Raw genomic sequence first — 271,002 nt, 5'->3', positions numbered from 1 at the left:
ATCTGCATGTAATGACATGGTGTATGCCGAGCTAGGCCGCTTCCCATTATAATACAGTTATAACTACGGTTATAGCGAACGAGAAGGAACCACTAATTTTAGTTCGTAATAACCGTAGTTTGTTACAGGCATATATAAAGCATTTATACAAGAAATGGTCGGGACTAAAAAATAAATTCGTTATATCGGTCTGTTCGTTATAAGCGTATTCGTTATAAACGTAGTTTACTGTACATGTATAAATGAATGTAAATATTATTGAATATTGGAGTTAATTGTTATCAACTGATAACTGTCTCCCACGTGGCTTCCATGAATGTCTATAGAAAGACAATTGAATGTGTAAACTGGTCGTTCGCGATTTGCACTGTACTCAAATCCTGAAGGGGCGGTCGGGTAGCCTAGTGGTTAAAGCGTTCGCTCGTCACGCCGAAGACCCGGGTTCGATTCCCGACATGGGTACAATGTGTGAAGCCCATTTCTGCTGTCCCCCGCCGTGATATTGCTGGAATATTGCTAAACGCGGCGTAAAACCAAACTCACTCACTCACTCAAATCCTGAAAGTATGCAACGCAACATTTTGATCACCCGGAATTTTCTCCGCAAAGACGCAGTATTTAGCTGATCGTTGAGTCTTCCGGTATTGTACTTTTACTCTGCTGCACAAGTTATTGTTTGTCTCCATTTTTATGGTTCTGTCAATCTCCACTCACTTCTACTGAAACGGGCCGCCTCCGTGGTCTAGTGGTAGAGCGTCCGCCCGGAGAGCGGAAGGTCCGGGGTTCGATCCCGGCCGCGTCATACCAAAATACGTTAATAGATGGTACTTGTTGTTACCCTGTCTGGCGCTCGGCATAAAGGGGCTAAAACAAGGACTGGTCGGCTCGGAGTCAGTATACTGTGTCTGAGTGGGGTATTCATGTTAAACTGCGGCATGGTATCTCAGTGAGCTAGCACTATACATCGGCATCAGTCTGGACTAGTACAAGCAGCCACACACACATACACATGCATGCACGTCGCTATATAAGTGCAATAATCTTGGACGCGACGTCAAACCCCATTTCACCTCACCTCACCTCACCTCACCTCACCTCACCTCACCTATTGTTTGTCTCCATGCTTATGGTTCTGACAATCTCCACTCACTCCCACTGAAATGCGTAACAGACATTCTGTTGACACACACGGGAAACTGCCAAATGTGTAGCCGACTATATATTTCAATGGCTTTGTTTAAGTTATAAAATCTCTTATTTGCGAGCGCTTAATTTTGTGCAGATGCAAATTTCGTTCACAGATAACATTTTTCTACATAAACAAAATTGCATACAGTAAACTACGTTTATAACGAACACGCTTATAACGAACTGACGGATATAACGAACTTACTTTTTTGTCCCGACTATTTGCTGTAGTTATGCTGTATATATGCTTATAACGAACTACGGTTATAACGAACTAAAATTAGTGGTCCCTTTGAGTTCGTTATAACCGCAGTTTACTGTACGTTGTTTCATTATTTCGATAGAAACGAAAGCATACTTTGGGGCCGATGTCAATTCGAAACTTTGCAGTGTGCCATTGTCCCAGCCACGGGTCAGGGGTCATTTAAAACACTTGGTCAATGTTTACGCGATTAGATACATCGGATCCGAGTTGACAGCAGGACTTAATACATCAATGTCAACATTTACAAATCTGAAGATACGTTGCTTTTTTCGCCATTTTTTTCTTTACCGCCAAATTGTCGATTCCCGACATGGGTACAATATGTGAAGCCCATTTCTGGTGTCCCCCGCCGTGATATTGCTGGAATATTGCTAAAAGCGGCGTAAAACCATACTCACTCACTCACTCACTCACTCTCACAGTAAACTTCAGGACCAGTGGTACGGGAGGCCCAGTCGTCTAAGGCGCCGCAATTCGCTGTGCAGGGTTTCGTCCCTTGGGCACGCTAGAAACCTATGATTGTGGGTTCGTATCCCGGTCCACCCCGATTATGTTTCTAGGTTTATCAGCACCATACCTGTGCTCGTGGGTTTCACCGAAGTGGTAAATGTCTGAGACCTGCATCACTTCGGGCTTTCCTCCCACATTAAGCTGACACGCCGTGATATAGCTGGAATAGTGTTAATCAGACGTTACATTTCTACTGCAGGATCAATGATACAGATAGACCTGACGTAAAGACATTAAAATGATTTAGTTTTCACCATAACGCCCTTCCACATTGATACACTTTTTTCCAACGACGTTAAAGGGATTTTATTCGAAATGGGTTCCGACTACAGGTTTCTTCATGCTTGGGAACATATGGAAGTCTGACGGTTTTTATTGTTGTTTGGAGTCAGGCAGGAAGTGATGAACCAAGTCTCACCCATAGTCTCAAAACGTTGCAAGAACCTTTCTGGATAAGCTTCAAACAGACATAAATTATCACATGTTCTGCTTGCGTGTTTTGGATCAGATGTCAGAAGCTTTTGTACCCAACGAGCTGATAATTTCAAAGTTTGTGTGATACTGAAATGTACTCTCTCCTAGGATATACCTACCGAGCTATAGAAATATGACGCTTACTCATTTCAAAGTTTGTGTGATACTGGAATTTACTCTCTTCTAGGAAATGCCTACTGAACTATAGAGATATGACGCTTACTCATTCGCCGGACGGCCATTGCCAGTCGTGGATTCTCTGAATCAATTCTATAGGGTTGCTGAAGTCAAAGGCCTTCCGTGACGGGGCTCCTCTTCAAGGCTGTGTCTGTTACGCTTAAACTCTACTATCAAACACAGGAAGGGGCATCCTTCCCTTGTGTTATATCTTCATGGATCACGTGTCAAGCCACTTTTCTTCAAGTACTTGATCACTTCACCTTCCTCCATTTCCCAAGGTCACAGACCCCTCCTTACTGTACGTATACTGACTCGTCACAGCGAACCAAGCAGCTCAGTTGTCTCAAGGCTGGTTGGTTTGTTGGTTTGTTGTTTAACGCCGCTCTCAGCAATATTCCAGCTATATGACGGCGGTCTGTAAATAATCGAGTCTGGACCAGACAATCCAATGATTGACGTCATACACGCAGTTGCTCGTGGGTTTCACCAAAGTGGTAAAGGTCTAAGACCCGCATCACTTCGGGCTTTCCTCCCACATCAAGCTGACACGCCGCGATATAACTGGAATACTGTTAAACGCGGCGTTAAACCCAACTCTCTCCTCAGTTATTGTTGTTTGTTGTGTAACGCCGCACTCAGCAATATTCCAGCTATATGACGGCGGTCTGTAAATAATCGAGTCTGGACCACACAATCCAGTGATTGACATCATGAGCATCGGTCCACGCAATTGGGATCGATGATAGCATCCACCAAGTCAGCGAGCCTGATCAGCCGATCCCGTTAGTCGCCTCTTACGACAAGCATAGTCGCCTTTTACGGCAAGCATGGGTTGCTGAAGACCTTTTCTACCCCGGATCTTCACGGTTGGGGGCGGTCGGGTAGCCTAGTGGTTAAAGCGTTCGCTCGTCACGCCGAAGACCCGGGTTCGACTCCCGACATGGGTACAATGAGTGAAGCCCATTTCTGGTGTCCTCCGCCGTGATATTGCTGGAATATTGCTTAAAGCGGCGTAAAACCATACTCACTCACTGAAGGTGTTGTGGTTATACCACTATGTCATCATGCCGTATCCACTGCAACATCTTTCACTTTTACGTATATATATCTATGCGAGGCTCAGAACTCGTCAATCAACACTCGTATTACAATGTATCCCCGTGTTAATAATAGAGTGAGTGAGTGAGTGAGTTATATCACGGCGTGTCAGCTTAATGTGGGAGGAAAGCCCGAAGTGATGCAGGTGTCAGACGTTTACCACTTCGGTGAAACCTACGAGCACGGGCATGGTGCCAACAAACCTAGAAACATAATCGGCCGAGCCGGGATTCGAACCCACAATCAATGGTTTCTGGCGTGCCAAGGGACGCAACTTGCATAACGAATCGCGGCGCCTTTAGACGACTGGGCCACCCGTGCCCCCGATAATACTAAAAACAATCACGGAAATAGGATCACTGCCAGTTCTGATCACCCGACCTATTACGTCGGCTCATACAACAGGCACAGATATAGATGGGGACGAATTCTTAACCGCAACCCCCTAGGGGGGTGGTTGGTAGCACGAGCAAGGCTTCATCGCGTCCCCTGATGATATCATGTATCAGTCTATATTTAATTACTGACTGTGGATCTTTTTTTTTGAGGTATGAATCGAAAAACCGATGTGCGGTTTCTTACAAAAGTTTGCACATCGATGAAGCGAAAAAATACACAGTCACTGCTAAAAGTTTAACCAAAAACAGTTGTATATATATTAGGGCTGGGGCGAGTCCAAATTTACTACCCGGGTACCCGACCCCCTATTACCCGACCCCACCCGGGTACCCACTACAGGTCTCAAGAGTAGGGAACACAATGTCTGATTGGGAATTGTTTTATCGCAGCCCTGGCCAAAACTATACTCACACGCAAAAGAAACGCAAGTGGTTTTAAGCAAATAGGTAACAAACACGGAACCATAAATTGATACGAGGTTTAGCATTTAGTGAAGCCTGATGGTGTTATCAATATTTTGGTTGCATTTTGAAAGCCCCGAGTAAAAACGCAACATAAAAAACGAATCGTCAAAACGCACCATTTCAATGAATATGTGGGTATCATGCACCCATTTCTCGCGAAATCGAAAATGCACGAACTATCACGAACTGTAGTGGGTATAAAACTGTGGCCGATTCTTGGACCTACCACTCCTTGGTCAACAATGCCACGCCTAACTCAAATTCAGAGAAACCAGGCTATCGGACGTTTGGAAGCTGGAGAGTCTGTACAAGATGTTGCCCGTCATTTCACTGTTAACATAACCACAATTTACTGTCTCCTGCATCGATACAATGCTACACAGGCCTCAGATGACCTTCCTCGGATCGGTCGTCCTAGGGTCACCACACCTCGACAAGATCGGCAGATTACCCGTCAACACCAGCGACATCCGTTCCTAACTGCAAGTGAAAGTGCTCGACTGACCATAGGAACACATAATCGACACATTAGCCGGGACACTGTGATCCGAAGTCTCCGTTCCAACAACCTCACACATATGGGCACAGGGTCATCGCAATTGGCGTCATCGTGAGTGGAAGCGTGTCATCTTTTCTGATGAAAGTCGCTTTTGTATCTCCCATGCAGACGAAAGAGTCAGAATTTGGCGGCGTCGAGGTGATCGTTTCGCTGACAGAAACGTCATTGAAAGGGATCCATGGGGTGGACCTAGTGTCATGATATGGGCAGGGATTGGACTTAATGCGAGACTTGGACCCATGTGCTTTCTGAAGGTTGGTCAAGGTCGGGGACACGGCATCACAGCTCAGCGGTATAGCGACCAAGTGATCAGACCCCACGTTGTTCCATTTGTTGTACAACATCAACAACACATTTTCCAGCAGGACAAGGCTGGTCCCCATGTTGCCAGAGCTACCATGGCCTTTCTGCAACAACACAAAATCCGTGTTCTACCGTGGCCAGCCCTCAGCCCATCTTTCCGAGGCAAAGGAGTTAACTGACTATAAAAGTCCAGTTTCCACCCTTGCCGAACTGGGCTGGTATTATGGAGTTACATTTTGGCTGGACTAACGAGTCTATGCATAGTCCAATTAAAATCGTGCATCGAAATCGATAACCGGTTCGAAAACTGTCGTGCAGATTTCGATCGACTGCAGTATTTGAGAAGCATGTGCACCGCCAACTCGTTGTCAACAGATATTATTCCAAATCTTTTCATCTTTTTAATCGAGGTGCTCACGTGATTTGATGTATTTCGCGATGTAAGACCCGTTTTATCACAATATAGATCTTGATTATCGATCAGATCGTCCTGACTGGGCGCCACCATTTTCTGTGAAGCAAAAGCAAGTGATACGAGAGGTGGAATCTGATTGGTCCATAGGAGGGGCATAGAAGGGACATAACTGGTAATAGCCACTGGTGGCGCTACGATCGAGCCCAGTAATTCCAGCCTAGTTCGGCAAGGGTTGAAACTGGACTTTTAAAGTCAGTTAACTCTCTTGTCTCGGGAAGATGCCCTCAGCCCTGGTCTGAACCCAATCGAACACTTGTGGGATGAGGTTCAAAGGCGTCTGCACAATGTGCGCCCAGTCCCTACAACTGCCGATGAACTACACACAGCTGCTCTGGATATGTGCAGGAGGATCCCTAGGGCCTTCACAAATCGTCTGATCCACTCAATGTACAGGAGATGTGTGGCAGTGATCAATGCTAATGGTGGTCACACCAGGTATTGACTGACATTTTGGGTATTGACCCGAAACTGTGTAAGCCCTTAACATTTGAAAAAAAACAATTATGTCATCTGTCTTTTAATCCATTGAACTGTCTTCAGTCAAATTTTTTGTCAATCTTGCCCTATTAGTATTTCTTGTCTTTACTGTTGAAAATAAATGACATGTATACTGCATACTCGACTTGCGTTTCTTTTGCGTGTGAGTATATTTAGATTCATGTATCAAACGATCAGATCATGCGTACACTGAAGTTGACTGAAGCTTTATCTTTACTCAAACAAAATGAATGTGTGCATCATCAGAAAGAAATGCGAACAATAGCGACTTATATTGTAACCCCTTTTTCACTCAAATCATAAACTAGTGGAATTCTGGGACAAAAGTGCAGCACATCTACATTTATGAGTGAAACTATGTCCATTTTAATTGAAATCTGACTTTGAGGAGGGTTGGCGTCGCTAGAGAAAATAGCTTTCAATATTTTTAAAATTTCAATATTTCATTTATTGTTCCAGTTTACCAGAGTGAGTGAGTGAATATGGTTTTACGCCGCTTTTAGCAATATTCCAGCAATATCACGGCGGGGGACACCAGAAATGGGCTTCACACATTGTACCCATGTCGGGAATCGAACCCAGGTTTTCGGCGTGACGAGCGAACGCTTTAACCACTAGGCTACCCGACCGCCCCCCAGTTTACCAGAGGAGTCAGTCAATAATGTACATCATTGAAAAGATAATTTAGAAAGCGTTCATTTGATAGATTACATGGCCATGTTAAAGAGCTATATTAGATCTTGATTTTGCAAACAGGTCGAAATGGACCATAGATGTTCATAGAAAAACTTGAATCATAATTTTCACTTTATAATTTCACAATTTTGGTGTTTTTAAGCACTGTTGCAGTTATACTACTAATCTACTATATTAACATGAACTACCACCAAATCCCAAGAAGCAAGTTTCGTCAAAACTGGTTTTGGGGATGGGGTTACATTGTATACAATATCTCAGCCCCTAAGTAATATATTCTTCATTTTGTTTTTTGTATAGGATAGCACATTGGTTAGGCAGATATTGAGTTATAGTGGTTTTATTGTCCCAATTCATTTGAATTAGTGTTTTACCTGCCTACAAGATTTGAAATTGAAGTAAAAAAAACATGATTTTTAGCAATGTTTTCACTGAGAATTAGAATAACAGTTAAATGAAACAAAACCGAACTAATTACCTGTAATCAAAGACATAATTTGGATAGTTTAATGACTTAATAAAAATGTTTCATCCAATGTTGTCAAATTATGTATGTTTCCTTAATTATGTGCAATTTTGACCCCCTGAAAATCCACGCACACATTCCAAGCTTACTACCCATTGGACATTGTGTGCAGATACATCCTTTATGCAAAAGAAATAGTTTTAGATATACAAGAAAAAATGGGAACCGGTGGCCAACTGACTATGAGGGTTGGTTGGTTGGTTTGTTGTTTAACGCCAGTGATTATATCACGAGCATCGATCCACGCAATTGGGATAAATGACATCCATCAACCAAATCAGCGAGCCTGACCACCCGATCCCGTTAGTCGCCTCTTACGACATGCATACTATGAGGGGAGCCTACGAGAACTAGTATCAAATTTAAGGAACCTTTCAATTTGGCATTTAGGGTTGAAGAGGAGGTGAGTATAGACTCTTACAACAGTGAAGGTATGAGTGAGTGAATATGGTTTTAAGCCGCTTTCAGCAATATTGCAGCAATATCACCTCGGGACACTAGAAATGGGCTTCACACATTGTACCCATGTGGGAATCGAACCCGGGTCAGCGTGACGAGCTGACGCTTTAACCGCTAGCCTACCCCACCGCCCCTAGAGGCATGGGAATATATAATGGCAATGAATGTTTTATCAAATATATGTTCTGGGCCATGTAGGCCTACTCTAGGACGGATCCTAGCGCCATGTAGGCCTACTCTAGGACGGATCCAAGCGCCATGTAGGCCTACTCTAGCACGGATCCAAGCGCCATGTAGGTCTACTCTAGGACGGATCCAAGCGCCATGTAGGTCTACTCTAGCACGGATCCTAGCGCCATGTAGGCCTACTCTAGGACGGATCCAAGTGTCATGTAGGCCTACTCTAGGACGGATCCAAGTGTCATGTAGGCCTACTCTAGGACGGATCCAAGCGCCATGTAGGTCTACTCTAGCACGGATCCTAGCGCCATGTAGGCCTACTCTAGGAGGGATCTTAGTGCCATGTAGGCCTACTCTAGCACGGATCCTAACGCCATGTAGGCCTACTCTAGGACGGATCCTAGCGCCATGTAGGCCTACTCTAGGACGGATCCAAGCGCCATGTAGGCCTACTCTAGCACGGATCCTAGCGCCATGTAGGCCTACTCTAGGACGGATCCTAGCGCCATGTAGGCCTACTCTAGGACGGATCCTAGCGCCATGTAGGCCTACTCTAGGACGGATCCAAGCGCCATGTAGGCCTACTCTAGGACGGATCCAAGTGTCATGTAGGCCTACTCTAGCACGGATCCTAGCGCCATGTAGGCCTAATCTAGGACGGATCCAAGTGCCATGTAGGCCTACTCTAGGACGGATCCAAGTGTCATGTAGGCCTACTCTAGGAAGGATCCAAGCGCCATGTAGGCCTACTCTAGGACGGATCCAAGCGCCATGTAGGCCTACTCTAGGACGGATCCAAGCGCCATGTAGGCCTTCTCTAGGAGGGATCTTAGCGCCATGAAGGCCTACTCTAGCACGGATCCAAGTGTCATGTAGGTCTACTCTAGGACGGATCCAAGCGCCATGTAGGCCTACTCTAGGACGGATCCTAGCTCCATGTAGGCCTACTCTAGGACGGATCCTAGCGCCATGTAGGCCTTCTCTAGGAGGGATCTTAGCTCCATGTAGGCCTACTCTAGGACGGATCCTAGTGCCATGTAGGACTACTCTAGGACGGATCCAGTTTGAGAAAATATGGAGTTTCTGTTTCCCAAAACTTCAAATCAGATACAAGTGAATCAATACTTTGAACAGACATGATACTCCGTTTTCGATTGAGAAAATTTAAAACCATTTTCAAATGAGTGTAACGCCGCGTTTAACAGTATCCCAGTCATATCGCGGCGTGTCAGCTTAATGTGGGAGGAAAGCCTGAAACGATGCAGGTCTCAGACGTTTACCACTTCAGTGAAACCCACGAGCACGGGTATGGTGCTGACAAACTTAGAAACATAATCGGGGTGAACCGGGATTCGAACCCACAATTATAAGTTTCTGGCGTGCCCAAGGTACGCAACTCTGCACAGCGAAAAGAGGCGCCTTCGACGACTGGACCTACCGTGCCCCCCATTTTCAAATGAAAAGTCATGCATTTATTTAGATACAATAGCATTTGCTTTTCGACAGTATGGATATTTTTGCCACGACAAAATTAATGACTAAAAGTGATCCATCAATTAAATCATTTATAACTCTTGAAAGACTGTTTGTCATTATGTTGAATATCATGACAGGTAAAATACTGCCCTGTGGGACACCCTGGTCCTGATTATAATTATCAGATACGGGTAGCTCCCACAACATCCTAGACTCGTCGACCGCCTCCGTGGTCTAGTGGTAGAGCGTCCGCCCGGAGAGCAGAAGGTCCGGGGTTCGATCCCCGGCCGCGTCATACAAAAAGACGTCAAAAAATGGTACTTGTTGTTTCCCTGTCTGGCGCTCGGCATTAAGGGGCTAAAACAAGGACTGGTCGGCTCGGAGTCAGTATACTGTGTCTGAGTAGGGTATTCATGTTAACTGCGGCATGGTATCTCAGTGTGCTAGCAGTATAAATCGGCATCAGTCCGGACTAGTACAAGCAGCCACACACACACGTGCATGCACGTCGCTATGTAAGACTTAATCTTGGATGCGAGTTAAACCCCATTTCACCTCACCTCTTAGACTCGTCTGTCTGTTTAGACCTATATATGAGTCGAGGCTGACAGCCTCTCAACACAAAATAATGTAAATATACTTTTTCTAGACCGACACAGATATATACTGCATGTTGAGTGGTTATTTTAAACTGTATTTTAAACACGAGATTCCAATCTAACTAAATGGTCAATAATACTTCGAGTGTTTTGGATTCGACATTGAATATTGTTGATAAAACTTTTGGTTCTAAGTACTAGGTTACTCTATTGTTGACTATGCGTTTCATGTTTTTGCAAATGCAATGAAATCGGCAGAGGAGGGACCAGTACGATCTGGTCAAGGTAAATTATTATACTATCTCGCCATAATGTTTGTTTGTTTGTTGTTAATCGAGTCTCAACCAGACAATCCAGTGACTGATATCATGAACATCGATCGACGCAATTGGGATACGATAACATGCATCAACCAAGTCAGCGAGCCTGACTACCCGATCCCGTTAGTCGCCCCTTATACGACAAGCATAGTCGCCTTTTACGGCAAGCATGGGTTGCTGATGACCTATTTTACCCCGGATCTTCACGGGTCTCGCGCCATCATGAGTGAGTGAGTTTGGTTTTACGCCGCTTTTAGCAATATTCCAGCAATATCACGGCGGGGGACACCAGAAATGGGCTTCACACATTGTACCCATGTCGGGAATCGAACCCGAGTCTTCTGCATGAGGAGCGAACGCTTTAACGACCAGGCGCCATGAAGAAGGAACATTTCTTATAATGTTATCAACAGGATTTGTAAACCTGATCATTGAAATGTTTAGGAGATAAATATTGATATCATCAGACACTGTTGCAGGATCCCGAGCATGCCCAAGGGCAGTATGGAGTTCATGAATGAAAAATATTATTAATCTGAATTGAAATTGATACTTTTCTTTTAGGGCTGGGACGGGTAACTCGGGTACTCGAATCGGATGGGTCCTGAGTAGGACCCGGGTACAAACAGGACTACCCGGACCCGTGGTTAGTCACGTGATATATTGTTTAATGTCAAAAACTCACTACAGCTCAGTGGTTACACTACAAGTTGCTAATGATCGTATTTCTTTCTGACGATGAACACATTCCTTTTGACTTGTGTAAGTTTGAGTAAAGATGATGCTTCAGTCAACTTCAGTGAACGCATGATCTGATTGTTTGATACAGGTATCTAAATAGTTTTAGCCGGGGCTGCGGTAAAACAATTACCAATCAGACATTTTGTTCCCAACTCTTGAGACTTGCAGTGGGTACCCGGGTAGGGTCGGGTAATAGGGGGTTGGATACCCGGGTAGTAATTTTGGACTCGTCCCAGCCCTATTTTCTTTCCTTGCTGCTGTTTGTATTTTTGGAATTGAGGTACAGCTTGTGACGAAGAATCTTTAGCCATAGTTTAGCCAACTTTATTGTCAATTTCAGTACCTAATTTGTCACTTGTTAGTTGATTTATCTCTATGTTGGATTCATTATCGAAGATGTTAGCTTTAGCGTCATTAGCTATATACTTTTCTGAATCTTGTTGCATCCTTGAGTTAATTTTTAATTTAGAAATATAATTTCAAAAACTGGCGTTTATTTTTGTTTATGCCTAAGTTTTTTTCACATTTGAACATATTGGAATGGGTTTGGCACATATAACTCCACACCGATGTGAAGAAACAGGAATAAATCCTGGATGTGTCTATAGACATGATGGATGCTACTGCCAAGGAAGATACTTTGGTTATGGCGCCATCAGAGTCTACCAATAAGCTCCACCCCAGCGCGTGTTACGAGCGAAGTATCAATGTCAGGAGCTAGGTTCAGCCAATCAAAACGCCGGTCTCCAGTGACGTACCTAGCGACGGCTATTGTCCCCGTGGCGTCTGAAAGGAAAGGATTAGGGAGTCGTGATGGCGCAAAACTCAAACATTGCGCGTGTCGATCAAGACATGGAACTTCCAAAATGGTGTCAAGCGTCGACGGAAGCTTCACTTCAAAGGTTTACACGAGGACATGGGTAAATATTACAATGAAATTGATATTAAATAAACTAAACTATTTGGCCTTGGCTGCTTGCGATCAGCTGATGACTTGATTTTGTCGAAAGTAAACTGAGGCAAAGTATTTTCTGGCATAAAAGATTAGTAAAATACTGATAGCCTGCTGTGGGTGTGTAAGTCTGCTACAATCGTGAAGATCAGGGTGGAATAGGTCTTCAGCAACCCATGCTTGCCGTAAAAGGCGACTATGCTTGTCGTAAGAGATGACTAACGGGATCGGGTGGTCAGGGTGCTGAGGCTGCTGACTTGGTTGATGCATGTCATCGTATCCCAATTGCATGGATCGATGCTCAGTTTGTTGTTTAACGCTGCACTCGTCAATATTCCAGCTATATGATGGCGGTCTGTAAATAATCACGTCTTGACCAGTCAGTCCAGTGATTAATATCATGAGCATCAACTAGGGCTTTCTATAAAATGCACCGGCGCAGGCTACATTTAGTAAACAAATATTCTAAACTCTCAGCATCACTAGGCATATTCAGTGACATCGCATGTAGAGATTATAGATCACTGGGAGGAGCTGATGTCACAGGGCATTGTTTCGCTGGTGTGACCGGCAACAAAATACTACAAATTACGTCATAGGGTATTGTCACGTGTTTGAAAAGTTTGTGGTACTGTATTCTAAAGGTAGGCCCAATATTTTCAGTTCAATGGTTAATCTCCTTAACCTTCTGTCGGACCATGCAAGCATGGAGAAAAAGGTCAGCCAACTCTACGAAGAGTTTGAAACAAAGTGGAAGAAGAGAGCCCTTATTGAAATTGGTAAGCTTCATGACATGTTAAATTGACCTAACATTTCCTTTCGTTAGCTTGTTCATCTGTCCATTCATTCATTCATTCATTCATTCAATCATTCATTCATTCATTCATTCACTCTCACTCACTCACTCACTCACTCACTCACTCACTCACTCACTCACTCACTCACTCACTCACTCACTCACTCATTCATTTATTCATTCATCGGTAAATATCAGGGTCAATATCATTGCATTCATGCAGGTGGCACCATAGCTGACGACGAGGTGAATGTTGTATTGAGAATCTGGATGGCCACTTACAAGGAAAAGCAAGATCAGCATATCCAATTATTAAGCTCACTGACTGCCACAGATGGCCCCATTCGAAGCCTTCAGAAGTAAGTATTATCTGGATTCAAAGACAGGGGCAAACACAAGCTTGAACTTGACCTTATCATGTGATAGTTTGATTTAAACATTAAATGACTGTTTTTCGTCTATTAAATCAAGCACAGAGTTCACCTATCAATTTCAAACTTTTTGTATTCTTTGAAAGCGACATTTCGGTACAGATGCCAATACTAGGGCTGTAACGAATACTGCATCCACTACTCTCGGAAATTTTATGGCCGCTACATTGGCGCCCAACGTGGGGCTGAGCACGTTCATATCAAATTTGAGCAAAATAAGCCTCAGTACCCTGCTATGCGGCCCGGGACGTTCCTTCTGTTGACGGGGGAGTATGTAGCAGGGCGTGGAGTCATCCCACAGATGACATCCTTACCTTGACAGCTTGCTGACGGGGTTAACCTCTTTGGTCATGTGGACAAGGCGTCCGACCTCGGATCAGAAGGTCCGTGGTTCGAATCCCATCATGGGACTCGGAAATTTTATGGCCGCTACACCTACAATACTTGGCTCAAGTGGATGGTGATTGTAGCCACATCCTGAGATCGTGAATTTAAGGATTTACAATAATTGTAGCAATAAGATAATTTGGTAAGGTGGTAAGAAAATTCCAACAACTTACACTGAATTAGGATTCTCTGACATTATATCATGGTTAAAATTAAAGCTAGTCCTTCTAGTGGGTGTGGCATATTTTTTTACATTCATTGGGAAATGAATGCAAAAGACATTGACCCATTCAGCCACAGAGCTCCAGATGTGCTTTTGGTGTTGTGGGTATTTTACCCATGCATTTTAAAATCATTGGGTATCAGTAATTCTATCTTGGTATTCAAATTTCTGTTACCCACTAGTTTTTACACATATAGGTATTTAAGTTAAATATTTAAAAACACTATTCATCTAGTCATGTCATATGTCTAGTCACTGGGTTCGAGAGCTTTGTAGGACTCAAAAATACCACGATACTTCCACAAGAAAGTGTGATTGGAAATGATCATGATGTAACTGTCATCGTGGAGTTTGGCAAGGTTGACGGAATGCCTGTTTATAATTTCAAAATAAGTTGCTGATTTGCGAATCGAATACGCAGGGTTACTTCACAATATTTTGATGATACACACAAGTTATATTTTTGTAGCGTATCTGTAATGTTCGTTGCGTATTTAATACGCTTGGATTTTATTTTACTGCGTACTTCTGCATTTCTGATGCGTATTTTACGCAGATGCGCAGCTTATCGGGAGCTCTGAAGCCAGTCAATGTTTATAAAACAACGTAATCCCTTATGGTCTCAGACAACACCAAAATGAAATATGGAGAGATTCCAGTGTTGAAATATTCATGGTCTTCATCCTTGTCCCAGTTACATCAACTCAGAAGAGGCCAAGGCTACAAGGGAGGCCACTCTATCACTCTTTGAAAGGGCAAAGCAAAAGCAGGCTATGCTGGAGAAGGACATCAAACAGCTGAAGGGGGTGAGTGTTTAACATGTTTATACTGCACCTGACTTGGATAATGAAGGATGATTTCTCCCTAGTGATCTGAGGTGGTATACCTGTACACACATTCAAGCTGAAGGGGGTGAGTGTGTAGCATGTTTATACTGCACCTGACTTGGATAATCAAGGATGATTTCTCCCTAGTGATCTGAGGTGGTATACCTGTACACACATTCAAGCTGAAGGGGGTGAGTGTTTAACATGTTTATACTGCACCTGACTTGGATAATCAAGGATGATTTCTCCCTAGTGATCTGAGGTGGTATACCTGTACACACATTCAAGCTGAAGGGGGTGAGTGTGTAGCATGTTTATACTGCACCTGACTTGGATAATGAAGGATGATTTCTCCCTAGTGATCTGAGGTGGTATACCTGTACACACATTCAAGCTGAAGGGGGTGAGTGTGTAGCATGTTTGTACTGCACCTGACTTGGATAATCAAGGATGATTTCTCCCTAGTGATCTGAGGTGGTATACCTGTACACACATTCAAGCTGAAGGGGGTGAGTGTTTAACATGTTTATACTGCACCTGACTTGGATAATGAAGGATGATTTCTCCCTAGTGATCTGAGGTGGTATACCTGTACACACATTCAAGCTGAAGGGGGTGAGTGTGTAGCATGTTTATACTGCACCTGACTTGGATAATCAAGGATGATTTCTCCCTAGTGATCTGAGGTGGTATACCTGTACACACATTCAAGCTGAAGGGGGTGAGTGTTTAACATGTTTATACTGCACCTGACTTGGATAATCAAGGATGATTTCTCCCTAGTGATCTGAGGGGGTATACCTGTACACATATTCAAGCTGAAGGGGGTGAGTGTTTAGCATGCTTATACTGCACCTGACTTGGATAATGAAGGATGATTTGTCCCTAGTGATCTGAGGTGGTGTACCTGTACACACATTCAAGCTGATACCAGGTGATGTAGGGCGGGCGGGTAGCCTAGTGGTTAAAGTGTTCGCTCGTCACGCCGAAGACAAGGGTTCGATTCCTGACATGGGTACAATGTGTGAAGCCCATTTCTGGTGTCCTCCACCGATATTGCTGGAATATTGCTAAAAAGCGTCGTAAAACCATACTCACTCACTCACAAGGTGATGTAGTTGATTTTGACTTCAGTATGATTGGTTGGTTGGTTTGTTGTTTAATACTCAGCAGTATTGTATGAAGGTGGTCTGCAAATAATCGAGTCTGGACCAGACAATCCAGTGATTGATATCATGAGCATCGATCCACGCAATTGGGATCGATGACATGCATCAACCAAGTCAGCGAGCCTGACCACCCGATCACGTTAGTCGCCTTTTACGACATAGTCGCACTCCACTACAAGCTTTGGTTGCTGAAGACCTATTCTTCCCCGGTGTGTCTTCACGGTGTGTCTTCAGTATGACGACTTGCTTGTCTTGTCATCTCTGTTTAGCAGGGCGTGGAGTCATCCCACAGATGACATCCTTATCTTGTCAGCTTGCTGACTGGGTTAACCTCTTTGGTCATGTGAACAAGGCACCCCACCTCGGATCAGAAGGTCCGTGGTTCTTATGGCATTACAGGACTTGAAAATTTTATGGCCGCTATATTAGCGCTGATTATGTTCTTATAGACCTTTTGTGACATAACACAACTGTGTGAGTAGGTTGATAAGGTTGTGTTGATAAACTGCGAATGCTCTAGGCATTTGGAAGGAAATACCCCAATTTTAATTGCATTGTAAGACCAAGGTTTCATAGTTGAATTTTATGAACTGGCCTTTTGATATGAATGTTATGTTGGTTTTTGATTTGTTAAAAGTTAAAAGGAAGCTCCAACCTAAAAAATCGTGTTTAGTCTTTGTAACCCATTGTTTTCTCAGAGCCACCGGGGCTGGTGATGAAAGGGTGTTCATTCTAAAATGTCATGACCTCAGTTGTGTGCATATAGCATATAGTCTTTCTCTTGTCAGATTCATCGAATTCCTTTTATACTGTGACAAACTGTATTGTTTCACTATAGTATAGTCCTTTTCTCTCTGCTTTTCTTGCGTTTTGACGGTTTACAAGTTGAATAAAAAACTCCTCTGTTTGTCATGTTTTTACATACATTTTTGTTTTATCAAGTGAACTTGAATTCGACCCAACCATCTTCTCAAGGCAAGGGCGTTAACCGACTATTAAAGTCAAGTTTCCACCCTTGATCAACTACACTGGAATTTCTGGGCTCAATGATAGTGCCACCAGTGACAATTGTGGGTTATGTCCCTTTATGTCCCTCCTATTGACCAATCAGATTCCATCCCTCATATCACTTGCATTTGCCGCAAACTAAATGGTGGCGCTCTGTCAAGATGATCAAATCGATAATCAAAATCTATGTCTTAATAAAATGGGACTTTCTGCACGAAGTGCATCAAATCATGTGAGCACCTTGATTAGAAACATGAAAGGATCTGGAGAATATCTGTTGACGCCAAGTTGGCAGTACACATGCTTTACAAATCTGTCAATTGACCGATCTCTACACGGCAGTTTACGAACTGGATGTCGATTTCGTTACGAGATTTTAATTGGACTATGCATAGACTTGTTAGTCCAGCCAAAATATAACTCCATAATTCCTGCCTAGCTTGGCAAGGGTGGAAACTGGACTTTTATAGTCGCTTAACTCACTTGCCTTGGGAAGATAAGACAACAAAATTTTACCAGGATCGAGCTTCGGACTGTGAACTCATCTAAAGTTTTTGTTTCTCTGATGAAATGTTTGTTCCTCAGGGTTTAATCCGTTATGTTCACAGAACTTCTTCCTGGCTAAGGACAAAGAGGTTGACTTCAAGCTGGAGCTGGACGCTGCACAGGACGACCATGCCCGATATGGTGCTCTGGTGACTCGGTGGAAGCAGCTGCAGGCTGATGGTGAAAGGGCCAGCACATCCTACAGACAAAAACTGCAAGAGGAAAAATCTACACGAACGACTTTCATAGAAGTAAGGACTTGTGGAGGGATTATAACAGTGTATAGATATTTATACCTGATCCGTGCAGGGATTATAACAGTGTATAGATATTTATACCTGATCTGTGCGGGGATTATAACAGTGTATAGATATTTATACTTGATCTGTTCAGGGATTACAGGTTAACAAGAGTATGACTTTCATAGAAGTAAGGACTTGTGGAGGGATTATAACAGTGTATAGATATTTATACCTGATCTGTGCGGGGATTATAACAGTGTATAGATATTTATACCTGATCTGTGCAGGGATTACAGGTTAACAAGAGGATGACTTTCATAGAAGTAGGGACTTGTGCAGGGATTATAACAGTGTATAGATATTTATACCTGATCTGTGCAGGGATTACAGGTTAACAAGAGTATGACTTTCATAGAGGTAGGGACTTGTGCAGGGATTATAACAGTGTATAGATATTTATACCTGATCTGTGCAGGGATTACAGGTTAACAAGAGGATGACTTTCATAGAAGTAGGGACTTGTGCAGGGATTATAACAGTGTATAGATATTTATACCTGATCTGTGCAGGGATTACAGGTTAACAAGAGTATGACTTTCATAGAGGTAGGGACTTGTGCAGGGATTATAACAGTGTATAGATATTTATACCTGATCTGTGCAGGGATTACAGGTTAACAAGAGGATGACTTTCATAGAAGTAGGGACTTGTGCAGGGATTATAACAGTGTATAGATATTTATACCTGATCTGTGCAGGGATTACAGGTTAACAAGAGTATGACTTTCATAGAGGTAGGGACTTGTGCAGGGATTATAACAAATGTCAAAATGATAATTTCTATATGTTTCAGGAAATGAAAAGATTCCAGGATGAATCTAATGCTCATGAGAGAGCCCGCCTTCAGCAGCTGCAGCATGTGATGACTTCAGTCATACAAATCAGTAAAGCAGTAGAAATCCACAGGTAGATATGATACGATGAGCTAGAATTGTCCCAAAAGAGTTTACAGAAATGGACTTGTAGATACCAGATGACAGAAAGTCGAGCTATGGACACAAATATTGAGCTTGTAAAATCACACAGCTGATTGCACATGTAATTAATTTGATATTACGAGTTTAAAGAGTTGTTTCGGTGAAATATATGTGTGGTATCTGCCAAATGACTGCCAGGTTATATTAGGTTTTCAGCAACCCATGCTTGCTGTCAGGCCCGCTGACTTGGTTGATACATGTCATCATATCTCATTTGATTGGATGGATGCTCATGATGTCAATAACTGGATTGTCTGGTCCAGACTCAATTATGTACAGACCACCATCATATAGCTGGGATATTGCTGAGTGTGGCTTTAAACAAACAAACAAACAAACAAACAAACAAACAAAACCAAATGATTGCCATGTGTCTCTCAATGTGTGAATAACTGTCTCATGAGAAACAAGTGACATAATTTCAAAAATTATGACGTCATGGTATCCGCAGGGGTCACAGGGGGCCCAGTCGTCTAAGGCGCCGCGATTCGCTGTGCAGAGTTGCGTCCCTTGGGCACGCCAGAAACCTATGACTGTGGGTTCTAATCCCGGTGCTCGATTATGTTTCTAGGTTTGTCAGCACCATACCCGTGCTCGTGGGTTTCACCAAAGTGGTAAACGTCTGAGACCTGTATCACTTCGGGCTTTCCTCCCACATTAAGCTGACACACCGCGATATAACTGGAATACTGTTAAAAGCAGCATTAAACCCAACTCACACATCCAACCTCTACTGCCTATGCTGGTTATAATGTCAAATTGTCAAACATTTCTATGTTATTCCATTTCGTCACCATATACATCTTCCTCCAGGGGAGAGAGACTGGGTCCATTATTTGAAGATGGAATCTCCCGCCTTGAGAAATATGACTTTGAGAGAGAAATTGCCCTCTTCAATCAGCTCAATGTGTATCAGCATGAGTTCCCTGTGGAACAGGTGAGTTGTGGGGTTGTCTGTCAGGGGGCACGTGTTGAAGGGTGGGGTTGTCTGTCAGGGGGCACATGTTGAAGAGTGGGGTGTTGTCTGTCAGAGGGCACATGTTAAAGGATGGGGGGTTGTCTGTCAGGGGGCACATGTTGAAAGGTGTCAGGGGAGACATGTTGAAGGGTGGGGTGTTGTCTGTCAGGGGGCACGTGTTGAAGGGTGGGGTGTTGTGTATCAGGTGGCACGTGTTGAAGGGTGGGGTGTTGTGTATCAGGGACACATGTTGAAGGGTGGGGTTGTCTGTCAGGGGGCACATGTTGAAGGGTGGGGTTGTCTGTCAGGGGGCACGTGTTGAAGGGTGGGGTGTTGTGTATCAGGTGACACGTGTTGACGGGTGGGGTGTTGTGTATCAGGGGGCACGTGTTGAAGGGTGGGGTGTTGTGTATCAGGGGGCACGTGTTGAAGGGTGGGGTGTTGTGTATCAGGGGACACATGTTGAAGGGTGGGGTGTTGTGTATCAGGGACACATGTTGAAGTATGGGGTAGGGTTTTGTGTGTCAGGAGACACATGTTGAAGGGTGGGGTGTTGTGTGTCAGGGGACACATGTTGAAGGATGGGGTGGGGTTTTGTGTGTTGAAGGTTGAGGTTGGATTTTTCACCACAGGGTCGGAACATTTTCATTGAATGCTACCGGGGTATGTATTTAATCCTAATATTTTTTCCGGGTCGGCACTAAAGTTGGGCTGAACAAAAACATAAGGTGATGGCTGTAACGTAACAATGACAGTCAACCCTGATGTTCTGTCCCGGTGACCCTATGACATTTCCCTGTGTAGAATGTATACATGTATTCATTATTCCTTTACAGCTGCACCCATCTGAAGTGTTGGCCAAGAAGGAAACAGAGGAGAAATCTCATTTAGACTTTCCGCCATCTCCAACAGCTCAAGCTGGCCCATCTATAGAGTTGGCCAAGAAGAAAACAGAGAAGAAATCTCACTTAGACGTGGCGCCATCTTTGGCAGCTAAAGCTGTCCCATCTGTACAGTTTGCCAAGAAGGAAACAGAGGAGAAATCTCACTTCGATGCGGCGCCATCTCCGGCAGCTGAAGCTGTCCCATCTGTACAGTTTGCCAAGAAGAAATCTTACTTAGATGCGGCGCCATCTCCGGCAGCTAAAGCTAACCAATCTGTAAAGTTGGCCAAGAAGAAAACAGAGGAGAAATCCCACATAGATACGGCGCCATCTCCGGCAACTAAAGCTGTCCCATCTGTAAAGTTGGCCGATAAGAAATCTCACTTAGATGCGGCGCCATCTCCGGCAACTAAAGCTGTCCCACCTGTAGAGTTGGCCAAGAAGAAATCTCACTTAGATGCGGCGCCATCTCCGGCAACTAAAGCTGGCCCATCTGTAAAGTTGTCCAAGAAGGAAACAGAGAAGAAATCTCACTTAGATGTGGCGCCATCTCTGGCAGCTGAAGCTGGCCCATCTGTAGAGTTGAATGACATGTAAGTTTTTTTTCTCATAATAATTTGTTTGTTGTTTAACTGTGCACTCAGCATTATTCCAGCTATAAGATGGCGGCCTGTAAATAATGCAACATGGACCAGCTAAAGTGGTGATTGATATCATCTGACCAGCCAATCCATTTTGTGGCATAGGTTGCTGTGGGCTTGTGGCCTATTACGACCAGCATAGGTTGCTGTGGGCTTGTGGCCTATTACGACCAGCATAGGTTGCTGTGGGCTTGTGGCCTATTACGACCAGCATAGGTTGCTGTGGGCTTGTGGCTTATTATGACCAGCATAGGTTGCTGTGGGCTTGTGGCCTATTATGACCAGCATAGGTTGCTGTGGGCTTGTGGCCTATTACGACCAGCATAGGTTGCTGTGGGCTTGTGGCCTATTATGACCAGCATAGGTTGCTGGGGCTTGTGGCCTATTACGACCAGCATAGGTTGCTGTGGGCTTGTGGCCTATTATGACCAGCATAGGTTGCTGTGGGCTTGTGGCCTATAAAGACCAGCATAGGTTGCTGGGGCTTGTGGACCATATATAGTTATGACACCAGGTATAGTTATGACACCAGGTATAGTTATGACACCAGGTATAGTTATCACACCATGTATAGTTATGACACCAGGTATAGTAATGACACCAGGTATAGCCATCACACCATGTATAGTTATCACACCAGGTATAGTTATGACACCAGGTAAAGCCATCACACCAGGTATAGTTATGACACCAGGTATAGTTATGACACCAGGTATAGTTATGACACCAGGTATAGTCATCACACCAGGTATAGTTATGACACCAGGTATAGTTATGACACCAGGTATAGTTATCACACCATGTATAGTTATGCCACCAGGTATAGTTATGACACCAGGTATAGTAATGACACCAGGTATAGTTATGACACCAGGTATAGTTATGACACCAGGTATAGTTATGACACCAGGTATAGCCATCACACCATGTATAGTTATCACACCAGGTATAGTTATGACACCAGGTATAGCCATCACACTGGGTATAGTTATGACACCAGGTATAGTTATGACACCAGGTATAGTCATCACACCAGGTATAGTTATGACACCATGTATAGTTATCACACCATGTATAGTTATGACACCAGGTATAGTTATGACACCATGTATAGTTATGACACCAGGTATAGCCATCACACCATGTATAGTTATGACACCAGATATAGTTAAGACACCAGGTATAGTTATGACACCAGGTATAGTTATGACACCAGGTATAGTTAAGACACCAGGTATAGTCATCACACCATGTATAGTTATGACACCAGGTATAGTCATCACACCAGGTATAGTTATGACACCATGTATAGTTATGACACCATGTATAGTTATGACACCAGGTATAGTCATCACACCAGGTATAGTTATGACACCAGATATAGTTAAGACACCAGGTATAGTTATGACACCAGGTATAGTCATCACACCAGGTATAGTTATGACACCATGTATAGTTATCACACCATGTATAGTTATGACACCAGGTATAGTTATGACACCATGTATAGTTATGACACCAGGTATAGCCATCACACCATGTATAGTTATGACACCAGATATAGTTAAGACACCAGGTATAGTTATGACACCAGGTATAGTTATGACACCAGGTATAGTTAAGACACCAGGTATAGTCATCACACCATGTATAGTTATGACACCAGGTATAGTCATCACACCAGGTATAGTTATGACACCATGTATAGTTATGACACCATGTATAGTTATGACACCAGGTATAGTCATCACACCAGGTATAGTTATGACACCAGATATAGTTAAGACACCAGGTATAGTTATGACACCAGGTATAGTCATCACACCTGGTATAGTTATGACACCAGGTATAGTTATGACACCAGGTATAGTTATGACACCAGGTATAGTCATCACACCAGGTATAGTTATGACACCAGGTATAGTCATCACACCAGGTATAGTTATGACACTATGTATAGTTATGACACCATGTATAGTTATGACACCATGTATAGTTATGACACCATGTATAGTTATGACACCAGGTATAGTTATGACACCAGGTATAGTCATCACACCATGTATAGTTATGACACCAGGTATAGTTATGACACCAGGTATAGTTATGACACCATGTATAGTTATGACACCATGTATAGTTATGACACCAGGGCCCACTTGCACAAAGCGATCTTAGCGCTTAAATGATCGTAACTCCCATACGTTAACATGGGCTTATGACAGTCTTAGCGCTAAGATCGCTTTGTGCAAGTGGGCCCTGGTATAGTTATGACACCAGGTATAGTTATGACACCTGGTACTGTTATCACACCAGTTAGACCAGGTATAGTTATTGCACAAATGTAATGTATAGTCACTGATGTGTGTTACAGTCAAGTACTGCCAGTCACAAAAGAGACAGCTGTGCCTGTACGACCCATACTAAAGTCAGCGGGGCCAAGTAAGTACTTCAACCTTCATGTTAACTTTAACTTCTTTAAATCTAAGTATTATCTATATACTCTTCACAAAAAGTAGTTGCTACTTAGTAGTTGTTGGATCAGTAGTGCGTAATAGTGCCATGACTCGACGTATTCACTCGACAAGGCAAAGTGAGTATGGGTCTGACTCTCACAATAGCGATTTTAGGGCATCTGTCCCACTCCTCATGCAGTGCCTGGCCAAGTTCAGCCAACGTGGTGGTTGGCCTGTGACGCTGACACACACATCTCCCTATCATGTCCCAACATTTCCCATTGGAGAAAGATTTGGGCCCACCTGCACAAAGCGATCTTAGCGCTAAGATGATCGTAACTCCCATACTTTAACATAGGTTTATGATAGTCTTAGCGCTAAGATCGCTTTGTACAAGTAAGCCCTGGGCTCATTGCTGGCCTTTGCATCCTAGGGATGTTGTGCTGCTGGACGTGAGCACTGACGATCCCTGCACGGTGAACAACTAAGCGTCAACCCACATAACTTGCTTTGGTTTGCTTTGTTGTTTAACGCCGCACTCAGCAATATTCCAGCTGCATGACGGTCTGTAAATAATCGAGTCTGGACCAGACAATCCAGTGAGTAATATCATGAACCTCGATCCATGCAATTGGGATCGATGACATGCATTAACCAAGTCAGCAAGCCTGACCACCCGATCCCGTTTGTCGCCTCTTACGACAAGTATAGTCGTCTTTTACGGCAAGCATGGGTTGCTGAAGACCGATTCTTCCCCGGATCTTCACGGGCCAACAAAGGGTGTCAGTGTATAGTCCCTAATGGCCTTTTTCACACTTCGCTACGTCCGGTTTGAAAGCGAGGCTTGGAGAGGAGAAGGTGAAGGCTGGATAGCACATGAAACACACGGAGATGTCAACAAGGCACGCAATCGGGACAAACTGTGACAATTTAACCATCCCGGTACATTTATCGTAAGTATTGAACATTATTCTTATTCTTATCATTGACAAACTATTCTACTGTTTTCTGGTCTCCTTACCGATATAAATTCGAGTCTGGCCGTTCTGTTGTGATTTCAATTTAAAATATCCATGACCACCTGGTAACTCCCGGGGCAGTTTATGTTAGCTGAACAGACTTAATACAAATGCTACTGAGATCTTGTAAAGAATAATTCATTGTTTACACACCATTAAGCCAAACTATTTATTGTGAGTTTAAATAACTTTGCGGGTTGTATTTGAAGTCGAAATATTGACATTTTGACCATATCTAGATATATGTCAGAAACTTACTAAATTAATATGTTGATATAATGTATCAAATTGTAACCTACTGAGAATTTACAATCATAACAAATCAGAATTTTGCATCAGTTGCGTATTTGATGTAAATTGTAATGAACTCAAATGCATTCCAATAAAATATTTGACCTCTAGATCTACTTGTGATGTTGTGATTGTGAGCAGTTATTTTGATTATCAATGATGACAGATTAGATAGCATGAGGTGTAATATTTCAACTGAATTATTACATAAAGGGTGTGTAAATATTTGAAGTAAAGTACAGTTTGATCTGCAATTTTGTAAACAATATTTCTACCAAAATAATATTTACTTTACTGTACCAAATTAATCATGTCATGAAATGAACAAAAACACAACTAATTAATGGCCTGTGAATGTTCAATCTACATGTGATCTGTATATAATTTACAGAAACAGATAACTCTTTAACAGTCTGTATTCAAATATTTCAAATGCATAAATTGATATTGACATTACTATAAACTTAAAGTATAAACAGAATTATTTTTAATTCCCATGGGTATTGCAATCATAACTCATTTATTCCCTTTGTTTAATTGTGAAACCCATCTGGTTTTATGTCCACAAACATGTTTTGAAACCTTTAAAACGAAATAATTTCTATTGTGCAAGCAAATGCCATGTATTATTGATTATTAATCATATCAATTTATATATAAGAATATAGTTGTGCTTACTGTGTCATTTTGCAATAATTATATTGTTATGATGTAATAGTTTACTATTGTTAACAATCTTTAGAACTTAAGTTTATTACAGTCAAGTCAAGTGGGGTGATAATTTTTATAATTTTTATAATTCAATCAAAACGAGAAATATAAAAAAATATAAATACATAGAAGAAATTTTTTTCCTTGTCAAATAACGATAAAAGCATGAATTTATCTCATCTTGTGACCTGACAAAGTTAATATTTTCAAGTCAAGATATCAACTTTAGTAAACCACAAGAAGAGGTAAACATTTCATTTGACAAAAGAAATTCAAGTCTTATATTTTCTTTGTGATCTATATGACCTTACTCAGAAAAACAGTGTCAATGAGGCAGACTGACTGTAGGGATGACAAAATGTGATATTTCACCTGATTTTAATAAAAATCTTATTTATTTCACTCTGGAGAGAGTATGTTTTCAGCATGGTCAGACGAAACAAAGTATTTCATGATTAAATACATACCGGGAATACATTCATATCAAAACGAGAAGGTGAATATGCATTGTTTATAAAAAAAATTTGGAAGTAGAAATATTATTACAATATTATTGAATTATTAATTTCAGGCCAGCGAGTCAACACAATGAAGTACTAGTATCCGGTGACGGATGTCCGGGGGAGCTTTCTGCTGACAGTAACACAATGGTTACAATGTGCGTCCTGTCAAGGGACGAGGAAGTGAAAAGCCATATTCAGTCACACATTGTACCATTTGTTTACAAGCAAGAAAATTATTTTCTCCGGGAATTTAATTAGGTGCTTTTGACTGACAAAGACACCTGGTCAATGTTAAGTTTTGAAAACTTATATTGTGAGAAATAAAGACATGAAAATTTCAGTTTGTTTTTCTTTATTAAATATGAGAAATCCAGATTGTTCCATCAACATAATTTGTACCGATACATATATTTTATCTTGGCTTGATTACCAAATGAAGTTGATTCCTTTTCATCTTTTGTTATTTTATCTGTACTCATATCTGATCAAGACATTTTCAAACTATTCAGGATAAATGTATTAGTAGCTTCCTTTTGATATACAATTACCTAACATCATACAGAAGTAGGTGAGGGTGTTCAAGAAGTTGGTGTTTGTATCAATTCTTATATTTCTTCAATTTCATGCATTATTTATATTTATCAATTTTAAGTTTCCTTTTAACTTATTTTAAACATTTCACACATTATTACTTTTGTCGTGCAGGCTGCAATCTCAATCGTTAATAATCGGTTAAATAGGTGATGTTTGAAGAACAAGTAAAGTTTCATCTGTCATTGTACACACTGAATAGAGTTATCGCCCCTTCTGAATATTTATTTTGACACACGAGTTATTTTGTGAACTAATTTCATTTACATCATAATGTTTTGATGAAAATCATAGCCGAAAAAGTGTTTTTGTCAACTGGACTCATGGCAAAACGACAGTGCGTTGTGCAGCAAACACCGCTATGAAACGTGAAATAAACATGATCGACGATCTGGAGTTCGCCAAGCCACGCATTGACTGAGCAGATTTGCAAAAGTACACTGATCTGTTTCATGTTATGCGTTTCATTTACGATACAAAACTTCTGTCATTGAATGTACTGTCAAATTGTACCTATATGCAGACGAGGTTATGATAAATATAATATCTGTTTCTGAAATACGCGTCTCGAAATGCACCTTTCGATTCACTTCCGGGATCCTGACAGTAAAATGCTAATTCCAGTGTATTACAGGCATATTTTAGTTGGACCTCAGGATTAAATGTGAAATATCTTCTGTATTAGATACAGAGGATACCATTTTTGTTTGTTTGAAATGTCCATCAGTGAAATGCACAACATGCTGTCTGTTCCCTATCAGCTGATGCGACTCACACTGCATGGAGCTATGCTCTCCAAGCCTCGTTTTCGATCCAAGATGGCGAAAGTGTGAAAAAGGTCAATAGTACTGTCCTGTGACCCTTCCTGCTCAATCATAATGACGTCACCTTACACCCTGACTTATCCACCACACAGCAAGGAAGTATTGTATTGTGTGTCATGGTGGTGACTTGGTAGACACACAGCCATGTCCTGGTTGTATGGTGTGTCATAGTGGAGAACACCTTGGTAGACTGACAGCCATGTCCTGGTTGTATTGTGTGTCATGGTGGAGAACACCTTGGTAAACTGACAGCCATGTCCTGGTTGTATGGTGTGTCATGGTGGAGAACACCTTGGTAGACTGACAGCCATGTCCTTGTTGTATGGTGTGTCATGGTGGAGAACACCTTGGTAGACTGACAGCCATGTCCTGCTTGTATTGTGTGTCATGGTGGAGAACACCTTGGTAGACTGACAGCCATGTCCTGGTTGTATGGTGTGTCATGGTGGAGAACACCTTGGTAGACTGACAGCCATGTCCTGGTTGTATTGTGTGTCATGGTGGTGACTTGGTAGACTGACAGCCATGTCCTGGTTGTATGGTGTGTCATGGTGAAGACCACCTTGGTAGACTGACAGCTATGACTTGGTTGTATTGTGTGTCATGGTGGAGAATACCTTGGTAGACTGACAGCCATGTCCTACTTGTATTGTGTGTCATGGTGGAGAACACCTTGGTAGACTGACAGCTATGACTTGGTTGTATGGTGTGTCATGGTGGAGAACACCTTGGTAGACTGACAGCCATGTCCTGCTTGTATTGTGTGTCATGGTGGAGAACACCTTGGTAGACTGACAGCCATGTCCTGGTTGTATTATGTGTCATGGTGGAGAACACCTTGGTAGACTGACAGCCATGTCCTGGTTGTATTGTGTGTCATGGTGAAGACCACCTTGGTAGACTGACAGCTATGACTTGGTTGTATTGTGTGTCATGGTGGAGAATACCTTGGTAGACTGACAGCCATGACTTGGTTGTATGGCTTGTCATGGTGGAGAACACCTTGGTAGACTGACAGCCATGTCCTGGCTGTATGGTGTGTCATGGTGGAGAACACCTTGGTAGACTGACAGCCATGTCCTGGTTGTATGGTGTGTCATGGTGGAGACCACCTTGGTAGACTGACAGCCATGTCCTGGTTGTATGGCTTGTCATGGTGGAGAACACCTTGGTAGACTGACAGCCATGTCCTGGCTGTATGGTGTGTCATGGTGGAGACCACCTTACTAGACTGACAGCAATGTCCTGCTTGTATGGCGTGTCATGGTGAAGACCACCTTGGTAGACTGACAGCAATGTCCTGGTTGTATTGCGTGTCGTGGTGGAGAACACCTTGGTAGACTGACAGCCATGTCCTGGCTGTATTGTGTGTCATGGTGGAGAACACCTTGGTAGAGTGACAGCCATGTCCTGGTTGTATGGTGTGTCATGGTTGAGACCACCTTGGTAGACTGACAGCCATGTCCTGGTTGTATTGTGTGTCATGGTGAAGACCACCTTTGTAGACTGACAGCCATGTCCTGGTTGTATTGTGTGTCATGGTGGAGAACACCTCGGTAGACTGACAGCCATGTCCTGGTTGTATGGCGTGTCATGGTGGAGAACACCTTGGTAGACTGACAGCCATGTCCTGGTTGTATGGTGTGTCGTGGTGGAGAACACCTTACTAGACTGACAGCCATGTCCTGCTTGTATGGCGTGTCATGGTGGAGACCACATTGGTAGACTGACAGCCATGTCCTGGTTGTATTGTGTGTCGTGGTGGAGAACACCTTGGTAGACTGACAGCCATGTCCTGGTTGTATGGTGTGTCATGGTGGAGAACACCTTGGTAGACTGACAGCCATGTCCTGGTTGTATTGTGTGTCGTGGTGGAGAACACCTTGGTAGACTGACAGCCATGTCCTGGTTGTATTGTGTGTCATGGTGGAGAACACCTTGGTAGACTGACAGCCATGTCCTGGTTGTATGGCGTGTCATGGTGGAGAACACCTTGGTAGACTGACAGCCATGTCCTGGTTGTATGGTGTGTCATGGTGGAGACCACCTTGGTAGACTGACAGCCATGTCCTGGTTGTATTGTGTGTCATGGTGAAGACCACCTTTGTAGACTGACTGCCATGTCCTGGTTGTATTGTGTGTCATGGTGGAGAACACCTTGGTAGAGTGACAGCCATGTCCTGCTTGTATGGCTTGTCATGGTGGAGACCACATTGGTAGACTGACAGCCATGTCCTGGTTGTATTGTGTGTCGTGGTGGAGAACACCTTGGTAGACTGACAGCCATGTCCTGCTTGTATGGTGTGTCATGGTGGAGAACACCTTGGTAGACTGACAGCCATGTCCTGGTTGTATTGTGTGTCATGGTGGAGAACACCTTGGTAGACTGACAGCCATGTCCTAGTTGTATTGTGTGTCATGGTGAAGACCACCTTAGTAGACTGACAGCCATGTCCTGGTTGTATGGTTTGTCATAGTGGAGAACACCTTGGTAGACTGACAGCCATGTCCTGGTTGTATGGTGTGTCATGGTGAAGAACACCTTGGTAGACTGACATCAATGTCCTGGTTGTATTGTGTGTCATGGTGGAGAACACCTTACTAGACTGACAGCCATGTCCTGGTTGTATGGCATGTCATGGTGGAGACCACCTTGGTAGACTGACAGCCATTTCCTGGTTGTATGGTGTGTCATGGTGGAGAACACCTTGGTAGACTGACAGCCATGTCCTGGTTGTATGGCATGTCACGGTTGAGAACACCTTGGTAGACTGACAGCCATGTCCTGCTTGTATGGCTTGTCATGGTGGAGAACACCTTGGTAGACTGACAGCCATGTCCTGCTTGTATGGTGTGTCATGGTGGAGAACACCTTGGTAGACTGACAGCCATGTCCTGGTTGTATTGTGTGTCATGGTGGAGAACACCTTGGTAGAGTGACAGCCATGTCCTGCTTGTATAGTGTGTCATGGTGGAGAACACCTTACTAGACTGACAGCCATGTCCTGCTTGTATGGTGTGTTGTGGTGGAGAACACCTTGGTAGACTGACAGCCATGTCCTGGTTGTATTGTGTGTTGTGGTGGAGACTTGGTAGACACACAGCCATGTCCTGGTTGTATTGTGTGTCATGGTTGAGAACACCTTGGTAGACTGACAGCCATGTCCTGGTTGTATTGTGTGTCATGGTGGAGACCACCTTGGTAGACTGACAGCCATGTCCTGCTTGTATGGTGTGTCGTGGTGGAGAACACCTTAGTAGACTGACAGCCATGTCCTGCTTGTATGGTGTGTCGTGGTGGAGAACACCTTGGTAGACTGACAGCCATGTCCTGGTTGTATGGTGTGTCATGCTGGAGAACACCTTACTAGACTGACAGCCATGTCCTGCTTGTATGGCTTGTCATGGTGGAGACCACCTTGGTAGACTGACAGCCATGTCCTGCTTGTATGGTGTGTCATGGTGGAGAACACCTTGGTAGACTGACAGCCATGTCCTGGTTGTATTGTGTGTCATGGTGGAGAACACCTTGGTAGACTGACAGCCATGTCCTGCTTGTATAGTGTGTCATGGTGGAGAACACCTTACTAGACTGACAGCCATGTCCTGGTTGTATGGTTTGTCATGGTGGAGAACACCTTGGTAGACTGACAGCCATGTCCTGCTTTTATGGTGTGTCATGGTTCTGTCTTTGGTCATAGGGCCCCTATCATAACCCAAGTGTTTACAATGAATATTTAGGGGGTCCCTAGAATCAAATACTATAGTGGTAAACCTCAGGGGGCCCAGGGCCTATACCTATATTTCAAACACTGGTTGACCATGTGTCTCAAGTTGATATTCTGATACTCGAGGGTCTGTCATACAACCATTTGAGACCAAGAGCTAAGGTTCAAGAGCACTTTATGAACATGAACATTGTTTTTTCAGGGACAAGACAACGATCCCGTCATGTGAGGTATGCAGTCCCGAGACCATCAGACTTCCGCACCATCCCTGCAAGGCCGGGGCCCTACAACCCTGTGCGAAGGAGAAGCCACACAGTCAAGCCCATTGTGGAGAATACTGGCAGCATCGGTGAGTACTGCTGGTTGCCCTTATATTGGTAGAGTGTACACTTTACATAGACTTCCATGATACAGACCTCAGTGAGTACTGCTGGTTGCCCTTATATTGGTAGAGTGTACACTTTACATAGACTTCCATGATACAGACCTCAGTGAGTACTGCTGGTTGTCCTTATATTGGTAGAGTGTACACTTTACATAGACTTCCATGATACAGACTTCAGTGAGTACTGCTGGTTGTCCTTATATTGGTAGAGTGTACACTTTACATAGGCTTACATGATACAGACCTCAGTGAGTACTGCTGGTTGTCCTTATATTGGTAGAGTGTACACTTTACATAGACTTCCATGATACAGACCTCAGTGAGTACTGCTGGTTGTCCTTATATTGGTAGAGTGTACACTTTACATAGACTTCCATGATACAGACCTCAGTGAGTACTGCTGGTTGCCCTTATATTGGTAGAGTGTACACTTTACATAGACTTCCATGATACAGACCTCAGTGAGTACTGCTGGTTGCCCTTACATTGGTAGAGTGTACACTTTACATAGACTTCCATGATACAGACCTCAGTGAGTACTGTTTGTTGTCCTTATATTGGTAGAGTGCACACTTTACATAGGCTTACATGATACAGACCTCAGTGAGTACTGCTGGTTGTCCTTATATTGGTAGAGTGTACACTTTACATAGACTTCCATGATACAGACCTCAGTGAGTACATGCTGGGAAGGTAGATGGTCTCCGTAAATGGCTGGATTATTATTCAGACTGTTGAGATTTTCTCTACACATACAATTTTGTTTCAGCATATTTTGATGATCTCCTGAAACCAGTAGTGACCACAGCTATTGGTATCACACACATTGCACAAGGCCATACAGTCAAAGTGTACGCAGTCAAGGACATCTTTGGTGTCTCAGTGAATGACATCACATGCAAAGCAGGTATGCCCTTGCCCTATACTATGTGTAACTTCTTTTACTGTGTCAGTTTTTCATGAACCGCCTAAATCTCTTTGATCCACGGCTGGGTCATACCAAAAGTTCGGACTAATACATGCAGCCAAACATTCATGCACATCGCTTTATAAGTGCAATAATCTTGGTTACGATGTTAAACACCCATTTCACTTCACATCACCTCACCTCACTTCACCTCAACCTCTTCAACATCACCTCACCTCACTTCACCTCAACCTCTTCAACATCTTGGATATTGTTTGAAATTAGGCATTGTCGCAAATTAACACCTCCCCCAATATTTTTCTGCTAACCTAATATGACACTGTATATGGCAACTAAACACTGCTAAAGACAAAAACTAATAATATTCACCCAAAGAGTTGACAGATTGAAGTGGGGACTGAGGACTGGTCTTTTTCATATTTTACCTTTCCCACCTCCCATTTTATGTGGCAGTTTCCTATCCCTCTCTTCAACCACCCACTCCCTCTTACATGTGACATTGTCCAATCCCTCACTTCAACCACCCACCCACTCGGTCTAACATGTGACATTGTCCAATCCCTCTCTTTAACCACCCACCCCATCTTACATGTGACATTGTCCAATCCCTCTCTTCAACCACCCACCCACTCGGTTTTACATGTGACATTGTCCAATACCTCTCTTCAACCACCCACCCACTCGGTCTTACATGTGACATTGTCCAATCCCTCTCTTCAACCACCCACCCACTCGGTTTTACATGTGACATTGTCCAATCCCTCTCTTCAACCACCCACCCACTCGGTTTTACATGTGACATTGTCCAATCCCTCACTTCAACCACCCACCCACTCGGTCTTACATGTGACATTGTCCAATCCCTCACTTCAACCACCCACTCGGTCTTACATGTGACATTGTCCAATCCCTCTCTTTAACCACCCACCCCATCTTACATGTGACATTGTCCAATCCCTCTCTTCAACCACCCACCCACTCGGTTTTACATGTGACATTGTCCAATCCCTCTCTTCAACCACCCACCCACTCGGTTTTACATGTGACATTGTCCAATCCCTCACTTCAACCACCCACCCACTCGGTCTAACATGTGACATTGTCCAATCCCTCACTTCAACCACCCACCCACTCGGTCTAACATGTGACATTGTCCAATCCCTCACTTCAACCACCCACCCACTCGGTCTTACATGTGACATTGTCCAATCCCTCACTTCAACCACCCACCCCATCTTACATGTGACATTGTCCAATCCCTCTCTTCAACCACCCACCCACTCGGTCTAATATGTGACATTGTCCAATACCTCTCTTCAACCACCCACCCACTCGGTCTAACATGTGACATTGTCCAATCCCTCACTTCAACCACCCACCGGGTCTTACATGTGACATTGTCCAATCCCTCTCTTTAACCACCCACCCCATCTTACATGTGACATTGTCCAATCCCTCACTTCAACCACCCACCCACTCGGTCTTACATGTGACATTGTCCAATCCCTCTCTTCAACCACCCACTCGGTCTTACATGTGACATTGTCCAATCCCTCACTTCAACCACCCACCCACTCAGTCTTACATGTGACATTGTCCAATCCCTCACTTCAACCACCCACTCGGTCTTACATGTGACTTTGTCCAATCCCTCACTTCAACCACCCACTCGGTCTTACATGTGACATTGTCAAATCCCTCTCTTCAACCACCCACCCACTCGGTCTTACATGTGACATTGTCCAATCCCTCTCTTCAACCACCCACCCACTCAGTCTTACATGTGACATTGTCCAATCCCTCTCTTCAACCACCCACTCCCTCTTACACGTGACATTGTCCAATCCCTCACTTCAACCACCCACCCACTCCCTCTTACATGTGACATTGTCCAATCCCTCACTTCAACCACTCACCCACCCCCTCTTACATGTGACATTGTCCAATCCCTCTCTTCAACCACCCACCCACTCCCTCTTACATGTGACATTGTCCAGTCCCTTACTTCAACCACCCACCCACTCCCTCTTACACGTGACATTGTCCAATCCCTCACTTCAACCACCCACCCACTCCCTCTTACATGTGACATTGTCCAATCCCTCACTTCAACCACCCACCCACTCCCTCTTACATGTGACATTGTCCAATCCCTCACTTCAACCACCCACCCCATCTTACATGTGACATTGTCCAATCCCTCACATCAACCACCCACCCACATTGTCCAATCCCTCTCTCCAACCACCCACCCACTTGGTCTTACATGTGACATTGTCCAATCCCTCTCTCCAACCACCCACTCGGTCTTACATGTGACATTGTCCAATCCCTCTCTTTAACCACCCACCCCATCTTACATGTGACATTGTCCAATCCCTCACTTCAACCACCCACCCACTCGGTCTTACATGTGACATTGTCCAATCCCTCTCTTTAACCACCCACCCCATCTTACATGTGACATTGTCCAATCCCTCTCTTCAACCACCCGCCCACTCGGTCTTACATGTGACATTGTCCAATCCCTCTCTTCAACCACCCACCCCATCTTACATGTGACATTGTCCAATCCCTCACTTCAACCACCCACCCACTCGGTCTTACATGTGACATTGTCCAATCCCTCACTTCAACCACCCACCCACTCGGTCTTACATGTGACTTTGTCCAATCCCTCACTTCAACCACCCACCCACTCAGTCTTACATGTGACATTGTCCAATCCCTCACTTCAACCACCCACTCGGTCTTACATGTGACTTTGTCCAATCCCTCACTTCAACCACCCACTCAGTCTTACATGTGACATTGTCAAATCCCTCTCTTCAACCACCCACCCATCCCCTCTTACATGTGACATTGTCCAATCCCTCTCTTCAACCACCCACCCACTCAGTCTTACATGTGACATTGTCCAATCCCTCTCTTCAACCACCCACTCCCTCTTACACGTGACATTGTCCAATCCCTCACTTCAACCACCCACCCACTCCCTCTTACATGTGACATTGTCCAATCCCTCACTTCAACCACTCACCCACCCCCTCTTACATGTGACATTGTCCAATCCCTCTCTTCAACCACCCACCCACTCCCTCTTACATGTGACATTGTCCAATCCCTCGTTTCAACCACCCACCCACTCCCTCTTACATGTGACATTGTCCAGTCCCTTACTTCAACCACCCACTCCCTCTTACACGTGACATTGTCCAATCCCTCACTTCAACCACCCACCCACTCCCTCTTACATGTGACATTGTCCAATCCCTCAATTCAACCACCCACCCACTCCCTCTTACATGTGACATTGTCCAATCCCTCGTTTCAACCACCCACCCACTCCCTCTTACATGTGACATTGTCCAGTCCCTTACTTCAACCACCCACCCATCCCCTCTTACATGTGACATTGTCCAATCCCTCACTTCAACCACCCACTCGGTCTTACATGTGACATTGTCCAATCCCTCACTTCAACCACCCACCCACTCAGTCTTACATGTGACATTGTCCAATCCCTCACTTCAACCACCCACTCGGTCTTACATGTGACATTGTCCAATCCCTCTCTTCAACCACCCACTCGGTCTTACATGTGACATTGTCCAATCCCTCACTTCAACCACCCACCCACTCAGTCTTACATGTGACATTGTCCAATCCCTCACTTCAACCACCCACTCGGTCTTACATGTGACATTGTCAAATCCCTCTCTTCAACCACCCACCCATCCCCTCTTACATGTGACATTGTCCAATCCCTCACTTCAACCACCCACTCGGTCTTACATGTGACATTGTCAAATCCCTCTCTTCAACCACCCACCCATCCCCTCTTACATGTGACATTGTCCAATGCTCTCTTCAACCACCCACCCACTCAGTCTTACATGTGACATTGTCCAATCCCTCTCTTCAACCACCCACTCCCTCTTACACGTGACATTGTCCAATCCCTCACTTCAACCACCCACCCACTCCCTCTTACATGTGACATTGTCCAATCCCTCACTTCAACCACTCACCCACCCCCTCTTACATGTGACATTGTCCAATCCCTCTCTTCAACCACCCACCCACTCCCTCTTACATGTGACATTGTCCAATCCCTCGTTTCAACCACCCACCCACTCCCTCTTACATGTGACATTGTCCAGTCCCTTACTTCAACCACCCACCCATCCCCTCTTACATGTGACATTGTCCAATCCCTCACTTCAACCACCCACCCACTCCCTCTTACATGTGACATTGTCCAGTCCCTTACTTCAACCACCCACCCACTCCCTCTTACACGTGACATTGTCCAATCCCTCACTTCAACCACCCACCCACTCCCTCTTACATGTGACATTGTCCAATCCCTCACTTCAACCACCCACCCACTCCCTCTTACATGTGACATTGTCCAATCCCTCACTTCAACCACCCACCCCATCTTACATGTGACATTGTCCAATCCCTCACTTCAACCACCCACCCCATCTTACATGTGACATTGTCCAATCCCTCACTTCAACCACCCACCCACTCCCTCTTACATGTGACATTGTCCAATCCCTCACTTCAACCACCCACCCACTCCCTCTTACATGTGACATTGTCCAATCCCTCACTTCAACCACCCACCCACTCCCTCTTACATGTGACATTGTCCAATCCCTCACATCAACCACCCACCCACATTGTCCAATCCCTCTCTCCAACCACCCACCCACTCGGTCTTACATGTGACATTGTCCAATCCCTCTCTTTAACCACCCACCCCATCTTACATGTGACATTGTCCAATCCCTCACTTCAACCACCCACTCGGTCTTACATGTGACATTGTCCAATCCCTCTCTTTAACCACCCACCCCATCTTACATGTGACATTGTCCAATCCCTCTCTTCAACCACCCACCCCATCTTACATGTGACATTGTCCAATCCCTCACTTCAACCACCCACCCACTCGGTCTTACATGTGACATTGTCCAATCCCTCTCTTCAACCACCCACTCGGTCTTACATGTGACATTGTCCAATCCCTCACTTCAACCACCCACCCACTCCCTCTTACATGTGACATTGTCCAATCCCTCACTTCAACCACTCACCCACCCCCTCTTACATGTGACATTGTCCAATCCCTCTCTTCAACCACCCACCCACTCCCTCTTACATGTGACATTGTCCAATCCCTCGTTTCAACCACCCACCCACTCCCTCTTACATGTGACATTGTCCAGTCCCTTACTTCAACCACCCACTCCCTCTTACACGTGACATTGTCCAATCCCTCACTTCAACCACCCACCCACTCCCTCTTACATGTGACATTGTCCAATCCCTCAATTCAACCACCCACCCACTCCCTCTTACATGTGACATTGTCCAATCCCTCGTTTCAACCACCCACCCACTCCCTCTTACATGTGACATTGTCCAGTCCCTTACTTCAACCACCCACCCATCCCCTCTTACATGTGACATTGTCCAATCCCTCACTTCAACCACCCACCCACTCGGTCTTACATGTGACATTGTCCAATCCCTCACTTCAACCACCCACTCCCTCTTACATGTGACATTGTCCAATCCCTCGTTTCAACCACCCACCCACTCCCTCTTACATGTGACATTGTCCAGTCCCTTACTTCAACCACCCACCCATCCCCTCTTACATGTGACATTGTCCAATCCCTCACTTCAACCACCCACCCACTCGGTCTTACATGTGACATTGTCCAATCCCTCACTTCAACCACCCACCCACTCGGTCTTACATGTGACATTGTCCAATCCCTCACTTCAACCACCCACTCCCTCTTACATGTGACATTGTCCAATCCCTCGTTTCAACCACCCACCCACTCGGTCTAATATGTGACATTGTCCAATCCCTCACTTCAACCACCCACCCACTCCCTCTTACATGTGACATTGTCCAGTCCCTTACTTCAACCACCCACCCATCCCCTCTTACATGTGACATTGTCCAGTCCCTTACTTCAACCACCCACCCATCCCCTCTTACATGTGACATTGTCCAGTCCCTTACTTCAACCACCCACCCATCCCCTCTTACATGTGACATTGTCCAATCCCTCACTTCAACCACCCACCCACTCGGTTTTACATGTGACATTGTCCAATCCCTCACTTCAACCACCCACCCACTCGGTCTTACATGTGACATTGTCCAATCCCTCACTTCAACCACCCACCCACTTGGTCTTACATGTGACATTGTCCAATCCCTCACTTCAACCACCCACCCACTCGGTCTTACATGTGACATTGTCCAATCCCTCACTTCAACCACCCACTCCCTCTTACATGTGACATTGTCCAATCCCTCTCTTCAACCACCCACCCACTCCCTCTTACATGTGACATTGTCCAATCCCTCACTTCAACCACCCACCCACTTGGTCTTACATGTGACATTGTCCAATCCCTCACTTCAACCACCCACCCACTCGGTCTTACATGTGACATTGTCCAATCCCTCACTTCAACCACCCACCCACTCGGTCTTACATGTGACATTGTCCAATCCCTCTCTTCAACCACCCACCCCATCTTACATGTGACATTGTCCAATCCCTCACTTCAACCACCCACCCACTCCCTCTTACATGTGACATTGTCCAATCCCTCTCTTCAACCACCCACCCACTCGGTCTTACATGTGACATTGTCCAATCCCTCACTTCAACCACCCACCCACTCGGTCTTACATGTGACATTGTCCAATCCCTCTCTCCAACCACCCACCCACTTGGTCTTACATGTGACATTGTCCAATCCCTCTCTTCAACCACCCACCCACTCAGTCTTACATGTGACATTGTCCAATCCCTCTCTTCAACCACCCACCCACTCCCTCTTACATGTGACATTGTCCAATCCCTCACTTCAACCACCCACCCACTTGGTCTTACATGTGACATTGTCCAATCCCTCTCTTCAACCACCCACCCACTCAGTCTTACATGTGACATTGTCCAATCCCTCTCTTCAACCACCCACCCACTCCCTCTTACATGTGACATTGTCCAATCCCTCACTTCAACCACCCACCCACTTGGTCTTACATGTGACATTGTCCAATCCCTCTCTTCAACCACCCACCCACTCCCTCTTACATGTGACATTGTCCAATCCCTCTCTTCAACCACCCACCCACTCGGTCTTACATGTGACATTGTCCAATCCCTCACTTCAACCACCCACCCACTCGGTCTTACATGTGACATTGTCCAATCCCTCACTTCAACCACCCACCCACTCGGTCTTACATGTGACATTGTCCAATCCCTCACTTCAACCACCCACCCACTCCCTCTTACATGTGACATTGTCCAATCCCTCACTTCAACCACCCACCCACTCGGTCTTACATGTGACATTGTCCAATCCCTCACTTCAACCACCCACCCACTCGGTCTTACATGTGACATTGTCCAATCCCTCTCTTCAACCACCCACCCCATCTTACATGTGACATTGTCCAATCCCTCACTTCAACCACCCACCCACTCCCTCTTACATGTGACATTGTCCAATCCCTCTCTTCAACCACCCACCCACTCGGTCTTACATGTGACATTGTCCAGTCCCTTACTTCAACCACCCACCCACTCCCTCTTACATGTGACATTGTCCAATCCCTCACTTCAACCACCCACTCGGTCTTACATGTGACATTGTCCAATCCCTCTCTCCAACCACCCACCCACTTGGTCTTACATGTGACATTGTCCAATCCCTCACTTCAACCACCCACCCCATCTTACATGTGACATTGTCCAATCCCTCACTTCAACCACCCACCCACTTGGTCTTACATGTGACATTGTCCAATCCCTCACTTCAACCACCCACCCCATCTTACATGTGACATTGTCCAATCCCTCACTTCAACCACCCACCCACTTGGTCTTACATGTGACATTGTCCAATTCCTCACTTCAACCACCCACCCACTCCCTCCTACATGTGACATTGTCCAATCCCTCACTTCAACCACCCACCCACTCGGTCTTACATGTGACATTGTCCAATCCCTCTCTCCAACCACCCACCCACTCGGTCTTACATGTGACATTGTCCAATCCCTCACTTCAACCACCCACCCACTCCCTCTTACATGTGACATTGTCCAATCCCTCTCTTCAACCACCCACCCCCTCTTACATGTGACATTGTCCAATCCCTCACTTCAACCACCCACTCCCTCTTACATGTGACCTTTTTTCATGACAACGCCTCCCTATGATAAATGACCGTTCCCAAATAATGTTAAAATTTGAACAATTATTTGAAGAAAAAAGAACTACCATTGTTCTTGCCGACACACCTTCATCTTGACTATTTCAGGATGTAAGATTTACATGACGCGACCTGCTTCCTCTGGCTCTGCCTTTGGATACATCAAGAAGGGCTGGCTGTTCAAGAGGAAGATATATGGCTACTTCGATGAACAGCTCGTCACCATCCTCAAGAAGCCAGGCACTGATAAAACCTCCAACTTAATGTGTTAGATACCATGACCTGTCCACCCTCCCTACCGGACTTGGCTATCAACTTAATAAGGACTTCTGAGCTATTTGTGATACACTTTGATATTTGTTTTTTGTCACATGGATGTAGTGTTAACTGTTTTTGAGAATTTTTTGCTTGATCTGTGATGTGAATTTGATATTTTTGGGGATGTATTTTGTGGTATGGAGTCATAGATGATTTATTGAAGTGTATGGTTACCATGTTACAAATCCTTTTATAAGGATGCTTTTTACAATGAGATGAGATGAATCTGTTGTGTGAGGGATGTTCACATGGAAATGTGAAATGTGTGGGATTTATCTATTGTTAAATGTTTGAATTATGCAAAATACCTGGATGTATGTGGGGGTCAACACAAGTGGGTCTGTTACCCTGCAAGGAAATAGATCATTTGTATAGAGAAATGAGGGAAGCTCAGACCAATCAGTGCTAAGATTACAATGCCCAAAACTGCAATATTTCTCACTTGATAATGTGTGTGAAACATGTGCCCTAGGCTTGTGGTAGGTGCTCCACTCATTGATTCAATGCCAGGCAACATCAGTGCTCCCTAAAAGTTCTCCACTAAACCATCGGCCCAATGTAATCGGGGAGGTAGATACAGCACACAGGTCTCCACTAAACCATTGGCCTAGTGTAATCGGGGAGGTACATATAGCACACAGGTCTCCACTAAATCATCGGCCCAATGTAATCGGGGAGGTACATATAGCACACAGGTCTCCACTAAATCATCGGCCCAATGTAATCGGGGAGGTAGATACAGCACACAGGTCTCCACTAAATCATCGGCCCAATGTAATCGGGGAGGTACATATAGCACACAGGTCTCCACTAAACATCGGCCCTGTGTAATCGGGGAATCTTACTGCTAACAATACTCAAAATCGATACTAAAAATACTAATATCCTCTACTAACAATAATACTAATACTAATATCCTACTACTTACAATACTACCACTGATATCCTGCTACTAACAATACTACTACTGATATCATGCTACTAACAATACTACTACTGATATCCTGCTACTAACAATACTACTACTGATATCCTGCTACTAACAATACTACCACTGATATCCTGCTACTAACAATACTACTACTGATATCATGCTACTAACAATACTACTACTGATATCCTGCTACTAACAATACTACTACTGATATCCTGCTACTAACAATACTACTACTGATATCCTGCTACTAACAATACTACTACTGATATCCTGCTACTAACAATACTACTAAAACATATCGGGTCACTGTATTCACAGGTGATGGAGGGTTCGTAGAGAACACATCTCTCCACTACACCGCCCTTCTACTAACAATAATGCTATTACTAATATCCTGCTATGAACAAAACTACTAACACAACTACTAATATCCAACAGTAATATAGGATCGTAGGGTGCCACATATCGTCCCATTGTATTCATAGGTGATGGAGGGTCGTAGAGAACACATCTCTCCACAACACACATATCGGGTCACTGTATTCACAGGTGATGGAGGGTCGTAGAGAACACATCTCTCCACAACACACATATCGGGTCACTGTATTCACAGGTGATGGAGGGTCGTAGAGAACACATCTCTCCACAACACACATATCGGGTCACTGTATTCACAGGTGATGGAGGGTCGTAGAGAACACATCTCTCCACGACACACATATCGGGTCACTGTATTCACAGGTGATGGAGGGTCGTAGAGAACACATCTCTCCACAACACACATATCGGGTCACTGTATTCACAGGTGATGGAGGGTCGTAGAGAACACATCTCTCCACAACACACATATCGGGTCACTGTATTCACAGGTGATGGAGGGTCGTAGAGAACACATCTCTCCACAACACACACATTGGGTCACTGTATTCACAGGTGATGGAGGGTTGTAGAGAACACATCTCTCCACAACACACATATCGGGTCACTGTATTCACAGGTGATGGAGGGTCGTAGAGAACACATCTCTCCACAACACACATATCGGGTCACTGTATTCACAGGTGATGGAGGGTCGTAGAGAACACATCTCTCCACTACACACATATCGGGTCACTGTATTCACAGGTGATGGAGGGTCGTAGAGAACACATCTCTACACAACACATATCGGGTCACTGTATTCACAGGTGATGGAGGGTTGTAGAGAACACATCTCTCCACAACACACATATCGGGTCACTGTATTCACAGGTGATGGAGGGTCGTAGAGAACACATCTCTCCACAACACACACATCGGGTCACTGTATTCACAGGTGATGGAGGGTCGTAGAGAACACATCTCTCCACTACACACATATCGGGTCACTGTATTCACAGGTGATGGAGGGTCGTAGAGAACACATCTCTCCACAACACACATATCGGGTCACTGTATTCACAGGTGATGGAGGGTCGTAGAGAACACATCTCTCCACAACACACATATCGGGTCACTGTATTCACAGGTGATGGAGGGTCGTAGAGAACACATCTCTCCACAACACACATATCGGGTCACTGTATTCACAGGTGATGGAGGGTCGTAGAGAACACATCTCTCCACAACACACATATTGGGTCACTGTATTCACAGGTGATGGAGGGTCGTAGAGAACACATCTCTCCCCAACACACATATTGGGTCACTGTATTCACAGGTGATGGAGGGTCATAGAGAACACATCTCTGCACAACACACATATCGGGTCACTGTATTCACAGGTGATGGAGGGTCGTAGAGAACACATCTCACCACAACACACATATCGGGTCACTGTATTCACAGGTGATGGAGGGTCGTAGAGAACACATCTCTCCACAACACACATATCGGGTCACTGTATTCACAGGTGATGGAGGGTCGTAGAGAACACATCTCTCCACAACACACATATTGGGTCACTGTATTCACAGGTGATGGAGGGTCGTAGAGAACACATCTCTCCACAACACACATATCGGGTCACTGTATTCACAGGTGATGGAGGGTTCGTAGAGAACATATCTCTCCACAACACACACATCGGGTCACTGTATTCACAGGTGATGGAGGGTTGTAGAGAACACATCTCTCCACAACACACACATATTGGGTCACTGTATTCACAGGTGATGGAGGGTCGTAGAGAACACATCTCTCCACAACACACATATCGGGTCACTGTATTCACAGGTGATGGATGGTCGTAGAGAACACATCTCTCCACAACACACATATCGGGTCACTGTATTCACAGGTGATGGAGGGTCGTAGAGAACACATCTCTCCACAACACACAAATCGGGTCACTGTATTCACAGGTGATGGAGGGTCGTAGAGAACACATCTCTCCACAACACACATATCGGGTCACTGTATTCACAGGTGATGGAGGGTCGTAGAGAACACATCTCTCCACAACACACATATGGGGTCACTGTATTCACAGGTGATGGAGGGTCGTAGAGAACACATCTCTCCACAACACACATATCGGGTCACTGTATTCACAGGTGATGGAGGGTTCGTAGAGAACACATCTCTCCACAACACACACATCGGGTCACTGTATTCACAGGTGATGGAGGGTTGTAGAGAACACATCTCTTCACAACACACACATATTGGGTCACTGTATTCACAGGTGATGGAGGGTCGTAGAGAACACATCTCTCCACAACACACATATCGGGTCACTGTATTCACAGGTGATGAAGGGTCGTAGAGAACACATCTCTCCACAACACACATATCGGGTCACTGTATTCACAGGTGATGGAGGGTTCGTAGAGAACACATCTCTCCACAACACACACATCGGGTCACTGTATTCACAGGTGATGGAGGGTTGTAGAGAACACATCTCTCCACAACACACACATATTGGGTCACTGTATTCACAGGTGATGGAGGGTCGTAGAGAACACATCTCTCCACAACACACATATCGGGTCACTGTATTCACAGGTGATGGAGGGTCGTAGAGAACACATCTCTCCACAACACAGACATATTGGGTCACTGTATTCACAGATGATGGAGGGTCGTAGAGAACACATCTCTCCACAACACACATATCGGGTGACTGTATTCACAGGTGATGGAGGGTCGTAGAGAACACATCTCTCCACAACACACATATCGGGTCACTGTATTCACAGGTGATGGAGGGTCGTAGAGAACACATCTCTCCACAACACACATATCGGGTCACTGTATTCACAGGTGATGGAGGGTCGTAGAGAACACATCTCTCCACAACACACATATTGGGTCACTGTATTCACAGGTGATGGAGGGTCGTAGAGGACACATCTCTCCACAACACACATATCTGGTCACTGTTTTCACAGGTGATGGAGGGTCTTAGAGAACACATCTCTCCACAACACACATATCTGGTCACTGTTTTCACAGGTGATGGAGGGTCGTAGAGAACACATCTCTCCACAACACACATATCGGGTCACTGTATTCACAGGCGATGGAGGGTTCGTAGAGAACATATCTCTCCACAACACACATATCGGGTCACTGTATTTACAGATGATGGAGGGTCGTAGAGAACACATCTCTCTCCAACACATATTGGGCCACTGTATTCACAGGTGATGGAGGGTGGTGTTACAGATTCTTTACATCCAGGGATGGATGAATATATTCCTGAGTGCTAGAGGAATGCTGAGTACCCATTGACATGAAGTATTGATGATGCCTGGTTAACAGACTAATAGTCAAGTAGCTCAGTAGTCAACAGTCTTTGCGTATGGAATAATTTACATCTAGACATGGATCGATGATTTCTTCCAACAAAAGGGGGCACGGGTGGCCCAGTCGTCTGAGTCGCCGCCATTCGCTGTGCAGAGTTGCGTCCCTTGGGCACGCCAGAAACCTATGATTGTGCGTTCGAATCCCGGTTTGCCCCGATTATGTTTCTAGGTTTGTCAGCACCATACCCGTGCTCGTGGGTTTCATCGAAGTGGTAAACGTCTGAGACCTGCATCACTTCGGGCTTTCCTCCCACATTAAGCTGACACCCCGTGATATAACTGGAATAATGTTAAAAGCGGCGTTAAACCCAACTCAACTCACTCCTACAAAAAGATGTTCCAAATTGTGAGATCTAGAAGAGACATCAAGTTCCCCCTTTGAATTGGCACTGGTGTGTTCCCTCTGCAAATATCTTGAATTGGTTCACGAAGTATAACACTTTACTTCATTTTATTCTGTATCATTGGCGTAAAGGAATGCCCACATTTGAAATCCCCCCACCCTACATCCAGGTATTAAAAAACATTAATATAGAATATAATTATTTGTTATCACTAGAATTTGATATGGTATATGGTATCTTATATGTCTTTTTGATTCTGTATTTATCTTGAATTTTCAAAATACAAAGGAAAAAAATAATAAGATAGTTCAAATTGATCAAAACACGTTTTGTTCATTGTTAATGATAGCATCCTACCATGTATGTGGTGTGTAGATGTACACAGTATTCCTACCATGTATGTGCTGTGTCGGCATGAGTCTGTTCGAAATATGCCTCTGTTCGCCCAGCAGTGAATGGGTACCTGATAGTATGAGATGGCAATCTAACTGTCAGCCTTCCAGAGCCTCACAAAGCATGTTTATGTTACAAAAGTATTAAGTTTATTATTGTACATCCAACTTTGGAACTTTCCCCTTAGGGTGCGCTAGTTAGGAATGGAGATGTCTATTACAGCACACATGTTTGATATATATCCATGCTTATACTTATGAGATATACCTATATTTATGAGAGAAACCTATATCTATTATATATTTATATTTATGAGATATATCTATATCTATGAGGTATACCTATTTTTTAAATTTTATTCCTCTATTGAGGATAATGTCTGTGATATGACATAATGATACAGTGCCAAACCTTGTTATGTCCTGTGATTCAAATACTCTGTATTACTGTTTCACAACAATAAAACTCTGAAACACTAATCTTGTTTGTTTCATTGAAGAAAGTCTTGTCTTCTTAGTCAGTTTTAGAAGTACAACTCATCACAATGGCCACACAATATCTTATAAAAGATGAGCAAACAGCTGCGATACTGAGTCCAACCTAGCCATGTCACAGCAGGGATTCCAAGGCTCCACACATACCCATGTGGGGAGTCTGACCTGGCCATGTCACAGTGGTGACAAGAGGACTCCACATGTACCCATGTTGTGAGTCTGACCTGGCCATGTCACAGTGGTGACTAGAGGGCTCCACATGTACCCATGTTGTGAGTCTGACCTGGCCATGTCACAGTGGTGACTAGAGGGCTCCACATGTACCCATGTTGTGAGTCTGACCTGACCATGTCACAGTGGGGACAAGAGGGTTCCACATGTACCCATGTTGTGAGTCTGACCTGACCATGTCACAGTGGGGACAAGAGGGTTCCACATGTATCCATGTGAGGAGGCCAACCTGGCCAGGTCACAGCAGGGACTAGAGGGTTCCACATGTACCCATGTGTGGAGTCTGACCTGGCCATGCCACAGTGGTGACAAGAGGACTCCACATGTACCCATGTGGGGAGTCTGACCTGGCCATGTCACAGTGGTGACAAGAGGGTTCCACATGTACCCATGTGTGGAGTCTGACCTGGCCATGTCACAATGGTGAAAAGAGGGCTCCACATGTACCCATGTTGTGAGTCTTACCTGACCATGTCACAGTGGGGACTAGAGGGTTCCACATGTACCCATGATGGGAGTCTAACCTGGCCATGTCACAGTGGGGACTAGAGGACTCCACATGTACCCATGTGTGGAGTTTGACCTGGCCATGTCACAGTGGGGACAAGAGGGTTCCACATGTACCCAAGTTGTGAGTCTGACCTGGCCATGTCACAGTGGGGACAAGAGGGCTCCACATGTACCCAAGTTGTGAGTCTGACCTGGCCATGTCACAGTGGGGACAAGAGGACTCCACATGTACCCATGATGGGAGTCTAACCTGGCCATGTCACAGCAGGGACTAGAGGGTTCCACATGTACCCATGTTGTGAGTCTGACCTGGCCATGTCACAGTGGGGACAAGAGGGCTCCACATGTACCCAAGTTGTGAGTCTGACCTGGGCATGTCACAGTGGTGACAAGAGGGTTCCATATGTACCCATGTGAGGAGTCTGACCTGGGCATGTCACAGCAGGGACAAGAGGGCTCCACATATACCCATGTGGGGAGTCTGACCTGGCCATGTCACAGTGGTGACAAGAGGGTTCCATATGTACCCATGTGAGGAGTCTGACCTGGCCATGTCACAGTGGTGACAAGAGGGTTCCATATGTACCCATGTGAGGAGTCTGACCTGGCCATGTCACAGTGGTGACAAGAGGGTTCCATATGTACCCATGTGAGGAGTCTGACCTGGCCATGTCACAGCAGGGACTAGAGGGTTCCACATGAAATTATGAGGCACACCAATGAAATTATACTGTGACTTTGTAAATGTACTGTAATTCTTGCGAATCCTCTACCTCTATAACATCTTTGCCATAAATCCTGTATTTTGGTTTCAGTCACACTAACTAAAATTTTCAGATTTTCCAACAGACGTCCTCGTCACTATGAATTACACAATTAGTTGTTCCTAAATAGCACCGTAAGCACCCAAGCTAAGACGTGTGCAATGGCGGGAATCTCACTTCTTTCCTGTGTGTGCTGGAGTCGTATAGTTGTAATGATCTAGCACTTGGTATTAAGTCACATTAATCTAAGATTATTCTCATAGTTTTCTATAATAACAGACACAGTAAGTAAATTTTTATAGCTGCTAACTGGAGTGACGATCGCACGCACGTGAGTATAAGCTGCTGTGAGGTGTTGTTGTGAGGTCATAATGGAGTCTCCCTCTACTCTCGGTTGCAAGAAATATGGTCGGTTTATGATCACGGGAGATCCTCATGGTAACTGCATGAGGTGCAGAGAGACGATATGCACAGAGGAGACAAGATGACAGCAGTGCGCCAACACATCTAAGAGAGACTTCTTAAGGTTAGCCGATGCTGTAACTAAGGTTAAGATGCGTGAAGCGGCCAAGAGAAAAGTTGAAGTCGTCACGGCAGCCGACACCGATCAGGCGTCTGATTCTACCCCAGCGCCTCTTACTCCTACTCCACCAGAACAATCATATCCTGCGCTCTCCATGAGTCTGATACAACAACTATTCACAGCTGGAGAGGATGAGGCGATGGTTCAGACTCGGTTCTCAGTGAAGATATGGAGATGATGAAGAGTAGACAGACAGATCTGGCTAAGAAGTCCCCAAGTCCCCAAGTAGGCCCAACCCCAGCCGACCGTACCGACCAGCCAACCATCCAGCCAGCTGTCCAGACAACGGATCAGCCGTACGGCCAGCCGGCCGACCAACCAGGTATAAGCTCGCAAGCTTTACCCTACCATGATACACAGTCAGCTAAATCTTCGCTTGGGTCCCAGCAGGGTACCGCAAGGCCATACTCCTCAGCTAAGACACCGTACGGTCGCCGCACCCACTCCACGGCAACCCAGCCGACCGTCAAGCCGACCGTCCAGCCAACCGTTAAGACATCTACAGGGTAGACCGTCCAACCGACGGTACCCAAGGCAGCCACACGGATAATTATACTGGAATCATCCTGGACACCAACGGATGATGAAGCGCACGGGAAACACGTGGAGTGTACTACAGACTATTACGGACTGAGATGTCGGAATATGGGGGATGTCATCCTCTCAACATATCCACCAGACATTGCCTTGGCCGAGTTATGCAGGCAAGGTAGTAGACCAGATGTCGGAAAGTCTACTCATGCTCAAGCATGATGAACAACTACCCTTACCTCCATTGAAGCAGAAGTTGTATAAAACTCATGATAGTCCACTTCCGGATCATCAAAGTTTGGATAAAGACTTTATGAAGAACCCTAATAGTAATGTCACATTACCTGCTTCATGGATTAAGAATCTGTCCTCGGTATCCAGATATTCAATGGACACTGGCGCTTATATCAACTGGTTTGTCCACGGAATCAGACACATCATTCCACCATTACAGACATCTTATGAAGGCATACTCGGAGAGACTCCTATGACTTCAGGACAGATCAAGTCGGACACTTCAGGCAGAATGCAGGAAGACTTACTCTCCACCCAAGTCTGGGTGTCTTCACAGCTACTATGGGTTCAGCGTCAACAACTATTAGCACATATTGATTCAAGAGCTGTTTCTAACCAAACCTAGAGGCAATGCCACAACTGATATCTGCTCCTAAGACATTCAATGGCAAATTGAGACATTTCAAAGACGAGGTCAGACAAGATACAACGGAACGATTCCAAGCATGAGCTATCAGCCTAGCTGCCAAGGCACATAGATCTTCCCATCCCCATAAGGATTCGTCATATACACAGCCTCCTAAGAAGAAGTTTGTCCCCTCTGGAAAGGATTCATTTCAACAGAGTTGGGGGTACAACAAGCACCAATCTTCTCAGGAATGTTTTCGTCATTCCAACTACAAGAAACGAGGATCCGGTCGCCGGAGCAGAGCAAGGGCAGAGGTGAACGCAGATTCTGACTTCCTTGCCACCCACTCTGACGTTATAGACTCTTTCGACCTGGTTATGTCTATGGATTGCGATTTACACCTACTGTTTTTCAACATAATGCCGACTCCAGGACCAGTGGGAGGGCGTCTTCTGTCATACACTGAAAATTGGAAGCAGATTACGCACGATTGCTGGATTCCAGATGTCGTGTCTTACGAATACAAACTGCATTGAAAGAAACATCATATCTTGAAAATTCAAACCGTCAAGCCAAGTGAGCAGCAACAGATCTTGCCGTCAGGACGCTACTAAAGAAGCGAGCCATTCTGAGACAAGCAGAGACCAACAAAACTAAAGTTTTTTTATGCTCCGGTATTTCTAGTTCTGAAGAAGAATATGATCGACATAAGGATGATAATGGATCCTCAACAAGAAATTCATGGTACCTCCGCCAAAGTTCCAGATAGAATCTGTATGGAAGTTGAGGTCGACGTTGAGTGAGTGAGTGAGTTGGGTTTTACGCCACTTTTAACAGTATTCCAGTTATATCGCGGGAGGAAAGCCCAAAGTGATGCAGGTCTCAGACGTTTACCACTTCGGTGAAACCCACGAGCACGGGTAAGGTGCTGACAAACCTAGAAACATAATCGGGGCGAACCGGGATTCGAACCCTAACTCTGCACAGCGAATCGCGGCGCCTTAGACGACTGGGCCACCCGTGCCCCCAGGTCGACGTTGAAGACAGGAAATGCCTATCTACATGTCGTGGTACATCCCTTGTCACTGAAACACTTGCGCTTTGCAATCTATGGTCGACACTACGAGTTCCAGGTCTTACTATTCGGGATATCAATAGCCCCTTGGCTATTTACAAGGATTACAGCACCAGTCATCAGGTTTGCCCACCTCCAGCTAGTACGAATCCATTGACGATTTCCTGGCTGCAGACCAAGAGGAAGCTCAGTTACACCAGAACATGGTATTTCTGGTCCAGCTTATGACCTATCTAGGCTTCCTAGTCAATCCCTCCAAGTCCGAGACCACTCCGGTTCAAGACATCATATACATCGGAACGCGTTTCCAACTACACAAGGGATATCTATGTCCACCAGAGTATGGATTTGTCAAGACTATCACGATGATTTAAACCCTATCAAGTCAACCCAGCAGGACTCTAAGGTGGTGGATGTTTCTTCATACCGTCAGATTCGGGATGGACGATCTCACGATACAGGGATCTTGGAGCACCGGAGAGAAGAACTTTCAGGATAGCAGCTGCAATGAAATGCAGGCTATCTATTATGACATCCTGGCATGGAAGATACGTCTCTCAAAATCATCCATCCTCATAGCCAGGGACAACATCCAGAAACAAGGGAGGTCAAACTCCCTGATGATGGAGACTACACGATTGTTTGCCTTGGCAGACTCCTTCAATTGGCAGATGGAAGCGAGACCTATACCAAGGAAACTCAACATCTTTGCAGACAGCCTTTCCCACCAGTGGAGAATAGTGGCATTAGAATGGACTTTACACCCCCAGATCTTTGCTTGGATAACCACGTTTTTGGACACACAACACTTAGATCTCTTGTCTACAGAAATGGACATTATGACAGCTTATGAAACAAACAAAAACCATGCATAAATTACTACTGTTGGAGATTTAAGGTGCGCTTTCCGACATTATGTGTTTTTCGCACACGGGAATATGTATAAGAAGAAAAACATTTTACATCTGGTGCAAATAGAAAGCAAATAGAACTGGTTCCCCTTCTTATTACATTGAGTTGTATTCATTTCTTCCTGCTTCATGTTAAGCCACACTGAGTTACGTCCCATGATGGAAAATGTTTGTGCTCTGCATTGGACAGATATAAGACTTTATGTCTGAGCTTGCGTCGCGTAGCACTTGTAGAACCACTTTTTGTCTGGCCGTCGGGCGGCGCTCGTGTTACTTAACGAGGTGTGCTAGCGTTGTAGAGGAGCATGCTTCCGCTGTCCTGCCCAGAGTGTGAGGAGCTTATCAACAGTTACTTTTAGCATAGGTTTGTCCAGCTTCCTTGTAGAGGGTCTTGACTCTGGTTTCGTCCACACATTTCTCCTTCATACAACACAGTAAGTAAGTGTCCACGTTGTTATGCTTGTTTGTATACCTCATTGTATCACTCTTTAATGTGTGGTTGAATTTGAGAACGAATGGGACAGTGTGTATTCAACTCGGCGTAGATGACTGAGAAAACGAAACTAGTATCCGCCGTAGAAAATGTATGTTGTTCTAGGGGATACTTCTTCAATATACAAGACAACTCCGTCTGCGGGTCCACAACGTTTTATTGTGCATGGGAGCTGTTTCGTGTTCAGCTCCCAGATCTCAACTGCCAGCTCCCGCCGGTCTTGATGGATATATCTCTTTCTAACATTCATTACTATTCTTTATAAGGTAATACAGCTATGCTATGTAGTATCTCGTCCACAACCCACATGCCTCACGTGCAGTGGTCGTCCTGGTGATCTTACTCTTGGCCTTATAAGACAACAGCATGAAGTTGCAGTCCCACAACTCCAAGAGAATGTATAGCCGGCCTCCCGCATCCCTCACTAGCCCCCAGTGAAACAGCTGTCCAGTGCACGCCTGACCTGTGACCTGGTCACTCCCCCACGAGGGGTTTGCTTGAGGGAGAGGGGTGGGGGGGAGGGTGGGGTGGGGGGGAGGGTGGGGTGGGGGGGGGGGGGGGGGGGGGGGGGGGGGAGAGGAAATGTGCGCTACTGCCCAGCGCACACTGCTCGCGGTACATTGTATATTACCGCATGTGGTATACTGTATATATCTCTTGACATACTGTATACTGCATGTGATATACGATCCGATCGTGACGAAGGACGTGTCCTCACGTCCTTAATAAGGGTTGTGAATGAGATACAGTCGGCAATCGATATATATCAAAAGAAATTTCCTTAATGTTGTCTAATCGCTAAACAATAAATATTATAGATAAACAATAAATATTATAGATGGACATGAATTTAGAATTAGATTTGGTGGGATGTACAATGTTTTGCTGTGGACCACTTTTTGTCTTAATAATCGTTCAATACAATCTACTAACACATTCACATACATATGTACAGTCATGATATACAACCAATCATTTAAACATACGAACAATGATCTGCTTATGCTGGTTTATAACAGTAGGCATCAGTAATGAGAATCTATTGTTTGTTCCATGTTCATGTTTCTTATGGCTAGATTAATACCTGTATATGACATAATATGATCAGATAATAAGCCAAATTAGCCTATCAGTCATCATCGTGTATAAACAAACTATCATATTTCCTCCTTATCTTTTACTTTACACACATCAGTCGTTCACTCTTGCGTTCACTGACCCACGTTCAGCATACACATTATGCTTTCAAATTAATGCATATAACGTAAAATTTTACATTAGCAATCACTCTCTCTCTCTGCGCATCCATGTTAGTTACATACAATTACATCACAAAACATCAACATTTACCATGGCACTTATCTTGTTTACAATTTCCCCTCGGGTATGGCTGGCCCTTCTACTAGTACCGGGACTTAGAGGAGAGAGGATGATTGCTCTATCCCCCCTCCCATGGGTATCGAACACGCCTGTGTGTCTGTCCGTGATCAAGGGACAGATAGACGGTGGAATCCATCAGCCACCCTGCCGCATAGCGACATGACACCTGGTGTCTCTCCAGGGCCCCAGACAATGGCGTGATGGCTCTTTTGTCTGCGGGTTGTCCTGTACCTGTTTATCTACAGTTGACACCTCTCCTTCTCTCCATCACTACACCTCTCCTTCTCTCCATCACTACACTACTACTCCTCTCTTTCTCTCCATCACTATATTATCAATTCTTCAATAAAACACCCGGTGTCCCTCCAGGTCCCCAGACAATGGCGTGATGGCTCTTTTGTCTGAGGGTTGTCCTGTACCTGTTTATACACAGTTGACACCTATACGAGACACAAAACTGCGCACACCTTTCATCCCCCAGCCTGTCATACATAAATATAAATATTACATATACAGATGATGACCGAACCACAAGTTAATTTTTATAGTATATCAAATTTCGTTTCCAATGAAAGGTGGCAGATAGATTTTGTTGCATTGTTGTACATAATTCATGATTGTATATAAAACTATAACCTTCACACATAAACATACATGTAAATACAATTTGTACAACCTAACAAACAAATATGTTGACAATGTTTCATCTATCGTCCGATTTTGTTTGTAGGTAAGTTGAGGTGTTCGATTTGTTATGTCTTTGGTTTGTGTGGCGATGAATGCACGGTTGTGTATGTGGTATAAAAAGTAGACTTTGAATCACTGTTCGTATTTTAATGAGATCATCAGTGAAGCATTACGAAGAGTTTGTTTGAAATTTGATTAAAATATATGTATCTCTCTGGCTCACACACATCCTTCTTATTCTCTCTCTCTCCCTCTCTCTCTCTCACTCTGCTTAGCTCTTTCTTTTCCCTCCTCACACGCAGCATATTTCAACTAAAGCATAATAAATACAATAAACCTCTTGTCATCAGTACACATCATAATAGAAGTGGACGAACATGTCCAGATCACAAACAATAATCAATACAATTATCAATAACTGTACTACATATACAGGACAAAGAAATCTCACATACGGCCAGCCGTAACATTCCTATCAGCTTGCATTCGTTCTCATATATTCATACACACACGAGAGAAATCAAATATTGTATATCTTATCCGAATAGTCATGTGAAGGACTTAGACTGCATAGAATTAAACCGTTATCTAGTATCTAAACGTCTGAGGATAAAAAGCTGATGTACGTCAACATATAATATGAAGGTTATTAACTTAAACTTCTGATTTATATAAAAGCCATTAACAGGTTAATATATTCCGTATGTGCGGGAGTGGAGTACGCGGGTGTCTAACTGTGTATGCATACTGTGACAAAAGTCCATAAACATAACAACAAAAGAAAGTGCAACATAGACATGACGTTTGGGCAGTTGGTATAGAATGTAGATTTGGGTGGGGGCGCTTCGTGTTGAAGGGGCGCTTCGTGTTGAAGAGGCGAACTTGAAGAGGAAGAGTGACGTGAGTGAGTTTCATATGCTAATGGACTGTATGGAATGTCCCATGGGTCGCAAAGTACATTCATGGCGTTATATATTTTTGTTTTATATAAAAATGTGAATAAAAAATAGTTCTTACCAATAAATGTTCCAATGAATGAAATAGATGAATTGTTCCAAGAAATAAATAATAAAATGTTCGTTTCAGAAAACAAATGTCACTACGTTCTTGAGAAATGTTTCTTGAGAGAGGATACTGCAGACAAACAATAGACACACTGCAGACACACAGTAGAATGAAGAAAGCTGAGACTTCTCTGGTTCAGGCACTGATCTTGTAGTTGATGATATTTATCAAGGACTGTGTAACGCTTCGCTGGTCTTTTACCTTCCTAGTGGTAGATGGCAGGTGCGATGGCTGAAATAACCTTCAGATTCTTCTTTTACTGGTCTTCCCTTAAGTTGCCGGTCCCAGCTAACGGTGGAGGGGTGGTGACAAGGTCTCGGAGTAGGGAAAACGATGAAGACAATAATGATGAGCCGATATCAAGCTTTATGAAATAGCTTGAGAGTGAAGGAACCACATGAACCAGAATGCTGACTGTTGTTATTGCTGTTGTTGTGGCCGTCGTTGTTGCTGTTGTGGATGGTGCTGTGGATGAAGCTGTGGATGAAGTTGTGGATGATGTTGTGAACGACGTTGTGGATGATGTTGTAGATGATGTTGTGGACCCCAGACGAATAATAGAAATTCACTTTCGTGTTGACTACCTTCTTTATCTTGGTGCTTTGGGTTTGAGGTACCGAGGATCGAAGCTCCACCAATATATCCGCCGTAGAAAATGTATGTTGTTCTAGGGGATACTTCTTCAATATACAAGACAACTCCGTCTGCGGGTCCAGAGGAAATGTGCGCTACTGCCCAGCGCACACTGCTCGCGGTACATTGTATATTACCGCATGTGGTATACTGTATATATCTCTTGACATACTGTATACTGCATGTGATACTAGTCTAGTCGCAGTGTGCTTGTTGTGTGATGTTTATTAAAGAATGACGAACAAAAGCAGAAAATATAAAAGACCAGCACTTGGACTGCTCTGAAGCATTGTTTGTAAACAATAGTCGATATCCCCTGAACTTACTCAGGTGTACTTTGTTTATTCCGCGAGAGGAGTTTCTTACTTACTTACTTACTTACTTTGGAGATTTAACGTGCGCTTTCCGACTGATGCGCATTTCGCACACGGGCCCGGCCAGGCCATTTAATGTGTTTCCGAAAGGGGCGAAAGTGGTCTGTGCAACCCAAGAGGGGGGTTTTAGGGGTTGCTTATATAGAATTTGGGAATTTTGAGATTTGGAATAGATGCCGATGGGATCGGGGAGGAGAACTAAGGGAGCTGGGTATGGTGGATGTTTGTTTGTTTATGTGATTTTGATTTGGTAGGTTATTGTGTTTTTAGATGCGTTTTATTAGTTCCGTTATATTAAGAATACGCCTAAGGCCTTGAAGTTTTCTAGTTTATTTTGTGGGTTTAGTATTGCTTCTAGAGTTAGAGCCTTGTTTAGATTGAGGGTGGTTTGTAATGCGGTTCGATGTGTTAGGTAGTGTATGCAGTGGATGAGTGCGTGTTCTGGGGTTTCTGGTTGTTTGCACTTTTTTGATTTGGCTATTTGAGTTTAGATATAGGTTATGCCATTTTTGTGTGATTTTTTGCTTGTTTACACTTTTAATTTCTGATTTTGAGATGGGTAAGTTTAAGCTTTTTTCTGGGATTTTGAGGGATAGTTTAGCTGCTTTATCGGCGTTTTCATTACCGTATATTCCTACGTCGGCGGGTATCCACAAGAAGGTTATTTGTTTGCCTGCCTTAGTTAGGTCGTTGGAGCTTTTAAGTATTTGATTTATTAATTTAGGTTGGTTTTTGGTGTTTTTGTTTTGGAGGGCTTGCAGTCCACTTAGGGAGTCGGTAAGTATTAGGATTTTTTTTGTGTTTTTTGGATTCTTGATTATGGAGGGCTGAGGCCATGCCCATTAGTTCTGCCGTGAATATTGATTGGTTGTTTGGGAGTCGGAAGGATTGTGTGGTTTTAGTTGGTTGTGTGGTATGGACTCCGAAACCTTTGTGTTTGGAGGTCGGATCTGAGGATCCGTCCGTGTAAATGTGACACCAATTTGGCCAATTTTCGTGTATGTATGCTAGTGTGGTAGTTTTAGCTATGTTTGGGTCGGTTTGTTTATTTATTTGGCTAGCTAGTGTTGTGTCTATTTTGGATATTTTAAGTTTAGGGGTGAAGATATTTGATTGTTTGCAGTTTTGTTTAAGATTTTTAATTTGGTGTTCATTTAGGTAGTTTGTTATTCTTTGGGATATTGGGGTAAGTAAGGGGTGTTTACGAGCTAGAGCTTGGTTTTTGGGGCTGATGTTTTGGTTTATTAAGTTTTGGATGAGAGGGTTTAATTGGGACGCCGCCCAGAAATTTAAGCTTAGCTGTACCCTGCATAGACTTAGTGGCATTTCTCCTGTTAAGGCCTGAAGTGAGGTGTACGAGGTGCCATGTTGGGTGCGTGTAATTAGTTTGAGAGCCTGATATTGTATTGAGTCAAGATTTTTAGATAGAGAGTTGTTTAGGGTGTTGTATATTGCGCAGCCGTAGTCTAGTTTTGATCTAATTAGTGATATGTAGAGAGAGAGGAGGGTATCTTTGGATGCCCCCCAGTTATAGCCTCGGGTTTTAACTGACCATGTTAAAGATTAAAACATCGGATTCTTGTCGGTATGTTTTTTATCGGGCTTAGCAGTTATTCATATATTTGGCAAAACACCCACAGTACATTCCCTCATGATGTACATAGACAAATATTATTAAAACTCTTATATGTTAATTTATCTAAACAAACTTTGAATGTTACAGACTGAACGTATTTTGAAAAGCGTCATACCAGTTACATAGACACAAATATTATTTGATAATAACGCTCTATACCATGAGTACTGGCTTCTCAACTTGGACTTATACACAACCACTTCACGAGGCACAAATGTACAAAATCGAAAAACTGTTAATATATTTTATAGAATGTGCGAATTTTTGTCATTGGATCTTTTTTTTATATATCATAACCCATTCTAGAAATGGTCAGTTAACACCATATCTTTCCAAGATCTCATGCCTTAAAAAAACCCCTTGAAACTGAAGGATTTATGGAGATACATGTAAATTGATAAAGACAGTCCTAAACGTACACGGTGTAGTGCATACACACTATTCTGGTGTCTATAGAATGGACATCATGACATGTTTGAGACCAAAACAAGTATGCATAACTTACTTACTATTGGATAGTTAACGTGCGCTTTCCTACATAAGAAGAAAAACCCGTTTTATATCTGGTGCTAATAGAAAGCTATTAGAGCTGGTACCCCTATTCATTACACGGATTTGAATTCATTGCTCACCGCTTCATGTTAAGCCACACTGAGCTACGTCCCATGACTGGAAAAAGACTCGTACTTTGCATTGGCAAAAGTATAAGCCTATCTGCCTGAGCTTGCGTCGCGTATCACCTGGAGAACCAGTTTTTGCCTTGCCGTCAGGTGGCGCTTGTGTTATTTAGTGAGGTATGCTAGCGCTGCGGTGGAGCTTGCTTCTGCGATCCTACACGAGTGTGAGGAGCTTATAAACAGTTATATTTAGCACGGGTTTTTCCAGCTTCCTTGTGGAGGGTCTTGACTCTGGTTTCGTCCACACATTTCTCCTTCATACAACACAGTACGTAAGTGTCCACGGTGTTATGCTTGTTTGTATACCTCATTGTATCACTCTTCAATGTCTGGTTGAATTTGAGAACGAATGGGACAGTGTGTATTCTGACATAAGACTCCCAACTCGGCGTAGACGACTAAACTAAAACGAAACGAAACGAAACTAGTCGCAGTATTCTTGTTTATTACAGAATGACGAATAACAGCAGAACATATAAAAATCCAGTACTTGGACTGTTCTGAAGCATTGTTTGTAAACAACAGTCGTTAACCCCTGAACTTACTCGGGTGTAGTAGGCTTATTCCGCGAGAGGAGTTTCTGCTTCAGTGGTCTATCATGATATGACATTTATACTAAGTTATCCTATAATAATTAGATCCACATCAAGTGCTTTTATGACTTATCATGATGTAATATTTATACATCATTTCATATAATTATAGTTTAGCAAGTAATACTTATCATCAGGTAAAAGGCATATATAAAATATCAGTAGTTTTAGTTATAGCTTTTTAGGTAGATGCTAGCCTAAGGTAATAGGAGCGCAACTCCTAGACATACTACTCAATAAGACAAGAGTTATGTCTACATAGTTTAATAGATTTGAAGCTTTTAGATAAATGCTAGCCTAAGGTATCAATATCCCATCTCCCAGACAAAAGATATGTCTACATAGTCTTATAGATTACCTTGAATTATTTTATTTAAGTAAATCTGTCATCACCTATATTAGAATAACATTCAGCAATTACTTCAATTTAGACTCATTAAGGATTAGCCCCAATACAAGCTTGTCTATAGGGCATTAAGGATTAGCCTCCATACAAGCTTGTCTATAGTGCATTAAGGATTAGCCCCAACACAAGCTTGTCTATAGTGACACCATAATCTCTTTCAAAGCATCCAGTAAATATGTCAACAAGATTAGTGCAAGTCCAACAGGATTAACAGGATTAAGTATTCCCCTCTGTCTAGCCATTCATTTGGCACAGGGCACAACCCATCGTGTATCAACCAATCATATTCCATTTTATTGTTCTAAGTTTTGTTAAATACATACAGAAACCACATGTTAGGGCAAGAAGGGGTTTGACTCTCTTACCAAGCAGACCTCTCTCCCACAGCCCAGAGTGTTGTACCGACTCTCTGTGGCACCCTCATCTATTTTCTAAGATATTGTTAATTGTTAATTGTTCTTGTAAATAAAATTGTGATCTCCTGTGACTCCGGCTCTTTGCTGACTAATTCCCCAAGAAAACCAGCACGCCATTTGGAAGGTTTTGTTCATCCATAACAGTCCATGAGAGGTCACAACGATCACCCCACGGGTGTAGGCTTATATCATCAGATTTTTGTTTGTAAGCAAACGCACTTATTCTGAAATGAGAAGAACCGGGTCAATGCAAGCCTTACATATTGATTTACATAATTATATAGACATCCTTTAACCGCAACACTGAGGTGCATGACAATATTGCTTCACACATCCAAGTGACTGTATGGCATCTGGCGACCAGTTATCGCCAACTTCCCTTTTAGCGTGCACATGGTTGCTTCTCGTTTTACTTTTGCTCGTATTTATTAGCGAGAAATGTTTTAAAAAACCTGAAAAGCAGACTCCTGTGAGTGTTATCTGGTAGTGCAATTGATAATTAAACAATGATTGTAACTGTATTTCATTGTTTCTGTTGAGATTCAGTAGAAGTTCATTGCTTTGTATTTGGATAATGATTAGTTGTCAGGAATGTAGTACTATTAAATGTAAGTAGTGGTGAGGAAGTTAGTAAGTATATTAAGATGCTCGAATTATCTGGAAACTTTGGGGATAGGCTGCATGTCTACCATTATGGAGTAAGTGAGTGAGTTAATGCTTTACGTCACATAGGCAATATTTTAGCCTTATCGAGACGAGCGTTATGGAGTAATAATATTCCGCTTTAAGAGGTTCGAGACGCATATTCCCGATTTATACACTAAAATTTGAAAAAGGGTAAAATGGAGTGCACAATTATTGTCATTAGCCGAGCGGTGTGTAGGAAATATAATGATAGATTAACCAGAGAACAGCAATATCACCACCTCTTGCCAGGGGGCATAATAGAATTTTGTTTGTTCATATAGTAGTAAATAAATAAAAAATAATTAAATGACAATAATACACACAAAAGTCCCCTTCCCTGAAAAAAATAACTCAGTCTTGATAACTATCTCTTAGATAAACAGCTTGAGTAGTTTCTGAGAACTTGACCCCTTTCTAGACACTACCCATTAACAAAGTAGACACAATATGTGGACAACAACTTCTTTATTTTACTGTGGACGGGGCAAGTTGTTATCCATAAATTGTGTCTACTTTGTCATCCCTCAGTTTCTAAGAAGTGCCATCAAACAATTTACTAAGCCGTTCATGACCCGTAACCAAATTGTTTATAATTTCATATCTGTGAATTAAATAGTTCTCAGAAAATTGTCCCCTTTGAGAAGCGGACGGGCGGACAGACGAACTTCGTTCCTATATCCACTGTTTCACCTCGTTGTGGGGGATGATAATAGATACGGCGCCCATGTGTCATCTTATTACAATGACGTCACTACCCTCTTATCTTCAAGTGAAATCGCTGGATCGTCCGCGCCTCGGGTTTTAACTGACTGTGTCAAAGGTTAAAACATCGGATTCTTGTTGGTATGTTTTGTATCGGGCGTAGCATTTATTTATATATTTGGCAAAACACCCACAGTACATTCCCTCATGATGTACATAGACAAATATTATTAAAACTCTTATATGTTAATTTATCTAAACAAACTTTGAATGTTACAGACTGAACGTATTTTGAAAAGCCTCATACCAGTTATATAAAAACAAATATTATTTGATAATGAATAAGGCTCGTACTTTGCTTTGGCAAAAGTATAAGTCTATCTGCCTGAGCTTGCGTCGCATAGCACCTGGAGAACCAGTTTTTGCCCTTGCCGTCGGGTGGCGCTTGTGTTATTTAGCGAGGCGTGCTAGCGCTGTGGAGGAGCTTGCTTCCGTTGTCCTACCCAGTATGTGAGGAGCTTATCAACAGTTATATTTAGCACAGGTTTTTCCAGCTTCCTTGTAGAGGGTCTTGACTCTGGTTTCGTCCACACATTTCTCCATCATACAACACAGTAAGTAAGTGTCCACGGTGTTATGCTTGTTTGTATACCTCATTGTATCACTCTTCAATGTCTGGTTGAATTTGAGAACGAATGGGACAGTGTGTATTCTGACATAAGACTCCCAACTCGGCGTAGATGACTGAACTAAAACGAAACGAAACGAAACTAGTTTCAGTATTCTTGTTTATTACAGAATGACGAATAACAGCAGAAAATATAAAATTCCAGTACTTGGACTGTTCTGAAGCATTGTTTGTAAACAATAGTCGATAACCCCTGAACTTACTCGGGTGTACTTGGCTTATTCCGCGAGAGGAGCTTCTGCCCCAGTGGTCTATCATGATATAACATTTATACTAAGTTATCCTATAATAATTAGATCCACATCAAGTGCTTTTATGACTTATCATGATGTAATATTTAGACATCATTTCATATAATTATAGTTTAGCAAGTAATACTTATCATCAGGTAAAACGCATATATAAAATATCAGTAGTTTCAGTTATAGCTTTTTAGATAGATGCTAGCCTAAGGTAATGGGAGCGCAACTCCTAGACATACTATTCAATAAGACAAGAGTTATGTCTACATAGTTTAATAGATTTGAAGCTTTTAGATAAATGCTAGCCTAAGTTATCAATATCCCATCTCCCAGACAAAAGATATGTCTACATAGTCTTATAGATTACCTTGAACTATTTTATTTAAGTACTTACTTACTTACTTTAGAGATTTAACGTGCGCTTTCCGACTGATGCGTATTTCGCACACGGGCCCGGCCAGGCCATTTAATGTGTTTCCGATAGGGGCGAAGGTGGTCTGTGCAACCCAAGAGGGGGGTTTTAGGGGTTGCTTATATAGAATTTGGGAATTTTGAGATTTGGAATAGATACTTATTTAAGTAAATCTGTCATCACCTATATTAGAATAACATTCAGCAATTACTTCAATTGAGACTCATTAAGGATTAGCCCCCATACAAGCTCGTCTATAGGGCATTAAGGATTAGCCCCCATACAAGCTCGTCTATAGTGCATTAAGGATTAGCCCCAACACAAGCTCGTCTATAGTGACACCATAATCTCTTTCAAAGCATCCAGTAAATATGTCAACAAGATTAGTGCCAGTCCAACAGGATTAACAGGATTAAGTATTCCCCTCTGTCTAGCAATTCATTTAGCATAGGGCACAACCCATCGTGTATCAACCAATCATATTCCATTTTATTGTTCTAATTTTTGTTAAATACATACAGAAACCACATGTTAGGGCAAGCAGGGGTTGACTCTCTTACCAAGCAGACCTCTCTCCCACAGCCCAGAGGGTTGTACCGAATCTCTGTGGCACCCTCAGCTGTTTTCTAAGATATTGTAAATTGTTAATTGTTCTTGTAAATAAAATTGTGATTAGTCTCCTGTGACTCCGGCTCTTTGCTGACTTATTCCCCAAGAAAACCAGCACGCCATTTGGAAGGTTTTGTTCATCCATAACAGTCCATGAGAGGTCACAACGATCACCCCACGGGTGTAGGCTTATATCATCAGATTTTTGTTTGTAAGCAAACGCACTTATTCTGAAATGAGAAGAACCGGGTCAATGCAAGCCTTACATATTGATTTACATAATTATATAGACATCCTACAACCGCAACACTGAGGTGCATGACAATATTGCTTTACACATCCAAGTGACCGTATGGTATCTGGCGACCAGTTATCGCCAACTCCCCTCTAGCGTGCACATGGTCGCTTCTCGTTTTCTTTTGCTCGTATTTATTAGCGAGAAATGTTTTAAAAAAAACCCGAAAAGCAGACTCCTGTGAGTGTTATCTGGTAGTGCAATTGATAATTAAACAATGATTGTAACTGTATTTCATTGTTTCTGTTGAGATTCAGTAGAAGTTCATTGCTTTATATTTGGATAATGATTAGTTGTCAGGAATGTAGTACTATTAAATGTAAGTAGTGGTGAGGAAGTTAGTAAGTATATTAAGATGCTCGAGTTATCTGGAAACTTTGGGGATAGGCTGGATGTCTAGCGTTATGGAGTAAGTGAGTGAGTTAATGCTTTACGTCATATAGGCAATATTTCAGCCATATCGTGGCGAGCGTTATTGAGTAATAATATCCCGCTTTAAGAGGTTCGAGACGCATATTCCCGATTTATACACTAAAATTTGAAAAAGCGTAAAATGGAGTGCACAATTATTGTCACTGGCCGAGCGGTGTGTAGGAAATATAATGATAGATTAACAAGAGAACAGCAATATCACCACCCCTTGCCAGGGGGCATAATAGAATTTTGTTAGTTCATATAGTAGTATATAAACCAAAAATAATTAAATGAAATTAATACACACAAAAGTCCCCTTCCCTGAAAATAATAACTCAGTCTTGATAATTATCTCTTAGATAAACAGCTTGAGTAGTTTCTGAGAACTCGACCCCTTTGCAGACACTACCCATTAACAAAGTAGACACAATATGTGGACAACAACTTCTTTATTTTACTGTGGACGGGGCAAGTTGTTATCCATAAATTGTGTCTACTTTGTCATCCCTCAGTTTCTAAGAAGTGCCTATTAAACAATTTACTAAGCCGTTCATGACCCGTAACCAAATTGTTTATAATTTCATTTCTCTGAGCGAAATGGTTCTCAGAAAATTTTCCCCAGTTGAGAAGCGGACGGGCGGGCGGACGGACGAACTCCGTTCCTATATCCACTGCCTCACTTCGTTGTGGGGGATGATAATTAATACGGCGTCCATGTGTCATCTTATTGCAATGACGTCACTACCTTCTTATCTTCAAGTGAATTCGCTGGATCGTCCGCGCCTCGGGTTTTAACTGACCATGTCAAAGATTAAAACATCGGATTCTTGTCGGTATTTTTTTTATCGGGCGTAGCAGGTATTCATATATTTGGCAAAACACCCACAGTACATTCCCTCATGATGTACATAGACAAATATTATTAAAACTCTTATATGTTAATTTATCTAAACAAACTTTGAATGTTACAGACTGAACGTATTTTGAAAAGCCTCATACCAGTTATTAAAAACAAATATTATTTGATAATGAATAAGGCTCAATACCATGAGTTCTGCCTTGTCAACTTGGACTAATACACAACCACTTCACGAAGCACAAATGTACAAAATCCAAAAACTGTTAAGATATTTTATAGAATGTGCGAATTTTTGTCATTGGATCTTTTTTTATATATCATAACCCATTCTAGAAATGGTCAGTTAACACCATATCTTTCCAAGATCTCATGCCTGAAAAAAACCCCTGATGTACAATGATAATGACAGTCCTAAACGTACACGGTGTAGTGCCTACACACTATTCTGGTGTCTATAGAATGGACACTATGACATGTTATGAGACCAAAACAAGTATGCATAACTTACTTACTTACTGTTGGATAGTTAAGTGCTCTTTCTAAGAAGAAAGGCCAATTTTATATCTGGTGCTAATAGAAAGCTAATAGAGCTGGTACCCCTATTCATTACACGGATTTGTATTCGTTTCTTCCCGCTTCATGTTAAGCCACACTGAGCTACGTCCCGCGACTGGAAAAAGACTCGTACTTTGCATTGGCAAAAGTATAAGCCTATCTGCCTGAGCTTGTGTCCCGTAGCACCTGGAGAACCAGTTTTTGCCTTGCCGTCAGGTGGCGCTTGTGTTGTTTAGCGAGGTATGCTGGCGCTGCGGTGGAGCTTGCTTCTGCTATCCTACACGAGTGTGAGGAGATTATAAACAGTTATATTTAGCACGGGTTTTTCCAGCTTCGTTGTAGAGGGTCTTGACTCTGGTTTCGTCCACACATTTTTCCATCATGCAACACAGTAAGTAAGTGTCCACGGTGTTATGCTTGTTTGTATACCTCATTGTATCACTCTTCAATGTGTGGTTGAATTTGAGAACGAATGGGACAGTGTGTATTCTGACATAAGACTCCCAACTCGGCGTAGACGACTGAACTAAAACGAAACGAAACGAAACTAGTCGCAGTATTCTTGTTTATTACAGAATGACGAATAACAGCAGAACATATAAAAATCCAGTACTTGGACTGTTCTGAAGCATTGTTTGTAAACAACAGTCGTTAACCCCTGAACTTACTCGGGTGTAGTAGGCTTATTCCGCGAGAGGAGTTTCTGCTTCAGTGGTCTATCATGATATGACATTTATACTAAGTTATCCTATAATAATTAGATCCACATCAAGTGCTTTTATGACTTATCATGATGTAATATTTATACATCATTTCATATAATTATAGTTTAGCAAGTAATACTTATCATCAGGTAAAACGCATATATAAAATATCAGTAGTTTTAGTTATAGCTTTTTAGATAGATGCTAGCCTAAGGTAATAGGAGCGCAACTCCTAGACATACTACTCAATAAGACAAGAGTTATGTCTACATAGTTTAATAGATTTGAAGCTTTTAGATAAATGCTAGCCTAAGGTATCAATATCCCATCTCCCAGACAAAAGATATGTCTACATAGTCTTATAGATTACCTTGAACTATTTTATTTAAGTAAATCTGTCATCACCTATATTAGAATAACATTCAGCAATCACTAGGATTAGCCCCCATACAAGCTTGTCTATAGGGCATTAAGGATTAGCCCCCATACAAGCTCGTCTATAGTGCATTAAGGATTAGCCCCAACACAAGCTCGTCTATAGTGACACGATAACCTTTTTCAAAGCATGCAGTAAATCTGTCAACAAGATTAGTGCCAGTCCAACAGGATTAACAAGATTAAGTATTCCCCTCTGTCTAGCCATTCATTTAGCATATGGGAACAACCCATCGTGTATCAACCAATCATATTCCATTTTATTGTTCTAAATTTCGTTAAATACATACAGAAACCACATGTTAGGGCAGAGAAAGGGGTTTGACTCTCTTACCAAGCAGACCTCTCTCCCACAGCCAAGAGGGTTGTACCGACTCTCTGTGGCACCCTGAGCTATTTTCTAAGATATTGAAAATTGTTAATTGTTCTTGTAAATAAAATTGTGATTAGTCTCCTGTGACTCCAGCTCTTTGCTGACTAATTCCCCAAGAAAACCAGCACGCCATTTGGAAGGTTTTGTTCATCCATAACAGTCCATGAGAGGTCACAACGATCACCCCACGGGTGTAGGCTTATATCATCAGATTTTTGTTTGTAAGCAAACGCACTTATTCTGAAATGAGAAGAACCGGGTCAATGCAAGCCTTACATATTGATTTACATAATTATATAGACATCCTATAACCGCAACACTGAGGTGCATGACAATATTGCTTTACACATCAAAGTGACCGTATGGTATCTGGCGACCAGTTATCGCCAACTTCCCTTTTAGCGTGCACATGGTCGCTTCTCGTTTTACTTTTGCTCGTATTTATTAGCGAGAAATGTTTTAAAAAACCCCGAAAAGCAGACTCCTGTGAGTGTTATCTTGCAGTGCCATTGATAATTAAACAATGATTGTAACTGTATTTCATTGTTTCTGTTGAGATTCAGTAGAAGTTCATTGCTTTGTATTTGGATAATGATTAGTTGTCAGGAATGTAGTACTTTTAAATGTAAGTAGTGGTGAGGAAGTTAGTAAGTATATTTAGATGCAAGAATTATCTGGAAACTTTGGGGATAGGCTGGATGTCTAGCGTTATGGAGTAAGTGAGTGAGTTAATGCTTTATGTCACATCGGCAATATTTCAGCCATATCGTGGCGAGCGTTATGGAGTAATAATAATCCGCTTTAAGAGGTTCGAGACGCATATTCCCGATTTATACACTAAAATTTGAAAAAGGGTAAAATGGAGTGCACCTATTATTGTCATTAGCCGAGCGGTGTGTAGGAAATATAATGAAAGATTAACAAGAGAACAGCAATATCACCACCTCTTGCCAGGGGGCATAATAGAATTTTGTTAGTTCATATAGTAGTAAATAAATAAAAAATAATGAAATGAAATTAATACACACAAAAGTCCCCTTCCCTGAAAAAAATAACTCAGTCTTGATAATTATCTCTTAGATAAACAGCTTGAGTAGTTTCTGAGGACTTGACCCCTTTCTAGACACTACCCACCAAAAAAGTAGACACAAAAAGTTGACAGCAACTTCTTTATTTTACTGTGGACGGGACAAGATGTTGTCCATAAATTGTGTCTACTTTGTCATCCCTCAGTTTCTAAGAAGTGCCATCAAACAATTTACTAAGCCATTCATGACCCGTAACCAAATTGTTTATAATTTCATTTCTCTGAATTAAATAGTTCTCAGAAAATTGTCCCCTTTGAGAAGCGGACGGGCGGACAGACGAACTCCGTTCCTATATCACTGCCTCACTTCGTTGTGGGGGATGATAATAGATACGGCGCCCATGTGTCATCTTATTGCAATGACGTCACAACCCTCTTATCTTCAAGTGAAATCGATGGATCTTCCGCGCCTCGGGTTTTAACTGACCATGTCAAAGATTAAAACATCGGATTCTTGTCGGTATTTTTTTTTATCGTGCGTAGCAGGTATTCATATATTTGGCAAAACACCCACAGTACATTCCCTCATGATGTACATAGACAAATATGATTAAAACTCTTATATGTTAATTTATCTAAACAAACTTTGAATGTTACAGACTGAACGTATTTTGAAAAGCCTCATACCAGTTATATAAAAACAAATATTATTTGATAATGAATAAAGCTAAATACCATGAGTACTGGCTTGTCAACTTAGACTAATACACAACCACTTCACGAAGCACAAATGTACAAAATCGAAAAACTGTTAAGATATTTTATAATATATGCGAATTTTTGTTATTGGATCTTTTTTTTAAATATCATAACCCATTTCCGAAATGGTCAGTTAACACCATAACTTTCAAAGATCTCATGCCTGAAAAAACCCCTTGAAACTGAAGGATTTATGAAGATACATGTACAACGATAATGACAGTCCTAAACGTACACGGTGTAGTGCCTACACACTATTCTGGTGTCTACAGAATGGACACTATGACATGTTATGAGACCAAAACAAGTATGCATAACTTACTTACTGTTGGATAGTTAGCGTGCGCTTTCCTACATAAAAAGAAAAAACCCGTTTTATATCTGGTGCTAATAGAAAGCTAATAGAGCTGGTACCCCTATTCATTACACGGATTTGTATTCATTTCTCATCGCTTCATGTTAAGCCAGACTGAGCTACGTCCCATGATTGGAAAATGTTTCGTGCTCTGCATTGGACAGATAAAAGACTTTATGTCTGAGCTTGCGTCGCGTAGCACCTGGAGAACCAGTTTTTGCCTTGCCGTCGGGTGGCGCTGGTGTTACTTAGCGAGGCATGCTAGCGCTGCGATGGAGCTTGCTTCTGCTATCCTACACGAGTGTGAGGAGCTTATAAAAAGTTATATGAAGCACGGGTTTTTCCAGCTTCCTTGTAGAGAGTCTTGACTCTGGTTTCGTCCACACATTTCTCCATCATACAACACAGTAGGTAAGTGTCCACGGTGTTATGCTTGTTTGTATACCTCATTGTATCACTCTTCAATGTCTGGTTGAATTTGAGAACGAATGGGACAGTGTGTATTCTGACATAAGACTCCCAACTCGGCGTAGATGACTGAACTAAAACGAAACGAAACGAAACTAGTTTCAGTATTCTTGTTTATTACAGAATGACGAATAACAGCAGAAAATATAAAATTCCAGTACTTGGACTGTTCTGAAGCATTGTTTGTAAACAATAGTCGATAACCCCTGAACTTACTCGGGTGTACTTGGCTTATTCCGCGAGAGGAGCTTCTGCCCCAGTGGTCTATCATGATATAACATTTATACTAAGTTATCCTATAATAATTAGATCCACATCAAGTGCTTTTATGACTTATCATGATGTAATATTTAGACATCATTTCATATAATTATAGTTTAGCAAGTAATACTTATCATCAGGTAAAACGCATATATAAAATATCAGTAGTTTCAGTTATAGCTTTTTAGATAGATGCTAGCCTAAGGTAATGGGAGCGCAACTCCTAGACATACTATTCAATAAGACAAGAGTTATGTCTACATAGTTTAATAGATTTGAAGCTTTTAGATAAATGCTAGCCTAAGTTATCAATATCCCATCTCCCAGACAAAAGATATGTCTACATAGTCTTATAGATTACCTTGAACTATTTTATTTAAGTACTTACTTACTTACTTTAGAGATTTAACGTGCGCTTTCCGACTGATGCGTATTTCGCACACGGGCCCGGCCAGGCCATTTAATGTGTTTCCGATAGGGGCGAAGGTGGTCTGTGCAACCCAAGAGGGGGGTTTTAGGGGTTGCTTATATAGAATTTGGGAATTTTGAGATTTGGAATAGATACTTATTTAAGTAAATCTGTCATCACCTATATTAGAATAACATTCAGCAATTACTTCAATTGAGACTCATTAAGGATTAGCCCCCATACAAGCTCGTCTATAGGGCATTAAGGATTAGCCCCCATACAAGCTCGTCTATAGTGTATTAAGGATTAGCCCCAACACAAGCTTGTCTATAGTGACACCATAATCTCTTTCAAAGCATCCAGTAAATATGTCAACAAGATTAGTGCCAGTCCAACAGGATTAACAGGATTAAGTATTCCCCTCTGTCTAGCCATTCATTTAGCATAAGGGCACAACCCATCGTGTATCAACCAATCATATTCCATTTTATTGTTCTAATTTTTGTTAAATACATACAGAAACCACATGTTAGGGCAGAAAGGGGTTTGACTCTCTTACCACGCAGACCTCTCTCCCACAGCCCAGAGGGTTCTACCGACTCTCTGTGGCACCCTCAGCTATTTTCTAAGATATTGTAAATTGTTAATTATTCTTGTAAATAAAATTGTGATTAGTCTCCTGTGACTCCGGCTCTTTGCTGACTTATTCCCCAAGAAAACCAGCACGCCATTTGGAAGGTTTTGTTCATCCATAACAGGCCATGAGAGGTCACAACGATCACCCCATGGGTGTAGGCTTATATCATCAGATTTTTGTTTGTAAGCAAACGCACTTATTCTGAAATGAGAAGAACCGGGTCAATGCAAGCCTTACATATTGATTTACATAATTATATAGACATCCTATAACCGCAACACTGAGGTGCATGACAATATTGCTTTACACATCCAAGTGACCGTATGGTATCTGGCGACCAGTTATCGCCAACTTCCCTTTTAGCGTGCACATGGTCGCTTCTCGTTTTACTTTTGCTCGTATTTATTAGCGATAAATGTTTTAAAAAACCCCGAAAAGCAGACTCCTGTGAGTGTTATCTGGTAGTGCAATTGATAATTAAACAATGATTGTAACTGTATTTCATTGTTTCTGTTGAGATTCAGTAGAAGTTCATTGCTTTGTATTTGGATAATGATTAGTTGTCAGGAATGTAGTACTATTAAATGTAAGTAGTGGTGAGGAAGTTAGTAGGTATATTAAGATGCTCGAATTATCTGGAAACTTTGGGGATAGGCTGGATGTCTAGCGTTATGGAGTAAGTAAGTGAGTTAATGCTTTACGTCATATAGGCAATATTTCAGCCATATCGTGGCGAGCGTTATGGAGTAATAATATCCCGCTTTAAGAGGTTCGAGACGCATATTCCCGATTTATACACTAAAATTTGAAAAAGGGTAAAATGGAGTGCACAATTATTGTCATTAGCCGAGCGGTGTGTAGGAAATATAATGATAGATTAACAAGAGAACAGCAATATCACCACCTCTTGCCAGGGGGCATAATAGAATTTTGTTAGTTCATATAGTAGTAAATAAACACAAAATAATTAAATGAAATTAATACACAAAAGTCCCCTTCCCTGAAAAAAATAACTCAGTCTTGATAATTATATCTTAGATAAACAGCTTGAGTAGTTTCTGAGAACTCGACCCCTTTGACACTACCCACAAACAAAGTAGACACAATATGTGGACAACAACTTCTTTATTTTACTGTGGACGGGGCAAGTTGTTATCCATAAATTGTGTCTACTTTGTCAACCCTCAGTTTCTAAGAAGTGCCTATCAAACAATTTACTAAGCCGTTCATGACCCGTAACCAAATTGTTTATAATTTCATATCTGTGAATTAAATAGTTCTCAGAAAATTGTCCCCTTTGAGAAGCGGACGGGCGGACAGACGAACTCCGTTCCTATATCCACTGCCTCACTTCGTTGTGGGGGATGATAATAGATACGGCGCCCATGTATTATATTTTTGCAATGACGTCACTACCCTCTTATCTTCAAGTGAAATCGCTGGATCGTCCGCGCCTCGGGTTTTAACTGACCATGTCAAAGGTTAAAACATCGGATTCTTGTCGGTATGTTTTTTATCGGGCGTAGCAGCTATTCATATATTTGGCAAAACACCCACAGTACATTCCCTCATGATGTTAATAGACAAATATTATTAAAACTCTTATATGTTAATTTATCTACACAAACTTTGAATGTTACAGACTGAACGTATTTTGAAAAGCCTCATACCAGTTATATAAAAACAAATATTATTTGATAATGAATAAGGCTCGTACTTTGCTTTGGCAAAAGTATAAGACTATCTGCCTAAGCTTGCGTCGCATAGCACCTGGAGAACCAGTTTTTGCCCTTGCCGTCGGGTGGCGCTTGTGTTATTCAGCGAGGCGTGCTAGCGCTGTGGAGGAGCTTGCTTCCGTTGTCCTACCCAGAATGTGAGGAGCTTATCAACAGTTATATTTAGCACAGGTTTTTCCAGCTTCCTTGTAGAGGGTCTTGACTCTGGTTTCGTCCACACATTTCTCCTTCATACAACACAGTAAGTAAGTGTCGACGGTGTTCGTGTGTTTGTATACCTCATTGTATCACTCTTCAATGTCTGGTTGAATTTGAGAACGAATTGGACAGTGTTTTTTCTGACATAAGACTCCCAACTCGGCGTAGATGACTGAACTAAAACGAAACGAAACGAAACCAGTTTCAGTATTCTTGTTTATTACAGAATGACGAATAACAGCAGAACATATAAAAATCCAGTACTTGGACTGTTCTGAAGCATTGTTTGTAAACAATAGTCGATAACCCCTGAACTTACTCGGGTGTACTTGGCTTATTCCGCGAGAGGAGTTTCTGCTTCAGTGGTCTATCAAGATATAACATTTATACTAAGTTATCCTATAATAATTAGATCCACATCAAGTGCTTTTATGACTTATCATGATGTAATATTTATACATCATTTCATATAATTATAGTTAAGCAAGTTATACTTATCATCAGGTAAAATGCATATATAAAATATCAGTAGTTTCAGTTATAGCTTTTTAGATAGATGTTAGCCTAAGTTATCAATATCCCATCTCCCAGACCAAAGATATGTCTACATAGTCTTATAGATTACCTTGAACTATTTTATTTAAGTAAATCTGTCATCACCTATATTAGAATAACATTCAGCAATTACTTCAATTTAGACTCATTAACGACTCGTCTATAGTGCATTAAGGATTAGCCCCCATACAAGCTCGTCTATAGTGCATTAAGGATTAGCCCAAACACAAGCTCGTCTATAGTGACACCATAATCTCTTTCGAAGCATACAGTAAATATGTCAACAAGATAAGTGCCAGTGCAACAGGATTAACAGGATTAAGTATTCCCCTCTGTCTAGCAATTCATTAAGCATAGGGCACAGCCCATCGTGTATCAACCAATCATATTCCATTTTATTGTTCTAATTTTTGTTAAATACATACAGAAACCACATGTTAGAGCAAGAAGGGGTTTGACTCTCTTACCAAGCAGACCTCTCTCCCACAGCCCAGAGTGTTGTACCGACTCTCTGTGGCACCCTCAGCTATTTTCTAAGTAATTGTAAATTGTTAATTGTTCTTGTAAATAAAAGTGTGATTAGTCTCCTGTGACTCAGGCTCTTTGCTGACTAATTCCCCAAGAAAACCAGCACGCCATTTGGAAGGTTTTGTTCATCCATAACAGTTCATGCGAGGTCACAACGATCACCCCACGGGTGTAGGCTTATATCATCAGATTTTTGTTTGTAAGCAAACGCACTTATTCTGAAATGAGAAGAACCGGGTCAATGCAAGCCTTACATATTGATTTACATAATTATATAGACATCCTATAACCGCAACACTGAGGTGCATGACAATATTGCTTTACACATCAAAGTGACCGTATGGTATCTGGCGACCACTTATCGCCAACTTCCCTTTTAGCGTGCACATGGTCGCTTCTCGGTTTACTTTTGCTCGTATTTATTAGCGAGAAATGTTTTAAAAAAACCCCGAAAAGCAGACTCCTGTGAGTGTTATCTGGTAGTGCAATTGATAATTAAACAATGATTGTAACTGTATTTCATTGTTTCTGTTGAGATTCAGTAGAAGTTCATTGCTTTGTATTTGGATAATGATTAGTTGTCAGGAATGTAGTACTATTAAATGTAAGTAGTGGTGAGGAAGTTAGTAAGTATATTAAGATGCTCGAATTATCTGGAAACTTTGGGGATAGGCTGCATGTCTAGCGTTATGGAGTAAGTGAGTGAGTTAATGCTTTACGTCACATAGGCAATATTTCAGCCATATCGTGGCGAGCGTTATGGAGTAATAATATCCCGCTTTAAGAGGTTCGAGACGCATATTCCCGATTTATACACTAAAATTTGAAAAAGGGTAAAATGGAGTGCACAATTATTGTCATTAGCCGAGCGGTGTGTAGTAAATATAATGATAGATTAACAAGAGAACAGCAATATCACCACCCCTTGCCAGGGAGCATAATAGAAGTTTGTTAGTTGATATAGTAGTAAATAAACCAAAAATAATGAAATGAAATTAATACACACATAAGTCCCCTTCCCTGAAAAAAATAACTCAGTCTTGATAATTATCTCTTAGATAAACAGCTTGAGTAGTTTCTGAGGACTCGACCCCTTTGCAGACACTACCCATTAACAAGGTAGACACAATATGTGGACAACAACTTCTTTATTTTACTGTGGACGGGGCAAGTTGTTATCCATAAATTGTGTCTACTTTGTCATCTCTCAGTTTCTAAGAAGTGCCTATCAAACAATTTACTAAGCCGTTCATGACCCGTTACCAAATTGTTTATAATTTCATTTCTCTGAATTAAATAGTTCTCAGAAAATTGTCCCCTTTGAGAAGCGGACGGGCGGACAGACGAACTCCGTTCCTATATCACTGCCTCACTTCGTTGTGGGGGATGATAATTAATACGGCGTCCATGTGTCATCTTATTGCAATGACGTCACTACCCTCTTATCTTCAAGTGAAATCGCTGGATCGTCCGCGCCTCGGGTTTTAACTGACCATGTCAAAGGTTAAAACATCGGATTCTTGTCGGTATGTTTTTTATCGGGCGTAGCAGTTATTCATATATTTGGCAAAACACCCACAGTACATTCCCTCATGATGTACATAGACAAATATTATTAAAACTCTTATATGTTAATTTATCTAAACAAACTTTGAATGTTACAGACTGAACGTATTTTGAAAAGCCTCATACCAGTTATATAAAAACAAATATTATTTGATAATGAATAAGGCTCGTACTTTGCTTTGGCAAAAGTATAAGACCATCTGCCTGAGCTTGCGTCGCATAGCACCTGGAGAACCAGTTTTTGCCCTTGCCGTCGGGTGGCGCTTGTGTTATTTAGCGAGGTGTGCTAGCGCTCTGGAGGAGCTTGCTTCCGTTGTCCTACCCAGTATGTGAGGAGCTTATCAACAGTTATATTTAGCACAGGTTTTTCCAGCTTCCTTGTAGAGGGTCTTGACTCTGGTTTCGTCCACACATTTCTCCTTCATACAACACAGTAAGTAAGTGTCGACGGTGTTCGTTTGTTTGTATACCTCATTGTATCACTCTTCAGTGTCTGGTTGAATTTGAGAACGAATTGGACAGTGTGTATTCTGACATAAGACTCCCAACTAGGCGTAGATGACTGAACTAAAACGAAACGAAACGAAACCAGTTTCAGTATTCTTGTTTATTACAGAATGACGAATAACAGCAGAACATATAAAAATCCAGTACTTGGACTGTTCTGAAGCATTGTTTGTAAACAAAAGTCGATAACCCCTGAACTTCCTCGGGTGTACTTGGCTTATTCCGCGAGAGGAGTTTCTGCTCCAGTGGTCTATCAAGATATAACATTTATACTAAGTTTTCCTATAATAATTAGATCCACATCAAGTGCTTTTATGACTTATCATGATGTAATATTTATACATCATTTCATATAATTATAGTTTAGCAAGTAATACTTATCATCAGGTAAAATGCATATATAAAATATCAGTAGTTTCAGTTATAGCTTTTTAGACAGATGCTAGCCTAAGGTATCAATATCCCATCTCCCAGACAAAAGATATGTCTACATAGTCTTATAGATTACCTTGAACTATTTTATTTAAGTAAATCTGTCATCACCTATATTAGAATAACATTCAGCAATTACTTCAATTTAGACTCATTAACGACTCGTCTATAGTGCATTAAGGATTAGCCCCCATACAAGCTCGTCTATAGTGCATTAAGGATTAGCCCCAACACAAGCTCGTCTATAGTGACACCATAATCTCTTTCGAAGCATACAGTAAATATGTCAACAAGATAAGTGCCAGTGCAACAGGATTAACAGGATTAAGTATTCCCCTCTGTCTAGCAATTCATTTAGCACAGGGCACAACCCATCGTGTATCAACCAATCATATTCCATTTTATTGTTCTAATTTTTGTTAAATACATACAGAAACCCCATGTTAGAGCAAGAAGGGGTTTGACTCTCTTACCAAGCAGACCTCTCTCCCACAGCCCAGAGGGTTGTACCGACTCTCTGTGGCACCCTCAGCTATTTTCTAAGATATTGTAAATTGTTCTTGTAAATAAAATTGTGATTAGTCTCCTGTGACTCCGGCTCTTTGCTGACTAATTCCCCAAGAAAACCAGCACGCTGTTTGGAAGGTTTTGTTCACCCATAACAGTCCATGAGAGGTCACAACGATCACCCCACGGGTGTAGGCTTATATCATCAGATTTTTGTTTGTAAGCAAACGCACTTATTCTGAAATGAGAAGAACCGGGTCAATGCAAGCCTTACATATTGATTTACATAATTATATAGACATCCTACAACCGCAACACTGAAGTGGATGACAATATTGCTTTACGCATCCAAGTGACCGTATGGTATCTGGCGACCAGTTATCGCCAACTTCCCTTTTAGCGTGCACATGGTCGCTTCTCGTTTTACTTTTGCTCGTATTTATTAGCGATAAATGTTTTAAAAAACCCCGAAAAGCAGACTCCTGTGAGTGTTATCTGGTAGTGCAATTGATAATTAAACAATGATTGTAACTGTATTTCATTGTTTCTGTTGAGACTCAGCAGAGGTTCATTGCTTTGTATTTGGATAATGATTAGTTGTCAGGAATGTAGTACTATTAAATGTAAGTAGTGGTGAGGGAGTTAGTTAGTATATTAAGATGCTCGAATTATCTGGAAACTTTGGGGATAGGCTGGATGTCTACCATTATGGAGTAAGTGAGTTAATGCTTTACGTCACATAGGCAATATTTCAGCCATATCGTGGCGAGCGTTATGGAGTAATAATATCCCGCTTTAAGAGGTTCGAGACGCATATTCCCGATTTATACACTAAAATTTGAAAAAGGGTAAAATGGAGTGCACAATTATTGTCATTAGCCGAGTGGTGTGTAGGAAATATAATGATAGATTAACAAGAGAACAGCAATATCACCACCCCTTGCCAGGGGGCATAATAGAAGTTTGTTAGTTCATATAGTAGTAAATAAACCAAAAATAATGAAATGAAATTAATACACACATAAGTCCCCTTCCCTGAAAATAATAACTCAGTCTTGATAATTATCTCTTAGATAAACAGCTTGAGTAGTTTCTGAGAACTCGACCCCTTTGCAGACACTACCCATTAACAAAGCAGACACAATGTGTGGACAACAACTTCTTTATTTTACTGTGGACGGGGCAAGTTGTTATCCATAAATTGTGTCTACTTTGTCATCCCTCAGTTTCTAAGAAGTGCCTATCAAACAATTTACTAAGCCGTTCATGACCCATAACCAAATTGTTTATAATTTCATTTCTCTGAGTGAAATGGTTCTCAGAAACTTTTCCCCAGTTGAGAAGCGGACGGGCGGGCGGACGGACGAACTCCGTTCCTATATCCACTGCCTCACTTCGTTGTGGGGGATGATAATAGATACGGCGCCCATGTGTCATCTTATTGCAATGACGTCACTACCCTCTTATCTTCAAGTGAAATCGATGGATCGTCCGCGCCTCGGGTTTTAACTGACCATGTCAAAGGTTAAAACATCGGATTCTTGTCGGTATGTTTTTTATCGTGCGTAGCAGTTATTCATATATTTGGCAAAACACCCACAGTACATTCCCTCATGATGTACACAGACAAATATTATTAAAACTCTTATATGTTAATTTATCTAAACAAACTTTGAATGTTACATACTGAACGTATTTTGAAAAGCCTCATACCAGTTATATAAAAACAAATATTATTTGATAATGAATAAGGCTCGTACTTTGCATTGGCAAAAGTATAAGACTATCTGCCTGAGCTTGCGTCGCATAGCACCTGGAGAACCAGTTTTTGCCCTTGCCGTCGGGTGGCGCTTGTGTTACTTAGCGAGGTGTGCTAGCGCTGTGGAGGAGCTTGCTTCCGTTGTCCTACCCAGAATGTGAGGAGCTTATAAACAGTTATATTTAGCACAGGTTTTTCCAGCTTCCTTGTAGAGTGTCTTGACTCTGGTTTCGTCCACACATTTCTCCATCATACAACACAGTACGTACGTGTCCACGGTGTTATGTTTGTTTGTATACCTCATTGTATCACTCTTCAATGTCTGGTTGAATTTGAGAACGAATGGGACAGTGTGTATTCTGACATAAGACTCCCAACTCGGCGTAGATGACAGAACTAAAACGAAATGAAACTAGTTTCAGTATTCTTGTTTATTACAGAATGACGAATAACAGCAGAACATATAAAAATCCAGTACTTGGACTGTTCTGAAGCATTGTTTGTAAACAATAGTCGATAACCCCTGAACTTACTCGGGTGTACTTGGCTTATTCTGCGAGAGGAGTTTCTGCTCCAGTGGTCTATCATGATATAACATTTATTCTAAGTTATCCTATAATAATTAGATCCACATCAAGTGCTTTTATGACTTATCATGATGTAATATTTATACATCATTTCATATAATTATAGTTTAGCAAGTTATACTTATCATCAGGTAAAACGCATATATAAAATATCAGTAGTTTCAGTTATAGCTTTTTAGATAGATGCTAGCCTAAGGTAATGGGAGCGCAACTCCTAGACATACTATTCAATAAGACAAGAGTTATGTCTACATAGTTTAATAGATTTGAAGCTTTTAGATAGATGCTAGCCTAAGTTATCAATATCCCATCTCCCAGACAAAAGATATGTCTACATAGTCTTATAGATTACCTTGAACTATTTTATTTAAGTAAATCTGTCATCACCTATATTAGAATAACATTCAGCAATTACTTCAATTTAGACTCATTAAGGATTAGCCCCCATACAAGCTCGTCTATAGGGCATTAAGGATTAGCCCCAACACAAGCTCGTCGATAGTGACACCATAATCTCTTTCAAAGCATCCAGTAAATATGTCAACAAGATTAGTGCCAGTCCAACAGGATTAACAGGATTAAATATTCCCCTCTGTCTAGCCATTCATTTAGCATAGGGCACAACCCATCGTGTATCAACCAATCATATTCCATTTTATTGTTCTAATTTTTGTTAAATACATACAGAAACCACATGTTAGAGCAAGAAGGGGTTTGACTCTCTTACCAAGCAGACCTCTCTCCCACAGCCCAGAGGGTTGTACCGACTCTCTGTTGCGACCTCAGCTATTTTCTAAGATATTGTCAATTTTTAATTGTTCTTGTAAATAAAATTGTGATTAGTCTCCTGTGTCTCCGGCTCTTTGCTGACTAATTCCCAAAGAAAACCAGCACGCCATTTGGAAGGTTTTGTTCATCCATAACAGTCCATGAGAGGTCACAACGATCACCCCACGGGTGTAGGCTTATATCATCCGATTTTTGTTTGTAAGCAAACGCACTTATTCTGAAATGAGAAGAACCGGGTCAATGCAAGCCTTACATATTGATTTACATAATTATATAGACATCCTACAACCGCAACACTGAGGTGCATGACAATATTGCTTTACACATCCAAGTGACCGTATGGTATCTGGCGACCAGTTATCGCCAACTTCCCTTTTAGCGTGCACATGGTCGCTTCTCGTTTTACTTTTGCTTGTATTTATTAGCGAGAAATGTTTTAAAAGACCCCGAAAAGCAGACTCCTGTGAGTGCAATTGATAATTAAGCAATGATTGTAACTATATTTCATTGTTTCTGTTGAGATTCAGTAGAGGTTCATTGCTTTGTATTTGGATAATGATTAGTTGTCAGGAATGTAGTACTATTAAATGTAAGTAGTGGTGAGGAAGTTAGTAAGTATATTAAGATGCTCGAATTATCTGGAAACTTTGGGGATAGGCTGGATGTCTAGCGTTATTGAGTAAGTGAGTGAGTCAATGCTTTACGTCACATAGGCAATATTTCAGCCATATCGTGACGAGCGTTATGGAGTAATAATAATCCGCTTTAAGAGGTTCGAGACGCATATTCCCGATTTATACACTAAATTTTGAAAAAGGGTAAAATGGAGTGCACAATTATTGTCATTAGCCGAGCGGTGTGTAGGAAATATAATGATAGATTAACAAGAGAACAGCAATATCACCACCTCTTGCCAGGGGGCATAATAGAACTTTGTTTGTTCATATAGTAGTAAATTAACCAAAAATAATTAAATGAAATTAATACACACAAAAGTCCCCTTCCCTGAAAAATACCCCTTAGTCTTGAGAATTATCTCTTAGATAAACAGCTTGTATGTTTCTCAGAACTCGACCCCTTTCTAGACACTACCCATTAACAAAGCAGACACAATGTGTGGACAACAACTTCTTTATTTTACTGTGGACGGGGCAAGTTGTTATCCATAAATTGTGTCTACTTTGTCATCCCTCAGTTTCTAAGAAGTGCCTATCAAACAATTTACTAAGCCGTTCATGACCCGTAACCAAATTGTTTATAATACCATTTCTCTGAGTGAAATGGTTCTCAGAAAATTTCCCCAGTTGATAACCGGACGGACGGGCGGACGGACGAACTCCGTTCCTATATCCACTGCCTCACTTCGTTGTGGGGGATGATAATAGATACGGCGCCCATGTGTCATCTTATTGCAATGACGTCACAACCCTCTTATCTTCAAGTGAAATCGCTGGATCGTCCGCGCCTCGGGTTTTAACTGACCATGTCAAAGATTAAAACATCGGATTCTTGTCGGTATGTTTTTTATCGTGCGTAGCAGATATTCATATATTTGGTAAAACACCCACAGTACATTCCCTCATGATGTACATAGAAAAATATGATTAAAACTCTTATATGTTAATTTATCTAAACAAACTTTGAATGTTACAGACTGAACGTGTTTTGAAAAGCCTCATACCAGTTATATAAAAACAAATATTATTTGATAATAAGGCTCAATACCATGAGTACTGGCTTGTCAACTTGGACTAATACACAACCACTTCACGAAGCACAAATGTACAAAATCGAAAAACTGTTAAGATATTTGATAGAATATGCGATTTTTTTGTCATTGGATCTTTTTTATATCAGAAACCATTTTCGAAATGGTCAATTAACACCATATCTTTCCAAGATCTCATGCCTGAAAAAACCCTTGGAACTGAAGGATTTATGAAGATACATGTACAACGATAATGACAGTCCTAAACCTACACGGTGTAGTGCATACACACTCTTCTGGTGTCTATAGAATGGACACTTTGACTTGTTATGAGACCAAAACAAGTTGAGTGAGTGAGTGAGTTAATATACCAAACACAAGTATGCATAACTTACTTACTGTTGCATAGTTAACGTGCGCTTTCCTACATAAGAAGAAAAACCCGTTTTATATCTGGTGCTAATAGAAAGCTAATAGAGCTGGTACCCCTATTCATTACACGGATTTGTATTCAATTCCCACCGCTTCATGTTAAGCCACACTGAGCTACGTCCCATGATTGGAAAATGTTTCGTGCTCTGCATTGGACAGATATAAGACTTTATGCCTGAGCTTGCGTCGCGTAGCACCTGTAGAACCAGTTTTTGCCTTGCCGTCGGGTGTCGCTGGTGTTACTTAGCGAGGCATGCTAGCGCTGCGGTGGAGCTTGCTTCTGCTATCCTTCACGAGTGTGAGGAGCTTATAAAAAGTTATATTTAGCACGGGTTTTTCCAGCTTCGTTGTAGAGGGTCTTGACTCTGGTTTCGTCCACACATTTCTCCATCATACAACACAGTAAGTAAGTGTCCACGGTGTTATGTTTGTTTGTATACCTCATTGTAACACTCTTCAATGTCTGGTTGAATTTGAGAACGAATGGGACAGTGTGTATTCTGACATAAGACTCCCAACTAGGCGTAGACGACTGAACTAAAACGAAACGAAACGAAACTAGTTTCAGTATTCTTGTTTATTACAGAATGACGAATAACAGCAGAAAATATAGAGGTCCAGTACTTGGACTGTTCTGAAGCATTGTTTGTAAACAATAGTCGATAACCCCTGAACTTACTCGGGTGTACTTGGCTTATTCCGCGAGAGGAGTTTCTGCCCCAGTGTTCTCTCATGATATAACATTTATACTAAGTTATCCTATAATAATTAGATCCACATCAAGTGCTTTTATGACTTATCATGATGTAATATTTATACATCATTTCATTTAATTATAGTTTAGCAAGTAATACTTATCATCAGGTAAAACGCATATATAAAATATCAGTAGTTTCAGTTATAGCTTCTTAGATAGATGCTAGCCTAAGGTAATGGGAGCGCAACTCCTAGACATACTATTCAATAAGACAAGAGTTATGTCTACATAGTTTAATAGATTTGAAGCTTTTAGATAAATGCTAGCCTAAGGTATCAATATCCCATCTCCCAGACAAAAGATATGTCTACATAGTCTTATAGATTACCTTGAACTATTTTATTTAAGTAAATCTGTCATCACCTATATTAGAATAACATTCAGCAATTACTTCAATTTACACTCATTAAGGATTAGCCCCCATGCAAGCTCGTCTATAGGGCATTAAGGATTAGCCCTCATACAAGCTCGTCTATAGTGCATTAAGGATTAGCCCAAACACAAGCTCGTCTATAGTGACACCATAATCTCTTTCAAAACATCCAGTAAATCTGTCAACAAGATTAGCGCCAGTCCAACAGGATTAACAGGATTAAGTATTCCCCTCTGTCTAGCCATTCATTTACCATAGGGCACAACCCATCGTGTATCAACCAATCATATTCCATTTTATTGTTCTAAATTTTGTTAAATACGTACAGAAACCACATGTTAGGGCAAGAAGGGGTTTGACTCTCTTACCAAGCACACCTCTCTCCCACAGCCCAGAGGGTTGTACCGACTCTCTGTGGCACCCTCAGCTATTTTCTAAGATATTGTAAATTGTTAATTGTTCTTGTAAATAAAAGTGTGATTAGTCTCCTGTGACTCCGGCTCTTTGCTGACTAATTCTCCAAGAAAACCAGCACGCCATTTGGAAGGTTTTGTTCATCCATAACAGTCCATGAGAGGTCACAACGATCACCCCACGGGTGTAGGCTTATATGATCAGATTTTTGTTTGTAAGCAAACGCACTTATTCTGAAATGAGAAGAACCGGGTCAATGCAAGCCTTACATATTGATTTACATAATTATATAGACATCCTACAACCGCAACACTGAGGTGCATGACAATATTGCTTTATACATCCAAGTGACCGTATGGTATCTGGCGACCAGTTATCGCCAACTTCCCTTTTAGCGTGCACATGGTCACTTCTCGTTTTACTTTTGCTCGTATTTATTAGCGAGAAATGTTTTAAAAAACCCCGAAAAGTAGACTCCTGTGACTGTTATCTGGTAGTGCAATTGATAATTAAGCAATGATTGTAACTGTATTTCATTGTTTCTGTTGAGATTCAGTAGAAGTTCATTGCTTTGTATTTGGATAATGATTAGTTGTCAGGAATGTAGTACTATTAAATGTAAGTAGTGGTGAGGAAGTTAGTAAGTATATTAAGATGCTCGAATTATTTGGAAACTTTGGGGATAGGCTGGATGTCTAGCGTTATGGAGTAAGTGAGTGAGTTAATGCTTTACGTCACATAGGCAATATTTCAGCCATATCGTGGCGAGCGTTATGGAGTAATAATAATCCGCTTTAAGAGGTTCGAGACGCATATTCCCGATTTATACACTAAAATTTGAAAAAGGGTAAAATGGAGTGCACAATTATTGTCATTAGCCGAGCGGTGTGTAGGAAATATAATGATAGATTAACAAGAGAACAGCAATATCACCACCCCTTGCCAGGGGGCATAATAGAATTTTGTTTGTTCATATAGTAGTAAATAAACCAAAAATAATTAAATGACATTAATACACACAAAAGTCCCCTTCCCTGAAAATAATAACTCAGTCTTGATAATTATCTCTTAGATAAACAGCTTGAGTAGTTTCTGAGAACTCGACCCCTTTGCAGACACTACCCATTAACAAAGTAGACACAATATGTGGACAGCAACTTCTTTATTTTACTGTTGACGTGGCAAGTTGTTATCCATAAATTGTGTCTACTTTGTCATCCCTCAGTTTCTAAGAAGTGCCATCAAACAATTTACTAAGCCGTTCATGACCCGTAACCAAATTGTTTATAATTTCATTTCTCTGAGCGAAATGGTTCTCAGAAAATTTTCCCCAGTTGAGAAGCGGACGGGCGGGCGGACGGACGAACTCCGTTCCTATATCCACTGCCTCACTTCGTTGTGGGGGATGATAATTAATACGGCGTCCATGTGTCATCTTATTGCAATGACGTCACTACCCTCTTATCTTCAAGTGAAATCGCTGGATCGTCCGCGCCTCGGGTTTTAACTGACCATGTCAAAGGTTAAAACATCGGATTCTTGTCGGTATGTTTTTTATCGGGCGTAGCAGTTATTCATATATTTGGCAAAACACCCACAGTACATTCCCTCATGATGTACATAGACAAATATTATTAAAACTCTTATATGTTAATTTATCTAAACAAACTTTGAATGTTACAGACTGAACGTATTTTGAAAAGCCTCATACCAGTTATATAAAAACAAATATTATTTGATAATAAGGCTCAATACCATGAGTACTGGCTTGTTAACTTGGACTAATACACAACCATTTCACGAAGCACAAATGTACAAAATCGAAAAACTGTTAGGATATTTTATAGAATATGCGAATTTTTGTCATCGGATGTTTTTTATATCATAACCCATTTCCGAAATGGTTAGTTAACACCACGTCTTTCCAAGATCTCTTGCCTGAAAAAACCCTTGAAACTGAAGGATTTATGAAGATACATGTACAATGATAAAGACAGTCCTAAACCTACAGGTGTAGTGCATACACACTATTCTGGTGTCTACAGAATGAACACCATGACATGTTATGAGACCAAAACAAGTATGCATAACTTACTTACCATTGGACAGTTAACGTGCGCTTTCCTACATAAGAAGAAAAACCCGTTTTATATCTGGTGCTAATAGAAAGCTAATAGAGCTGGTACCCCTATTCATTACACGGATTTGTATTCATTTCTCATCGCTTCATGTTAAGCTACACTGAGCTACGTCCCATGATTGGAAAATGTTTCGTGCTCTGCATTGGACAGATAAAAGACTTTATGTCTGAGCTTGCGTCGCGTAGCACCTGGAGAACCAGTTTTTGCCTTGCAGTCAGGTGGCGCTTGTGTTATTTAGCGAGGTATGCTGGCGCTGCGGTGGAGCTTGCTTCTGCTATCCTACACGAGTGTGAGGAGATTATAAACAGTTATATTAAGCACGGGTTTTTCCAGCTTCCTTGTAGAGGGTCTTGACTCTGGTTTCGTCCACACATTTCTCCTTCATACAACACAGTAAGTAAGTGTCCACGGTGTTATGCTTGTTTGTATACCTCATTGTATCATTCTTCAATGTCTGGTTGAATTTAAGAAGGAATGGGACAGTGTGTATTCTAACATAAGACTCCCAACTCGGCGTAGATGACTGAACTAAAACGAAACGAAACGAAACTAGTTTCAGTATTCTTATTTATTACAGAATGACGAATAACAGCAGAAAATATAGAGGACCAGTACTTGGACTGTTCTGAAGCATTGTTTATAAACAATAGTCGATAATTCCTGAACTTTCTGCTCACAACGATCACCCCGCGGGTGTAGGCGTATATAATCAGATTTTTGTTTGTAAGAAAACGCACTTATTCTGAAATGAGAAGAACCGGGTCAATGCAAGCCTTACATATTGATTTACGTAATTATATAGACATTCTATTACTGGTGCACACTTTGGTGCATGACAATATACCTTTTAACATGAAACTGACCATATGATATCTAAGGAACAGTTACTGCCAACTCCCCGACACCAACGTGATCGCATCTCGTTATATGTTTGCTCGTTTTCATAAGAAGAACAAAACAACAACAACAACAAAAAAAGACTCCTTTTATAAAGCGATGTAGCCGATTGTTAGACAATGATTGGAACTGTATTACATTGTTTCTGTTGAGATTCAGTAGAAGGTCATTGCTTTGTATTTGGACAATGTTTAGTTGTCTGGAATGTAATATTATGTATTCTAAGTAGTGGTGTTGAAGTTCTTACATTTAGATGCTCGAATTATCTGTAAAATTCCGAAATAGGATGGATGTCAAGTGTTATCGAAACATGTAGAATATTATGTGATGTTCTAGTGACACTGGACTTGTCAAACACTGTGTGGAATGTGCTGGGAGCTAGTTATATCACACATTTCATCTGACATTACATCAAGACCAGTTTCCATGTGAACATCACTTTTCACCCTTGTGTTCAGCCTGAGCCTATCTCGGAAGCTTGACCACTGTTGCGGATAGGTGTACATTATTATCACCTCCATCATATTTGCATTTGATACTGATATTGAATATTGTACTACTACTCTATTGCATACTGTCATTGTAATTGCTGTGCAGTATTTTGTATTGGTTTGTAAACTTAGCAGTCAACTGACATGTACTAAGGAGAGATCAGATAAAAATCATTGCAATCTGCCATTCTTGTATTGGATTGTCACTGGTCGCAGTCGGAGAAATCACGGCTAAGGGAATCAACCCAGGATATTATGTAATATTGTTCACATGGTTACGAGAATGGCCAGTTGTGAATGTCTGCGCATCTATTGCACATCTGCAGCGGCACAGGGAGGTTAACAGCAGGGTGTCGGGGTGTATCAGTTACATGCTAGACCGTAGCGCTGATGGTTTATGATAAACTGTTGAGAGCGCGGTCCCTCTATTTTCCGGTCTCCCCATAAATTGATAAAAGCATGTATTACTATTTGTTTTGACTACAAAAATTGAGTGTTACATGCCGGACTGTAGGGCTGATGGCGGTGCAGGTGGTCACATGACACGTGTTGTTACGACGATGGCTATAACTCGTACAGTTGGTCGACGGAAAATTTGTATTCCGCTGTAACGCGACGATCGGGAATCAAAACAGTGGAAAGAACAAGGGAAGAGTGGCGATATCTGATCGGTGACCAATATGGTTTAGATGACAGCACATCCATGGAGGATAAATACGCAAATGAAAATAATATTGAACGTTTTGGGATATATTCTTAATGAAATTGGAACAGTTCATGATATATCTTTTTCTAAATCTGTAGACTCATCCAAAATGAAACAAATGAATGGAAAACAGGTGAATGGACTGTGTAGGATGTGACAGAGCTACTAGGCTGGCCGCATCAAACTCTGGGTTGAAGAAAGATTGCTTCATACAAAAGAAGCATTTATGTTGTAATCTACGCCTCGCTATGCACTGGCCTCTAGTCTAATTGAGCTTGCAATAAGTATTTTAAAACTGATCTGTAAGAAAAAACGCGAGATTTTTCTTCAATAAAAAACATGACTGAAGCAAGTACATTCGGTTTGTTCGGTTCGCTTTGGAGATCTCGAGAAGTAAATCATTCAACTGAATGTGAGAGGGCATACTCAGAAATGATATCATGCATGATTTCAAAACACAAATAACCGTCGACGTGTTTAAGGATGGATTTCTTTCACTCACAAAGATCGCCTCATGTTGTAAAGAGTGTACAAAGTTTCATTTTGCCATCGTCTCACACCACAGAGCTCGTATTACGGTAGACACAAGTGAGCTGCCAACGCCCAAACGGACTAGATTAAGTTGTGACAAAACACCTGATTCCTTATACAACCTTTCAATATCGTCAAAATGAGGTTATGTTATGGCTGGCGTCCATCATCCGACCGTTGGCACTGAACTTGAAAACTCATCTTCTGTTATCTAGGTATGACAGGGATAGAACATCATAGGGTTTTGTCACGTGTTTGTTAACTTTGTTGCCCCCGGGTCAAGTTTCACAAAGCTATCTTAGCCCAACGACTGTCGTAAGTCTATGTTAATGTATGGGAGCTACGATTTTCGCGCTCCGACTATCGTAAGGCTATCGTAATGTATTGGAGCTACGATTTTCGCGCTCTGACTACAGTAAGTCTATCTTAATGTATAGGGGCTACGATTTTTCTCACTCCGACTCTCGTAAGGCTATTGTTATGTATTGGAGCTACGATTTTCGCGCTCTGACTACAGTAAGTCTATCTTAATGTATGGGGGCTTCGATTTTTCTCACTCCGTCTATCGTCAGGCTATCGTAATGTATTGGAGCTACGATCGCCAGAATTCTAAAGGTAGGCCCAACTTTCATGTTTCAGTGTGAGGACATTGTTGCATCAAAGATACCGGTACTCCTGCAACATTTGCATACAGGAACTTACATAACATTAATGAACCTTTAAATCAAGTAACAATTAATGCTTATTTTATAATCAACTGGTGAAGTTTTGACATGTAGACCCTTGTTCTTTGCGGGGAGTTTGTTTAGACAGTAAACCTTGTTTCTCCTTGATTAATATGACATGTAAACATGAAATGTATTTCTGAAACAGCACCTCACGAAATATAATGATGACATGTTTATAAACTGAATCCTACAGTCACAAGGGGTACAACGATGTGTAAGCCTTAATATATTGCTTCATATGCTTTTCTGAAATTCAAGTGTGCTTTAATATGTTGTGTCTATGGCGTCCAACGGCGCCTCCATCTGCCTCTGTGGAATCTTTTAAACACGACGGAGGCTATTTGGAGAAATGCTTTTTATGGTAGTTACGTGGTCATTATCTAAATGTAATGAAATCTGGTAAATGTGTAGTAAATGGGGTTCAACATATGTGCTCCTTTTTACCTTGATTTTACCTTCGCACTTCGACAATACTGAAAGGTAACATTGACTTGACTCCTTATCCAGGTGTGCTACAGTGCTGTGGCGGAAAATGTAGGACTGTCCTGCAGACAGACGTTGTACACATTAGGCGATTTTGTTGTAGGATGATGATGACGAGTGTGGTGCCAACTTAGATTGAAGACCCTCATGAAATACAGGACTTAGTGAATAATCTTCAAAGATAGAGATTAGAACGATACATTCAGTGGGTGAATATTGCCGAGATGGAGAAAGGTCAAAGTGACACAGACAGTGAAGAATGTACACCAGCAAAGTGCAGGAGGAAAAGCAATGATGAGGACAACCCGCCTGGAACCACTGACGGATCAGGTAGTACTGTGGAGGATGCAGGAACTAAAGATGTTGATGAAGAGAGTGCTGACGAATGTTTGTTTGGTGACATGACAGATGAAGAAGAGGGAGATGAAATCGAAGATATGTATCAACTTGGAGCAGGTGTTACAAAGGTCAAATTCCAGACTGTTCAACAACAGTCGTACCAACTTGTAGGTAAAGGTATGTATGCTTACAGGAAGTAAGGCTAGGTAATGATGCCCTCTTGACAGCAACAAGTTCGAGTTTTTCCTCGGTCACTTGGCTCCTGTTGTTTCAGAAAGAGCCAACACAAGTTACAAAACGAGCCAATGCAAAATAAAAGAAAGCAGTGCATTTCAGGTTATTTATTTATGCTCATATCATCTTCCCGAGGCAAGGGAGCCAGCTAAGTCCATTCCACCCTTGCCGAACTAGACTGGAATTATGGAGTTATATTTTGGCTGGACTGGCACAGTGTAATTAAATACGCATAACGAAATTGATATGCAGTTCGTAAACAACATTGATTTCAACGTGCACATTTTTGACAAGTGCATGATGTGTACCGTCAACTGGGCGTCGACAGAAATTTTCCAAATCTCTTGAAGTATTTAATCAAGGTGTTTACTTGATTTGGTGATTTGATGCACTTCGCGAGGCAAGGCCCATTTTATTTCAATATATCTTGTTCACTGATCAGAACTGGTGCAGCCATTTTGTTCGAAGCAAATGCAAGTGATATGAGAATCTGATTGGTCAATAGGAGGGTCATAGAAGGGACATAACTCGTATTAGCCACTGGTGGCCCTAAGATTGAGCACAGTAATCGTAGCCCAGTACTGCAAGGATTGAAACTGGACTTTAGAGTCAGTTAACTCCCTTTCCTCGGGAAGATGTACTCATACATGTGATATAACACTAATAGGCTGAAGTGGCATTACATTATTTCGTCATAATTCAGGTGAGCCACAGAGCATTGTGGCTATACTGCCTCACAATAATGGAAACAGAATATGAGTTGCCATGTCAAGTAATCATCTTAATCAAAATCCATAGTTGACTCCCAGTCGCTCTTGCCATAATGTCATCGGAAGTTAAACTATGAATTGATCACATTTCTTTTCAAAAACTGTCCTCTAAATTTTCATTGTGATCCAACTGTAATCATTGCCAATTATGAAACAACCAAAACAGTGTTTTATTGCAACATGCTAAGATACAAAGATGTCGGTCAGAACAGGCCATTGGCTGAGTAACCATAAGGTTTTCCTGAAAATCCGAATTCGAATGGATAATAGCCATGTTTGTTCCCATCATAGACACCACGGCAGTAGCACAACACATTGTGGGATGTTGTCAGCAACCACAGGGAGAGGTAATGTCGGCACCACAGCAGGGGACACAACTCCAGCAAGCTTCAGCTGCTGATGTTGATCAGACAACAAGTCAGACACAGATGTCAACAACTACGTCTTGTGTAGTTCCCGAAACAACGATTGCACAAGTCCCGAGAACAGCAGCAATGACACCAGCGTCCACTTCCTCTCTTCTTCCCAGAATACCAGGATCTGTTGTATCAGAGTTACAGTCATCAGGGCTACCTGGGGTACCAGTGCCTGTGGATTCTCCCGCAGGTGAGCGCTGTTACATGATACACACACATGACTAAAGGTTCAGATATCCAATACTTACGACAGGATACTTACAGATGATGCTTTTTAGCGAATATCCCGTGGCATCTATGCCTACATTTTGGGGCAGGGTGTCTGTGACCGTACAAACCTCAATACAATCTCACCCGGCCTGATCAGAGAGTTGTAAGCTCTGCTCTATTTCATGTTAGCCATTTTAGAAAACGTAATGATACCTTTAATGGAAATATAATGACTGATATGAAGTAGTATGCCTCTCTTCATGATCGTTGTCTATAGAGATATCTAGGTTCAAATATAGAGACATCAGTGAGGGCTTCAGTCCCAGTTTCTGTTCCAGGTGTCCAGTACAACAATTTCTACGTACAGCAGAATTTTGGGGATGTGACAGTCAGGGGCGCCAGGAATCTGAACTTTGGCGGAACCCAGAACATTAGAGGAACACAGAACGATGGTGCACCTCGGACCAACCAGGAAGAGGAGAAACAACTGACTGCAGCACAGAAGATCAGGAGTGAGTTATCTACTTACTTTCGTAAACTGTCTGATCTCGTTTAGAACAATAACTTACACAGAAATGAGAAATGCTGTGAGAAAACATGTTTCAGTTTGATCAGTTTGATAGTGTTTGCAGGTCACATGTCAACATAAGAATGCTCAGCGTCAAACCGCATTTGATGATGGCTACAATACGTTCCTTTAACTGAGAATAAATTATCATAATAATAAGATTGTTATCTTTATCATAGATTTTTTAATATAGTCAATTATAAAATTGTTTTACAGAAAGAACGGAATCCAGGATACAGTCGTGGACTAAAGACATGGTGGAGACAGAAGGCCTGCAGAAGGTGACAGACAAGCTAGACAGAGGAGCAACATGGGTGACAATTAAAGGACGACCAGGAGAGGGGAAGTCTACAATAGCCTACATGGCTCTCAAGGATCAGCACACTCAGGGGAGACAAGTGTATCAGGTGGTGTCACCGGAGGAGTTCAATGAGGTCATAACGGCCAGCACTAACCCTGTCATTATGTTAGATGACATATTCGGTGATCTGGAATTTGATGTAGCAGAATGGGCCAAGTGGAGACCAAGTCTACAACCTTTTGTGGATGTGAAAGATCCTGATAAATATACAGAAAAAGATTCCCTAGACAAGTCCACTGATATCAAAAATGTTTTAAAGAGAACAAAAGATGAGCAAACAGAGCTGAAAAGAACAGCGCCTAACAAAGACCAAACTATCATTATCCTCGTAGGCCGTGATTATGTGTTGAAATCCTCATTGTCAGACTTGGGAAAGATGGCAGATTACATATCTAGTCCCCTGTATGTGGTGGAAGTTTCTTCTCAGAGAGACTCTTGTGAACGAAGGAAGATTTGGCATGTTCATGTCAAAACAAAGACAAAGATGGACTTTGATGAGTCAACTGTGTCTCAGATATGTCAGGCTGACTGTCCACACGGCTTTCCCCATATATGTAAAATGTTTGTCGCAACATATGGAAAGGATCAGACGCAACCTTCAGCAGAGACTGTTTTAGATTTTTTTAAAATGCCTCTTGTGTTCCTCAGAAAGACTTTGTATAAATTTCTTAAGGATAAGATAAAGCGTTCACTGTTCATGGCTATGATTAAAAGAGATGGGAAGGTTAGTGGACAGGAGTTGGAGGAGGATGATAATCTTGCATATGAAAGCATAACAGCTGCTGATGATTTGGTTGGATCTTATCTCAAGAAGGAAGATGACACATACATGTTTGACCATCCCTCTATATATGACAGTGTTGCTTTAATACTCAGTACAAAACAATCAAAGTTTGTCATCGAAAATTGTAGTTTGTCATTCATCCATCAGCGACTTCGTATTAAACCATCCACAAGACAAGGGGAAAATGTTCCTAGTGAGACAGGTCTTGTTGCAAACATCTCATGGACCTTTGCTGGACATTTAGCCAGAAGATTTGCAACTGAAACTGAGAGAGGCAATTTATTGCATGTCTTATCGCACGAGGCATGTGGTAATTCAAAGTTTATTGACTTGCTCATGGGCTGTCTGAAGACAAACTGTCACATGTCTGTTCCTGATCTTCTGAAACTAGCTGATAATTCTTCAAGACAATCATATTTGGAATTGCTTTCAAGCAACAAGTCACATCATCTGATCAAATTTATCATGGAGAAAGAAAACATATCATTCAGCCAAAGTGAAATACGTGACATTTTACTTGGGGTGTGCAAGAATGCTGCTTGTAGTGTATTGACCTACATCAGTGAACACATGAAGCTTGACATGGATGCTAGATATGGTTGGCTTGATGTAACTCCGATCATGTTAGCAGCAGAAACCAAAAACAGTGAGTTTGTCGGTCAGATTCTGGCACTTGCCCCTGACCTGAATGCAAGCGATTGTAAAGGACAGACTGTCTTTCATTACCTTTGCAAGTATGGCCTTACATCAGCCGTGGAACAAGCAATTAACACGGGTGTGGATGTCAATGTGCATCGTGTAAATGGTGACCCTTTGTACCTTGCCATACAAAATGGTCACTTAGGGGTGGTGAATCTGCTGGTGAAAACAGGATTTGATCTGGATAACCAGAAAGGTCTTAGATTTGCTTCCATGAGCCATAACAAGGACATGGTAGAATTTCTTTTTGACAGAGGGGCACAGGTTGATGGTGATGCTGTTAACAGTGTTTGTGAGGTGGGGAACTTGACTATGGTCAAAATGTTATTTGAGAAGGGTGCTACTGTTAACATGATGCCATCTAATGGACATACTCCTCTTCACAGCTCATGTACACGACAGTCAGATGTTATGTCATTTCTGCTGGCGAAAGGAGCAAGTGTGAATCAACTTACATCTGATACAGGTGACTCACCACTTCATACAGCAGCACATCAGGGATATACCGTGTGTGTCAATGTGTTACTGAAGGCTGGGGCTGATGTGAATGTACAGAATAAGACAGGTGACACACCACTTCATACAGCACAGGCCACAGTGTGGGGATCTACAGAGTGTGTTGCAGTGTTACTGAAGGCTGGGGCTGATGTGAATGTACAGAATAATACAGGTGACACACCACTTCATAGAGCAGCATTGTTTGGATCTACAGAGTGTATTGAAATGTTACTGAAGGCTGGGGCTGACGTGAATCTACAGAATAATACAGGTGACACACCACTTCATGAAGCAGCACTAATGGGATCTACAGAGTTTATTGAAGTGTTACTGAAGGCTGGGGCCGATGTGAATGTACAGGATAATACAGGTGACACACCACTTCATAAAGCAGCACTGATGGGATCTACAGAGTGTGTTGAAATGTTACTGAAGGCTGGGGCTGATGTGAATGAACAGAATAATACAGGTGACACACCACTTTATGGAGCATCAGTGAGGGGATCTACAGAGTGTATTGAAGTGTTACTGAAGGCTGGGGCTGATGTGAATGAACAGAATAATGGAGGTGACACACCACTTCATGAAGCAGCACTAATGGGATCTACAGAGTGTGTTGAAGTGTTACTGAAGGCTGGGGCCGATGTGAATGTACAGGATAATACAGGTGACACACCACTTCATAGAGCAGGATTGTTTGGATCTACAGAGTGTATTGAAATGTTACTGAAGGCTGGGGCTGATGTGAATGTACAGAATAATACAGGTGACACACCACTTCATGAAGCAGCACTAATGGGATCTACAGAGTGTATTGAAGTGTTACTGAAGGCTGGGGCTGATGTGAATGACTTGAATAATGCAGGTGACACACCACTTCATAAAGCAGCACTAATGGGATCTACAGAGTGTATTGAAGTGTTACTGAAGGCTGGGGCTGATGTGAATGTACAGAATAAGACAGGTGCCACACCACTTCATAAAGCAGCATTGTTTAGATCTACAGAGTTTGTTGAAGAGTCACTGAAGGCAGGAGCTGATGTGAATGTACAGAATAATACAGGTGACACACCACTTCATAAAGCAGCACTAATGGGATCTACAGAGCGTATTGAAGTGTTACTGAAGGCTGGGGCTGATGTGAATGTACAGGATAATACAGGTGACACACCACTTCATAGAGCAGGATTGTTTGAATCTACAGAGTGTATTGAAATGTTACTGAAGGCTGGGGCTGATGTGAATCTACAGAATAATACAGGTGACACACCACTTCATGGAGCAGCACTGAGGGGATCTACAGAGTGTATTGAAGTGTTACTGAAGGCTGGGGCTGATGTGAATGACTTGAATAATGCAGGTGACACACCACTTCATGAAGCAGCAGTGAGGGGATCTACAGAGTGTGTTGAAATGTTACTGAAGGCTGGGGCTGATGTGAATGTACAGAATAAGACAGGTGACACACCACTTCATACAGCAGCAGCAATGTGGGGATTTACAGAGTATGTTGAAGTGTTACAGAAGGCTGGGGCTTGTGTGAATGTACAAGATAATACAGGTGCCACACCACTTCATACAGCAGCATTGTTTGGATCTACAGACTGTGTTGAAGTGTTACTGAAGGCTGGGGCTGATGTGAATGTACAGAATAATACAGGTGACACACCACTTCATAAAGCAGCAGTGAGGGAATCTACAAACTGTGTTGAAGTGTTACTGAAGGCTGGGGCTGATGTGAATGTACAAAATTATGCCGGTTACACACCACTTCATAAGCAGCAGTGAGAGGATCTACAGATCTACCTTCAACACGTTCGTCTAGCTTCTATAGACTCCCTGGTGTAATGTACAGAATATAGTGTGAATGTAGTGTAGTTGCAACCTTCAACATGTTCGTCTAGCTTCATTAGACTCCCTGGTGTAATGTACAGAATATAGTGTGAATGTAGTGTAGTTGCAACCTTCAACATGTTCGTCTAGCTTCTATAGACTCCCTGGTGTAATGTACAGAATATAGTGTGAATGTAGTGTAGTTGCAACCTTCAACATGTTCGTCTAGCTTCTATAGACTCCCTGGTGTAATGTACAGACTATAGTGTGAATGTAGTGTAGTTGCAACCTTCAACATGTTCGTCTAGCTTCTATAGACTCCCTGGTGTAATGTACAGACTATAGTGTGAATGTAGTGTAGTTGCAACCTTCAACACGTTCGTCTAGCTTCTACAGACTCCCTGGTGTAATGTACAGAATATAGTGTGAATGTAGTGTAGTTGCAACCTTAAACATGTCCGTCTAGCTTCTATAGACTCCCGGATGTAATGTACAGACTATAGTGTGAATGTAGTGTAGTTGCAACCTTCAACACGTTCGTCTAGCTTCTATAGACTCCCTGATGTAATGTACAGAATATAGTGTGAATGTAGTGTAGTTGCAACCTTCAACATGTCCGTCTAGCTTCTATAGACTCCCTGGTGTAATGTACAGACTTTAGTGTGAATGTAGTGTAGTTGCAACCTTCAACCTGTTCGTCTAGCTTGTATAGACTCCCTGGTGTAATGTACAGCATATAGTGTGAATGTAATGTAGTTGCAACCTTCAGTATGTTGGTCTAGCTTCTATAGACTCCCTGGTGTAATGTACAGACTATAGTGTGAATGTAGTGGAGTTGCAACCTTCAACATGTTCGTCTAGCTTCTATAGACTCCCGGATGTAATGTACAGAATATAGTGTGAATGTAGTGTAGTTGCAACCTTAAACATGTCCGTCTAGCTTCTATAGACTCCCGGATGTAATGTACAGACTATAGTGTGAATGTAGTGTAGTTGCAACCTTCAACACGTTCGTCTAGCTTCTATAGACTCCCTGATGTAATGTACAGAATATAGTGTGAATGTAGTGTAGTTGCAACCTTCAACATGTCCGTCTAGCTTCTATAGACTCCCTGGTGTAATGTACAGACTTTAGTGTGAATGTAGTGTAGTTGCAACCTTCAACCTGTTCGTCTAGCTTGTATAGACTCCCTGGTGTAATGTACAGCATATAGTGTGAATGTAATGTAGTTGCAACCTTCAGTATGTTGGTCTAGCTTCTATAGACTCCCTGGTGTAATGTACAGACTATAGTGTGAATGTAGTGGAGTTGCAACCTTCAACATGTTCGTCTAGCTTCTATAGACTCCCGGATGTAATGTACAGAATATAGTGTGAATGTAGTGTAGTTGCAACCTTTCAACACGTTTGTGTAGCTTCTATAGACTCCCTGATGTAATGTACATAATATAGTGTGAATGTCGTGTAGTTGCAACCTTCAACATGTTCGTCTAGCTTCTATAAACTCTCTGGTGTAATGTACAGAATATAGTGTGAATGTAGTGTAGTTGCAACCTTCAACATGTCCGTCTAGCTTCTATAGACTCCCTGGTGTAATGTACAGAATATAGTGTGAATGTAGTGTAGTTGCAACCTTCAACATTTTCGTCTAGCTTCTATAGACTCCCTGGTGTAATGTACAGAATATAGTGTGAATGTCGTGTAATTGCAACCTAGTTGCAATCTTCAAGATGTTCGTCTAGCTTCTATAGACTCCCTGATGTAATGTACTGACTATAGTGTGAATGTAGTGTAGTTGCAACCTTCAACATGTCCGTCTAGCTTATAGACACTCTGTAGTAATGTACAGGAATATAGTGTTTCACAAACCTACATGAGTGGTGCATGCAATTGGGTAGTTGTTGTTACCCTGTCTGGCGCTTGGCATAAAAGGGGCTAAAACAAGGACTGGTCGGCCCAGAGTCAGTTTACTGTCTGAGTGGGGTATTCATGATACACTGCGACATGGTAACTCAGTTGGCTAGCACTATACATCGGCATCAGTCTGCACTAGTGCATGCACATTGCTATATATGTTAGTGCAACAATCTTGTACGCGACCTTAAACCCCATTTCACCTCAACTTTGAGTCATTAATTTATGACTAACGGGATCGGGTGGTTAGGCTTGCTGACTTGGTTGATGCATGTCATCGATCCCAATTGCGTGGATCGATGCTCATGATATCAATCACTGGATTATCTGGTTCAGACTCGATTATTTACAGACCGCCGTCATATAGCCGGAATATTGCTGAGTGCGGCGTTAAACAACAAACAAACTAAACATCAATTTATGGCAGCAGACCGCCCTACGTTTCAACTTTGATAAATTCATGGGACAAGGGTGCAACCTGGTTTGTTTTGGTGCAACTTGGTTTTTCCTGTCAACATGCACCTGGTGCAAGTTGAATCAAGTTCTTTAAATCCAGCCGTGTTTGAATACATTTGAAATTCAAGTGGGGCGACGTATTTACATGAAAAAAATGGTCTACATTTCTGACAATTGTATAAATTGATTGGCGTGGCCTACATCGTGTATAATTAAATATAATGCATCTTATGTGTTAACGCAGTGGAATACTCAGACATGCTTGAAGAACTTAAACAGTGTAATTTTTTATTCATATCAGTAAGTGTATACAGCATAAATCAGTTATATACAGTGTTATTCACGTTTAAGAGCACGTCAGACGGAATGCCATGGTTCATGGTACATTTGTAATTCATCATGTTCATGTCTAATATTTCGTTATATTCGGAGAAATTGCACTGTCCTCTTGAAGTTTGGAAAACTGGTGGTTTTCTTCAGGTCACATAAGTTTCCACTTTTATTTCATTCAAAGTAATTCTTAAGAATGCTTCTCGGTGAAGTTTTAATACTGGGATTTTGTATCTGTATCGAGATTAAATATTTTTCAGCTGCAGCTGCAAAACCAGATATTTTTTTTAGCTTTATTTTTAAAAAAAGAAAAACACCTTGCACCAATTGTTATGTTTGTTGCAGGCAATTTCTTTTTAAAAAAAAAAAAAAAAGTCTTATGCACGATTTTGTTTTTCAAGAATTTTCGGGGACAAATTATTTTTTTCGATAAAATCCAATACCCTTCCTCAATCCCTTCACAAGTTCACATGATATAAAGACATGTTTTACATTTTCATATTCATTTTGACGAAAAAAATACACATATTTAAATCTATACTGTTCAAAAAAAGAAACGCAAAGCCAGACTAGGAATCGTACAAGGTATGGAGCCAAAATGTTGTGGAGAGAACACTTGGTGGTTGTAGTCATCTCAGTTATCGGTACATAGGAAAGGTGCAAGGTGAAGGTCAGCTGCCATCAATAACGCGTATGTCCCCTGTTGGAATCGATAGCGGCCTGACATATCCTGCCCATGGAAGAAACGGGTATGCGAATCACATCCTGGTGAATGGTAGCCCACTCGGCCTGCAACGCAAAAGCCAACTGCTGCAACGTCTGGGGTTGTGGGTAACGTCGGCGTAGCCGTCTATCCAATTCATCCAACAGGGGCGGTCGGGTAGCCTAGTGGTTAAAGCGTTCGCTCCTCACGCCGAAGACCCGGGTTCCATTCCCGACATGAGTACAATGTGTGAAGCCCATTTCTGGTGTCCCCCGCCGTGGTATTGCTGGAATATTGCTAAAAGCCTCGTAAAATCATACTCACTCACTCACTCACTCACTCCAACAGGTGCTCTATCGTGTTCAAATCCGGGGATCTGGAGGGTCAGGGGAGAAGATCAAAGTTTTTGTGGTGTAGACAGGCTCTTGTGATCCATGTTGTATGCTCTCGAGCGTTGTTCTGCTGGAATACACCGTTGTCGTTGGCTGCAATTGGGAGGACGTGTTGCAGGAGATTTTCGTTGATGTATCCTTGAGCCGTAAGATAACGTTATGCCCTGGATTTGGACAAAACCTGTTCTGCCATGATGAGAGATAGCCGCCCACATCATAACGCTACCCCAACCAAACCTGTCCACTTCCTGTACGTAGTTCTCCACGACGTCTGTAGACCCATGCTCTTCCGTCCCCTCGACGGAGGAGAATTCTTGATTCGTCGCTGAACCAGACATCGCTCCATTGCAGTTGAAGCCATACCCTGTTGTAGTCGTTGTTGACGATGTTGTCGACTCACTATGACACGTCGACCAGGACGTCTTGCTCGTAGACCTGCTGCTCTTAAACGGGCTCGTACGGCCTGGTCGGAGATTCTGCGCAGTCTGGGTACTTTGGATACGATTGAGATGGCTGCGATCGTCCTTTCACGTAGGTGTCTCAGTCGGATGTAATGGTCTTGGGCGGGGGTGGTTACTCTTGGTCTTCCCGTGTTGACCCATGCTGTTGAAACCGATTCCATAGACTTGTGATGGTTCTGGGCGCTACATTGAAAACCCTGGTTACAGCTGATCGGGATTCCCTGCCTGCAAGCGACCTATGACGTTATTTCTTTGCACTTCTGTTAATCTTGGCATGTTGTTGAACTGTCACTGTTCGATTGACGCAGATGCCAGGCAATCAAAAACCCTGCACTTTAATACCGTTCATAGTGCTGCTGCGCGTGAAGTTCCATGGTCCTTTTTTTTAATGCTCTGGGTGCGTTTTTTTCCGAATCGTACGTGTTTCCCGACTAATGGTTTACATGTCAATGTTGTGATCATAATGATCCGGGACATTTGTCACTGACACTACAACACATTAAATCTCTTCATTTTGCACCTCTTGGTCCGATATTTATGCTTTTTTGGCCCAATATCCGTTTTGCGTTTCTTTTTTTGAAGAGTATATTTTTCATCTATTGTAGTTGCGTTTTGGTGTATACTGTTTCAAGAATAAATATATAATGAAAGTTGAGCAACTTGGTTTCTTTTGTGCATGGTGAGTAAGGTTTTTGTTCCTTGTGACTCGGTGTTTGAATTCGTACAAAGTGTTCGGCCAAATGTCAGCTGCTGTCGGTGGAAAGGACAAAATCAGCATCTCACAAAATATGTTTAGGAGCTCAACTTTTATGTCCCTGCATAAACGGATGCTAAATTAGTATTTTTGGTAAATAAACAAAGCAAACGATCTTTACTCTTTGGACACAAAGGAATATCTTTTTTCCTACATTGTGAAGCAAAAATGATTTTTTTTCAGGTTTTTCAGAAAAAATCCTGAGAAAAGAAATAGTTGCTCCCTTATGAAACTTGGAACGACTGCAGAGTTGGCGGCAAAATAGATTGAAACTGAGTCTGTGAGGGAGTTTACATACATCATCGCTGGTGCAACCTTGTTTCGCCTACGCTTCATTTCATTAGAGTCAGATCGACTACAGTAATTGTTTTTTTGTTTTTTTTCTTTTACACCGAACTCAGCAATATTCCAGCTATATGACAGCGGTTTGTAAATAATCGAGTCTAGACAAGACACTCCAGTGATTGACATCATGAGCATCGATCCACGCAATTGGGACCGATGACATGCATCAACCAAGTTAGCGAGCCTGACCACGCGATCCCGTTAGTCGCCTTTTACGACATGCATAGTCGCCTTTTACGGCAAGCATGGGTTGCTGAAGACCTATTCTAACCCGGATCTTCACGGGTCCTCCAGAAAGTGTTGTAAGGTGAGATTTGACCACACTCAGTCAGTGCCTTCCCTCACTTGACAATGGACAGGTCCAAGCTCTAACATTCTAGAGAACAATCTAAATACAATCAAAACTTGAAATAAAGTCGAATAAATGTTCTGCGCAAGAGTAGCTTCGTAGTAAATAAGGGGGAGCAGGTTCTCTTTACTAAAATAACCTCGTGTCCACTTGAGATGTTTTGCTTGTTTGTTGTTTAACGCCGCATTACAGCAATATTCCTGCTATATGACGGCGGTCTGTAAAATCGAGTTTTGACCAGACAATCCAGTGATTGGCATCATGAGTATCGACCCACGAATTTGGGCTACAATGACATGCATCAACCTAGTCAGCGAGCCTGACCATCCTCTCACGACAAGCAGACCTCAAAGAGTACCGTTCACAAAATCGATCTATAAACTTCACCTTTTGACGTTGACGCGAATTTTGACCGGAACTACTTTTCATGAAGAATACGAGTTGGATATTAAATTCTACCATGAATTTTGAAATTACTCGTTTCTGATTGGTCAACCAGAGGCTATTCAATCACAATAAACCACCTCTGATTGAAACAGCAGGTTTGACTGTGAAAGTTAATATTCACGGAATAGTATTTTTTAAGTCATTGTCGGTGGGCGTATTTAAATATATACCTTCAATTATAGGTTACAAAATGCAAAATTGCGGTTGCTACAACATTCAAAGGATGTGTGGCAATACATTTCCTACAGAAAACACGATAGAAATCTGCAAAAAGAGCTTGGAATTTGGCGCTTTTCTATTTACGACTGTGACGTCATATCTTTTGCGTCATATGTTGAGTTCGGTCCTAAATTCAATTTAGCGCGGTTAATCTACAGGTAATAACCCAGTTTTACATTGAAGAAACCTGTGATTGTGGGTTCGAATCCCGGTTCGGCCCAATTATATTTCTAGGTTTGTCAGCACAATACCCGTGCTCGTGGGTTTCACCAAAGTGGTAAACGTCTGAGACCTGCATCACTTCGGACTTTCCTCCCACATTAAGCTGACACGCAGTGATATAACTGGAATACTGTTAAAAGCGGTGTTAAACCCAACTCACTCACTCACTCATTTTACATTGAAAACACAGTACATCAATCTCCTAATTGCCCCTGTTGTCCTCCCCGCTTACCACGGCCTTTCAATGTCATTAAAATCAGATCTAAGTTCTCGCTGCCGCTAAACAAAGATCTGAGGACATCCCATTACGGGTCACGTCTGAACGACCTCTCGCGAACTTTGACCGACCACTGAAATGATTAACAAGAAGTCGACATCAGTCAATTAGGAAGCAGCTTTCTCTAGCTTTACGGCACTCGTTTCAACCTGGCGACTTCCATTTCAGACTACGCTTGAAAAATACGTTGACACAGTTCTCCGTTAAAATTTTGAAAACTAAACAAACGAACATTCCGGAATGTCTAATATATGGTTGAGATTGTATGGCAGTGCTTCCCACGTACTGTGCATAGCCTCCTCCGTTCAAATGTTTATCCCACAGAAGCGAGAGATAGACGTTAATTTTGACGGAATCAGTCGTACGGACCGTAACTGTCGTTCGGAATACCTCGTGTTAAGGTCTTCGAGGTTGCATGATTGGAAAACACATTCCGACTGTCACTTTCATGATCCGCTAAGCTTTGATTGGTCGTATGAAAGACGGTCTGACGTGACCCGTAATGGGAAGTCTTCAGATCTCGCGATAGCGACATGTACAATGTAAGACCTGATTTAAATGAGATTGCACGTCCTTTGGGAACAACAATATAGGACATTAAATTATCATATCATATCATATCATATCATATCATATCATGATCACGTACACAGATACACTTCAAGTTTTTCAATTGGGCGGGAAATCCTGTTCTGTGATATCATCTGCTCTCATTTTAGGCAAAGCAAAATTACTGATTTATACAGTTAGCGCATCGGTGTTTCGATTCATACATCAATGAACCTAAAACAATCCACAATCAATTCTTGAAATGACCGACACAATTTGACGTTCATAGTTTTTCACAAAACTGTATCCTTGACATGACGTGAACACTGACGGACTACTTCCACCTTCCTGGGAATCCCTTCCCCGAATACATACAAAAGCGTTAAATTGTTTGTGATCATTTAGACCCGTTCATCTTGAACGCAGTGGTTAAGTATGCATTGAGAAACGTCAGAGAGTTTGCATGATCGTTCACGAATATCCTCGCTACGACCCACCCTAGTGAAGGAAAAGTAGAAATGCACACCCACTTTGCCCTATCGTAGTATCGACTCGGTCTGTGTCTTGACTGACAGTGACAGTCTGCGGCATCTACGAATATACCTTAGTATCTATTGGACGCATCTTTATAATCTCCTTTCAGTGATCGGCCGTCTGACCAATGACGAGTAACACATGTAACCGCCACAGCCTCAGTATTTACAGACCCGTGAAGATCCGGGGTAGAATAGGTCTTCAACAACCCATGCTTGCCGTAAAAGGCGACTATGCTTGTCGCTATGGTGGCCGAGAGGGGACATCGCTTTCTCGCTTTCTCGCTCTATCGCTTTCTGGCTTTCTGGCTTTCTGGCTTTCTGGCTTTCTGGCTTTATCGCTCTATCGCTTTCTTGCGGTTAAGCAATATCCCCTCTTGACCACTATAGGGGCGGCATGTGATATCTGCTGCAATTGGGAGGTAAAATTGAACTTTTCTCACTATTTACTTAAAACATAATTTAACTGTAGAGACGTAGGTGATTTTAATGACCGAAATAAATAATTCTTTAGACGTTGTAAACAATACAAACTGGCTAATAAAACTGACAATTATTTGTCAATATATGATCTCCTTTTTATCAGTTTTAAGATTGATGGAGGAATGAGGGGAGGATACAATGAACAAAATGAAAATATGAACAGTGACTATCTGTATTCTGTGAATCTTGCTTATTTATTACACTACAAGAAAATATACAAGCTAAACGAGAAAAAATTACGTGTGCAATTTGTAACATATTTATCTACTACAAGATGTTTGAAAAATCTGATCATAAGAGGCAAAATAGCGGTGAGAATTACAGGAATGGATCACTAAATGTCAGCAAAAACCGTTTTAATGTACGGCATTATGGGAAATATCGCTTTCTCGCTCTATCTCTTTCTCAGTTTCTCGGTCTATCGCTTTCTCGGTCTATCGCTTTCTCGCTCTATTGCTCTATCGCTTTCTCGCTCTATCGATCTATCGCTTTATTGCTCTATCGCTTTATGGCTCTATCGCTTTATGGCTCTATCGCTTTATGGCTCTATCGCTTTATCGCTCTATCGCTTTCTCGCTTTATAGCTTTCTCGCTCTATCGCTTCCTTTATTGACTAACCATAGCCATATGAAGGAATCGGGTGTTCTTTAAATTCTTTTGAATAGTATGTACTGTAAATCTTGAAATTAACGTTAGAGTTAATAAAAAATGCAAACTATTTAGCGTAGTCCATATAACCGCATCCGACGTAATAAGCGCCCAGGGCGCTCTCAAAATTAGAATATTATTTTGGTTTAAAAAAAAGTTGAGTTGAAAGATGAATTTCGTGGTTTATGCTGACAGCCAGAAATGTTTATGCACAACAGATATATTTTTCCCGAATTTAATTGCCCATAATTAAGTGTGCATATAACGAGTGCTTATTATACGCGAATAAATAAGTCTTGTGTACATTAATCAATCGGAAGGGGTGCTAATTGGGATTGTTCACCAGCCAATATATTAGCAAATATTGCCGTGGGCGTTTATTAGAGCGGGGCGCTTATTACGTCGAATACGGCAATTATACTTTGCATTTATGTCTCAGAAATGACTGTTGATAAGACGGCCTCACTGAACACTTTGAATAGCGGAAATACCAACTTGAATATAAAACCAATCAACTATCTATTTTCACATTACGGTTACTGAGAACAATATGTCATCCAAAAACTAGAAATTACATAATGGACATCCGGTAGTATTACCATTGCATGGGTGAGGACTTCCACTTTGATGACATCTACTCCGCAAACAGAATAAGTATTGACATATCCGTTGTTTTTAGGAAAACGCTATTGCCTTTTAGGAAGTAGGTACTACTCTGCGCTCTTGAGCGGTGTTATTTGCTATTTGTTTCGATAACTTGGCCTAGGGGCGGGGGATCCAATAGCTAAATAGGGCCATAAATCAATCAAATTCCTTTTTACGCAGAAATACGTGGATTGTTATAAAAACACATATGTCTGTACTGTTAAATTATATTTAAGTAGATAGTGAGAAAATTTCAACATTCCGTCCAAATGTATAATTTGAAATGCGAAAATGCGAAATGATCTCCGCTCAGCCCCCCATAAACGTTTCACAGATTTCACAGCAGGACCTTCAGGGTTCCATGAATTTAACAGGCTCACATTTGATTTAGTTAATGTTCCTGCTACGTACCAAAGGGAAATTGAACAGATTTGTAGTGATCTCCATTTTAAAATCCGTATGATATATTTAGATGATCTGATAGACTTTGCATGGAGGAACAGACGGGAGTACGGGTTACTGTGATGGTAGAGTCGGGAGGCCGGGTAACAGTGATGGTAGAGACGGGAGTACGGGTAACAGTGATGGTAGAGACGGGAGTACGGGTAACAGTGATGGTAGAGACGGGAGTACGGGTAACAGTGATGGTAGAGACGGAAGTACGGCGTACTGTGATGGTAGAGACGGGAGTACGGCGTACTGTGATGGTAGAGACGGGAGTACGGCGTCCTGTGATGGTAGCGACGGGAGTACGGGTTACAGTGATGGTAGAGACGGGAGTACGGGTTACAGTGATGGGGGAGGCGGGGGTACGGGTAACAGTGATGGTAGAGACGGGAGTACGGGTAACAGTGATGATAGAGACGTGTGTACGGGTAACAGTGATTGTAGAGACGGGAGTAGGGCGTACTGTGATGATAGAGACGGGAGTACGGCGTACTGTGATGGTAGAGACGGGAGTACGACGTACTGTGATGTAATGTGTAATGTACAGACTATAGTGTGAATGTAGTGTAGTTGCAACCTTCAACATGTTCGTCTAGCTTCTATTGGTTCACTGGTGTAATGTACAGACTATAGTGTGAATGTAGTGTAGTTGCAACCTTCAACATGTTTATCTAGCTTCTATAGACTCCCTGGTGTAATGTACAGAATATATTGTGAATGTAGTGTAGTTGCAACCTTCAACATGTTCGTCAAGCTTCTATAGACTCCCTGGTGTAATTTTAAGAATATAGTGTGAATGTAGTGTAGTTGCAACCTTCAACATGTTCGTCTAGCTTCTATAGACTCCCTGGTGTAATGTACAGAATATAGTGTGAATGTAGTGTAGTTGCAACCTTAAACATGTTCGTCTAGCTTCTATAGACTCCCTGGTGTAATGTACATACTATAGTGTGAATGTAGTGTAGTTGCAACCTTCAACATGTTCGTCTAGCTTCTATTGGTTCACTGGTGTAATGTACAGACTATAGTGTGAATGTAGTGTAGTTGCAACCTTCAACATGTTTATCTAGCTTGTATAGACTCTCTGGTGTAATGTACAGACTATAGTGTGAATGTAGTGTAGTTGCAACCTTCAACATGTTTGTCTAGGTTCTGTAGACTCCCTGGTGTAATGTACAGAATATAGTGTGAATGTAGTGTAGTTGCAACCTTCAACTGTATGTGTAATTTTTTCATTCACCTCAGTATACAGCATAAATCAGTGATTTACAATGAGGTTCACGTTTCAAGAACATGTTGGACGGAATGTCATGGTACAAGTTAAATCATGTCTAATATTTGAAGAAATTGTAGTGTCCATTTTCTCTCGAAGTTTGCAAAACAGCTGTTTTTTTCTGGTCACATAACTTTCGTCTTGTGTAACATCCAAAGTAATTCTTAGAAATGCTTCTCGGTGTAACTACTGCTTTAAATACTTGATATATATATTAATTTTATAGTTAAGCAGCCAGAATGAGGTTTTTCATGAAGTTATAATCACTGTTTACAGACATGTTTCCTATTTTCAGGTTCATTCTCACACAAAATACACAAATTTTTATCTATTTTCATCTGTTGTAGTTCCGCTTGGGTGTATACTATTTGATGAATAAATATGATAATATTACAAATTGAGCAACATGGTTTCTTTTTTGCATGGTGAGTAAGGTATTCGGTCCTGGGTTTGGTCGTGACCCGGGTTTGACTTGAAAGTGTTCAGCCGATGTAAGATTAAGCCGAAATACGGAAAAATCGTGCTCACTCCCTCCCTTGGGGTTGTATGTGATACGGATGGTGTTGCTCATGCTATCATTCACTGATTTGGGCAATACCTACTGACACCAGTAACACTGATTACACTTCACTCACTCACTGCACGCATGAACACAATCACTCACTCATTCATGGCAACGTCCCCCCATGTGTCCCTGAATGAAAGACTTCTATCACTGGTTTGTCTGCTTTTAATGTCTGACCAGGCTGCCAGGTTGTGTTTCACCAGACCGAAGGATTCTACACTGGTGGTCAGTGCTACACTTATGGCGATGCCGGTGTATGACACGGGTATGAGGGTGAGTGTGTAGTAGTGGGTTGGTGCTTCTACTCTGGTGGTGAGTGCTACACTTATGGCGATGCCGGTGTATGACATGGGTATGAGGGTGAGTGTGTAGTAGTGGGTTGGTGCTTCTACGCTTGTGGTCAGTGCTACACTTATGGCGATGCCGGTGTATGACACGGGTATGAGGGTGAGTGTGTAGTAGTGGGTTGGTGCTTCTACTCTGGTGGTGAGTGCTACACTTATGGCGATACCGGTGTATGACACGGGTATGAGGGTGAGTGTGTAGTAGTGGGTTGGTGCTTCTACTCTGGTGGTGAGTGCTACACTAATGGCGATGCCGGTGTATGACACGGGTATGAGGGTGAGTGTGTAGTAGTGGGTGGGTGCTTCTACTCTGGTGGTCAGTGCTACACTAATGGCGATGCCGGTGTATGACACGGGTATGAGGGTGAGTGTGTAGTAGTGGGTTGGTGCTTCTACTCTGGTGGTGAGTGCTACACTTATGGCGATGCCATTGTATGACACGGGTATGAGGGTGAGTGTGTAGTAGTGGGTTGGTGCTTCTACTCTGGTGGTCAGTGCTAAACTTATGGCGATGCCATTGTATGACACAGGTATGAGGGTGAGTGTGTAGAAGTGGGTTGGTGCTTCTACTCTGGTGGTCAGTGCTACACTTACGGCGATGCCGGTGTATGACACGGGTATGAGGGTGAGTGTGTAGTAGTGGGTTGGTGCTTCTACTCTGGTGGTGAGTGCTACACTTATGGCGATGCCGGTGTATGACATGGGTATGAGGGTGAGTGTGTAGTAGTGGGTTGGTGCTTCTACGCTTGTGGTCAGTGCTACACTAATGGAGGTGCCGGTGTATGACTAGGGTATGAGGGTGCGTGTGAAGTAGTGGGTTGGTGCTTCTATTCTGGTGGTGAGTGCTACATTTATGGCGGTGCCGATGTATGACACGGGTATGAGGGTGCGTGTGTAGTAGTGGGTTGGTGCTTCTACTCTTGTGGTCAGTGCTACACTTATGGCGATGCGGGTGTATGACACGGGTATGAGGGTGCGTGTGTAGTAGTGGGTTGGTGCTTCTACTCTGGTGGTCAGTGCTACACTAATGGCGATGCCGGTGTATGACATGGGTATGAGGGTGAGTGTGTAGTAGTGGGTGGGTGCTTCTACTCTGGTGGTCAGTGCTACACTAATGGAGGTGCCGGTGTATGACACGGGTATGAGGGTGAGTGTGTTGTAGTTGGTTGAGGCTTCTACAGTTTTTGCAGGCTGTTTCATTGGAAACACCTTGTTATATTTCATTTCGCAGTATGGCACTGCATGAAAAGGATTTGGTATGCCAATCAGGGAAATTGGCTCGGGTTAAGAGTTGTGACACGGTCAACATTGTGATCTTGTACAGTGAAGTTAGTTTACAATAAAGTGTACTTTGCAATCCATTGCCACATCACAACGTTTGTGTACTACTGCAACCAACTAAGGTCTCAGGAATTCCTTCTGGCGTTGAAATTAACCCCTTTTTGCTTACATACAATTTGGTTAAACTAAGAATGTGCCTGTGCTCCTATGAAACATGTCTTGCCAGACATTTATTGTACCACCACAGACAATTGTGTGTGAAATACATCCTGTTAAGATTGAAAAAATAAATCCTTTGTCTACAAGTGAGAATTCCGAGTATCTCTCGGGCAAGGAAACGCCAATTTACCACCCCGTTTGATAAGTCAACAATTAACAGCTCAGATGCAACTGAGGAGCATGAGGCTAAAATTGAAAAGGTGTTTGCTGAGCATGCTGATGTCTTTTCCTCTGGTGATACTGCATCAACGGTTCCTCACCATCACCACCACCATCACCATCACCACCTTCATCACCACCACCATCACCACCTTCATCACCATCACCATCACCATCACCACCACCATCACCATCACCATCACCACCACCACCACCACCACCATCACCATCACCATCACCATCACCACCATCACCATCACCATCACCATCTTCATCACCATCACCATCACCACCACCATCACCATCACCATCACCACCACCACCACCATCACCATCACCATCACCATCACCACCACCATCACCATCACCACCACCATCACCATCACCACCATCATCACCATCACCATCACCACCTTCATCACCATCACCACCACCACCACCATCACCATCACCACCACCACCACCATCACCATCATCATCACCATCACCACCACCATCACCATCACCACCTTCATCACCATCACCATCACCATCACCACCACCATCACCATCACCATCACCATCACCACCTTCATCACCATCACCACCACCATCACCATCACCATCACCACCATCACCATCAACATGATCACCATCACCATCACCATCACCATCACCACCTTCATCACCATCACCATCACCACCTTCATCACCATCCATGTAGGCAGAGACATAGGCGTATACCATCGGGACTTGATGATGAGGTCAAAGAACAAATCAACTGTAAGCTTCTGGTGTGATTCGGGCGTCATTTAGCCTTAGGGCTTCGAACATGGTTTTAGTTCGCAAAAGAGACTCTCCCCATACAGTTTGTGTGTATTATTATCTTTGTATCGTCAGACAGTTCGAGAATCTTATGCGCTCCTGAGAGTGGAGGAAATCCTTGATTGTGTAGTAGGGTCTCAGGTCAACAGTATCCTTGAAATGAAATCTGGATATCATCAGATTGGAGTTGATGAAAGTCATAAACGTTTCACAGATTTCACAGCAGGACCTTCAGGGTTCCATGAATTTAACAGGCTCACATTTGATTTAGTTAATGTTCCTGCTACGTACCAAATGGAAATTGAACAGATTTGTAGTGATCTCCATTTTTAAATCCGTATGATATATTTAGATGATCTGATAGACTTTGCATGGAGGAACACTCATCACGACTTAGACTCGTTTTCCAATGTTCGAGGGAAAGTGAATTGAAACTTGTTCCCAAGAAATGTAGTCGACTCCAGGATGAGGTGAAATATGTTGGTCATATTATTTTTCAGAAGAAATACCGGTTGATCCAGACAAAGTTGAAAAGATACTTAACTGGCCTGCTCCAAAGGACAGTGATGAACTGAAGAGTTGTCTCGGTTATTACCAAGAATTTGTTCCAAAGTTTGCTGGCATTGCTAAGCCCCTTACTAATCTCTTATCAACAACAGCTCGGTGAAAGAAAGCAAGAGAGAAAGTTCTTGTAGAAAGGTGACAAAGTTGCAATGGGGTCCTGATCAAAGCTTTGCTCTTGATAAGCTGAAATTGGTTCTCACATCATCACCAGTTTGGGGGTATCCAGACTGTTCTGAACCTTTTGAATTGCACACTGATGCTTGTAGAAATGGTTTAGGAGCAGTTCTAAAACAACGGCTAAATGGAAGTCTAAAAGTGATATCCTTTGCCAGTCGGAGTCTGAATAAAGTAAAACAAAACTATCCAGCCTATTAGTTCGAATTTCTCGCCCTGAAATGGTCCGTTACAGACATAAGCCTTGACTATCTATATTGACACCAGTTTACAGTCATGACTAACAACAAACCCTTGACTTATGCTTTGACATCAGCCCGATTAGATGCTACCAGACATCGTTGGCTGACCTCATTGGCAACATACAACTTTGATCTTAAATACAGATCAGGTGTGCCCTATGCAGATGCACACGTTATATCCAGATTACCAAACAGTTTGTGAAGATGTTGGTCCGCCGCCACGTCTGGGACATTCTGGCATGCATGGGCATAGACAAGGGATTGGAAAGAGTAACAGAGTCAAGATAACATTCAAGTGGCACCAATTCTGTAAAGCTTCAGGCAAGGTTTCATTTCAGTGTTCACGATTGTATTCCTGAGCGAATCCATTCTGACGAGGTAGCACATTTTTATGGGAGATTGATAAAGGAATTATGCTATTTGCTTGGAACCACCGTCTATCATCCCTAAGGAAATGGGATGTGGAATGGTTCATCACAATTTAGACTTTAGACATGTTGGGTACACTTGAACCAGATAAGAAAGCAGATTGGAAACCTGATTTTTCTCCTCTGGTTCATGCTTACAACAGAACTCGCCATGAGTCGACGAAGGAGTCTCCTTTCCCCTACTCTGTGGAAGGCAACAGCAGCAGCCTGTTGATTTGGAGTATTGTTGGGAAAGAGATGCTGGACAAAAGCTGACCTCCTATGTTGAATCCATGAGAAAGAAACTGAATGATGCGTATAACTTGGCATCAGCTTTATCCAGACATGCTAGAACCAAACAGAAACGGCATTTTGATCCCAAAACTAGAGGCACAGTCCTAAAAGGTGGAATTCTTGTGAAAATACCAGCATTCGATGGGAAACACAAAATATCAGATCAATGGGATAATGATCTTCATAATGTTATAGGGCAGGCTAATTCTCTGGTACCTGTTTTTACATAATTACCTGTCCATTATAATTAAGGATGGAAAGGACCAGCTACATGGGAAGGAATAGTGCAACGTATGTTTTTGTTTGTTTTTAACGCCGCACTTATTCCAGATATATGACGGTGGTCTGTAACTAATCGAGTCTGGACAAGAAAATCAAATGATTGACATCATGAGCTTCGAATCACATGTGTCAACATGCATGTCAGCTAGTCTGACCTTCCCATCTCCTTAGTCGCCTCTTACGACACGCATGGGTTGCTGAAGACGTATTCTCCACTCGGATATTCAGGGGTCGAAAAGTATGGCAGTAAGAGACGGGAGTAAGGGCTACAGTGATGGTAGAGACGGGAGTACGGGTAACAGTGATGGTAGAGAGGGAAGTACGGGTAACAGTGATGGTAGAGACGGGAGTACGGGTTACTGTGATGGGAGAGACGAGAGTACGGGTTACTGTGATGGTAGAGACGGGAGTACGGTTACAGTGATGGTAGAGTCGGGAGTACGGGTAACAGTGATGGTAGAGACGGGAGTACGGGTAACAGTGATGGTAGAGACGAGAGTACGGGTTACTGTGATGGTAGAGACGGGAGTACGGGTTACAGTGATGGTAGAGTCGGGAGTACGGGTAACAGTGATGGTGGAGACGGGAGTACGGGTAACAGTGATGGTAGAGACGAGAGTACGGGTTACTGTGATGGTAGAGACGGGAGTACGGGTTACAGTGATGGTAGAGACGGGAGTACGGGTTACAGTGATGGTGAAGACGGGAGTACGGGTTACAGTGATGGGAGAGACGGGAGTACGGGTTACAGTGATGGTAGAGACGGGAGTACGGGTTACAGTGATGGGAGAGACGGGAGTACGGGTTACAGTGATGGTGAAGACGGGAGTACGGGTAACAGTGATGGTAGAGACGGGAGTACGGGTAACAGTGATGGTAGAGACGAGAGTACGGGTAACTGTGATGGTAGAGACGGGAGTACGGGTTACAGTGATGGGAGAGACGGGAGTACGGGTTACAGTGATGGTAGAGACAGGAGTACGGGTAACAGTGATGGTAGAGTCGGGAGTACGGGTAACAGTGATTGTAGAGACGGGAGTACGGGTAACTGTGATGGTAGAGACAGGAGTACGGGTAACTGTGATGGTAGAGACGGGAGTACGGGTTACAGTGATGGGAGAGACGGGAGTACGGGTAACAGTGATGGTAGAGACGGGAGTATGGGTTACAGTGATGGTAGAGACGGGAGTATGGGTTACAGTGATAGTACAGACGGGAGAAAGGGTAACAGTGATGGTAGAGACGGGAGTACGGGTAACAGTGATGTGAGTAAGGGTAACTGTGATGGTAGAGACGGAAGTACGGGTAACAGTGATGGTAGAGACGGGAGTACGGGTTACTGTGATCATGGACGGGAGTACGGTTAACAGTGATGGGAGAGACGGGAGTACGGGTAACAGTGATGGTAGAGACGGGAGTATAGGTAACAGTGATGGTGGAGACCTGAGTACGGGTTACAGCAATGGTAGAGACGGGAGTACAGGTTGCAGTGATGGTAGAGATGGGAGTACGGGTAACAGTGATGGTGGAGACGGGAACATGGGTAACAATGATGGGAGAGACGGGAGTACGGGTAACAGTGATGGTAGAGTCGGGAGTATGGGTTACAGTGATGGTAGAGACGGGAGTATGGGTTACAGTGATAGTACAGACGGGAGAAAGGGTAACAGTGATGGTAGAGACGGGAGTACGGGTAACAGTGATGTGAGTAAGGGTAACTGTGATGGTAGAGACGGAAGTACGGGTAACAGTGATGGTAGAGACGGGAGTACGGGTTACTGTGATCATGGACGGGAGTACGGTTAACAGTGATGGGAGAGACGGGAGTACGGGTAACAGTGATGGTAGAGACGGGAGTATAGGTAACAGTGATGGTGGAGACCTGAGTACGGGTTACAGCAATGGTAGAGACGGGAGTACAGGTTGCAGTGATGGTAGAGATGGGAGTACGGGTAACAGTGATGGTGGAGACGGGAACATGGGTAACAATGATGGGAGAGACGGGAGTACGGGTAACAGTGATGGGAGAGACGGGAGTATAGGTAACAGCGATGGTAGAGGCGGGAGTACGGGTAACAGTGATGGTGGAGACGGGTGTACGGGTAACAGTGATTGTAGAGACGGGAGTACGGGTAACAGTGATGGTAGAGACGGGTGTACGGGTTACTGTGATGGGAGAGACAGGATTAAATGCAATCCATCTGCCTGAACCAGGATGTAAGAGGCAGTGATCTGACCTCGACCCTATGGCCTAAGAGGGAAATAGCGTGTTTGTACGAATGTGTCTTGCTTGTTCACATATCACGAATCTGCCTTAACTGTTACTTCTTTACACATTTCTCAGAGATGGAGTGAAGGAGTAGAATAATCCGCCCTTTAAGTGGTTCGAGATGCATATTCACGATTTTATAAACTAAAATATGAAAAAGGGTAAAATGGAGGGCACAATTCTCGAACACATTTGAGTTCATGACCCGTAATCTAAGTCTGTACAATATCATTTCTCTGATTTAAATAGCCTAGAGAAAATTGTCCCCTTTGAGAACGGACGGACGCTGAAATCGCTGCATCACCTCCCTCGGGGTTTAACTGACCATGCCAAAGGTTAAAACATCGGATTCTTGTCGGTATGTTTTTTATCGGGCGTAGCAGTTATTCATATATTTGGCAAAACACCCACAGTACATTCCCTCATGATGTACATAGACAAATATTATTAAAACTCTTATATGTTAATTTATCTAAACAAACTTTGAATGTTACAGACTGAACGGATTTTGAAAAGCCTCATACCAGTTATATAAAAACAAATATTATTTGATAATGAATAAGGCTCAATACCATGAGTACTGGCTTGCCAACTTTGACTAATACACAACCACTTCACGAAGCACAAATGTACAAAATCGAAAAACTGTTAAGATATTTTATAAAATATGCGAATTTTTGTCATTGGATCTTTTTTTTAAATATCATAACCCATTTCCGAAATGGTCAGTTAACACCATATCTTTCAAAGATCTCATGCCTGAAAAAACCCCTTGAAACTGAAGGATTTATGAAGATACATGTACAACGATAATGACAGTCCTAAACCTACACGGTGTAGTGCATACACACTATTCTGGTGTCTACAGAATGGACACTATGACATGTTATGAGACCAAAACAAGTATGCATAACTTACTTACTGTTGGATAGTTAACGTGCGCTTTCCTACATGAGAGGAAAGGCCCGTTTTATATCTGGTGCTAATAGAAAGCTAATAGAGCTGGTACCCCTATTCGTTACACGGATTTGTATTCATTTCTCACCGCTTCATGTTAAGCTACACTGAGCTACGTCCCACGACTGGAAAAAGACTCGTACTTTGCATTGGCAAAAGTATAAGCCTATCTGCCTGAGCTTGCGTCGCGTATCACCTGGAGAACCAGTTTTTGCCTTGCCGTCGGGTGGCGCTGGTGTTACTTAGCGAGGCATGCTAGCGCTGCGGTGGAGCACAGGAGTCTGTATCTAAAAATAGACGCCCTAATGCATATTCATGACCATCTCCACACGCGAGCCCGAGCTCGCGTGTGGAGATGGTCATGAATATGCATGAGGGCGTCTTTTTTTAGATACAGACTCCTGTGGGTTGAGCTTGCTTCTGCTATCCTACACGACTGTGAGGAGCTTATAAACAGTTATATTTAGCACGGGTTTTTCCTGCTTCCTTGCAGAGGGTCTTGACTCTGGTTTCGTCCACACATTTCTCCTTCATACAACACAGTAAGAAAGTGTCCACGGTGTTAAGCTTGTTTGTATACCTCATTGTATCACTCTTCAATGTCTTGTTGAATTTGAGAACGAATGGGACAGTGTGTATTCTGACATAAGACTCCAACTCGGCGTAGATGACTGAACTAAAACGAAACGAAACGAAACTAGTTTCAGTATTCTTGTTTATTACAGAATGACGAATAACAGCAAATTATATATATAAAGGTCCAGTACTTGGACTGTTCTGAAGCATTGTTTTGTAAACAATAGTCGATAACCCCTGAACTTACTCGGGTGTACTTGGCTTATTCCGCGAGAGGAGTTTCTGCTCCAGTGGTCACATCGATCACCCGGCGCGTGTAGGCTTATATCATCAAACTTTTGTTTGAAAGCAAACGCACTTATTCTGAAATAAGAACAACCGGGTCAATGCAAGCCTTACGTATTGTTTTACATAATTATATAGACATCCTACAACCGCAACACTGCCAACTCCCCGACGCGCCCGTGATCGCATCTCGTTTTATGTTTGCTCGTTTTCAAACAACAAAACAACAAAAAGGACCCCTGTGAGTGTTATAAAGCAATGTAGCCGATTGTTAGACAATGATTGTAACTGTATTACATTGTTTTTGTTGAGATTCAGTAGAAGGTCATTGCTTTGTATTTTGACAATGTTTAGTTGTCTGGAATGATATATTATGTATTCTAAGTAGTGGTGTTGAAGTTCTTATATTTAGATGCTCGAATTATCTGTAAAATTCCGAAATAGGATGGATGTCAAGTGTTATCGAAACATGTAGAATATTATGTGATGTTCTAGTGACACTGGACTTGTCAAGCACTGTGTGGAATGTGCTGGAAGCTAGTTATATCACACATTATCTGACATTACATCAAGACCAGTTTCCATATGAACATCACTTTTCACCCTTGTGTTCAGCCTGAGCCTATCTCGGAAGCTTGATCACTGTTGCAGATAGGGGTACGTTATTATCACCACCATCATATTTTGCATTGATACTGATATTGAATATTGTACTACTACTCTATTGCATACTGTCATTGTAATTGCTGTGCAGTATTTTGTATTGGTTTGTAAACTTAGCAGTCAACTGACATGTACTAAGGAGAGATCAGATAAAAATCATTGCAATCTGTCTTTCTTTTATTAGATTGTCACTGGTCGCAGTCGGAGAAATCACAGCTAAGGGAATCAACCCAGGATATTATGTAATATTGTTCACGTGGTTACGAGAATGGCCAGTTGTGAATGTCTGCGCATCTATTGCACATCTGCAGCGGCACAGGGAGGTTAACAGCAGGGTGTCGGGGTGTATCAGTTACATGCCAGACCGTAGCGCTGATGGTTTATGATAAACTGTTGAGAGCGCGGTCCCTCTATTTTCCGGTCTCCCGATAAATTGATAAAAGCATGTGTTACTATTTGTTTTGACTACAAAAATTGAGTGTTACATGCCGGACTGTAGGGCTGATGGCGGTGCAGGTGGTCACGTGACACGTGTTGTTAAGACGATGGCTATAACTCGTACAGTTGGTCGACGAGAAATTTGTATTCTGTTATAACGCGACGATCGGGAATCAAAACAGTGGAAAGAACAAGGGAAGAGTGGCGATAGCTGATAGGTGACCAATATGGTTTAGATGACAGCACATCCATGGAGGATAAATATGCAAATGAAAATAATATTGAACGTTTTGGGATATATTCTTAATGAAATTGGAACAGTTCATGATATATCTTTTTCTAAATCTGTAGACTCATCCAAAATGAAACAAATGAATGGAAAACAGGTGAATGGACTGTGTAGGATGTGACAGAGCTACTAGGCTGGCCGCATCGAACTCTGGGTTGAAGAATGATTGCTTCATACAAAAGAGGCATTTATGTTGTAATCTACGCCTCGCTATGCACTGGCCTCTAGTCTAATTGAGCTTGCAATAAGTATTTTAAAACTGATCTGTAAGAAAAAACGCGAGATTTTTCTTCAATTTGCCTCTAATAAAAAACATGACTGAAGCAAGTACATTCGGTTTGTTGGGTTCGCTTTGGAGATCTCGAGAAGTAAATCATTCAACTGAATGTGAGAGGGCATACTCAGAAATGATATCATGCATGATTTCAAAACACAAATAACCGTCGACGTGTTTAAGGATGGATTTCTTTCACTCACAAAGATCGCCTCATGTTGTAAAGAGTGTACAAAGTTTCATTTTGCCATCGTCTCACACCACAGAGCTCGTATTACGGTAGACACAAGTGAGCTGCCAACGCCCAAACGGACTAGATTAAGTTGTGACAAAACACCTGATTCCTTATACAACCTTTCAATATCATCAAAATGAGGTTATGTTATGGCTGGCGTCCATCATCCGACCGTTGGCACTGAACTTGAAAACTCATCTTCTGTTATCTAGGTATGACAGGGATAGAACATCATAGGGTTTTGTCACGTGTTTGTTAACTTTGTTGCCCCCGGGTCAAGTTTCACAAAGCTATCTTAGCCCAACGACTGTCGTAAGTCTATGTTAATGTATGGGAGCTACGATTTTCGCGCTCCGACTATCGTAAGGCTATCGTAATGTATTGGAGCTACGATTTTCGCGCTCTGACTACAGTAAGTCTATCTTAATGTATAGGGGCTACGATTTTTCTCACTCCGACTCTCGTAAGGCTATTGTTATGTATTGGAGCTACGATTTTCGCGCTCTGACTACAGTAAGTCTATCTTAATGTATGGGGGCTACGATTTTTCTCACTCCGTCTATCGTCAGGCTATCGTAATGTATTGGAGCTACGATCGCCAGAATTCTAAAGGTAGGCCCAACTTTCATGTTTCAGTGTGAGGACATTGTTGCATCAAAGATACCGGTACTCCTGCAACATTTGCATACAGGAACTTACATAACATTAATGAACCTTTTAAATCAAGTAACGATTAATGCTTATTTTATAATCAACTGGTGAAGTTTTAACATGTAGACCCTTGTTCTTTGCGGGGAGTTTGTTTTGACAGTAAACCTTGTTTCTCCTTGATTAATATGACATGTAAACATGAAATGTATTTCTGAAACAACACCTCACGAAATATAATGATGACATGTTTATAAACTGAATCCTACAGTCACAAGGGGTACAACGCTGTGTAAGCCTTAATATATTGCTTCATATGCTTTTCTGAAATTCAAGTGTGCTTTAATATGTTGTGTCTATGGCGTCCAACGGCGCCTCCATCTGCCTCTGTGGGATCTTTTAAACACGACGGAGGCTATTTGGAGAAATGCTTTTTATGGTAGTTACGTGGTCATTATCTAAATGTAATGAAATCTGGTAAATGTGTAGTAAATGGGGTTCAACATATGTGCTCCTTTTTACCTTGATTTTACCTTCGCACTTCGACAATACTGAAAGGTAACATTGACTTGACTCCTTATCCAGGTGTGCTACAGTGCTGTAGCGGAAAATGTAGGACTGACCTGCAGACAGACGTTGTACACATTAGGCGATTTTGTTGTAGGATGATGATGACGAGTTTGGTGCCAACTTAGATTGAAGACCCTCATGAAAGACAGGAAGTAGTAAAGAATCTTCAAAGATAGAGATTAGAACGATATATTCACTGGTTGAATATGGCCGAGATGGAGAAAGGTCAAAGTGACACAGATAGTGAAGAATGTACACCAGCAAATTGCAGGAGGAAAAGCAATGATGAGGACAACCCGCCTGGAACCACTGATGGATCAGGCAGTACTTCGGAGGATGCAGGAAATAAAGATGTTGATGAAGAGAGTGCTGACGAATGTTTGTTTGGTGACATGACAGATGAAGAAGAGGGAGATAAAATCGAAGATATGTATCAACTTGGAGCATGTGCTACAAAGGTCAAATTCCAGACTGTTCAACAACAGTCGTACCAACTTGTAGGTAAAGGTATGTATGCTTACAGGAAGTAAGGCTAGGTAATGATGCCCTCTTGACAGCAACAAGTTCGAGTTTTTCCTCGGTCACTTGGCTCCTGTTGTTTCAGAAAGATCCAACACAAGTTACAAAACGAGCCAATGCAAAATAAAAGAAAGCAGTGCATTTCAGGCTATTTATTTATGCTCATATCATCTTCCCGAGGCAAGGGAGCAAGCTAAGTCCAGCTGCCACCCTTGCCGAACTAGACTGGAATAATGGAGTTATATTTTGGCTGGACTGGCACAGTCTAATTAAATACGCATAACGAAATTGATATGCAGTTCGTAAACAACACTGATTTCAACGTGCACATTTTTGACAAGTGCATGATGTGTACCGTCAACTGGGCGTCGACAGATATTTTCCAAATCTTTTGAAGTTTTTAATCAAGGTGTTCACTTGATTTGGTGATTTGATGCACTTCGCGAGGCAAGGCCCATTTTATTTCAATATATCTTGTTCACTGATCAGAACTGGTGCAGCCATTTTGTTCGAAGCAAATGCAAGTGATATGAGAATCTGATTGGTCAATAGGAGGGTCATAGAAGGGACATAACTCGTATTAGCCACTGGTGGCCCTAAGATTGAGCACAGTAATCGTAGCCCAGTACTGCAAGGTTGGAAACTGGACTTTAGAGTCAGTTAACTCCCTTTCCTCGGGAAGATGTACTCATACATGTGATATAACACTAATAGGCTGAAGTGGCATTAAATTATTTCGTCATAATTCAGGTGAGCCACAGAGCATTGTGGCTATACTGCCTCACAATAATGGAAACACAATATGAATAGCCATGTCAAGTAATCATCTTAATCAAAATCCATAGTTGACTCCCAGTCGCTCTTGCCATAATGTCATCGGAAGTTAAACTATGAATTGATCACATTTCTTTTAAAAAACTGTCCTCTAAATTTTCATTGCGATCCAACTGTAATCATCGCCAATTAGGAAACAACCAAAACAGTGTTTTATTGCAACATGCTAAGATACAAAGATGTCGGTCAGAACAGGCCATTGGCTGAGTAACCATAAGGTTTTCCTGAAACTAATCCGAATGGATAATAGCCATGTTTGTTCCCATCATAGACACCACGGCACAACACATTGTGGGATGTTGTCAGCAACCACAGGGAGAAATAGCGTCAACATCACAGCAGGGGACACAACTCCAGCAAGCTTCAGCTGCTGGTGTTGATCAGACAACAAGTCAGGCACAGTTGTCAACAACTACGTCTTGTGTAGTCCCCGAAACAACTGTTGTACAAGTCCCGAGAACAGCAGCACTGACACCAGCGTCCACATCCTCTCTTCTACCCAGAATACCAGGATCTGTTGTATCAGAGATACAGTCATCAGGGCTACCTGGGGTACCAGTGCCTGTGGATTCTCCCGCAGGTGAGCGCTGTTACATGATACACACACATGACTAAAGGTTCAGATATCTAATACTTACAATAGGATAATTACAAATGACGCTTTTTAGCGAATATCCTGTGGCATCTATGCCTACATTTTTGGGCAGGGTGTCTGTAACCGTATACAGCCTCAATACAATCTCACCCGGACTGATCAGAGAGTTGTAAGCTCTGCTCTATTTCAGGTTAGCCATTTTAGAAAACGTAATGAGACCTTTAATGGAAATATAATGACTAATATGAAGTAGTATGCCTCTCTTCATGATCGTTGTCTATAGAGATATCTAGGTTCAAATATAGAGACATCTGTGAGGGCTTCAGTCCCAGTTTCTGTTTCAGTTGTCCAGTACAACAATTTCTACGTACGGCAGAATTTTGAGGATGTGACAGTCAGGGGCGCCAGGAATCTGAACTTTGGCGGAACCCAGAACATTAGAGGAACACAGAACGATTGTGCACCTCGGACCAACCAGGAAGAGGAGAAACAACTGACTGCAGCACAGAAGATCAGGAGTGAGTTAATTATCTACTTACTTTCGTAAACTGTCTGATCTCGTTTAGAACAATAACTTACACAGAAATGAGAAATGCTGTGAGAAAACATGTTTCAGTTTGATGGATAATATTTTTAATATTTTGTGTTCGCAGGGCACGTGTCAACATAAGGATGCTCAGAGTCAAACCTTATTTGATGATGGCTACAATATGTTCCTTTAACTGAGAATAAATTATCTTAAAAATAAGATTGTTAACTTTAACATAGATTTTTTAATATAGTCAATTATAAAATTGTTTTACAGAAAGAACAGAATCCAGGATACAGTTATGGACTAAAGACATGGTGGAGACAGAAGGCCTGCAGAAGGTGACAGACAAGCTAGACAGAGGAGCAACATGGGTGACAATTAAAGGAAGACCAGGAGAGGGGAAGTCTACAATAGCCTACATGGCTCTCAAAGATCAGCACACTCAGGGGAGACAAGTGTATCAGGTGGTGTCACCGGAGGAGTTCAATGAGGTCATAACGGCCAGCACTAACCCTGTCATTATGTTAGATGACATATTTGGTGATCTGGAATTTGATGTAGCAGAATGGGCCAAGTGGAGACCAAGTCTACAACCTTTTGTGGATGTGAAAGATCCTGATAAATATACAGAAAAAGATTCCATAGACAAGTCCACTAATATTGAAAATGCTTCAAAGCGAACAAAAGATGAGCAAACAGAGCTGAAAAGAACGGCGCCTAACAAAGACCAAACTATCATTATCCTCGTAGGCCGTGATTATGTGTTGAAATCCTCATTGTCAGACTTGGGAAAGATGGCAGATTACATATCTAGTCCCCTGTATGTGGTGGAAGTTTCTTCTCTGAGAGACTCTTGTGAACGAAGGAAGATTTGGCATGTTCATGTCAAAACAAAGACAAAGATGGACTTTGATGAGTCAACTGTGTCTCAGATATGTCAGGCGGACTGTCCACACGGCTTTCCCCATATATGTAAAATGTTTGTCGCAACATATGGAAAGGATCAGACGCAACCTTCAGCAGAGACTATTTTAGATTTTTTAAAAATGCCTCTTGTGTTCCTCAGAAAGACTTTGTATAAATTTCTTAAGGATAAGATAAAGCGTTCACTGTTCATGGCTATGATTAAAAGAGATGGGAAGGTTAGTGGACAGGAGTTGGAGGAGGATGATAATCTTGCGTATGAAAGCATAACAGCTGCTGATGATTTGGTTGGATCTTATCTCAAGAAGGAAGATGACACATACATGTTTGACCATCCCTCTATATATGACAGTGTTGCTTTAATACTCAGTACAAAACAATCAAAGTTTGTCATCGAAAGTTGTAGTTTGTCATTCATCCATCAGCGACTTCGTATTAAACCATCCACAAGACAAGGGGAAAATGTTCCTAGTGAGACAGGTCTTGTTGCAAATATCTCATGGACCTTTGCTGGACATTTAGCCAGAAGATTTGCAACTGAAATTGAGAGACGCAATTTGTTGCATGTCTTATCGCACCAGGCATGTTGTAATTCAGAGTTTATTGACTTGCTCATGGACTGTCTGAAGACAAACTGTCACATGTCTGTTCCTGATCTTCTGAAACTAGTTGATAATTCTTCAAGACAATACGTTATAAGAGACGAGTCACATTCATTTTTGAAATTGCTTTCAAGCAACAAGTCACATCATCTAATCAAATTTATTATGGAGAAAGAAAACATATCATTCAGCCAAAGTGAAATGCGTGACATTTTACTTGGGGTGTGCAAGAATGCTGCTTGTAGTGTATTGACCTACATCAGTGAACACATGAAGCTTGACATGGATGCTAGATATGGTCGGCTTAATGTAACTCCGATCATGTTAGCAGCAGAAACCAAAAACAGTGAGTTTGTCGATCAGATTCTGGCCCTTGCCCCTGACCTGAATGCATGCAATAAACTAGGAGATACTGTCTTTCATTACCTTTGCAAGTATGGCCTTACATCAGCCGTGGAAAAAGCAATTAACACGGGTGTGGATGTCAATGTGCATCGTGTAAATGGTGACCCTTTGTACCTTGCCATACAAAATGGTCACTTAGGGGTGGTGAAACTGCTGGTGAAAACAGGATTTGATCTGGATAACCAGAAAGGTCTTAGATTTGCTTCTATGAGCCAGAACAAGGACATGCTAGACTTTCTTTTAGACAGAGGAGCACAGGTTGATGGTGATGTTGTAAACAGTGCTTGTGAGGTGGGGAACTTGACTATGGTCAAAATGTTATTTGAGAAGGGTGCTACTGTTGACATGATGTCATCTAATGGAGAAACTCCTCTTCACAGCTCATGTAGACGACAGTCAGATGTTATGTCATTTCTGCTGGCGAAAGGAGCAAGTGTGAATCAACTTTCATCTGATACAGGTGACTCACCACTTCATATAGCAGCATATGAGGGACATACAGTGTGTGTCAATGTCTTACTGAAGGCCGAGGCTGATGTGAATGTACAGAATAATACAGGTGACACACCACTTCATACAGCAGCAGATGAATTCTTTAGATCTACAGAGTGTGTTGAAGAGTTACTGAAGGCAGGGGCTGATATGAATGTACAGAACAATACAGGTGACACGCCACTTCATAATGCAGCAGTGTGGGGATCTACAGAGAATGTTGAAGAATTACTGAAGGCCGGGGCTGATGTGAATGTACAGAATACTACAGGTGACACGCCACTTCATAATGCAGTAGTGAGGGAATCTACAGAGAATGTTGAAGAGTTACTGAAGGCCGGGGCTGATGTGAATGTACAGAATACTACAGGTGACACGCCACTTCATAATGCAGTAGTGAGGGATTGTACAGAGAATGTTGAAGAATTACTGAAGGCCGGGGCTGATGTGAATGTACAGAATAATACAGGTGACACACCACTTCATGCAGCAGCATTGTTTGGATCTACAGAGAATGTTGAAGAGTTACTGAAGGCCGGGGCTGATGTGAATGTACAGAATACTACAGGTGACACGCCACTTCATAATGCAGTAGTGAGGGAATCTACAGAGAATGTTGAAGAGTTACTGAAGGCCGGGGCTGATGTGAATGTACCGAATACTACAGGTGACACGCCACTTCATAATGCAGTAGTGATGGAATCTACAGAGAATGTTGAAGAGTTACTGAAGGCCGGGGCTGATGTGAATGTACAGAATACTACAGGTGACACGGAACCTCATAATGCAGCAGTAAGGGAATCTACAAACTGTGTTGAAGCGTTACTGAAGGCCGGGGCTGATGTGAATGTACAGAATACTACAGGTGACACGCCACTTCATGCAGCAGCAGCAGCAGCAGGGTGGGGAACTGCAGAGTTTGTTGAAGAGTTACTGAAGGCTGGGGCTGATGTGAATGTACGGAATAATAGAGGTGACACGCCACTTCATGCAGCAGCAGCAGAAGAAGGGTGGGGATCTGGGGAGTCTGTTGAAGTGTTACTGAAGGCCGGGGTTAATGTGAATGTACAGAATAATACAGGTGACACGCCACTTCATGCAGCAGCAGCAGCAGCAGCATGGTGGGGATCTGCAGACTATGTTGAAATGTTACTGTTGTCCGGGGCTGATGTGAATGTACTGAATAATACAGGTGACACACCACTTCATGCAGCAGCAGCAGGAGCAGGGTGGGGATCTACAGAGGGTGTTGAAGGGTTACTGATTGCCGGGGCTGATGTGAATGTACAGAATAATACAGGTGACACGCCACTTCATAAAGCAGCAGTGAGGGGATCTACAGATTGTATTGATGTATTACTGAAGGCTGGAGCTGATGTGAATATACAGAATAATACAGGTGACACACCACTTCAAAAGCAGCAGTGAGGGGATCTACAGATGTACTTCAACATGTTCGTCTAGCTTCTATAGACTCCCTGATGTAATGTACAGAATATAGTGTGAATGTAGTGTAGTTGCAACCTTCAACATGTTCGTCTAGCTTCTACAGACTCCCTGGTATAATGTACAGAATATATTGTAAAAGTAGTGTAGTTGCAGCCTTCAACATGTTCGTCTAGCTTCTAAAGACTCCCTGGTCTAATGTACAGACAATAGTGTGAATGTAGTGTAGTTGCAGCCTTCAACATGTTCGTCTAGCTTCTATAGACTCCCGGGTGTAATGTACAGAATATAGTGTGAATGTAGTGTAGTTGCAACCTTCAACAAGTTCGTCTAGCTGATAGACTCTCGGGTGTAATGTACAGAATATAGTGTGAATGTAGTGCAGTTGCAACCTTCAAAATGTCCGTCTAGCTTCTATAGACTCCCTGATGTAATATAGAGGAATATAGTGTGAATGTAGTGTAGTTTCAACCTTCAACATGTTCGTCTAGCTTCTATAGACTCCCTGGTGTAATGTACAGAATATAGTGTGAATGTAGTGTAGTTGAAACCTTCAACATGTTCTTCTAGCTTCTATAGACTCCCTGGTGTAATGTACAGAATATAGAGTGAATGTAGTGTAGTTGCAACCTTCAACCTGTTCGTCTAGCTTCTATAGACTCCCTAGTGTAAAGTAGGGAATATAGTGTGAATGTAGTGTAGTTGCAACCTTCAACATGTTCGTCTAGCTTCTATAGACTCCCTGGTGTAATGTACAGAATATAGTGTGAATGTAGTGTAGTTGAAACCTTCAACATGTTCGTCTAGCTTCTATAGACTCCCTGATGTAATATAGAGGAATATAGTGTGAATGTAGTGTAGTTGAAACCTTCAACATGTTCTTCTAGCTGCTATAGACTCCCGGGTGTAATGTAAAGAATATAGTGTGAATGTAGTGTAGTTGCAACCTTCAACATGTTCGTGTAGCTTCTATAGACTCCCTTGTGTAATGTACAGAATTTAGTGTGAATGTAATGAAGTTGCAACCTTCAACATGCTTGTCTAGCTTCTATAGGCTCCAGGGTGTAATGTACAGACTATAGTGTGAATGTAGTGTTGTTGCAACCTTCAACATGCTCGACTAGCTTCTATAGACTCCCTGGTGTAATGTCCAGACTATAGTGTGAATGGAGTGTAGTTGCAACCTTCAACATGTTCGACTAGCTTCTATAGACTCCCTGATGTAATGTACAGACTATTGTGTGAATGTAGTGTAGTTGCAACCTTCAACAAGCTCGTGTAGCTTCTATAGACTCCCTGGTGTAATGTACAGACTATAGTGTGAATGTAGTGTAGTCGCAACCTTCAAGATGTTCGTCTAGCTTCCATAGGATCCCTTGTGTAATGTACAGAATATAGTGTGAATGTAGTGTAGTTGCAACCTTCAACATGTTCGTCTAGCTTCTACAGACTCCCTGGTATAATGTACAGAATATATTGTAAAAGTAGTGTAGTTGCAGCCTTCAACATGTTCGTCTAGCTTCTAAAGACTCCCTGGTGTAATGTACAGACAATAGTGTGAATGTAGTGTAGTTGCAGCCTTCAACATGTTCGTCTAGCTTCTATAGACTCCCGGGTGTAATGTACAGAATATAGTGTGAATGTAGTGTAGTTGCAACCTTCAACAAGTTCGTCTAGCTGATAGACTCTCGGGTGTAATGTACAGAATATAGTGTGAATGTAGTGCAGTTGCAACCTTCAAAATGTCCGTCTAGCTTCTATAGACTCCCTGATGTAATATAGAGGAATATAGTGTGAATGTAGTGTAGTTTCAACCTTCAACATGTTCGTCTAGCTTCTATAGACTCCCTGGTGTAATGTACAGAATATAGTGTGAATGTAGTGTAGTTGAAACCTTCAACATGTTCTTCTAGCTTCTATAGACTCCCTGGTGTAATGTACAGAATATAGAGTGAATGTAGTGTAGTTGCAACCTTCAACCTGTTCGTCTAGCTTCTATAGACTCCCTAGTGTAAAGTAGGGAATATAGTGTGAATGTAGTGTAGTTGCAACCTTCAACATGTTCGTCTAGCTTCTATAGACTCCCTGGTGTAATGTACAGAATATAGTGTGAATGTAGTGTAGTTGAAACCTTTAACATGTTCGTCTAGCTTCTATAGACTCCCTGATGTAATATAGAGGAATATAGTGTGAATGTAGTGTAGTTGAAACCTTCAACATGTTCTTCTAGCTGCTATAGACTCCCGGGTGTAATGTAAAGAATATAGTGTGAATGTAGTGTAGTTGCAACCTTCAACATGTTCGTGTAGCTTCTATAGACTCCCTTGTGTAATGTACAGAATTTAGTGTGAATGTAATGAAGTTGCAACCTTCAACATGCTTGTCTAGCTTCTATAGGCTCCAGGGTGTAATGTACAGACTATAGTGTGAATGTAGTGTTGTTGCAACCTTCAACATGCTCGACTAGCTTCTATAGACTCCCTGGTGTAATGTCCAGACTATAGTGTGAATGTAGTGTAGTTGCAACCTTCAACATGTTCGACTAGCTTCTATAGACTCCCTGATGTAATGTACAGACTATTGTGTGAATGTAGTGTAGTTGCAACCTTCAACAAGCTCGTGTAGCTTCTATAGACTCCCTGGTGTAATGTACAGACTATAGTGTGAATGTAGTGTAGTTGCAACCTTCAACATGCTCGTCTAGCTTCTATTGACTCCCTGGTGTAATGTACAGAATATAGTGTGAATGTAGTGTAGTTGCAACCTTCAACATGTTCGTCTAGCTTCTAGAGACTCCCTGGTGTAATGTACAGACTATAGTGTGAATGTAGTGTAGTTGCAACCTTCAACATGCTCGTCTAGCTTCCATAGACTCCCTGGTGTAATGTACAGACTATAGTGTGAATGTAGTGTAGTTGCAACCTTCAAGATGTTCGTCTAGCTTCTATAGACTCCCGGGTGTAATGTACAGAATATAGTGTGAATGTCGTGTAGTTGCAACCTTCAAGATGTTCGTCTAGCTTCTATAGACTCCCGGGTGTAATGTACAGACTATAGTGTGAATGTAGTGTAGTTGCAACCTTCAACATGTTCGTCTAGTTTCTATAGACTCCCGGGTGTAATGTACAGACTATAGTGTGAATGTAGTGTAGTTGCAACCTTCAACATGTTCGTCTAGCTTCCATAGACTCCCTGGTGTAATGTACAGAATATAGTGTGAATGTCGTGTAGTTGCAACCTTCAACATGTCCGTCTAGCTGCTATAAACTCCTTGGTGTAATGTACAGACTATAGTTTGAATGTAGTGTAGTCGCAACCTTCAAGATGTTCGTCTAGCTTCCATAGGATCCCTTGTGTAATGTACAGAATATACTGTGAATGTAGTGTAGTTGCAACCTTCAACATGTTCGTCTAGCTTGTATAAACGCCCTGGTGTAATGTACAGAATATAGTGTGAATGTAGTGTAGATGCAACCTTCAACATGTTCGACTAGCTTCTATAGACTCCCTGGTGTAATGTACAGAATATAGTGTGAATGTAGTGTAGTTGCAACCTTCAACATGTTCGTCTATCTTCTATAGACTCCCTGATGTAATGTACAGACTATAGTGTGAATGTAGTGTAGTTGCAACCTTCAACATGTTCGTCTAGCTGCTATAGACTCCCGGGTGTAATGTAGAGAATATAGTGTGAATGTAGTGTAGTTGCAACCTTCAACATGTCCGTTTAGCTTCTTTTGACTCCCTGGTGTAATGTTCAGAATATAGTGTGAATGTAGTGTAGTTGCAACCTTCAACATGTTCATCTAGCTTCTATAGACTCCCTGGTGTAATGTGCAGAATATAGTGTGAATGTAGTGTAGTTGCAACCTTCAACATGTTTGTCTAGCTTCTATAGACTCCCGGGTGTAATGTGCAGAATATAGTGTGAATGTAGTGTAGTTACAACCTTCAACATGCTCGACTAGCTTCTATGGACTTCCTGATGTAATGTACAGAATATAGTGTGAATGTAGTGTAGTTGCAACCTTGAACATGTTCGTCTAGCTTACTGACACTTTGGTGTAATGTACAGAATATAGTGTGAATGTCGTGTAGTTGCAACCTTCAACATGTTCGTCTACCTGCTATAGACTCCCTGATGTAATGTACAGACTATAGTGTGAATGAAGTGTAGTTGCAACCTTCAACATGTTCGTCTAGTTTCTATAGACTCCCTGGTGTAATGTACAGACTATAGTGTGAATGTAGTGTAGTTGCAACCTTCAACATGTCCCTCTAGCTGCTATAGACTCCCTGATGTAATGTACAGACTATAGTGAATGTAGTGAGTTGTAACCGTCAACATGTTCGTCTAGCTTCTATAGACTCCCTGGTGTAATTTACAGAATATAGTGTGAATGTAGTGTAGTTGCAACCTTCAACATGTCCGTCTAGCTGCTATAGACTCCCTGATGTAATGTACAGACTATAGTGTGAATGTAGTGTAGTCGCAACCTTCAACATGTTCTTCTAGCTGCTATAGACTCCCTGATGTAATGTACAGAACATTGTGTGAATGTCGTGTAGTTGCAACCTTCAACATGTTCGTCTAGTTTCTACAGACTCCCTGGTGTAATGTACAGACTATAGTGTGAATGTAGTGTAGTTGCAACCTTCAACATTTTCGTCTAGCTTCTATAGACTCCCTGGTGTAATGTACAGACTATAGTGTGAATGTAGTGTAGTTGCAACCTTCAAGATGTTCGTCTAGCTGCTATAGATTCCCTGGTGTAATGTACAGAATACAGTGTGAATGTAGTGTAGTTGCAACCTTCAACACACACACGCACGCAAGCACGCATGGACGCACGCACGCACGCACACACACACACACACACACTGTGATATTGGTAGCAGACCGTCCTATTTTATAATTTCATGGGACGAGGGTGCAACGTGGTTTTGTTTGACGGAACTTGATTTATCATTCAACATACACCTGGTGCAAGTTAAATCAAGTTTCTAAAATCAATGCGAAAACTTATACACATTTTTATGTGTAATTTTTTCATTCATCTCAGTATACAGCATAAATCATAAAATGAGGTTCACGTTTCAAGAACATGTTGGACTGAATGTCATGGTACAAGTTAAATCATTTCTAATATTTGAAGAAATTGTAGTGTCCATTTTCCCTCGAAGTTTGCAAAACAGCTGTTTTTTCTGGTCACATAACTTTCTACTTGTGTAACATCCAAAGTAATTTTTAGAAATGCTTATCGGTGTAACTACTGCTTTAAATACTTGGTATATATTAATTTTATAGTTAAACAGCCAGAACGAGGTTTTTCATGAAGTTATAATCACTGTTTACAGACATGTTTCTTATTTTCAGGTTCATTCTCACACAAAATACACAAATTTTTATCTATTTTCATCTGTTGTAGTTCCGCTTGGGTGTATACTATTTGATGAATAAATATGATAATATTACAAATCGAGCAACATGGTTTCTTTTTTGCATGGTGAGTAAGGTATTTGGTCCTGGGTTTGGTCGTGACCCGGGTTTGACTTGAAAGTGTTCAGCCGATGTCAGATTAAGCCGAAATACGGAAAAATCGTGCTGACTCCCTCCCTTGGGGTTGTATGTGATACGGATGGTGTTGCTCATGCTATCATTCACTGATTTGGGCAATACCTACTGACACCAGTAACACTGATTACACTTCACTCACTCACTGCACACGTGAACACAATCACTCATTCATGGCAACGTCCCCCCATGTGTCCCTGAATGAAAGACTTCTATCACTGGTTTGTCTGCTTTTAATGTCTGACCAGGCTGCCAGGTTGTGTGTCACCAGACCGAAGGATTCTACACTGGTGGCCAGTGCCGGTGTATGACATGGGTATGAGGGTGAGTGTGTAGTAGTGGGTTGGTGCTTCTACTCTGGTGGTCAGTGCTACACTAATGGCGATGCCGGTGTATGACACGGGTATGAGGGTGAGTGTGTAGTAGTGGGTGGGTGCTTCTACTCTGGTGGTCAGTGCTACACTAATGGCGATGCCGGTGTATGACATGGGTATGAGGGTGAGTGTGTAGTAGTGGGTTGGTGCTTCTACTCTGGTGGTCAGTGCTACACTTATGGCGATGCCATTGTATGACACGGGTATGAGGGTGAGTGTGTAGTAGTGGGTTGGTGCTTCTACTCTGGTGGTCAGTGCTACACTTACGGCGATGCCGGTGTATGACACGGGTATGAGGGTGAGTGTGTAGTAGTGGGTGGGTGCTTCTACTCTTGTGGTGAGTGCTACACTTATGGCGATGCCGGTGTATGACATGGTTATGAGGGTGAGTGTGTAGTAGTGGGTTGGTGCTTCTACGCTTGTGGTCAGTGCTACACTAATGGAGGTGCCGGTGTATGACACGGGTATGAGGGTGCGTGTGTAGTAGTGGGTTGGTGCTTCTATTCTGGTGGTGAGTGCTACATTTATGGCGGTGCCGATGTATGACACGGGTATGAGGGTGAGTGTGTAGTAGTGGGTTGGTGCTTCTACTCTTGTGGTCAGTGCTACACTTATGGCGATGCGGGTGTATGACACGGGTATGAGGGTGCGTGTGTAGTAGTGGGTTGGTGCTTCTACTCTTGTGGTCAGTGCTACACTAATGGCGATGCCGGTGTATGACATGGGTATGAGGGTGAGTGTGTAGTAGTGGGTGGGTGCTTCTACTCTGGTGGTCAGTGCTACACTAATGGAGGTGCCGGTGTATGACACGGGTATGAGGGTGAGTGTGTTGTAGTTGGTTGAGGCTTCTACAGTTTTTGCAGGCTGTTTCATTGGAAACACCTTGTTATATTTCATTTCGCAGTATGGCACTGCATGAAAAGGATTTGGTATGCCAATCAGGGAAATTGGCTCGGGTTAAGAGTTGTGACACGGTCAACATTGTGATCTTGTACAGTGAAGTTAGTTTACAATAAAGTGTACTTTGCAATCCATTGCCACATCACAACGTTTGTGTACTACTGCAACCAACTAAGGTCTCAGGAATTCCTTCTGGCGTTGAAATTAACCCCTTTTTGCTTACATACAATTTGGTTAAACTAAGAATGTGCCTGTGCTCCTATGAAACATGTCTTGCCAGACATTTATTGTACCACCACAGACAATTGTGTGTGAAATACATCCTGTTAAGATTGAAAAAATAAATCCTTTGTCTACAAGTGAGAATTCCGAGTATCTCTCGGGCAAGGAAACGCCAATTTACCACCCCGTTTGATAAGTCAACAATTAACAGCTCAGATGCAACTGAGGAGCATCAGGCTAAAATTGAAAAGGTGTTTGCTGAGCATGCTGATGTCTTTTCCTCTGGTGATACTGCATCAACGGTTCCTCACCATCACCACCACCATCACCATCACCATCACCATCACCATCACCACCTTCATCACCATCACCATCACCATCACCACCACCATCACCATCACCATCACCACCACCACCACCATCACCATCACCATCACCACCATCACCATCACCATCACCATCACCATCTTCATCACCATCACCATCACCACCACCATCACCATCACCATCACCATCACCACCACCACCACCACCATCACCATCACCATCACCATCACCATCACCACCACCATCACCATCACCACCACCATCACCATCACCACCATCATCACCATCACCATCACCACCTTCATCACCATCACCACCATCATCACCATCACCATCACCATCACCACCACCACCACCATCACCATCATCATCACCATCACCACCACCATCACCATCACCACCACCATCACCATCACCATCACCATCACCACCACCATCACCATCACCATCACCATCACCATCACCATCACCACCTTCATCACCATCACCACCACCATCACCATCACCATCACCACCATCACCATCAACATCATCACCATCACCATCACCATCACCATCACCATCACCATCACCACCTTCATCACCATCACCATCACCACCTTCATCACCATCCATGTAGGCAGAGACATAGGCGTATACCATCGGGACTTGATGATGAGGTCAAAGAACAAATCAACTGTAAGCTTCTGGTGTGATTCGGGCGTCATTTAGCCTTAGGGCTTCGAACATGGTTTTAGTTCGCAAAAGAGACTCTCCCCATACAGTTTGTGTGTATTATTATCTTTGTATCGTCAGACAGTTCGAGAATCTTATGCGCTCCTGAGAGTGGAGGAAATCCTTGATTGTGTAGTAGGGTCTCAGGTCAACAGTATCCTTGAAATGAAATCTGGATATCATCAGATTGGAGTTGATGAAAGTCATAAACGTTTCACAGATTTCACAGCAGGACCTTCAGGGTTCTATGAATTTAACAGGCTCACATTTGATTTAGTTTATGTTCCTGCTACGTACCAAATGGAAATTGAACAGATTTGTAGTGATCTCCATTTTTAAATCCGTATGATATATTTAGATGATCTGATAGACTTTGCATGGAGGAACACTCATCACGACTTAGACTCGTTTTCCAATGTTCGAGGGAAAGTGAATTGAAACTTGTTCCCAAGAAATGTAGTCGACTCCAGGATGAGGTGAAATATGTTGGTCATATTATTTTTCAGAAGAAATACCGGTTGATCCAGACAAAGTTGAAAAGATACTTAACTGGCCTGCTCCAAAGGACAGTGATGAACTGAAGAGTTGTCTCGGTTATTACCAAGAATTTGTTCCAAAGTTTGCTGGCATTGCTAAGCCCCTTACTAATCTCTTATCACCAACAGCTCGGTGAAAGAAAGCAAGAGAGAAAGTTCTGGTAGAAAGGTGACAAAGTTGCAATGGGGTCCTGATCAAAGCTTTGCTCTTGATAAGCTGAAATTGGTTCTCACATCATCACCAGTTTGGGGGTATCCAGACTGTTCTGAACCTTTTGAATTGCACACTGATGCTTGTAGAAATGGTTTAGGAGCAGTTCTAAAACAACGGCTAAATGGAAGTCTAAAAGTGATATCCTTTGCCAGTCGGAGTCTGAATAAAGTAAAACAAAACTATCCAGCCTATTAGTTCGAATTTCTCGCCCTGAAATGGTCCGTTACAGACATAAGCCTTGACTATCTATATTGACACCAGTTTACAGTCATGACTAACAACAAACCCTTGACTTATGCTTTGACATCAGCCCGATTAGATGCTACCAGACATCGTTGGCTGACCTCATTGGCAACATACAACTTTGATCTTAAATACAGATCAGGTGTGCCCTATGCAGATGCACACGTTATATCCAGATTACCAAACAGTTTGTGAAGATGTTGGTCCGCCGCCACGTCTGGGACATTCTGGCATGCATGGGCATAGACAAGGGATTGGAAAGAGTAACAGAGTCAAGATAACATTCAAGTGGCACCAATTCTGTAAAGCTTCAGGCAAGGTTTCATTTCAGTGTTCACGATTGTATTCCTGAGCGAATCCATTCTGACGAGGTAGCACATTTTTATGGGAGATTGATAAAGGAATTATGCTATTTGCTTGGAACCACCGTCTATCATCCCTAAGGAAATGGGATGTGGAATGGTTCATCACAATTTAGACTTTAGACATGTTGGGTACACTTGAACCAGATAAGAAAGCAGATTGGAAACCTGATTTTTCTCCTCTGGTTCATGCTTACAACAGAACTCGCCATGAGTCGACGAAGGAGTCTCCTTTCCCCTACTCTGTGGAAGGCAACAGCAGCAGCCTGTTGATTTGGAGTATTGTTGGGAAAGAGATGCTGGACAAAAGCTGACCTCCTATGTTGAATCCATGAGAAAGAAACTGAATGATGCGTATAACTTGGCATCAGCTTTATCCAGACATGCTAGAACCAAACAGAAACGGCATTTTGATCCCAAAACTAGAGGCACAGTCCTAAAAGGTGGAATTCTTGTGAAAATACCAGCATTCGATGGGAAACACAAAATATCAGATCAATGGGATAATGATCTTCATAATGTTATAGGGCAGGCTAATTCTCTGGTACCTGTTTTTACATAATTACCTGTCCATTATAATTAAGGATGGAAAGGACCAGCTACATGGGAAGGAATAGTGCAACGTATGTTTTTGTTTGTTTTTTAACGCCGCACTTATTCCAGATATATGACGGTGGTCTGTAACTAATCGAGTCTGGACAAGAAAATCAAATGATTGACATCATGAGCTTCGAATCACATGTGTCAACATGCATGTCAGCTAGTCTGACCTTCCCATCTCCTTAGTCGCCTCTTACGACACGCATGGGTTGCTGAAGACGTATTCTCCACTCGGATATTCAGGGGTCGAAAAGTATGGCAGTAAGAGACGGGAGTAAGGGCTACAGTGATGGTAGAGACGGGAGTACGGGTAACAGTGATGGTAGAGAGGGAAGTACGGGTAACAGTGATGGTAGAGACGGGAGTACGGGTTACTGTGATGGGAGAGACGAGAGTACGGGTTACTGTGATGGTAGAGACGGGAGTACGGTTACAGTGATGGTAGAGTCGGGAGTACGGGTAACAGTGATGGTAGAGACGGGAGTACGGGTAACAGTGATGGTAGAGACGAGAGTACGGGTTACTGTGATGGTAGAGACGGGAGTACGGGTTACAGTGATGGTAGAGTCGGGAGTACGGGTAACAGTGATGGTGGAGACGGGAGTACGGGTAACAGTGATGGTAGAGACGAGAGTACGGGTTACTGTGATGGTAGAGACGGGAGTACGGGTTACTGTGATGGTGGAGACGGGAATACGGGTTACAGTGATGGTGAAGACGGGAGTACGGGTTACAGTGATGGGAGAGACGGGAGTACGGGTTACAGTGATGGTAGAGACGGGAGTACGGGTTACAGTGATGGGAGAGACGGGAGTACGGGTTACAGTGATGGGAGAGACGGGAGTACGGGTTACAGTGATGGTAGAGACGGGAGTACGGGTTACAGTGATGGGAGAGACGGGAGTACGGGTTACTGTGATGGTGAAGACGGGAGTACGGGTAACAGTGATTGTAGAGACGGGAGTACGGGTAACAGTGATGGTAGAGACGGGTGTACGGGTTACTGTGATGGGAGAGACAGGATTAAATGCAATCCATCTGCCTGAACCAGGATGTAAGAGGCACTGATCTGACCTCGACCCTATGGCCTAAGAGGGAAATAGCGTGTTTGTACGAATGTGTCTTGCTTGTTCACATATCACGAATCTGCCTTAACTGTTACTTCTTTACACATTTCTCAGAGATGGAGTGAAGGAGTAGAATAATCCGCCCTTTAAGTGGTTCGAGATGCATATTCACGATTTTATAAACTAAAATATGAAAAAGGGTAAAATGGAGGGCACAATTCTCGAACACATTTGAGTTCATGACCCGTAATCTAAGTCTGTACAATATCATTTCTCTGATTTAAATAGCCTAGAGAAAATTGTCCCCTTTGAGAACGGACGGACGCTGAAATCGCTGCATCACCTCCCTCGGGGTTTAACTGACCATGCCAAAGGTTAAAACATCGGATTCTTGTCGGTATGTTTTTTATCGGGCGTAGCAGTTATTCATATATTTAGCAAAACACCCACAGTACATTCCCTCATGATGTACATAGACAAATATTATTAAAACTCTTATATGTTAATTTATCTAAACAAACTTTGAATGTTACAGACTGAACGTATTTTGAAAAGCCTCATACCAGTTATATAAAAACAAATATTATTTGATAATGAATAAGGCTCAATACCATGAGTACTGGCTTGCCAACTTTGACTAATACACAACCACTTCACGAAGCACAAATGTACAAAATCGAAAAACTGTTAAGATATTTTATAAAATATGCGAATTTTTGTCATTGGATCTTTTTTTTAAATATCATAACCCATTTCCGAAATGGTCAGTTAACACCATATCTTTCCAAGATCTCATGCCTGAAAAAACCCCTTGAAACTGAAGGATTTATGAAGATACATGTACAACGATAATGACAGTCCTAAACCTACACGGTGTAGTGCATACACACTATTCCGGTGTCTACAGAATGGACACTATGACATGTTATGAGATCAAAACAAGTATGCATAACTTACTTACCATTGGACAGTTAACGTGCGCTTTCCTACATAAGAAGAAAAACCCGTTTTATATCTGGTGCTAATAGAAAGCTAATAGAGCTGGTACCCCTATTCATTACACGGATTTGTATTCATTTCTCACCGCTTCATGTTAAACCACACTGAGCTACGTCCAATGACTGGAAAAAGACTCGTACTTACTTACTTACTTACTTACTTACTTACTTACTTACTTACTTACTTACTTACTTACTTACTTACTTTGGAGATTTAACGTGCGCTTTCCGACTGATGCGTATTTCGCACACGGGCCCGGCCAGGCCATTTAATGTGTTTCCGAAAGGGGCGAAAGTGGTCTGTGCAACCCAAACGGGGGCTTTTGGGGTTGCTTATATAGAATTTGGGAATTTTGAGCTTTGGAATAGATGCCGATGGGGTTGGGGAGGAGAACTAAGGGAGCTGGGTATGGTGGATGTTTGTTTGTTTATGTGATTTTGATTTGGTAGGTTATTGTGTTTTTAGATGCGTTTTATTAGTTTTAGTTTTGATTAAGAATACGCCTAAGGCCTTGAAGTTTTCTAGTTTATTTTGTGGGTTTAGTATTGCTTCTAAGAGTGAGAGCCTTGTTTAGATTGAGGGTGGCTTGTAATGCGGGTCGATATGTTAGGTAGTGTGTGCAGTGGATGAATGCGTGTTCTGGGGTTTCTAGTTGTTTGCAGTGTGGGCAGTTACCTGTAGTGTTTTTTTAATTTTTTTTAGGGGGTTATTTAGGTTTGTGACTCGTACGTGGAATTGGCCAAAGTACAAGCCAATCTGCCTGTAAGCTGGTACCCGGCTCCCTATGCGCGTCGTCAACTTGCAATTGTGATATTGGAGACGGGGGCCAGCTTAATCTGCCTGAGCTTGCGTCGCGTACCACCTGGAGAACCAGTTTTCGCCTTGCCGTCAGGTGGCGCTTGTGTTACTTAGCGAGGTATGCTGGCGCTGCGGTGGAGCTTGCTTCTGCTATCCTACACGAGTGTGAGGAGCTTATAAAAAGTTATATTTAGCACGGGTTTTTCCAGCTTCCTTGCAGAGGGTCTTGACTCTGGTTTCGTCCACACATTTCTCCTTCATACAACACAGTAAGTAAGTGTCCACGTTGTTATGCTTGTTTGTATACCTCATTGTAACACTCTTCAATGTCTGGTTGAATTTGAGAACGAATGGGACAGTGTGTATTCTAACATAAGACTCCAACTCGGCGTAGATGACTGAACTAAAACGAAACGAAACGAAACTAGTTTCAGTATTCTTGTTTATTACAGAATGACGAATAACAGCAGAAAATATAGAGGTCCAGTACTTGGACTGTTCTGAAGCATTGTTTGTAAACAATAGTCGATAACGCCTGAACTTACTCGGGTGTACTTGGCTTATTCCGCGAGAGGAGTTTCTGCTCCAGTGGTCTATCATGATATAACATTTATACTAAGTTATCCTATAATAATTAGATCCACATCACGTGCTTTTATGACTTATCATGATGTAATATTTATACATCATTTCATATAATTATAGTTTAGCAAGTAATACTTATCATCAGGTAAAACGCATATATAAAATATCAGTAGTTTCAGTTATAGCTTTTTAGATAGATGCTAGCCTAAGGAAATGGGAGCGCAACTCCTAGACATACTATTCAATAAGACAAGGGTTATGTCTACATAGTTTAATAGATTTGAAGCTTTTAGATAAATGCTAGCCTAAGGTATCAATATCCCATCTCCCAGACAAAAGATATGTCCACATAGTCTTATAGATTACCTTGAACTATTTTATTTAAGTAAATCTGTCATCACCTATATTAGAATAACATTCAGCAATTACTTCAATTTAGACTCATTAAGGATTAGCCCTCATACAAGCTCGTCTATAGTGCATTAAGGATTAGCCCCCATACAAGCTCGTCTATAGTGCATTAAGGATTAGCCCCAACACAAGCTCGTCTATAGTGACACCATAATCTCTTTCAAAGCATCCAGTAAATATGTCAACAAGATTAGTGCCAGACCAACAGGATTAACATGATTAAGTATTCCCCTCTGTCTAGCCATTCATTTAGCATAGGGCACAACCCATCGTGTATCAACCAATCAAATTCCATTTTATTGTTCTATTTTTTGTTAAATACATACAGAAACCACATGTTAGGGCAAGAAGGGGGTTGACTCTCTTACCAAGCAGACCTCTCTCCCACAGCCCAGAGGGTTGTACCGACTCTCTGTGGCACCCTCAGCTATTTTCTAAGATATTGTAAATTGTTAATTGTTCTTGTAAATAAACTTGTGATTAGTCTCCTGTGACTCCGGCCCTTTGCTGACTAATTCCCCAAGAAAACCAGCACGCCATTTGGAAGGTTTTGTTCATCCATAACAGTCCATGAGAGGTCACAACGATCACCCTACGGGTGTAGGCTTATATCAGCAGATTTTTGTTTGTAAGCAAACGCACTTATTCTGAAATGAGAAGAACCGGGTCAATGCAAGCCTTACATATTGATTTACATAATTATATAGACATCCTACAACCGCAACACTGAGGTGCATGACAATATTGCTTTACACATCAAAGTGACCGTATGGTATCTGGCGACCAGTTATCGCCAACTTCCCTTTTAGCGTGGACATGGTCGCTTCTCGTTTTACCTTTGCTCGTATGTCTAAGCGAGAAATGTTTTAAAAAAACCCAAAAAGCAGACTCCTGTGAGTGTTATCTGGTAGTGCAATTGATAATTAAACAATGATTGTAACTGAATTTCATTGTTTCTGTTGAGATTCAGTAGAAGTTCATTGCTTTGTATTTGGATAATGATTAGTTGTCAGGAATGTAGTACTATTAAATGTAAGTAGTGGTGAGGAAGTTAGTAAGTATATTAAGATGCTCGAGTTATCTGGAAACTTTGGGGATAGGCTGGATGTCTAGCGTTATGGAGTAAGTGAGTGAGTTAATGCTTTACGTCACATAGGCAATATTTCAGCCTTATCGAGACGAGCGTTATGGAGTAATAATATTCCGCTTTAAGAGGTTCGAGACGCATATTCCCGATTTATACACTAACATTTGAAAAAGGGTAAAATGGAATGCACAATTATTGTCATTAGCCGAGCGGTGTGTAGGAAATATAATGATAGATTAACAAGAGAACAACAATATCACCACCTCTTGCCAGGGGGCATAATAGAATTTTGTTAGTTCATATAGTAGTAAATAAACACAAAATAATTAAATGAAATTAATACACAAAAGGTCCCCTTCCCTGAAAAAAATAACTCAGTATTGATAATTATATCTTAGATAAACAGCTTGAGTAGTTTCTGAGAACTCGACCCCTTTGCAGACACTCCCCATTAACAAAGTAGACACAATATGTGGACAACAACTTCTTTATTTTAGTGTGGATGGGGCAAGTTGTTATCCATAAATTGTGTCTACTTTGTCATCCCTCAGTTTCTAAGAAGTGCCATCAAACAATTTACTAAGCCGTTCATGACCCGTAACCCAATTGTTTATAATTTCATTTCTCTGAGTGAAATGGTTCTAAGAAAATTTTCCCCAGTTGAGAACCGGACGGGCGGGCGGACGGACGAACTCCGTTCCTATATCCACTGCCTCACTTCGTTGTGGGGGATGATAATAGATACGGCGCCCATGTGTCATCTTATTGCAATGACGTCACAATTCTCTTATCTTCAAGTGAAATCGCTGGATCGTCCGCGCCTCGGGGTTTAACTGACCATGTCAAAGGTTAAAACATCGGATTCTTGTCGGTATGTTTTTTATCGGGCGCAGCAGGTATTCCTACATTTGGCAAAACAACCACAGTACATTCCCTCATGATGTACATAGACAAATATTATTAAAACTCTTATATGTTAATTTATCTAAACAAACTTTGAATGTTACAGACTGAACGTATTTTGAAAAGCCTCATACCAGTTATATAAAAACAAATATTATTTGATAATGAATAAGGCTCAATACCATGAGTACTGGCTTGTCAACTTGGACTAATACACAACCACTTCACGAAGCACAAATGTACAAAATCGAAAAACTGTTAAGATATTTTATAAAATATGCGAATTTTTGTCATTGGATCTTTTTTTTAAATATCATTACCCATTTCCGATATGGTCAGTTAACACCATATCTTTCCAAGATCTCATGCCTGAAAAAAACCCTTGAAACTGAAGGATTTATGAAGATACATGTACAACGATAATGACAGTCCTATACGTACACGGTGTAGTGCCTACACACTATTCTGCAGCTGGTGTCTACAGAATGGACACTATGACATGCTATGAGACCAAAACAAGTATGCATAACTTACTTACTGTTGGATAGTTATCGTGCGCTTTCCTACATGAGAAGAAAGGCCCGTTTTATATCTGGTGCTAATAGAAAGCTAATAGAGCTGGTACCCCTATTCATTACACGGATTTGTATTCATTTCTCACAGCTTCATGTTAAGCCAGACTGAGCTACGTCCCATGACTGGAAAAAGACTCGTACTTTGCATTGGCCAAAGTACAAGCCAATCTGCATGTAAGCTGGTTCCCGGCTCCCTATGCGCTTCGTCAACTTGCAATTGTGATATTGGAGACGGGGCCCAGCTTAATCTGCATGAGCTTGCGTCGCGTACCACCTGGAGAACCAGTTTTCGCCTTGCCGTCGGGTGGCGCTCGTGTTACTTAGCGAGGCATGCTAGCGCTGCGGTGGAGCTTGCTTCTGCTATTCTACACGAGTGTGAGGAGCTTATAACCAGTTATATTTAGCACGGGTTTTTCCAGCTTCCTTGTAGAGGGTCTTGAGTCTGGTTTCGTCCACACAATTCTCCATCATACAACACAGTAAGTAAGTGTCCACGGTACTGTGTTTGTTTGTATACCTCATTGTATCACTCTTCAATGTCTGGTTGAATTTGAGAAGGAATGGGACAGTGTGTATTCTGACATAAGACTCCCAACTCGGCGAAGATGACTGAACTAAAACGAAACAAAACGAAACTAGTTTCAGTATTCTTGTTTATTACAGAATGACGAATAACAGCAGAAAATATAGAGGTTCAGTACTTGGACTGTTCTGAAGCGTATTGTTTTACATAATTATATCGACATCCTACAACCGCAACACTGCCAACGCGCACGTGATCGCATATCGTTTTATGTTTGCTCGTTTTCCTAAGAAGAACAAAACAACAACAAAGACTCCTGTTTTTTTAAGCGATGTAGCCGATTGTTAGACAATGATTGTAACTGTATTACATTGTTTCTGTTGAGATTCAGTAGAAGGTCATTGCTTTGTATTTGGACAATGTTTAGTTGTCAGGAATGTAATATTATGTATTCAAAGTAGTGGTGTTGAAGTTATCATATTTAGATGCTCGATTTATCTGTAAAATTCTGGAATAGGATGGATGTCAAGCGTTATCGAAACATGTAGAATATTATGTGATATTCTGGTGACACTGGACTTGTCAAACAGTGTGTGGAATGTGCTGGGATCTAGTTGTATCACACATTTCATCTGACATTACATCAAGACCAGTTTCCATATGAACAACACTTTTCACCCTTGTGTTAAGCCTGAGCCTATCTCGGAAGCTTGACCACTGTTGCAGATAGGTGTACATTATTATCACCACCATCATATTTTGCATTGATACTGATATTGAATATTGTACTACTACTCTATTGCATACTGTCATTGTAATTGCTGTGCAGTATTTTGTATTGGTTTGTAAACTTAGCAGTCAACTGACATGTACTAAGGAGAGATCAGATAAAAATCATTGCAATCTGCCATTCTTGTATTGGATTGTCACTGGTCGCAGTCGGAGAAATCACGGCTAAGGGAATCAACCCAGGATATTATGTAATATTGTTCACATGGTTACGAGAATGGCCAGTTGAATGTCTGCGCATCTATTGCACATCTGCAGCGGCACAGGGAGGTTAACAGCAGGGTGTCAGGGTGTATCAGTTACATGCCGGACTGTAGGGCTGATGGTGGTGCAGGTGGTCACATGACACGTGCTGTTAAGACGATGGCTATAACTCGTTCAGTTGGTCGACGGGAGATTTGTATTCTGTTATAACGCGACGATCGGGAATCAAAATAGTGGAAAGAACAAGGGAAGAGTGGCGATAACTGATAGGTGACCAATATGGTTTAGATGACAGCACATCCATGGAGGATAAATACGCAAATGAAAATAATATTGAACGTTTTGGGATATATTCTTAATGAAATTGGAACAGTTCATGATATATCTTTTTCTAAATCTGTAGACTCATCCAAAATGAAACAAATGAATGGAAAACAGGTGAATGGACTGTGTAGGATGTGACAGAGCTACTAGGCTGGCCGCATCGAACTCTGGGTTGAAGAATGATTGCTTCATACAAAAGAAGCATTTATGTTGTAATCTACGCCTCGCTATGCACTGGCCTCTAGTCTAATTGAGCTTGCAATAAGTATTTTAAAACTGATCTGTAAGAAAAAACGCGAGATTTTTCTTCAATTTGCCTCTAATAAAAAACATGACTGAAGCAAGTACATTCGGTTTGTTCGGTTCGCTTTGGAGATCTCGAGAAGTAAATCATTCAACTGAATGTGAGAGGGCATACTCAGAAATGATATCATGCATGATTTCAAAACACAAATAACCGTCGACGTGTTTAAGGGTGGATTTCTTTCACTCACAAAGATCGCCTCATGTTGTAAAGAGTGTACAAAGTTTCATTTTGCCATCGTCTCACACCACAGAGCTCGTATTACGGTAGACACAAGTGAGCTGCCAACGCCCAAACGGTCTAGATTAAGTTGTGACAAAACACCTGATTCCTTATACAACCTTTCAATATCATCAAAATGAGGTTATGTTATGGCTGGCGTCCATCATCCGACCGTTGGCACTGAACTTGAAAACTCATCTTCTGTTATCTAGGTATGACAGGGATAGAACATCATAGGGTTTTGTCACGTGTTTGTTAACTTTGTTGCCCCCGGGTCAAGTTTCACAAAGCTATCTTAGCCCAACGACTGTCGTAAGTCTATGTTAATGTATGGGAGCTACGATTTTCGCGCTCCGACTATCGTAAGGCTATCGTAATGTATTGGAGCTACGATTTTCGCGCTCTGACTACAGTAAGTCTATCTTAATGTATGGGGGCTACGATTTTTCTCGCTCCGACTCTCGTAATGCTATTGTTATGCATTGGAGCTACGATTTTCGCGCTCTGACTACAGTAAGTCTATCTTAATGTATGGGGGCTACGATTTTTCTCACTCCGTCTATCGTCAGGCTATCGTAATGTATTGGAGCTACGATCGCCAGAATTCTAAAGGTAGGCCCAACTTTCATGTTTCAGTGCGAGGACATTGTTGCATCAAAGATACCGGTACTCCTGCAACATTTGCATACAGGAACTTACATAACATTAATGAACCTTTAAATCAAGTAACGATTAATGCTTATTTTATAATCAACTGGTGAAGTTTTGACATGTAGACCCTTGTTCTTTGCGGGGAGTTTGTTTTGACAGTAAACCTTGTTTCTCCTTGATTAATATGACATGTAAACATGAAATGTATTTCTGAAACAGCACCTCACGAAATATAATGATGACATGTTTATAAACTGAATCCTACAGTCACAAGGTGTACAACGATGTGTAAGCCTTAATATATTGCTTCATATGCTTTTCTGAAATTCAAGTGTGCTTTAATATGTTGTGTCTATGGCGTCCAACGGCGCCCCCATCTGCCTCTGTGGAATCTTTTAAACACGACGGAGGCTATTTGGAGAAATGCTTTTTATGGTAGTTACGTGGTCATTATCTAAATGTAATGAAATCTGGTATATGTGTAGTAAATGGGGTTCAACATATGTGCTCCTTTTTACCTTGATTTTACCTTCGCACTTCCACAATACTGAAAGGTAACATTGACTTGACTCCTTATCCAGGTGTGCTACAGTGCTGTGGCGGAAAATGTAGGACTGTCCTGCAGACAGACGTTGTACACATTAGGCGATTTTGTTGTAGGATGATGATGACGAGTTTGGTGCCAACTTAGATTGAAGACCCTCATGAAAGACAGGAAGTAGTGAAGAATCTTCAAAGATAGAGATTAGAACGATATATTCAGTGGTTGAATATGGCCGAGATGGAGAAAGGTCAAAGTGACACAGACAGTGAAGAATGTACACCAGCAAATTGCAGGAGGAAAAGCAATGATGAGGACAACCCGCCTGGAACCACTGATGGATCAGGCAGTACTGTGGAGGATGCAGGAAATAAAGATGTTGATGAAGAGAGTGCTGACGAATGTTTGTTTGGTGACATGACAGATGAAGAAGAGGGAGATAAAATCGAAGATATGTATGAACTTGGAGCATGTGCTACAAAGGTCAAATTCCAGACGGTTCAACAACAGTCGTACCAACTTGTAGGTAAAGGTATGTATGCTTACAGGAAGTAAGGCTAGGTAATGATGCCCTCTTGACAGCAACAAGTTCGAGTTTTTCCTCGGTCACTTGGCTCCTGTTGTTTCAGAAAGAGCCAACACAAGTTACAAAACGAGCCAATGCAAAATAAAAGAAAGCAGTGCATTTCAGGCTATTTATTTATGCTCATATCATCTTCCCGAGGCAAGGGAGAAAGCTAAGTCCAGTTGCCACCCTTGCCGAACTAGACTGGAATATTGGAGTTATATTTTGGCTGGACTGGCACATTGTAATTAAATACGCATAACGAAATTGATATGCAGTTCGTAAACAACACTGATTTCAACGTGCACATTTTTGACAAGTGCATGATGTGTACCGTCAACTGGGCGTCGACAGATATTTTCCAAATCTTTTGAAGTTTTTAATCAAGGTGTTCACTTGATTTGGTGATTTGATGCACTTCGCGAGGCAAGGCCCATTTTATTTCAATATATCTTGTTCACTGATCAGAACTGGTGCAGCCATTTTGTTCGAAGCAAATGCAAGTGATATGAGAATCTGATTGGTCAATAGGAGGGTCATAGAAGGGACATAACTCGTATTAGCCACTGGTGGCGCTAAGATTGAGCACAGTAATCGTACCCAAGTACTGACAGGTTGGAAACTGGACTTCAGAGTCAGTTAACTCCCTTTCCTCGGGAAGATGTACTCATACATGTGATATAACACTAATAGGCTGAAGTGGCATTAAATTATTTCGTCATAATTCAGGTGAGCCACAGAGCATTGTGGCTATACTGCCTCACAATAATGGAAACACAATATGAATAGCCATGTCAAGTAATCATCTTAATCAAAATCCATAGTTGACTCCCAGTCGCTCTTGCCATAATGTCATCGGAAGTTAAACTATGAATTGATCACATTTCTTTTCAAAAACTGTCCTCTAAATTTTCATTGCGATCCAACTGTAATCTTCGCCAATTAGGAAACAACCAAAACAGTGTTTTATTGCAACATGCTAAGATACAAAGATGTTGGTCAGAACAGGCCATTGGCTGAGTAACCATAAGGTTTTCCTGAAACTAATCCGAATGGATAATAGCCATGTTTGTTCCCATCATAGACACCACGGCAGTAGCACAACACATTGTGGGATGTTGTCAGCAACCACAGGGAGAGGTTGTGTCAGCACCACAGCAGGGGACACAACTCCAGCCAGCTGACGATGTTGATCAGACAACAAGTCAGGCACAATTGTCAACAACTACGCCTTGTGTAGTCCCCGAAACAACGATTGCACAAGTCCCGAGAACAGCAGCACTGACACCAGCGTCCACATCCTCCCTTCTTCCCAGAATACCAGGATCTGTTGTATCAGAGATACAGTCATCAGGGCCACCTGGGGTACCAGTGCCTGTGCATTCTCCCGCAGGTGAGCGCTGTTACATGGTACACTCACATGACTAATGGTTCAGATTTCTAATACTTACAATAGGATAATTACAAATGACGCTTTTTAGGGAATATCCTGTGGCATCTATGCCTACATTTTTGGGCAGGGTGTCTGTAACCGTATACAGCCTCAATACAAACTCACCCGGACTGATCAGAGAGTTGTAAGCTCTGCTCTATTTCAGGTTAGCCATTTTAGAAAACGTAATGAGACCTTTAATGGAAATATAATGACTAATATGAAGTAGTATGCCTCTCTTCATGATCGTTGTCTATAGAGATATCTAGGTTCAAATATAGAGACATCTGTGAGGGCTTCAGTCCCAGTTTCTGTTTCAGTTGTCCAGTACAACTATTTCTACGTACGGCAGAATTTTGGGGATGTGACAGTCAGGGGCGCCAGGAATCTGAACTTTGGCGGAACCCAGAACATTAGAGGAACACAGGACGATGGTGCACCTCGGACCAACCAGGAAGAGGAGAAACAACTGACTTCAGCACAGAAGATCAGGAGTGAGTTATCTACTTACTTTCGTAAACTGTCTGATCTCGTTTAGAACAATAACTTACACAGAAATGAGAAATGCTGTGAGAAAACATGTTTCAGTTTGATCAGTTTGATAGTGTTCGCAGGTCACATGTCAACATAAGGATGCTCAGAGTCAAACCGCATTTGATGATGGCTACAATACGTTCCTTTAACTGAGAATAAATTATTATAATAATAAGATTGTTAACTTTAACACAGATTTTTTAATATAGTCAAATATAAAGCCCTGTTTTTACAGAAAGAACAGAATCCAGGATACAGTCGTGGACTAAAGACATGGTGGAGACAGAAGGCCTGCAGAAGGTGACAGACAAGCTAGACAGAGGAGCAACATGGGTGACAATTAAAGGAAGACCAGGAGAGGGGAAGTCTACAATAGCCTACATGGCTCTCAAAGATCAGCACACTCAGGGGAGACAAGTGTATCAGGTGGTGTCACCGGAGGAGTTCAATGAGGTCATAACGGCCAGCACTAACCCTGTCATTATGTTAGATGACATATTTGGTGATCTGGAATTTGATGTAGCAGAATGGGCCAAGTGGAGACCAAGTCTACAACCTTTTGTGGATGTGAAAGATCCTGATAAATATACAGAAAAAGATTCCATAGACAAGTCCACTAATATTGAAAATGCTTCAAAGCGAACAAAAGATGAGCAAACAGAGCTGAAAAGAACGGCGCCTAACAAAGACCAAACTATCATTATCCTCGTAGGCCGTGATTATGTGTTGAAATCCTCATTGTCAGACTTGGGAAAGATGGCAGATTACATATCTAGTCCCCTGTATGTGGTGGAAGTTTCTTCTCTGAGAGACTCTTGTGAACGAAGAAAGATTTGGCATGTTCATGTCAAAACAAAGACAAAGATGGACTTTGATGAGTCAACTGTGTCTCAGATATGTCAGGCGGACTGTCCACACGGCTTTCCCCATATATGTAAAATGTTTGTCGCAACATATGGAAAGGATCAGACGCAACCTTCAGCAGAGACTATTTTAGATTTTTTAAAAATGCCTCTTGTGTTCCTCAGAAAGACTTTGTATAAATTTCTTAAGGATAAGATAAAGCGTTCACTGTTCATGGCTATGATTAAAAGAGATGGGAAGGTTAGTGGACAGGAGTTGGAGGATGATGATAATCTTGCGTATGAAAGCATAACAGCTGCTGATGATTTGGTTGGATCTTATCTCAAGAAGGAAGATGACACATACATGTTTGACCATCCCTCTATATATGACAGTGTTGCTTTAATACTCAGTACAAAACAATCAAAGTTTGTCATCGAAAGTTGTAGTTTGTCATTCATCCATCAGCGACTTCGTATTAAACCATTCACAAGACAAGGGGAAAATGTTCCTAGTGAGACAGGTCTTGTTGCAAATATCTCATGGACCTTTGCTGGACATTTAGCCAGAAGATTTGCAACTGAAATTGAGAGACGCAATTTGTTGCATGTCTTATCGCACCAGGCATGTTGTAATTCAGAGTTTATTGACTTGCTCATGGACTGTCTGAAGACAAACTGTCACATGTCTGTTCCTGATCTTCTGAAACTAGTTGATAATTCTTCAAGACAATACGTTATAAGAGACGAGTCACATTCATTTTTGAAATTGCTTTCAAGCAACAAGTCACATCATCTAATCAAATTTATTATGGAGAAAGAAAACATATCATTCAGCCAAAGTGAAATGCGTGACATTTTACTTGGGGTGTGCAAGAATGCTGCTTGTAGTGTATTGACCTACATCAGTGAACACATGAAGCTTGACATGGATGCTAGATATGGTCGGCTTAATGTAACTCCGATCATGTTAGCAGCAGAAACCAAAAACAGTGAGTTTGTCGATCAGATTCTGGCCCTTGCCCCTGACCTGAATGCATGCAATAAACTAGGAGATACTGTCTTTCATTACCTTTGCAAGTATGGCCTTACATCAGCCGTGGAAAAAGCAATTAACACTGGTGTGGATGTCAATGTGCATCGTGTAAATGGTGACCCTTTGTACCTTGCCATACAAAATGGTCACTTAGGGGTGGTGAAACTGCTGGTGAAAACAGGATTTGATCTGGATAACCAGAAAGGTCTTAGATTTGCTTCTATGAGCCAGAACAAGGACATGCTAGACTTTCTTTTAGACAGAGGAGCACAGGTTGATGGTGATGTTGTAAACAGTGCTTGTGAGGTGGGGAACTTGACTATGGTCAAAATGTTATTTGAGAAGGGTGCTACTGTTGACATGATGTCATCTAATGGAGAAACTCCTCTTCACAGCTCATGTAGACGACAGTCAGATGTTATGTCATTTCTGCTGGCGAAAGGAGCAAGTGTGAATCAACTTTCATCTGATACAGGTGACTCACCACTTCATACAGCAGCACATCAGGGATATACAGTGTGTGTCAATGTCTTACTGAAGGCCGAGGCTGATGTGAATGTACAGAATAATACAGGTGACACACCACTTCATACAGCAGCAGATGAATTCTTTAGATCTACAGAGTGTGTTGAAGAGTTACTGAAGGCAGGGGCTGATATGAATGTACAGAACAATACAGGTGACACGCCACTTCATAATGCAGCAGTGTGGGGATCTACAGAGAATGTTGAAGAATTACTGAAGGCCGGGGCTGATGTGAATGTACCGAATACTACAGGTGACACGCCACTTCATAATGCAGTAGTGATGGAATCTACAGAGAATGTTGAAGAGTTACTGAAGGCCGGGGCTGATGTGAATGTACCGAATACTACAGGTGACACGCCACTTCATAATGCAGTAGTGATGGAATCTACAGAGAATGTTGAAGAGTTACTGAAGGCCGGGGCTGATGTGAATGTACAGAATACTACAGGTGACACGCCACTTCATAATGCAGTAGTGAGGGATTGTACAGAGAATGTTGAAGAATTACTGAAGGCCGGGGCTGATGTGAATGTACAGAATAATACAGGTGACACACCACTTCATGCAGCAGCATTGTTTGGATCTACAGAGAATGTTGAAGAGTTACTGAAGGCCGGGGCTGATGTGAATGTACAGAATACTACAGGTGACACGCCACTTCATAATGCAGTAGTGAGGGAATCTACAGAGAATGTTGAAGAGTTACTGAAGGCCGGGGCTGATGTGAATGTACCGAATACTACAGGTGACACGCCACTTCATAATGCAGTAGTGATGGAATCTACAGAGAATGTTGAAGAGTTACTGAAGGCCGGGGCTGATGTGAATGTACAGAATACTACAGGTGACACGGAACCTCATAATGCAGCAGTAAGGGAATCTACAAACTGTGTTGAAGCGTTACTGAAGGCCGGGGCTGATGTGAATGTACAGAATACTACAGGTGACACGCCACTTCATGCAGCAGCAGCAGCAGCAGGGTGGGGAACTGCAGAGTTTGTTGAAGAGTTACTGAAGGCTGGGGCTGATGTGAATGTACGGAATAATAGAGGTGACACGCCACTTCATGCAGCAGCAGCAGAAGAAGGGTGGGGATCTGGGGAGTCTGTTGAAGTGTTACTGAAGGCCGGGGTTAATGTGAATGTACAGAATAATACAGGTGACACGCCACTTCATGCAGCAGCAGCAGCAGCAGCATGGTGGGGATCTGCAGACTATGTTGAAATGTTACTGTTGTCCGGGGCTAATGTGAATGTACTGAATAATACAGGTGACACACCACTTCATGCAGCAGCAGCAGGAGCAGGGTGGGGATCTACAGAGGGTGTTGAAGGGTTACTGATTGCCGGGGCTGATGTGAATGTACAGAATAATACAGGTGACACGCCACTTCATAAAGCAGCAGTGAGGGGATCTACAGATTGTATTGATGTATTACTGAAGGCTGGAGCTGATGTGAATATACAGAATAATACAGGTGACACACCACTTCAAAAGCAGCAGTGAGGGGATCTACAGATGTACTTCAACATGTCCGTCTAGCTTCTATAGACTCCCTGATGTAATGTACAGAATATAGTGTGAATGTAGTGTAGTTGCAACCTTCAACATGTTCGTCTAGCTTCTACAGACTCCCTGGTATAATGTACAGAATATATTGTAAAAGTAGTGTAGTTGCAGCCTTCAACATGTTCGTCTAGCTTCTAAAGACTCCCTGGTGTAATGTACAGACAATAGTGTGAATGTAGTGTAGTTGCAGCCTTCAACATGTTCGTCTAGCTTCTATAGACTCCCGGGTGTAATGTACAGAATATAGTGTGAATGTAGTGTAGTTGCAACCTTCAACAAGTTCGTCTAGCTGATAGACTCTCGGGTGTAATGTACAGAATATAGTGTGAATGTAGTGCAGTTGCAACCTTCAAAATGTCCGTCTAGCTTCTATAGACTCCCTGATGTAATATAGAGGAATATAGTGTGAATGTAGTGTAGTTTCAACCTTCAACATGTTCGTCTAGCTTCTATAGACTCCCTGGTGTAATGTACAGAATATAGTGTGAATGTAGTGTAGTTGAAACCTTCAACCTGTTCGTCTAGCTTCTATAGACTCCCTAGTGTAAAGTAGGGAATATAGTGTGAATGTAGTGTAGTTGCAACCTTCAACATGTTCGTCTAGCTTCTATAGACTCCCTGGTGTAATGTACAGAATATAGTGTGAATGTAGTGTAGTTGAAACCTTCAACATGTTCGTCTAGCTTCTATAGACTCCCTGATGTAATATAGAGGAATATAGTGTGAATGTAGTGTAGTTGAAACCTTCAACATGTTCTTCTAGCTGCTACAGACTCCCGGGTGTAATGTAAAGAATATAGTGTGAATGTAGTGTAGTTGCAACCTTCAACATGTTCGTGTAGCTTCTATAGACTCCCTTGTGTAATGTACAGAATTTAGTGTGAATGTAATGAAGTTGCAACCTTCAACATGCTTGTCTAGCTTCTATAGGCTCCAGGGTGTAATGTACAGACTATAGTGTGAATGTAGTGTTGTTGCAACCTTCAACATGCTCGACTAGCTTCTATAGACTCCCTGGTGTAATGTCCAGACTATAGTGTGAATGTAGTGTAGTTGCAACCTTCAACATGTTCGACTAGCTTCTATAGACTCCCTGATGTAATGTACAGACTATTGTGTGAATGTAGTGTAGTTGCAACCTTCAACAAGCTCGTGTAGCTTCTATAGACTCCCTGGTGTAATGTACAGACTATAGTGTGAATGTAGTGTAGTCGCAACCTTCAAGATGTTCGTCTAGCTTCCATAGGATCCCTTGTGTAATGTACAGAATATAGTGTGAATGTAGTGTAGTTGCAACCTTCAACATGTTCGTCTAGCTTCTACAGACTCCCTGGTATAATGTACAGAATATATTGTAAAAGTAGTGTAGTTGCAGCCTTCAACATGTTCGTCTAGCTTCTAAAGACTCCCTGGTGTAATGTACAGACAATAGTGTGAATGTAGTGTAGTTGCAGCCTTCAACATGTTCGTCTAGCTTCTATAGACTCCCGGGTGTAATGTACAGAATATAGTGTGAATGTAGTGTAGTTGCAACCTTCAACAAGTTCGTCTAGCTGATAGACTCTCGGGTGTAATGTACAGAATATAGTGTGAATGTAGTGCAGTTGCAACCTTCAAAATGTCCGTCTAGCTTCTATAGACTCCCTGATGTAATATAGAGGAATATAGTGTGAATGTAGTGTAGTTTCAACCTTCAACATGTTCGTCTAGCTTCTATAGACTCCCTGGTGTAATGTACAGAATATAGTGTGAATGTAGTGTAGTTGAAACCTTCAACATGTTCTTCTAGCTTCTATAGACTCCCTGGTGTAATGTACAGAATATAGAGTGAATGTAGTGTAGTTGCAACCTTCAACCTGTTCGTCTAGCTTCTATAGACTCCCTAGTGTAAAGTAGGGAATATAGTGTGAATGTAGTGTAGTTGCAACCTTCAACATGTTCGTCTAGCTTCTATAGACTCCCTGGTGTAATGTACAGAATATAGTGTGAATGTAGTGTAGTTGAAACCTTCAACATGTTCGTCTAGCTTCTATAGACTCCCTGATGTAATATAGAGGAATATAGTGTGAATGTAGTGTAGTTGAAACCTTCAACATGTTCTTCTAGCTGCTATAGACTCCCGGGTGTAATGTAAAGAATATAGTGTGAATGTAGTGTAGTTGCAACCTTCAACATGTTCGTGTAGCTTCTATAGACTCCCTTGTGTAATGTACAGAATTTAGTGTGAATGTAATGAAGTTGCAACCTTCAACATGCTTGTCTAGCTTCTATAGGCTCCAGGGTGTAATGTACAGACTATAGTGTGAATGTAGTGTTGTTGCAACCTTCAACATGCTCGACTAGCTTCTATAGACTCCCTGGTGTAATGTCCAGACTATAGTGTGAATGTAGTGTAGTTGCAACCTTCAACATGTTCGACTAGCTTCTATAGACTCCCTGATGTAATGTACAGACTATTGTGTGAATGTAGTGTAGTTGCAACCTTCAACAAGCTCGTGTAGCTTCTATAGACTCCCTGGTGTAATGTACAGACTATAGTGTGAATGTAGTGTAGTTGCAACCTTCAACATGCTCGTCTAGCTTCTATTGACTCCCTGGTGTAATGTACAGAATATAGTGTGAATGTAGTGTAGTTGCAACCTTCAACATGTTCGTCTAGCTTCTAGAGACTCCCTGATGTAATGTACAGACTATAGTGTGAATGTAGTGTAGTTGCAACCTTCAACATGCTCGTCTAGCTTCCATAGACTCCCTGGTGTAATGTACAGACTATAGTGTGAATGTAGTGTAGTTGCAACCTTCAAGATGTTCGTCTAGCTTCTATAGACTCCCGGGTGTAATGTACAGAATATAGTGTGAATGTCGTGTAGTTGCAACCTTCAAGATGTTCGTCTAGCTTCTATAGACTCCCGGGTGTAATGTACAGACTATAGTGTGAATGTAGTGTAGTTGCAACCTTCAACATGTTCGTCTAGTTTCTATAGACTCCCGGGTGTAATGTACAGACTATAGTGTGAATGTAGTGTAGTTGCAACCTTCAACATGTTCGTCTAGCTTCCATAGACTCCCTGGTGTAATGTACAGAATATAGTGTGAATGTCGTGTAGTTGCAACCTTCAACATGTCCGTCTAGCTGCTATAAACTCCTTGGTGTAATGTACAGACTATAGTTTGAATGTAGTGTAGTCGCAACCTTCAAGATGTTCGTCTAGCTTCCATAGGATCCCTTGTGTAATGTACAGAATATACTGTGAATGTAGTGTAGTTGCAACCTTCAACATGTTCGTCTAGCTTGTATAAACGCCCTGGTGTAATGTACAGAATATAATGTAAATGTAGTGTAGTTGCAACCTTCAACATGTTCGACTAGCTTCTATAGACTCCTTGGTGTAATGTACAGAATATAGTGTGAATATAGTGTAGTTGCAACCTTCAACATGTTCGTCTATCTTCTATAGACTCCCTGATGTAATGTACAGACTATTGTGTGAATATAGTGTAGTTGCAACCTTCAACATGTTCGTCTATCTTCTATAGACTCCCTGATGTAATATACAGAATATAGTGTGAATGTAGTGTAGATGCAACCTTCAACATGTTCGACTAGCTTCTATAGACTCCCTGGTGTAATGTACAGAATATAGTGTGAATGTAGTGTAGTTGCAACCTTCAACATGTTCGTCTATCTTCTATAGACTCCCTGATGTAATGTACAGACTATAGTGTGAATGTAGTGTAGTTGCAACCTTCAACATGTTCGTCTAGCTGCTATAGACTCCCGGGTGTAATGTAGAGAATATAGTGTGAATGTAGTGTAGTTGCAACCTTCAACATGTCCGTTTAGCTTCTTTTGACTCCCTGGTGTAATGTTCAGAATATAGTGTGAATGTAGTGTAGTTGCAACCTTCAACATGTTCATCTAGCTTCTATAGACTCCCTGGTGTAATGTGCAGAATATAGTGTGAATGTAGTGTAGTTGCAACCTTCAACATGTTTGTCTAGCTTCTATAGACTCCCGGGTGTAATGTGCAGAATATAATGTGAATGTAGTGTAGTTACAACCTTCAACATGCTCGACTAGCTTCTATGGACTTCCTGATGTAATGTACAGAATATATTGTGAATGTAGTGTAGTTGCAACCTTGAACATGTTCGTCTAGCTTACTGACACTTTGGTGTAATGTACAGAATATAGTGTGAATGTCGTGTAGTTGCAACCTTCAACATGTTCGTCTACCTGCTATAGACTCCCTGATGTAATGTACAGACTATAGTGTGAATGAAGTGTAGTTGCAACCTTCAACATGTTCGTCTAGTTTCTATAGACTCCCTGGTGTAATGTACAGACTATAGTGTGAATGTAGTGTAGTTGCAACCTTCAACATGTCCCTCTAGCTGCTATAGACTCCCTGATGTAATGTACAGACTATAGTGAATGTAGTGAGTTGTAACCGTCAACATGTTCGTCTAGCTTCTATAGACTCCCTGGTGTAATTTACAGAATATAGTGTGAATGTAGTGTAGTTGCAACCTTCAACATGTCCGTCTAGCTGCTATAGACTCCCTGATGTAATGTACAGACTATAGTGTGAATGTAGTGTAGTCGCAACCTTCAACATGTTCGTCTAGCTGCTATAGACTCCCTGATGTAATGTACAGAACATTGTGTGAATGTCGTGTAGTTGCAACCTTCAACATGTTCGTCTAGTTTCTACAGACTCCCTGGTGTAATGTACAGACTATAGTGTGAATGTAGTGTAGTTGCAACCTTCAACATTTTCGTCTAGCTTCTATAGACTCCCTGGTGTAATGTACAGACTATAGTGTGAATGTAGTGTAGTTGCAACCTTCAAGATGTTCGTCTAGCTGCTATAGATTCCCTGGTGTAATGTACAGAATACAGTGTGAATGTAGTGTAGTTGCAACCTTCAACACACACACGCACGCAAGCACGCATGGACGCACGCACGCACGCACACACACACACCGACACTGTGATATTGGTAGCAGACCGTCCTATTTTATAATTTCATGGGACGAGGGTGCAACGTGGTTTTGTTTGACGGAACTTGATTTATCATTCAACATACACCTGGTGCAAGTTAAATCAAGTTTCTAAAATCAATGCGAAAACTTATACACATTTTTATGTGTAATTTTTTCATTCATCTCAGTATACAGCATAAATCATAAAATGAGGTTCACGTTTCAAGAACATGTTGGACTGAATGTCATGGTACAAGTTAAATCATTTCTAATATTTGAAGAAATTGTAGTGTCCATTTTCCCTCGAAGTTTGCAAAACAGCTGTTTTTTCTGGTCACATAACTTTCTACTTGTGTAACATCCAAAGTAATTTTTAGAAATGCTTATCGGTGTAACTACTGCTTTAAATACTTGGTATATATTAATTTTATAGTTAAACAGCCAGAACGAGGTTTTTCATGAAGTTATAATCACTGTTTACAGACATGTTTCTTATTTTCAGGTTCATTCTCACACAAAATACACAAATTTTTATCTATTTTCATCTGTTGTAGTTCCGCTTGGGTGTATACTATTTGATGAATAAATATGATAATATTACAAATCGAGCAACATGGTTTCTTTTTTGCATGGTGAGTAAGGTATTTGGTCCTGGGTTTGGTCGTGACCCGGGTTTGACTTGAAAGTGTTCAGCCGATGTCAGATTAAGCCGAAATACGGAAAAATCGTGCTGACTCCCTCCCTTGGGGTTGTATGTGATACGGATGGTGTTGCTCATGCTATCATTCACTGATTTGGGCAATACCTACTGACACCAGTAACACTGATTACACTTCACTCACTCACTGCACACGTGAACACAATCACTCATTCATGGCAACGTCCCCCCATGTGTCCCTGAATGAAAGACTTCTATCACTGGTTTGTCTGCTTTTAATGTCTGACCAGGCTGCCAGGTTGTGTGTCACCAGACCGAAGGATTCTACACTGGTGGCCAGTGCCGGTGTATGACATGGGTATGAGGGTGAGTGTGTAGTGGTGGGTGGGTGCTTCTACTCTGGTGGTCAGTGCTACACTTATGGCGATGCCATTGTATGACACGGGTATGAGGGTGAGTGTGTAGTAGTGGGTTGGTGCTTCTACTCTGGTGGTCAGTGCTACACTAATGGCGATGCCGGTGTATGACACGGGTATGAGGGTGCGTGTGTAGTAGTGGGTGGGTGCTTCTACTCTGGTGGTCAGTGCTACACTAATGGCGATGCCGGTGTATGACATGGGTATGAGGGTGAGTGTGTAGTAGTGGGTTGGTGCTTCTACTCTGGTGGTCAGTGCTACACTTATGGCGATGCCATTGTATGACACGGGTATGAGGGTGAGTGTGTAGTAGTGGGTTGGTGCTTCTACTCTGGTGGTCAGTGCTAAACTTATGGCGATGCCATTGTATGACACGGGTATGAGGGTGAGTGTGTAGAAGTGGGTTGGTGCTTCTACTCTGGTGGTCAGTGCTACACTTACGGCGATGCCGGTGTATGACACGGGTATGAGGGTGAGTGTGTAGTAGTGGGTGGGTGCTTCTACTCTGGTGGTCAGTGCTACACTTATGGCGATGCCGGTGTATGACATGGTTATGAGGGTGAGTGTGTAGTAGTGGGTTGGTGCTTCTACGCTTGTGGTCAGTGCTACACTAATGGAGGTGCCGGTGTATGACACGGGTATGAGGGTGCGTGTGTAGTAGTGGGTTGGTGCTTCTATTCTGGTGGTCAGTGCTACATTTATGGCGGTGCCGATGTATGACATGGGTATGAGGGTGAGTGTGTAGTAGTGGGTTGGTGCTTCTACTCTGGTGGTCAGTGCTACACTTATGGCGATGCGGGTGTATGACACGGGTATGAGGGTGCGTGTGTAGTAGTGGGTTGGTGCTTCTACTCTTGTGGTCAGTGCTACACTAATGGCGATGCCGGTGTATGACATGGGTATGAGGGTGAGTGTGTAGTAGTGGGTGGGTGCTTCTACTCTGGTGGTCAGTGCTACACTAATGGAGGTGCCGGTGTATGACACGGGTATGAGGGTGAGTGTGTTGTAGTTGGTTGAGGCTTCTACAGTTTTTGCAGGCTGTTTCATTGGAAACACCTTGTTATATTTCATTTCGCAGTATGGCACTGCATGAAAAGGATTTGGTATGCCAATCAGGGAAATTGGCTCGGGTTAAGAGTTGTGACACGGTCAACATTGTGATCTTGTACAGTGAAGTTAGTTTACAATAAAGTGTACTTTGCAATCCATTGCCACATCACAACGTTTGTGTACTACTGCAACCAACTAAGGTCTCAGGAATTCCTTCTGGCGTTGAAATTAACCCCTTTTTGCTTACATACAATTTGGTTAAACTAAGAATGTGCCTGTGCTCCTATGAAACATGTCTTGCCAGACATTTATTGTACCACCACAGACAATTGTGTGTGAAATACATCCTGTTAAGATTGAAAAAATAAATCCTTTGTCTACAAGTGAGAATTCCGAGTATCTCTCGGGCAAGGAAACGCCAATTTACCACCCCGTTTGATAAGTCAACAATTAACAGCTCAGATGCAACTGAGGAGCATCAGGCTAAAATTGAAAAGGTGTTTGCTGAGCATGCTGATGTCTTTTCCTCTGGTGATACTGCATCAACGGTTCCTCACCATCACCACCACCATCACCATCACCATCACCATCACCATCACCACCTTCATCACCATCACCATCACCATCACCACCACCATCACCATCACCATCACCACCACCACCACCACCACCATCACCATCACCATCACCACCATCACCATCACCATCACCATCACCATCTTCATCACCATCACCATCACCACCACCATCACCATCACCATCACCATCACCATCACCATCACCACCACCACCACCACCATCACCATCACCATCACCATCACCATCACCATCACCATCACCACCACCATCACCATCACCACCTTCATCACCATCACCACCATCACCATCACCATCACCATCACCACCACCACCACCATCACCATCACCACCACCATCACCATCACCATCACCACCACCACCACCATCACCACCACCATCACCACCACCATCACCATCACCATCACCACCTTCATCACCATCACCACCATCACCATCACCATCACCATCACCATCACCATCACCATCACCATCACCATCACCATCACCACCACCATCACCATCACCACCATCATCACCATCACCATCACCACCTTCATCACCATCACCACCATCACCATCACCATCACCATCACCACCACCACCACCATCACCATCACCACCACCATCACCACCACCATCACCACCACCACCACCATCACCATCACCACCACCATCACCATCACCACCATCACCATCACCATCACCATCACCACCACCACCACCATCACCATCATCATCACCATCACCACCACCATCACCATCACCACCTTCATCACCATCACCATCACCATCACCACCACCATCACCATCACCATCACCATCACCATCACCATCACCATCACCACCTTCATCACCATCACCACCACCATCACCATCACCATCACCACCATCACCATCAACATCATCACCATCACCATCACCATCACCATCACCATCACCACCTTCATCACCATCACCATCACCACCTTCATCACCATCCATGTAGGCAGAGACATAGGCGTATACCATCGGGACTTGATGATGAGGTCAAAGAACAAATCAACTGTAAGCTTCTGGTGTGATTCGGGCGTCATTTAGCCTTAGGGCTTCGAACATGGTTTTAGTTCGCAAAAGAGACTCTCCCCATACAGTTTGTGTGTATTATTATCTTTGTATCGTCAGACAGTTCGAGAATCTTATGCGCTCCTGAGAGTGGAGGAAATCCTTGATTGTGTAGTAGGGTCTCAGGTCAACAGTATCCTTGAAATGAAATCTGGATATCATCAGATTGGAGTTGATGAAAGTCATAAACGTTTCACAGATTTCACAGCAGGACCTTCAGGGTTCTATGAATTTAACAGGCTCACATTTGATTTAGTTTATGTTCCTGCTACGTACCAAATGGAAATTGAACAGATTTGTAGTGATCTCCATTTTTAAATCCGTATGATATATTTAGATGATCTGATAGACTTTGCATGGAGGAACACTCATCACGACTTAGACTCGTTTTCCAATGTTCGAGGGAAAGTGAATTGAAACTTGTTCCCAAGAAATGTAGTCGACTCCAGGATGAGGTGAAATATGTTGGTCATATTATTTTTCAGAAGAAATACCGGTTGATCCAGACAAAGTTGAAAAGATACTTAACTGGCCTGCTCCAAAGGACAGTGATGAACTGAAGAGTTGTCTCGGTTATTACCAAGAATTTGTTCCAAAGTTTGCTGGCATTGCTAAGCCCCTTACTAATCTCTTATCACCAACAGCTCGGTGAAAGAAAGCAAGAGAGAAAGTTCTGGTAGAAAGGTGACAAAGTTGCAATGGGGTCCTGATCAAAGCTTTGCTCTTGATAAGCTGAAATTGGTTCTCACATCATCACCAGTTTGGGGGTATCCAGACTGTTCTGAACCTTTTGAATTGCACACTGATGCTTGTAGAAATGGTTTAGGAGCAGTTCTAAAACAACGGCTAAATGGAAGTCTAAAAGTGATATCCTTTGCCAGTCGGAGTCTGAATAAAGTAAAACAAAACTATCCAGCCTATTAGTTCGAATTTCTCGCCCTGAAATGGTCCGTTACAGACATAAGCCTTGACTATCTATATTGACACCAGTTTACAGTCATGACTAACAACAAACCCTTGACTTATGCTTTGACATCAGCCCGATTAGATGCTACCAGACATCGTTGGCTGACCTCATTGGCAACATACAACTTTGATCTTAAATACAGATCAGGTGTGCCCTATGCAGATGCACACGTTATATCCAGATTACCAAACAGTTTGTGAAGATGTTGGTCCGCCGCCACGTCTGGGACATTCTGGCATGCATGGGCATAGACAAGGGATTGGAAAGAGTAACAGAGTCAAGATAACATTCAAGTGGCACCAATTCTGTAAAGCTTCAGGCAAGGTTTCATTTCAGTGTTCACGATTGTATTCCTGAGCGAATCCATTCTGACGAGGTAGCACATTTTTATGGGAGATTGATAAAGGAATTATGCTATTTGCTTGGAACCACCGTCTATCATCCCTAAGGAAATGGGATGTGGAATGGTTCATCACAATTTAGACTTTAGACATGTTGGGTACACTTGAACCAGATAAGAAAGCAGATTGGAAACCTGATTTTTCTCCTCTGGTTCATGCTTACAACAGAACTCGCCATGAGTCGACGAAGGAGTCTCCTTTCCCCTACTCTGTGGAAGGCAACAGCAGCAGCCTGTTGATTTGGAGTATTGTTGGGAAAGAGATGCTGGACAAAAGCTGACCTCCTATGTTGAATCCATGAGAAAGAAACTGAATGATGCGTATAACTTGGCATCAGCTTTATCCAGACATGCTAGAACCAAACAGAAACGGCATTTTGATCCCAAAACTAGAGGCACAGTCCTAAAAGGTGGAATTCTTGTGAAAATACCAGCATTCGATGGGAAACACAAAATATCAGATCAATGGGATAATGATCTTCATAATGTTATAGGGCAGGCTAATTCTCTGGTACCTGTTTTTACATAATTACCTGTCCATTATAATTAAGGATGGAAAGGACCAGCTACATGGGAAGGAATAGTGCAACGTATGTTTTTGTTTGTTTTTTAACGCCGCACTTATTCCAGATATATGACGGTGGTCTGTAACTAATCGAGTCTGGACAAGAAAATCAAATGATTGACATCATGAGCTTCGAATCACATGTGTCAACATGCATGTCAGCTAGTCTGACCTTCCCATCTCCTTAGTCGCCTCTTACGACACGCATGGGTTGCTGAAGACGTATTCTCCACTCGGATATTCAGGGGTCGAAAAGTATGGCAGTAAGAGACGGGAGTAAGGGCTACAGTGATGGTAGAGACGGGAGTACGGGTAACAGTGATGGTAGAGAGGGAAGTACGGGTAACAGTGATGGTAGAGACGGGAGTACGGGTTACTGTGATGGGAGAGACGAGAGTACGGGTTACTGTGATGGTAGAGACGGGAGTACGGTTACAGTGATGGTAGAGTCGGGAGTACGGGTAACAGTGATGGTAGAGACGGGAGTACGGGTAACAGTGATGGTAGAGACGAGAGTACGGGTTACTGTGATGGTAGAGACGGGAGTACGGGTTACTGTGATGGTGGAGACGGGAATACGGGTTACAGTGATGGTGAAGACGGGAGTACGGGTTACAGTGATGGGAGAGACGGGAGTACGGGTTACAGTGATGGTAGAGACGGGAGTACGGGTTACAGTGATGGGAGAGACGGGAGTACGGGTTACAGTGATGGGAGAGACGGGAGTACGGGTTACAGTGATGGTAGAGACGGGAGTACGGGTTACAGTGATGGGAGAGACGGGAGTACGGGTTACTGTGATGGTGAAGACGGGAGTACGGGTAACAGTGATTGTAGAGACGGGAGTACGGGTAACAGTGATGGTAGAGACGGGTGTACGGGTTACTGTGATGGGAGAGACAGGATTAAATGCAATCCATCTGCCTGGACCAGGATGTAAGAGGCACTGATCTGACCTCGACCCTATGGCCTAAGAGGGAAATAGCGTGTTTGTACGAATGTGTCTTGCTTGTTCACATATCACGAATCTGCCTTAACTGTTACTTCTTTACACATTTCTCAGAGATGGAGTGAAGGAGTAGAATAATCCGCCCTTTAAGTGGTTCGAGATGCATATTCACGATTTTATAAACTAAAATATGAAAAAGGGTAAAATGGAGGGCACAATTCTCGAACACATTTGAGTTCATGACCCGTAATCTAAGTCTGTACAATATCATTTCTCTGATTTAAATAGCCTAGAGAAAATTGTCCCCTTTGAGAACGGACGGACGCTGAAATCGCTGCATCACCTCCCTCGGGGTTTAACTGACCATGCCAAAGGTTAAAACATCGGATTCTTGTCGGTATGTTTTTTATCGGGCGTAGCAGTTATTCATATATTTAGCAAAACACCCACAGTACATTCCCTCATGATGTACATAGACAAATATTATTAAAACTCTTATATGTTAATTTATCTAAACAAACTTTGAATGTTACAGACTGAACGTATTTTGAAAAGCCTCATACCAGTTATATAAAAACAAATATTATTTGATAATGAATAAGGCTCAATACCATGAGTACTGGCTTGCCAACTTTGACTAATACACAACCACTTCACGAAGCACAAATGTACAAAATCGAAAAACTGTTAAGATATTTTATAAAATATGCGAATTTTTGTCATTGGATCTTTTTTTTAAATATCATAACCCATTTCCGAAATGGTCAGTTAACACCATATCTTTCCAAGATCTCATGCCTGAAAAAACCCCTTGAAACTGAAGGATTTATGAAGATACATGTACAACGATAATGACAGTCCTAAACCTACACGGTGTAGTGCATACACACTATTCTGGTGTCTACAGAATGGACACTATGACATGTTATGAGACCAAAACAAGTATGCATAACTTACTTAATGTTGGATAGTTAACGTGCGCTTTCCTACATGAGAGGAAAGGCCCGTTTTATATCTGGTGCTAATAGAAAGCTAATAGAGCTGGTACCCCTATTCGTTACACGGATTTGTATTCATTTCTCACCGCTTCATGTTAAGCAACACTGAGCTACGTCCCACGACTGGAAAAAGACTCGTACTTTGCATTGGCAAAAGTATAAGCCTATCTGCCTGAGCTTGCGTCGCGTATCACCTGGAGAACCAGTTTTTGCCTTGCCGTCGGGTGGCGCTGGTGTTACTTAGCGAGGCATGCTAGCGCTGCGGTGGAGCACAGGAGTCTGTATCTAAAAATAGACGCCCTCATGCATATTCATGACCATCTCCACACGCGAGCCCGAGCTCGCGTGTGGAGATGGTCATGAATATGCATGAGGGCGTCTTTTTTTAGATACAGACTCCTGTGGGTGGAGCTTGCTTCTGCTATCCTACACGACTGTGAGGAGCTTATAAACAGTTATATTTAGCACGGGTTTTTCCTGCTTCCTTGCAGAGGGTCTTGACTCTGGTTTCGTTCACACATTTCTCCTTCATACAACACAGTAAGTAAGTGTCCACGGTGTTATGCTTGTTTGTATACCTCATTGTATCACTCTTCAATGTCTTGTTGAATTTGAGAACGAATGGGACAGTGTGTATTCTGACATAAGACTCCAACTCGGCGTAGATGACTGAACTAAAACGAAACGAAACGAAACTAGTTTCAGTATTCTTGTTTATTACAGAATGACGAATAACAGCAAATTATATATATAAAGGTCCAGTACTTGGACTGTTCTGAAGCATTGTTTTGTAAACAATAGTCGATAAGCCCTGAACTTACTCGGGTGTACTTGGCTTATTCCGCGAGAGGAGTTTCTGCTCCAGTGGTCACATCGATCACCCGGCGCGTGTAGGCTTATATCATCAAACTTTTGTTTGAAAGCAAACGCACTTATTCTGAAATAAGAACAACCGGGTCAATGCAAGCCTTACGTATTGTTTTACATAATTATATAGACATCCTACAACCGCAACACTGCCAACTCCCCGACGCGCCCGTGATCGCATCTCGTTTTATGTTTGCTCGTTTTCAAACAACAAAACAACAAAAAGGACCCCTGTGAGTGTTATAAAGCAATGTAGCCGATTGTTAGACAATGATTGTAACTGTATTACATTGTTTTTGTTGAGATTCAGTAGAAGGTCATTGCTTTGCATTTGGCCAATGTTTAGTTGTCAGGAATGTAATATTATGTATTCTAAGTAGTGGTGTTGAAGTTATTATATTTAGATGCTCGAATTATCTGTAAAATTCCGAAATAGGATGGATTTCAAGCGTTATCGAAACATGTAGAATATTATGTAATGTTCTAGTGACACTGGACTTGTCAAGCACTGTGTGGAATGTGCTGGAAGCTAGTTATATCACACATTATCTGACATTACATCAAGACCAGTTTCCATATGAACATCACTTTTCACCCTTGTGTTCAGCCTGAGCCTATCTCGGAAGCTTGACCACTGTTGCGGATAGGTGTACATTATTATCACCTCCATCATATTTGCATTTGATACTGATATTGAATATTGTTCTACTACTCTATTGCAAACTGTCATTGTAATTGCTGTGCAGTTATTTGTATTGATTTGTAAACTTAGCAGTCAACTGACTTGTACTAAGGAGAGATCAGATAAAAATCATTGCAATCTGTCTTTCTTTTATCGGATTGTCACTGGTCGCAGTCGGAGAAATCACAGCTAAGGGAATTAACCCAGGATATTATGTCATATTGTTCACGTGGTTACGAGAATGACCAGTTGTGAATGTCTGCACATCTATTGCGCATCTGCAGCGGCACGGGGAGGTTAACAGCAGGGTGTCAGGGTGCATCAGTTACATGCCGGACTGTAGGGCTGATGGTTTATGATAAACTGTTGTGAGCGCGGTTCCTCTATTTTCCGGTCTCCCGATAAATTGATAAAAACATGTGTTATTATTTATATTGACTACAAAAATTGAGTGTGACACCTGATAAAATAGAAAAAGAATTTGGTATAACTGAGGCGGTGCAGGTGGTCACATGACACGTGTTGTTAAGACGATGGCTATAACTCGTACAGTTGGTCGACGAGAAATTTGTATTCTGTTATAACGCGACGATCGGGAATCAAAACAGTGGAAAGAACAAGGGAAGAGTGGCGATAACTGATAGGTGACCAATATGGTTTAGATGACAGCACATCCATGGAGGATAAATACGCAAATGAAAATAATATTGAACGTTTTGGGATATATTCTTAATGAAATTGGAACAGTTCATGATATATCTTTTTCTAAATCTGTAGACTCATCCAAAATGAAACAGATGAATGGCCCAACTTTCATGTTTCAGTGTGAGGACATTGTTGCATCAAAGTTTCCGGTACTCCTCCAACATTTGCATACAGGAACTTACATAACATTAATGAACCTTTAAATCAAGTAACGATTAATGCTTATTTTATAATCAACTGGTGAAGTTTTGACATGTAGACCCTTGTTCTTTGCCGGGAGTTTGTTTTGACAGTAAACCTTGTTTCACCTTGATTAATATGACATGTAAACATAAAATGTATTTCTGAAACAGCACCTCACGAAATATAATGATGACATGTTTATAAACTGAATCCTACAGTCACAAGGGGTACAACGATGTGTAAGCCTTAATATATTGCTTCATATGCTTTTCTGAAATTCAAGTGTGCTTTTATATGTTGTGTCTATGGCGTCCAATGGCGCCTCCATCTGCTTCTGTGGAATCTTTTAAACACCACGGAGGCTATTTATGGTCATTATCAAAATGTAATGAAATCTGGTAAATGTGTCGTAAGTGGGGTTCAAGATATGTGCTCTTTTTTTACACTGATTGACCTTACTTCGACCATACTGAAAGGTAACATTGACTTGACTCCTTATCCAGGTGAGCTACAGTGCTGTGGCGGAAAATGTAGGACCGTCCTGTTGACAGACGTTGTACACATTAGGCGGTTTTGTTGTAGGATGATGATGACGAGTGTGGTGCCAACTTAGATTGAAGACCCTCATGAAAGACAGGAAGTAGTGAAGAATCTTCAAAGATAGAGATTAGAGTGGCTGAAGTTGTTGAATATGGCCGAGATGAAGAAAGGTCAAAGTGACACAGACAGTGAAGAATGTACACCAGCAAAGTGCAGGAGGCAAAGCAATGATGAGGACAACCCGCCTGGAACCACTGACGGATCAGGAAGTACTGTGGAGGATTCAGGAAATAAAGATGTTGATGAAGAGAGTGTTGACGAATGTTTGTTTGGTGACATGACAGTTGAAGAAGAGGGAGATGAAATCGAAGATATGTATGAACTTGGAGCATGTGCTACAAAGGTCAAATTCCAGACGGTTCAACAACAGTCGTACCAACTTGTAGGTAAAGGTATGTATGCTTACAGGAAGTAAGGCTAGGTAATGATGCCCTCTTGACAGCAACAAGTTCGAGTTTTTCCTCGGTCACTTGGCTCCTGTTGTTTCAGAAAGAGCCAACACAAGTTACAAAACGAGCCAATGCAAAATAAAAGAAAGCAGTGCATTTCAGGCTATTTTTTTATGCTCATATCATCTTCCCGAGGCAAGGGACGCAGCTAAGTCCAGTTTCCACCCTTGCCGAACTAGACTGGAATTATGGAGTTATATTTTGGCTGGACTGGCACAGTCTAATTAAATACGCATAACGAAATTGATATGCAGTTCGTAAACAACATTGATTTCAACGTGCACATTTTTGACAAGTGCATGATGTGTACCGTCAACTGGGCGTCGACAGATATTTTCCAAATCTTTTGAAGTTTTTAATCAAGGTGTTCACTTGATTTGGTGATTTGATGCACTTCGCGAGGCAAGGCCCATTTTATTTCAATATATCTTGTTCACTGATCAGAACTGGTGCAGCCATTTTGTTTGAAGCAAATGCAAGTGATATGAGAATCTGATTGGTCAATAGGAGGGTCATAGAAGGGACATAACTCGTATTAGCCACTGGTGGCGCTAAGATTGAGCACAGTAATCGTACCCAAGTACTGAAAGGTTGGAAACTGGACTTCAGAGTCAGTTAACTCCCTTTCCTCGGGAAGATGTACTCATACATGTGATATAACACTAATAGGCTGAAGTGGCATTAAATTATTTCGTCATAATTCAGGTGAGCCACAGAGTATTGTGGCTATACTGCCTCACAATAATGGAAACACAATATGAATAGCCATGTCAAGTAATCATCTTAATCAAAATCCATAGTTGACTCCCAGTCGCTCTTGCCATAATGTCATCGGAAGTTAAACTATGAATTGATCACATTTCTTTTCAAAAACCGTCCTCTAAATTTTCATTGTGATCCAACTGTAATCATCGCCAATTATGAAACAACCAAAACAGTGTTTTATTGCAACATGCTTAGATACAAAGATGTCGGTCAGAACAGGCCATTGGCTGAGTAACCATAAGGTTTTCCTGAAACTAATCCGAATGGATAATAGCCATGTTTGTTCCCATCATAGACACCACGGTACTAGCACAACACATTGTGGGATGTTGTCAGCAACCACAGGGAGAGGTAATGTCGGCACCACAGCAGGGGACACAACTCCAGCAAGCTTCAGCTGCTGATGTTGATCAGACAACAAGTCGGACACAGATGTCAACAACTACGTCTTGTGTAGTCCCCGAAACAACTGTTGTACAAGTCCCGAGAACAGCAGCACTGACACCAGCGTCCACATCCACTCTTCTACCCAGAATACCAGGATCTGTTGTATCAGAGATACAGTCATCAGGGCCACCTGGGGTACCAGTGCCTGTGCATTCTCCCGCAGGTGAGCGCTGTTACATGGTACACTCACATGACTAATGGTTCAGATTTCTAATACTTACAACAGGATAATTACAAATGACGCTTTTTAGCGAATATTCTGTGGCATCTATGCCTACATTTTTGGGCAGGGTGTCTGTAACCGTATACAGCCTCAATACAATCTCACCCGGACTGATCAGAGAGTTGTAAGCTCTGCTCTATTTCAGGTTAGCCATTTTAGAAAACGTAATGAGACCTTTAATGGAAATATAATGACTAATATGAAGTAGTATGCCTCTCTTCATGATCGTTGTCTATAGAGATAGCTAGGTTCAAATATAGAGACATCTGTGAGGGCTTCAGTCCCAGTTTCTGTTTCAGTTGTCCAGTACAACTATTTCTACGTACGGCAGAATTTTGAGGATGTGACAGTCAGGGGCGCCAGGAATCTGAACATTGGCGGAACCCAGAACATTAGAGGAACACAGAACGATGGTGCACCTCGGACCAACCAGGAAGAGGAGAAACAACTGACTGCAGCACAGAAGATCAGGAGTGAGTTATCTACTTTCTTTCGTAAACTGTCTGATCTCGTTTAGAACAATAACTTACACAGAAATGAGAAATGCTGTGAGAAAACATGTTTCAGTTTGATCAGTTTGATAGATAATATTTTTAATATTTTGTGTTTGGAGGGCACGTGTCAACATAAGGATGCTCAGAGTCCAACCTTATTTGATGATGGCTACAATACGTTCCTTTAACTGAGAATAAATTATCATAATAATAAGATTGTTAACTTTAACATAGATTTTTTAATATAGTCAATTATAAAATTGTTTTACAGAAAGAACGGAATCCAGGATACAGTCGTGGACTAAAGACATGGTGGAGACAGAAGGCCTGCAGAAGGTGACAGACAAGCTAGACAGAGGAGCAACATGGGTGACAATTAAAGGAAGACCAGGAGAGGGGAAGTCTACAATAGCCTACATGGCTCTCAAAGATCAGCACACTCAGGGAAGACAAGTGTATCAGGTGGTGTCACCGGAGGAGTTCAATGAGGTCATAACGGCCAGCACTAACCCTGTCATTATGTTAGATGACATATTTGGTGATCTGGAATTTGATGTAGCAGAATGGGCCAAGTGGAGACCAAGTCTACAACCTTTTGTGGATGTGAAAGATCCTGATAAATATACAGAAAAAGATTCCATAGACAAGTCCACTGATATCAAAAATGTTTTAAAGAGAACAAAAGATGAGCAAACAGAGCTGAAAAGAACAGCGCCTAACAAAGACCAAACTATCATTATCCTCGTAGGCCGTGATTATGTGTTGAAATCCTCATTGTCAGACTTGGGAAAGATGGCAGATTACATATCTAGTCCCCTGTATGTGGTGGAAGTTTCTTCTCAGAGAGACTCTAATGAACGAAGGAAGATTTGGCATGTTCATGTCAAAACAAAGACAAAGATGGACTTTGATGAGTCAACTGTGTCTCAGATATGTCAGGCTGACTGTCCACACGGCTTTCCCCATGTATGTAAAATGTTTGTAGCGACATATGGAAAGGATCAGACGCAACCTTCAGCAGAGACTGTTTTAGATTTTTTTAAAATGCCTCTTGTGTTCCTCAAAAAGACTTTGGATAAAATTCTTAAGGATAAGATAAAGCGTTCACTGTTCATGGCTATGATTAAAAGAGATGGGAAGGTTAGTGGACAGGAGTTGGAGGAGGATGATAATCTTGCATATGAAAGCATAACAGCTGCTGATGATTTGGTTGGATCTTATCTCAAGAAGGAAGATGACACATACATGTTTGACCATCCCTCTATATATGACAGTGTTGCTTTAATACTCAGTACAAAACAACCAAAGTTTGTCATCGAAAATTGTAGTTTGTCATTCATCCATCAGCGACTTTGTCTTAAACCATCCACAACACAAGGGGAAAATGTTCCTAGTGAGACAGGTCTTGTTGCAAACATCTCATGGACCTTTGCTGGACATTTAGCCAGAAGATTTGCAACCGAAATTGCGAGAAGAAATTTGTTGCATGTCTTATCGCACGAGGCATGTTGTAATTCAGAGTTTATTGACTTGCTCATGGACTGTCTGAAGACACCCTGTCAGATGTCTGTTCCTGATATTCTGAAACTAGCTGATATTTCTTCAGGACAATCATTTTGTGAATTGCTTTCAAGCAACAAGTCACATCATCTGATAAAAGTTATTATGGAGAAAGAAAACATATCATTCAGCCAATGTGAAATACGTGACATTTTACTTGGGGTGTGCAAGAATGCTGCTTGTAGTGTATTGACCTACATCAGTGGACACATGAAGCTTGACATGGATGCTAGATATGGTTGGTTTAAAATAACTCCGATCATGTTTGCAGCCCAAACCAAAGACAGCGAGTTTGTCGATCAGATTCTGGCCCTTGCCCCTGACCTGAATGCATGCGATAACCTAGGAGATACTGTCTTTCATTACCTTTGCAGGTATGGCCTTACATCAGCCGTGGAGCAAGCAATTAACACGGGTGCGGATGTCAATGAGCATCGTGTAAATGGTGACCCTTTGTACCTTGCCATACAAAATGGTCACTTAGGGGTGGTGAATCTGCTGGTGAAAACAGGATTTGATCTGGATAACCAGAAAGGTCTTAGATTTGCTTCCATGAGCTATAACAAGGACATGGTAGACTTTCTTTTAGACAGAGGAGCACAGGTTGATGGTGATGCTGTAAACAGTGCTTGTAAGGTGGGGAACTTGACTATGGTCAAAATGTTATTTGAGAAGGGTGCTACTGTTAACATGATGTCATCTAATGGAGACACTCCTCTTCACAGCTCATGTAGACGACACTCAGATGTTATGTCATTTCCGCTGGCGAAAGGAGCAAGTGTGAATCAACTTTCATCTGATACAGGTGACGCACCACTTCATACAGCAGCACATCGGGGATATACAGTGTATGTCAATGTGTTACTGAAGGCTGGGGCTGATGTGAATGTACAGAATAAGACAGGTGACACACCACTTCATACAGCAGCACATCGGGGATATACAGTGTGTGTCGATGTGTTACTGAAGGCTGGGGCTGATGTGAATGTACAGAAAAATACAGGTGACACGCCACTTCATACAGCAGCACATCGGGGATATACAGTGTGTGTCGATGTGTTACTGAAGGCAGGAGCTGATGTGAATGTACAGAAAAATACAGGTGACACGCCACTTCATACAGCAGCAGGAAGGTGGGGATCTGCAGAGTGTGTTGTAGTGTTACTGAAGGCTGGGCCTGATGTGAATGAACAGAATAAGACAGGTGACACACCACTTCATACAGCAGCAGCAGGGTGGGGATGTGCAATGGCTGTTGAAGTGTTACTGAAGGCTGGGCCTGATGTGAATGTACAGAATAATACAGGTGACACACCACTTCATACAGCAGCATTTTTTGGATCTAAAAACTGTGTTGAAGTGTTACTGAAGGGTGGGGCTGATGTGAATGTACAGAATAAGATAGGTGACACACCACTTCAAACAGCAGTAGCAGGGTGGGGATCTGCAATGTGTGTTGAAATGTTACTGAAGGCTGGGGCTGATGTGAATGTACAGAATAAGACAGGTGACACACCACTTCATACAGCAGCAGCAGATGAGGAATATACAGTGTGTGTCAATGTGTTACTGAAGGCAGGGGCTGATGTGAATGTACAAAATAATACAGGTGACACACCACTTCATACAGCTGCAGACAGTGGATCTACAGAGTGTATTGAAGTGTTACTGGAGGCTGGAGCTGATATGAATGTACAGAATAAGACAGGTGACACACCACTTCATACAGCAGCAAAGAGTGGATCTACAGAGTGTATTGAAGTGTTACTGGAGGCTGGAGCTGATATGAATGTACAGAATAAGACAGGTGACACACCACTACTGAAGGCTGGAGCTGATGTGTCACACACCACTTTGTAAAACAGCATAGCAGGGATGTGCAGAGTGTGTTTAGCGAAGATTTTATTCCATGTCATAGTTCCCCATTCATTACACACTGGTAAATACGTCTCAGATTTCATCAGTATATATATAGTTATGGGCGTGGCTATGTAGCCTGGTGGGTAAGGTGTCTGCTCCTGTGGACTGGGTTTGACTTCCTGGAAAGTGTTCAGCAGAATCTCAGCTGCTGTCAAATTATACCCACATAGTTAGACGAGAAGCATTGACAAATCGTACCCACCTACTCGCTGCTGCTCTACACTCTCTTACTCCATGCGTTGTACCTGTCAAATAGTCATTTTGTTTTGAGTGAGTGAGTGAGTGAGTATGGTTTTACGCCGCTTTTAGCAATATTCCACCAATATTACGGCGGGGGACATCAGAAATGGGCTTCACACATTGTACCCATGTCGGGAATCGAGCCCGTTTTTTTGGCGTGACGAGCGAACGCTTTAACCACTAAGCTACCCGACCGCCGCTTATTTTGTTTTGGCAATGTTTACATCATTCTGTGGTTTGTAAATCACTCACTCTCTCCCTAGCCGATAACCACGAACCCTTAAACTTCTATTTCTGCAAGTACTTGATCACATTTCGTTCCTGGATCACCTTTCGCTTCCAAAAGTCAGAGACTGGTGCTTATTTTACCGATTTCTCAAAGGGAAACGATTTCCCTAGCTGACTCAAACTTCTTGTGGATATACCCCAACGACATCATGTCTATGACAAAGGATTTCTCTGTTTCTAAGTTCCGTCTGTGAGGCTAAGAACTTGTCAATTAACCCCTGTAGGACTAAAAAGAAATACATTGACTCCCTGGTGTAACGTACAGACTATAGTACGAATGTAGTGTAGTTGCAACCTTCAACATGTCCGTCTAGCTTCTGTAGACTCCCTGGTGTAATGTACAGAATATAGTGTGAATGTAGTGCAGTGTAGTTGAAACCTTCAACATGTTCAGCTAGCTTCTATAGACTCCCGGGTGTAATGTACAGAATATAGTGTGAATGTAGTGTAGTTGCAACCTTCAACATGTTCGTCTAGCTTCTATAGACATCCTGGTGTAATGTACAGAATATAGTGTTAATGTAGTGTAGTTGCAACCTTCAACATGTTCGTCTAGCTTCTACAGACTCCCTGGTGTAATGTACAGAATATAGTGTGAATGTAGTGTAATTGCAACCTTCAACATGTTCGTCTAGCTTCTATAGACTCCCTGGTGTAATATACAGACTATAGTTGCAACCTTCAACATGTTCGTCTAGCTTCTATAGACTCCCTGGTGTAATGTACAGAATATAGTGTGAATGTAGTGTCGTTGCAACCTTCAACATGTTCGTCCAGCTTCTATAGACTCCCGGGTGTAATGTACAGAATATAGTGTGAATGTAGTGTAGTTGCAACCTTCAACATGTCCGTCGAGCTTCTATAGACATCCTGGTGTAATGTACAGAATATAGTGTGAATGTAGTGTAGTTGCAACCTTCAACATGTTCGTCTAGCTTCTACAGACTCCCTGGTGTAATGTACAGAATATAGTGTGAATGTAGTGTCGTTGCAACCTTCAACATGTTCGTCCAGCTTCTATAGACTCCCGGGTGTAATGTACAGAATATAGTGTGAATGTAGTGTAGTTGCAACCTTCAACATGTTCGTCTAGCTTCTATAGACATCCTGGTGTAATGTACAGAATATAGTGTGAATGTTGTGTAGTTGCAACCTTCAACATGTTCAGCTAGCTTCTATAGACTCCCGGGTGTAATGTACAGACTATAGTGTGAATGTAGTGTAATTGCAACCTTCAACATGTTCGTCTAGCTTCTATAGACTCCCTGGTGTAATGTACATACTATAGTTGCAACCTTCAACATGTTCGTCTAGCTTCTATAGACTCCCTGGTGTAATGTACAGAATATAGTGTGAATGTAGTGTCGTTGCAACCTTCAACATGTTCGTCCAGCTTCTATAGACTCCCGGGTGTAATATACAGAATATAGTGTGAATGTAGTGTAGTTGCAACCTTCAACATGTTCGTCTAGCTTCTATAGACATCCTGGTGTAATGTACAGAATATAGTGTGAATGTAGTGTAGTTGCAACCTTCAACATGTTCGTCTAGCTTCTATAGACATCCTGGTGTAATGTACAGAATATAGTGTGAATGTTGTGTCGTTGCAACCTTCAACATGTTCGTCTAGCTTCTATAGACTCCCTGGTGTAATGTACAGACTATAGTGTGAATGTAGTGTAGTTGCAACCTTCAACCAGACTATTGTGTGAATGTAGTGTAGTTGCAACCTTCAACATGTTCGTCTAGCTTCTATAGACTCCCTGGTGTAATGTACAGAATATAGTGTGAATGTAGTGTAGTTGCAACCTTCAACATGTTCGTCTAGCTTCTATAGACATCCTGGTGTAATGTACAGAATATAGTGTGAATGTTGTGTAGTTGCAACCTTCAACATGTTCAGCTAGCTTCTATAGACTCCCGGGTGTAATGTACAGACTATAGTGTGAATGTAGTGTAATTGCAACCTTCAACATGTTCGTCTAGCTTCTATAGACTCCCTGGTGTAATGTACATACTATAGTTGCAACCTGCAACATGTTCGTCTAGCTTCTATAGACTCCCTGGTGTAATGTACAGAATATAGTGTGAATGTAGTGTCGTTGCAACCTTCAACATGTTCGTCCAGCTTCTATAGACTCCCGGGTGTAATGTACAGAATATAGTGTGAATGTAGTGTAGTTGCAACCTTCAACATGTTCGTCTAGCTTCTATAGACATCCTGGTGTAATGTACAGAATATAGTGTTAATGTAGTGTAGTTGCAACCTTCAACATGTTCGTCTAGCTTCTACAGACTCCCTGGTGTAATGTACAGAATATAGTGTGAATGTAGTGTCGTTGCAACCTTCAACATGTTCGTCCAGCTTCTATAGACTCCCGGGTGTAATGTACAGAATATAGTGTGAATGTAGTGTAGTTGCAACCTTCAACATGTTCGTCTAGCTTCTATAGACATCCTGGTGTAATGTACAGAATATAGTGTGAATGTTGTGTCGTTGCAACCTTCAACATGTTCGTCTAGCTTCTATAGACTCCCTGGTGTAATGTACAGACTATAGTGTGAATGTAGTGTAGTTGCAACCTTCAACCAGACTATTGTGTGAATGTAGTGTAGTTGCAACCTTCAACATGTTCGTCTAGCTTCTATAGACTCCCTGGTGTAATGTACAGAATATAGTGTGAATGTAGTGTAGTTGCAACCTTCAACATGTTCGTCTAGCTTCTATAGACTCCCTGGTGTAATGTACAGAATATATTGTGAATGTAGTGCAGTGTAGTTGCAACCTTCAACATGTTTGTCTAGCTTCTATAGACTCCCTGATGTAATATACAGAATATAGTGTGAATGTAGTGTAGTTGCAACCTTCAACACACACACACACACGCACGCACGCACGCACGCACGCACGCACGCACGCACGCACGCACGCACGCACGCACACACACACACACACACTGTGATATTGGCAGCAGACCGGCCTATTTTGTAAATTCATGGGACGAGGGTGCAACGTGGTTTTGTTTCGCGCAACTTGGTTTTATCATTCAACATGCATCTGGTGCAAGTTAAATCAAGTTCCTAAAATCCATGCGAAAACTTAAACACATTTTTATGTGTAATTTTTTCATTCATCTCAGTATACAGCATAAATCAGTGATATACAATGACGTTCACGTTTCAAGAACATGTTGGACGGAATGTCATGGTACAAGTTAAATCATGTCTGATATTTGAAGAAATTGTAGTGTCCATTTTCTCTCGAAGTTTGCAAAACAGCTGTTTTTTTCTGGTCACATAACTTTCTACTTGTGTAACATTCAAAGTAATTCTTAGAAATGCTTCTCGGTTTAACTACTGCTTTAAATACTTGATATATATATTAATTTTATAGTTAAGCAGCCAGAACGAGGTTTTTCATGAAGTTATAATCACTGTTTACAGACATGTTTCCTATTTTCAGGTTCATTCTCACACAAAATACACAAATCTTTATCTATTTTCATCTGTTGTAGTTCCGCTTGGGTGTATACTATTTGATGAATAAATATGATAATATTACAAATTGAGCAACATGGTTTCTTTATTGCATGGTGAGTAAGGTATTTGGTCCTGGGTTTGGTCATGACCCGGGTTTGACTTGAAAATGTTCAGCCGATGTCAGATTAAGCCGAAATACGGAAAAATCGTGCTCACTCCCTCCCTTGGGGTTGTATGTGATACGGATGGTGTTGCTCATGCTATCATTCACTGATTTGGGCAATACCTACTGACACCAGTAACACTGATTACACTTCACTCACTGCACGCGTGAACACAATCACTCACTCATTCATGGCAACGTCCCCCCATGTGTCCCTGAATGAAAGACTTCTATCAGTTGTTTGTCTGCTTTAAATGACTGACCAGGCTGCCAGGTTGTGTGTCACCAGACCGAAGCATTCTACCCTGGTGGTGAGTGCTACACTGATGGCGATGCCGGTGTATGACACGGGTATGAGGGTGAGTGTGTACTAGTGGGTGGGTGCTTCTACTCTTGTGGTCAGTGCTACACTGATGGCGATGCCGGTGTATGACACGGGTATGAGGGTGAGTGTGTACTAGTGGGTTGGTGCTTCTACTCTTGTGGTCAGTGCTACACTGATGGCGATGCCGGTGTATGACACGGGTATGAGGGTGAGTGTGTACTAGTGGGTGGGTGCTTCTACTCTTGTGGTCAGTGCTACACTGATGGCGATGCCGGTGTATGACGCGGGTATGAGGGTGAGTGTGTACTAGTGGGTGGGTGCTTCTACTCTTGTGGTCAGTGCTACACTTATGGCGATGCCGGTGTATGACACGGGTATGAGGGTGAGTGTGTACTAGTGGGTGGGTGCTTCTACTCTTGTGGTCAGTGCTACACTAATGGCGGTGCCGGTGTATGACACGGGTATGAGGGTGAGTGTGTAGTAGAGGGTTGGTGCTTCTATTCTGGTGGTCAGTGCTACACTTATGGCGATGCCATTGTATGACACGGGTATGAGGGTGAGTGTGTAGTAGTGGGTTGGTGCTTCTATTCTGGTGGTCAGTGCTACACTTATGGCGATGCCGGTGTATGACACGGGTATGAGGGTGCGTGTGTAGTAGTGGGTTGGTGCTTCTACTCTGGTGGTCAGTGCTACACTTATGGCGATGTCGGTGTATGACACGGGTATGAGGGTGAGTGTGTAGTAGTGGGTGGGTGCTTCTACTCTGGTGGTCAGTGCCACACTTATGGCGATGCCGGTGTATGACACGGGTATGAGGGTGCGTGTGTAGTAGTGGGTTGGTGCTTCTACGCTTGTTGTCAATGCTACACTAATGGAGGTGCCGGTGTATGACACGGGTATGAGGGTGAGTGTGTAGTAGTGGGTTGGTGCTTCTATTCTGGTGGTGAGTGCTACATTTATGGCGGTGCCGATGTATGACACGGGTATGAGGGTGAGTGTGTAGACGTGGGTTGGTGCTTCTACTCTTGTGGTCAGTGCTACACTGATGGAGGTGCCGGTGTATGACACGGATATGAGGGTGAGTGTGTTGTAGTGGGTTGGTGCTTCTATTCTGGTGGTGAGTGCTACACTAATGGAGGTGCCGGTGTATGAGACGGGTATGAGGGTGAGTGTGTAGTAGTGGGTTGGTGCTTCTACTCTTGTTGTCAGTGCTACACTAATGGCGATGCCGGTGTATGACACGGGTATGAGGGTGAGTGTGTAGAAGTGGGTTGGTGCTTCTATTCTGGTGGTGAGTGCTACGCTAATGGCGGTGCCGGTGTATGACACGGGTATGAGGGTGAGTGTGTAGACGTGGGTTGGTGCTTCTACTCTGGTGGTGAGTGCTACACTAATGGCAGTGTATTACATGGGTTTGAGGGTGAGTGTGTAGTAGTGGGTTGGTGCTTCTACTCTTGTAGTCAGTGCTACACTAATGGCGATGCCGGTGTGTGACACGGGTATGAGGGTGAGTGTGTTGTAGTGGGTGGGTGCTTCTACTCTGGTGGTCGGTGCTACACTTATGGCACTGCCGGTGTGTGACACGGGTATGAGGGTGAGTGTGTAGTAGTGGGTGGGTGCTTCTACTCTTGTGGTGAGTTCTACACTTATGGCGATGCCGGTGTATGACATGGGTATGAGGGTGCGTGTGTAGTAGTGGGTGGGTGTTTTTACTCTGGTGGTAAGTGCTACACTTATGACGGTGCCGGTGTATGACACGGGTATGAGGGTGCGTGTGAAGTAGTGGGCGGGTGCTTCTACTCTGGTGGTCGCTCCTACACTTATGGAGGTGCCTGTGTATGACACGGGTATGAGGGTGAGTGTGTAGTAGTGGGTTGGTGCTTCTACTCTTGTGGTCAGTGCTACACTTATGGCGATGCGGGTGTATGACACGGGTATGAGGGTGCGTGTGTAGTAGTGGGTTGGTGCTTCTACTCTTGTGGTCAGTGCTACACTAATGGCGATGCCGGTGTATGACACGGGTATGAGGGTGAGTGTGTAGTAGTGGGTGGGTGCTTCTACTCTGGTGGTCAGTGCTACACTAATGGAGGTGCCGGTGTATGACACGGGTATGAGGGTGAGTGTGTTGTAGTTGGTTGAGGCTTCTACAGTTTTTGCAGGCTGTTTCATTGGAAACACCTTGTTATATTTCATTTCGCAGTATGGCACTGCATGAAAAGGATTTGGTATGCCAATCAGGGAAATTGGCTCGGGTTAAGAGTTGTGACACGGTCAACATTGTGATCTTGTACAGTGAAGTTAGTTTACAATAAAGTGTACTTTGCAATCCATTGCCACATCACAACGTTTGTGTACTACTGCAACCAACTAAGGTCTCAGGAATTCCTTCTGGCGTTGAAATTAACCCCTTTTTGCTTACATACAATTTGGTTAAACTAAGAATGTGCCTGTGCTCCTATGAAACATGTCTTGCCAGACATTTATTGTACCACCACAGACAATTGTGTGTGAAATACATCCTGTTAAGATTGAAAAAATAAATCCTTTGTCTACAAGTGAGAATTCCGAGTATCTCTCGGGCAAGGAAACGCCAATTTACCACCCCGTTTGATAAGTCAACAATTAACAGCTCAGATGCAACTGAGGAGCATCAGGCTAAAATTGAAAAGGTGTTTGCTGAGCATGCTGATGTCTTTTCCTCTGGTGATACTGCATCAACGGTTCCTCACCATCACCACCACCATCACCATCACCACCTTCATCACCATCACCATCACCACCTTCATCACCATCACCATCACCATCACCACCACCATCACCATCACCATCACCATCACCACCACCACCACCACCACCATCACCATCACCATCACCACCATCACCATCACCATCACCATCACCATCTTCATCACCATCACCATCACCACCACCATCACCATCACCATCACCATCACCATCACCACCACCACCACCACCATCACCATCACCATCACCATCACCACCATCATCACCATCACCACCACCATCACCATCACCATCACCATCACCATCACCATCACCATCACCACCATCACCATCACCATCACCATCACCACCACCACCACCACCACCACCATCACCATCACCTTCACCATCACCACCACCATCACCATCACCACCACCATCACCATCACCACCATCATCACCATCACCATCACCACCTTCATCACCATCACCACCACCACCACCATCACGATCACCACCACCACCACCATCACCATCATCATCACCATCACCACCACCATCACCATCACCACCTTCATCACCATCACCATCACCATCACCACCACCATCACCATCACCATCACCATCACCATCACCATCACCACCTTCATCACCATCACCACCACCATCACCATCACCATCACCACCATCACCATCAACATCATCACCATCACCATCACCATCACCATCACCATCACCATCACCACCTTCATCACCATCACCATCACCACCTTCATCACCATCCATGTAGGCAGAGACATAGGCGTATACCATCGGGACTTGATGATGAGGTCAAAGAACAAATCAACTGTAAGCTTCTGGTGTGATTCGGGCGTCATTTAGCCTTAGGGCTTCGAACATGGTTTTAGTTCGCAAAAGAGACTCTCCCCATACAGTTTGTGTGTATTATTATCTTTGTATCGTCAGACAGTTCGAGAATCTTATGCGCTCCTGAGAGTGGAGGAAATCCTTGATTGTGTAGTAGGGTCTCAGGTCAACAGTATCCTTGAAATGAAATCTGGATATCATCAGATTGGAGTTGATGAAAGTCATAAACGTTTCACAGATTTCACAGCAGGACCTTCAGGGTTCTATGAATTTAACAGGCTCACATTTGATTTAGTTTATGTTCCTGCTACGTACCAAATGGAAATTGAACAGATTTGTAGTGATCTCCATTTTTAAATCCGTATGATATATTTAGATGATCTGATAGACTTTGCATGGAGGAACACTCATCACGACTTAGACTCGTTTTCCAATGTTCGAGGGAAAGTGAATTGAAACTTGTTCCCAAGAAATGTAGTCGACTCCAGGATGAGGTGAAATATGTTGGTCATATTATTTTTCAGAAGAAAAACCGGTTGATCCAGACAAAGTTGAAAAGATACTTAACTGGCCTGCTCCAAAGGACAGTGATGAACTGAAGAGTTGTCTCGGTTATTACCAAGAATTTGTTCCAAAGTTTGCTGGCATTGCTAAGCCCCTTACTAATCTCTTATCACCAACAGCTCGGTGAAAGAAAGCAAGAGAGAAAGTTCTGGTAGAAAGGTGACAAAGTTGCAATGGGGTCCTGATCAAAGCTTTGCTCTTGATAAGCTGAAATTGGTTCTCACATCATCACCAGTTTGGGGGTATCCAGACTGTTCTGAACCTTTTGAATTGCACACTGATGCTTGTAGAAATGGTTTAGGAGCAGTTCTAAAACAACGGCTAAATGGAAGTCTAAAAGTGATATCCTTTGCCAGTCGGAGTCTGAATAAAGTAAAACAAAACTATCCAGCCTATTAGTTCGAATTTCTCGCCCTGAAATGGTCCGTTACAGACATAAGCCTTGACTATCTATATTGACACCAGTTTACAGTCATGACTAACAACAAACCCTTGACTTATGCTTTGACATCAGCCCGATTAGATGCTACCAGACATCGTTGGCTGACCTCATTGGCAACATACAACTTTGATCTTAAATACAGATCAGGTGTGCCCTATGCAGATGCACACGTTATATCCAGATTACCAAACAGTTTGTGAAGATGTTGGTCCGCCGCCACGTCTGGGACATTCTGGCATGCATGGGCATAGACAAGGGATTGGAAAGAGTAACAGAGTCAAGATAACATTCAAGTGGCACCAATTCTGTAAAGCTTCAGGCAAGGTTTCATTTCAGTGTTCACGATTGTATTCCTGAGCGAATCCATTCTGACGAGGTAGCACATTTTTATGGGAGATTGATAAAGGAATTATGCTATTTGCTTGGAACCACCGTCTATCATCCCTAAGGAAATGGGATGTGGAATGGTTCATCACAATTTAGACTTTAGACATGTTGGGTACACTTGAACCAGATAAGAAAGCAGATTGGAAACCTGATTTTTCTCCTCTGGTTCATGCTTACAACAGAACTCGCCATGAGTCGACGAAGGAGTCTCCTTTCCCCTACTCTGTGGAAGGCAACAGCAGCAGCCTGTTGATTTGGAGTATTGTTGGGAAAGAGATGCTGGACAAAAGCTGACCTCCTAAGTTGAATCCATGAGAAAGAAACTGAATGATGCGTATAACTTGGCATCAGCTTTATCCAGACATGCTAGAACCAAACAGAAACGGCATTTTGATCCCAAAACTAGAGGCACAGTCCTAAAAGGTGGAATTCTTGTGAAAATACCAGCATTCGATGGGAAACACAAAATATCAGATCAATGGGATAATGATCTTCATAATGTTATAGGGCAGGCTAATTCTCTGGTACCTGTTTTTACATAATTACCTGTCCATTATAATTAAGGATGGAAAGGACCAGCTACATGGGAAGGAATAGTGCAACGTATGTTTTTGTTTGTTTTTTAACGCCGCACTTATTCCAGATATATGACGGTGGTCTGTAACTAATCGAGTCTGGACAAGAAAATCAAATGATTGACATCATGAGCTTCGAATCACATGTGTCAACATGCATGTCAGCTAGTCTGACCTTCCCATCTCCTTAGTCGCCTCTTACGACACGCATGGGTTGCTGAAGACGTATTCTCCACTCGGATATTCAGGGGTCGAAAAGTATGGCAGTAAGAGACGGGAGTAAGGGCTACAGTGATGGTAGAGACGGGAGTACGGGTAACAGTGATGGTAGAGAGGGAAGTACGGGTAACAGTGATGGTAGAGACGGGAGTACGGGTTACTGTGATGGGAGAGACGAGAGTACGGGTTACTGTGATGGTAGAGACGGGAGTACGGTTACAGTGATGGTAGAGTCGGGAGTACGGGTAACAGTGATGGTAGAGACGGGAGTACGGGTAACAGTGATGGTAGAGACGAGAGTACGGGTTACTGTGATGGTAGAGACGGGAGTACGGGTTACAGTGATGGTAGAGTCGGGAGTACGGGTAACAGTGATGGTGGAGACGGGAGTACGGGTAACAGTCATGGTAGAGACGAGAGTACGGGTTACTGTGATGGTAGAGACGGGAGTACGGGTTACTGTGATGGTGGAGACGGGAATACGGGTTACAGTGATGGTGAAGACGGGAGTACGGGTTACAGTGATGGGAGAGACGGGAGTACGGGTTACAGTGATGGTAGAGACGGGAGTACGGGTTACAGTGATGGGAGAGACGGGAGTACGGGTTACAGTGATGGGAGAGACGGGAGTACGGGTTACAGTGATGGTAGAGACGGGAGTACGGGTTACAGTGATGGGAGAGACGGGAGTACGGGTTACTGTGATGGTGAAGACGGGAGTACGGGTAACAGTGATTGTAGAGACGGGAGTACGGGTAACAGTGATGGTAGAGACGGGTGTACGGGTTACTGTGATGGGAGAGACAGGATTAAATGCAATCCATCTGCCTGAACCAGGATGTAAGAGGCACTGATCTGACCTCGACCCTATGGCCTAAGAGGGAAATAGCGTGTTTGTACGAATGTGTCTTGCTTGTTCACATATCACGAATCTGCCTTAACTGTTACTTCTTTACACATTTCTCAGAGATGGAGTGAAGGAGTAGAATAATCCGCCCTTTAAGTGGTTCGAGATGCATATTCACGATTTTATAAACTAAAATATGAAAAAGGGTAAAATGGAGGGCACAATTCTCGAACACATTTGAGTTCATGACCCGTAATCTAAGTCTGTACAATATCATTTCTCTGATTTAAATAGCCTAGAGAAAATTGTCCCCTTTGAGAACGGACGGACGCTGAAATCGCTGCATCACCTCCCTCGGGGTTTAACTGACCATGCCAAAGGTTAAAACATCGGATTCTTGTCGGTATGTTTTTTATCGGGCGTAGCAGTTATTCATATATTTAGCAAAACACCCACAGTACATTCCCTCATGATGTACATAGACAAATATTATTAAAACTCTTATATGTTAATTTATCTAAACAAACTTTGAATGTTACAGACTGAACGTATTTTGAAAAGCCTCATACCAGTTATATAAAAACAAATATTATTTGATAATGAATAAGGCTCAATACCATGAGTACTGGCTTGCCAACTTTGACTAATACACAACCACTTCACGAAGCACAAATGTACAAAATCGAAAAACTGTTAAGATATTTTATAAAATATTCGAATTTTTGTCATTGGATCTTTTTTTTAAATATCATAACCCATTTCCGAAATGGTCAGTTAACACCATATCTTTCCAAGATCTCATGCCTGAAAAAACCCCTTGAAACTGAAGGATTTATGAAGATACATGTACAACGATAATGACAGTCCTAAACCTACACGGTGTAGTGCATACACACTATTCTGGTGTCTACAGAATGGACACTATGACATGTTATGAGACCAAAACAAGTATGCATAACTTACTTACTGTTGGATAGTTAACGTGCGCTTTCCTACATGAGAGGAAAGGCCCGTTTTATATCTGGTGCTAATAGAAAGCTAATAGAGCTGGTACCCCTATTCGTTACACGGATTTGTATTCATTTCTCACCGCTTCATGTTAAGCAACACTGAGCTACGTCCCACGACTGGAAAAAGACTCGTACTTTGCATTGGCAAAAGTATAAGCCTATCTGCCTGAGCTTGCGTCGCGTATCACCTGGAGAACCAGTTTTTGCCTTGCCGTCGGGTGGCGCTGGTGTTACTTAGCGAGGCATGCTAGCGCTGCGGTGGAGCACAGGAGTCTGTATCTAAAAATAGACGCCCTAATGCATATTCATGACCATCTCCACACGCGAGCCCGAGCTCGCGTGTGGAGATGGTCATGAATATGCATGAGGGCGTCTTTTTTTAGATACAGACTCCTGTGGGTGGAGCTTGCTTCTGCTATCCTACACGACTGTGAGGAGCTTATAAACAGTTATATTTAGCACGGGTTTTTCCAGCTTCCTTGCAGAGGGTCTTGACTCTGGTTTCGTCCACACATTTCTCCATCATACAACACAGTAAGTAAGTGTCCACGGTGTTATGCTTGTTTGTATACCTCATTGTATCACTCTTCAATGTCTTGTTGAATTTGAGAACGAATGGGACAGTGTGTATTCTGACATAAGACTCCAACTCGGCGTAGATGACTGAACTAAAACGAAACGAAACGAAACTAGTTTCAGTATTCTTGTTTATTACAGAATGACGAATAACAGCAAATTATATATATAAAGGTCCAGTACTTGGACTGTTCTGAAGCATTGTTTTGTAAACAATAGTCGATAAGCCCTGAACTTACTCGGGTGTACTTGGCTTATTCCGCGAGAGGAGTTTCTGCTCCAGTGGTCACATCGATCACCCGGCGCGTGTAGGCTTATATCATCAAACTTTTGTTTGAAAGCAAACGCACTTATTCTGAAATAAGAACAACCGGGTCAATGCAAGCCTTACGTATTGTTTTACATAATTATATAGACATCCTACAACCGCAACACTGCCAACTCCCCGACGCGCCCGTGATCGCATCTCGTTTTATGTTTGCTCGTTTTCAAACAACAAAACAACAAAAAGGACCCCTGTGAGTGTTATAAAGCAATGTAGCCGATTGTTAGACAATGATTGTAACTGTATTACATTGTTTTTGTTGAGATTCAGTAGAAGGTCATTGCTTTGCATTTGGCCAATGTTTAGTTGTCAGGAATGTAATATTATGTATTCTAAGTAGTGGTGTTGAAGTTATTATATTTAGATGCTCGAATTATCTGTAAAATTCCGAAATAGGATGGATTTCAAGCGTTATCGAAACATGTAGAATATTATGTAATGTTCTAGTGACACTGGACTTGTCAAGCACTGTGTGGAATGTGCTGGAAGCTAGTTATATCACACATTATCTGACATTACATCAAGACCAGTTTCCATATGAACATCACTTTTCACCCTTGTGTTCAGCCTGAGCCTATCTCGGAAGCTTGACCACTGTTGCGGATAGGTGTACATTATTATCACCTCCATCATATTTGCATTTGATACTGATATTGAATATTGTTCTACTACTCTATTGCAAACTGTCATTGTAATTGCTGTGCAGTTATTTGTATTGATTTGTAAACTTAGCAGTCAACTGACTTGTACTAAGGAGAGATCAGATAAAAATCATTGCAATCTGTCTTTCTTTTATTGGATTGTCTCTGGTCGCAGTCGGAGAAATCACAGCTAAGGGAATTAACCCAGGATATTATGTCATATTGTTCACGTGGTTACGAGAATGACCAGTTGTGAATGTCTGCACATCTATTGCGCATCTGCAGCGGCACAGGGAGGTTAACAGCAGGGTGTCAGGGTGCATCAGTTACATGCCGGACTGTAGGGCTGATGGTTTATGATAAACTGTTGTGAGCGCGGTTCCTCTATTTTCCGGTCTCCCGATAAATTGATAAAAACATGTGTTATTATTTATATTGACTACAAAAATTGAGTGTGACGCCTGATAAAATAGAAAAAGAATTTGGTATAACTGAGGCGGTGCAGGTGGTCACATGACACGTGTTGTTAAGACGATGGCTATAACTCGTACAGTTGGTCGACGAGAAATTTGTATTCTGTTATAACGCGACGATCGGGAATCAAAACAGTGGAAAGAACAAGGGAAGAGTGGCGATAACTGATAGGTGACCAATATGGTTTAGATGACAGCACATCCATGGAGGATAAATACGCAAATGAAAATAATATTGAACGTTTTGGGATATATTCTTAATGAAATTGGAACAGTTCATGATATATCTTTTTCTAAATCTGTAGACTCATCCAAAATGAAACAGATGAATGGCCCAACTTTCATGTTTCAGTGTGAGGACATTGTTGCATCAAAGTTTCCGGTACTCCTCCAACATTTGCATACAGGAACTTACATAACATTAATGAACCTTTAAATCAAGTAACGATTAATGCTTATTTTATAATCAACTGGTGAAGTTTTGACATGTAGACCCTTGTTCTTTGCCGGGAGTTTGTTTTGACAGTAAACCTTGTTTCACCTTGATTAATATGACATGTAAACATAAAATGTATTTCTGAAACAGCACCTCACGAAATATAATGATGACATGTTTATAAACTGAATCCTACAGTCACAAGGGGTACAACGATGTGTAAGCCTTAATATATTGCTTCATATGCTTTTCTGAAATTCAAGTGTGCTTTTATATGTTGTGTCTATGGCGTCCAATGGCGCCTCCATCTGCTTCTGTGGAATCTTTTAAACACCACGGAGGCTATTTATGGTCATTATCAAAATGTAATGAAATCTGGTAAATGTGTCGTAAGTGGGGTTCAAGATATGTGCTCTTTTTTTACACTGATTGACCTTACTTCGACCATACTGAAAGGTAACATTGACTTGACTCCTTATCCAGGTGAGCTACAGTGCTGTGGCGGAAAATGTAGGACCGTCCTGTTGACAGACGTTGTACACATTAGGCGGTTTTGTTGTAGGATGATGATGACGAGTTTGGTGCCAACTTAGATTGAAGACCCTCATGAAAGACAGGAAGTAGTGAAGAATCTTCAAAGATAGAGATTAGAGTGGCTGAAGTTGTTGAATATGGCCGAGATGAAGAAAGGTCAAAGTGACACAGACAGTGAAGAATGTACACCAGCAAAGTGCAGGAGGAAAAGCAATGATGAGGACAACCCGCCTGGAACCACTGACGGATCAGGAAGTACTGTGGAGGATTCAGGAAATAAAGATGTTGATGAAGAGAGTGTTGACGAATGTTTGTTTGGTGACATGACAGTTGAAGAAGAGGGAGATGAAATCGAAGATATGTATGAACTTGGAGCATGTGCTACAAAGGTCAAATTCCAGACGGTTCAACAACAGTCGTACCAACTTGTAGGTAAAGGTATGTATGCTTACAGGAAGTAAGGCTAGGTAATGATGCCCTCTTGACAGCAACAAGTTCGAGTTTTTCCTCGGTCACTTGGCTCCTGTTGTTTCAGAAAGAGCCAACACAAGTTACAAAACGAGCCAATGCAAAATAAAAGAAAGCAGTGCATTTCAGGCTATTTTTTTATGCTCATATCATCTTCCCGAGGCAAGGGACGCAGCTAAGTCCAGTTTCCACCCTTGCCGAACTAGACTGGAATTATGGAGTTATATTTTGGCTGGACTGGCACAGTCTAATTAAATACGCATAACGAAATTGATATGCAGTTCGTAAACAACATTGATTTCAACGTGCACATTTTTGACAAGTGCATGATGTGTACCGTCAACTGGGCGTCGACAGATATTTTCCAAATCTTTTGAAGTTTTTAATCAAGGTGTTCACTTGATTTGGTGATTTGATGCACTTCGCGAGGCAAGGCCCATTTTATTTCAATATATCTTGTTCACTGATCAGAACTGGTGCAGCCATTTTGTTCGAAGCAAATGCAAGTGATATGAGAATCTGATTGGTCAATAGGAGGGTCATAGAAGGGACATAACTCGTATTAGCCACTGGTGGCGCTAAGATTGAGCACAGTAATCGTACCCAAGTACTGAAAGGTTGGAAACTGGACTTCAGAGTCAGTTAACTCCCTTTCCTCGGGAAGATGTACTCATACATGTGATATAACACTAATAGGCTGAAGTGGCATTAAATTATTTCGTCATAATTCAGGTGAGCCACAGAGTATTGTGGCTATACTGCCTCACAATAATGGAAACACAATATGAATAGCCATGTCAATTAATCATCTTAATCAAAATCCATAGTTGACTCCCAGTCGCTCTTGCCATAATGTCATCGGAAGTTAAACTATGAATTGATCACATTTCTTTTCAAAAACCGTCCTCTAAATTTTCATTGTGATCCAACTGTAATCATCGCCAATTATGAAACAACCAAAACAGTGTTTTATTGCAACATGCTTAGATACAAAGATGTCGGTCAGAACAGGCCATTGGCTGAGTAACCATAAGGTTTTCCTGAAACTAATCCGAATGGATAAAAGCCATGTTTGTTCCCATCATAGACACCACGGTACTAGCACAACACATTGTGGGATGTTGTCAGCAACCACAGGGAGAGGTAATGTCGGCACCACAGCAGGGGACACAACTCCAGCAAGCTTCAGCTGCTGATGTTGATCAGACAACAAGTCGGACACAGATGTCAACAACTACGTCTTGTGTAGTCCCCGAAACAACTGTTGTACAAGTCCCGAGAACAGCAGCACTGACACCAGCGTCCACATCCACTCTTCTACCCAGAATACCAGGATCTGTTGTAGCAGAGATACAGTCATCAGGGCTACCTGGGGTACCAGTGCCTGTGGATTCTCCTGCAGGTGAGCGCTGTTACATGGTACACACACATGACTAAAGGTTCAGATATCTAATACTTACAACAGGATAATTACAAATGACGCTTTTTAGCGAATATCCTGTGGCATCTATGCCTACATTTTTGGGCAGGGTGTCTGTAACCGTATACAGCCTCAATACAATCTCACCCGGACTGATCAGAGAGTTGTAAGCTCTGCTCTATTTCAGGTTAGCCATTTTAGAAAACGTAATGAGACCTTTAATGGAAATATAATGACTAATATGAAGTAGTATGCCTCTCTTCATGATCGTTGTCTATAGAGATAGCTAGGTTCAAATATAGAGACATCTGTGAGGGCTTCAGTCCCAGTTTCTGTTTCAGTTGTCCAGTACAACAATTTCTACGTACGGCAGAATTTTGAGGATGTGACAGTCAGGGGCGCCAGGAATCTGAACATTGGCGGAACCCAGAACATTAGAGGAACACAGAACGATGGTGCACCTCGGACCAACCAGGAAGAGGAGAAACAACTGACTGCAGCACAGAAGATCAGGAGTGAGTTATCTACTTTCTTTCGTAAACTGTCTGATCTCGTTTAGAACAATAACTTACACAGAAATGAGAAATGCTGTGAGAAAACATGTTTCAGTTTGATGGATAATATTTTTAATAATTTGTGTTCACAGGTCACATGTCAACAGAAGGATGCTCAGCGTCAAACCGCATTTGATGATGGCTACAATACGTTCCTTTAACTGAGAATAAATTATCATAATAATAAGATTGTTATCTTTATCATAGATTTTTTAATATAGTCAATTATAAAATTGTTTTACAGAAAGAACGGAATCCAGGATACAGTTATGGACTAAAGACATGGTGGAGACAGAAAGCCTGCAGAAGGTGACAGACAAGCTAGACAGAGGAGCAACATGGGTGACAATTAAAGGAAGATCAGGAGAGGGGAAGTCTACAATAGCCTACATGGCTCTCAAAGATCAGCACACTCAGGGGAGACAAGTGTATCAGGTGGTGTCACCGGAGGAGTTCAATGAGGTCATAACGGTCTGCACAAACCCTGTCATTATGTTAGATGACATATTTGGTGATCTGGAATTTGTTAAAGCAGAATGGGACAAGTGGAGACCAAGTCTACAACCTTTTGTGGATGTGAAAGATCCTGATAAATATACAGAAAAAGATTCCATAGACAAGTCCACTAATATTGAAAATGCTTCAAAGCGAACAAAAGATGAGCAAACAGAGCTGAAAAGAACGGCGCCTAACAAAGACCAAACTATCATTATCCTCGTAGGCCGTGATTATGTGTTGAAATCCTCATTGTCAGACTTGGGAAAGATGGCAGATTACATATCTAGTCCCCTGTATGTGGTGGAAGTTTCTTCTCAGAGAGACTCTTGTGAACGAAGGAAGATTTGGCATGTTCATGTCAAAACAAAGACAAAGATGGACTTTGATGAGTCAACTGTGTCTCAGATATGTCAGGCTGACTGTCCACACGGCTTTCCCCATGTATGTAAAATGTTTGTCGCGAAATATGGAAAGGATCAGACGCAACCTTCAGCAGAGACTGTTTTAGATTTTTTTAAAATGCCTCTTGTGTTCCTCAAAAAGACTTTGGATAAATTTCTTAAGGATAAGATAAAGCGTTCATTGTTCATGGCTATGATTAAAAGAGATGGGAAGGTTAGTGGACAGGAGTTGGAGGAGGATGAAAATCTTGCATATGAACGCAAAACAGCTGCTGATGATTTGGTTGGATCTTATCTAAAGAAGGAAGATGACACATACATGTTTGACCATCCCTCTATATATGACAGTGTTGCTTTAATACTCAGTACAAAACAATCAAAGTTTGTCATCGAAAATTGTAGTTTGTCATTCATCCATCAGCGACTTCGTCTTAAACCATCCACAAGACAAAGGGAAAATGTTCCTAGTGAGACAGGTCTTGTTGCAAATATCTCATGGACCTTTGCTCGAGATTTAGCCAGAAGATTTGCAACTGAAATTGAGAGATGCAATTTGTTGCATGTCTTATCGCACCAGGCATGTTGTAATTCAGAGTTTATTGACTTGCTCATGGACTGTCTGAAGAGAAACTGTCACATGTCTGTTCCTGATCTTCTGAAACTAGCTGAAAATTCTTCAAGACAATACGTTTTAAGCGACAAGTCACATTCATTTTGTGAATTGCTCTCAAGCAACAAGTCACATCATCTCATCAAATTTATTATGGAGAAAGAAAACATATCATTCAGCCAAAGTGAAATGCGTGACATTTTACTTGGGGTGTGCAAGAATGCTGCTTGTAGTGTATTGACCTACATCAGTGAACACATGAAGCTTGACATGGATGCTCGATATGGTCGGCTGTATGCAACCCCGATCATGTTAGCAGCAGAAACCAAAGACAGCGTGTTTGTCGATCAGATTCTGGCCCTTGACCCTGACCTGAATGCAAGCGATTGTAAAGGACAGACTGTCTTCCATTACCTTTGCAAGTATGGCCTTACATCAGCTGTGGAACAAGCAATTAACACGGGTGTGGATGTCAATGTGCATCGTGTAAATGGTGACCCTTTGTACCTTGCCATACAAAATGGTCACTTAGGGGTGGTGAAACTGCTGGTGAAAAGAGGATTTGATCTGCATAACCAGAAAGGTCTTAGATTTGCTTCTATGAGCCAGAACAAGGAAATGGTAGACTTTCTTTTAGACAGAGGAGCACAGGTTGATGGTGATGCTGTAAACAGTGCTTGTGAGGTGGGGAACTTGACTATGGTCAAAATGTTATTTGAGAAGGGTGCTACTGTTGACATGATGTCATCTAATGGACATACTCCTCTTCACAGCTCATGTAGACGACACTCAGATGTTATGTCATTTCTGCTGGCGAAAGGAGCAAGTGTGAATCAACTTTCATCTGATACAGGTAACTCACCACTTCATAAAGCAGCATATCAGGGATATACAGTGTGTGTCGATGTGTTACTGAAGGCCGGGGCTGATGTGAATGTACAGAATAAGACAGGTGACACGCCACTTCATACAGCAGCAGAGAGGGGATATACAGTGTATGTCGATGTGTTACTGAAGGCAGGGGCTGATGTGAATGTACAGAATAAGACAGGTGACACGCCACTTCATAAAGCAGCAGGGTGGGGATTTACAGAGAGTATTGAAGTGTTACTGAAGGCTGGGGCTGATGTGAATGTACAGAATAATACAGGTGACACGCCACTTCATACAGCAGCAGCAGAGTGGGCATCTGCAGAGCATATTGAAGTGTTACTGAAGGCCGGGGCTGATGTGAATGTACAGAATAATACAGGTGACACGCCACTTCATACAGCAGCAGCAGTGTGGGGATCTGCAACGTATGTTGAAGTGTTACTGAAGGCCGGGGCTGATGTGAATGTACAGAATAATACAGGTGACACGCCACTTCATAAAGCAGCAGCAGTGTGGGGATCTACAGAGTATGTTGAAGTGTTACTGAAGGCCGGGGCTGGTGTGAATGTACAGAATAATACAGGTGACACGCCACTTCATAAAGCAGCAGCAGTGTGGAGATCTGCAGAGTATGTTGAAGTGTTACTGAAGGCCGGGGCTGATGTGAATGTACAGAATAATACAGGTGTCACGCCACTTCATACAGCAGCAGCAGAGTGGGGATCTACAGAGTGTATTGAAGTGTTACTGAAGGCCGGGGCTGATGTGAATGTACAGGATAATACAGGTGACACACCACTTCATACAGCAGCATTGTTTAGATCTACAGACTGTGTTGAAGTGTTACTGGAGGCTGGGGCTGATGTGAATTTACAGAATAAGACAGGTGACACGCCACTTCATACAGCAGCAGTGTGGAGATTTACAGTGTTTGTTGAAGTGTTACAGAAGACCGGGGCTTATGTGAATGTACAGGATAATACACGTGCTACACCACTTCATATAGAAGCATTGTTTGGATCTACAGACTGTGTTGAAATGTTACTGAAGGATGGGGCTGATGTGAATGTACAGAATAATACAGGTGACACACCACTTCATAAAGCAGCAGTGACGGAATCTACAAACTGTGTTGAAGTGTTACTGAAGGCTGGGGCTGATGTGAATGTACAGAATACGACAGGTGCCACACCACTTCATACAGCAGCATTGTTTAGGTCTACAGACTATGTTGAAGTGTTACTGAAGGCTGGGGCTGATGTGAATGTACAAAATGATGCAGGTTACACACCACTTCATCAGCAGCAGTGAGAGGATCTACAGATCTACCTTCAACACGTTCGTCTAGCTTCTATAGACTCCCTGGTGTAATGTACAGAATATATTGTGAATGTAGTGTAGTTGCAACCTTCAACATGTTCGTCTAGCTTCTATAGACTCCCTGGTGTAATGTACAGACTATTGTGTGAATGTAGTGTAGTTGCAACCTTCAACATGTTCGTCTAGCTTCTATAGACCCCCGGATGTAATGTACAGAATATAGTGTGAATGTTGTGTAGTTGCAACCTTCAACATGTTCGTCCAGCTTCTATATACTCCTTGGTGTAATGTACAGAATATAGTGTGAATGTAGTGTAGTTGCAACCCTCAACTTGTTCGTCTAGCTGCTATAGACTCCCTGATGTAATGTACAGGTTATAGTGTGAATGTAGTGTAGTTGCAACCTTCAACATGTTAGTCTAGCTTCTATAGACTCCCTGGTGTATTGTACAGAATATATTGTGAATGTAGTGTAGTTGCAACTTTCAACATGTTCGTCTAGCTTTTATAGACTCCCTGGTGTAATGTAGAGAATATAGTGTGAATGTAGTGTAGTTGGAACCTTCAACATGTTCGTCTAGCTTCTATAGACTCCCTGGTGTATTGTACAGAATATATTGTGAATGTAGTGTAGTTGCAACCTTCAACATGTTCGTCTAGCTTCTATAGACACCCTGGTGTATTGTACAGAATATTATGTGAATGTAGTGTAGTTGCAACCTTCAACTTGTTCGTCTAGCTTATGTAGACTCCCTGATGTAATGTACAGAATATAGTGTGAATGTAGTGTAATTGCAATCTTCAACATGTCCGTCGAGCTTCTATAGACTCCCTGGTGAAATGTACAGAATATAGTGTGACTGTACTCTAGTTACAACCATCAACATGTCCGTCTAGCTGCTATAGACTCCCTGGTGTAATGTACATAATATAGTGTGAATGTAGTGTAGTTGCAACCTTCAACATGTTCGTCTAGCTTCTATAGACTCCCTGGTGTAATGTACAGAATATAATGTGAATGTAGTGTAGTTGCAACCTTCAACATGTTCGTCTAGCTTCTATAGACTCCCTGGTGTAATGTACATAATATAGTGTGAATGTAGTGTAGTTGCAACCTTCAACATGTCCGTCTAGCTTCTAAAGACTCCCTGGTGTAATGTACAGAAAATAGCGTGAATGTAGTGTAGTTGCAACCTTCAACATGTTGGTCTAGCTTCTATTGATTCACTGGTGTAATGTAGAGAATATAGTGTGACTGTAGTCTAGTTGCAATCTTCAACATGTCCGTCTAGCTGCTATAGACTCCCTGGTGTAATGTACATAATATAGTGTGAATGTAGTGTAGTTGCAACTTTCAACATGTTCGTCTAGCTTCTATAGACTCCCTGGTGTAATGTACAGAATATAGTGTGAATGTAGTGTAGTTGCAACCTTCAACATGTTCGTCTAGCTTCTATAGACTCCCTGGTGTAATGTACATAATATAATGTGAATGTAGTGTAGTTGCAACCTTCAACATGTTCATCTAGCTTCTATAGACTCCCTGGTGTAATGTACATAATATAGTGTGAATGTAGTGTAGTTGCAACCTTCAACATGTCCGTCTAGCTTCTAAAGACTCCCTGCTGTGATGTACAGAAAATAGCGTGAATGTAGTGTAGTTGCAACCTTCAACATGTTAGTCTAGCTTCTATTGATTCACTGGTGTAATGTAGAGAATATAGTGTGAATGTAGTGTAGTTGCAACCTTCAACATGTTCATCTAGCTTCTATAGACTCCCTGGTGTATTGTACAGAATATATTGTGAATGTAGTGTAGTTGCAACCTTCAACATGTTCGTCTAGCTTCTATAGACTCCCTGGTGTATTGTACAGACTATTATGTGAATGTAGTGTAGTTGCAACCTTCAACTTGTTCGTCTAGCTTATGTAGTCTCCCTGATGTAATGTACAGAATATAGTGTGAATGTAGTGTAATTCGAATCTTCAACATGTCCGTCTAGCTTCTATAGACTCCCTGGTGTAATGTACAGAAAATAGTGTGACTGTAGTCTAGTTGCAACCTTCAACATGTCCGTCTAGCTGCTTTAGACTCCCTGGTGTAATGTACATACTATAGTGTGAATGTAGTGTAGTTGCAACCTTCAACATGTTCGTCTAGCTTCTATAGACTCCCGGGTGTAATGTACAGAATATAATGTGAATGTAGTGTAGTTGCAACCTTCAACATGTTCGTCTAGCTTCTATAGACTCCCGGGTGTAATGTACAGAATAGAATGTGAATGTAGTGTAGTTGCAACCTTCAACATGTTCGTCTAGCTTTTATAGACTCCCTGATGTAATGTACAGGCTATAGTGTGAATGTAGTGTAGTTGCAACCTTCAACATGTTCGTCTAGCTTCTATAGACTCCCTGGTGTATTGTACAGAATATATTGTGAATGCAGTGTAGTTGCAAGTTTCAACATGTTCGTCTAGCTTTTATAGACTCCCTGGTGTAATGTAGAGAATATAGTGTGAATGTAGTGTAGTTGGAACCTTCAACATGTTCGTCTAGCTTCTATAGACTCCCTGGTGTATTGTACAGAATATATTGTGAATGTAGTGTAGTTGCAACCTTCAACATGTTCGTCTAGCTTCTATAGACGCCCTGGTGTATTGTACAGAATATTATGTGAGTGTAGTGTAGTTGCAACCTTCAACTTGTTCGTCTAGCTTATGTAGACTCCCTGATGTAATGTACAGAATATAGTGTGAATGTAGTGTAATTGCAATCTTCAAAATGTCCGTCTAGCTTCTATAGACTCCCTGGTGAAATGTACAGAATATAGTGTGACTGTAGTCTAGTTGCAATCTTCAACATGTCCGTCTAGCTGCTATAGACTCCCTGGTGTAATGTACATACTATAGTGTGAATGTAGTGTAGTTGCAACTTTCAACATGTTCGTCTAGCTTCTATAGACTCCCTGGTGTAATGTACAGAATATAATGTGAATGTAGTGTAGTTGCAACCTTCAACATGTTCGTCTAGCTTCTATAGACTCCCTGGTGTAATGTACAGAATATAATGTGAATGTAGTGTAGTTGCAACCTTCAACATGTTCATCTAGCTTCTATAGACTCCCTGGTGTAATGTACATAATATAGTGTGAATGTAGTGTAGTTGCAACCTTCAACATGTCCGTCTAGCTTCTAAAGACTCCCTGGTGTAATGTACAGAAAATAGCGTGAATGTAGTGTAGTTGCAACCTTCAACATGTTCGTCTAGCTTCTATTGATTCACAAGTGTAATGTAGAGAATATAGTGTGAATGTAGTGTAGTTGCAACCTTGAACATGTTCATCTAGCTTCTATAGACTCCCTGGTGTATTGTACAGAATATATTGTGAATGTAGTGTAGTTGCAACCTTCAACATGTTCGTCTAGCTTCTATAGACTCCCTGGTGTATTGTACAGACTATTATGTGAATGTAGTGTAGTTGCAACCTTCAACTTGTTTGTCTAGCTTATGTAGTCTCCCTGATGTAATGTACAGAATATAGTGTGAATGTAGTGTAATTCCAATCTTCAACATGTCCGTCTAGCTTCTATAGACTCCCTGGTGTAATGTACAGAAAATAGTGTGACTGTAGTCTAGTTGCAACCTTCAACATGTCCGTCTAGCTGCTTTAGACTCCCTGGTGTAATGTACATACTATAGTGTGAATGTAGTGTAGTTGCAACCTTCAACATGTTGGTCTAGCTTCTATAGACTCCCGGGTGTAATGTACAGAATATAATGTGAATGTAGTGTAGTTGCAACCTTCAACATGTTCGTCTAGCTTCTATAGACTCCCTGGTGTAATGTACAGAATATAATGTGAATGTAGTGTAGTTGCAACCTTCAACATGTTCGTCTAGCTTCTATAGACTCCCTGGTGTAATGTACATAATATAGTGTGAATGTAGTGTAGTTGCAACCTTCAACATGTCCGTGAAGCTTCTATAGACTCCCTGGTGTAATGTACAGAAAATAGCGTGAATGTAGTGTAGTTGCAACCTTCAACATGTTCGTCTAGCTTCCATGGATTCACTGGTGTAATGTACAGAATATAGTGTGAATGTAGTGTAGTTAAAACCTTCAACATGTTCGTCTAGCTTCTATTGATTCACTGGTGTAATGTACAGGCTATTGTGTTAATGTAGTGTAGTTGCAACCTTCAACATGGTCGTCTAGCTTCTATAGACTCCCTGGTGTAATGTACAGACTATAGTGTGAATGTAGTGTAGTTGCAACCTTCAACATGCTCCTTAAGTTTCTATAGACTCCCTGGTGTAATGTACATAATATAGTGTGAATGTAGTGTAGTTTCAACCTTCAACATGTTCGTCTAGCTTCCATAGACTCCCTGGTGTAATGTACAGAATATATTGTGAATGTAGTGTAGTTGCAACCTTCAACTATTCGTCTAGCTTCTATTGATTCACTGGTGTAATGTACAGAATATATTGGGAATGTAGTGTAGTTGCAACCTTCAAGATGTTGGTCTAGCTTCTATAGACTCCCTGATGTAATGTACAGAATATAGCGTGACTGTAGAGTAGTTTGAACCTTCAACATGTTCGTCTAGCTTGTATAGACTCCCTGATGTAATGTACATAATATAATGTGAATGTAGTGTAGTTTGAACCTTCAACATGTTCGTCTAGCTTGTATAGACTCCCTGATGTAATGTACATAATATAATGTGAATGTAGTGTAGTTTCAACCTTCAACTTGTTCGTCTAGCTTATGTAGACTCCCTGATGTAATGTACAGAATATAGTGTGAATGTAGTGTAGTTGCAACCTCCAACATGTTCGTCTAGCTTCTATAGCCTCCCTGGTGTAATGTACAGAATATAATGTGAATGTAGTGTAGTTGCAACCTTCAACATGTTCGTCTAGCTTCTATAGACTCCCTGGTGTAATGTACATAATATAGTGTGAATGTAGTGTAGTTGCAACCTTCAACATGTCCGTGAAGCTTCTATAGACTCCCTGGTGTAATGTACAGAAAATAGCGTGAATGTAGTGTAGTTGCAACCTTCAACATGTTCGTCTAGCTTCCATGGATTCACTGGTGTAATGTACAGAATATAGTGTGAATGTAGTGTAGTTGCAACCTTCAACATGTTCGTCTAGCTTCTATTGATTCACTGGTGTAATGTACAGGCTATAGTGTTAATGTAGTGTAGTTGCAACCTTCAACATGTTCGTCTAGCTTCTATAGACTCCCTGGTGTAATGTACATAATATAGTGTGAATGTAGTGTAGTTGCAACCTTCAACATGTTCGTCTAGCTTCTATTGATTCACTGGTGTAATGTACAGAATATATTGGGAATGTAGTGTAGTTGCAACCTTCAACATGTTCGTCTAGCTTCTATAGACTCCCTGATGTTATGTACAGAATATAGCGTGACTGTAGTGTAGTTTGAACCTTCAACATGTTCGTCTAGCTTGTATAGACTCCCTGATGTAATGTACATAATATAGTGTGAATGTAGTGTAGTTTCAACCTTCAACATGTTCGTCTAGCTTCAATAGACTCCCTGGTGTAATGTACAGAATATAGTGTGAATGTAGTGTAGTTTCAACCTTCAACATGTTTGTCTAGCTTCTATAGACTCCCTGGTGTAATTTTCAGAATATAGTGTGAATGTAGTGTAGATGCAACCTTCAACATGTCCGTCTAGCTTCAATAGACTCCCTGGTGTAATGTACAGAATATAGTGTGAATGTAGTGTAGTTTCAACCTTCAACATGTTCGTCTAGCGTCCATAGACACCCTGGTGTAATGTACAGAATATAGAGTGAATGTAGTGTAGTTGCAACCTTCAACATGTCCGTCTAGCTTGTATATACTCCCTGGTGTAATGTACGTAATAAAGTGTGAATGTAGTGTAGTTTCAACCTTCAACATGTTCGTCTAGCTTCCATAGACTCCCTGGTGTAATGTACAGAATATAGTGTGAATGTAGTGTAGTTGCAACCTTCAACATGTTCGTCCAGCTTCTATTGATTCACTGGTGTAATGTACAGAATATAGTGCGAATATAGTGTAGTTGCAACCTTCAACATGCTCGTCTAGTTTCTATTGATTCACTGGTGTAATGTTCAGAATATAGTGTGAATGTAGTGTAGTTGCAACCTTCAACATGTTCGTCTAGCTTCTATAGACTCCCTGGTGTAATGTACATAATATAGTGTGAATGTAGTGTAGTTTCAACCTTCAACATGTTCGTCTAGCTTCCATAGACTCCCTAGTGTAATGTACAGAATATAGTGTGAATGTAGTGTAGTTGCAACCTTCAACATGTCCGTCCAGCTTCTATTGATTCACTGGTGTAATGTACAGAATATAGTGCGAATATAGTGTAGTTGCAACCTTTAACATGCTCGTCTAGTTTCTATTGATTCACTGGTGTAATGTACAGAATATAGTGCGAATATAGTGTAGTTGCAACCTTCAACATGTCCGTCTAGCTTCAATAGACTCCCTGGTGTAATGTACAGAATATAGTGTGAATGTAGTGTAGTTTCACCCTTCAACATGTTCGTCTAGCTTCCATGGACTCCCTGGTGTAATGTACAGAATATATTGTGAATGTAGTGTAGTTGCAACCTTCAACTATTCGTCTAGCTTCTATTGATTCACTGGTGTAATGTACAGAATATATTGTGAATGTAGTGTAGTTGCAACCTTCAACATGTTCGTCTAGCTTCTATAGACTCCCGGGTGTAATATACAGAATATAGTGTGAATGTAGTGTAGTTTGAACCTTCAACATGTTCGTCTAGATTCTATAGACTCCCTGGTGTAATGTTAATAATATAGTGTGAATGTAGTGTAGTTTCAACCTTCAACATGTTCGTCTAGCTTCAATAGACTCCCTGGTGTAATGTACAGAATATAGTGTGAATGTAGTGTAGTTTCAACCTTCAACATGTTTGTCTAGCTTCTATAGACTCCCTGGTTTAATGTGCAGAATATAGTGTGAATGTAGTGTAGATGCAACCTTCAACATGTTCGTCTAGCTTCAATAGACTCCCTGGTGTAATGTACAGAATATAGTGTGAATGTAGTGTAGTTTAAACCTTCAACATGTTCGTCCAGCTTCCATAGACTCCCTGGTGTAATGCACAGAATATAGTGTGAATGTAGTGTAGTTTCAAACTTCAACATGTTCGTCTAGCTTCCATAGACTCCCTGGTGTAATGCACAGAATATAGTGTGAATGTAGTGTAGTTGCAACCTTCAACATGTTCGTCCAGCTTCTATTGATTCACTGGTTTAATGTACAGAATATAGTGCGAATATAGTGTAGTTGCAACCTTCAACATGCTCGTCTAGTTTCTATTGATTCACTGGTGTAATGTACAGAATATAGTGTGAATGTAGTGTAGTTGCAACCTTCAACATGTTCGTCTATTTTCTATAGACTCCCTGGTGTAATGTACATAATATAGTGTGAATGTAGTGTAGTTTCAACCCTCAACATGTTCGTCTAGCTTCCATAGACTCCCTGGTGTAATGTACAGAATATAGTGTGAATGTAGTGTAGTGTAGTTGCAACCTTCAACATGTTCGTCTAGCTTCTATAGACTCCCTGGTGTGATGTACAGAATAAAGTGTGACTGTAGTGTAGTTGCAACCTTCAAGATGTCCGTCTAGCTTGTATATACTCCCTGGTGTGGTGTACAGAATATAGTGTGAATGTAGTGTAGTTGCAACCTTCAACATGTTCGTCTAGCTTCTATAGACTCTCTGGTGTTATGTACAGAATATAGTGTGAATGTAGTGTAGTTGCAACCTTCAACATGCTCGTCTAGCTTCTATTGATTCACTGGGGTAATGTACATAATATAGTGTGAATGTAGTGTAGTTGCAACCCTTCAACATGTCCGTCTAGCTTCTACAGACTCCCTGATGTAATGTACAGAATATAGTGTGAATGTAGTGTTGTTGCAACCTTCAACATGTTCGTCTAACTTCTGTTGATTCACTGGTGTAATGTACAGAATATAGTGTGAATGTAGTGTAGTTGCAACCTTCAACATGTTCATAGCTTCTATAGAATCCCTGGTGTAATGTACATATTATAGTGTGAATGTATTGTAGTTTCAACCTTCAACATGTCCGTCTAGCTTCTATAGACTCCCGGGTGTGATGTACAGAATATAGTGTGAATGTAGTGTAGTTGCAACCTTCAACATGTTTGTCTAGCTTATAGACACTTTGTAGTAATGTACAGGAATGTAGTGTTTCACAAACCTACATGATTGGCGCATGCAATTGGGTAGTTGTTGTTACCCTTTCTTGCGCTTGGCATAAAAGGGGCTTAAACAAGGACTGGTCGACTCAGAGTCAGTTTACTGTCTGAGTGGGGTATTCGTGTTAAACTGCGACATGGTTACTCAGTTGGCTAGCACTATAAATTGGCATCAGTCTGCACACGTGCATGCAGCCACAAGCACACAGACACACACGTGCATGCAAGTTGCTACATATATAAGTTGAACAATCTTGTACGCGACCTTAAGCCCCATTTCACCTCAACTTTGAGTCATTAATGTATGACTAACGGGATCGGGTGGTCAGGCTTGCTGACTTGGTTGATGCATGTAATCGATCCCCATTGAATGTGGATCGATGCTCATGATATCAATCACTGGATTGTCTGGTCCAGACTCAAGTATTTACAGACCGCCGTCATATAGCCGGAATATTGCTGAGTGCGATGTTAAACAACAAACAAACAAAACATCAATTTATGGCAGCAGATCGGCCTGTTTCAACTTTGATAAATTCATGGGACGAGGGAGCAACCTGGTTTGTTTTGGTGCAACTTGGTTTTTCCTGTCAACATGAACCTGGTGCAAGCTGAATCAAGTTCTTTAAATCGAGCCGTGTTTGAATACATTTGAAATTCAAGTGGAACGACGTATTTACCTGAAACATCAAACCTGACAAGGTGAGGCCTGTATCTACCATGGTCTACATTTCTGACAATTGTATAAATTGATTTACGTGGCCTACATCGTGTATAAATAGAGGATTAACCACTGTGTTCGGTTGTTACCGAAAAATCTACACACGAGTGATTAATCTGCCACGATTAGAACGAGGCTTTGCCGAGTTCTAATCGTGGCAGATTAATCACGATTAATTCACGAATTTTGCTCTTTAAACTAATTTTACAGTGAATAATTCAATATTTGACTTTTGAACATACTATTTACCATCATAACACCAAAAATGTTACTAAATCAGTTGTCTAATTTTCACACATTTGAGAATGACAAGCAACAATGAATTTGACAAGCACAATAGTTTATTGTGTGTGAAACATAAAGACATAGGATATATGTAAACAATAAAATATCATTTCAACAGTTATCAAATATTTACAACATTTTATACATTGTCTTTAATACTGTTGATTCTGAAAATAATTAACTGTGATGTTGTATGTGCCCCCATATACATTGTTGAACATTCCCTGCACGGGATCTACACCCCTGGAGACATTGACTGTGTGGCTCTCCCTCTGCTCGGAGCTTGTTCTGGACATCTGGCTGGACACCATGGTGCTCACAGGGTCTGGTAATGGGCTCACAGGACCTTGTGTGCTTTTGGGTCTTTTTGCTTGTCCACCAATAATCTTAGATATGGTTCTATGTTGGTTGCTGTTCAGTGAACTGTAGTCATTTAGGCTTTGCACATTCTTGTGGCCAGATATCTGCAATCAATAAGCTTAATAAATAATACATTTTTATGAGATATGGGGTATGTCAATTTCATTCCTAAAATTTAGTTATAAGTATTTTCTTTGTATCACGTTGACATAAAGAAGTTGCACAGATCTTTACAATTTTTCAAACATGAAATTTGATTATTTAACTTTGAATATTCATGGATTTAGCATTTAGTGAAGCTCCTAACCTGCATCACTTGGTTGCTGGGAACACCAGCATCACACAACTTTTGGACAACATATTTTCTCGCACTATGGTTGGTCAACCTTTTGGCTTGTGGTCCTCCATCTGTCAAACCTGAATCATAATGGTTTATTCGAAAACTTTATTACATTTGTTATCTTAAATCTGCATTTAGTAATTAAATCAAGTTATCATCACTGTAGTGTAAACATTATCATGTATTGATATGAACAATTTACATGTTCTCTTATGATATTGATATTTAGATCATATAGTTAAACATAAATTACCTGCTGCTTTCGCCATAGATTTCATGAAGGAACCCAACTTGTTTATCCCTACTGGCTGTCCCCTGAACCACTTCTTGGACTTATTCATGTCTGTACACGTTGATATATAAAAGGGATCAGTTTCCTTCATGTAGTGTGTTGGCCTCAATTCGAAATACTTTTTGAACATCCTCACAGGACAACGTTCTGGGTTCTCCTTAGTAGCCCACATCTTTGGCTCAACTTGTCTGTAAGACAAACACATGATAGATAGAAATAGTGATCTTTCACATCATTGATGATCTATTTTACTGATTAATTAAAACATTATTTGTGTAAGGTCACTCATTATAATTCATAAGAGTTACATTTCTTTCATCCATAAAACATACCAGAAGATGATTTCAAATTACATTAAAATCAATTTTTTAAAGTATATTTTAAACAATTGAATATTTTGGTTTTGTTGCGCATTAAGTTGTATTTATATAATATTCATACTCACAAATCATCACCAATTTATTTTCCTTACCTGATATTATTTGGATCTGCTCCACCTCTTGTTTTTGTAGATCGCTCACAGAAGGCGACATAATCGTAACCATTACCGTCCTGCTTCACTTTCAAATCGCCCCACTTCATTTCATGATGCTCCTGCACTCCTCTCATACCAAAGTATATGGTATTGTTAAACCATACAGTGTGCAGGAGCGCCTCCGGTGTGTGTGATCCCAGTTGACCTGGGGGAGGGAGGGAGACTTTATATCAGTAAAGAGAACACCGGCCCATTATACATTACATACAGACCTTTTATAACATACATGTGAAGAGCACCACTTCGCTCGTTACAAAAGTTTTAGCTGTTTTCATATGTTTTTCATAGCTAAAGAACTAATTGTCACAGGATATTTGGATGTTAAGAGCTGAATAAATTTATCATAACATGGATTTACCTGATGAGTAAAGCCTGTCGACTTCATCCTCTGTGAGGCAATCCGCTTTACGAGGTCTGTTTCCTCTCCCACTTCTTTTCAGTTCCACTTGCTTGGAAGCAATGACCATATTAAGCTGGGCGAACTCCTCGCTCCTAATGAGACAGTAGGCGTAATTGTGTTCCCTCAGATGTCGGTTGAATGATGATAACATTCCTGTAAGTAAAATGTCTTTAAGAACTTGAAGATAAGCATGCTTCATACTTTTAGTAATAAGCAGACTGGTCTAAATAATAATTTGATATTAAGTGTATTATCCTAATGTAGAATAAACCAAAATTAAAATCAGCATAACAATATATTTAAATTTAGATTTGTATAATTACTTTGAAATTTTAGACGTTCAAATATTATGTGTCATCTATTAAACAAACTGTAATCAGATTGTAATCAGGTTCCTAATTTTGGAATATATACTATACATTGCTATCAGAATGACAGTTAGTTAAAGATGTGGATGTTTACCAAAATATTAAACTTCAATTTCTTTATCATGTTTGTTAACATCTGTTAAAGTAATAGTGAAAACTTGCCAATCTGAGGCCCATGTTTTTATAATATTGGATATTACTTTAATAATGTTTCTAAAGTGCGAAATTTTACCTTTAAGGGATGATGGTTCATAGTTTTCACCGTTACTTTTCCTGGCATCCATAAAAAACTTGCAAAGGTGACTGTTAAGTCTGTGTGGAGGGATGGATTGAAGGGGTCTTGTTTCACCTCTATTTTGCTCTAACCACTTGGCAAGTGTTGTCATGTTGGAATTAGTTTTCTTGGCGGTGTTCTTATTTTCTTGTGCCTTGATGAATTGCTGTATTTCCTCCTGGCTACATGACATCCAGTTGTTGAACTCTTCATCAAACTCATCATCTGAACCATCTAGTCTAACATCTACAAATAAACAACATGAGATTTAATAACAGTTATTCATTGATTTAGATACTCAACAGCACTGACTTTGAAAGTAACTATTATTTCTGCAAAATGATGATTATCAAATATGATTAACCTAAATGGATTGAAAATCTGTTAATAGTGTATGTATATTGGATTTACTTATGATTTATGTGTGTATATTTTATTGTATATATTTATACTTGTGGTAAGTCATGGTTAGGGACTCGGCAAGCCTCGTTCCTATGGCTAAGTTCTCGGCAAGCCTCGAACCCAACCAAAATAACAAATTTTTCAGAATATCAAAAAAAAAAAAATATCATAATTTTACCTCTGAATGGAGAACTCTCTCTTGATCTTTTCTTTGACCCATTCCTTTCTTTCTCTCGTGAGTTTCTACCTAAAATAATAATATGAAATTAATTTTTCACTGCTCCCTATTAGAAATCAAAATAGTTAAGAAAAAATATAAATACATATATTACTTTTTGAGTTTTCATAGATCAAGGTACTTATAACTGCATTCAAGTTTAAATGTGGTAATGTTAATGTTTTTTTATTAAAAAAATGAGCTTCATAATTTTCCAGAAATTGTATGTTTCAATTAAGTCTTCAAGGTAAAAAAAACCCAAATATTTATAGGCCCAAATAGATGAATTATATTGATCTGGATAAACTCTACCTGTTGTAAGGGGAGACAACTGCTGTGGTTGCAGTACACCCTGGTCGTGCGCTGTACGGTCCGGCAAAGTATGATCGTTTCCTTCATTAAAATGAAGTATTGCGTTGGATACAAATTATTTGAGTCTTTATTTTTTGAAATATGAAGTTTAAGTCTCTATTATTGTCAAATAACTATGAAATATGCTTTGGACGCTGGGTTACACAAACGATCGATCGGCTCCATATCAACACTTCGTTTATAACGTGACATTGCTTATGTGTTTGATGGTTAATTTTTTTAAATACCAAAAGCAATATGGTAGTTTATTTGTATTTTTACATAAATTAATTAACTATTTCATTAGCTGTTTTATTAGCATTGTAAACGCCCAGTGAAGAATCTACCGGAATGGCTCACCTGGTCCCGTAATATCGAAGCGGTATCTTGCTTCGGTCACCGTCTTCCCATTCTGCGACTTAATCTCGTACATCGGGAAGCCGAAATTATCAGATACATCTCCGCATCCCCTTCCTCTTCCACAAATTTTCACTTGATCACCAACTTTCGGTGATTGAAACATCGTCACTACGGTGGGGCCTAATGTTTTGACAGCTGAGTATTTCCTGCACCAGACGACCTCGGGAATCCCCGATTCGAAAATAGTGCCGGAATTTATTTTTAGACAGCCAATCAAAACACGATGACACAGCACTCCACTATCAGCCAGCCAATCAGATTGCGTAAATAAAAATAAACCACTACGAATAAACCACTGCTGGCGATTGGAGATCAAGCCCTGTTATGGGAGAATTAAATATAATGCATCTTATGTGTTAACGCAGTGGAATACTCAGACATGCTTGAAGAACTTAAACAGTGTAATTTTGTATTCATATCAGTAAGTGTATGCAGAATAAATCAGTGATATACAGTGTAATTCACGTTTCAAGAGCACGTCAGACGGAATGCCATGGTTCATGGTACATTTGTGATTCAACATGTTCATGTCTAATATTTCGGAGAAATTGCACTGTCCTCTTGAAATTTGGAAAACTGCTGGTTTTTTTCAGGTCACATAAGTTTCCACTTTTAATTCATTCAAAGTAAATCTTAAGAATGCTTCTCGGTGAAGTTTTAATACTGGGATTTTGTATCTGTATTGAGATTAAATATTTTTCAGCTGCAGCTGCAAACCAGATATTTTTTTTAGCTTTATTTTTTTAAAAAGAAAAACACCTTGCACCAATTGTTATGTTTGTTGCAGGCAATTTCTTTTTTTTTATAAAAAAGTCTTATGCACGATTTTGTTTTTCAAGAATTTTCGGGGACAAATTATTTTTTTGGATAAAATCCCATACCCCTCCTCAATCCCTTCACAAGTTCACATGATATAAAGACATGTTTTACATTTTCATATTCATTTTGACCAAAAAAATACACATATTTAAATCTATACTGTTCAAAAAAAGAAACGCAAAGCCAGACTAGGAATCGTACAAGGTATGGAGCCAAATTGTTGTGGAGAGAACACTTGGTGGTTGTAGTCATCTCAGTTATCGGTAAATAGGAAAGGTGCAAGGTGAAGGTCAGCTGCCATCAATAACGCGTATGTCCCCTGTTGGAATCGATAGCGGCCTGACATATCCTGCCCATGGAAGAAACGAGTATGCGAATCACATTCTGGTGAATGGTAGCCCACTCGGCCTGCAACGTTAAAGCCAACTGCTGCAACGTCTGGGGTTGTGAGTAACGTCTATCCAATTCATCCAACAGGTGCTCTATCGTGTTCAAATCCGGGGATCTGGAGAGACAGGGGAGAACATCAAAGTTGTTGTGGTGTAGACAGGCTCTTGTGATCCATGTTGTATGCTCTCGAGCGTTGTCCTGCTGGAATACACCGTTGCCGTTGGCTGCAATTGGGAGGACGTGTTGCAGGAGGTTTTCGTTGATGTATCCTTGAGCCGTAAGATAACGTTATGCCCTGGATTTGGACAAAACCTGTTCTGCCATGATGAGAGATATCCGCCCACATCATAACGCTACCCCAACCAAACCTGTACACTTCCTGTACGTAGTTCTCCACGACGTCTGTAGACCCGTGCTCTTCCGTCCCCTCGACGGAGGAGAATTCTTGATTCGTCGCTGAACCAGACATCTCTCCATTGCAGTTGAAACTATACCCTGTTGTAGTCGTTGTTGACGATGTTGTCGACTCACTATGACACGTCGACCAGGACGTCTTGCTCGTAGACCTGCTGCTCTTAAATGATTTCCTACGGTCTGGTCGGAGATTCTGCGCTGTCTGGGTACTTTGGGTACGATTGAGGTGGCTGCGATCGTCCTTTCACGTAGGTGGCTCAGTCGGATGTAGTGATCTTCGGCGGGGGTGGTTACTCTTGGTCGTCCCGTGTTGACCCATGCTGTTGAAACCGATCCCATAGACTTGTGATGGTTCTGGGCGCTAGATTGAAAACCCTCGTTACAGCTGATCGGGATTCCCTGCCTGCAAGCGACCTATGACGTTGTTTCTTTGCACTTCTGTTAATCTCGGCATGTTGTTGAACTGTCACTGTTCGATTGACGCAGATGCCAGGCAATCAAACACCCTGAACTTTAATTAAAACCGTTCATAGTGCTGCTGCACGTGCAGCTCCATCGTCCTTTATTTTAATGCAATATCTTCATTTTGCACCTCTTGATCTACTAATTGTGCTTTTATGGCCCAAAATATCCGTTTTGCGTTTCTTTTTTGGAAGAGTATATATTTCATCTATTGTAGTTGCGTTTTGGTGTATACTGTTTCATGAATAAATATGTAGTGAAAGTGACTCGGGGTTTGAATTCTTACAAAGTGTTCAGCCAAATGTCAGCTCCTGTCGGTGGAAAGGACAAAATCAGCATCTCACAAAATAAGTTTAGGAGCTCAATTTTTATGTCCCAGCGTAAACGGATGCTCAATTAGTATTTTTGGTAAATAAACAAAGCAAACGATCTTTACTCTTTGGACACAAAGAAATATCTTTTTTCCTACATTGTGAAGCAAAAGTGATTCTTTTTCAGGATTGTCAGAAAAAATCCTGAGAATTGAAATAGTTGCTCCCTTATAAAACTTGGAACGACTGGCGACAAAATAGATTGAAACTGAGTCAGTGAGGGAGTTTACATACATCATCGCTGGTGCCACCTTGTTTCGCCTACACTTCATTTCATTACAGTCAGATCGACTACAGTAATTATTTGTTTTGTTTGTTGGTTTGTTTGTTGTTTAACGCCGCACTCAGCAATATTCTAGCTATATGACGGCGGTCTGTAAATAATCGAGTCTGGACCAGACAATCCCGTGATTGACATCATGAGCATCGATCTATGCAATGGGGTCGATGACAGGCATCAACCAAGTCAGCGAGCCTGACCACGCGATCCCGTTAGTCGCCTCTAACGACAAGCATAGTCGCCTTTTACGGCAAGCATGGGTAGCTGAAGACCTTTTCTAACCCGGATCTTCACGGGTCCTCCAGAAAGTGTTCTAAGGTGAGTTTTGACCACACTCAGTCAATGCCTTCCCTCACTTGACAATGGACAGGCCCAAGCTCTAAAATTCTAGTGAACAACCTAAATACAATTAAAACTTGAAATAAAGTCGAATAAATGCTTCGTAGTAAATGAGGGGGAGCAGGTTTTTTTATACTAAAATATCCTCGTGTCCACTTGAGATGTTTTGCTTGTTTGTTGTTTAACGCCGCATTACAGCAATATTCCTGCTATATGACGGCGGTCAGTAAAATCGAGTTTTGACCAGACAATCCAGTGATTGGCATCATGAGCATCGACCAACGAATTTGGGCTACAATGACATGCATCAACCTAGTCAGCCAGCCTGACCATCCTCTTACGAAGAAGCAAACCTCAAAGAGTACCGTTTACAAAATCGATCTATAAACTTCACCCTTAGACGTTGACGCGAATTTTGACCGGAATACGAGTTGGATATTAAATTCTACCATGAATTTTGAAATTACTCGTTTCTGATTGGTCAACCAGAGGCTATTCAATCACACATTGAGACAGCAGGTTTGATTGCGAAAGGTAATATTCACGGAATAGTATTTTTTTAGTCATTGTTGGTGGGCGTAATTAAATATATACCTTCAATTATAGGTTACAAAATGCAAAATTGCAGTTACTACAACATTCAAAGGATGTGTGGCAATACATTTCCTACAGAAAACACGAAAGAAATCTGCTAAAAGAGCTTGGAATTTGGCGCTTTTCTATTTACGACTGTGACGTCATATCTTTTGCGTCATATGTTGAGTTCGGTTCTAAATTCAATTTAGCGCGGTTAATCTACAGGTAATAACCCTGTTTTACATTGAAGAAACCTGTGATTCTGGGTTCGAATCCCGGTTCGGCCCGATTATATTTCTAGGTTTGTCAGCACCATACCCGTGCTCGTGGGTTTCACCAAAGTGGTAAACGTCTGAGACCTGCATCACTTCGGACTTTCCTCCCACATTAAGGTGACACGCCGCGATATAACTGATATACTGTTAAAAGCGGCGTTAAACCCAACTCACTCACTCACTCACTTTACATTGAAAACAGTTCATTAATCTCCTAATTACCTCTGTTGTCTCCCCTGCTTATCACGGCCTTTCAATGTCATTCAAATCAGATCTAAGTTCTCGCTGCCGCTAAACAAAGATCTGAGGACATCCAATTACGGGTCACGTCTGAACGACCTCTCGTTGAGATTGTATGGCAGTGCTTCCCACGTACTGTGTAAAGCCTCCTCCGTTCAAATGTTTATCCCACAGAAGCGAGAGATAGACGATAATTTTGACGGAATCAGTCGTACGGACCGTAACTGTCGTTCGGAATACCTCGTGTTAAGGTCTTCGAGGTTGCATGATTGGAAAACACATTCCGACTGTCACTTTCATGATCCGGTAAGCGACGCTCTGATTGGTCGTATGAAAGACGGTCTGACGTGACCCGTAATGGGAAGTCTTCAGATCTCGCGATAGCCACATGTACAATGTAAGACCTGATTTAAATGAGATTGCACGTCCTTTGGGAACAACAATATAGGACATTAAATAGATACACTTCAAGTTTTTCAATTGGGCGGGAAATCCTGTTCTGTGACATCATCCACTCTCATTTTAGGGAAAGCAAAATTACTGATTTATACAGTTAGCGCATCGGTGTTTCGATTCATACCACAATGAACCGAAAACAATCCACAATCATTCCTTGAAATGACCGACACAATTTGACGTACACGCGTTTTTCACAAGACTGTATCCTTGACATGACGCGAACACTGACGGACTACTTCCACCTTCCTTGGAATCCCTTCCCCGAATACATACAAAAGCGTTAAATTGTTTGTGATCATTTAGAGTGAGTGAGGATGGTTTTACGCCGCTTTTAGCAATATTCCAGCAATATCACGACGGGGGACACCAGAAATGGACTTAACACATTGTACCCATGTCGGGAATCGAACCCGGGTCTTCGGCGTGACGAGCGAACGCTTTAACCACTAGGCTACCCGACCGCCCCGAGATCATTTAGACCCGTTCATCTTGAACGCAGTGGTTTAGTATGCATTGAGAAAGGTCAGAGAGTTTGCATGATCGTTCACGAATATCCTCGCTACGACCATCCCTAGTGAAGGAAAAGTAGAAATGCACACCCACTTGGCCCTATCGTAGTATCGACTCGGTCCGTGTCTTTGACTGACAGTGACAGTCTGCGGCATCTATGAATATACCTCAGTATCTATTGGACGCATCTTTATAATCTCCTTTCAGTGATCGGCCGTCTGACCAATGATGAGTAACACATGTAACCGTCACAGGCTCAGTATTTACAGACCTGCGAAGATCCAGGGTAGAATAGGTCTTCAGCAACCCATGCTTGCCGTAAAAGTCGACTATGCTTGTCGCAAGAGGCAACTAACAGGATCGGGTGGTCAGGCCCGCTGACTTGGTTGATGCATGTCATCGATCCAAATTGCGCGGATCGATGCTCATGATGTCAATCACTGGATTGTCTGGTCCAGACTCGATTATTTAGAGACCGCCGTCATATTGCTGAGTGCGGCGTTAAAAAAACAACAACAAAACAAACAATCATTATTAACTAATTCGGAAATACCTCCCGTCACGTTTAACGTGTCGGCCATTTTGACGTATTTTACTTGATGCAAATGTATTACGACGCGCTGTCCTTGTGAATGACCTACTGAAGTAGATTCTAACAGACCTTTCTCATCCAATGATGATATCATTTGAATACATTTGTGGTAAACAAACTACAACAGATGTCTTCTTTCAGTGGCATTTAGAAGTTGGTGTGATGTTTCGGTGTAGATCCTAAGGAAGCAAGTGATAAAGGTGTTAGGATCTACACCGAAACGTCGCACTAATTGTAATAAAGAAGTTGTTCATCCATAGAACTCGTCTTACTTCATCACACCAACTTCCAATTGATCACTTCCTGAATGCTGCTGGTTGAATGGCTGTCAGTGTGAAGATTTAGTCACATGTATTAAATAGCATTGTGTATAGATCTAGGTCGACATCCTTTGAGGTAAAATGATACTGATATAATGAAAATCATACTAACTGACGTTCACTTTGTGTGAGTTCATTGTAGTCTGAATCTTCATAGAGTGAGGGCCAAACATTGTAAGTCAATTGTTAATTAACTTGCGCGGTTCAAAGCGTTCATACTCCAGTAAACCAACACAGTATGAACATCGTTTTTTAAATATTATTAGTTCCCATATATTATTATCAAATGACGTCACGATCACGTACAGTAAACTACGGTTATAACGAACTGAAAGGGACCACTAATTTTAGTTTGTAATAACCGTAGTTCGTAATAAGCATATATACAGCATATATGCAACTAATGGCCTGGACTAAAACATAAGTTCGTTATATCGGTCAGTTCGTTATAGGCGTGTTCGTTATAAACAAAGTTTACTGTATTGTTCATCTGAAAGAGAATACCGTCGCGATTTTACAGAAGTATATATATATATATATAGAGAGAGAGAGAGAGAGAAAGAGAGAGAGAGAGAGAGACAGAGAGAGGGAGAGAGAGAGACAGAGAGAGGGAGAGAGAGAGAGAGCGAGAGAGAGAGAGAGAGAGAGAGAGAGAGAGAGAGAGAGAGAGAGAGAGAGACGTGTTTATTCAGTCAAAAGTACAAACACAATACCAAACTTTAGCATCTAGTTTTGAACAGTACACAGGTAAATGTATGAAGCTTACATACAAGTTCTTACAAGGGACATAACTCAACATCATTATTACATTTTGAACACATAGTAAATAACAACAATAATATAGTTATAGTAAGTAAACAGCAACACCTGTGTGCTTACTTCGCATCTAAGATTTTATACTATTTACAAGGTCGTGTTTACATTCATACATTTTACTCGACCAGCCAACATGGACCGACGGTTCATCGTCAACTCAGCTCAATGGTTGTGTTTGCAACGTTATATCAACGTTGGTCCAACATTGTCTGGCCAAAGCGTTGCTCTAATACTAACGAAGAAGTCAAAACAGGAAATAGTCAAAATAGGAAATAGTCAAAAGAGGAACTAGTCATAATAGGAAATAGTCATAATAGGAAAAAGTCATAATAGGAACTAGTCATAATAGGAACTAGTCAAAATAGGAAATAGTCAAAAGAGGAACTAGTCATAATAGGAACTAGTCATAATAGGAAATAGTCATAATAGGAAAAAGTCAAAAGAGGAACTAGTCATAATAGGAAATAGTCAAAATAGGAAAAAGTCATCATAGGAAATAGTCAAAATAGGAAATAGTCATAATAGGAAATAGTCAAAAGAGGAACTAGTCATAATAGGAAATAGTCAAAAGAGGAACTAGTCATAATAGGAAATAGTCAAAATAGGAACTAGTCACAATAGGAAATAGTCAAAAGAGGAAAAAATCATCATAGGAAATATTCAAAATAGGAAATAGTCATAATAGGAAATAGTCAAAAGAGGAACTAGTCACAATAGGAAATAGTCAAAATAGGAAAAAATCATCATAGGAAATATTCAAAATAGGAAATAGTCATAATAGGAAATAGTCAAAAGAGGAACTAGTCATAATAGGAAATAGTCAAAAGAGGAACTAGTCATAATTGGAAATAGTCAAAATAGAAAATAGTCATAATAGGAAATAGTCAAAAGAGGAACTAGTCATAATAGGAAATAGTCAAAAGAGGAACTAGTCATAATAGGAAATAGTCAAAATAGGAAATAGTCATAATAGGAACTAGTCATAATAGGAAATAGTCAAAATAGAAAATAGTCAAAATAGGAAAAAGTCATCATAGGAAATAGTCAAAATAGGAAATAGTCATAATATAGGAAATAGTCAAAATAGGAAATAGTCACAATTGGAAATAGTCAAAATAGGAAAAAGTCATCATAGGAAATAGTCAAAATAGGAAATAGTCATAATATAGGAAATAGTCAAAATAGGAAATAGTCACAATAGGAAATAGTCAAAATAGGAAAAAGTCATCATAGGAAATAGTCACAATAGGAAAAAGTCAAAAGAGGAACTAGTCATAATAGGAAATAGTCATAATTGGAACAAATCTAAATGGGAAAAGGTCAAGGTGGAAAATAGTCTTAATGTGAAAAGATCATAGTGGAAAATAGTTACAATGTAAATAGTCTCAATGGAAAATAGTCTTAATAGGAAAAAGTCTTAATTGGAAATAGTTTCATGGAAGATAGTCTTAACGGGAAAAAGTTTCGTGGAAGATAGTCTTAAAGGGAAATAGTTTCCTGGAAGAAAGGGGGACTCACTTTTCCATGGGGCCTCACTTTTCCATAGGGTCTCACTTTTCTACGGGGCCTCACTTTTCTAAGGGGCCTCACTTTTCAATGGGGTCACTTTTCCATGGGGCCTCACTTTTCTACGGGGCCTCACTGTTCTACGGGGCCTCACTTTTCAATTGGGTCACTTTTCAACGTTACACTCCCCTTGAAACTGCTGGTTGAAGTTAGTAAGTGTTGATACAAGTTCGATAACATTTCCTGAGATGGGACAGGCAAGTTGTGATGAGAAACCTACACGTGCGAAATTGATAAGCTGCCGGTCTTGCACGTGCAAATGCTGACTATATCGCACACGCTCGCACACGCAGGGGCGAGTTGGTATTGACTACTCTCAGTCAAATTTGGACTCCCCCCTCCCTACAGTGTTCTGATTTGTTTGTTCCTTGTTTAAAGGCAATATTTTTCTCAGCAATCATCGAGCTTTATGACGGCGGTCTGTAAATAATCGAGTCATTGACATCATTAGTGAGTGAGTGAGTTGAGTTTAACGCCGCTTTTAATTGACATCATGAGCATCGATCTACGCACTTTGGATGCAATGACTAGCACCAACTAAGTCACAGAGCTGTGCTATGACGTACAAAATGTTAAAAGCGGCATCAAAACAACGCACCCCCCCCCCCCCCCCCCCCTCCTATTTTTTGGTCGGTGGGGTAGCCTAGTGGTTAAAGCCCTCGATTCCCAAAATGAGTATAATGTGTGAAGCCCATTTCTGGTGACCCCCGTCATGATATTGCTGGAATATTGCTAAAAGCGGCTTAAAAACCATACTTACTCACCACTCACAATTTAGTTCAATAACGGTAAAAAACGTTATTTATCTCACTGATCAAATTGGTTATTGGTTTTCTTAGTCCCCTGCAAATACGACGTTAAAATGGTCCTCTTATTGCCAAATCCACGTACTCACTCACTCACTCACGTACTTGTAATGCACCTGAGTCTTACGGTGAGACATTCCCATCACCGAGTCTGTCTGATAGTTGCCTCAGATCAGTTGAGGTATGTTAAGTTTCTTTATCAAGCAGCGGTCGGGTAGCCTAATGGTTATAGCGTTCGCTCGTCACGCCCAAGACCCGGGTTCGATTCCCGACATGGGTACAATGTGTGAAACCCATTTCTGGTGCCCCCCCCCCCGCCGTGATATTGCTGGAATATTGCTAAAAGCGGCGTAAAACCATACTCACTGACACTTCTTAAGCATAAAAAGACATCCCAACGATACCGCACTAGGCCGGCAGTGACTCATAACGATCAATAATGACTAGACCTGCTTTGCGTAATATGAACAAACACTTTCTGTCACGCTCCACGAAAATTGCTAAAAATAGCCCCAAATCGAAGCCGAGACATACCCGTCACGACATACCAACAGTAAGATATGCTATACTGATACCATTCTTCTGACATCACGTGACCACGTGACGACGGCTCACCTGATTAGGTGGGCGTGTCATGTGATACGTCGAGACGCTATCAGCGTGTGTCGTGGAGTCGTGAGAAGACAGGTAAACTACACACCCTACACTGACAAGGAGCGTTACACATATACACCGGACATTAACATACAGCTGTAGGTAAGTGTACCTGTATTACAATCAGTGTTATGTCCAGTTACGATTAATGTCAGCGTCAGCTGTCCCGGGTATACTTGGGGGTGGACATTCGAGGGAAGGGTGTCCCTCACGGCTCTCACGCCTCATCGGTGTGTGGGTAGGCTCATTGTATATACCTGTATATACACCGCGTACAAATATGACATGTGTCTCGAAGAACTGTTTCAATCGAATCGATGTCTTAAACATTTGATAATGATATTGATTCCGTTATCTCGATGCTCTGGTTATGTCGAAGTGTCGTTCGAGGCACCTTTACCAGGTGAGTTGGATGTTTCGAGGGTTTGACGTACCAGGTGAAGATCACTGGGCATGTGTATTGAATACATTCGACACTACATGGCGGTGACAGGAAAATAAGTCACATATGAATACGAGTCTCTCGAAAATTGTGTTTGTGTCTCAGTCATTCGCGTCAGCCATGTACCACTCAGTATCAGTATCAGCCATGTACCACTCGGAATCAGCAATGTACCACTCACTATCAGTATCAGTCACGTACCACTCAGTATCAGTATCAGTCATGTGCCACTCAGTATCAGTATTAACCATGTACCACTCAGTATCAGTATCAGTCATGTACCACCCAGTATCAGTTTCAGTCATGTACCACCTAGTATCAGTTTCAGTCATGTACCACTCAGTATCAGTATCAGTCATGTACTACGCAGTATCAGTACCAGTCATGTACCACGCAGTATCAGTATCAGCCATGTACCACTCAGTATCAGTACAGCTATGTTCCACCCAGTATCAGTATCAACCATGTACCACTCAGTATCAGTCATGTACCACTCAGTATCAGTATCAGCCATGTACCACTCAGTATCAGCCATGTACCACTCAGTATCAGTATCAGTCATGTACCACTCAGTATCAGTCATGTACCACTCAGTATCAGTATCAGCCATGTACCACTCACTATCAGCCATGCACCACTCAGTATCAGTATCAGCCATGTACCCCTCAGTATCAGTCATGTACCACTCAATATCAGTATCAGCCATGTACCACTCAGTATCAGTACCAGCCATGTACCACTCAGTATCAGTACCAGCCATGTACCACTCAGTATTAGTCATGTACCACTCAGTATCAGTATCAGCTATGTACCACTCAGTATGCCACTCAGTATTAGTATCAGCCATGTACCACCCAGTGTCAGTATCAGCCATGTACCACCCAGTATCAGTACCAGCCATGTACCACTCAGTATCAATATCAGTCATGTACCACGCAGTTTTAGTACCAGTCGTGTACCACGCAATATTAGTACCAGTCATGTACCACCCAGTGTCAGTATCAGTCATGTACCACGCAGTATTAGTACCAGCCATGTGCCACTCAGTATCAGTATCAGCCATGTACCACTCAGTATCAGTACCAGCCATGTACCACTCAGTATCAGTATCAGCCATGTACCACTCAGTATCAGCCATGTACCACTCAGTATCAGTATCAGTCATGTACCACTCAGTATCAGTCATGTACCACTCAGTATCAGTATCAGCCATGTACCACTCAGTATCAGCCATGCACCACTCAGTATCAGTATCAGCCATGTACCCCTCAGTATCAGTCATGTACCACTCAATATCAGTATCAGCCATGTACCACTCAGTATCAGTGTCAGCCATGTACCACTCAGCATCAGTATCAGCCATGTACCACTCAGTATCAGTACCAGCCATGTACCACTCAGTATCAGTATTAGCTATGTACCACTCAGTATCAGGCATGTACCACTCAGTATCAGTATCAGCCATGTACCCCTCAGTATCAGTACCAGCCATGTACCACTCAGTATCAGTATCAGCCATTTACCACTCTGTATCAGTATCAGCTATGTACCACTCAGTATTAGTCATGTACCACTCAGTATCAGTATCAGCTATGTACCACTCAGTATGCCACTCAGTATTAGTATCAGCCATGTACCACCCAGTGTCAGTATCAGCCATGTACCACCCAGTATCAGTACCAGCCATGTACCACTCAGTATCAGTATCAGTCATGTACCACGCAGTTTTAGTACCAGTCGTGTACCACGCAATATTAGTACCAGTCATGTACAACCCAGTGTCAGTATCAGTCATGTACCACGCAGTATTAGTACCAGCCATGTGCCACTCAGTATCAGTATCAGCCATGTACCACTCAGTATCAGTATCAGTCATGTACCACTCAGTATCAGTATCAGCCATGTACCACTCAGTATCAGTATCAGCCATGTACCACTCAGTATCAGTATCAGCCATGTACCACGCAGTATCAGTATCAGTCATGTACCACGCAGTATTAGTACCAGTCATGTACCACCCAGTATCAGTATCAGCCATGTACCACCCAGTATCAGTATCAGCCATGTACCACTCAGTATCAGTATCAGCCGTGCACTACCCAGTATCACTGTATCACTAACCACTCAGTATTAGTCATGTACCACTCAGTATCAGTATCAGCTATGTACCACTCAGTATGCCACTCAGTATTAGTATCAGTCATGTACCACCCAGTATCAGTATCAGCCATGTACCACCCAGTATCAGTATCAGCCATGTACCACTCAGTATCAGTATCAGCCGTGCACTACCCAGTATCACTGTATCACTAACCACTCAGTATTAGTCATGTACCACTCAGTATCAGTATCAGCTATGTACCACTCAGTATGCCACTCAGTATTAGTATCAGCCATGTACCCCCCAGTGTCAGTACCAGCCATGTACCACTCAGTATCAGTATCAGTCATGTACCACGCAGTTTTAGTACCAGTCGTGTACCACGCAATATTAGTACCAGTCATGTACCACCCAGTGTCAGTATCAGTCATGTACCACCCAGTATTAGTACCAGCCATGTGCCACTCAGTATCAGTATCAGCCATGTACCACGCAGTATCAGTATCAGTCATGTACCACGCAGTATTAGTACCAGTCATGTACCACCCAGTATCAGTATCAGCCATGTACCACCCAGTATCAGTATCAGCCATGTACCACTCAGTATCAGTATCAGCCGTGCACTACCCAGTATCACTGTATCACTAACCACTCTGTCCCTTAAGTCGCCCTTTACATCCAGCAGAGGACGAAGTCTTACCCGTTATCTCCACGTGTCGGACCTGTGTTGTACTTGGTGGAGTTTATGACATTGAATAGCCTGTACTGTAATATGTGTCGCGCAGTGTTGACGAATGTCTCCAGTTTATGACTGGCTCGTGGGTAGCGGGATTATAATCAGCTGGAGATGTTTATCTGGTTACCTCATGTGTGGACTCTGTAAATCACACTTCACATGAGTCACCACTTGGGGTAGACTTGCTCCGTCTGTGTACCAATGCTCTCTCGTACTCCCTGTCTCAGTAAATCACACTTCACATGAGTCACCACTCGGGGTAGACTTGCTCCGTCTGTGTACCAAAGCTCTCTCTTACTCTACGTCGCTGTATGTTTCTTTTTCCTCACGATACACTCTAACGATAGTTATATGCCATGATACGATACATATCTTGATAGTAAAGTCGTGATACGATGCCCATCTTGACAGTATTTGACAGTAGAGACGCGATACGATATATCTTGACAGTAAAGCCGACATACGATGTACATCTTGACAGTAAAGACGCGATACGACGCAAATCTTGAGAGTACAGACGCTATACGATGCACATTTTGATAACGACGATGCGATGCATATGTCGGTTGTGAAGCCACGATATGATGAATACATTGGTAGTAAAGCCGTGACATGATATACATCTTGATAGATAAGCCGTGATACGATACACATCTTGTTAGTAAAGCCGTGATACGATACACATCTTGTTAGTAAAGCCGTGATACGATACACATCTTGTTAGTAAAGCCGTGATACGATACACATCTTGTTAGTAAAGCCGTGATACGATACACATCTTGTTAGTAAAGCCGTGATACGATACACATCTTGTTAGTAAAGCCGTGATACGATACACATCTTGTTAGTAAAGCCGTGATACGATACACATCTTGTTAGTAAAGCCGTGATACGATACACATCTTGTTAGTAAAGCCGTGATACGATACACATCTTGTTAGTAAAGCCGTGATACGATACACATCTTGTTAGTAAAGCCGTGGGGGTACGTGCGTGCGTTCATGCGTGCGTGACTTTATTAGAAACAGATATTTTATCGGTTACTGCTACAACTGTTTGTTTTTGTGAAAGGTGAAGCCGATCAACTTCATTCGTTTTTACAAGGCATATTTGTCCAGGACACCATTGTCCAAGTAACAATGTGTTGAATTTGGTAAAACTGAATGAAATGATTGATCCAATGTGATCGCTTGTTTACCTCAATACACCCTCATATTCCCCGATCAATCCCCCAAATCCTACCCCAACCCACAACCCACAGTAATTCTGTTTTTAAGAATTCCAACTCACTTCGCTTCCTCTACTCCCTTTACACACACGCACATACGCACACAGACACACACACACACACACACACACACGCACGCACGCACACAGAGGCAGACACACACAAACGCACACACATACACACACACACGCTCGCACGCGCGCTCACACTCGCACACACGCACACACAGGCAGACAGACAGACACACACACATATACACAGATACAGACAGACACACACAGAGGCAGACAGACAGACATACACACACAGAGGCAAACAGACACACATACACACGCACGCACGCACGCACACACACACACACACAAAATTGTTTGATGCCCTCGTATATTTTGCACTTGATCAACATTGTACGACAGAAATAGTCACCATTCTCGCTTCCACCATGTCATTCGTCATAGTTTGGGTTGAGTGAGTGAGTATGGTTTTACGCCGCTTTAAGCAACATTCCAGCCTTATCACGGCGGGGGACACCAGAAATGGGCTTCACACATTGTATTTATGTTGGGCATTGATTTTCAGTTTGAACATCGATGTATTTCAGAGTAACCGATAACCAAGTACGTGAATAACGCCTACAACATAGTCAACCTTATCTGAGTGGTTAAGAATATCAGCACTCGTCAGTAGCGCCAGAGACTGAGACCTTTACCATACGATTGACCACTGTTCGATGTGCCAAGATCTGCTGAAACGAAATGTTTTGGTATGTTCTCCTGCCAGATACCTCTTAATTTAGGCTCCTTAGTCCGTGGTCCTACGAAATTGTTTGTTAAAGAAACACAACATGGCAACGACGGAATTTTTACACCTGGGATTTATCTTAATGATTGAGACCGCCTCCGTAGTCTTGTGGTAGAGCGTCCGCCCGGAGAGCGGAAGGTTCGGGGTTCGATCCCTGACCGCGTCATACCAAAAGACGTTAAAAGATGGTACTTGTTGTTACCCTGTCTGGCGCTCGGCATTAGGGGGGCTAAAACAAGGACTGGTCGGCTCGGAGTCAGTAAACTTTGAGTGGTATATTCATGTTAAACTGCGGCATGGTATCTCAGTGGGCTACCACTATAAATCGGCATCAGTCCGGTCTAGTACAAGCAGCCACACACACACACCCACACACACACACCCACACACACACCCACACACACCCACACCCACACCCACACCCACACCCCCACACACACACCCACACACACCCCCCCCACACACACACAGACACAGACACATAGACACATAGACACAGACACAGACACACACACACACACAGACAGACAGACAGACACACACACACACACACACACACACACACACACACACACACACACACACACACACACACACACACACACACACACACATAAGACATATATATTCCCTGATAAAACCTATACTCTGCCAAACTGCCTACGATACTACTCTCATAAATGTCATGACGCATTTTAGGCCAGGGTTCTATACTCACATTAATGAGCTGACTTATTATTGCGTTAATTTCATGATTTACAGGATTCATGAAGAACATTTAACGTGGGACCAACAGAGAGAATTATGACAATCGACTTGCTAATTTTTTTTGATATTCATGCTAGCTCAAACGATCTGTTGTTTTGATTTATTGTTATGGTATCCATAAAATAAGTAGGATCCGATTTTTCCGATTTGTTGAAATAAAACTGATTACATTTGCTGTTTACATATGAAAGTTTGCCAAATTGTTACAAAATGTTTGGCCACAGCAAGGCTACGTATTCACAACATATTGTGGTAGGCACAGTATAACTGGACTGAGGGAGGGCGGTATTCCTCCTTGTGGGTCAACCGCTTGGCAATATGGGACGGGAAAACTGCAGTGGGTGAGCTCGAGGGCAGTTAAGTTGATGGTGCAGACAGATCATTTTACAAATGTGAAACCTCATTCCACATAGGAAGAGGCGAAAGCTGAAACTTGGTGAGATTTACAGAACAAAGGTGGTCATGTCTAGTTCTTTACTAACTCTCGAGGATACATTAATTTTAATAACAATGTGTGTGTGTGTGTGTGTGTATGTGAGTGAGTGTGTGAGTGTTTGTGTGTGAGTGTTTGTGTGTGTGTGTGTGTGTGTGTGTGTGTGTGTGTGTGTGTGTGTGTGTGTGTGTGTGTGTGTGGAAGAAGAAGAACTATACAGCAAAAAAATGGCTTTATAGTTCGTGTAGGTATGTAGAATGTCCGGCCACTGTATGACCTTTGAGTCACTATATTTTCAGTCATTAAAATGCGCAAAACATTATTTGAGTGAAAGAAAACACTATAAGTGAGTTAAACAAAAGACATTAGTACAGGCACACCAAGTCCCCCAACCCCAAGTCTGCATGTATCAATACTCAAACGTGCCACATCCTCACCCACTTAACCTACTCGCACAATCATCTCACAACATGTTCGCCAACCCTCGTATCACGACCCATGCACGCACGCACCTCATGGGAGTTGTAACGAGGTCACAGGTCAGGCGCGCACTCGTCAGTTGTCTGATACAGTCTACAGAAAGATCTTTCTGAAGACCACTGCACTAGAGGCATGTGGATTGTTGATGAGGTACTACGTGTTTGGAACTGGGAGTTGAACACTAAGCGCTCACCACGAAACGTTATGGACTCGCGGACGGACTTGTGTTTTGATTTCAAGACGTACATGTATCAGGTTAAACTTCTACGACGGATATAGCTTGGTTACCGCTCCCTAACTGTAACATTAACTGAACTTTACGCCTTTTATACACATTTGTGATGGGGCGACAATGCGACAACGAGACATATTTTATCCAGTTGATTTGATTAGAATATACTTCAGTGTCAGTGTATTGTATTTACGCCCCAAACCGTAATGTAAACACATACAATATCAGATCATATACACGCTCTGTGCCTTGACTAGCTTTAATAGGCCATCCCGGAATTTTCCTGGAAGTAGTCAGTGTTTAGGTCATTTCAAGAATACAGTTACGTGAAAAACGTCATGTGACCGACCTTTCGTCCAATGGAAAAGCCGTATATCGTGTAAACTTCACATTAAAAATAAGTTAGTGTTATAACCAAATGAAACACAACCCATTATCCAATAGAGGTAACCGTGCATAGCGGAGGGATATGTTATCATAATACATTTGGTAACATGGTTTGGTTTGACTTCTTGGCGCGTGTCTGAATTCCATAAACATGTGACATATCCTAAAACTTGCTTATCAGCAAATCTCGCTGCACTGGGCGCGACAGATACTAGAGCAAGGCATGCCAGAAATACGAAACCTAATGCTTTCGAAAGGAAGCCTTGGACATCACGTGCGTCGGGGGACCAGCGTCATCTGATTGGCCTTTAACAGTTGTACAAGGCAGAGCAAAAAGCATCGTTTTTCCGTCCATTTTACGCTTGAAAAACTGGACGCTTTTCTGGACACTTTCTAGACGCTGACCAATTAATCAATTTTCATGAATTTTTAATCGTTTTTCCGTCCAATGACCATATACGAAAAAACCCGACGTTTTCTTGTTTGCAGTGACATATAATATGTGTTACAGTTGACCACTTTCTTAATGTCATTGTGGGTTCAAAGCTTTCGGCCATGGGAGCCGTGCCATTTTTCACTTGTCAGAGGGGTACACAAAGTACGTCATCTTGACTAATATTTTTGGTTCGGTGGCTGGGTTAGCTCGCTGACTTTGTGTGCTGGCGATTGGGTGCCTCACTCACAGTGTGGGTTCAAATCCCGGACTAGACCCAACCCCAAACAGTACGAGAATCTGTACTTGAACAGAGAAAGTGTTATCCCAATTGAAACATTTGTTATAAATGTATATTCGGCTTTGGATGGGTAATCATATCAGAGGACTGATAATAACTGATAATAGACCTGGAGGAGCTTCGTAACGCACGTTACGATTGGTAAATGAACATGTGTGTGTGTATGTGTGCCTGTTGGAAATTACATAAAATATTCATCTTGACGTGTATAAGTGTTATATCGTCACTGCAAAAATAATGAGTATTTGTCTTTAGTATTAACATTCAAATACGTTATATCTGTATTAGCGATATTGTCTACGTTCCGCCGGTGAGTAAACGTTAGCCTTATTATCTCGTAGTATAAATATTGAAAGGAATTGTATTTCTGAAACATACAGTTTTTCCGATGAATCACGTCTGCACTAGCGCTTGATAACAGCCTTGTGTTTGGGTGTTTCAGTAATTGAAATTGCTGCTCTTGATATTTTGAAACTATGAAAAGAGAGAGAGAGAGAGAGAGAGAGAGAGAGAGAGAGAGAGAGAGAGAGAGAGAGAGAGAGAGAGAGAGTGCAATGAGTAGTACGTCCAGATTAGTGTAAAGGCAACATTTAATATTTAAATTCAACAACTCCCCTTTTCAATCTTTTTTCCTGATTTGAAAGTAAATGCAAACACAATCGGCCGGAATACAATGTACAATTCGGTCCACTTCCATATGACTATATAGCTTTCGGGTCCCTTTTCGATCGGTTTGGGTTGGAGCCTAGATAGCCATAGAATATATTCATTTCGGAATCTTCCATATCACTGGGGCTCCTCTTCAATTTAACTGAAGTTACTTGTTTCTTTCAAAACTATACTAAGCATTAGTCTGAATAGACATCACCAGTTTGGAATTGTACAATTCCGAACTTTCACGAGACTCTGTTTATGAATCATTATCAAATAGTGATGACATTAAATCTAGGAAAAAATACGCGAAATCGCGCATGCACAGAACGGAAAATTTGGACAAGGCATTAAGAAATCCGCATGCGCAGAACGATTGAATTCAGTACTTCCGCAAAGCGCTTCGAGTGCAGCGTCAAACGTGGGCCTAATCTAACACGCGAGAACTGACCAATGAAAGCTGAGAAGTAGGAATACCGGTAGACAATGTCAATCAAGAAAGGGAGGAGCTTCATGATATCGTTCTCTTCCAGAAAATTCCGATGTCAAATAACGATGTTATTTGGACGGAAAAAAACCCGATGGTTTGAAAACGTCCAAATAACGTCGTTTTTCCGTCCAATGACCATATACGAAAAAAAACTCGACGTTTTCGTGTTTGCGGTGAGATAGACGTTGTACACATTTGGCGGTTTTGTTGTAGGATGATGATGACGAGTGTGGTGCCAACTTAGATTGAAGACCCTCATGAAAGACAGGAAGTAGTGAAGAATCTTCAAAGATAGAAATTAGAACGATATATTCAGTGGTTGAATATGGCCGAGATGGAGAAAGGTCAAAGTGACACAGACAGTGAAGAATGTACACCAGCAAATTGCAGGAGGAAAAGCAATGATGAGGACAACCCGCCTGGAACCACTGACGGATCAGGCAGTACTGTGGAGGATGCAGGAAATAAAGATGTTGATGAAGAGAGTGCTGACGAATGTTTGACTGGTGACGTTACAGATGAAGACGATGGGGATAGAATAGAAGATATGTATGAACTTGGAGCATGTGTTACAAAGGTCAAATTCCAGACTGTCCAACAACAGTCATACCATCTTGTAGGTAAAGGTATGTCTGCCTTCCGGAAGTAAGGCTAGTAAGTGGTGGCTTACTCACATGGTGAGTTTTCCTCGGTCAATTGGCTCGTAATATTTCTGAAAGAGCCAACACAATTAAAAAAACGAGCCAATGCAAAATAAAAGAAAGTAGTGGAAGTCAGGCTTAAGATTTGTGCTCATATCATCTTCCCGAGGCAAGGGACCTAACTGACTCTAATAGTCCAGTTTCCACCCTTGCTGAACTGGACTGGAATTATGGAGTTATATTTTGGCTGAACTAGCACAGCCCAATTAAAATCGCATAACGAAATCAACATCCAGTTCGTAAATAACATGGATTTCAATGAGCACATTTCGGACGACTGCAGGATTTATAGGGGTGTATACCGTCAACTAAGCATCGTCTGATAGTTTCCAAATCTTTTGACGTTTTTAATCTAGGTATTGACGTGATTTGATGCATTTGATGCACCCATGTTATTACAATATATATCAGATCGTCTTGACTGAAGTTAAATATGATTGGTCAATATGAGGGTTATAGAAGGGACATAACTCGTAATAGCTACTGGTGGCGCTACGATCGAGCCCAGTTATCCTAGCCCGGGCCAGTTCTGCAAGGATGGAAACTGGACTTCAGGGTCAGTTAAATCCCTTTCCTCGGGAAGATGTACTCATACACAATATGAGTTATGAATAGCCATGCCAAGTAATCATCAAAATCCATTCTTTTTCAAAAACTGTCCTCTAAACTTCAATCTGCGCCAATTGGAAACAACCAAAACAGTGTTTTATTGCAACATGCTAAGATACAAATATAGCGGTCAGAACAGGCCGTTTGCTAAGTAACCATAAGGTTTTCCTGAAGCTAATCCGAAGGGATAATATCAATGTTTGTTCCCATCATAGACACCACGGCACTGGCACAACACATTGTGGGATGTTGTCAGCAACCACAGGGAGAAATAGCGTCAACATCACAGCAGGGGACACAACTCCAGCAAGCTTCAGCTGCTGATGTTGATCAGACAACAAGTCAATTACAGTTGTCAACAACTACGTCTTGTGTAGTCCCCGAAACAACGATTGCGCAAGTCCCGAGAACAGCAGCACTGACACCAGCGTCCACATCCTCTCTTCTACCCAGAATACCAGGATCTGTTGTATCAGAGATACAGTCATCAGGGCTACCTGGGGTACCAGTGCCTGTGGATTCTCCTTCAGGTGAGCGCTGTTACATGATACACACACATGACTAATGGTTCAGATATCTAATACTTACAACAGGATAATTATAAATGACGCTTTTCAGAAAATATCCTGTGGCATCTATGCCTACATTTTTGGGCAGGGTGTCTGTAACCGTATACAGCCTCAATACAATCTCACCCGGACTGATCAGAGAGTTGTAAGCTCTGCTCTATTTCAGGTTAGCCATTTTAGAAAACGTAATGAGACCTTTAATGGAAATATAATGACTAATATGAAGTAGTAAGCCTCTCTTCATGATCGTTGTCTATAGAGATATCTAAGTTCAAATATAGAGACATCTGTGATGGCTTCAGTCCCATTTTACGTTCCAGGTGTCCAGTACAACAAATTCTACGTACAGCAGAATTTTGGGGATGTGACAGTCAGGGGCGCCAGGAATCTGAACTTTGGCGGAACCCAGAACATTAGAGGAACACAGAACGATGGTGCACCTCGGACCAACCAGGAAGAGGAGAAACACCTGACTGCAGCACAGAAGATCAGGAGTGAGTTATCCACTTACTTTCGTAAACTGTCTGATCTCGTTTAGAACAATAACTTACACAGAAATGAGAAATGCTATGAGAACACATGTTTCAGTTTGATCAGTTTGATAGATAATACTTTTAATATTTTGTGTTCGCAGGGCACGTGTCAACATAAGGATGCTCAGAGTCAAACCGCATTTGATGATGGCTACAATATGTTCCTTTAACTGAGAATAAATTATCATAATAATTAGATTGTTAACTTTAATACAGATTTTTTAATATAGTCAAATATAAAGCCCTGTTTTTACAGAAAGAACAGAATCCAGGATACAGTCGTGGACTAAAGACATGGTGGAGACAAAAGGCCTGCAGAAGGTGACAGACAAGCTAGACAGAGGAGCAACATGGGTGACAATTAAAGGAAGACCAGGAGAGGGGAAGTCTACAATAGCCTACATGGCTCTCAAAGATCAGCACACTCAGGGGAGACAAGTGTATCAGGTTGTGTCACCGGAGGAGTTCAATGAGGTCATAACGGCCAGCATTGACCCTGTCATTATGTTAGATGACATATTTGGTGATCTGGAATTTGATGTAGCAGAATGGGCCAAGTGGAGACCAAGTCTACAACCTGTTGTGGATGTGAAAGATCCTGATAAATATACAGAAAAGGATCCCATAGACAAGTCCACTAATATCAATAATGGTTTAAAGAGAACAAAAGATGAGCAAACAGAGCTGAAAAGAACAGCGCCTAACAAAGACCAAACTATCATTATCCTCGTAGGCCGTGACTATGTGCTGAAATCCTCACTGGCAGACTTGGGAAAGATGGCAGATTACATATCTAGTCCCCTCTATGTGGTGGAAGTTTCTTCTCAGAGAGACTCTTATGAACGAAGGAAGATTTGGCATGTTCATGTCAAAACAAAGACAAAGATGGACTTTGATGAGTCAACTGTGTCTCAGATATGTCAGGCTGACTGTCCACACGGCTTTCCCCATGTATGTAAAATGTTTGTCACGACATATGGAAAGGATCAGACTCAGCTTTCAGCAGAGACTGTTTTAGATTTTTTTAAAATGCCTCTTGTGTTCCTCAAAAAGACTTTGGATAAATTTCTTAAGGATAAGATAAAGCGTTCACTGTTCATGGCTATGATTAAAAGAGATGGGAAGATTAGTGGACAGGAGTTGGAGGAGAATGGTTATCTTGCGTATGAAAGCATAACAGCTGCTGATGATTTGGTTGGATCTTATCTCAAGAAGGAAGATGACACATACATGTTTGACCATCCCTCTATATATGACAGTATTGCTTTAATACTCAGTACAAAACAATCAAAGTTTGTCATCGAAAATTGTAGTTTGTCATTCATCCATCAGCGACTTCGTCTTAAACCATCCACAAGATTAGGGGAAAATGTTCCTAGTGAGACAGGTCTTGTTGCAAACATCTCATGGACCTTTGCTGGACATTTAGCCAGAAGATTTGCAACTGAAATTGAGAGAGGCAATTTCTTGCATGTCTTATCGCACGAGACATGTTGTAATTCAAAGTTTATTGACTTGCTCATGGACTGTCTGAAGACAAACTGTCACATGTCTGTTCCTGATCTTCTGAAACTAGCTGATAATTCTTCAAGACAATACGTTTTAAGCGACAAGTCACATTCATTTTGTGAATTGCTTTCAAGCAATAAGTCACATCATCTGATCAAATTTATTATGGAGAAAGAAAACATATCATTCAGCCAAAATGAAAAAAGGGACATTTTACTTGGGGTGTGCAAGAATGCTGCTTGTAGTGTATTGACCTACATCAGTGAACACATGAAGCTTGACATGGATGCTAGATATGGTCGGCTTAATGTAACTCCGATCATGTTAGCAGCGGAAACCAAAAACAGTGAGTTTGTCGATCAGATTCTGGCCCTTGCCCCTGACCTGAATGCATGCGATAAACTAGGAAATACTGTCTTTCATTACCTTTGCAAGTATGGCCTTACATCAGCCGTGGAACAAGCAATTAACACGGGTGTGGATGTCAATGTTCATCGTGTAAATGGTGCCCTTTTGTACCTTGCCATAAAAAATGGTCACTTAGGGGTGGTGAAACTGCTGGTGAAAACAGGATTTCATCTGGATAACCAGAAAGGTCTTAGAATTGCTTTCATGAGCCAGAACAAGGACATGGTAGACTTTCTTTTAGACAGAGGAGCACAGGTTGATGGTGATGCTGTAAACAGTGCTTGTAAGGTGGGGAACTTGACTATGGTCAAAATGTTACTTGAGAAGGGTGCTACTGTTAACATGATGTCATCTAATGGAGACACTCCTCTTCACAGCTCATGTAGACGACACTCAGATGTTATGTCATTTCTGCTGGCGAAAGGAGCAAGTGTGAATCAACTTTCATCTGATACAGGTGACGCACCACTTCATACAGCAGCACATCGGGGATATACAGTGTATGTCAATGTGTTACTGAAGGCTGGGGCTGATGTGAATGTACAGAATAAGACAGGTGACACACCACTTCATACAGCAGCACATCGGGGATATACAGTGTGTGTCGATGTGTTACTGAAGGCTGGGGCTGATGTGAATGTACAGAAAAATACAGGTGACACGCCACTTCATACAGCAGCACATCGGGGATATACAGTGTGTGTCGATGTGTTACTGAAGGCAGGAGCTGATGTGAATGTACAGAAAAATACAGGTGACACGCCACTTCATACAGCAGCAGGAAGGTGGGGATCTGCAGACTGTGTTGTAGTGTTACTGAAGGCTGGGGCTGATGTGAATGAACAGAATAAGACAGGTGACACACCACTTCATACAGCAGCAGCAGGGTGGGGATGTGCAATGGCTGTTGAAGTGTTACTGAAGGCTGGACCTGATGTGAATGTACAGAATAATACAGGTGACACACCACTTCATACAGCAGCATTTTTTGGATCTAAAAACTGTGTTGAAGTGTTACTGAAGGGTGGGGCTGATGTGAATGTACAGAATAAGATAGGTGACACACCACTTCATACAGCAGTAGCAGGGTGGGGATCTGCAATGTGTGTTGAAATGTTACTGAAGGCTGGGGCTGATGTGAATGTACAGAATAAGACAGGTGACACAACACTTCATACAGCAGCAGCAGCATGGTTGGGATCTGCAGAGTGTGTTGAAATGTTACTGAAGGGTGGGGCTGATGTGAATGTACAGAATAATAGAGGTGACACACCACTTCATACAGCAGCAGACAGTGGATCTACAGAGTTAATTGAAGTGTTACTGAAGGCTGGGGCTGATGTGAATGTACAGAATAATACAAGTGACACACCACTTCATACAGCAGCAGACAGTGGATCTACAGAGTGTATTGAAGTGTTACTGAAGGCTAGGGCTGATGTGAATGTACAGAATAAGACAGGTGACACACCACTTCATACAGCAGCAGCAGATGAGGAATATACAGTGTGTGTCAATGTGTTACTGAAGGCAGGGGCTGATGTGAATGTACAAAATAATACAGGTGACACACCACTTCATACAGCAGCAAAGAGTGGATCTACAGAGTGTATTGAAGTGTTACTGGAGGCTGGAGCTGATATGAATGTACAGAATAAGACAGGTGACACACCACTACTGAAGGCTGGAGCTGATGTGTCACACACCACTTTGTAAAACAGCATAGCAGGGATGTGCAGAGTGTGTTTAGCGAAGATTTTATTCCATGTCATAGTTCCCCATTCATTACACACTGGTAAATACGTCTCAGATTTCATCAGTATATATATAGTTATGGGCGTGGCTATGTAGCCTGGTGGGTAAGGTGTCTGCTCCTGTGGACTGGGTTTGACTTCCTGGAAAGTGTTCAGCAGAATCTCAGCTGCTGTCAAATTATACCCACATAGTTAGACGAGAAGCATTGACAAATCGTACCCACCTACTCGCTGCTGCTCTACACTCTCTTACTCCATGCGTTGTACCTGTCAAATAGTCATTTTGTTTTGAGTGAGTGAGTGAGTGAGTGAGTGAGTATGGTTTTACGCCGCTTTTAGCAATATTCCACCAATATTACGGCGGGGGACATCAGAAATGGGCTTCACACATTGTACCCATGTCGGGAATCGAGCCCGTTTTTTTGGCGTGACGAGCGAACGCTTTAACCACTAAGCTACCCGACCGCCGCTTATTTTGTTTTGGCAATGTTTACATCATTCTGTGGTTTGTAAATCACTCACTCTCTCCCTAGCCGATAACCACGAACCCTTAAACTTCTATTTCTGCAAGTACTTGATCACATTTCGTTCCTGGATCACCTTTCGCTTCCAAAAGTCAGAGACTGGTGCTTATTTTACCGATTTCTCAAAGGGAAACGATTTCCCTAGCTGACTCAAACTTCTTGTGGATATACCCCAACGACATCATGTCTATGACAAAGGATTTCTCTGTTTCTAAGTTCCGTCTGTGAGGCTAAGAACTTGTCAATTAACCCCTGTAGGACTAAAAAGAAATACATTGACTCCCTGGTGTAACGTACAGACTATAGTACGAATGTAGTGTAGTTGCAACCTTCAACATATCCATCTAGCTTCTGTAGACTCCCTGGTGTAATGTACAGAATATAGTGTGAATGTAGTGCAGTGTAGTTGCAACCTTCAACATGTTCAGCTAGCTTCTATAGACTCCCGGGTGTAATGTACAGAATATAGTGTGAATGTAGTGTAGTTGCAACCTTCAACATGTTCGTCTAGCTTCTATAGACATCCTGGTGTAATGTACAGAATATAGTGTTAATGTAGTGTAGTTGCAACCTTCAACATGTTCGTCTAGCTTCTATAGACTCCCTGGTGTAATGTACAGAATATAGTGTGAATGTAGTGTAATTGCAACCTTCAACATGTTCGTCTAGCTTCTATAGACTCCCTGGTGTAATATACAGACTATAGTTGCAACCTTCAACATGTTCGTCTAGCTTCTATAGACTCCCTGGTGTAATGTACAGAATATAGTGTGAATGTAGTGTCGTTGCAACCTTCAACATGTTCGTCCAGCTTCTATAGACTCCCGGGTGTAATGTACAGAATATAGTGTGAATGTAGTGTAGTTGCAACCTTCAACATGTTCGTCTAGCTTCTATAGACATCCTGGTGTAATGTACAGAATATAGTGTGAATGTAGTGTAGTTGCAACCTTCAACATGTTCGTCTAGCTTCTACAGACTCCCTGGTGTAATGTACAGAATATAGTGTGAATGTAGTGTCGTTGCAACCTTCAACATGTTCGTCCAGCTTCTATAGACTCCCGGGTGTAATGTACAGAATATAGTGTGAATGTAGTGTAGTTGCAACCTTCAACATGTTCGTCTAGCTTCTATAGACATCCTGGTGTAATGTACAGAATAAAGTGGGAATGTTGTGTAGTTGCAACCTTCAACATGTTCAGCTAGCTTCTATAGACTCCCGGGTGTAATGTACAGACTATAGTGTGAATGTAGTGTAATTGCAACCTTCAACATGTTCGTCTAGCTTCTATAGACTCCCTGGTGTAATGTACATACTATAGTTGCAACCTTCAACATGTTCGTCTAGCTTCTATAGACTCCCTGGTGTAATGTACAGAATATAGTGTGAATGTAGTGTCGTTGCAACCTTCAACATGTTCGTCCAGCTTCTATAGACTCCCGGGTGTAATGTACAGAATATAGTGTGAATGTAGTGTAGTTGCAACCTTCAACATGTTCGTCTAGCTTCTATAGACATCCTGGTGTAATGTACAGAATATAGTGTGAATGTAGTGTAGTTGCAACCTTCAACATGTTCGTCTAGCTTCTATAGACATCCTGGTGTAATGTACAGAATATAGTGTGAATGTTGTGTCGTTGCAACCTTCAACATGTTCGTCTAGCTTCTATAGACTCCCTGGTGTAATGTACAGACTATAGTGTGAATGTAGTGTAGTTGCAACCTTCAACCAGACTATTGTGTGAATGTAGTGTAGTTGCAACCTTCAACATGTTCGTCTAGCTTCTATAGACTCCCTGGTGTAATGTACAGAATATAGTGTGAATGTAGTGTAGTTGCAACCTTCAACATGTTCGTCTAGCTTCTATAGACATCCTGGTGTAATGTACAGAATATAGTGTGAATGTTGTGTAGTTGCAACCTTCAACATGTTCAGCTAGCTTCTATAGACATCCTGGTGTAATGTACAGAATATAGTGTGAATGTAGTGTAGTTGCAACCTTCAACATGTTCGTCTAGCTTCTATAGACATCCTGGTGTAATGTACAGAATATAGTGTGAATGTTGTGTCGTTGCAACCTTCAACATGTTCGTCTAGCTTCTATAGACTCCCTGGTGTAATGTACAGACTATAGTGTGAATGTAGTGTAGTTGCAACCTTCAACCAGACTATTGTGTGAATGTAGTGTAGTTGCAACCTTCAACATGTTCGTCTAGCTTCTATAGACTCCCTGGTGTAATGTACAGAATATAGTGTGAATGTAGTGTAGTTGCAACCTTCAACATGTTCGTCTAGCTTCTATAGACATCCTGGTGTAATGTACAGAATATAGTGTGAATGTTGTGTAGTTGCAACCTTCAACATGTTCAGCTAGCTTCTATAGACTCCCGGGTGTAATGTACAGACTATAGTGTGAATGTAGTGTAATTGCAACCTTCAACATGTTCGTCTAGCTTCTATAGACTCCCTGGTGTAATGTACATACTATAGTTGCAACCTTCAACATGTTCGTCTAGCTTCTATAGACTCCCTGGTGTAATGTACAGAATATAGTGTGAATGTAGTGTCGTTGCAACCTTCAACATGTTCGTCCAGCTTCTATAGACTCCCGGGTGTAATGTACAGAATATAGTGTGAATGTAGTGTAGTTGCAACCTTCAACATGTTCGTCTAGCTTCTATAGACATCCTGGTGTAATGTACAGAATATAGTGTTAATGTAGTGTAGTTGCAACCTTCAACATGTTCGTCTAGCTTCTACAGACTCCCTGGTGTAATGTACAGAATATAGTGTGAATGTAGTGTCGTTGCAACCTTCAACATGTTCGTCCAGCTTCTATAGACTCCCGGGTGTAATGTACAGAATATAGTGTGAATGTAGTGTAGTTGCAACCTTCAACATGTTCGTCTAGCTTCTATAGACTCCCTGGTGTAATGTACAGAATATATTGTGAATGTAGTGCAGTGTAGTTGCAACCTTCAACATGTTTGTCTAGCTTCTATAGACTCCCTGATGTAATATACAGAATATAGTGTGAATGTAGTGTAGTTGCAACCTTCAACACAAACACACACACGCACGCACGCACGCACGCACGCACGCACGCACGCACGCACGCACGCACGCACGCACGCACGCACGCACACACACACACACACACTGTGATATTGGCAGCAGACCGGCCTATTTTGTAAATTCATGGGACGAGGGTGCAACGTGGTTTTGTTTCGCGCAACTTGGTTTTATCATTCAACATGCATCTGGTGCAAGTTAAATCAAGTTCCTAAAATCCATGCGAAAACTTAAACACATTTTTATGTGTAATTTTTTCATTCATCTCAGTATACAGCATAAATCAGTGATATACAATGACGTTCACGTTTCAAGAACATGTTGGACGGAATGTCATGGTACAAGTTAAATCATGTCTGATATTTGAAGAAATTGTAGTGTCCATTTTCTCTCGAAGTTTGCAAAACAGCTGTTTTTTTCTGGTCACATAACTTTCTACTTGTGTAACATTCAAAGTAATTCTTAGAAATGCTTCTCGGTTTAACTACTGCTTTAAATACTTGATATATATATTAATTTTATAGTTAAGCAGCCAGAACGAGGTTTTTCATGAAGTTATAATCACTGTTTACAGACATGTTTCCTATTTTCAGGTTCATTCTCACACAAAATACACAAATCTTTATCTATTTTCATCTGTTGTAGTTCCGCTTGGGTGTATACTATTTGATGAATAAATATGATAATAATACAAATTGAGCAACATGGTTTCTTTATTGCATGGTGAGTAAGGTATTTGGTCCTGGGTTTGGTCATGACCCGGGTTTGACTTGAAAATGTTCAGCCGATGTCAGATTAAGCTGAAATACGGAAAAATCGTGCTCACTCCCTCCCTTGGGGTTGTATGTGATACGGATGGTGTTGCTCATGCTATCATTCACTGATTTGGGCAATACCTACTGACACCAGTAACACTGATTACACTTCACTCACTGCACGCGTGAACACAATCACTCACTCATTCATGGCAACGTCCCCCCATGTGTCCCTGAATGAAAGACTTCTATCAGTTGTTTGTCTGCTTTTAATGACTGACCAGGCTGCCAGGTTGTGTGTCACCAGACCGAAGCATTCTACCCTGGTGGTGAGTGCTACACTGATGGCGATGCCGGTGTATGACACGGGTATGAGGGTGAGTGTGTACTAGTGGGTGGGTGCTTCTACTCTTGTGGTCAGTGCTACACTGATGGCGATGCCGGTGTATGACACGGGTATGAGGGTGAGTGTGTACTAGTGGGTGGGTGCTTCTACTCTTGTGGTCAGTGCTACACTGATGGCGATGCCGGTGTATGACACGGGTATGAGGGTGAGTGTGTACTAGTGGGTGGGTGCTTCTACTCTTGTGGTCAGTGCTACACTTATGGCGATGCCGGTGTATGACACGGGTATGAGGGTGAGTGTGTACTAGTGGGTGGGTGCTTCTACTCTTGTGGTCAGTGCTACACTAATGGCGGTGCCGGTGTATGACACGGGTATGAGGGTGAGTGTGTAGTAGAGGGTTGGTGCTTCTATTCTGGTGGTCAGTGCTACACTTATGGCGATGCCATTGTATGACACGGGTATGAGGGTGCGTGTGTAGTAGTGGGTTGGTGCTTCTACTCTGGTGGTCAGTGCTACACTTATGGCGATGTCGGTGTATGACACGGGTATGAGGGTGAGTGTGTAGTAGTGGGTGGGTGCTTCTACTCTGGTGGTCAGTGCCACACTTATGGCGATGCCGGTGTATGACACGGGTATGAGGGTGCGTGTGTAGTAGTGGGTTGGTGCTTCTACGCTTGTTGTCAATGCTACACTAATGGAGGTGCCGGTGTATGACACGGGTATGAGGGTGAGTGTGTAGTAGTGGGTTGGTGCTTCTATTCTGGTGGTGAGTGCTACATTTATGGCGGTGCCGATGTATGACACGGGTATGAGGGTGAGTGTGTAGACGTGGGTTGGTGCTTCTACGCTTGTGGTCAGTGCTACACTGATGGAGGTGCCGGTGTATGACACGGATATGAGGGTGAGTGTGTTGTAGTGGGTTGGTGCTTCTATTCTGGTGGTGAGTGCTACACTAATGGAGGTGCCGGTGTATGAGACGGGTATGAGGGTGAGTGTGTAGTAGTGGGTTGGTGCTTCTACTCTTGTTGTCAGTGCTACACTAATGGCGATGCCGGTGTATGACACGGGTATGAGGGTGAGTGTGTAGAAGTGGGTTGGTGCTTCTATTCTGGTGGTGAGTGCTACGCTAATGGCGGTGCCGGTGTATGACACGGGTATGAGGGTGAGTGTGTAGACGTGGGTTGGTGCTTCTACTCTGGTGGTGAGTGCTACACTAATGGCAGTGTATTACATGGGTTTGAGGGTGAGTGTGTAGTAGTGGGTTGGTGCTTCTACTCTTGTAGTCAGTGCTACACTAATGGCGATGCCGGTGTGTGACACGGGTATGAGGGTGAGTGTGTTGTAGTGGGTGGGTGCTTCTACTCTGGTGGTCGGTGCTACACTTATGGCACTGCCGGTGTGTGACACGGGTATGAGGGTGAGTGTGTAGTAGTGGGTGGGTGCTTCTACTCTTGTGGTGAGTTCTACACTTATGGCGATGCCGGTGTATGACATGGGTATGAGGGTGCGTGTGTAGTAGTGGGTGGGTGTTTTTACTCTGGTGGTAAGTGCTACACTTATGACGGTGCCGGTGTATGACACGGGTATGAGGGTGCGTGTGAAGTAGTGGGCGGGTGCTTCTACTCTGGTGGTCGCTCCTACACTTATGGAGGTGCCTGTGTATGACACGGGTATGAGGGTGAGTGTGTAGTAGTGGGTGGGTGCTTCTACTCTGGTGGTCGCTCCTACACTTATGGAGGTGCCTGTGTATGACACGAGTATGAGGGTGCGTGTGTAGTAGTGGGTGGGTGCTTCTACTCTGGTGGTCAGTGCTAAACTAATGGCAGTGCTGGTGTATGACATGGGTATGAGGGTGAGTGTGTAGTAGTGGGTGGGTGCTTCTACTCTGGTGGTCAGTGCTAAACTAATGGCAGTGCTGGTGTATGACATGGGTATGAGGGTGAATGTGTAGTAGTGGGTGGGTGCTTCTACTCTTGTGGTCAGTGCTACACTTATGGCGGTGCCGCTGTATGACATGGGTATGAGGGTGAGTGTGTTGTAGTGGGTTTAGGCTTCTACAGTTTTTGGAGGCTGTTTCATTGGAAACACCTTGTTATATTTCATTTCGAAATATGGCACTGCATGAAAAGGATTTGGTATGCCAATCAGGGAAATTGGCTTGGGTTAAGAGTTGTGACACGGTCAACATTGTGATCTTGTACAGTGAAGTTAGTTTACAATAAAGTGTACTTTGCAATCCATTGCCACATCACAACGTTTGTGTTCTACTGCAACCAACTAAGGTCTCAGGAATTCCTTCTGGCGTTGAAGTTAACCCCTCTTTGCTTTCGTACAATTTGGTTAAACTAAGAATGTGCCTGTGCTCCTATGAAACATGTCTTGCCAGACATTTATTGTAGCACCACAGGCAATTGTGTGTGAAATACATCCTGTTAAGATTGAAAAAATAAATCCTTTGTCTACAAGTGAGAATTCCGAGTATCTCTCGGGCAAGGAAACGCCAATTTACCACCCCATTGATAAGTTCACAATTAACAGCTCATGATCAGATGCAACTGAGGAGCATCAGGTTAAAATTGAAAAGGTGTTTACGGAGCATGATGATGTCTTTTCCTCTGGTGATACTGCATCAACGGTTCCTCACCATCACCACCACCATCACCATCACCATCACCATCACCACCTTCATCACCATCACCACCACCATCACCATCACCATCACCACCTTCATCTCCATCACCATCACCATCACCATCACCATCACCACCTTCATCACATCACCATCACCATCACCATCACCACCTTCATCACATCACCATCACCATCACCACCTTCATCACCATCACCATCACCACCTTCATCACCATCACCATCACCACCACCACCACCATCACCATCACCATCACCATCACCACAACCATCACCATCACCATCACCATCACCATCCATGTAGGCAGAGACATAGGCTTATACCATCAGGACTTGATGATGAGGTCAAAGAACAAATCAACTGTAAGCTTCTGGTGTGATTCGGGCGTCATTTAGCCTTAGGGCTTCGAACATGGTTTTAGTTCGCAAAAGAGACTCTTCCCTTACAGTTTGTGTGTATTACTATCTTTGTATCGTCAGACAGTTCGAGAATCTTATGCACTCCTGAGAGTGGAGGAATTCCTTGATTGTCTAGTAGGGTCTCAGGTCAACAGTATCCTTGAAATGAAATCTGGATATCATCAGATTGGAGTTGATGAAAGTCATAAACGTTTCACAGATTTCACAGCAGGACCTTCAGGGTTCTATGAATTTAACAGGCTCACGTTTGATTTAGTTTATGTTCCTGCTACGTACCAAAGGGAAATTGAACAGATTTGTAGTGATCTCCATTTTAAAATCCGTATGATATATTTAGATGATCTGATAGACTTTGCATGGAGGAACACTCATCACGACTTAGACTCGTTTACCAATGTTCGAGGGAAAGTGAATTGAAACTTGTTCCCAAGAAATGTAGTCTACTCCAGGATGAGGTGAAATATGTTGGTCATATTATTTTTCAGAAGAAATATCGGTTGATCCAGACAAAGTTGAAAAGATACTTAACTGGCCTGCTCCAAAGGACAGTGATGAACTGAAGAGTTGTCTCAGTTATTACCAAGAATTTGTTCCAAAGTTTGCTGGCATTGCTAAGCCCCTTATTAATCTCTTATCACCAACAGTTCGGTGAAAGAAAGCAAGAGAGAAAGTTCTGGTAGAAAGGTGACAAAGTTGCAATGGGGTCCTGATCAAAGCTTTGCTCTTGATAAGCTCAAATTGGTTCTCACATCATCACCAGTTTGGGGGTATCCAGACTGTTCTGAACCTTTTGAATTGCACACTGATGCTTGTAGAAATGGTTTAGGAGCAGTTCTAAAACAACGGCTAAATGGAAGTCTAAAACTGATATCCTTTGCCAGTCGGAGTCTGAATAAAGTTAAACAAAACTATCCAGCCTATTAGTTCGAATTTCTCGCCCTGAAATGGTCCGTTACAGACATATGTCTTGACTATCTATATGGACACCAGTTTACAGTCATAACTAACAACAAACCCTTGACTTATGCTTTGACATCAGCCCGATTAGATGCTACCAGACATCGTTGGCTGACCTCATTGGCAACATACAACTTTGATCTTAAATACAGATCAGGTGTGCCCTATGCAGATGCACACGTTATATTCAGATTACTAAACAGTTTGTGAAGATGTTGGTCCGCCGCCACGTCTGGGACATTCTGGCATGCATGGGCATAGACAAGGGATTGGAAAGAGTAACAGAGTCAAGATAGCATTCAAGTGGCACCAATTTCTGTAAAGCTTCAGGCAAGGTTTCATTTCAGTGTTCACGATTGTATTCCTGAGCGAATCCATTCTGACGAGGTAGCACATTTTTATGGGAGATTGATAAAGGAATTATGCTATTTGCTTGGAACCACCCTCTAAAGAAATGAGATGTGCGAATGGTTCATCACAATTTAGACTTTAGACAGGTTGGGTACACTTGAACCAGATAAGAAAGCAGATTGGAAACCTGATTGTTCTCCTCTGGTTCATGCTTACAACAGAATTCGCCATGAGTCGACGAAGGAGTCTTCTTTTCCCTACTCTGTGGAAGGCAACAGCAGCAGCCTGTTGATTTGGAGATGCTGGACAAAAGCTGACTTCCTATGTTGAATCCATGAGAAAGAAACTGAATGATGCGTATAACTTGGCATCAGCTTTATCCAGACATGCTAGAACCAAACAGAAACGGCATTTTGATCCCAAAACTAGAGGCACAGTCCTAAAAGGTGGAATTCTTGTGAAAATACCAGCATTCGATGGGAAACACAAAATTTCAGATCAATGGGATAATGATCTTCATATTGTTATAGGGCAGGATAATTCTCTGGTACCTGTTTTTACATCATTACCTGTCCATCATAATTAAGGATGGAAAGCACCAGCTACATGGGCAGGAATAGTGCAACGTATGTTTTTGTTTGTTGTTTAACGCCGCACTTATTCCAGATATATGACGGTGGTCTGTAACTAATCGAGTCTGGACAAGAAAATCAAATGATTGACATCATGAGCTTCGAATTACATGTGTCAACATGCATGTCAGCTAGTCTGACCTTCCCATCTCCTTAGTCGCCTCTTACGACACGCATGGGTTGCTGAAGACGTATTCTCCACTCGGATATTCAGGGGTCGAAAAGTATGGCAGTAAGAGACGGGAGTACGGGTTACAGTGATGGTAGAGACGGGAGTACGGGTTACAGTGATGGTAGAGACGGGAGTAAGGGGAACAGTGATGGTAGAGTCGGGAGTAGGGGTTACAGTGAAGGTAGAGACGGGAGTAGGGGTTACAGTGATGGTAGAGACGGGAGTACGGGTAACAATGATTGTAGAGACGGGAGTACGGGTAACAGTGATGGTAGAGACGGGAGTAAGGGGAACAGTGATGGTAGAGACGGGAGTATGGGGAACAGTGATGGTAGAGACGGGAGTACGGGGAACAGTGATGGTAGAGACGGGAGTAAGGGGAACAGTGATGGTAGAGACGGGAGTAAGGGGAACAATGATGGGAGAGACGGGAGTACGGGGAACAGTGATGGTAGAGACGGGAGTACGGGTAACAGTTATGGTAGATACGGGAGTACGGGTAACAGTGATGGTAGAGACGGGAGTAAGGGTAACAGTGATGGTGGAGACGGGTGTACGGGTAACAGTGATGGTAGAGACGGGAGTAAGGGTTAAAGTGATGGTAGAGACGGGAGTACGGGTAACAGTGATGGGAGAGACGGGAGTAAGAGTAACAGTGATGGTAGAGACGGGAGTACGGGTAACAGTTATGGTAGAGACGGGAGTAAGGGTAACAATGATGGGAGAGACGTGTGTATGGGTTGCTGTGATGGGAGAGACGGGAGTACGGGTAACTGTGATGGTAGAGACGGGAGTACTGGTTACTGTGATGGTAGAGACGGGAGTAAGGGTAACAGTGATGGGAGAGACGGGAGTATAGGTAACAGTGATGGTAGAGACGGGAGTAAGGGGAACAGTGATGGTAGAGACGGGCGTACGGGTAACAGTGATGGGAAAGACGGGAGTATGGGTTACAGTGATGGTAGAGACGGGAGTACGGGTCACGGTGATGGTGGAGACGTGAGTACGGGTCACAGTGATGGTAGAGACGGGAGTACGGTTACGGTAATGGTAGAGACGTGAGTATAGGTAACAGTGATGGTAGATACGGGAGTACGGGTAACAGTGATGGTAGAGACGGAAGTAATGGTAACAGTGATGGTAGAGACGGGAGTAAGGGGAACAGTGATGGTAGAGACTGGAGTAAGGGGAACAATGATGGGAGAGACGGGAGTACGGGTAACAGTGATTGTAGAGACGGGAGTACGGGTAACAGTGATGGTAGATACGGGAGTACGGGTAACAGTGATGGTAGAGACGGGAGTAAGGGTAACAGTGATGGTGGAGACGGGTGTACGGGTAACAGTGATGGTAGAAACGGGAGTAAGGGTTAAAGTGATGGTAGAGACGGGAGTACGGGTAACAGTGATGGTAGAGACGGGAGTAAGGGTAACAGTGATGGTAGAGACGGGAGTACGGGTAACAGTGATGGGAGAGACGGGAGTAAGAGTAACAGTGATGGTAGAGACGGGAGTACGGGTAACAGTTATGGTGGAGACGGGAGTACGGGTAACAATGATGGGAGAGACAGGAGTAAGAGTTACAATGATGGTAGATACGGGATTACGGGTAACAGTTATGGTAGAGACGGGAGTAAGGGTAACAATGATGGGAGAGACGTGTGTATGGGTTGCTGTGATGGGAGAGACGGGAGTACAGGTAACTGTGATGGTAGAGACGGGAGTACTGGTTACTGTGATGGTAGAGACGGGAGTAAGGGTAACAGTGATGGGAGAGACGGGAGTATAGGTAACAGTGATGGTAGAGACGGGTGTACGGGTAACAGTGATGGTAGAGACGGGAGTACGGGTAACAGTGATGGGAGAGACGGGAGTATGGGTTACAGTGATGGTAGAGACGGGAGTACGGGTCACAGTGATGGTGGAGACGTGAGTATGGGTAACAGTGATGGTAGAGACGGGAGTACGGTTACGGTGATGGTAGAGACGTGAGTATAGGTAACAGTGATGGTAGATACGGGAGTACGGGTAACAGTGATGGTAGAGACGGAAGTAAGGGTAACAGTGATGGTAGAGACGGGAGTAAGGGGAACAGTGATGGTAGAGACGGGAGTACGGGTAACAATGATGGGAGAGACGGGAGTACGGGTAACAGTGATGGTAGAGACGGGAGTACGGGTAACAGTGATGGTAGATACGGGAGTACGGGTAACAGTGATGGTAGAGACGGGAGTAAGGGTAACAGTGATGGTGGAGATGGGTGTACGGGTAACAGTAATGGTAGAGACGGGAGTAAGGGTTAAAGTGATGGTAGAGACGGGAGTACGGGTAACAGTGATGGTAGAGACGGGAGTACGGGTAACAGTGATGGTAGAGACGGGAGTAAGGGTAACGGTGATGGGAGAGACGGGAGTATAGGTAACAGTGATGGTAGAGACGGGAGTACGGGTAACAGTGATGGGAGACACGGGAGTATGGGTTAAAGTGATGGTAGAGACGAGAGTACGGGTCACAGTGATGGTTGAGACGTGAGTATGGGTAACAGTGATGGGAGAGACGAGAGTACGGGTCACAGTGATGGTGGAGACGTGAGTATGGGTAACAGTGATGGTAGAGACAGGAGTACGGTTACGGTGATGGTAGAGACGTGAGTACCGGTAACAGTGATGGTAGAGACGGGAGTAAGGGTTACAGTGATGGGAGAGACGGGAGTATGGGTAGGAGTGATGGGAGAGACGGGAGTATAGTTAACAGTGATGGTAGAGACGGGAGTACGGGTAACCGTGATGGTAGAGACGGGAGTACGGGTTACAGTGATGGTAGAGACGGGAGTACGGGTTACAGTGATGGTAGAGACGGGTGTACGGGTTACTGTGATGGTAGAGACGGGTGTACGGGTTACTGTGGTGGGAGAGACAGGATTAAATGCAATCCATCTGCCTGAACCAGGATGTAAGAGGCACTGATCTGACCTCGACCCTATGGCCTAAGAGGGAAATAGCGTGTTTGTACGAATGTGTCTTTCTTGTTCACATATCACGAATCTGCCTTTAACTGTTACCTCTTTACACATTTCTCAAAGATGGAGTGAAGGAGTAGAATAATCCGCCCTTTAAGTGGTACGAGATGCATATTCACGATTTTATAAACTAAAATATGAAAAAGGGTAAAATGGAGGGCACAATTTTCGAACTCATTTGAATTCATGACCCGTAATCTAAGTCTGTATAATATCATTTCTCTGACTTAAATAGCCCAGAGAAAATTGTCCCCTTTGAGAACGGACGGACGGACGCTGAAATCGCTGCATCACCTCCCTCGGGGTTTAACTTACCATGTCAAAGGTTTAAACATCAGATTCTTGTCTGTATGTTTTTATCGGGCGTAGCAGGTATTCCTACATTTGGCAAAACACCCACAGTACATTTCCTCATGATGTACACTAACAAATATTATTAAAACTCTTATATGTTAATTTATCTAAACAAACTTTGAATGTTACAGACTGAACGTATTGTCAAAAGCCTCATACCAGTTATATAAAGACAAATATTATTTGATAATGAATAACGTCCAATACCATGAGTTCTGGCTTGTCAACTTGGACTAATACACAACCAATGCACAGAGCACGAATCTACAGAATAGAAGAAACTGTTAATATATTTTATACAATGTGCGAATTTTAGAACATTCTATCCTGAACAAACATTGTCGTTTTATTGGATCATTCTTATTTTATTATATCTATAACTCTTTGCGTAATGGTCAATCAACACCATATCTTTCCAAGATTAGAATCTCAAAACTGAAGGATTTATTTACATACATGTATAACTAATGTTATATTTGGGATAACACTTTCTTAGTAAAGTACAGATTCTAGTAGTTTTTTGGGTTGAGTCCCGTCCGGGATTCGAACCCACGCCTGCCAGGGTGAGGCACCTAATCGCCAGCACACAAAGTCAGCAATCTAACCCACTCAGCCACCGAGGCTACCACAAAAATGAAAGTCCGACAACTGGTAGTCTAGATCACTTACTTTGAGTACCCCTCTGACAAGTATAAATTGGCACGGCTCCCATGGCCGAAAGCTATGAATACACAATGCCATTTAGAAAGTGGTCAAATGTAACTAATGTTATATTTGGGATAACACTTTCTTAGTAAAGTACAGATTCTAGTACTTTTTTGACGGGACTCAACCCAAAAAAGTACTAGAATCTGTACTTTACTAAGAAAGTGTTATCCCAAATATAACATTAGTTACATTTGACCACTTTCTAAATGGCATTGTGTATTCATACATACATGTACATTGACAATGACAGTCCTACACCTACACGGTTTGTTATATATTCTGGTGTCTATAGAAATGGACATTATGACAGCTTGTGAAACAAACAAAAACTATGCATAACTTACATACTTACTTACTGTTGGAGATTTAACGTTCGCTTTCTGACATTATGTGTATTTCGCACACGGGAATATGCATAAGAAGAAAAAAAACATTTTTATACCTGGTGCAAATAGGAAGCTAATAGAACTGGTTCCCCTATGTATTACACTGAGTTGTATTCATTTCTTCCTGCTTCATGTTAAGCCACACTGAGTTATGTCCCATGATGGAAAATGTTTGTGCTCTGCATTGGACAGATATAAGACTTTATGTCTGAGCTTGCGTCGCGTATCACCTGGAGAACCAGTTTTTGTCCTTGCTGTCGGGTGGCGCTCGTGTTACTTAGCGAGGCATGCTAGCGCTGTGGACGAGCTTGCATCCGCTGTCCTACCCAGAGTGTAAGGAGCTTATCAACAGTTACTTTTAGCACAGGTTTTACCAGCTTCCTTGCAGAGGGTCTTGACGCTGGTTTCGTCCACACATTTCTCCATCATACAACACAGTAAGTAAGTGTCCACGGTGTTATGTTTGTTTGTATACCTCATTGTATCACTCTTCAATGTCTGGTTGAATTTGAGAACGAATGGGACAGTGTGTATTCTGACATAAGACTCCATTCGGCGTATATGCCTGAACTAAAACGAAACGAAACGAAACGAAACTAGTCGCAGTATTCTTGTTTATTACAGAATGACGAATAACAGCAGAACACATAAAAATCCAGTACTTGGACTGTTCTGAAGCATTGTTTGTAAACAATAGTCGATAACCCCTGAACTTACTCGGGTGTAGTAGGCTTATTCCGCGAGAGGAGTTTCTGCTTCAGTGGTCTTTCATGATATAACATTTATACTAAGTTATCCTATAATAATTAGATCCACATCAAGTGCTTTTATGACTTATCATGATGTAATATTTATACTTCATTTCATATAATTATAGTTTAGCAAGTAATACTTATCATCAGGTAAAATGCATATATAAAATATCAGTAGTTTCAGTTATAGCTTTTTAGATAGATGCTAGCCTAAGGTATCAATATCCCATCTCCCAGACAAAAGATATGTCTACATAGTCTTATAGATTACCTTGAACTATTTTATTTAAGTAAATCTGTCATCACCTATATTAGAATAACATTCAGCAATTACTTCAATTTAGACTCATTAAGGACTCGTCTATAGGGCATTAAGGATTAGCCCCCATACAAGCTCGTCTATAGTGCATTAAGGATTAGCCCCAACACAAGCTCGTCTATAGTGACACCATAATCTCTTTCAAAGCATCCAGTAAATATGTCAACAAGATTAGTGCCAGTCCAACAGGATTAACAGGATTAAGTATTCCCCTCTGTCTAGCCATTCATTTAGCATAGGGCACAACCCATCGTGTATCAACCAATCATATTCCATTTTATTGTTCTAATTTTTGTTAAATACATACAGAAACCACATGTTAGGGCAAGAAGGAGTTTGACTCTCATACCAAGCAGACCTCTCTCCCACAGCCTAGAGGGTTCTACCGACTCTCTGTGGCACCCTCAGCTATTTTCTAAGATATTGTAAATTGTTAATTGTTCTTGTAAATAAAATTGTGATTAGTCTCCTGTGACTCCGTCTCTTTGCTGACTAATTCCCAAGAAAACCAGCACGCCATTTGGAAGGTTTTGTTCATCCAAAACAGTCCATGAGAGGTCACAACGATCACCCCACGGGTGTAGGCTTATATCAGCAGATTTTTGTTTGTAAGCAAACGCACTTATTCTGAAATAAGAAGAACCGGGTAAATGCAAGCCTTACATATTGATTTACATAATTATATAGACATCCTACAACCGCAACACTGAGGTGCATGACAATATTGCTTTACACATCCAAGTGACCGTATGGTATCTAACGAACAGTTATTTCCAAATCCCCGACGCGCACGTGATCGCATCTCGTATTATGTTTGCTCGTTTTATAAGAAGAGTGAGTGAGTGAGTATGGTTTCTTTGAGAAGAAGAACAAAACAACAAAAAGACTGCTGTGAGTGTTATGAAGCCATGTAGCCGATTGTTAGACAATGATTGTAACTGTATTACATTGTTTCTGTTGAGATTCAGTAGAAGGTCATTGCTTTGTATTTGGACCATGTTTAGTTGTCAGGAATGTAATATTATGTATTCTAAGTAGTGGTGTTGAAGTTATTATATTTAGATGCTCAAATTATCTGTAAAATTCCGGAATAGGATGTATGTCAAGCGTTATCAAAACATGTAGAATATTATATGATGTTCTAGTGACACTGGACTTGTCAAGCACTGTGTGGAATGTGCTGGAAGCTAGTTATATCACACATTATCTGACATTACATCAAGACCAGTTTCCATATGAACATCACTTTTCACCCTTGTGTTCAGCCTGAGCCTATCTCGGAAACTTGATCACTGTTGCAGATAGGGGTACGTTATTATCACCACCATCAAATTTTGCATTTGATACTGATATTGAATATTGTACTACTACTCTATTGCATACTGTCATTGTAATTGCTGTGCAGTATTTTGTATTGGTTTGTAAACTTAGCAGTCAACTGACATGTACTAATGAGAGATCAGATAAAAATCATTGCAATCTGTCTTTCTTTTATTGGATTGTCACTGGTCGCAGTCGGAGAAATCACAGCTAAGGGAATCAACCCAGGATATTATGTCATATTGTTCACGTGGTTACGAGAATGGCCAGTTGTGAATGTCTGCGCATCTATTGCACATCTGCAGCGGCACAGGGAGGTTAACAGCAGGGTGTCGGGGTGTATCAGTTACATGCCAGACCGTAGCGCTGATGGTTTATGATAAACTGTTGAGAGCGCGGTCCCTCTATTTTCCGGTCTCCCGATAAATTGATAAAAGCATGTGTTATTATTTATATTGACTACAAAAATTGAGTGTGACACCTGATAAAATAGAAAAAGAAATTGGTATAACTGAGGCGGTGCAGGTGGTCACGTGACACGTGTTGTTAAGACGATGGCTATAACTCGTACAGTTGGTCGACGAGAAATTTGTATTCTGTTATAACGCGACGATCGGGAATCAAAACAGTGGAAAGAACAAGGGAAGAGTGGCGATAACTGATAGGTGACCAATATGGTTCAGATGACAGCACATCCATGGAGGATAAATACGCAAATGAAAATAATATTGAACGTTTTGGGATATATTCTTAATGAAATTGGAACAGTTCATGATATATCTTTTTCTAAATCTGTAGACTCATCCAAAATGAAACAAATGAATGGAAAACAGGTGAATGGACTGTGTAGGATGTGACAGAGCTACTAGGCTGGCCGCATCGAACTCTGGGTTGAAGAATGATTGCTTCATACAAAAGAAGCATTTATGTTGTAATCTACGCCTCGCTATGCACTGGCCTCTAGTCTAATTGAGCTTGCAATAAGTATTTTAAAACTGATCTGTAAGAAAAAACGCGAGATTTTTCTTCAATTTGCCTCTAATAAAAAACATGACTGAAGCAAGTACATTCGGTTTGTTCGGTTCGCTTTGGAGATCTCGAGAAGTAAATCATTCAACTGAATGTGAGAGGGCATACTCAGAAATGATATCATGCATGATTTCAAAACACAAATAACCGTCGACGTGTTTAAGGATGGATTTCTTTCACTCACAAAGATCGCCTCATGTTGTAAAGAGTGTACAAAGTTTCATTTTGCCATCGTCTCACACCACAGAGCTCGTATTACGGTAGACACAAGTGAGCTGCCAACGCCCAAACGGACTAGATTAAGTTGTGACAAAACACCTGATTCCTTATACAACCTTTCAATATCATCAAAATGAGGTTATGTTATGGCTGGCGTCCATCATCCGACCGTTGGCACTGAACTTGAAAACTCATCTTCTGTTATCTAGGTATGACAGGGATAGAACATCATAGGGTTTTGTCACGTGTTTGTTAACTTTGTTGCCCCCGGGTCAAGTTTCACAAAGCTATCTTAGCCCAACGACTGTCGTAAGTCTATGTTAATGTATGGGAGCTACGATTTTCGCGCTCCGACTATCGTAAGGCTATCGTAATGTATTGGAGCTACGATTTTCGCGCTCTGACTACAGTAAGTCTATCTTAATGTATAGGGGCTACGATTTTTCTCACTCCGACTCTCGTAAGGCTATTGTTATGTATTGGAGCTACGATTTTCGCGCTCTGACTACAGTAAGTCTATCTTAATGTATGGGGGCTACGATTTTTCTCACTCCGTCTATCGTCAGGCTATCGTAATGTATTGGAGCTACGATCGCCAGAATTCTAAAGGTAGGCCCAACTTTCATGTTTCAGTGTGAGGACATTGTTGCATCAAAGATACCGGTACTCCTGCAACATTTGCATACAGGAACTTACATAACATTAATGAACCTTTAAATCAAGTAACGATTAATGCTTATTTTATAATCAACTGGTGAAGTTTTAACATGTAGACCCTTGTTCTTTGCGGGGAGTTTGTTTTGACAGTAAACCTTGTTTCTCCTTGATTAATATGACATGTAAACATGAAATGTATTTCTGAAACAGCACCTCACGAAATATAATGATGACATGTTTATAAACTGAATCCTACAGTCACAAGGGGTACAACGATGTGTAAGCCTTAATATATTGCTTCATATGCTTTTCTGAAATTCAAGTGTGCTTTAATATGTTGTGTCTATGGCGTCCAACGGCGCCTCCATCTGCCTCTGTGGGATCTTTTAAACACGACGGAGGCTATTTGGAGAAATGCTTTTTATGGTAGTTACGTGGTCATTATCTAAATGTAATGAAATCTGGTAAATGTGTAGTAAATGGGGTTCAACATATGTGCTCCTTTTTACCTTGATTTTACCTTCGCACTTCGACAATACTGAAAGGTAACATTGACTTGACTCCTTATCCAGGTGTGCTACAGTGCTGTGGCGGAAAATGTAGGGTCTGTCCTGCAGACAGACGTTGTACACATTAGGCGATTTTGTTGTAGGATGATGATGACGAGTTTGGTGCCAACTTAGATTGAAGACCCTCATGAAAGACAGGAAGTAGTAAAGAATCTTCAAAGATAGAGATTAGAACGATATATTCAGTGGTTGAATATGGCCGAGACGGAGAAAGGTCAAAGTGACACAGACAGTGAAGAATGTACACCAGCAAATTGCAGGAGGAAAAGCAATGATGAGGACAACCCGCCTGGAACCACTGATGGATCAGGCAGTACTGTGGAGGATGCAGGAAATAAAGATGTTGATGAAGAGAGTGCTGACGAATGTTTGTTTCGTGACTTGACAGATGAAGAAGAGGGAGATAAAATCGAAGATATGTATCAACTTGGAGCATGTGCTACAAAGGTCAAATTCCAGACGGTTCAACAACAGTCATACCAACTTGTAGGTAAAGGTATGTATGCTTACAGGAAGTAAGGCTAGGTAATGATGCCCTCTTGACAGCAACAAGTTCAAGTTTTTCCTCGGTCACTTGGCTCCTGTTGTTTCAGAAAGAGCCAACACAAGTTACAAAACGAGCCAATGCAAAATAAAAGAAAGCAGTGCATTTCAGGCTATTTATTTATGCTCATATCATCTTCCCGAGGCAAGGGAGGAAGCTGAGTCCAGTTGCCACCCTTGCCGAACTAGACTGGAATTATGGAGTTATATTTTGGCTGGACTGGCACATTGTAATTAAATACGCATAACGAAATTGATATGCAGTTCGTAAACAACACTGATTTCAACGTGCACATTTTTGACAAGTGCATGATGTGTACCGTCAACTGGGCGTCGACAGATATTTTCCAAATCTGTTGAAGTTTTAAATCAAGGTGTTCACTTGATTTGGTGATTTGATGCACTTCGCGAGGCAAGGCCCATTTTATTTCAATAAATCTTGTTCACTGATCAGAACTGGTGCAGCCATTTTGTTCGAAGCAAATGCAAGTGATATGAGAATCTGATTGGTCAATAGGAGGGTCATAGAAGGGACATAACTCGTATTAGCCACTGGTGGCGCTTAGATTGAGCACAGTAATCGTACCCAAGTACTGAAAGGTTGGAAACTGGACTTCAGAGTCAGTTAACTCCCTTTCCTCGGGAAGATGTACTCATACATGTGATATAACACTAACAAGCTGAAGTGGCATTAAATTATTTCGTCATAATTCAGGTGAGCCACAGAGCATTGTGGCTATACTGCCTCACAATAATGGAAACACAATATGAATAGCCATGTCAAGTAATCATCTTAATCAAAATCCATAGTTGACTCCCAGTCGCTCTTGCCATAATGTCATCGGAAGTTAAACTATGAATTGATCACATTTCTTTTCAAAAACTGTCCTCTAAATTTTCATTGCGATCCAACTGTAATCATCGCCAATTAGGAAACAACCAAAACAGTGTTTTATTGCAACATGCTAAGATACAAAGATGTTGGTCAGAACAGGCCATTGGCTGAGTAACCATAAGGTTTTCCTGAAACTAATCCGAATGGATAATAGCCATGTTTGTTCCCATCATAGACACCACGGCAGTAGCACAACACATTGTGGGATGTTGTCAGCAACCACAGGGAGAAATAGCGTCAACATCACAGCAGGGGACACAACTCCAGCAAGCTTCAGCTGCTGATGATGATCAGACAACAAGTCAGGCACAGTTGTCAACAACTACGTCTTGTGTAGTCCCCGAAACAACGATTGTACAAGTCCCCAGAACAGCAGCACTGACACCAGCGTCCACATCCACTCTTCTACCCAGAATACCAGGATCTGTTGTATCAGAGATACAGTCATCAGGGCTACCTGGGGTACCAGTGCCTGTGGATTCTCCCGCAGGTGAGCGCTGTTACATGATACACACACATGACTAAAGGTTCAGATATCTAATACTTACAATAGGATAATTACAAATGACGCTTTTTAGCGAATATCCTGTGGCATCTATGCCTACATTTTTGGGCAGGGTGTCTGTTACCGTATACAGCCTCAATACAATCTCACCCGGACTGATCAGAGAGTTGTAAGCTCTGCTCTATTTCAGGTTAGCCATTTTAGAAAACGTAATGATACCTTTAATGGAAATATAATGACTAATATGAAGTAGTATGCCTCTCTTCATGATCGTTGTCTAAAGAGATAGCTAGGTTCAAATATAGAGACATCTGTGAGGGCTTCAGTCCCAGTTTCTGTTTCAGTTGTCCAGTACAACAATTTCTACGTACGGCAGAATTTTGAGGATGTGACAGTCAGGGGCGCCAGGAATCTGAACTTTGGCGGAACCCAGAACATTAGAGGAACACAGAACGATGGTGCACCTCGGACCAACCAGGAAGAGGAGAAACAACTGACTGCAGCACAGAAGATCAGGAGTGAGTTATCTACTTACTTTCGTAAACTGTCTGATCTCGTTTAGAACAATAACTTACACAGAAATGAGAAATGCTGTGAGAAAACATGTTTCAGTTTGATGGATAATAATTTTAATATTTTGTGTTCGCAGGGCACGTGTCAACATAAGGATGCTCAGAGTCCAACCTTATTTGATGATGGCTACAATATGTTCCTTTAATTGAGAATAAATAATAATAATAAGATTGTTAACTTTAACATAGATTTTTTAATGTAGTCAATTATAAAATTGTTTTACAGAAAGAACGGAATCCAGGATACAGTCGTGGACCAAAGACATGGTGGAGACAGAAGCCCTCCAGAAGGTGACAGACAAGCTAGACAGAGGAGCAACATGGGTGACAATTAAAGGAAGGCCAGGAGAGGGGAAGTCTACAATAGCCTACATGGCTCTCAAAGATCAGCACACTCAGGGGAGACAAGTGTATCAGGTGGTGTCACCGGAGGAGTTCAATGAGGTCATAACGGTCTGCACAAACCCTGTCATTATGTTAGATGACATATTTGGTGATCTGGAATTTGATGTAGCAGAATGGGCCAAGTGGAGACCAAGTCTACAACCTATTGTGGATGTGAAAGATCCTGATAAATATACAGAAAAAGATTCCGAAGACGTATCCACTAATATTGAAAATGGTATAAAGAGAACAAAAGATGAGCAAACACAGCTGAAAAGAACAGCGCCTAACAAAAAATATACTATCATTATCCTCGTAGGCCGTGATTATGTGCTGAAATCCTCATTGGCAGACTTGGGAAAGATGGCAGATTACATATCTAGTCCCCTCTATGTGGTGGAAGTTCCTTCTCAGAGAGACTCTTATGAACGAAGGAAGATTTGGCATGTTCATGTCAAAACAAAGACAAAGATGGACTTTGATGAGTCAACTGTGTCTCAGATATGTCAGGCTGACTGTCCACACGGCTTTCCCCATGTATGTAAAATGTTTGTCGCGACATATGGAAAGGATCAGACGCAACCTTCAGCAGAGACTGTTTTAGATTTTTTTAAAATACCTCTTGTGTTCCTCAAAAAGACTTTGGATAAATTTCTTAAGGATAAGATAAAGCGTTCACTGTTCATGGCTATGATTAAAAGAGATGGGAAGGTTAGTGGACAGGAGTTGGAGGAGGATGATAATCTTGCGTATGAAAGCATAACAGCTGCTGATGATTTGGTTGGATCCTACCTCATGAAGGAAGATGACACATACATGTTTGACCATCCCTCTATATATGACAGTGTTGCTTTAATACTCAGTACAAAACAATCAAAGTTTGTCATCGAAAATTGTAGTTTGTCATTCATCCATCAGCGACTTCGTCTTAAACCATCCACAAGACAAAGGGAAAGTGTTCCTAGTGAGACCGGTCTTGTTGCAAACATCTCATGGACCTTTGCTCGACATTTAGCCAGAAGATTTGCAACTGATACTGAGAGAGGCAATTTGTTGCATGTCTTATCGCACCAGGCATGTTGTAATTCAGAGTTTATTGACTTGCTCATGGACTGTCTGAAGACAAACTGTCACATGTCTGTTCCTGATCTTCTGAAACTAGTTGATAATTCTTCAAGACAATACGTTATAAGAGACGAGTCACATTCATTTTTGAAATTGCTTTCAAGCAACAAGTCACATCATCTAATCAAATTTATTATGGAGAAAGAAAACATATCATTCAGCCAAAGTGAAATGCGTGACATTTTACTTGGGGTGTGCAAGAATGCTGCTTGTAGTGTATTGACCTACATCAGTGAACACATGAAGCTTGACATGGATGCTAGATATGGTCGGCTTAATGTAACTCCGATCATGTTAGCAGCAGAAACCAAAAACAGTGAGTTTGTCGATCAGATTCTGGCCCTTGCCCCTGACCTGAATGCATGCAATAAACTAGGAGATACTGTCTTTCATTACCTTTGCAAGTATGGCCTTACATCAGCCGTGGAAAAAGCAATTAACACGGGTGTGGATGTCAATGTGCATCGTGTAAATGGTGACGATTTGTACCTTGCCATACAAAATGGTCACTTAGGGGTGGTGAAACTGCTGGTGAAAACAGGATTTGATCTGGATAACCAGAAAGGTCTTAGATTTGCTTCTATGAGCCAGAACAAGGACATGCTAGACTTTCTTTTAGACAGAGGAGCACAGGTTGATGGTGATGTTGTAAACAGTGCTTGTGAGGTGGGGAACTTGACTATGGTCAAAATGTTATTTGAGAAGGGTGCTACTGTTGACATGATGTCATCTAATGGAGAAACTCCTCTTCACAGCTCATGTAGACGACACTCAGATGTTATGTCATTTCTGCTGGCGAAAGGAGCAAGTGTGAATCAACTTTCATCTGATACAGGTGACTCACCACTTCATATAGCAGCATATGAGGGACATACAGTGTGTGTCAATGTCTTACTGAAGGCCGAGGCTGATGTGAATGTACAGAATAATACAGGTGACACACCACTTCATACAGCAGCAGATGAATTCTTTAGATCTACAGAGTGTGTTGAAGAGTTACTGAAGGCTGGGGCTGATATGAATGTACAGAACAATACAGGTGACACGCCACTTCACACAGCAGCAACAGCAGCAAGATGGGGATTTATAAACTGTGTTGAAGTGTTACTGAAGGCTCGGGCTGATGTGAATGTACAGAACAATACAGATGACACGCCTCTTCATAAAGCAGCAGCAGCAGCAAGGTGGGAATCTACTAACTGGCTTGAAGTGTTACTGAAGGCCGGGGCTGATGTGAATGTACAGAATAATACAGGTGACACGCCACTTCATAATGCAGCAGTGTGGGGATCTACAGAGAATGTTGAAGAGTTACTGAAGGCTCGGGCTGATGTGAATGTACAGAATTCTACAGGTGACACGCCACTTCTTAATGCAGCAGTGAGGGATTGTACAGAGAATGTTGAAGAATTACTGAAGGCCGGGGCTGATGTGAATGTACAGAATAATACAGGTGACACACCACTTCATGCAGCAGCATTGTTTGGATCTACAGAGTGTGTTGAAGAGTTACTGAAGGCCGGGGCTGATGTGAATGTACAGAATACTACAGGTGACACGCCACTTCATAATGCAGTAGTGAGGGAATCTACAGAGAATGTTGAAGAGTTACTGAAGGCCGGGGCTGATGTGAATGTACAGAATACTACAGGTGACACGCCACTTCATAATGCAGTAGTGAGGGAATCTACAGAGAATGTTGAAGAGTTACTGAAGGCCGGGGCTGATGTGAATGTACAGAATACTACAGGTGACACGGAACCTCATAATGCAGCAGTAAGGGAATCTACAAACTGTGTTGAAGCGTTACTGAAGGCTGGGGCTGATGTGAATGTACAGAATACTACAGGTGACACGCCACTTCATGCAGCAGCAGCAGCAGCAGGGTGGGGAACTGCAGAGTTTGTTGAAGAGTTACTGAAGGCTGGGGCTGATGTGAATGTACAGAATAATAGAGGTGACACGCCACTTCATGCAGCAGCAGCAGAAGAAGGGTGGGGATCTGGGGAGTCTGTTGAAGTGTTACTGAAGGCCGGGGTTAATGTGAATGTACAGAATAATACAGGTGACACGCCACTTCATGCAGCAGCAGCAGCAGCAGCATGGTGGGGATCTGCAGACTATGTTGAAATGTTACTGTTGTCCGGGGCTGATGTGAATGTACAGAATAATACAGGTGACACACCACTTCATGCAGCAGCAGCAGGAGCAGGGTGGGGATCTACAGAGGGTGTTGAAGGGTTACTGATTGCCGGGGCTGATGTGAATGTACAGAATAATACAGGTGACACGCCACTTCATAAAGCAGCAGTGAGGGGATCTACAGATTGTATTGATGTATTACTGAAGGCTGGAGCTGATGTGAATATACAGAATAATGCAGGTGACACACCACTTCAAAAGCAGCAGTGAGGGGATCTACAGATGTACTTCAACATGTCCGTCTAGCTTCTATAGACTCCCTGATGTAATGTACAGAATATAGTGTGAATGTAGTGTAGTTGCAACCTTCAACATGTTCGTCTAGCTTCTACAGACTCCCTGGTATAATGTACAGAATATATTGTAAAAGTAGTGTAGTTGCAGCCTTCAACATGTTCGTCTAGCTTCTAAAGACTCCCTGGTGTAATGTACAGACAATAGTGTGAATGTAGTGTAGTTGCAGCCTTCAACATGTTCGTCTAGCTTCTATAGACTCCCTGGTGTAATGTACAGAATATAGTGTGAATGTAGTGTAGTTGCAACCTTCAACAAGTTCGTCTAGCTGATAGACTCTCGGGTGTAATGTACAGAATATAGTGTGAATGTAGTGCAGTTGCAACCTTCAAAATGTCCGTCTAGCTTCTATAGACTCCCTGATGTAATATAGAGGAATATAGTGTGAATGTAGTGTAGTTGCAACCTTCAACATGTTCGTCTAGCTTCTATAGACTCCCTGGTGTAATGTACAGAATATAGTGTGAATGTAGTGTAGTTGAAACCTTCAACATGTTCTTCTAGCTTCTATAGACTCCCTGGTGTAATGTACAGAATATAGAGTGAATGTAGTGTAGTTGCAACCTTCAACATGTTCGTCTAGCTTCTATAGACTCCCTAGTGTAAAGTAGGGAATATAGTGTGAATGTAGTGTAGTTGCAACCTTCAACATGTTCGTCTAGCTTCTATAGACTCCCTGGTGTAATGTACCGAATATAGTGTGATTGTAGTGTAGTTGAAACCTTCAACATGTTCGTCTAGCTTCTATAGACTCCCTGATGTAATATAGAGGAATATAGTGTGAATGTAGTGTAGTTGAAACCTTCAACATGTTCTTCTAGCTGCTATAGACTCCCTGGTGTAATGTAAAGAATATAGTGTGAATGTAGTGTAGTTGCAACCTTCAACATGTTCGTGTAGCTTCTATAGACTCCCTTGTGTAATGTACAGAATTTAGTGTGAATGTAATGAAGTTGCAACCTTCAACATGCTTGTCTAGCTTCTATAGGCTCCAGGGTGTAATGTACAGACTATAGTGTGAATGTAGTGTTGTTGCAACCTTCAACATGCTCGACTAGCTTCTATAGACTCCCTGGTGTAATGTGCAGAATATAGTGTGAATGTAGTGTAGTTGCAACCTTCAACATGTTCGACTAGCTTCTATAGACTCCCTGATGTAATGTACAGACTATTGTGTGAATGTAGTGTAGTTGCAACCTTCAACAAGCTCGTGTAGCTTCTATAGACTCCCTGGTGTAATGTACAGACTATAGTGTGAATGTAGTGTAGTTGCAACCTTCAACATGCTCGTCTAGCTTCTATTGACTCCCTGGTGTAATGTACAGAATATAGTGTGAATGTAGTGTAGTTGCAACCTTCAACATGTTCGTCTAGCTTCTAGAGACTCCCTGATGTAATGTACAGACTATAGTGTGAATGTAGTGTAGTTGCAACCTTCAACATGCTCGTCTAGCTTCCATAGACTCCCTGGTGTAATGTACAGACTATAGTGTGAATGTAGTGTAGTTGCAACCTTCAAGATGTTCGTCTAGCTTCTATAGACTCCCGGGTGTAATGTACAGACTATAGTGTGAATGTAGTGTAGTTGCAACCTTCAACATGTCCGTCTAGCTGCTATAAACTCCTTGGTGTAATGTACAGACTATAGTTTGAATGTAGTGTAGTCGCAACCTTCAAGATGTTCGTCTAGCTTCCATAGGATCCCTTGTGTAATGTACAGAATATACTGTGAATGTAGTGTAGTTGCAACCTTCAACATGTTCGTCTAGCTTGTATAAACGCCCTGGTGTAATGTACAGAATATAGTGTGAATGTAGTGTAGTTGCAACCTTCAACATGTTCGTCTATCTTCTATAGACTCCCTGATGTAATGTACAGAATATAGTGTGAATGTAGTGTAGTTGCAACCTTCAAGATGTTCGTCTAGCTGCTATAGACTCCCGGGTGTAATGTAGAGAATATAGTGTGAATGTAGTGTAGTTGCAACCTTCAACATGTCCGTTTAGCTTCTTTTGACTCCCTGGTGTAATGTTCAGAATATAGTGTGAATGTAGTGTAGTTGCAACCTTCAACATGTTCATCTAGCTTCTATAGACTCCCTGGTGTAATGTGCAGAATATAGTGTGAATGTAGTGTAGTTGCAACCTTCAACATGTTTGTCTAGCTTCTATAGACTCCCGGGTGTAATGTGCAGAATATAGTGTGAATGTAGTGTAGTTACAACCTTCAACATGCTCGACTAGCTTCTATGGACTTCCTGATGTAATGTACAGAATATAGTGTGAATGTAGTGTAGTTGCAACCTTGAACATGTTCGTCTAGCTTATAGACACTTTGGTGTAATGTACAGAATATAATGTGAATGTCGTGTAGTTGCAACCTTCAACATGTTCGTCTACCTGCTATAGACTCCCTGATGTAATGTACAGACTATAGTGTGAATGAAGTGTAGTTGCAACCTTCAACATGTTCGTCTAGTTTCTATAGACTCCCTGGCGTAATGTACAGAATATAGTGTGAATGTAGTGTAGTTGCAACCTTCAACATGTCCCTCTAGCTGCTATAGACTCCCTGATGTAATGTACAGACTATAGTGAATGTAGTGAGTTGTAACCTTCAACATGTCCGTCTAGCTGCTATAGACTCCCTGATGTAATGTACAGACTATAGTGTGAATGTAGTGTAGTCGCAACCTTCAACATGTCCGTCTAGCTGCTATAGACTCCCTGATGTAATGTACAGACAATAGTGTGAATGAAGTTTAGTTGCAACCTTCAACATGTTCGTCTAGTTTCTATAGACTCCCTGGTGTAATGTACAGACTATAGTGTGAATGTAGTGTAGTTGCAACCTTCAACATGTTCGTCTAGCTTCTATAGACTCCCTGCTGTAATGTACAGAATATAGTGTGAATGTAGTGTAGTTGCAACCTTCAACATGTTCGTCTAGCGTCTATAGACTCCCTGGTGTAATGTACAGAACATTGTGTGAATGTCGTGTAGTTGCAACCTTCAACATGTTCGTCTAGTTTCTATAGACTCCCTGGTGTAATGTACAGACTATAGTGTGAATGTAGTGTAGTTGCAACCTTCAACATTTTCGTCTAGCTTCTATAGACTCCCTGGTGTAATGTGCAGACTATAGTGTGAATGTAGTGTAGTTGCAACCTTCAAGATGTTCGTCTAGCTGCTATAGATTCCCTGGTGTAATGTACAGAATACAGTGTGAATGTAGTGTAGTTGCAACCTTCAACACACACACGCACGCAAGCACGCATGGACGCACGCACGCACGCACACACACACACACACACACTGTGATATTGGTAGCAGACCGTCCTATTTTATAATTTCATGGGACGAGGGTGCAACGTGGTTTTGTTTGACGGAACTTGATTTATCATTAAACATACACCTGGTGCAAGTTAAATCAAGTTTCTAAAATCAATGCGAAAACTTATACACATTTTTATGTGTAATTTTTTCATTCATCTCAGTATACAGCATAAATCATACAATGAGGTTCACGTTTCAAGAACATGTTGGACTGAATGTCATGGTACAAGTTAAATCATTTCTAATATTTGAAGAAATTGTAGTGTCCATTTTCCCTCGAAGTTTGCAAAACAGCTGTTTTTTCTGGTCACATAACTTTCTACTTGTGTAACATCCAAAGTAATTTTTAGAAATGCTTATCGGTGTAACTACTGCTTTAAATACTTGGTATATATTAATTTTATAGTTAAGCAGCCAGAACGAGGTTTTTCATGAAGTTATAATCACTGTTTACAGACATGTTTCTTATTTTCAGGTTCATTCTCACACAAAATACACAAATTTTTATCTATTTTCATCTGTTGTAGTTCCGCTTGGGTGTATACTATTTGATGAATAAATATGATAATATTACAAATCGAGCAACATGGTTTCTTTTTTGCATGGTGAGTAAGGTATTTGGTCCTGGGTTTGGTCGTGACCCGGGTTTGACTTGAAAGTGTTCAGCCGATGTCAGATTAAGCCGAAATACGGAAAAATCGTGCTGACTCCCTCCCTTGGGGTTGTATGTGATACGGATGGTGTTGCTCATGCTATCATTCACTGATTTGGGCAATACCTACTGACACCAGTAACACTGATTACACTTCACTCACTCACTGCACACGTGAACACAATCACTCATTCATGGCAACGTCCCCCCATGTGTCCCTGAATGAAAGACTTCTATCACTGGTTTGTCTGCTTTTAATGTCTGACCAGGCTGCCAGGTTGTGTGTCACCAGACCGAAGGATTCTACACTGGTGGCCAGTGCCGGTGTATGACATGGGTATGAGGGTGAGTGTGTAGTGGTGGGTGGGTGCTTCTACTCTGGTGGTCAGTGCTACACTTATGGCGATGCCATTGTATGACACGGGTATGAGGGTGAGTGTGTAGTAGTGGGTTGGTGCTTCTACTCTGGTGGTCAGTGCTAAACTTATGGCGATGCCATTGTATGACACGGGTATGAGGGTGAGTGTGTAGAAGTGGGTTGGTGCTTCTACTCTGGTGGTCAGTGCTACACTTACGGCGATGCCGGTGTATGACACGGGTATGAGGGTGAGTGTGTAGTAGTGGGTGGGTGCTTCTACTCTGGTGGTGAGTGCTACACTTATGGCGATGCCGGTGTATGACATGGGTATGAGGGTGAGTGTGTAGTAGTGGGTTGGTGCTTCTACGCTTGTGGTCAGTGCTACACTAATGGAGGTGCCGGTGTATGACACGGGTATGAGGGTGCGTGTGTAGTAGTGGGTTGGTGCTTCTATTCTGGTGGTGAGTGCTACATTTATGGCGGTGCCGATGTATGACACGGGTATGAGGGTGAGTGTGTAGTAGTGGGTTGGTGCTTCTACTCTTGTGGTCAGTGCTACACTTATGGCGATGCGGGTGTATGACACGGGTATGAGGGTGCGTGTGTAGTAGTGGGTTGGTGCTTCTACTCTGGTGGTCAGTGCTAAACTAATGGCGATGCCGGTGTATGACATGGGTATGAGGGTGAGTGTGTAGTAGTGGGTGGGTGCTTCTACTCTGGTGGTCAGTGCTACACTAATGGAGGTGCCGGTGTATGACACGGGTATGAGGGTGAGTGTGTTGTAGTTGGTTGAGGCTTCTACAGTTTTTGCAGGCTGTTTCATTGGAAACACCTTGTTATATTTCATTTCGCAGTATGGCACTGCATGAAAAGGATTTGGTATGCCAATCAGGGAAATTGGCTCGGGTTAAGAGTTGTGACACGGTCAACATTGTGATCTTGTACAGTGAAGTTAGTTTACAATAAAGTGTACTTTGCAATCCATTGCCACATCACAACGTTTGTGTACTACTGCAACCAACTAAGGTCTCAGGAATTCCTTCTGGCGTTGAAATTAACCCCTTTTTGCTTACATACAATTTGGTTAAACTAAGAATGTGCCTGTGCTCCTATGAAACATGTCTTGCCAGACATTTATTGTACCACCACAGACAATTGTGTGTGAAATACATCCTGTTAAGATTGAAAAAATAAATCCTTTGTCTACAAGTGAGAATTCCGAGTATCTCTCGGGCAAGGAAACGCCAATTTACCACCCCGTTTGATAAGTCAACAATTAACAGCTCAGATGCAACTGAGGAGCATCAGGCTAAAATTGAAAAGGTGTTTGCTGAGCATGCTGATGTCTTTTCCTCTGGTGATACTGCATCAACGGTTCCTCACCATCACCACCACCATCACCATCACCACCTTCATCACCATCACCATCACCACCTTCATCACCATCACCATCACCATCACCACCACCATCACCATCACCATCACCACCACCACCACCACCACCATCACCATCACCATCACCACCATCACCATCACCATCACCATCACCATCTTCATCACCATCACCATCACCACCACCATCACCATCACCATCACCATCACCACCACCACCACCACCATCACCATCACCATCACCATCACCATCACCACCACCATCACCATCACCACCACCATCACCATCACCACCATCATCACCATCACCATCACCACCTTCATCACCATCACCACCACCACCACCATCACGATCACCACCACCACCACCATCACCATCATCATCACCATCACCACCACCATCACCATCACCACCTTCATCACCATCACCATCACCATCACCACCACCATCACCATCACCATCACCATCACCATCACCATCACCACCTTCATCACCATCACCACCACCATCACCATCACCATCACCACCATCACCATCAACATCATCACCATCACCATCACCATCACCATCACCATCACCATCACCACCTTCATCACCATCACCATCACCACCTTCATCACCATCCATGTAGGCAGAGACATAGGCGTATACCATCGGGACTTGATGATGAGGTCAAAGAACAAATCAACTGTAAGCTTCTGGTGTGATTCGGGCGTCATTTAGCCTTAGGGCTTCGAACATGGTTTTAGTTCGCAAAAGAGACTCTCCCCATACAGTTTGTGTGTATTATTATCTTTGTATCGTCAGACAGTTCGAGAATCTTATGCGCTCCTGAGAGTGGAGGAAATCCTTGATTGTGTAGTAGGGTCTCAGGTCAACAGTATCCTTGAAATGAAATCTGGATATCATCAGATTGGAGTTGATGAAAGTCATAAACGTTTCACAGATTTCACAGCAGGACCTTCAGGGTTCTATGAATTTAACAGGCTCACATTTGATTTAGTTTATGTTCCTGCTACGTACCAAATGGAAATTGAACAGATTTGTAGTGATCTCCATTTTTAAATCCGTATGATATATTTAGATGATCTGATAGACTTTGCATGGAGGAACACTCATCACGACTTAGACTCGTTTTCCAATGTTCGAGGGAAAGTGAATTGAAACTTGTTCCCAAGAAATGTAGTCGACTCCAGGATGAGGTGAAATATGTTGGTCATATTATTTTTCAGAAGAAATACTGGTTGATCCAGACAAAGTTGAAAAGATACTTAACTGGCCTGCTCCAAAGGACAGTGATGAACTGAAGAGTTGTCTCGGTTATTACCAAGAATTTGTTCCAAAGTTTGCTGGCATTGCTAAGCCCCTTACTAATCTCTTATCACCAACAGCTCGGTGAAAGAAAGCAAGAGAGAAAGTTCTGGTAGAAAGGTGACAAAGTTGCAATGGGGTCCTGATCAAAGCTTTGCTCTTGATAAGCTGAAATTGGTTCTCACATCATCACCAGTTTGGGGGTATCCAGACTGTTCTGAACCTTTTGAATTGCACACTGATGCTTGTAGAAATGGTTTAGGAGCAGTTCTAAAACAACGGCTAAATGGAAGTCTAAAAGTGATATCCTTTGCCAGTCGGAGTCTGAATAAAGTAAAACAAAACTATCCAGCCTATTAGTTCGAATTTCTCGCCCTGAAATGGTCCGTTACAGACATAAGCCTTGACTATCTATATTGACACCAGTTTACAGTCATGACTAACAACAAACCCTTGACTTATGCTTTGACATCAGCCCGATTAGATGCTACCAGACATCGTTGGCTGACCTCATTGGCAACATACAACTTTGATCTTAAATACAGATCAGGTGTGCCCTATGCAGGTGCACACGTTATATCCAGATTACCAAACAGTTTGTGAAGATGTTGGTCCGCCGCCACGTCTGGGACATTCTGGCATGCATGGGCATAGACAAGGGATTGGAAAGAGTAACAGAGTCAAGATAACATTCAAGTGGCACCAATTCTGTAAAGCTTCAGGCAAGGTTTCATTTCAGTGTTCACGATTGTATTCCTGAGCGAATCCATTCTGACGAGGTAGCACATTTTTATGGGAGATTGATAAAGGAATTATGCTATTTGCTTGGAACCACCGTCTATCATCCCTAAGGAAATGGGATGTGGAATGGTTCATCACAATTTAGACTTTAGACATGTTGGGTACACTTGAACCAGATAAGAAAGCAGATTGGAAACCTGATTTTTCTCCTCTGGTTCATGCTTACAACAGAACTCGCCATGAGTCGACGAAGGAGTCTCCTTTCCCCTACTCTGTGGAAGGCAACAGCAGCAGCCTGTTGATTTGGAGTATTGTTGGGAAAGAGATGCTGGACAAAAGCTGACCTCCTATGTTGAATCCATGAGAAAGAAACTGAATGATGCGTATAACTTGGCATCAGCTTTATCCAGACATGCTAGAACCAAACAGAAACGGCATTTTGATCCCAAAACTAGAGGCACAGTCCTAAAAGGTGGAATTCTTGTGAAAATACCAGCATTCGATGGGAAACACAAAATATCAGATCAATGGGATAATGATCTTCATATTGCTATAGGGCAGGCTAATTCTCTGGTACCTGTTTTTACATAATTACCTGTCCATTATAATTAAGGATGGAAAGGACCAGCTACATGGGAAGGAATAGTGCAACGTATGTTTTTGTTTGTTTTTTAACGCCGCACTTATTCCAGATATATGACGGTGGTCTGTAACTAATCGAGTCTGGACAAGAAAATCAAATGATTGACATCATGAGCTTCGAATCACATGTGTCAACATGCATGTCAGCTAGTCTGACCTTCCCATCTCCTTAGTCGCCTCTTACGACACGCATGGGTTGCTGAAGACGTATTCTCCACTCGGATATTCAGGGGTCGAAAAGTATGGCAGTAAGAGACGGGAGTAAGGGCTACAGTGATGGTAGAGACGGGAGTACGGGTAACAGTGATGGTAGAGAGGGAAGTACGGGTAACAGTGATGGTAGAGACGGGAGTACAGGTTACTGTGATGGGAGAGACGAGAGTACGGGTTACTGTGATGGTAGAGACGGGAGTACGGTTACAGTGATGGTAGAGTCGGGAGTACGGGTAACAGTGATGGTAGAGACGGGAGTACGGGTAACAGTGATGGTAGAGACGAGAGTACGGGTTACTGTGATGGTAGAGACGGGAGTACGGGTTACAGTGATGGTAGAGTCGGGAGTACGGGTAACAGTGATGGTGGAGACGGGAGTACGGGTAACAGTGATGGTAGAGACGAGAGTACGGGTTACTGTGATGGTAGAGACGGGAGTACGGGTTACTGTGATGGTGGAGACGGGAATACGGGTTACAGTGATGGTGAAGACGGGAGTACGGGTTACAGTGATGGGAGAGACGGGAGTACGGGTTACAGTGATGGTAGAGACGGGAGTACGGGTTACAGTGATGGGAGAGACGGGAGTACGGGTTACAGTGATGGGAGAGACGGGAGTACGGGTTACAGTGATGGTAGAGACGGGAGTACGGGTTACAGTGATGGGAGAGA

At 42.0% G+C, this 271,002-nt stretch overlaps 7 protein-coding genes across 10 annotated transcripts; all 7 read left to right on the top strand.

The window, feature by feature from the left end:
* The first annotated feature begins 12,198 nt into the window (after nt 1-12,198).
* Nucleotides 12,199-46,414, top strand: LOC124116558. 2 transcript variants are annotated; one of them, XR_007220530.1, is made up of 13 exons: nt 12,199-12,330; nt 13,026-13,141; nt 13,382-13,517; nt 14,894-15,005; nt 17,812-18,000; nt 18,844-18,956; nt 19,841-19,964; nt 20,822-21,462; nt 23,885-23,952; nt 31,836-31,982; nt 32,788-32,925; nt 41,323-42,787; nt 42,955-46,414. XR_007220530.1 is itself a non-coding variant. In XM_048394873.1 (12 exons), exons 1-12 carry the CDS (start codon nt 12,224-12,226, stop codon nt 41,484-41,486), a joined length of 2,055 nt encoding a protein of 684 aa, XP_048250830.1. In that variant the 5' UTR covers nt 12,199-12,223; the 3' UTR covers nt 41,487-46,414. The 2 variants fall into 2 exon arrangements, 1 of the variants encoding a protein (XP_048250830.1); XM_048394873.1 differs by having other exon boundaries at nt 41,323-46,414.
* A 36,450-nt stretch (nt 46,415-82,864) lies between these two features.
* LOC124121661 lies at nt 82,865-128,334 on the top strand. Of its 3 annotated transcripts, none has more exons than XM_048394871.1 (5): nt 82,865-83,696; nt 121,608-122,020; nt 123,138-123,446; nt 123,806-123,979; nt 124,267-128,334. In XM_048394871.1, the coding sequence occupies exons 2-5, from the start codon at nt 121,720-121,722 to the stop codon at nt 127,842-127,844; spliced, it is 4,362 nt and encodes a 1,453-aa protein (XP_048250828.1). In that variant the 5' UTR covers nt 82,865-83,696; nt 121,608-121,719; the 3' UTR covers nt 127,845-128,334. The 3 variants fall into 3 exon arrangements, with proteins under 3 accessions (XP_048250828.1, XP_048250829.1, XP_048250827.1); XM_048394872.1 differs by having other exon boundaries at nt 82,865-83,700; XM_048394870.1 differs by lacking the exon at nt 82,865-83,696 and adding an exon at nt 117,955-118,077.
* Nucleotides 87,287-114,009, top strand: LOC125371689. Its single transcript, XM_048394882.1, has 7 exons — nt 87,287-87,372; nt 90,919-91,331; nt 92,450-92,764; nt 93,123-93,296; nt 93,569-96,144; nt 96,229-96,752; nt 113,898-114,009. The coding sequence occupies exons 2-7, from the start codon at nt 91,040-91,042 to the stop codon at nt 114,007-114,009; spliced, it is 3,993 nt and encodes a 1,330-aa protein (XP_048250839.1). The 5' UTR covers nt 87,287-87,372; nt 90,919-91,039.
* Nucleotides 128,335-140,979: 12,645 nt separating the features above from the next.
* Nucleotides 140,980-152,205, top strand: LOC125378940. Its single transcript, XM_048394881.1, has 6 exons — nt 140,980-141,062; nt 148,135-148,444; nt 149,562-149,870; nt 150,230-150,403; nt 150,679-151,698; nt 152,195-152,205. The coding sequence occupies exons 2-6, from the start codon at nt 148,144-148,146 to the stop codon at nt 152,203-152,205; spliced, it is 1,815 nt and encodes a 604-aa protein (XP_048250838.1). The 5' UTR covers nt 140,980-141,062; nt 148,135-148,143.
* Nucleotides 152,206-152,397: 192 nt separating this feature from the next.
* On the top strand, nt 152,398-176,870 carry LOC124121666. Its single transcript, XM_048394880.1, has 5 exons — nt 152,398-154,352; nt 170,189-170,516; nt 171,634-171,948; nt 172,308-172,481; nt 172,774-176,870. Exons 1-5 carry the CDS (start codon nt 152,544-152,546, stop codon nt 175,920-175,922), a joined length of 5,775 nt encoding a protein of 1,924 aa, XP_048250837.1. The 5' UTR covers nt 152,398-152,543; the 3' UTR covers nt 175,923-176,870.
* LOC124121660 lies at nt 167,443-262,080 on the top strand. Its single transcript, XM_048394869.1, has 5 exons — nt 167,443-167,631; nt 191,127-191,536; nt 256,779-257,093; nt 257,453-257,626; nt 257,907-262,080. Exons 2-5 carry the CDS (start codon nt 191,236-191,238, stop codon nt 261,599-261,601), a joined length of 4,485 nt encoding a protein of 1,494 aa, XP_048250826.1. The 5' UTR covers nt 167,443-167,631; nt 191,127-191,235; the 3' UTR covers nt 261,602-262,080.
* Nucleotides 220,374-236,854, top strand: LOC125378936. Its single transcript, XM_048394868.1, has 5 exons — nt 220,374-220,490; nt 230,085-230,497; nt 231,397-231,711; nt 232,071-232,244; nt 232,540-236,854. Exons 2-5 carry the CDS (start codon nt 230,197-230,199, stop codon nt 235,914-235,916), a joined length of 4,167 nt encoding a protein of 1,388 aa, XP_048250825.1. The 5' UTR covers nt 220,374-220,490; nt 230,085-230,196; the 3' UTR covers nt 235,917-236,854.
* Nucleotides 262,081-271,002: the final 8,922 nt, after the last annotated feature.

The sequence above is a fragment of the Haliotis rufescens genome, unplaced genomic scaffold, assembly GCF_023055435.1.
Source record: "Haliotis rufescens isolate VD_foot unplaced genomic scaffold, xgHalRufe1.0.p SCAF_130, whole genome shotgun sequence".
NCBI lineage: Eukaryota > Metazoa > Mollusca > Gastropoda > Lepetellida > Haliotidae > Haliotis > Haliotis rufescens.
This window is presented reverse-complemented; position numbering and strand designations above follow the sequence as displayed.

Coding starts and splice junctions, on each gene's coding strand:
- LOC124116558 (XM_048394873.1), top strand. CDS start 12,224: ATGGCGCAAAACTCAAACATTGCGCGTGTCGATCAAGACATGGAACTT. Junction 15,006..17,811: donor ACATCAAACAGCTGAAGGGG/GTGAGTGTTTAA, acceptor TTATGTTCACAG/AACTTCTTCCTGGCTAAGGA. Junction 31,983..32,787: donor GGAGAATACTGGCAGCATCG/GTGAGTACTGCT, acceptor ATTTTGTTTCAG/CATATTTTGATGATCTCCTG.
- LOC125378940 (XM_048394881.1), top strand. CDS start 148,144: ATGGCCGAGATGGAGAAAGGTCAAAGTGACACAGACAGTGAAGAATGT. Junction 148,445..149,561: donor GTACCAACTTGTAGGTAAAG/GTATGTATGCTT, acceptor TTCCCATCATAG/ACACCACGGCAGTAGCACAA. Junction 150,404..150,678: donor TTCAGCACAGAAGATCAGGA/GTGAGTTATCTA, acceptor CTGTTTTTACAG/AAAGAACAGAATCCAGGATA.
- LOC125378936 (XM_048394868.1), top strand. CDS start 230,197: ATGGCCGAGATGGAGAAAGGTCAAAGTGACACAGACAGTGAAGAATGT. Junction 231,712..232,070: donor GCCTGTGGATTCTCCTTCAG/GTGAGCGCTGTT, acceptor TTTACGTTCCAG/GTGTCCAGTACAACAAATTC. Junction 232,245..232,539: donor TGCAGCACAGAAGATCAGGA/GTGAGTTATCCA, acceptor CTGTTTTTACAG/AAAGAACAGAATCCAGGATA.
- LOC124121660 (XM_048394869.1), top strand. CDS start 191,236: ATGGCCGAGATGAAGAAAGGTCAAAGTGACACAGACAGTGAAGAATGT. Junction 191,537..256,778: donor GTACCAACTTGTAGGTAAAG/GTATGTATGCTT, acceptor TTCCCATCATAG/ACACCACGGCAGTAGCACAA. Junction 257,627..257,906: donor TGCAGCACAGAAGATCAGGA/GTGAGTTATCTA, acceptor ATTGTTTTACAG/AAAGAACGGAATCCAGGATA.
- LOC125371689 (XM_048394882.1), top strand. CDS start 91,040: ATGGAGAAAGGTCAAAGTGACACAGACAGTGAAGAATGTACACCAGCA. Junction 91,332..92,449: donor GTACCAACTTGTAGGTAAAG/GTATGTATGCTT, acceptor TTCCCATCATAG/ACACCACGGCAGTAGCACAA. Junction 93,297..93,568: donor TGCAGCACAGAAGATCAGGA/GTGAGTTATCTA, acceptor ATTGTTTTACAG/AAAGAACGGAATCCAGGATA.
- LOC124121661 (XM_048394871.1), top strand. CDS start 121,720: ATGGCCGAGATGGAGAAAGGTCAAAGTGACACAGATAGTGAAGAATGT. Junction 122,021..123,137: donor GTACCAACTTGTAGGTAAAG/GTATGTATGCTT, acceptor TTCCCATCATAG/ACACCACGGCACAACACATT. Junction 123,980..124,266: donor TGCAGCACAGAAGATCAGGA/GTGAGTTAATTA, acceptor ATTGTTTTACAG/AAAGAACAGAATCCAGGATA.
- LOC124121666 (XM_048394880.1), top strand. CDS start 152,544: ATGAGCCAGAACAAGGACATGCTAGACTTTCTTTTAGACAGAGGAGCA. Junction 154,353..170,188: donor CACCACTTCAAAAGCAGCAG/TGAGGGGATCTA, acceptor CTTCAAAGATAG/AGATTAGAGTGGCTGAAGTT. Junction 171,949..172,307: donor GCCTGTGCATTCTCCCGCAG/GTGAGCGCTGTT, acceptor TTTCTGTTTCAG/TTGTCCAGTACAACTATTTC.